The sequence below is a fragment of the Buteo buteo genome, chromosome 21 (assembly GCF_964188355.1).
Source record: "Buteo buteo chromosome 21, bButBut1.hap1.1, whole genome shotgun sequence".
In the NCBI taxonomy this organism is placed as follows: domain Eukaryota; kingdom Metazoa; phylum Chordata; class Aves; order Accipitriformes; family Accipitridae; genus Buteo; species Buteo buteo.
Genome location: NC_134191.1, coordinates 20483264 through 20727056, shown reverse-complemented (window position 1 = coordinate 20727056; position 243793 = coordinate 20483264). Strand labels below are relative to the sequence as shown.

At 48.3% G+C, this 243793-nt stretch overlaps 6 protein-coding genes across 28 annotated transcripts in view; 3 read left to right on the top strand and 3 right to left on the bottom strand.

Annotated features, from left to right (window-relative positions):
- Positions 1–550: 550 nt before the first annotated feature.
- On the bottom strand, positions 551–9038 carry MST1R (macrophage stimulating 1 receptor). The gene is made up of 21 exons (XM_075052533.1): positions 8907–9038; positions 7058–8365; positions 5651–5839; positions 5443–5568; positions 5195–5365; positions 4808–4977; positions 4531–4708; positions 4302–4447; positions 4033–4194; positions 3726–3819; positions 3392–3619; positions 3158–3304; positions 2921–3080; positions 2745–2837; positions 2444–2665; positions 2283–2363; positions 1995–2176; positions 1807–1916; positions 1538–1703; positions 1320–1456; positions 551–1237 (listed from the first exon to the last, which is right to left on the bottom strand). The coding sequence occupies exons 2-21, from the start codon at positions 8276–8278 to the stop codon at positions 952–954; spliced, it is 4269 nt and encodes a 1422-aa protein (XP_074908634.1). The 5' UTR covers positions 8279–8365; positions 8907–9038; the 3' UTR covers positions 551–951.
- A 1283-nt stretch (positions 9039–10321) lies between these two features.
- On the bottom strand, positions 10322–15512 carry MON1A (MON1 homolog A, secretory trafficking associated). 3 transcript variants are annotated; one of them, XM_075052849.1, is made up of 6 exons: positions 15293–15512; positions 14130–14271; positions 13382–13849; positions 12410–13178; positions 12152–12299; positions 10322–11706 (listed from the first exon to the last, which is right to left on the bottom strand). In XM_075052849.1, exons 2-6 carry the CDS (start codon positions 14254–14256, stop codon positions 11566–11568), a joined length of 1653 nt encoding a protein of 550 aa, XP_074908950.1. In that variant the 5' UTR covers positions 14257–14271; positions 15293–15512; the 3' UTR covers positions 10322–11565. The 3 variants fall into 3 exon arrangements, with proteins under 3 accessions (XP_074908950.1, XP_074908948.1, XP_074908949.1); XM_075052847.1 differs by lacking the exon at positions 15293–15512 and having other exon boundaries at positions 14130–14292; XM_075052848.1 differs by lacking the exon at positions 15293–15512 and having other exon boundaries at positions 12410–13175; positions 14130–14289.
- A 284-nt stretch (positions 15513–15796) lies between these two features.
- RBM6 (RNA binding motif protein 6) lies at positions 15797–75487 on the top strand. 3 transcript variants are annotated; one of them, XM_075053417.1, is made up of 23 exons: positions 15797–15862; positions 20749–20858; positions 22913–24254; positions 25057–25146; positions 26125–26194; positions 38947–39020; positions 58904–58978; positions 60651–60711; positions 61812–61880; positions 62992–63243; positions 63760–63920; positions 64637–64734; positions 65233–65275; positions 65867–65927; positions 66884–66975; positions 67674–67826; positions 68915–69004; positions 69798–69887; positions 70497–70766; positions 71352–71426; positions 71997–72094; positions 73346–73457; positions 75206–75487. In XM_075053417.1, exons 2-23 carry the CDS (start codon positions 20815–20817, stop codon positions 75329–75331), a joined length of 3546 nt encoding a protein of 1181 aa, XP_074909518.1. In that variant the 5' UTR covers positions 15797–15862; positions 20749–20814; the 3' UTR covers positions 75332–75487. The 3 variants fall into 3 exon arrangements, with proteins under 3 accessions (XP_074909518.1, XP_074909517.1, XP_074909519.1); XM_075053416.1 differs by having other exon boundaries at positions 15799–15862; positions 20746–20858; XM_075053418.1 differs by having other exon boundaries at positions 15800–15862; positions 20746–20858; positions 22690–24254.
- Positions 75488–83511: 8024 nt separating this feature from the next.
- Positions 83512–108793, top strand: LOC142042876 (semaphorin-3D-like). Of its 2 annotated transcripts, none has more exons than XM_075053427.1 (18): positions 83512–83624; positions 96241–96442; positions 101477–101637; positions 102390–102452; positions 102709–102828; positions 103182–103284; positions 103749–103877; positions 104215–104360; positions 104603–104717; positions 104883–104952; positions 105333–105477; positions 105561–105783; positions 105903–105991; positions 106464–106505; positions 106785–106942; positions 107167–107231; positions 107485–107615; positions 107703–108793. In XM_075053427.1, exons 2-18 carry the CDS (start codon positions 96316–96318, stop codon positions 108117–108119), a joined length of 2304 nt encoding a protein of 767 aa, XP_074909528.1. In that variant the 5' UTR covers positions 83512–83624; positions 96241–96315; the 3' UTR covers positions 108120–108793. The 2 variants fall into 2 exon arrangements, with proteins under 2 accessions (XP_074909528.1, XP_074909527.1); XM_075053426.1 differs by having other exon boundaries at positions 104600–104717.
- A 924-nt stretch (positions 108794–109717) lies between these two features.
- RAD54L2 (RAD54 like 2) lies at positions 109718–180899 on the bottom strand. 6 transcript variants are annotated; one of them, XM_075053424.1, is made up of 23 exons: positions 180761–180899; positions 157912–158118; positions 132057–132255; positions 130485–130624; positions 128763–128894; positions 127739–127971; positions 127058–127240; positions 126649–126782; positions 125182–125378; positions 124312–124654; positions 122455–122632; positions 121598–121849; positions 120860–120978; positions 120435–120550; positions 119319–119418; positions 118771–118976; positions 117303–117478; positions 116364–116560; positions 116053–116249; positions 115495–115584; positions 114818–114910; positions 114136–114600; positions 109718–111449 (listed from the first exon to the last, which is right to left on the bottom strand). In XM_075053424.1, exons 2-23 carry the CDS (start codon positions 158060–158062, stop codon positions 111382–111384), a joined length of 3969 nt encoding a protein of 1322 aa, XP_074909525.1. In that variant the 5' UTR covers positions 158063–158118; positions 180761–180899; the 3' UTR covers positions 109718–111381. The 6 variants fall into 6 exon arrangements, with proteins under 6 accessions (XP_074909525.1, XP_074909521.1, XP_074909520.1 ...); XM_075053420.1 differs by lacking the exons at positions 109718–111449; positions 180761–180899 and adding exons at positions 166463–166571; positions 169325–169393 and having other exon boundaries at positions 112437–114600; XM_075053419.1 differs by lacking the exon at positions 109718–111449 and having other exon boundaries at positions 112437–114600.
- A 19697-nt stretch (positions 180900–200596) lies between these two features.
- Positions 200597–243793, top strand: part of DCAF1 (DDB1 and CUL4 associated factor 1) — a 54043-nt gene continuing 10846 nt past the window's right edge. For 2 of the 13 annotated variants that reach the window (XM_075053106.1, XM_075053109.1), the window contains exons 1-22: positions 200597–200673; positions 206103–206220; positions 210361–210437; positions 211146–211219; positions 212192–212305; positions 214394–214531; positions 215534–216037; positions 217283–217384; positions 218604–218762; positions 221309–221488; positions 222930–223139; positions 224308–224477; positions 226259–226383; positions 227482–228742; positions 229656–229854; positions 230547–230629; positions 231569–231653; positions 233093–233326; positions 233868–233961; positions 234432–234536; positions 235387–235460; positions 236683–236787. In XM_075053106.1, coding sequence (XP_074909207.1) covers positions 206111–206220; positions 210361–210437; positions 211146–211219; positions 212192–212305; positions 214394–214531; positions 215534–216037; positions 217283–217384; positions 218604–218762; positions 221309–221488; positions 222930–223139; positions 224308–224477; positions 226259–226383; positions 227482–228742; positions 229656–229854; positions 230547–230629; positions 231569–231653; positions 233093–233326; positions 233868–233961; positions 234432–234536; positions 235387–235460; positions 236683–236787 — 4203 coding nt within the window. In that variant the 5' untranslated portion in view covers positions 200597–200673; positions 206103–206110. Of the gene's footprint in view, positions 200674–201089; positions 201491–206102; positions 206221–210360; positions 210438–211145; positions 211224–212191; positions 212306–214393; positions 214532–215533; positions 216038–217282; positions 217385–218603; positions 218763–221308; positions 221489–222929; positions 223140–224307; positions 224478–226258; positions 226384–227481; positions 228743–229655; positions 229855–230546; positions 230630–231568; positions 231654–233092; positions 233327–233867; positions 233962–234431; positions 234537–235386; positions 235461–236682; positions 236788–237312; positions 237464–237493; positions 237634–240355; positions 240499–240802; positions 240830–243793 lie in introns of those variants that run through there. The other 11 variants (XR_012653857.1, XR_012653858.1, XR_012653856.1 and 8 more) reach the window with 11 other exon arrangements.

Here is a 243793-nt window from a genome sequence, read left to right as displayed (position 1 = left end):
CCATCACCCCGCGCCCAAAAGCGTGGCGGTCCCCACATCATCTCGCGCCCCACAGCCACCCTGGCCCCGCAGCCAGGCAGGTGCCTCGAGCCCACCTGGCTGGCAGAGCCCACGCGGCTGGCAGAGCCGTCGGCACAGCCACCAGGGTTATATTTAGCCACAGCTGAAGAGGGTGGAAAGGGTCGTACCCAGCGAGATGCCACCTCCCCACCATCGCCCCAACCGCCCAGGTAAGGGGGCAGAGGCGAGGGCCACGGCTTGGCACCCGCTGCCATTTGGGATTGCCGGCGAGCGGGGCCACGGGGGACGGTGCCCAGGGTGGCCACGCCAGCACCGGTGTGCAGGTGCCCTCCCGTGGCTGGCACGGGAATGGTGGGTGCACCCTCACCCGTGCCCCCAGTGAGGTGGGTGCCCCGAGGGGGTGGGAACCCGGAGCGGGGATCACCCCCCCCCCCCCCGCCCCGCAAGGGTACAGGGGTGCTGCCAACCTGGGGCATGGCCCCCCTCAAAGACACAGCCCCAGCCTGGGAACAAATATAATTAGGTTTTAATGAGTGGTTCGAGCAGTCAAGGGGCTGGAAACCCCATGGGACACCTGGGTGGGCCAAGCCACCCCATGGCACCCGCTGGGGCTGAGCCCGGGGCCCCGTGGCACCCAGCCGCTGTAGGGCTGAGCCCCAGACCCCACGGCACAGCCTGACCGGCGTGGGGCTGAGCGCCCCAGCACCCAGCCAGTGCAGGCAGCCCATGGCGTGGGACCAAGCCCGGGCAGCACCCAGTGGGGTCCGGGTGTGATCCGTGGGAAAGCACCCCACAGGACCCGGCTGCCTCCCAGCACCCATCCCATAGGGAGGGTGTCCCGTAACACCTGGCTGCACACCGCAGCCCTCCTAGGGAGAGCGTGCCCGTGGTGTATGGGGGTCCAGGAGCCCCCCAGTGCAGGGCACCACATCAGCACATGGACGTGTCCTCCTCCTCCTCCTCCTCCTCTTCCTCCTCCTCCTCCTCTTCCTCCTCCTCCTCGTTATCCTCATCGTCATCCTCGCCATCAGGCAGCTGCCCCAGGGGGGCAGGGGGAAAAGGGGGGCCACACTCCAGATTGACGTAGGTGACGGCCAGGTTGACATAGTGCTCGCCCTCCAGCGTGGCCAGGACACGCTCCAGCTCGCCCACCAGCCCCGTGAAGGACGGCCTCTCCTCGGGCGCCGGTGCCCAGCAGCTCAGCAGCACCCTGTACCTGCCCCGACACCCCCGTCAGCACCAGTGGCCCCCCGGGACCACCCCCCCCGCCACCCTGCCCACCCCCCAGCCCCACTCACAGGGTGTCAGGGCAGTGGCAGGGCTGCGGAAGGCGTCTCCCCCGCAGCAGGTAGCTGGCCATGTCGTAGGGGTCCACCCCGGGGTACGGCGATGCCCCCCGTGTCAGCAGCTCCCACATGAGCACCCCGAAGGACCACTGCCGAGCAGAGAGCCACCGTGGGGGGGGCAGGTGGGATGGGGACAGGGGTCAGGGGACAGGGACGGGGGTTGTGCCTACCACGTCCGACTTGGTGGTGAATTTTTGGGTCTGGAGGCTCTCCAGTGCCATCCACTTGACGGGCAGCTTGGCGTGGCGGTGCCGCTGGATGCTGTAGTACTCCTTGCCGAACACATCCCGCGCCAGCCCGAAGTCGGCCACCTTCACCGTCAGTGTTTCATCCAGCCTGCGGGACGCAGTTTTGGGGGGGGGGGCGGCCACCAGGCAGCACCCCCCATGCCCACAGGGTGACCCCATGGCAGGGCTCCGGCGGGTACGGCCGCACTCACATGCAGTTCCTGGCCGCCAGATCCCGATGCACAAACTTCTTCTGGGCCAGGTACTCCATGCCCAGGGCCACCTGCAGCCCGAAGCCGATGAGATCCTTCACCGTGGGGCTCTGCGGGGTGGGAGCGGTGAGCGGGGTGGCCTCGGCCCCCCAACACATTCCCTCCCCCCCCCCAAGGGTACCCCCTACCCGCTCCTGGGCGCGGATGAAGTGGCGCAGGTCCCCATGGCGCATGTAGGGCAGGACGACGAGGGGCAGCCCGTGGCGGGGCAGGCACACCCCCAGCAGCGAGAGCACCTGGGGGTGGTGGAAGCTCTTCATGAGGATGCCCTCGCGTAGGAACTCCTCCACCTCCTCCACGTCCGTGATGCCTGCCGAGAGCCGAGCCGTGGGGCGCCCCGCCGCCGGGCCGTGCCGCGGGACCGCGCCGTAAGACGGTGCCGCGGGACCGCGCCGCGGGGAGCGGGCGCTACTCACGGTGCAGGGACTTGACGGCACAGTGGAGGTCGCCCAGCAGCGGGTCCGTGTAGGTGCCGTGGTAGACGCTGCCGAAGTGCCCTGCGGGGACAGGTGGCACGAAGCTGGCACCGCGCGTGGCGAGCGGGTGACGTCAAAGCCAAATCGGGGGGCGGCGTCACCTTTGCCGATGACCTGGTGGCGGTGGGTGACGAGCCGCTCCTCGGGGATGAGGATGTCCTTCACCTCCTCCAGCAGCTCCGGCCTCAGGTCCTCCAGGCAGCAGGATGCGGCCCTGAGCAGGGGCACGGGGGAGCCACCGCCCACCACGCCGGTGCCGGCGCCGGTGCCGGCGAAGCGTGCCCGGGTCCCCGCTGGGCCGGGACTGCCTGCCACGGGCAGCACTGCTGGGACAGGCGGAGGCAGGGTGAGGGCTGGGCAGGCACCCAGCACCCCACCACCCACCGGCGACCACCCACTTACCCAGCACCTCCCTGTAGTCGACGCCGGGCCGCTGGGTGGTGGCGGGGGGATCGCTGCGGCCGGGCTGCACCAGCAGCTCCAGGTTCTCCGTCCCTGCGGGCAGCGGTGGGGTGGGTGGGGGGCGGCGCGGCGGGGAACTGGGGGGCAACGGGGTGCCCGGCGAGCGTGGCACTCACCCCTTCTCTTCCTCCAGCGCCAGCGGAGCAGCGCGGCGGCCAGGATGCAGCAGACCAGGAAGGTGACGCCGGTGCCCAGGGCCAGGCTGGCGGCCAGGTCCAGCGAGGCCGGGGGGGGCAGCACCCAGCCCAGCGCCTCGCAGGCGCCATTCACGCAGATCTGGGCGAGCGGGGGCTCAGTGGGGACGGGGTGGGGGACACCGAGGCGGGGGGTCGCCCACCCGGGGGGGTGCCTACCTCCACGGGGGCCCCGGCCGGGGGCAGGCGCAGGTCACGGGGCAGGCGGCACGTCACCTCGTTCTTCAACACGTTGGGGTGGCAGTCCCAGCCCCCCACCGTCATGGTGACGTTCATGCAGGTGGCCACGGCATCCAGCCCCAATTGCTGCCCGGACACAGCGCCCTGAGCCCGGGGGTCCCGGCAGCGGGACCCCCGCCCTCCCACCCCGGCTCACCCCGCTGCCCCACGTACGTCCACCTCGATCTCGTCTTCGCCGGGCTTGAGGCGGAGGCGCCCGCCCTCCTGCTCCCAGGGGAAGACCTTGGGCCGGGGGTAGTAGCGGAGGCGGAAGAGCTGGCGGCCGGCGGCACCGTCCAGCAGCACGCTCAGGTTCCCCAGCGCCGTCTCCACCTTGCCCTCGAAGGGGAAGGCTGGGCTTTGGCACAGCAGCCGCTCCGGCGCCCGCGGGCCCTCGCACTCCTGCGGGCAGGGGGAAGCTGGGTGCCGGCGCGGCACCGCGCCCGGCGCCGGGGCGGGCAGGGGAGGGCCGGGGTGGGGGGTGACGGCCTCCTGCTCCGGCGCTTACCACGGCTTCGGTCCTCGCGCCGCCGGCTTCAAAGTGGATCTTGGCGCGATACGCCGAGTCCAGGTGGGTGCCGATGACGGTGAGTATCGAGCCCCTGCGGCGAGCAGGGGTCAGGGCTCCAGGGTCCACGTGGTCCCCGGGGTGCATGCGGACCCCAGGGATTAACATGGTCTCTGGGGTGCGCGTGCTCCTCGAGGTGCAGGCGGTCCCCGGGGTGCAGGCGGACCCCAGCACCTCGTCCAGCCTGGCCGGGGCGGTGGGGAGGCCGGGGCTGTCCCCCCCGTGGGAAGGGAGCCCACGCACTCACTCATAGCTGCAGCTGGGATCGATGGCCGAAACGAAGGGGTCGGGGCGGTACTGGAAGGGCAGAGGGGCCGGGAACTCCTCCCCGTCGATCCACAGGGCCACCCGGGCTGAGCCCAGGCCACCGGTGGCGGGAGTCGTGCACCGAATCGCCTCCTCGCCCTGCCTGGGGACGCGGCAGCCGTGGCTGGAGGGGACTGCGGGGGGGGTCCCTGTGCCCGTCCCCGAGCCAGGGACCCCGCTGGGCCCGGTGGGGGCAAGGCAGGGGCGTACCTGGGCTGCCCGGCCAGGGGGCACTCGGAGCCGTTGACCGTCACCCGCCAGCTGCTCCCCGCTGAGAGGTGGGTGCCACGCAGGGAGAGGTGGGTGCCACCCCCCCGGGGGCCAAACGGGGGGTGCAGGGCGCTGATGTGGGGGTCCTGGGCAGAGATGGGGTCGGCGGCGTGGGTGGGCGAGCCAAACCCCCCCACCCAAACCCCGAAGCGCCAGCGCAGGGCCGTACCACAAAGATGAAGCCGCCGAGGGTGGCGGAGCCGTGGACGCGGAAGCTGGAGGGTCCGGTGGGTTCCTCCACGGTGAGCACCACATCGGCCGGGCCCCCCGCTGCCGTCGGGCCCCCCGGCTCCAGCTCACACACCAGCACGTCCACGAAGTCCTTGCGGCGGGAGGTGGGCAGGGGTCTGTGGGGCGATGATGGGGGGTCAGCCCCGGGCTGGGGGGGGGCAGCCCCAGACCCCTCTCTGCTGCTGTTTCCCCCCGTCCCTGGCACCGCCGCCCACCTGTGGCTCTTGCTCTCCTCCGGCAGCACGGTGCAGCCTCGCCGGCCCACCGCCACCCGGTAAGCACCGGGGGGGCTGCGGCGGGGGTAGAGGTCCGAGTGGGAGCGGAATGTCATGCCGCAGAGCGTCACCCGCGTCCGGCCCCGCAGCGGGGCACTCCGGGGGTGGAACTGCGGGAGAGGCACCTGTGTCACCCTGAGCCCCAAAAGCCCGGTGACAGTTGTGGGTCCGGAAAGCCCCTTCCCCGGGGGGCACGACGCCCATCCCGGGGAGGGGGTTTCTGGACAAAGCAAAGGTCCCACCACGTGCCACCCCATTTGCCACCTCCCTCCCCATCTGAGCGCTTGGGAGACGGGGGGAGCGGGGGAGACGGCGGCGCAGACCTACGTCGGTGAGGACGGGTGGGCAGCTGTCCCGGACCCAGGGGCCGGCGCACTCGTGGCGGCGCGCGCACCCATCCCCACACCAGCCGCAGCCCATGAAGCGCTCAGCTCGCAGGCAGCGCTGGCACGTGGAGAAGTGGCGGCAGCCAGGACCGGTGACGTTCAGGCGCCACACCTGGGGACAGAGAGCGGAGGTGAGCGGGGCACGTGGGGCTCAGCGCCCGCTCCGGACCCCCCAGGACCCCCGCTCACCTTGGTGCCAGCAGCGAAGAACAGCGAGTGGCTCTGCAGCCCCATGGCACCCCGCACCGGCCCCGGCTCCCCCAGGGAGAAGTTGGCCAAGGTGAGGAGGTAGGAGCTGGAGCGCTGGAGCACCATCTGCAGCGGGGCAGAGCAGGGGGCTGAGCACACCGCGTGTGCCACTGGGACCACCCCACACCACCCGGCCCCCCCATCCCACCTGGAAGATGCGTCCCTCCGCTGTGCCCAGGTGGGCGACGGTGACATCCCCCAGGGCGGTGACGAAGATGGAGGTGAGGAGGACGCCGGCCAGGTGCCCGTTGAACAGGTCCACCTTATGGGAGGCAGCGGGGACGAGGGTGGGCTGGTCCCAGCAGCTGGTGTTGGCCACCGGTGCCGAGAGGTTCACCTGCGGCCAAGCGTGGCGTGGGTGCCTTGAAGCCAGCCCCAGCACCCCAATCCCCCCATACCCTCGTGGGTGGCCATCAGCTCCAGCCACAAAATACTCCGGGGAGCACCCGATTGCCTAAGTTCCCTTCCAGGCTGGGAAAATTTTTGGGGAAAGAACACATCCGCAGCCCCTCCCGCAGCCCCCGCACGGCGTCAGATCCTGCCCTCCCCTCCCACCCCATCTGGATGTGGTTACCCGTGCCGGCACCGCTCGGCGAGCACCCCAAAACCAGCCCTCCCCGTCCCCAGGGCTCAGTGGGGGGCTGGAGATGAAGGGGGACCCCAGGCGCCAGGGGGTCCCCACTGGCCCCCCACCAATGCACGGGGCCGGGGATCGCCCCCCGGCTCGCCCTGCCAGCGGCGTGAGTCAGCGGCAGTGAGCCGTCTGCTCCGCGCACAGGAAGAGGAAGGGATTTGGCTGCACCTTGCCCCGCGCCTGGCTGAGAACTCCAAAACTCGTGTCACGGGTGCTTGCTGGGACCCTGCCTGCAGAGGGGGCCCTGCCGGGGTGCCCGCCCATCCCGCCCGTGCTGGAGCTTGTCCCTGGGACATGGCGTTCCTGCCCCACGGCTGCGGCAGGCAAGAAACCCCGGTGACTAATTGCGCTTCCGCCCGCGGTTTATTTGCCCAGAGAAGGCGGTGGCCCCGGGGGGGGGCAAGGCAGGAGTGGCTGGGCACCCAACGCACCCTGGCCCGGGAAGCACCGAGGCCCTGTGGCTTCCCAGTCCCTCCGGAGAGGGTGGCCGTCAACGACCCAGCGCCGGGGACAGTCACCGCGGGGCCGGAGCCGGCGTTCCCCGGGGAAGCCGCGGCGAGGAGAGGGACTTTTGGCCCCGCCGCATGGCAAGCAGCGGTGCGCCCATGTGCTGGGACGTGTGTCTGCGGCACCCGGCGCGGGCGAGCACGGGGTGCGCGGGGTGGGGCGTGCAGCCGGATCCATGCCAGCACCCTGCCTCCTCGGCGCGGCCAGGGTTGGCGAAACGCGGCGGGCCCTGCGATAGGCAGCGGGTGGCTGGCGGGGCTGACTCACACCTGGGCGATGCCGCTCTCCCCCCCCCCCCCCGTCTCGGTCCACCCCGCTTTACCAGTGCTTCCCGGCATCCCGGATCCACTTCCCCGCGTCCCAGTCAACCCCCAGGCCCACCGGGACAGACGCGGCACGGGGTGGAGGACTCACGTTGTGCGGGCAGTACTCCACCGGTTGGAAGAAGCTGAGCCCCCGCAGCAGCGGCTGGTGCCCGGTGCCGCAGCACTTCTCCATGCCCTCCTCTATGGCCTGGTTGAGGAGGCGGAGGGGGAAGGCGCAGACGGCCGAGTCCTCCCGCGGCACCCGGCTCTCCAGCCGGCTCTCGGCAAAGGCGCCGAAGAGCACCGTGTCGGTGTCGTTGATGCCGAGGTCGCGGGCCAGGCGGGCGCCGGGGCGGGCGGCGTGGGCTGCCTGCAGCACGTTGTAGGCGACATCCCGCTCGGCGTCCTCCTCGCCGCCGTGCCGCCGCCGCCGCCGCTTGGACTCGAAGCGGCAGTCGAGGACGAGCTCGCGGTAGCGGCGGAGGTCGCGCTCGTGGGTGCTGAGCCGTGCCAGGCGCGTGTGGTACGCTGCCGAGCCCGGCCGCTCCGGCTGCACCGTCAGGAAGTAGACGTGGTCCCCGTCGGCGAAGGAGTGCACGTAGTGGATGGTGTAGTTGTCCCGGTATTGCGGCAGCACCGTCAGCCACTGGAAGTCGTCCGAAAAGCCGTCCAAGGTGCCCTTCAGCCTGCGGACGGACACCGACTGCGGGCTGTACCGTGCCGCCACGCTGCTGTTGATGGTGGAGCCGAGGTAGAAGAGAGAAGCGTAGGAGGTGGCCACCACGGTGGCACTTGTCCCCAGGGGGCTGGCCACGCAGTCCGGGCAGGACGCCGGGCTGTTGCCCGTGGCCGAGTACAGGCAGCGCGTGGTCGTGATGGCCACCTTGCCGTCCCGCACCTCCAGCTGGTGCTGGTAGCACAGCCCGTGCCGCGCTGTGCCGCAGCTGTACAGCCATGGCTCCAGTGGGTCCAGCATCAGCAGGACGTTGTCCGTGTCCTCGGGGCCGTCCGCGGCAGCCGGGCACAGGCGGCAGATCTCACACTCAGCGCTGCCCACCGGGCCGGTGACGAGGACGGAGAGGAGGCGCAGCTCGGGGCTGGCCAGCAGGATGCGGTTGCGGATGGCCACGAAGACGGCGGCCGGGCCGGCGGAGTCGGCGAAGACGGCGACATTCTGCACGGGGCTGCCGGCGTCGAGGCCAGGCAGCGTGTAGGGGACGGAGAAGTTCCTGGTGGAGCTGTAAGGGATGCGGGGGCACTGCCAGGTGCCGGCACCCAGCGGGGCCAGGGCGAGCGCCAGCAAGAGGCACAGGCGGCATGACAGCCCCATGCTGCACGGTGCCGCCGGTGCGGGGTTATCGATGGTGCTCAGCACCGAGCGGGGTCGGGACGCATGGAGGACGGGTCACCATTGCATCTGCGAAATGAAAGGAGAAAGGGTTTTACCTGCCGTAGTCAGGTGAGGACCTTCGGGCACTGCCGCAGCTGCGCGTGGGGCAGGGGGTGCCGGGGTCCCCCGGGGCCAGCCGATGGCGGGACCTACCGGGGAAGGATCGGCCGCACCAAACCTCTTCCCAAATACCGCAAGCAGGAGATGAAGCCAAACTGCCTGCGGCAGGGGGGGACAAATCCTGCCCGCTGCCACCTCCCAGACCCTTACCTGTCCCCCGGAGGCATCCCTGCCCCGCAAGACCCCCTCCCGGGGACTGGAATGGGGACCCTGCCAGCCCCCCCCCCCGGGAACAAGGACCCCGAGGGCCCCCTGGAGCCGGACCGGGGATGGGGACCCCTGCCAGCCCCGGGGACAGCAACGGGGACCGGGGATCCCCGCGGGACTGGGACAAGTCCCCTGCCAGCCCCCAGGGACAGGGACCCCGACGTAACCCCCGGGGCCGTGTCGTTCGTCCCGTCCCGTGTCCCGGTTCCCCCCCCCCCGCCCCGTCCCCGCTCCAGCTCACCGGGGCCGGGAGCGGTTCCCAGCCGTCCGGCTCCGGCTGTCCGGGACCGCCCCGTCCGGTCCGGTCCGGTGCCGAGCCGTGCCGGGCGGTGGGGCCCTCACCTGGGCGCTGCCGTGCCGTGCCGGGCCGTGCCGTGCCGGGGCGGAACGGAGCGGGGCCGTGCCGGAGGAGGCGAGGCGGGCCGGGGCGGGCCGGGGCGGGCCAGGGCCCTGCCCCCGGGCCCTGCGGGGCTCCCCGAGGGCCGGCACCGGCACACGAAGCCTGGGGGGGAACGGGGATACCCGGGGGAACCGGGAGCCCGGAGGGTTCGCTGGGCACCCCGGGGGGACGAGCTCGGGTGGGCACGGTGCCCAAAAGGGCCACGGGTGAGCGGCGGAGGCCGCCGGTCGGGACACGGCGCCACGCCTTGGCGGGCCAGCGCCAACCGGGTGGCCGGCGGAGGGTCCCCAGGGCTGAGAGACGGCTGCCAGCGTCCCAGGGTGCGTGTGGGGTCCGGGCGCGTCGGCACCCTTTGGCCCCTCTGTCGTAGGCCCCGGCCCCAGGGCCGCCCGTGTCGACACCCCGAAACGTGAAATCGCAGCTTCCCCGAAGCCGCCCGTGCTGGCACCACGCTTGGCACTCGCTTCCAGGCCGGCGAGGCGGCCTTCCTGGGAGCGCGGCAGGCTCAGAACCGGGGATTCCGGCCGGGGGGCAAGAGCAGGGCCAGGGCAGCCACCGCTTTGTGAGGAGAGCTATGGGGGTTATTTCTGTTGTGCCCGTTCTTTGTCTTGTGTCCCTTTTCACCCCCCTCATCAAGGGCTGCCTGAGGTGGCAGGAGCTGCAAGTGCTGCCGGGATTCGCTGCTGTTCCCAGGGATGAAGGAAGGTGCTTTACATCCCGATGCACCGCACGGATTTGTCCTCCCGGTGCCCTGTTGCCCTCGGGCAGTAGGGCTGCGGGGCCCCAGCTGCGCACGCAGACTTTTCCTCCGGCCGAGCAGGGCGCTGCCTCGCGCTGTCGGGGGGACTTTGGTCCCAGGAGGGGCTGAACACGCCGAAAGAAAACGGGTTCCCCTGCCCTTGTCACCTGGCCAGCCTCAGCCCTCCCAGGCTCCCTCCCCACGTTGTGCAAGGCCCGGCAGTTACGCTGGCCCCACGCCTTACCCAACAGCTCCTTCCTCCGTCTCCCGCTCAGTTTCAACATTATCTGGCCCTGGCCAGCTTGTCCCAGGGTTTTCACCACTCCCACCCTCCGGCCGGCTCTGCCTCCTGCCAGCACAGCCCCGGCTGCCTTGCACTGCTCCCCGTCGGCTTTCCCGGCCCCCAGCAGGTCCCCAGGGTTGGACTGCACCATACCAAACTTGGACCAAACTTCCCCCCCAGCTCGGCTCCCCCCAAGTGGACACCCATGAACACGAGACGAGACTTGACTTAGGGTCCGGATAATGTTTATGAGCAAAAGACAAGCGATTACACTCTGGCAGGAGCATAAATACAGGAGCAGAGTCCCTGCGCTAGCCCTGCCAGGTCCTTCCCAGCTCCCTCGGTGTGCGGGTGCCACTCTGGTGGCTCTGCCCCTCCTCAAACACCCATCCCAGTGCTCGGCTGACAGCCCCAAAACGTGGGGTCGGCCTATGCCCGCTGTGCATTCACAGGTGCTCAGCCCCACACCAGTGCCTGGGGACGGACGGGGAGGAGGTAGCCCCCACACAGCAAGCTCAGCATAGCTGGCTCGAGGGGCTGGGTTTGGGGGACAGGTACCCCTGTGCCAAGGGGAAGACCCTCCTTGGGGCTGGAGGGGCACCAGGGCCCCATGCCAGTGGGGTCTCCAGGGAGCTGTGCTTGAGCCTCCCCTTTAGGGTCCGCTGCCCAGAACCAGCACCATGAGCCCACAAGCACCCTGATGGGCACCCTGGTACCCCAAGTCTCTCTGGGGCTGCTCTGTATCCCTGTGGGAAGGTGGGCAGGACCCTGCTGTCCCAGCCGGGGCAGGCTGACCCGCCACCCTGCCTGCCAGGGTCCCCAGGGACAACCTTCTCAAGGCCACGGTGGGAAGGGTCCACACTCACGCAGATACCAAGGGGGCAAACCTGCCAGGGCAGGGCTTCGGGACTGCCAGGGGCTACCTGGCACTTGGGGGGCCTGGCTCCCCCAGGGTAGGGAGAGCAGCCGTGCATGCCCCAGGCCAGCCCTGTCCTCCACCTGGGTTGTGTCACCCACCATCTGTGGGCACAGCAGCACGGGGGTCCTCCAAGTGCTGCCACATTCTCCCCCAGGGACCCCCACCCTTGGCACAGCTGCAGGATGGCAGAGAAAGGAGGGTGCCAGGCATAGGCAGCAGGTCCCAGGGTCTCAGCTCTCCTCCAGCAACCGGGGGTACCAGTAGCCCCACTCCAAGATCCCCACAATGAGGGATGGAGCCGGGGGCTGCAGAGGAAGGGCAGCCCCCCCAGCTGGGGGCATTGCCTGCAAATGAGAGAAAGTCCTGCTCACCCCTTCCCCTGGCAGCTGTGCACCCCATCTCTAACACCCAGGTTGAACAGTCCCATGGGTGGGTTTCCCCACACTCTGGAGTCCCACCATGCTCTCCCCTGGACTCACAGCCCGGGATTCCCCAGGGGACAGGCTCCCTGGCACAGCAGGGGCTCCCCCAGCTGGCACCATGCTCTGGGCAATGCCTATCAGTACGTCTGGGGTGTGAGGATGAAGAGTCGGTCTTCCTCCTTGCGGATCCACTTCATGAGCTTGTTGACAGCACTGATGGCGCCAGCCTTGGTCCCCAGGGGACTGTAGCATATGTAGAGCTCGAAGGCGCTGGTTACCTGGGTGAAGAAGGGTACATGCTGGGAACACGTCTGTGCCCCACTTGGGGCTGGCACCGCATCTTCCCTCCACGGGCTACCGCAAACAGGCGCAGGGGCTCCGGTGCAGGGACATGTGGTGGCAGCGGGGTACCCTAAATGGGGTTTTCTCAGAAGTGGGAGGATCAAACACCAGGGTGGGTTTTCTCAGTGGCACTGGGGACTTTATGGCAGTGCATGGCACAGCCCTTGGTGCTGGAGCTCACCAGCTTCTGCTGCTATCCCTGCCCGTCCCTCCCTGGCACAGGGGTGCATGGGAGCAGGCTCACCCACAAAAGGACCGTGCACGGCCTGGGGGCCACCCTGGGGACCATGGAGCTGGTGCTGCGTTGTGCCACCACCCCCTTACTCCACCATGCAGTACCGGAGAAGACGGGCTCACCCAAATCCTGCAGACAGCCCTTACCCACGCCAGGAGGTTCTCACGGGGGCCTGTGAAGTAGATGTTCTTCAGGGGGCGTGAAGAGTTGTGAGCCCGGCTGTGGAGGTACTGGTAGAGCCCCAAGAGCCTCTCCTTCTCCTCCTCCTGCACGTAGGGTGCCTCAATCTCAGGGCTGCAGGAACACAGCACCCCATTAGCCCCCAGGAGAAGAGGATTCATGGAGAAGGTTTGCCCCACGCCCCACTCCACAGCCTTGGCCCGATGGTTTGCTGGGGGCCTCACCTGGTGAAGAGCCCGGAGCTCTTGGACTTGTAGATGAAGTGTCGGAGGTCAGGGATGCCCACCTGGGCGACGCTGTAAAAGGGGGTGCGCAAGGCCTCCTGCAGAGCGTGGTGCACCCCCCGCCGCCGCAGACGCTCCTGGAAGCGCCGCTTACAGTCAGAGACGGTGAAGAAGTCCTCGCGGTCGGTGGAGACCAGCAGGAGGCACAGGTCCATCTCCTGCTCCAGGTAGGAGATGTGGGCATGGAAGAAGCCGCTGGAGTTGAACTTTGGGAGACAAATAGGAGTCCAGGCTTCGCCCTCCCGAAAGGAGGAAGAAGAGCTGATGAGGTTGAAGAGCAGATGGAGGTCAATGGGGTGGAGGAACTGATCCTTCTTCCTCACGAGAGACACCAGCTGGTTCCCTGACAGAAGAATGGAGAAGACCAGGCTCTTGGCCTTGGCCTGCTGGAGGCTGGTGCTGACAGCGTCCCGGACACTGGCGGCCAGGGGCAGGCAGCGCACGGCGCCCATGAGGAAGCTGGGGTCGTGGGCCATGAGGTCCAGCAGGTTGTCAGTGATGCGCTCGGAGCCGGCCAGGAGCCTGCGCAGGTCGTAGTTCTGCTTCTGCTGGAAGATGTGGTTGAGCTGGGTCCAGGTGAGCAGGCTCAGGATCTGGTAGTAGATGTAGAGCAGCTCGTGGGCGATCTCCTGCTCCGACTGCCGGGTCCGCGCCACTGCCACCAGCACCAGCGGGCTCCTCCGCACAAAGACCACCTTGTAGCCATCTGCTTGGGAGGGAGTTCCCCGGGGGGGGCCGGGGACAGACCTGTAAAAGCCTGGCTCCCTCGGGCTGCAACGGGGAGCCAGGCTGCAGCCTCCCCCCAGCAACCAATCTGCCCCTGGGGACAGCTAACGTGGCCCACGGTGGCAGGGGCACGGCGCCGGGCAGGCCGTGACACCCGCCTTGTCCCACTCCCCCCCAGGGCGGTACCTGCATGGATGGACCGGATGGCGTTTTTCTCAGCCTCCAGGAAGGACACCAGGGCCATCATGACACCCATGGTGCTGGAGAGGGCCTCCTCGGAGCCATAGCGGGAATACACAGGCTTGCCCGCCTCGCTCAGCACAAAGACGTGCTTCCGGTGCATGCGCCAGGCGTCCATGGTCACATCCTCCTCCTCCTTGCCTGACAGCACCGAGTCGCGGCGGGTGGTCTGCGGGGACAGCTCCAGCTTCCCCTCCTTGCTTTGCCTCATCTCCTCCTCCAGGTCGAGGGCCATGCCCGTGAGCTGCGTGCTCAGCTCGCTGAAGTCCTTGCTGATCTGCTCCATGCTGGTTGGCTCGGCCGGCTCCCCCCGCCTCTCCTCCGGGCTCCGTGCCACGGCCGCCCCGTCCTCGGGACTCGTCAGGTCCTCATAGGAGCGGGTGTGCACGAACATGGCTCCCTCCTGGCCCGCCCCTGGGAACAATGGGCCGTGCAGCGTCCGTCCGCCTGTCCCCCATACTGAGGCAGTGGGTGGACGGAGGGTGCAAAAGGGACAGGGCTTTGCAGGGAGGGACCTGCCCTTCTCCCCCCATTCCGTGGCACCCAGGGGTGCAGGTCCTGCTGGTGGGGAGCAGCCAGCGAGCCCGTCTCCCCCTGCCCACGGGGCTGCGAAGGGCCGAGGCTGCATAATGAGGAGCTGCTTTTTTTTTTTTCCCCCCCTCGCTTACCCCTGCGGCGAGCTCTGCCCCCGTACCTGGCTCCGTCCCCTGCGCCAGCCCCGGCGTGGGGCTCTCGGACCGCTCCGCATGCTGCCCATCTCCTGGCGCCAGGGACCCATTGGGCACTTCCCAGCCTTTCTTCTTGTGGACATCTGCAGCCATTCCTCGGGGCAGGACCTGCATGCGACCCGCAATGTCACCCCTCTGTTCCTTCACCTGCAAAATGGGTCCTGAAATGCTCCGCTCTTGAGCGGGGCCGTGCCAGCATCGTTGCCTCGATCCTGCTGGCTCAGCAAGCACCACCGAGCCCTGGTGAGACGTCAGGAAAGCCGCTCTAATCCAGCAGGATTTCCTCCCTCCCGCGGCCCCAGCTCTTTCCAGCCCCCCGGCCCCAGCACCTTTCATCCAGGATTGGCCCTGATTTCCCCCGAGCGCTGGAAAAGCCACTCAGCCTCCCTCCGCCGCGTCCCGGCAGCGAAAGGGAGATGGCCCTGGATGGGGCTGGTCCCGCACACCAACAACCCCAGAGGCCTCATGTTTGCCAAGGGCGGGTTTTATGGCCTTCCTTGGCCTGGATTAGGTGGCTGAGATGAGACCAGGCTGGTGACGCTCCTCCTGAGGCCACGGCTGCTCAGATGGCCCAACCTCCTGCGAGCAGGGTGCCCTCTCAAGCCCCTGCCCGGTGGGTCAGCCCTGCTGGGCACAGCCCGGCCGTGCCCCCAGCCCGCACTTTCTCCCCCACCCGGGAAGGGGAAACCGGCCCAAAAGTGAAGGCAGGCACACAAGCGAAAGCAACAGGAGGAAGGCAGGCTGGCCCAGCACCCTGCGCTTCCGAAACCAGCCCCGGCTTCGCTCCGTGCTTCGTGACACCTCCTGCCCCCCAGACCCAAGCCCGGCAGGTAACGCCGCACCTGGGGGAGCCGGAGCCCGACCCCAAAAGCCTGCGACAACCCAACAGCCCGGGACGGTGCCGGGCTGCGGATTAGGGTCCCGTCCTCGCCTGTCCGGCTGCACCGCTGCCAGCCCGCTGCCCTTCCCCGGAGCTCCCCCCCTCCCACCGCGGGTGAGGGTCTCCCCGTCCCGGTCCCGGTCCCTCCTCCGCCCCGGGGAGGGTCACCGCTCCCCGAGCACCGCCGTGCCCCGGGGAAGCGCCAGCCCCGAGGACCCCAGCCCCGAAGGACAACGCGCAGGGACCGACCTTCGCGGCTCCTCCCGTCAGCGCCGGAGGCCCGGGCGAGCGGCGCGGCGGGGGCAGCCCGGCAGCGCCCCGGCAAAGGCCTAGGCGGGGCGAGGGGGGGGACGACGACGCCGGCGGCGGCGGCGGGCGGCCGCCTCCCGCCCTGCCCCCGGCCCCGGCCCCCGCGGTGCCCCCGGCATCGCGGCACCTCGGCCCGGCGGGAACCGCCCCCCGCGGCCTTGCCCGGGCCCGGGCTCACCGCCCCAAGGTCGGCCGCCGGCCCCGCGGAACCATGGGAGATGTAGGCGACCCCCGCTTCCCCGCTCCCCGCCGCCGGCGCCGGCGCCGCCCCTCCGCGACTACAACTCCCGGCAGGCCGCGCCGGCTGCGCCGCGCGGGGCACGCTGGGAAACGGAGTCCGCCCGTAGCCCTTGCCGGCGCGGGGCATGGCGGGAGCGGTAGTGCGGCGGCCGGCGGGGACCGGACTCCGCTTCCCAGAGTGCCCCGCGCGCGGGGCGTCGGGGAGCGGAAGTTCCGGTTTCTCGCCGTGGTTGCGCTGGGCCTGGCGCGGCGGGAGCGGCGGCGGTGAAGGTGAGGGGCGGCCCCTCGCCCCGGTGGCCCGGCCGGGGCCTCTCGGTGCGGCGGGGGTCGTGGGCTTTTGCTCTGGGGAGGGGAGCGCGGGTGCGGGGTCTGGCGTGGGGCCGCCGGCGTGGGGGAGCGGGGGCGGCGGCGGCTCCCGGGGATCTCCCGGCGTACGGGAGGGGAGCGGGGACGTCTCCCGGCGTACAGGGGCGGGGCAGAGCCTCCCGTACGGCCGCCCGGAACGGGGAGGCGGTGGGTCGGGGGGGGGGTCTGTTTTTGGGGCGTCCCCTGGGATAAAGGGGGGAGGGGTGTCTCAGTGCCGAGAGAGGGCGGCGGGGCGGGGGTCTCCTGAGGGTCTCCCGGGATGGGGAGGTGTCTTCCCCTGGGGCTGTCCGGGGTAGAGGAGTGTGCGTGTGGGGAGGTCCTTCCTAGGGCCCACCTGGGATAGAGGAGCAAGGGGTTCCTCCTGTGGAGTCCATCAGGATAGAGGGGGGGTCTTTGTGTCTCTTCTGGGGTCACCCGAGATGGGGGGATAGCCCGAGGCAGGGGGCTGCCTCGGCTGTGAGCTGTGAGGAAGTGGGTCCTGGCTCCGCGGCCGGCTGTGGGCTCAGTCTCCTCGTTAGAGCCCCATGCCCGAGCTGGGACAGGGGCCGTGGGCTTGGGCAGCTCGGTCCCCGGTACGGGAGTACCGCGGGGTGTCCCGCACGGTTGTGCCGAGCGTTGGGGCCTGCCCTCTGTGTCGTTGTCAGTGGTTGTGGTGTTTCTGGGTATCTTTCTGTTATTGTGAGGCCCTGGTCAAAATTAGGGCTTCTTTCACACCATGTCATATGCCTGTCCGTATAAAGCGTCTCTGAACGCTCGTGTTTTTAAAGGGATGGAGAAAAAGTGGGCTGCATTCATGCTGGGGTGCAGAGAAAGGTGATTGGGGCTGCCGCTGGGAGCATGTTAGCTGATAGTAATCCCCAGTGATGGGCTAAATGGGATTTTGGACTGTAAATAAAGGCTTAGGTGGAGGCAGGATGTGGCCTGGCTCATGCTGGAGGCAGGTAGAGGCCGGGTAATGCAGTGGTTGTGAACTACTGGGAATAATAATGCTGACCTCTCACGTTTTGTTTTTTAAAACAATTGGCACCCCAAGAGTTTGGTGGTGTTGCTGATGTGTGGTATTAATTTTGGAAACACTGCAAAAGGTGGAATATGCTTTCCTATCCCAGCAGGGCGTTGGTGGTGTGAAAGTCTCTCCCAACACTCCCTAGTTGGGAATGTGCTCGTGAAATCCTTTGGGACAGGCAAGATCAGGATAGTAATGGGGGTGGGTGTGTGTGTTTAGAGATTCACCTAATTGTTTCTAATACATGTTTTTAAAAGTATCATACAGCTGAAAAGCACAAACATCCCCTTTTTTAAGTCCAAACCACCAGCCTGACACCTGGAAGAGCTGAAATAGTTCTCTCCCTCCGCTTTCAAACTTCAGTGGCACGGTTTTGATATTTCTTCACTTCTGGATTAGACATCTTCAACTTTAACATTGGAAATAACAGGCTTTCTTGGCTACTTGTAGTTTCTGTAGCTTGGAGAAACGTTTTCTTTTGTACCTCCTGTAGTACTTGAATTTCACAGTGGCTTTTTCCTTTCTTCAGCCTTACAAAAACTTCACTAGGCACAGAAAGTTGTTCCACAGCAAATTACTTCCTCTGTTCTTTAAGCGTAGTCTTGTGTGTAGTTATGTGTTTGATTTTCTCGTGCTCTATAAATACCAAGTCTGGCAGTCTTGGCAAAATCTGTTTGGAGAGAAGTTGTGAGTATCGGAGTATTTTTCTGAAAACAGCATCTCTTTGAAACTTCACCTTGTCTAATCCATCACCAATTTCTCTACTTTTCCCCCCACATTTGGAAAACAAAGTGCAAAGTTGGGTGTAAGTTGGTGAGGAGATGCTCAAGGACTGTGCTGGCATTCCTCACTCTGCCCCTTGCCAGAAATCTTTAATTATTCCTTAAGAAGGCCAGTTTCTTTGTCTGGCTCAGTTGCATGATTCTGATGTATGAGGCCATTATTTTACCATAGTATGATGTAAATTGAAATACGAGATTCAGAAGACTCTGCCATCGGGCTTGACACGTGCAATTTGGAAAGTGGAACTGGGAATGTCCCCTGAGCGGCAGTGCCAGGCGCTGGGCTGTCTGGGGGTGCGCTGAGGAGGGCAGGGGCACGGGCCTGAGGAGGTTCTTTGGTGTAATTGCCAGGGAGCGTCCAGAGCTCCATCAGTCTCTCGTGTCTGCTGAGAGGGCTGCGGGACCACCAGTCGTTGGAGGAACTAAGACCACAAAAGAGCTTCCTCTCCTTTGAGTTGTACCTTCTGTATCTTCACTGGAGCTGAGGCTTTGCCACCAGGAAATAGAGCCAGCTGGGATAGGAGGAGGGAAACGTAACGCGTACTTTCAGGATGCATATATGCCCTCCTGAATATTCAGTATAATTGTAACAGCTAATTATTGTCTTAAAAGAACTCTGAATCTGGGCTCTGTGAGTAACTGGACCACGCTGTGCGTTTTGCGGCTGCGTTATTGTGTCACTCTGAAATGTCCTTTGTTGCCATCTCCTTCAGATGTGTGGTTGTGACTGAACTATGGCAAAACTAATTGATGCACAGTTCCTAGCACTTGAGGGTGGATTTTTGCCATGCTTTGCTGTTGGCCTGGCCCCAGCCCCAGGCTCTGTTGGTGTGTCTTTGGCAAACAGCCTTACTCACACTGACCTGTCTCCCAGCGTCTGCCTGTGAGCAGGGAGATGGGAGCTGAGCTGGCTATTACCTGAAGGGTCAGTCCTGATGGCGTCTTATCACAGCATGCGCCTTTTGGAGCAGTTGTAGCAGGGAGTACCTTCAGGAGATCTTGGCATTGGTGGAAGCCAGTCTAAGAAGTTTCTGTCCCTGTCCTGCAGTTTGCTGTCACCTTGTTTTGTGGCGCTGGGTAGTAAACCGTACTACTGAAATAACCTGGGTTGAATATAACTCTCTTCGGAGGGTCATTTGTGGCGCAGACCCAGAAAAGCACGAGTTGGCACAACTAACACGTTGCGCATTGCCAAAGGCAGAGAGGAGGAAGCAAATCGTATCAGGCTGAACAGGGGACTGTCAGAGCCAGTGTTGCTGCCTGTGTTATTGAACCATGACCTCATACTCATGATGTTGCTGCATGGCTCTGCTGATCTATGCCAGGCCTGATATCAGTCCAATGGTATTTTTTTCCCTGTCTGATAATTTGAACATTATATCCAAACATTTTCTAGCTGGCAAAGGATTTCTTTTTTTTTAAACATCGGTGAGCTTGTTGACTTAATGAGAACTGGAGCGGGGGAGGAAATCCAAAAAGGAAGAACAAGAAACACCATGTCTGCAGGCTGCAAAAGATTGTAGATAAAAGGACTGGCTGATGACAGCCACCTGTAATGATGACTGCCATAACCACCTCTGTTTGCCTGTCCTCTCTCTGGAGGGTACAGTGTCAGTTCTCTTAGATTCACTTCTGAGAAAGAAAAAAATGATAGAGCTTGTGGAGGAAATCTTTGGGACCAGGGAGGTGCTTGTTGCATCAAGAGCCGTGCAAAATGTGAGCAGACCAGTGTTCTCGGGCTTGAGTGGCCAACTGAATGAACCTGTTTCTTTGGAAATGGTGTTACAGTGGATGCATCAGTGGTGGTTGTTACAGGTTGCCTTCATCAGCCATCACACCCTTGCATGCTGAGGCCTGCCAAGCCTTGCTGTCCCCGGCTCCCATGGCTGGTGATGGACCCTGGCAGCAGTGGGTAGTCCCTCTTGGCAGGGCAGCTCCATTTAGCTCCTTGGCACAGGCGGCTGCTGGCAGCAACATCTGGAATCGCTCCCTGGTGTAAGGTCTGTCATAACCTCTGTCAACCTGCCACCCGTATGGCAGCGCTGGCCTTTGGAAATAAGAAGAAACAGGATCTTGTGTGCTTTTCTTCAACATCAGCTGCTCTAGACAGGCCTGGTGCTGACTGTACTGTCTTCTGTTCCACCTAACCACTGCAGTTAGTTTAATCTTGCTTTTGAGCTGCTTTGTAAGAGCATGTGAGTCCCAGGTCTCCTAACCTTGGTCTGGTGGCATGGCAGCCCTCCTGAACCACTGCAGCTGGACTAGCCAGAGTAAGTTTGAGACCATCAGGTTGCTAGCTACCTCATTTTGCTTTATGCTCTACTGCAACCTTTTTTATTTTGGGAAAGATGGAAGTAGTTCCCATTTCAAGTCCTGGCTTTGGCAATCGCCAGGAAATCCTCACCTTCTCCGCTGGTGGAAGCAGATGAAATTTTAGAACTCTCTTGAGGCAAGTGTTGTTTGTGGCACTAGGCTTGATGAGGGCAGCGTTGGAGAACAGTGCCTGTAATGATTTATTGGCAAAGCCTACTCTGTTATCTGTGTACTTTTGAGGGCAGAGTAACCATAGTAGACCAATGGTAGTGATCGTTTCCTCAAACAGCAAAGAGCTTTTGGCAAAAATAGTTTGGATTAAACATTAATTACAAACTGTTGTTCGGCAGTGGTCCTTGTTGTTTATAGATTGTGGCGTTCTCACATTTCTAGCTGCACTCCAAATAGTGTCAGACAGCACAGTATGTTGGAAAGCTTTGTGTTAATCAAAGCAGATATCAAATTGTTTGCCCACCCGTATTGACAGTTTGATTTCAGAAGTCATTTGATGCTTGCAAATTTGAACATGGAGAAATGCAACAATTAAACACATTCATGCCTGAGTGTGGTCTTGTATATTTGTGGATCCTGATCAGATGTTACTCACGTCCCTTCTAACCAGCAGTGTTTTTCTTATGTGATATGTGTTCTTTGCCTTGTGGCTTATTGTCATGTTATTTATTCAGCAGGTTGTGCTGTCTTGGTGTTCTTAGAGTGAATTAACCATTTCTGGAAACGTACCAGACAAGATAAAAATGTGGGGAGACCATCGACAAGGCAACAGAATGGGGTCTTTTCGGTAAGCATTTGAATGTAGAGTTTGTTTCAGCAACATTCTTAAATACCATAAGCCATAGGAACTTTCTGTCTGTCAGTATTTCTGCGCATCGTCCTGTAAGCAGACTATTTTGGTAAAAGTTCTGAGGTCTGTGTGGAGCTAGGTGTGATTGGCAAAGAATAGGCATGTTAAGTGACAGTGTAACTTTATGCATTTCTGTTTTTAATTTCTTTTTTTTTTTTTTAACAACAGCTGCTTTTAGTATTTCTATTCCTTCTCCACATCACCTTTTCTAGTGATGCTTAGTTTAGCTGTTGTAAGCTAAGGTGATGATATGCCATATGGGTTTTGGTGCTATGCACTGTTAAGACCTAGAAGAGAAGTGCCTAATAGTGTGATGTTGATTCTCTTCAACCTTTGTGCTTGCCTTAACTTCAGAAATACTGTCACTTTCATTGCACACAGGATTTTATGAAAACTGTGAGAGTTTAGTTCTCTCCATGAGTTTAAGTAGATCATATATCCCCATGTTCTTGGTGCTACTCCCTCGTAAGACATTTTTGAATGTCACTGGAACTGTTTTAAGGGTTCATATGCAACTGACTTGCACAGCCTGGTGTTTTGCTTAGTTTACATTCTTCTGGTTGTTATTAGGCCCTGTGTTTGCAAGAGGGCTCCGGGTATAAAAAAAAAAAAATAAAAATGGAGGCACCAAAAGCTAGGGTTTTCCTCTGTTGTGCATAAATCTTTCATCCTTTGCTTATGTGTCCACCTCAGTTACTTGAACACCAGCATGATAAAGGTACTTTCTCATGGCATACCTTAGGTTTCTGCAACAAGAATACTTCAAAGAATTGTCTAACTGTAATGTGTTGAGAAAGCTGATGACATTTGAGCTCTGAAAACCAGTATCCTCCAGAACATGTCTTAACGGTATTGATGAGGGGAGTGATTGTGTTTTGTGACAATATCAGTAGTGCTGTCCTGTTGATTTTTAAGGGGATTTTATTGGCATCATTCTTTACTGTGTTGGGTGGGGAATTCTAACCTTGAACCAATTTTAATTACTGTTCTACATGGTGGTGAAAGAGGGGCATGTAGCTTAGGAAGTCTGTATATGGTTTGATTAACTATGCAAATGTCACCTTGCATTCTGTTGGTGAGTGATTCTGGAGTGAAACTTGAAGAACAACACGACTTGCTGTAGTTGCTAAGGAAATGACCACTGATTTGGGTAGCATTTGGTGTTATTTTAAAATGTGTTGATATTTTATTATTCTGGTTTTTTGAAAATGTATTGGAGCCTCGCTTAGATGAAAAATCAGGTAGCTCCATCTCAAAAGAAAAACAAAAGAAACCTCACTGGGTTTTGAAAAACCGTCTTAAGAGGAAACCTCTTCCTGAGTGGTTTTATGCAGGTATCAGGAGAGCTCATAGCTATAGTGTTGTAAACTCGGTGTAAAACAGCCAGTCTGGAGGCACAAGCACAGGATCATCTTGAATGTTGATTGTTGGCATATTCCTGTGAGGCATCCTTGAAGTCTGAACTGATAGCTTTCAGCATTTTGCCAGTTTAGACTCCAGCACAAGGAAGCATAAATGAGTCTCTGTAGTATGTTAATAGAGCATGTTTGGTAACCTCTGCTTTTATGTGCCTCAGGATGACGTGTTAAGTTAGCTGTTTGTAATACTGCCCGGAGAGCTTAAGCTCAAGTGGTTCCTTGCAGGCGTGTGCTGGTGATGCTAACGAACAAACAAACACACCAGCTGGTGGAACCTTGAACAGCTGCAGAGCTGTGTGCAGTGCAGGACTATGTGGATTGCTACCATCATTAACCCATTAATATTGCAGGTATTCCCTGTTGAGTGCTTCTGGAAATTGTGCTGAAATGGGAGCACCCAAGTTTACTTTCTCACATCTGTCGTATGCTGCCTCATCTTAAACTGCCAAACATCAATATCTTCTGCGGATCTTAGACTGTTACACAACTCTATAAAGTTTAGAGAAGAATGTGCTGCTGTGTAGATTTCAGACTCTAAGCACGTTATGAATAATACTGTCTTTATTTCTACAGTGGGAGCCAAGAAGAAAGGTTTGCTCCCGGGTGGAACAGGGAATATCCTCCTTCCCTTGATAGTCTTGCTCAAGAAAGACACTCTGGCAACTTCTCTGGCAGAGAATCACTTCCTTTTGATATCCAGGCACTCACAGGCCTCCTCAATCCTCAGTTTGCCAACAGAGAGGAACCTTCTTTCAGCTTTGGAGCTAGAGATGGACCACGTAGTGACTTCAGAGGCGGGGAGGGGCACCATGATTTCAGGGGCAGAGATTTCCCACCATCTGACTTCCAGGGCAGAGATGAGTCTCAGATGGATTTCAGAGGTAGGGAGCCACCCTCTTCTGAGTATAGGGGCAGGGATATGTATTCTGGAGACTTCCGGGAGAGAGAAGGGCCACCTATGGACTTCAGAGGTGGGGATGTTCCTTCAGTGGACTACAGGAACAGGGAGACATTCCGTATGAACTACAGGGATAGGGAAGCACATAATATGGATTACAGGGGCAGAGATGAACCTCCATCAGACTTCCGGGGAAGGGGGTCTTTTGATCTAGACTTCAGAGGTCGAGATGGATCTCATGCAGACTTTAGGGCAAGAGATGTGCCTGAGTTAGACTACAGGGGCAGAGAGCATTCCTATTCAGACTTCAGAAATAGGGATGTACCTGATTTGGACTTCAGGGGTGTGGGCACCTCTGATTTGGACTTCAGAAACAGAAATGCACCATCGTCAGACTTCAGAAACAGGCACAGGTCCCGATCTGATCAGGATTTTAGGAGCAGAGATGTGGCTCCTCCTATGGACTTTTCAGATAGGGAAATGCCTCCTGTGGATCAAAGCCTTGTAGATTTTAGGCGCAACCAATCTACTGTACCTTTAGCAGAAAGAGAGGGCTCTGGTTTAAGCACCAGCAAGAGAGAGGAGTCTGCACTTGGTCTAGATAGAACTCCCTTTGGTAGCCAAAAAGGAGAATTTCAACATTCAGAAGCACCAGCCAGAGAAGAGGAATCACTTGGACTGGGTCTTGAAGATGACACCTCACACAATTTTCAGAATAGCCGTGGACCTCTTCCTACTCTTCAGGACCAAGAGGAGCAACCTCAGACCTTTGCTAACAAGCAGCAACAGCAGCAGCTTTCTGGGGGGGAGCAGCAGCAAAGATCCGATTCTGATCTTGGGTTAAAGGGTGAAGGTGGCCTGGATTTCCTTGGAAGGCAAGATACTGACTACCGAAACATCGAGTATCGCGATGTGGATCACCGTCTGCCAGGGCATCAGATGTTTGATTATGAACATGGCAAGTCCTTTTCAGAAGGAAAACCCAGCAAAGATTCTAGGCCCTATAAGAGCCTTCAGGTAGGTAGTTTTGTCAATTGATGTTTCTGTTAAGTGCGTGTTGGCCAAAGAATGGAAGGAGCTGGGAAGGAGTCTTCTGTTCATATCCTATCAGTTCTATCCTAATTCACTGTCCTTCTCCGAGATCATCCTCAGGCTCCAGGTTGTTTTAATGGGCACCCTTTCTATCTCAGAAATACTTTCTTCTCAAGAGAAATGTGATTTAGCAATTGAGAATTGCTAAATACGTAGAACCAGATTTGGTACAGGAAGTCCCCAAGTTGAATATGACCAGACAGAGGGAGGGTGTTGGGGGAAATAGTATACAGAATAACTTATTTTGTTATATTAGAATTTACTTTGTTGTAACCATTCTATGTTATTTTCTTCTGAACATTGCTTATGAGCACTACCAGAGAGAAGCTACTGGCTTGGGTGGACCTGTGTAGAACAGTACAGCTGTTCTCATGCATGCTTTGTTATCCTTCAGAGTTAACTTTGAAATCTGAAGGTAACGGTAACTACTGAGTTAATAGCTACTATTGAATTTGAATCTACCACTGCTGGAAAGCAGAGAGAGGTGATTTGCCTGTTTTATTTTCCTGGACCTAGATCTCATGGTACAGCTCAACGAGCATGTAAAAATCTAGCAATACTAGTCCTCCAGAGCTCTGAATCTTAAACAGTGCCTGTGGTTAAAGATTTGAGCTAGTCTGCTTATGGGCCTTTGCCTTTGAATTATACCCTGCTTTATTTTGTTACTGTCTTCTTGTGAGCTAGCGTATCTCATTTGTAAAAAACATCTTGATTGTGTAAACTCAAGGACCAAGATTACCGGACCTGTCCCAAATACGTAAAGCCAAGCAAGCTCATTCGGCTAGGAGGAGTGCCTGAAACTGCCACAAAGGATGATGTAAGTGGAATGTTTTTAACCCAAAAACTTCTATCAAGGGTTTCTAAAAGTAACATTTTTAAGCCTGGTTAATGTAGTTCAGATGGTCTGTCATTTTCCTAGGGGAAAATCCAGATTTAGAAGTCATTGCAATGTTATCTTTTATCTGATTATTCCGGGTTTTGGGGAGTCTGGAGGTGATGAGTTTTTCTGCAGTCACATGTGGGGTGTTGATGGCTAAAAGCCTTGACTCCAGACTCTTTTTAACATGCCTTACTTCCATCATTGCTTTATATATACCAAATATTGTTATTAATTTGTTACTACATTTTGGTAACTGTGTAGTGTCAAAGTGAACTTGTTCATTCTTAGTTACTTGAAATTGCTTAAATAAGATCTTATAAAGATGGAAAAGATGTCTGCTGCTACTGCTGATTTTAGTAAAAAAAAAAGCCCCAAAATAATTTAGGCTACAAGGTGAAAGAAGCTCCCTTTCCAAAACCTTCCACTTTGAATTAGGATTTTTTTTGGTGGCATTTCCAGACATGAGAACTCCTATGTGCAATAGTTTTTGCTGGGGTTAGCTGTTATGATCAGAGCTTCTGAGGCTTGATATTGGAGAACTCATGGCAGAAACTTTGTCCATCAGAGGATGATAAGACTCAGAACAATCACCCCATGTCCCTTGATTTTCTTGAAAGGCACTAAGATATCTCTGACCTTAGATCAGGATCAGAGGTGAACTGTCTGGCTGAGACCAGCATAATAAACCTTTGTACAGTTGAATTGTGATGTAAATGGTGCTTAAACAAACACCAAAAATACTTCCCAAAACTCAATGAACAGTTCTCAGGTACTGCTGTAACTTAATCAGTAAAATGTGTTGGTTTGTAGCTAGAAAGAAAAGAAGTCTTGGGGAGAAAGAAATGTGTGTTAGCAAGTGCTTCACTTTTCGAGGTTTGGTTTTGGAGACTGAAGTGGATCTTGGTTTTCCTGTAGATTCTCAATGCTTTCCGAGGGCCTGATGGGACACCTGTGAAGGACTTGCGACTGAAAGATTACAGTTCAGGTGAGAATGCTTTTCCAGTGCTTCTAGTTTCAAGTTTACAAAAGGGTACTTTTTTACACCGATACTCACTTAGGCAGTTTGGTTAAAATCTTTGGTGACATAATTGCAGGTATTTTTGAATGAAAATGCCCACTGAGTTTTGTAGTTTGTCCTCCTGTCTTCAAAACTGATGGCTGTGCTCACTGCTACTTTGGAGGTAAAGCATGTGTCCTGGTGCCTGTAGAGAGATGTAGGAGCAGCAGGAAAAACAGTAAGGCTGTTCTAATAGCCATCAAGAATAAAGTCAATACTGACATGGGACAGCAGGTTAATACCTCAATAGATTTTTTAAAAATTATTATTAAATCCTTTTGGATTATTCTACATCTTGTTTTTGAGATGGTCTTATTGTGGAATGTGTCCTGCGCAGTGTCCTCAGGAAACCTGATCCATCCTAACATTTCTCCTTCAGTAACATGAAACTGTTACCCTTCTTAGACATGAAGACAGGTTAAAAAAAGAAAAAGTAAGTTTTACAAGCAAATATCCAAATACTGGGTCTGGATGATCTTCCTCATTCAAAGGATAAAGTTTTGCTGTACTTCTGATCAGTATGTATAGGATTCTGAAGAAAGAAATATTTTACAAGGCTGCTTTGTGAGAAAGTTGTACTGGAACAAAGATGTGCGATGGTAGGAAATGCAGGGTGAGTCCTGGGGACTGGTTTGGATAATACTGTAGGAAATACCTGGAAACTGTTGGGGTTTTGGTTTGGGGTGTTTTTTTGTGGTTGGTTTTTTTTTTTTTTTTTTTTAAACATAGGAAAGCAGAGACTTCTACCTTCATCAGTGCTTTTTCCTGTTACCAGTACGGGTTGCATGTGAAGCAGCTGGAATTCTTGATGTCAATATATTCTATAAAGGCTTCCTATGTGTTTAGTAGCTGGGGAGAGAAACTGGGGCAGTTGGGTATTTCTCAAGTATATTTTTGTTTCTGGAAGCTGTCAAAGGAGATTTCACAACCTTCTCGTGAACCTTTGAACTAAAGAACACCCTTGTGTCACATAATCTAGTCTGGCCCAACAAGCAGGGCTTAAGGGACACAGTCAATCTTTCTTGCTTCCTTTCCTCTTTTCTAAGCATAGTACAGCATGGCTGTCATCACCTGCACAACACTGACTGCAACCCAATAATTGCAACATGCTCGTTTTTCACCTGTGCTGATGTGATTTGTCAGGGTGTGTTTTTTTTTTTTCTGAAACACATCACATTTCAGTAATAAATCAATTTGAACTGGGAATCTCTTCATAGGTCTCTTGTGTATGTTATTAGGACTTACTGCCCTCGTTAGAGAACCGTTGTCTCCTCCTTCCTATTCCCCATTTCACAGGCTACTCAGGATGAGAAACAGTGTCTGAACTTACATGCAGAAGCCCTAGTATCTGCTGGTGGTCACATGTAATAAGAGGGTTGCAGTTTTCTGCTCTACCTCTAAAAGCTGCATTTTCTTTCAGTCTGTCTCATCGGCTGCGAAGTTGGGTTTTTTTTAAGTTTTTCTGGCCATTGTGGGAGGGGAAAGAATGAAGTTAAAATTAGCTCATATTTTATGAGCTATTTAAAGCTGTTCTTTAACTCTGTCCAGTCAACATCAGTAATTTAAGCAGTGTAGCACTATTCTAGGTTATGTGGATGCTCCAAAGACTTTGTTTTGCATTATGTCCTGAGGCTGCAAATGCAGCTGCTAATTTAAACAGCTTTCTGATCCTTCTTACGCAAGATGGGTACATCTAGGACAGTAAAAGCTTCCTGAATTGTGAAAACTTCTTCTTCAAATTGAGTAACTAGAAGCTGTAGTAAATTTAATCCAGCTTTTCGCATTAGGTCATCCTATAGAGAAGTGTGTGAAATTGAATTCATATTAACTTCTAAGCCTGTTTGAAACTAGAGGCCAGTCATGGGCTAAACAATGCTTTTATGATGGGGTGTGTATGTAAATATTCATAAGAATTAAAAGCAAACTTGCCGGATTACACCTTGGATACACCTGGGCCCACTGGCTGCATTGCTGTTATCAGCTCAATGGGACGACGGCAGCCTGGCTCAGAAGAGTGCATGCTAAGCCTGTCTGAGTGGGTTGTATATTTTTGAGTGCTGTCCAGAAATGTTAAAAATAACATTAATCATGAGTATGCATGTTGAGTGTGTTTGAGAGAAGAATGCCTGCAGCTGTTGGAGAACAATAACAACCATAACAAATAACATGCAATTAACTCAAAATAAGTGAGGTTCGGATCAGTTTCACAAAAAGATAATGCTTATCATAAAGCTTATCTCAGCAGTTTCAATGTGATGGTTCCACTGTATGAGCTTTGACAAGACTCTTTCTGTTTTGGGGGAAAATATATGGTTGATTTTTCTTGGAAAAAGCAGCTCAACTTCTTTATAAAGCCCTTTCTTTTTACATACTGCGTATGTGCTAAGGGAAGCATATTTTCACTAAAGGTTGTGCTGAGCATGGAACACTGTTCTTAATATACCTGGTGTGATTTTGGTACACATGCAAGCTGTTTATTCTTTAGGTTATTTTGTCTCTGAACCCCACAGACTGGAGTGGTGGCTAGATTTTAAACAAGGTAGTGAAAGGAGAGATGTTAAGAAATGGCATAGTAATTCTGTTTAAATCAAAAAGGCATATATTTACAGCCAGTGATAAAATATTGAAGTCAGGCTTTATAGTATTAGTATACACAAGGTTAACTTGTAATTTCCGTCAGTTAGATTTTTGAATTGATGTGTGTATATTCAGACTGAAAGTATCAGATCCATTTGTGAGGGGAAGAGGACTTCTTCCAATGTAACGTATAAGCCTTGGCAGAAATAACTGTATTAGATTGTTGGCTTATCTTTCAGCTTGCCTTTTGAAGTGTGTTTCGTCATGTCTGTTCAATTAATCATTACAAAGGGTTAACCCTGAGGTGATAGTGGAATCTTCTCAAAGACCATCGACTGCTTTAGTATGCAGTATCTACTGGTGCCTCTTGCTGCCTCATGTGGAGGCAGAGCCGCGGATGTGCTGCTGCTTCGGGAGATACTAGTGGTGATGACTTGTCAGCAGCTCTCTGAGTAGGGGTTGTCAGGAATGGCTTGTGAGCTCCCCAGTCCCATCTGAAGGTACTTATTTCTGCTTGCTGGGGTCAAGGCTTTCATGTGGCTTTACAGTGTGGGCCTCCTTCTGTGGAGCTGTTAGTGCAGCATGTAACAGCACCAGCCTACTCGTGGCACGGTGTCTGTCATTCCCCTATTACTGTGTGTGCGCTTGCGTTGGTGCTGACTGCCAGGAACTCGAAACCAATACCTTTTGGGCTTTGAGGAATCTAACATGAACACACCTTGTCCTGGTTTTGATTTTGATCATATTTTAAACTTACCTCCTGCCTGAATCTCATCAAGCTTTATTTCTACTTTCCTGACTAATGTCAAACATAAGCCAAGTCTGAGATATCATCTTGAGTGTCTGATATGCACAGAACTCTTTGGCTGAACACACACGTATGGCCTGGAGAAGAGAGCACACAGAGCTATCTTTATCTTAAAGGGCTGCTTATGATGAGTCGTTCACCCTTAAAAGATGCTGCAACGATGTCCAAGTAATAGGTGAAAACATGAAGCGTACTCTGAGCATCCTGTTCAAATTATTCTCCTGGACACAGTCTGCAGTGGGACAAGCTTAGAACATGTGTTTTCCAACCAGGATTCATGTTAGGGTTAGTACCACCAGTTGGGAAAAGCTGTTCAGGGAAAGCGAGCCTGAGAAATTGCTGGCAGCCCATGAGGCTTTTCTAGCTTACTCTACAAGCCCATCTGGGGAACCGAGAGGAGTTTTTGCTGAGCTGGGAGAGCCTGCTGTAGAATGGACACACTAACTGAGATGAAGAGCAGCATGTGCAGAGAGGAGCTCTGTGAAGCAGACCTGGAGGGACCAGGTGAGCTGGAGTGCGATCAGAAGGAGTGGTGAGGTCTACCCCAACCCCTTTATGTACCCTCTAAATTAATGCAGCACTTCAGAAATTGGGAATTTGGGTTTGTTAACCCACTTATGACCCTTCTGAATACTCACTTTTGAAGCCAGGGTGGGGATGTGGAGCACGATGCTGCGCTCCTGAGGAGCAAAGCAGCCATGGAAATGGGATGACTGGAGCAGGGAGGAGTTCTCTGAACAGCAGTAGTGCTTGGGGCCAGAGGGATGTCCACATGGATACAGGTGGCTGATGCTAAAGGACAGGCATCCTGTGGTGGAGGTAGATGCAGGAAATGTAGTTAACCTGAAAGTGTGACTAACCTAGAAGCTACTTCATGGCAGCTGCCTGCTCTGTTTTGAAAAGCTTTATTTTTAGCAAGTACTATTGGCACCAAACATACTTTATTGCTTGCTTGGCCACCTTCTTGCACTAGCATTTAATTTTTGTTCCATTTCTCCAGACCCAGCCCTTATGTGGTGCTTGGAACTGCCCCCCTTATCCCTCCCTTTGTTAAACTTAAACTGCCTTGGCCAAGCCCTAGAAGAAACTGGATTACCTTGCTTGTAGTCACAGAGCTCTGCCATATTGCTGCCCTGTTAAATATTAATAAGCTCCTTAGATAAACTTTTAAAAGGTGCTCTTTTTTTTTCCTCTAAGTGCTGTCTTATCTGCTATATCACAACAGTGAATTGTTAGTTTCAGGAATATTTCAGGAAGCCTCTGAAATTTAAAATTGTATTCTTTAGCGTTGCATTTTGCTAAAACTCATAATCTAAGGTCCAAAAGTTTACACTTAATGATGGAAAAATCAGTACAGATTTTTGAGTGGCGCACCCCTCCATATTAGGGATAAGTTCTCCATTCTCCATGGCTGGAGTGCATCCTAGGGCAGTGGGATTTCCTCTTCCTTAAAGCAGAGCTCCTGCTGTGGTAGCAGGCATGGCTACGCATTTGTCTGGCCCACGTATAACTGAGTCTTAGCTCCCTCGCTGTAGCTGTACGTGTGGGTGGGGTTTGGGCTAGCAATGCTCTTGGAGGTCAGAAGCACTGGTGAAATACTGTGCTTATCCCCAGCTCCTGCATGCCATGGGTGCTGTCGTGCTGCAGCTTCCAACCATAGGTAGGGCTGGAGACCTGAGCTGCTGCTCTGCATGGGGAGGGGATGTTTCTGGAAGTGTGCAGCAGAACTGTGCTAAACTGAGACCTTTTGTTTCCTTTCAGGAGTGATGCAGTGCCCTAGGGGAAACCCCTCTGAAGGGTGAATTTCTGGCCAGCTAGTGGCTTCCTCAGAAAGAGGGCTTGGCACCAACCCTCTGGAGTTTGATTAGGAGTAGATCCCACAAGGACTTAAATTCTTTGGTTTGGTACAAAAAACATGGTGTGGGTTGATGTGAGATCTCTAATACACACTGTGGCACAGAGGTGCATCTCACCTGTTGCGCTAATTATACAGAAGACAGCTTGGCTCACCACCAAGGCTGGTGCTGATGCACCACAGGAAGAGTAATCTCCTGTTGCTGTGTTTGATGCTTTGCACAGTGAAGATTGTGCGGCCCACTCTACTGCATCAGCCACAAATAAAGGCATGCAGATCTTGGGCACTTGTTGAGAGCTGAAGTGATCATCCGTGAGCTCACAAGATGCTGTAGCACACGGAGTTTCCTCTTGAGGCATGACCAGATCACCCGCTCATCAGCAGAGTTCTTCAGTCTGCAGGGGCTCACCTTTCAGAAGCTGGGGAAGTATCTTCAGCACTCATGTGCATGAAGCAATTGATTCTTTTTTGTAGCCAGAATAGTCTGGTGAGGACCTAAAAAAGCACTTAGTTGGAATTAGTCCATGGCCATCAATACCAGCCCTTGCCAGTTTTCCCAGCTGTGTGGGCAGTAGGCTTTTGGCTAGTCTTGCTTGATTTCATGGCAGTAGTGCATTGTCTTTTAGAAGTAAAAGGCACTCTTGCCCTTCTTTGCTCATCTGTGATGTGGTAGCTTAGGAAATAGGAAGTACAAATCTGTTTTAAGTCGGTGTTTGTGATAGCGATCAACCTTGGTTCAGGGTTATAGGGCCTGTTCAACAGAAAAGGCAACAAACACATTCATCCATAAAACATGCTCACAGCCTTTTTGACATGCAGAATCCTTCTCCCTGTAACCATTTTTACAAATGTGCTCACCCTTTTTGCATCTCCAGCACAAAACTTCAAGGCTTTTCACAGTGTGCTGACATTATTGCATCGATTGCTTTTCTGAGTCATTTCTGCTAAATGACAGATGATACATCCTGGAGACCAGGTTGATATTAGCAGCACTTTAAAACCAAGTTTCTGTCTGCAACACCTTCCCAGGTATGCAGCTTCCAGTCCTCTCCTGGAGTTTTGCATTGGCTCCAGCCTTCCTTGGATTCCACGTTTCTGTACAAATATAATGTAATACTTTGTCTTTAATAAAGCTACAGTGTGTACGATCTTAGTGTTGTGGGTTTTTCCCTCTGTTCCTCTGCGCTGCTGTACAAACTACCCTCCTTCTGGGCCAGGAAGGGTTGACAGCTATTTGGGGCTCTGCCTGTTGTAGTTCCTGTAGTTTATGGGGCTGCATGTGTCTGCCTTTGAGGGCATCTCAGGCAGGTCCTTTCTGAATGGAGGGGGGAGGATGGACTGTGGTGCTCTAGCTTTCAGAATATAGCTGCATTTCACATCCTGTGGTTTCGGTGCTGTTTTCTTCTGCAGCGCTGTCATGAATGAAACGTAAGAGTGCACTTTTTTTATACAAAGGGACAGTATGAAGTGACAGGCCTCTTTCCAGCAGCCAGGTGTGGCTTGTAAATGCTTGGCTTTTGAAAGGAATTGGGGATATGGCTTGTTGCAGATTGTCCTGTTTAGTATTCAACAGCAAGCTTTTCTGGTACAGCTTTTCAGCTTTAGTAGCTCTGAAGACCAATTTATCTGTGCAGTAAAGAGATCTGACATATTTATGGATGCTCAGAATCCACCAGCTGGTATCGAGAGAGCTCTCGGTTTTGGCTTCTGAGCTTGTGTTAGCATAGATAGATTGCTGCCATTCCCTGCCGTGCTGCGGTGTTGCCCTCCAAGTTTTTAGACTGTGCGGACAGCTTTATTTTCTCTGCTCGCCACGGAAGGCACTACGCTGTTGCCCATCCTCACTGCAGTGGCAGGACTCACTGTGTAAGCACAGATACAGCTGCTACTGTGCATGTTCAGGAGCTCCTGGCTTCTTGGAAGCATCAAGTGCATTATGCCTGCTAATAATAGTACACTGTAATAGTGTAGAGATACAGAGAAGGCCCTGTGTTTTCCAGTATTTTCTTGTGCTGAGGTTTTCACTCTTTAGTATGGATGACCTACACCTGCATCTTTCCTTAGAGGAAACAGAAACACTTGTGCATGGGGTTATGGGCATGTTGCCAAAATGTCCCACAGATGAGGTGGCTCTTACTGTCGACCAAGGAATAACAGATTCTCCAAGAACAGTGTGCAAAATTCTGTCTCCACTGCCTGAGCTGTGCAAAGGTCGGTGTGTGAGATTCCTTCAAGGGACACAGAAGTCTTTCATATTCACTCCATACTTTATGCTGTAGTTGTCTTTGAAGCAATAGAACTTTCTTCTCTCACATGGATGAAACTCTGTAGAGAATTTCCCCACCTGCACTCTGCTCTGCCATGCTGTCTCTGGAGAGAGCATGCAGCAAGAATGTCCTTGCTTCAGCAGGCTGGCCATGGCTCTGCTTTAATGTGCTATCTTGCCGCATCCTAGGAATGCCCAAAACTGCAGATGCTTTTCTTCTGTGGTAGTTCTGTCTCATCCTACAGGAAAAAAACACAAGTGAATTGTTGTTGGGATGGTTGGGAAGCTCTCTGCCTCTGGAGACTCCATCGTTATCATCTTCTGCCCTCAGGCTGCTTGGCCCCATCTGGCAGATGCAGGGACCTCCACCACGGTTGCAGTTGGCCCAGCTGTCCAGTTTAGCATAGTGTCTTTTGGCAACCTGTTATACAGAGTTACTGTAATAGGAGGCCATCTTCTTACTTTACAGGCCAGAGGAGAGAGAACATGTTCACATCGCACCGCAGCAGACAGGGCTTTTGTAGCAGTTGTTTTTGAGAAGGCAGGTGACGGTTCACCATGGAGTTAGGCATGTAGATGTAGCACTTAGGGACATGGTTTAGCGGTGGACTTGGCAGTGTTAGGTTTACGGTTGGACTTGATCTGAAAGGTCTTTTCCAACCTAAATGATTCTATGACAAGGTTACCTAATGCCTTAAGCTTGTAGGGGTGGGCAGTAATGTGACTTACTGCATGCGTGTTCCTAGAATCCAGGAGCTGGATCACCTCTCGAATTGGATGCCGTTGTCATGTTGCCATCATGCCTTCTTTCCGAAAGTATCTTTGGTTTGGCATAGGCAGGGCTGCTGTCGTTACGTGATCTTTTCATTTGGCCTCCTAAAACTCCAGAGATATTTTTTTGATGTCTTCACACTGCTTAGAGCTGCTATCAGAACAACATTATGGTTTTCCTTTATTTAGATCTTTGACATAACAAACTATCATGAAGTAACACATTACTATGTGTCAGTTGTTCAGTAGAAACCATGTGTGTATAGAAACAAGTCTTATTTTAAATCCCAAGTCTTTGATTTTTTTTTTCTGAAGCCAAAACCCAGTAATTTTAAGTCAGGCTTTCAGGATTTTTAGCCAAACCATGGCATGCTAACAGGGACCTGCTACTTGTTGTAAAAATTCACTTCACTAAAACACATCTGTTTCAGAGGCAAGATATTCCTTATTCAAATGTTTGCAGAACAGCTTCCTGGAGCTCTACATGTGTCCTTACTCCTAAGTATTAAGCGATCCTGCCCATTTTCAGTGCAGAAAACAACTGAGCTTGCTTTGGGAACATCCATAAAGAATTGTGTATACATAGAAACACTTAAGGGAAAACAGAAGTTCTCTGGATTTTGTGTGCATGCTCTCCTTCTGTTCTCCTCCTACCCATCGTATACAGCCTGTGGTACTGTAGACTTGCGCAGCTGAGAGGAAGTAGTTAAATAAGGTAGAGAAGTTCTTTTACACAGTTGACCTAAAACACAGGGTGAGATGAGGACATGTGTGTTTTATGGCTATGCCGGGGCCAAAATCCGGATGAGTTCAGGTGTTGGAGGACTGTTCCTCTTGGAGAGTTCATTTGGACAGTGTAACTATGCTGTAACATGTTCAGAGGTTGCGTGGGGGGAAATACTGATTTCTTTCCTTTTTGACAGAGTCTGTGTTGATTACATGTACTTCTGCCAAAACATAAAGCACCTCTTATTCCATTCTACTTTTTTGTGGATCCTGAAACTGTAGTATTGTATTAATCAGTAAGTGAAGGATCGAATTAAGAGGATACCAGGATTTACATCTTCACGTGAAACCTTGCATATGAATTTGGGCCACCTTTTTGGTTGGTGATTTTGCTTTGCTGGTTTGATCACTTTGGTTTTACTATTATGACCTGAAGAATACCAGTGGGTGTCTGAGAGCTCTCATTCACAAGGGGAGGACAGTTTACCTTGGGATGCCTGTTGTGCCAGTTCCTGCCATTAAGTGCCTGGCCCCCTGCCTCTGTCAAAATCCCCTGTCCTACTTCTGCTAACAGCAGCTGAACTGCTACATTCTGACAGGCAAACTGCCCGAAGGCTTCAGAAATAAAAATATGCAAGCTCAGCAGCTGACACAAAGAGCTGAACCAGCCCTACAGAGGAGGCAGGGAAGAGGCACAACAGTTGGTGGCAGGAGCTTCTTTAGCTGCTTCCCCTTTAGAGCTAGCCTGAAGTCACTTAGTTTTTTTTCAAGCATTGTGCTCTGTGTAATGTGATTATTGCAGGTCACGGAAAAAATCAGAAAACAGTGCGTTTTGAAGATGCTCTATAGCAGCACTGTTGTTCTACAGGCCTCCTTGCCATCATGGTCTAAAATGGAAGGAGTCTCTGGTGGAGCTGGGGGAAGGGGGACAGAGCAGGGGTGCCATACCATCCAAGACTGATGTTACTCTGTAGTTCTCACATACTGAGCCTGCTTGTCAGATCTGCGCAAAGGGCTGGATCTGGGGGTGGAGGAAAATGTCAAGCCCCTGCAGATCTTCATCAGCGGTTTGGGGTGGAGCAGGGGCTCCAGGCTGCTCTCTTCTTGCATTACTACTTCAGTGCTGTCTGTGCAAGGACAGCTTGTAGTGAAATGCAGAATGCTGCGTCCCTCTGCAACCTGACCACAAGAGCTGAACATCTGGTCTGAAGCTGCTTTTTGGCAGGATATGGGGCCACAGTTTCTGGTTTTAGTTCTCATTGTACATGTTACTGCAGCTATGCTTATTAGGGCGGGTTGAATTTGGTGGGAGAGGGCAGAGGTAAGAAAGTGCAGAAGGAGAAATGTACTGGTCTTCCCCTTAATTGTCTCCATGTAATGCTTGGAACGATCCTCTAGTGTACATTCCTCCAAGCATCTCAGCTTTTGTATCTACGTATAACATTCAGTGTTGCACTCTCAGTTGTGTCATGCTGGATTAAATCCGTGTCTAAACCACTCATTCACTTCACGAGGACTGGGACGTAAACTGCCTCTCATTGTAGAGCAAATAGAGTGAAAAATTCTCCAATCTTGCTTTCTGTCTGTCAGGAGACCCCCTACTTCATATGCACATGGACATAAGAGAGTGCTCTGATCCTGGCTTGCTGATCCTGGCTTGCTGATTGCAGCAGCTTTCAAAAATCCTCTCCACGAAGGGGAATCGGGAGGCTTACAGGCTGACAAATATCATTCATGCAGCCCTTTTCTAAACAGGAGGGAAAGAAGTGACTAGAGTTCTGGATTTGAATAAGACTTTAAAATGTACCATGTGAGCGTGCACGCTGTGTTGTGAAGTAGCAGAGGTGTCTGCCCAGAATGCAAAACAGTCTCCCAGCAAGGGGCAGCACTGCTCCTGGAGAGCAGCTCTCTTCTGCAGAGAGAACTGCTTCATTTTCAAAATGTGATTTAGTGTGGCTAGAACTGCAGAGCAGAATGGATGCTATGGGAACAGCTGGGTGAATTTGGTTCTGTCTATCCTGCCAGCTGAAACCATACCTCTAGTTCCAGGTGCCCACTTCATGTAAGAAGGCTTTAGCTGCATTCCACCACAGATGGCGTCCTGCTGGCCTGTCTTTCACTGAGCTGAAAAGCACCCAGATTGATAAATTTTCCTCTAGTGTAATTATATTGACTAAAATAATATGGGGAAGGGGAATAAATTCCTATGTGAGGTAGAGGAGGAGCTAGATTCAAATTGGAGTCTCGTTATAAAGGCAAGTGTGCAAAGTCAGGATTGTGTTGTTAGAACAGTGTGCAAAGAGCTCCCAGAATAAAAAAAAAAATTGGTAGGGTTTGATGATGAAACAGTTTTGTATGGCCTTGTCTCTGATGTGGTTCAGTACAAAGATGGTAAAGAAACAGCAAAGGAAAAATTGGAGAGTGCAGCAAACGTTCTTTGGCGTAGACTTGGGGGAGATGGGGGCTGTTTTCCAGCAGACTGGAGTGTCTTGCCTGAAAGAAGTGTGCATGGAGTTACCTTCCCATGGAAGGTGAGGGGCTGAAGCAGTAGGAACCAGATACCTACCTGGTTTGAAGATACTGGTGTTAAGACGTGCATCTTTAGGAGAGGAGACAAGCTCTTCATCAGGACAGCTAGGTGCCTAAAATGGTACAGTCCACATGGAGAGTGGCTTTCCTCTCGCTCCTAACCAGCCAAAAGAGCAGTAGGAGGAGGGAACCAAGCCTTTCCTTTTGCTTTTTGTCCGTGTAGAAGCATGTCAGCCCATGATCATCTGGAAAGCACTGTTTTGGAGTGGGGTGGCCTTGGCCTGTGAAGGGTGAGGTTGTGACTTTAAGTTGTTCCTCAGCGCTTCAGTTCCTGGAGATAGTTTCAACATCAAGGATGGCTCTTAGGATGGTCTTAGCTTCTATAGTGTTCACCCTGCGCTTTACTGTGGGACATAACGTTTCAGCGCAGGTAACCGGAGTACACAGTTGAATCAGTGGGTCCCTTCTGCCACTGACTGAGATGACAGCTTTCCAAGGAGTGAGAAGAGTAAAGGCTCTCTAGTTTCTTGCATCTAAACCTAAGCTCCCACACCATCTTGTTACATGTGCAATAACATCTATACCAAAATGAGAAAGTTGAGTTCTCATTCCAGCTCCACTGCACTTTTTCATAATACAAGGGATTGAACTTTGAAAGTAAGCAGGTGTTGAAGGAAAAATAGCAAAGGCAAAGGAATCATGTTAGCTCTTTCTGAAATACTGCCCAATTAAAATGCTGGCTATTCATGTAAAGTACATTTGGAGCAAGGTACTTCAAAATGAGTTATCAATACTTGCTTTGGAGAGCACTGCCTCCAAGGTAGCACAAAATGTGGAACTAGCAATGGAAAATCACTATGCCTTTAAAAAAAAACCAAAGCAATTATTTCTTGCCCTAAGGAAGGGTGTGCCTGTCACTGGGTTGTGTAAGGGGAAGTGGGAACACTGTACTATTAACATTCATGATAAACTGCACAGTTAATCATCATCCAGCTAGTCCCTGATTTCTCTCCTTTTCATTCTGGAGTAGAGGGGTGGTGGTTAGAGGGTTTGTCATTGGAGGGAAAGGGAAATTGAATATTTAATGTGGCTTTCTTTATGACAAGGCACTAACATGACTCCCGTCTGTATTTAAATGCTGTCCCCAGGTTACGACTATGGCTATGTCTGCGTGGAGTTTTCACTCTTGGAAGAGGCCATCGGATGCATGGAAGCCAACCAGGTTGCTTTACACTTCGGTCAATGCTGCTAGAAGATTTTTAAATATTTTTTTTTGGTGGGGTGGTGGAAAGCCAATGAGTTTTTTTTGAACCATTCAAAGGAAGATCTGTTGTATTATACACAACACTGCGGTTTAAATGTTGTTTCCAGAAACTTGTAAAAGGCTTAGAAATGCTAGTGTGAAAGAGCTGCTGGACACCAAATGGTCTGCCCTCCTCCCTAGTGTATGTCGGCCCACTGGCTAGAGTCAGAGGCTGGTGGCTGACAGACTCCTAATGCAGGTTTTGGCCCTGATGCTTTTGTACTCACACTGAAATCCAGTTGGAAAGAGCTCTGCTAGCATTAAATGCCTCCCCCGGTTGTGCGTGCACACACACATACACATGTGACTGTAGGTGAGGCCCGTGGTATGCAGCTCCGAGTCAACTATGACTGGCATGCTCCACTTTTCCATATGCCTTGTGTGTGGGAGAAATTCTTAATTGTGTGTCTCCCCCATATCTATCCTGTCCTTAGGCAAGCTGGAGCTGCAAACACGAGGACTACCCTATGTGCAGTTGCACCTGGTAAATCTGAACATTTTCAGCCCTTAAAAGTGCAAAATGGCTTAAATCCCCAGTGAATAAGTACCCAAGGGGAGCTTTAACTCTGACCTGCTATTTGAGGCTAGAGCTGTTGTCCACCATACAAGAGCAAGAGGCATAACATTTGTTAGATAAAACATAGATTCCCATCTTGCACCTCCCTCCCTGTGCTTTGGAACTGCAGGTGATGGATCACTCAAGAAAAACCACTGAACAATTGATCCCCCTTCCTTCACTACATTCCTTAAGTCTCCTGCTGCCGCCTTCCTCCTAGTTTGCCTGAGTAAGAATCCGTATCAATTATCTAAAGCCTTTTTACCTGAATCCCAAGTCTCACTGTCATGAGAGGAGAGTCCTGAGTCAGATTCAGAGCTGTGCATCTGCAAAAATGTACTTACAGTTAATGAGTCTTCACAGCTGGGGTTTCAAAGGTCCCACTAAGCGCTCGCATTTGGCTCTATTTTCAGGTACAGAGGTATTGCAACTTACAAAAATGTTTTACAGAAATAATTCTGTTGTTGGGAAAGAGCCTGGCACATTCCCACCAGGGTGTTGGTGGTGAGCACAGAAGAGAGAAGGCTCCAGAATTAATTATTACTTTTGCCATCAGTGACAACTTTTATTTCCCCTTCAGTGTTGCTACAATTCCCAATTTATTTTGTTGTCACTGAAGAATCTGTAATTATGTATGACACTCCTTTTAACCAAATGCCTCTCCATATTCTCTCTGCAATTCTGCTCTCATGAAACAATGTCTCCCTACGTGAGAGCAATTCCAAAATACCTGGGAATTTGGGAATTCCTCTTTTTGCTGTTGTTGATGCCTGCTCTACCCCTTCTCCTGTTCGGAGCATCCCTATGTACTTGGACAGACAGGTGTTTGACTTGATCAGATTTGGTGTGTTGCTACGGCAAAGAGCCTGTAAGCACCAGTCCTTAAACTAAACTGAGTGCTTAGAGGTGCCCAGTAAATTACTGTACGCACATGCACATGAAGAAGTTCTGGCTGAAGTTCAACTGCTGCTTACGTAGACCTTCCCCAGCAACAGTTATAACAGGCCTTCAGGCTGGATAATTTTTTACTGTGTTTCCCTTTCAACATTCAGGCAGGGTGCTGCCAGAACCCTGCTCATGGTGGGGGATAATGGTCCCAGCTGTGCACTCTACCTGGGATGTATTAAAAGCAGATAGGGTATGAAGTCTTCCAGTTTTCCTTCCTCCTGTATGTGGCTGCCTGTGTGCATGTGCAGAAGAAAGCTGGAAGATGGAATGGTTGGAGGGCATCATCTCCAAAGCTTGCATGTGCCAATCTTCACTATGTTTTAATAGAGCTACAGTACTTTGTAATTAGTGAAGCAAGAAATGTGCTTTTTGGGGTGACCCAAGCTATATGAATTTGGTCAGGAGAGTTGTAACCTCTGGATTGCCCCACATAAGTTAACTTCTCTAATTTGCTCTTGACTGAAAATGGAAGAAAAGGCCTTCTAATTATTTAAATAATAATTAAAAAAAAAGTAGTAAGATCTGTATCTGACCTGCTGCAAGGGAGGGAGCTAACTTTTAAGTTCTCAGTAAAAGCCAAATAGAGATACTCAGAAAGGGAGTTATGCAATTTAGTTGTCCTTAGACAATAGATATCCCATTTTAATATCTTCCAGAGTTGTAAGATCATCTCCTGAGATTGAGAACTAATCTGCATTTTTACAGCCTGCAAAAAACAAAACCTGTGTTAGCTAAGACATAGATTCTTTGATAGTTTAGTTATTTTCAGAAGGTTATCAGCCATCCCTGTCAAATGCAGTCGCTTGTGAGAGCATAAATAGCAAAACAGTGTCAGCCCACAGTGACATCCTAGTCCCTCACTAGTCAACCTGCCTCTTTCTCAGTCATCTGTAGGCTGGGAATAAATAGCTTTTGCAGAGACAGCGTTTTTTGATGCTGTTTAATGCCTGCTTAACTGCCCCTGCCTGAAGAACAATTTGCTACATCCCTATGTTGTATAATTCCTATATTGTGAAATCCTTTTCTTTTACTCAGCATACACCTGCACCCACTTAAGATCATTCCCAAATTTGCTAACTACAGATTTACCAGGTCCAACTCCCTCCATTCAGTAAGTCTAGCATGTGTATGTGACCACTGAGATTTGAGGGGCGTTCCTGTTAAGTACAGTGTGATAAGGATACAGCCATCTTCTACATTGCCCTAATTTTGTAGGACAGTTTCATTCCACTTGTATTAATTACTGCAGCTAAAGTAATGAAAATGCCCCCCTTATTAATTGCTTTGCCTTGTTGATTGTTGCGTTGGCAATTTATTACAGCTCAAGGGTCCCATCTAACATATGTGAAACGTGATGGATTGCCTTTATTGCTAGTGCAGAGGTGTTGGGCGGCAGGTTTGGCTGAGCTAGGTGCTGGCTGCCAGCTCTCCTGCTGTCTTTGGGAGGCTCTTTGCCTCGGTAGGGCAGAGGGGCTGTTGAGTTGTTTTGCTGAACCTGGGTGCAGCCCGTGTTGCCGGCTGATGGTTGGTGATGCTCCTGTTGGTCTTTTGTTACAAGTTTGTTGTCATTTGACTTTTATGAGAGGACATCTCTCTGATGAGCTGCTTTTCCGTTGGGGAGAGACAGGTATTTTGAATGGAAAATGGGGTTTCTGTCTGCTATGTCACATGGTTTCTCCTAAATAATCTTTCCCTCCTTTATTCTCATTTTGGAAAGGTTGTAGTGTGGTGTGGCATTTGTCTTACTGCGTTTGCTTTGCATTCAGGCTTTGTGTAAGCCCCTGGTGTAGTAGTGTTCCTGTCTGGGGGCACCAGATTGGCTTCTTGGAGGCAACTTTGGGAATATATCCCGCGGCTCTTGTTTTCCATACGAGTTGCGATCTCTTTGCGCTCCTCCTTCATCTGTAGAAGAAACACGCATAATAGGCTTGTTATTGGGTACGAGAAGATCAGGCAGGAGATGAAGTACCCTTCGTGTACTGTTGCGTATCATAAAGGCAGGTGAAGGAGGAGAAATGGAGAGAGCCTGTCTCCGCTGCCTGGGTATTTTACTGTTTTCACTGAGAGAGAGATAGTTGTTATACATATGGAAGCAGAAGGGGTTTTTTAAGCTTAGGAGCAAATGATCAGTCTTGACTGACTAGGTAGTATTGTCTCCAAATCTTCTCAGGCCTCAAACTTAGCAACACTGGCAGCGTGACTATTTCCTAGCTTTTGTTGCTAGTAACTAACATCTTTGTAATCCTTTCCTCCTGTTTCTTAAGTAAGAGGGCAAAAATGAGAGAGAACTATAGCAAGAAATTTTAAAAATACATACTTCTTAAATTATTGTGGAGGTCTCCAGGCGTGTGCTAGAGTGGTCGTTCCAAGACTTGCTCTTGTGTCTTCCTGCACTGAGGCTGGCACATATCAGAGAGCAGTTTCCTTTGCAGCTGGTTCAGCTCGCTGAGCACAGTGATACCTCCATTCCCTGCTTGTTTCTTACTGGAGAGGGTAAGAGGGATTCTTACTGGATTTTGTGGGTGCTCACTTGATGTGAGCACACCCCACCACTGTGCAACTGGCAGCATCAGCTGTGCATTTCTCCTGCTCTGAGCCCATGCCCTTTTATTCATTCACTGCAGTGCTTTTCTGCATTTAGTGTGAACATAGCTTCTTGTACAGATCAGGCTTCACAGGCTTTTCGCTGTAGCTGTTGGTGTTAAAATCCACAAGATGCTGTGACAAGCAGGCAAAGCCTGGGACTTTCTGTCCTGAAAACATTTGCAGTAACCAGTGTGGCTTCCCAGTTAAATACAGAAGGAGCTTGTGGTTATCGTGAGAATGCATCTGCTTTGGTGACCTGCAGGCTTGGAGTATTTATGGAAGTCTGGGATGCAAGAAGTGTGTTGCAACTTGTAAGAGAAAATGTGTGTCCAAATGTCAAAAATAATTGTTTTCCTTTTGGTAAGATATGCCAAATTGCGGAGTCTGGCATTTTTTTCTAGAATCTGCAAAATGCCCCCTGTAATGGAAGATGACACCCGCCTCAAGTGTATTTTCACGGGCTGTCTGGTATCCATCATTTACTCACTCGACAACATCACTCCATCTCTTTAGCTTTAACCTGCAGTTGAGGGTGGTGGTGACAATTGAGTGTGTCCACAAAGACACTGAAATCTGTTTGCATGTTAGGCTAAGTGCTGGAGATGGCTTTGCTTCTGATATGTCCTCCTTGAATTATCAGCTGACATTATCTTCTGCTTTTCTTGTTGTTTATTAGGTGTGTGGATTTTGCTCAGGTTGTATCATTAGCACACATCTTTTTTTTTCCCTATTAAACCTGTCCTGCTTTTGACTGTGTGGATTTCTAGAATTACCTTTTGGAGCCTTCCACTTTGAATGTGTGTATAGAGAGTGGAAAGGCTTGTACACCTAGGCAGTGTTTCTTCTGTAAACATCCTAATGATTTGGGAAACATGCACATTATGGAGTAATTTTTATGATCCAAGTGACCTATGGAATGTTCTCTCCATAGGGTACCTTGTAATCAGATGAGTGGATTTCCAGGCAGCAGAGCTGACTTTTTTTTTCTTTTTTTTTTTTTTGTGTGTGTCTGATTCAGTGTGTGACCTTGTCATGAGCTCGCCCTGGTCTTACATCACTGAGGCTTGACATGTTGAGTCAATCATTTGTTCATTCCCACTTGTGTCTCACTAATCACTGCATCATACCGTCATTTAATTGGAGTTGTGAGCCTCTGAGATCAGTACGGAAGTCTGCAGTGGGAGGCTCCTAGTGCTGGGCAGACGCTTGCCTGTGAATAAGCAGTTGGATCTGCCTGTGATGACCTGTGACAAGGCTTGGTGTGTGGGTTTACATGTGTATATCCTGCAGTGATGGTGTGAAAAATGCACGGTGTGCTTTTCTGTTCAGAGGACTGACTTAATCTCTGCGTGCTACAGAGACCTTCCTCGAGCAGAGAAGGGTGTCTTGTTGTAAAACGTAACTGCCAAAAAAATCTGGTACTGAAAATACTTCTCTGGACCTTCCTCTCTTCTGTCACCTCAACTGCTCAAGCTGTGTGAATCCTCTTAGTCTCTCTTCCTTTGGCACAGGAAGTCGTAAGAGATCTTCTGTCAAAGACTTCACACACTCTTCCTTCAGCCAGTGGTAGCTGCCCATCAATGTGTTGTTTCTAGCCCTACCCAGATAAAAAAAATAGAACTTTCTTCTTGGCAGCTCTCTCCTGCCTTGCCTCAGGAAGCACACCATTCTAACCAACGTATTTTAAAATAAGTGCACTTTTAACTGGAATAGTTGTGAAGCTGCATCTTCTTGCTCTACTTATGTGATCCCAGCTTGCCATGTCCCTTTACCTCCCTGCTCGTATTCCAAAATCCTGTCCTCCTTTTTTTCTTTCTTCCTTTTTTTTCCTTCAGTCTCACCTTAGCCATGTGATGAGGATTGTATGCTTTTGCTGCTGCTGAACTGCTGCTCTGTAATGGGATTGTCCCATGGGACAGCTTCTGGCTGAGCTGCTTGGAACGTGCAGCAGATGCTTAACCAGGACTTCCTTAGTATCTCTGGTTGCTCCTGGGGATGTGTGGCCCAGCAGGGTTATCTCAGGACTCAAATATTGCTGTATACTGCAGAATCATTTATTCCGTGTGCTGAAGTTGGGCTGCTGTATAAATAGGTTGTTCCATGTAAAGCATCCCTCCCTACCCTTTTCTGAAATGAAACTGCTCTCCCCCAGCCCCTGGGCATTTAAGTTCTGGTTATGGGTTTGCTGGGATTTTTTGCCAGTTGACATTAACAAATCTGTGTGATGATATATCTCTGAAATGTCCATTCTTTCCCCGTAGATTCAAATGCCTTGTTAATCAAGTTTTTCTCTGTTGGGATAGAAGTTCTATTTACAGCGCCAGGAGTTTGAGCTGGCAAACGTTAAGGAATAATTGTGATTTCCTGAAATTTGTTTAAATAACTTAATCCATGAGCGATTGCCTAGATAAGTGTCCAGTCCTCTCTGGCTGACTGATCATATGATGTGATATACCAGTACTTGCAGTGCATCACTCACTCCTGTTGGGTACCGCATGCTGCTGTGCAGCATCTAAAGGTGCATGGGGGTGGATACTCCCCACACTGGTGGCTCAGAGTGAGGAACCACTGTTGGGCAGCTGGACCTCTGGTCATGCCCAGCACGGCTGTTGTAAAAATGGGGGTACTTGAAAACTTTTGCTCATGAGTATGAAATGCAACATGTACCCCAGATAAGTCTGCTCTCTGCCCCTTCCATAGGCCTAAAGTTGTATTGGAGAGCACTCATTGACAGAGCAACACCTAAGAAATAGCTTTGTTTCAGTATTGTCAATGTGCGAAGTATTTTCCGGAGTGACACGGCATCTGGCACACTCAACCTTTGAACTCGTTTGTAGGTGAGATTTTGCCTTGAGCTAGAAAGGATTTGAAGTAGTCCTTGGATACATATGCAGGATACAGGTGTTACCTTGTCTGTGTTGCTATTGGGCCTTCTCCTCCTAACGTGTTAATGGAACAGTTGTGTGATAATGAGGAAATCTTAGTCACAGATGCAATGTATAGGTGCAGTTTCACCTTAAAATGAATAGCAATGTTTTACTGCTGGCTGCTCTTAATCACAGATTGTATGGTTTTTATTGTGTTTACCTTCATGATTGGTTGATTTTCTATGAAGATCTGTAGAAGCTCTAAATATATTCTTGTGTAACCATTTGGAAGGCATGTATCATTGTATCATCAAAGTGCTTCAAAGGAGTATGCTAAATCAGCTATAGGACAGATAGCGTATTGCCAAAATTATCTGATAGATTGTGTACATGGACAGAAGGTGATTTTGGATTAAGATGTAAAATCCCTTGATCAAGCTCCTGTATGAAAGTTAGTAGGACTCATGCCACTAATTTGCTTTGATGCTTTTGAAGTCATCCTTTAAGTAAGCTAGTGACTAACAGAACTGCAGATGCACTATCAGAAATTTTCTCTGTAGTCTTGGAAGTGGATGGCGCTGATGATATGACTGAAGTTACTTAAAGGAGACACAGACGCAGTGAGAGGGGAATGTCTGTATGGGTTCAGTTTACATGAATAAAGGCATCTTGATGAGCACACCATAACTTTCATTTCCAGAGCAAGACCATTTTCTATCACGGTTTTGCCATAATGGTTTGCACAAGACCTGTCATTGTGAAAGAGAAGGCAGTCCTTCTCAGCCCAATCCCAGCAACGTTGAGGGGAACACCAGATATGTTTTACAAGCATATGAGCCAGATTATAGCGCTAAGACTCCATCTGGACTGTTTTGATAAGTGGGAGCACACCAAAGTGTTGTTGCAATTTTCACTTGATGAGTTGCTTTTGTTAGCTTCAGCATCAGAACTGTTCGTTCATGCGTTTATGCTATCTTGGCAATGATTGCTTTTTCCATTCCTTGATGCACTGTTGATATTGGGTTGCTGGAACAGGAAGGTAAAAGGTTGAGTCTAGAAGCTGAAAAAAATGTCAAACTGCAAACTCCCGGTGGTTAAGGAAGGCAGAAGCACTGTTTCCTTCTCTTAGAAGAATGATGGTCAGACTGCTTTTCTGCAGAAACTTTTTTTTTTGCATAACTATGAGTATGATAGATAGTGAGAGAGAGCAGGAATTCCCTTCAGATGTGGATTTTGGTCTGTTTTCTTCCCAGCTGAGTTTGTGTTGGACCTTTTTAATGTAAATTGTGGAAGTTTGAGTAGCTTGAATTGGGGTACATTCAAAAAGAGTGCCCTGAATTTGCCATTTTCTGCTTGGGTTACGAGAATTGCACAAGGAAGAGGTTAAATTCATATGTTTCAAGTTTGAAGGTTCCAGATCAAAGCTATGGCAAACAGCAATTTTATTTGTGAATTTCTGTTTCCATTTGACTGTAACTGGGCTGTTCATGTTGTTGACTAGAAACGAAACATGATTACAGTGGAAAGTGGGGGCTGGCACGCCTGAATGGGCTATTGTGTCATTATCCATCAATCACAGGCAACAGGGAAACAGGTATTTAACACAGAAGGACACACTGTTATTATCCGCCCCATTCCCCTGCAAGCCACAGGGCACCTTTGAGACTCTTATTAAAGCTTTAATACCTACAGAGATCACAAGAAACACTGTATGCTATGGGATCAGAGCTCAGGAGCATTGCTGTCATTCCACATCTGTGCAGGACAAGAAAACACGTTAGGTGCAAGAGCACCGAGGGTGCTGGCAGACAACAGCCCTCTGCACTTCTGAAGAAAGGCACAAACTTCCCCCAATCCTCTCTCATTTGAGAGAGGGAGAATTTCTTCTTGCATCGTATCTGGCGACCTGTTTAACCCAGCATGTGTGAATGGGACAGCAACTGAGAGGTCCTCAGTACCGCTGTGTGACCAGCTTACTAAATCTTTGGCTATGCTTGCTCCCAGAAGAGGGCAATAGGGGGGAAATCCTGAAGCCGTTTTGTACAAGGAGGCACAGGAGGGAGGTACAAAGTTCTTCCTGGCTTCTGCAGCGACAAAAGCTGTACAATGTGCGGTTGACTTGTTGCAATGAAGCGTCTGATGTAAAGTAGCGTTCTGCCTTAAGGTTTGTTTTGCTGTGCTGTTGCACTCTGTGTGTGCATTGACAACTACCAGATGTTGTATCCAAGTGTCTTCCTGCATCTCCATCACTTCAGGCCACCTGTAAGTTCAGTTAGTTATGTCTTCAACAAACAGCTTCCAGAAGTAGATTCCCCAAAGGACGGGGGTCTAAAATCAAGTGCGTCATGTAATAAATTACATTTTTAATGAGGGTCAAAGTTATAAAGCTGTAAACATGAGATACAAGTATTTAATCTCTGAAACTGTCTTCTTTAGAACAAGAGGATGAAAGTAATTCTCTCCTGTTTTCATAGACAGCAGGGGAGATCTTAGGTTTTGTGACGTACAGTCCGTGTCTTAGCAGGAGATTAGCAAATATTCAGATGGGCTCATGTACCAGATTTGAGCCAGGATGGCAGTAAAAGTCCAAGCAAACATTTGATGTACTTTTCCATCAAGTATCTCAGGAGCAGAGTTAACAGAGAAAGTAATTTTAAGTCCTCAGAATCCCAAGATGTGTTTTCATACACATAAAATCAGGTTGAGAAGTCTCACTAAGAAGCTGTCTCATGGTGTGAAGCTGTACATTAATGATATGATGACTAAGGCATTTTACTGTTTATAGTCCTAGGTTTTTGAAAGCCTGATTGATTCTTCCCAACTTGTGATATCACTGGAGAAGAGAGCTGAGGTGGTTTGGTTGTTTTTTTCCCCTGACAAGGTGTTCTTCTGTGCCTGGTCCATGTGGGACTGGTGTTTGTCCTCTACCACTGCCTGCTTCTCTGCCCATGCACTAACTTTGCTTGTCTGTTTCGCTATCTTCTGGGATGTACTGGGGCCATCATTAAATGTAAGAAGTGAATTCCAAAATGTTTAATAGACACCTCTTAGTGACCCGCAAATGATTGATCCATCTGCTTCTAAGAGGAGCAGCTGAAAGCATCACCTCTCTGGTGCTCCAGTGCTTGCTGTTGAGAGGTGAGCAGCCGCACACAAGGAGCTGCAGGCAGTACCTCTGTGTCTGTCTGCCCTTGGTCTGCACCGGCCAGTCTCTTTACTGAGCCGCCTGTCGCTGCCGGGCTTGATACATCCCTGGGTATTAGAGTCCCACAAGAGGTTCAAGTGGCAGTACCTGAGCCACCCACTACCGTGCTGCTTATCTGACAGTTCAAGATGTCTGTGCATGCTGTTTCCCCTTCCTGGTCCCTTAGGAATTCAGCCAAGCAGGGGCAATTGTGACACAACAGGGGATCGTGTTCTTTTGCTTCCTCAGTGTCAGGGCTGTCATAGGAACTGCTCAGCTGCGCACTCCTATGGCTAGACTCCCCTGAAGGGCTGAGGTCAGCTACCGGAGGCTCGGAGCCTGAATATTCGCTTCTTCTGGCAGGAGAGTCGCTTCTTCTGCCTCTTGCACCCTGACAAGGCACTAAGCTACTTTCTTCAGCAATTCTGGGAACTGGCCAGGAAGGAGGCATCTGGACGTACCTCTGGTTGTTGTGCAGTGCAGTTGCCTGGAGGAACCTCTTAGACCTTAGTGCCCCTGTAAAGGAGGAGCTGCTGGGTCCTACGGGGAGCTGTGACACCCACTAGTGTTACATTGCTCCCAAGCTAGGCTGGCAGGAGAAACTCATTTCTTTCCAAAGAGCTCGGATAGCTCTGTTCTCACGCTGTCCCAGGTTTCTTGGGCAAATACTGACCAAAGAGGTTAAAGCAGCTGTTTCCCAAATCAGCTCCTAAGAAGAGCTCTCTTAAGAGGCAGCACCTGCTCAGATGTAGAAATCGGTATGAGTGCCAGCCTGAAGATGTGCCAGCTGCCTTGTGGTTTTATCTAGGTGTTAAGGATCTGGATTTAGCTTTTGGACAGGCCTCCTCAAGATCACAGTGACGTGCTGCGAACTGTCATTGCGATGGCACAGGTGAGTGTTGCACTGCTGGTGCATTTCCCCAGCAACTGGCAGGGTTCTTTCTCTCACCCTTTGGGAGTCAGTATCAGGCACGCACTTTTGCCATTAACTGGGAATTTAGGGATGTTGAGAAAAGTCTCCAAGGACAAAACCCTCTTTTCATCCAGAGCTGCTCCCTCTTCCCAGGGTTTTGGGATCTTTTCCTTTCAGCAGACTGGCTGTCCTGCAGGGAGCTTGCCCAAGCACTACCTGCAGAGAAAGCGTTGCCGGTGAAGGCTCTGAGTGCTTAATTCAGTGGGCGCAGAAGTGAGTTTGGAGAAATATCTGGGGGACGTGCCTCTGGACCGTTCTCTTCCCCATTTACAGTTGGCGTGTTCTTAGCGAATGTTTGCTGCTGCGCAGAACATCCTGCGCTCTGTTCACCACACAGGTCAAGCTGTGTCAGAATTGGTGTGCAATCCCATGGTTATCTGCTCCAGCAAAAGGACACGCTTTTGTTTGGGTGTGGGGACTTTAACTGCTTAATCAAATAGGCTGAATTTTCTCAGAATAAATTTACCCCTTTAAGGCAGAGCTTTCCAACCTGACTTTTTTCCAGCATGATTTTGCATTGGGATTGCTCTTTAGTGTTTTGATATTGTGCTTCAAATCTACGAGTAAGGAACTGGGCCTTTCCTCATTGTTCTTCTGGCTTCCTTATGGCCATTGCTAATTGTAAGGTACCCCTGGGGGAAATGCACAGGAAGGTCCTGGAGTGGATTAGTGCATTGTGCTAACGTGCTTAATCTTTATATTGTTTAACAGCGTTATGAGATGAGATGACCTTTGAGGAAGAAGGTGGCCATACAACAAAGTACTGAGAAATGTGTCCAGGCTCTAGAGCAGCATTTTGGAGGGAGAAGAGAAATCCCTGTGTTGGGAGCAAAGGGAGTCTTTGAAGCAGCTGTTGGTCAAACACAGTGTCCAGGCAGTAGACCATGATGAATCAGAAAAGGAATATAAATGAGGCAGACCCATGTGGATGCTTCCCTAGAGCTATCTATGGATATGCTAAATATTTAAATGCTCTTAAGTTTTGATAGTTTAAGTATACTTTTCAAATAGAGGATTCAACCTGATTCATACTTTTTTAAGCACGGGAACAAGTGTTTGATATGCACGACCTTCTTAGCTTACCCTGTAATAAGTCCTTAACCTTCCATGCTTCTTTTTGGCTGTGGAATGGGAGCGCAGCCAGTAATACCAGAGTGCAAAACTTGTCACCCTTTGAGCTGTTATCTCCTGATGCTCCCAGACCCTCACTGTCTGAACTCTAGAAATCCTCTTCTGACCCGTTCGTACTGTATAGGAAAGGCTTTCATTTTAAAATTTCCGCATTTTTCCAGTGATCCTATAATGCTGATCTGCAAAGGTGCCCTCTTCAGAGGGGTGAGGGAAGCTGGAGGTTAGAATTAGCTGGACAGGGAGATGTTAGGGCTTTCAGTGGCAGCTAAAAGGTCCACTGCGCTTCACTGGATCAAAGAAAACTTTCAGATGTGTTGATATCTCCTTAAAGGGTGAAATGCAGAAGCCATTCGTATCACCTACCACCCAAAGCTGGCCCTAGAGCGTGTGAAGTCCAAGGCACATTTTGTGTTTTCTCAAGCTGCGACACATGGCTGTTATCCTTCCTGGAGCCATAGTTGGGAGCTTGCCTGTACCAACTGTTTTGGTGGTATTCTCAGAGCAGGACTGAGCGTGCTGACAAGTGAAGCAAATGCTGTGTTTAAAAGATAAGCATTTTAAGAGTCCTAACTTGGAAGTGAATTGGAGTTCATAATTCAGGCAGTAAAATGTAGAGAGCTGGCATAGTCTGAAAGGCAATTTCTGTGTATATTTGCGAAAAGGATGTCAGTGGGGGGAGATGAGTTGTAGAAAGATACTGGGACTTGCTTAAAAAGAGTATGGCTGGTATCCAGGGAATTTAGAAATCGTAGGAAGAAAACTGGAGGTGTCTCAGCAGGCTAGATTGGGTGTCTGTGGAAATGAGGTACTTAAAGGATGCAGACTGGTACCTTCTGCTCAAGGACAAATGACCTGGATAACCAGGCAGAAAGGGAGGCCTGAGGAGGCGCATCCGGGAGCAAGTAGAAATGGAAACGTGTGTCACGGTGGATGGTCCCCGTGCAAGTAGGTAATGGGTTTTATATGAAAGGAGTTTGAAAAAGAGGCACTGAGTGCTATCTGGGATAAAATAATCCTTGTGTAGCATCTCAATCTGTTATATTTAGCTACTACATCTTTAGGACTCTCTAAGTTATCGTCCTAGTGCCTCAGTTCTGTTTTAGGGCCAATTTTGTTTAACATGCCCATCAGTGATGTGCCTGAAATTATGTTCTGTTAACTCAGGATTGATGATGACATCTTTCAGCTCTCAGTCTTGGGCCTCCTCTGACCTTGAAGACCATGAGCCCTGAGCATGCTATGCTGGTTGGCATCAGATCACTGTTGAAACGAATGCCTTGCTGCTAAATGGTTCAAAGGGATGCCACATGCTCTTGAGCTCCAAGCATCACTGATGCTCAGGAGCCAAACATCCTCATTTCCAGGTGACCGCTAACACAACTATTGTGCAAGATTCATCTCAGTGTTAGTCTTGATAAAAACCTGTGATAATAATAATACGCAGCAAGGTTGTTTGGGTCCACTTGGTGATGTAACCATTCCCCAGGGATCCACCTGACCATCTTTTTCCCCTGTATATCTTGAACCTTCTGCCTTGACTGTCAGCTACTCAGCAGTAGACCACTGGACACTGATAGATTAGGCCAATAAAAAGAAGTCCCTGAGCCGCAAATGGTTAGGGAGCTGGAGAAGAGGGCTGAGAGCCTTGGGGAGAGTCCCACTACACTAGGAATTTGCTTGTAATTGCTCTTCCTGTAGGAAATGCCAGATTGCTGCAGTGCCTGCAGCAGGCTGGATTGCTCTTGTTTCTTCATCTCTCCATGTCATGCTCTGTTTTCTAAATGTTTAATTACAGATGGATTGTGGTTTGTGAGTTCACAGCTTTTCTCATCTGTTTTTTGTCAAAGGTAAGCAAATGTACTGCCTGTTGCTCTGTAGAGTTGAGTCCCTTGCACAGCAGCTGCCAAGGAGCTTGGAGATAAAAACTTCAGCATATGGAAAAAACGGGATGAGAAGCCAGTTTCTGTGGCTGAAATGATCTTGTTTTGAAATATATCCAGCTGGTCTCTTACCCTCCCAGGCATCTTGGTGTTGGCCCTCTGCTCCATCCCAGGAAGCTGCTGCCTCCTGAATTCCATGAGCAGCTGGGGATGTGTGGCTGAGAGGGACTTTTGGTGTTTGACCCTGTCTGTGTCCTTTATCTGAAGATGAATACCTTAAGGGAGAGAACCTTGTGTTCTCTCTGCCAGCTTCCCTCCAGCCTCTGTATAGAGATGAGAACCATGCCAGTGAAATAGGATGCGATTACGTAATTTACGTTGTGTTGCAGTTGGGGTTGTTAAATTTGCATTTATAATCCATACTCAGATAGGAGAAAAACCTGAAAGCAGTCTGATTTGCGGTTACAATTAGATAACCCGACTTCTGCTGTCAGCCACTTGTCTCCCTGTCCTGTGCCATCCAGTGCATTTGGAGGCCAGGACTGGAAAATACCCTGAGCACTGTGAGTGCTCGCTGTCCTAGGAAGCGCTGCTGGGACCATAGGCTCCCTCTGCATTCCCAGGCTGCCTCCTGGGGTACTATCTGAGGCTCCCCAAGGCAATAAACACTAGTCATTAATCAGTTTAAATAATTTTTAAATGATGGGTGTATAATGATTTTTGAATAACCATCCTAATTATAGTAAATATGCATAAGAGGGCTGAAATAACATCATGTAAACGAGGTTAATTCTGATATTTTAATGTGACTGCTTTGCTGTGCTGCCCGTAAGCATTCTTTTGTCATAATCTTTGTATGCAATTTTATATCTGTTTGCAAATTATATTTTCAGTTCATTTTTAACATGTGGAACCATGTCAGTTTTCGAACTTGGTTATTAGTCGGCAAGAAGGATACCACAACCTTTCAGTTCATGGCACGGATATTTTCCATTTAATCAAACTGTGGACAATATAAGAAATAATTAGCTGAAGTGGTGTTTCGTTTTGTGCATGAGCCAGCCACTGGAGGAGATCTGAGTATGGTTCGCTTGTGGTGCAGGCACCTCCTGCACTCCTGTGGTTGCTGCTCTGTGGTTGTAGCCAAGGAGAAAACTTTGGCTTATTAATCCTTGTGGATTTGGGGGCTCCAGAGCTGATCCTTGGTTCTGTTCCAAAAATGACCTGTGCCGCTCCAGGTGTGTCATCTGTGAAGCTGAGACTGACAATTGGTATTCCACTGAGTCAGGTACCCATGGCCTTTCTTGTGACGAGGGACGGTGGCGTGTGGTTACCATCCCACTGGAAGAGCTGGAGCACACTTCCTCCGCAGCAATCCACAGCAGCGTAGGTTGCTACATCCACGTCTCTGTGCGGTTTGGCAGCCCCTGTGGTAACTGCTGAAGCATGACCCATGGGGTGGAATACTTGGAGAGCTGTCAGCTCATTGTTAAGAGCCTCTGAAGTGAGATTTTACTGAAGGTTTTAATGTTTGACCAAATTCAGTTAAAGCAGAAGCCTGGTTTGATCTGAGGGAGTGTGCTGTGCTCCAAAAGCTCTCCATGTTTCAAATTTTCTAGGTCGCTCTTGGATGCTCTAAATTTTTTTCAGAGAAGCCGTTAGCAAAAACTTTGACATTGATGATTTGTATTCTTCTGTCATCTCGGTCTTGGAGAGCATAAAGATACTTTTTTGGCAAGTTCTCCCCCTCCTCAACCCCCAGTCATCATCATTAGAAGGCTGTCAACAAACATGAAAAATACCAGCATGCCAACTGTAAATGCTAATTGACAGATAAGCAGCTGAAGTGAGTAACTCGTGCTATGTCTGACCTGCAGCAGTCTGTCTCCTGGCCCTGTCAGTAGCTGCCTTGCTTCCCTAGGAAGCGTGATCAAAGCGATCTGTGCTCACATACCTGCACTACTTGGTAGCACGCACAACTTTTCCTGTACCTGTGAGTTAGCTGTGCTCTGTTCAGAGCAGGAGGTGAGTTCTTTCCTTGCTAAAGTAGTCCGATTGCAAAGAGGATAAACTAAAGATGAGTTAAAACCAACCTCATGAGTGGGCATTACGTGTGCTAGGAATGTGGTCTGTTTTTTTTCTTACAGTTGGCTTACCTTTACCTTTTAGATCTTACTGATATTCTTTTAATGCTTCTGGTTTAACTGCCTTTGGGGACAAAGAGCTTGGAAGCTGCTCTAGTAAAACTGGAGTTTTGTTGCTGAAACCTTGTGCCCAGCTGACACAAAATCTCCAAAGTGCTTTTGGAAGGATTTAATCACCTGTGGATATCATGGCTAAGGGAGCTTCCCTTTTTCTTTCCTCCTCTTAAAGTAACCTGTTCTTGTGGGGTTTGTCCCTGCTCAGTGAAGGGCTTTGAGACATTGATACTTGCTGTGTGCACCTTCTGCAAACAGGCTTTACAGTTTCATGACATCGCTCTCTAGGACTACCTCATGATGGGATTGCTTAGTTGATCAGAGTCTCCTGACAGTAACATTTACATACTAAGCCATCAGCTGTTATTCCAGATGATGCAGGTTTTTTAGTAGCTTTAGCTGAAATGGCTTGTACTGAATTGTATCACTTAGACTAGAATCCAGTATTGCATTTCCAACAAACCTCTAAGTGAAAAAGCATGTATAACTGCGTTTGAAAGATATCGAACAGTAGCACAAATCACTGCTCCCAGCAGTAAAGTCCTGATGCTCTGTTTTGATGAATTTGGCAATTCAGAAAAAAACAGTAGAATCTGCTTGTGCCCTTGGAAATCTAGGCATTTCCGTGGCTGAGAGCTCGGTGTTCTAGTACTGCAGAGCTGTGCTGCCTTTTAAACCCTTCACTGGTGAGTCAACTGTGTGTTTACTGCTAGTTTTGAGGGGGAGGTTCCTGACTGGGAGGACCAGAGAGACATTTCTGTAGCATACTGATTTAGAAAGAAAAGGCCAAGCTGCTCAGAAGTGGAGGATGTTGAAAATCCACAAGGAGAATTAATGGGATAGTGCAATTGAGTCGGTGAGAGAGGTCCAGGATAAAATGCGTGAATATGGAAGAGATTGTTACAGTCTGGTTACCAGACAGTACATGTGGCATACCTTGGGCTTACCTTTTTTTTTCCCTCTAGCACTGTTCCCTGAATTCTCAGAAGATCTTTGTGATTTCACAAAGGTCTGCTCAATTGAAAGTGGTAAACTGAAAATCAGAGTATTATCCAAAACATTTTGCAGAGAAAAGGAAGAAGATATAGATGAAAAAGAATAAGGAGTGATGGGGACTAGAGGAAATAAAGGTTCTGAAAATATTTGGGATGTAATCTAGTAACGAAATGGGGGAATGAGGAATTTAAAGTCACTGAATCCTGACAATGTGTGTCCTAAATGAAGGACTCATTTTGGAGTGTTAAATGATGATTGCAACCTTGAAAATAACTTTATCAAGAAGAAATCAGTAAGAGAGAGCTTGCTGGAAAAATGAGCAGGCAATCAGCGGGGTGTTAAGGAAATTAAGGAGTAATTATGCAAGTGACACTTTCTGCAGTCTCCAAGAACTGAATTTGCAGTAGAGACCAGCACCACATGCACTTAAAAACCATTTTCCGTAAAAACAAAAATACTCCTAAGGCTTCTGGCAAGTTTTATCCTCAGTGGCTGGTAGAAGGATGAAGCTGTATGATGGATTGCCCTACCAGAGGAAGCGTCCTCAAATCTAGTTGTCCTTGTCTCCTGAGCTCCTAGGCAGGGCTGCAACTGCCTGCAGAGGAGCTGCTGTTTCTGAGGACTTCCCTGGGCTCACGGAGTGGCCACAGCTCTGCTCATGAGGATGTGCACCCTGCCTTCTCTCCCTGCCTGTGCTCGGTGGGTCCTGAGGCAGACGTGGGCATTTCTAGCCTGCTCTCCTGGCACTGCCTGTCTCTTGAGTGTGTGGTGTGATGTGATGGGTGCCCTGCCTGGGAGAGGAAGGATGTCCATCTCGGAGGGACCAACAGTCCCAGTGGGACAGCCTTGATTTCCACTTCCCTGTCTTTCTCAATTGTGTTTCCTCATGTGCCTTAAAGAAGGTGCAAACCTTCTAGACATGTAAGGTAGGCAATACTGCATGCTGTGAATAGACCCCGAGGGGATTCCTTGCGTCTGAGGTTGCAGCACTGTGCTCTGGGTGCACGTACCAGCCCTCCGCAAGGTCTAGGAATGGCTCAGCTTTCTGTGAGGCAAAGGGAAATCCATGTTGGAAAGCAGTGCTGGAACAGCTGGGCAGCGGAAAGGAAACCCCTTAGGCCTGGTAGGAAAGGACGGCCTTGGTCTGTAAAAGGCAGGCTGTGGAGAGGGGAGGTGGTGGAACCTGACCTTACAGGGCAGTGTCTTTGGTCTCCAACTTTCTCTGCTGCATTTTTTTGTAGGGATTAAAGGATTGTTGTACTGCTGTTGAGTGATTCCCTCCCATGAACTCTTCCCTCCTACTTACATATTCCTAGCATCTCCCTCACGTTCTGCACAGCAATTCATGCATGGGTGTATCGTGACTTCTGAATAATAACTCTGGGAACTTGTTTTCTCATGTTTGTGGTTTGCTCTGGGGGCTCTTGCATGACTAGGCTACAGGGTCAGAGTACCTAGGAAACTTCGGGCTCACCAGAGGTCTCCAAAATAGCTTGGGGCCATTTCCAGTTCCCTGACATCTGTCTGTACCATCCAGCCATGGGCCAGAGGAGCAGCTGCTCTCCTGGGGCTTGGGAGACCTGGGTCTGTGTCTCGTTATTGGCACCGAGTCTCATATTGTGGTATTGGGAAGTACAGACTGCATGGTCTGGCAGCGCCTCCAGTGACATGAGGTATCTCATGGCTCCACGCATTTGTGGCTCGGCCTGCATCCTGCATGCCCAGGCATGGTCTGTTGTCCACGGCAGATGAGAGCCACCAGGAGTCCTTGCTGCTCACTGCTTTTATGGGCTGCTCCGGGCAGGAGCTGGCAGACTTGCACCTACAACTTCATTTCACCTGTAAATCATCTGCATTTCAGCAAAGCTTGTGGATTTGTTGGGCTTCTGACATCTCTCCAAAGCGTCATGCACGGAGCTGAGAGCAGTGTGTCTTTGTAGGCAGTGGAGTGGCTCTGCTGGTTGCGGAGCCAGGGGCCTTGCCACATGCTGGCATACTTCTCTGAAGGAAAGCCAGGGTTTCATGAGTGACACGAAGACTAACCCAAGTATGAAAATTCTCTCACCTCAGTGGCATTTTTCCTTGTATTCCTCCTCAAGTAGCTGCCTTGAGGCCAGCCTGGTGTGAAGGAGGCTGTCCAGCTGCCCCTTTCCAGCATGTGGACAAAAGCAGGTTAAAGCAGTTTCCCTCTCGTGCTCTGGTTACTCTACCTCTGCTCTTCCTGGGAGGTGGCGAAGCCTCTTCTGCCTAGTTCCTCCGAGGCTAACACGCAGCTTTGTAGCCCCGTGCTAGAGCAGGGCACAGGCAGTTTCCCTTCCACTTCCATGGCAAAGCTCCAGCTAACTGAACCGGGAGACTTTCTCCCCCTTTCACCCTGTTTCACTTGCGAAACCTTTAGGAACCAGAGCTTTAACCCCTTTCTTTGCCTCTGAGTAATCTGTGTGTGCTGGGCACATTCGTCATTTACCCCCTTGTCTCAACAGGGAACTCTTTCGATCGGTGGCAAAGAAGTGACCCTTGAGTACACTCCGTGCCCAGAGTTTTGGCGTTGCAAACGTGTAAGTATACAATCAGAGAGCTGTGTTGTGCTTCCCCTGCTGGCTCTCACGGCAGTCGCAGCACAGAGGAGTGTTAAATATTTGTTCAGTGGCTGAATATCCTTAAGAGTAATACCTGCCCTGAAGCTCTTGTCTCTTCTAAACTTCTGGGGTTTTGCCTACCTTGTTTTTAATACCACTTATGAACACATGTTGCGCTGGCACAGGTAGCCAGTATTTTATGCACAGAGCAGTTTCATCCCTATGCAGTGATTCCCTTTTAACAAGTGGGGAAAATAGTGTGTGCATCCTTTCTCCTTGAAGACTAACATGAGACAGTGATTCTGCCAACCGGAATGGAACAGGCTTTCACTCTGGTTCATGTGTGTAACTGCAAGTGTCTTCACTGCCCAGGTAACCAGAACTTTCACCAATGTAAAAGTGCAAACCACCCCTCTAGCTCATGCAGGAACCTGTGATCTAGATTTGAGTGTAGTAAGTGCAGCAGGGAAGGAAGCATGGAAATGAGTCCAAGCCTGGGCAGCAGTTAGTACAGACTGGAACTGGCCTATTTCTGGGGAGGCACAGTTGCCCAAGGGTCAGCTTTGTTCCCATGCTGTTCCAGCTGTTCTCCCAGAATGGGCGCTTTTGGCTGCAGGAGGCAGGGAGGAGTGCTGGAGCAAAGGGCAGGGTTGTTGCCTGCATTCCCACTGACTGCAGACCAAGACGTTGCAGCAGGGCAGGAAGGGATCAGTTCTAGTTAAGACTCCCACCTTGACCGTTGGATCACACTGGGCTACAAAGACCTTCATCCAGGCTAATTGGATGCACTCCAGCTGCCAGCAGAGCTGTTGCTCAGCGCCTCGTCTGTGCTTACAATGCTCCAGAGATCAAGTAGAGACAGAAGTTTCAAGCAGTGGTTTCACAACAGCTCAGTGCAATGAGAAGTAGCTGGAAGTGTATGTCCCTACCGTTGCTGTGCACAAGCATGGCCTGAAAGAGCTTTCTTGTGCCCCAGGGCATTTGCAGGCCTTTAGTGAGAGAAAAGAAAATTGCATGAAAGAGAAGCAATGCATTTACAAAGAGTTTGAAGAGGAAGTTAGGAATGCTGTGTTCGGAGAGAGCTGTGAAAATGGGGCACTTGGCTCTTTCCACGGTGGTTCTGGGTGGGATAACCATCCGAGCCTGTACAGCTCTACCTCTTGGTTTGCAGACGCCTCTTCACTGATTCTCCCTGTGCAGCAAATTACATCAGTATCTACAGTTTAGCTCAGATAAGGACTTTGTCACTGCTTTAGGAGTGAGTTGAAATTAGAGAATACAAAGGTAACTTTGGATCCTTTGAAACAACATTGTGGCTAGCAGTATGGTCCCTAGCATGGAGCTTTTTGGTCCAGCATCACTTGAGAGGACTAGTGAAGTACCTCCATGGTGTGAACAAATCTGTGCTCAGAAACTGTGTGAAAGTCCTATTCCCAAGGCAATCCCAGTTGTGAGCCACATGAACTTTTCCCTTCCATTCCAGCCAAGGCTCCTGTGGCCATTACACATCCTGTGTCTTAAGCTCTCACTGTAACTTTTCCATGGCTGTTACTTACTTTCTGAAAGCACTGCAGAGTCTGGCCTTCTGGAGTAGGTTGTACCCACTGCCTTCAAAACATGACTTCCTCATGCTGTCCATCTTCCGTTGCAGTGTAAGGTGTGTACTGTGGGCTACAGATCTTCCTGCTCCTATTGCAAGCTCCCAAGAGATGGTGAGTATATCTGGTCCCCTGTGCTTGGTCGGTTAAGTTTCATCTGCCCTGACAAGTAAGTTTGCCTTCTGGCTTCCCTGTGGCATCCCTTTTAGTGGGCTAGCTGAGCACTGTGTTAGGAGGATTACTATTTTTGCTTCATTTAGACCCTTTTTCCTGTCCACACTAAAGATGTTACATGCAGATGTGTTGCTACCAGGTTCTCTGTTCTTGTGAGGCTTGGTGGAGAGGTGTCTTACTGCACAAAGCCTTTCCTTCGTATTGCTCTGGTACTGTCCTTCGTCCACAGAGTTATGGGTTGTGTGTCCTGTAGGACTGTGAGCTAGCTCTGCTGGCCATAGGTGAGATGGCTTCCCCTCAACCCACCTTCCTTAGGAGATGCAGCTGCATGTTTTTAGTGTTATTCTTTTGAGGCTCTTAGATTAGAGGTGAATCCAGGATTTGAATTGCTGAACTCACCTTGCTGACTGTAAGAAGTGCATCGAAGGGATTTCTGCTCCTCCAGGAGCTTCTTCTCACCCCACCAGCACCTCTGCTTTTTGGGGTGGGAGGGCACGAGAGCCAAAACACACTCCCTTGAGGAACTGATTTCTTTGGGATGAGCAGGTATTCCAGGCACTTTATAAGCTTTGACTCTGTATCTTTGAGCAGGCTTCTGATGTTTTGCATTTCTTACCTGCATACCCCAGGCAGAAGGACATTAAAATAGCTACTGATGCAGAACTTTTTATTTACTGAAGCACTGTCCCTGTGGTTGTGTTTTCGTTGCACTGTGGCTCCTCCATCAGCATTATGAAGGCAAAATTCTCATAGCTGGCCTAACACAACTGTGGGTTGTAATGAAAATGCCGAGGAGCAAATTAAACAGAGCCTTTAAGATGCTTTGAAGACAGATTGTGGTGCATGCTTCTTACTGACCTGCTTTTGTTGATTTTGAAAATGTGTAATAAGGTAACCTCTGTATGACTGTCCTTTAATTGCTGAGTGAAACAAAACAACTCTAGGCGTACATATACAGTCGTTACTGCAGCTTTGCGTGAGTTCTTGCATGCTTTGTGACTCATGGTCTTGAAATGGACTTTAATATGCCTCTCTTACAGGAAGCAGAGCAGGCCCAGATTCCAGAGGTGGTTCTGAGGGAGAGGATGCATCAGCTGAGCAAGAATTCAGTAAGAGAATTGCTTTCCCCACCTCTGGGGTTGTGCTTATGTCTGTATGATTTGCATGGGCAGTTTTCACAGCTGCACATGCAGATTGGTTTCCTATGCAAATTTTACACGAGGTTCTGCTCATGAAGTGTAGCCAAAACTCTGCACGCTGCAAACTGCAGACAGATTAGTATGGGCCTGTCCAATATGAGCTGTGCTGACAGCCAAGCAAGTCAGTGTGCAACTTTCCCAATGTTTACACGTAGAATCGTTATGTGTTCTGCCATGCTGCCCGCTGCCCAAACAGAACGAGAGTGGGGAGGTGCTCTGGTGGGCATTAAAGAGTGAAGCTTCACTGTGCCAAGTCTTGCACTCTCTTTCTCTTTGTGGGAAGAGGCTTCAGCAGCAGGTGCAGGGCTGGTGATGTCTGACTTTGCAGTCCCACAGCTTTGGCTTCCCTTTCCAACAGCTTTAGCAGCTCAGGTAGGGATCTCTTTTGAAGTGAAGCCAGATGCTTCAGAGGCCTTCAGGCACAGAAACTTCATGGGATTTATATTCTCTGCATTGCATAACTAGGCTGGGGGGCAGGGTGTTTCCATAAATATCTGCCTCATCTGTGGTAAGTAGGCACCTGATCAAAATCAGTGTTATGATTCATTTCACTTAGTGATCATAGGGGTCTGCACCCAGTTTTCCTCTAGCATAGAGGTAGGGTGACAGTTACTAGTTGATACTGCTCAGCTATGGGTGTTCAAGAATACATCAGGCATAGTAGGGATATCACTGCCATGTAGGCTGTCCTGGACATGAGAGGAACATATCCAAACCCATCCCTGATTCACGTTTGCCCAGGCAAGAGCCAATCATAAAAGGAGGCCAAAAAGCCTCGTCTCTGACAGGAGAGGTCAGGTGTCCTCCAGGACAGGCAAGCCCAACATGAAACAAGGCAATGGAAGGATGAGCAGTATCTAGCTTGTCCTTACACACCTTGTGTCTGCAGAGTGTTAAGACATGGGTTAAGAACAGGTTAGCCTTCTATAAGGGGTGCTACTGCGGTGGCCAGAAAACAGGAGGAGAAAAATACATGCTGAAACACTGTATGGGAAACTATTCCATTTCTCCTCTCTAACAGCCGAGACCAAGCTTGAAAAACCTGAGCAAGAGTTATCAGGACAACCAGGATCTCCAAAGCAGCCTCTCCAGCCCTCAGTTCCTGCTCCACAGCAGGAGTGTCAGCCTCAGGAGCAGGAGCCAAGGAAGAGAGACGAAGGGAGAGAGCGGCGGCCCTCACAGGAGAAGAGAAGGGACATGGACCGGCACCAGGAGCTGCCTTCTCAGAGAGAAGCAGAGGAAGCCACACCACAGGATGGTGGAGGAAGCAGAAGTGAGTGGCACAGGGCCCAATTTTGGATTCGTCTTGCTTGCACTCCATGAGGCCATCTGCAGAAAGGGCAGCTTTCACTAAAACCTCTAGGGGCTGTTTCTATGTTGTGCAAATCCATGTATCAAGTGGTGGTGGGCTGTCCAGCTCCAAAGGTGCTGGCAAATTGCCTTTAGCAAAATTAATTCAGGGCAAGCTGGCTTCAGGATGGTGCAGTTAACTTAGTAGAGCAGCAGAAGTCTCTTTTGCCAGAAGTTATCCTGGGCTGAGCTCCTCTGAGGAGGGGCCTACTTTCTGATCTGTTTTCTGGGAACGAAAAGTTAACAATTGGAGGCAGTACTCTGAGCATCTTGCAAAGTGGAGAGGAAAAAAAGCGATGGCTTCCAGTCTCGACTGCAAGAAGCCACGCTGTTGCTTTGAGTGGGTTTAGTTTTACCTGTGCTGTCACAATAAACTTAGATCTGAATTACCTTTTTTTACTATTTCTTTCCTGGCCACCTCCCTCATTGTGCTCCACAGCAATCATGCTGAAGCGTATTACTCGATTCACCCCACCAGAAGTGATTGTGGGGCTCCTGGCCCCATATGTGCGTCTCTCCACATCCAGCGTGCGCATCATGAAGAACAAGGCTGGAAGGATGGGGCAGACCTATGGCTTCATTGAACTGGATTCACATGCTGTAAGTAGTTTCCTGCTTTCACGTGCTCCCCCTGTCGGCATCTATAGTCTGTAGAAGTAGAGAAATCGCAGAAATACAAGAAATAGCTGTACTTGTGGTGCAGCTGTCCTGGACTGAGTCCTCTCTTCTGCTTGTCTGGCTAGGTACAGGGAATATCTGATACAGCTGTTGCTCTCTGGCTTTAGGTGCCAAGATAGTCTGTTGTCGCGAGCTGTGATGCTGAGTTTCTTGCCCAACACATTTCTTTGTAGACCCTCCTAAACTTGAACACCTCTTGCACAGATATTTTGTTTGCAGGGAACTTGAATTCAGTGGTTTCTGTCTGCAGAAGGCAAAAATCTTAATTAAGAGACAGTCCCATGTTGGAGGGTTCACATTTTCTGGTTCTGGGTGACTCCCAGACTCCCTAGCTGTGCTTTGGCATTGGTCCAGAGGATGTTCATCAAAACTCTTTGGGGAAACAGTAGCCCTATGAGAATATAGTCCCTATCTGGCTGCTGAAAAGAGTCCTAGGACAAGCAGAGAATCTAACAATGCATTTATCCTTTTTGTCACATTCTAAGTATCTTTCACTAATATTTAGACAAAAGTGTTGTGTTTCCTGTCCTACTGTGGTCATCATATAAGCATAAACCCTGTCTTTCAGGTGGACTGGATTTGGGAAACGGGCTTATGTTGCCTTCTCATGGATGTGAAATTGTCCTTTCCTTTTACAGGAGGCGCTGAGGTTGCTAAAGATACTGCAGAACCTGGATCCCCCTATCTGCATTGATGGACGTACAGTGGAAGTGAATCTTGCTACAGGGAGGAGAAGGTATAGACAGATGAGGCAGTAGGCTCGTCCTTTGTGTGATGTGCTGCAAGGCTAGAGCTGTGTTGCGAAACCAGGTGCTTAAAGTAAAGGTTGGCATGTGAATTAGCACAGATGTTCCTGCAACTTAAAAATGTGTTGGAGAGCTGAAGGCATCAGAGCTAGAAGAAGCTTCAGTGATTGAGCAGTATGGGATTAATCATCATATTGCATGGCCTCTTGTTGTTATCCAGCCATCAAATCCCATAGTGAGGGAATTGATGGGTTCAGCTTTTTAAAAAGCAGTTGGAGATATGCATCTTTACGGATACAGCAGAGAGTGTGGTCATAACTTGTGGAGATAGTGATCTGCAGAGTCTCTGTCTCCTGGGATGGACGCAATCCAACATGTGGCCAGTGAAGATGGTTTTTCTGCCTTTATTGGTCCTGCTGATCATTTTGAGTATGCTGAGATTAATGTGAAGCCAGACTGACATTAACCTGCAACCTTTATTTCAACAGGAATGACTATGGGGAGCACAGTGACAATTCCTACTATGGCCCGGTAGGTCTGCACAGCTTCTCTGCAGGTCACTGGAAAGGGAGGGAGCACTGGGGGTTATAGGCCTGACTTTGTTAGGCTTTTTCCCTTTGGGCTGCAGAAAGTTCAACACGTTTGAAGATGGGATGATTATGCTCAAGTGTGCTCTTCACTGCTACTCTGCCCCTAACACTGTGTTTATAATGTGCGTGGAAGTGCAAGTCAGGGTGCAGATGCTGCTTGAGGGAGTTCTAGGCTGGATTACTCTATACCACGCTTTTACAGAGTAAATGTCTCCGCGAATTTTCCCGGAATGAATGTCTCTCCTCTAGTGCTTGTTACTAGACTACAGGGCTCTTCCCATACTGAATGAGCTGGAGGTTTCGATATGGATTGCTGTGAGCATCTCATTTAAAGATTCATGGAAGCTACAGAGGTCTTGTGCTTTGTGACACTGTCCATTGCTCTGTAGATGAAAAGCTATGTCTGCTTGTGCTCTATTCAGGGTAGCTAAGTGAGCTGTTTTCCTGAACTTTGGGCCTGTGAGGGGGAGGATAAGCAATATGATGTTTGTCAAAGAGTCTCTGATGTGTTTGTGTTGTTCACTTACTCCAGGGCAGAAGGGGCATGAGAGACAGGAGGGGCGGCGAATCACAGAGACGCACCAGAGCACAGTGTAAGTTAAGCTCTGCCTCACTCCTACTGTGGAGACTTTTCTTCCTTAAAAGGGCACTGACATGTAGAAATCAGCCCAAAAATATTTTTAAAGGCTAAGAGTAGGTTTGTTTGCTACACCCACTTCTGAGTTCCTTTGCCAACTTTGTTTAGTCACATTTTCCTATCTGATGATGTGTTTCTCTCTACTCTTACCATGCAAAACTACATGCAGATAAAGGAAACCTGCTGCGTGCTTTTCATTGTTGTGGTAAACTGATGGATGAAATCAGCCTGGCAATTACTAGATGAGACGGAAGAAAATACACTTTATGTAGCAGTGCCAGTAGCTGGAAGAACACTCCTGATTGTTTTACTAACTTGTATGTAGTATTGCTGAGCTCTGTCCAATAACACTTTGGAGATGAGAAGTATTCCTCACATTATGGGCCTACCCTTAAGGCCTTTGGCTTTTACTGTAGAAACAGTTTGCTTCCCTTCCTTGTTGGGATCTTTCATGCACCCATGGGGCGGAAAGGATGTAGGGAGTGTCATCACTTTAAACAGCAGACTGTTTGAAAGAGCACAGATCTGCCTTGTTCACAGGGGTGGGTGGACGCAGAGCCTAGTACTCATTCTTAGGGAAATTACTGAATTACGTATCTTTGTCCAGTCAAGTGTTGTGGTCTGGTGATCTCAGCGCAGCCCCTGTAAGTGTGTGTTTTGATGTGGAAGTTTTGCCAGAGTCCTAAACCAGAAGAATTGTGAAAACCTATCTCACTTCTTACTCCTTAAAGAAAAGAAGATACAGGTCGAGTGACGTGAGGATGCTCATACCTCTCTTGCCAGGAGAGAAGAATTCTTCTTTCCCACTCTTGATCCTTTCAGCAGTGTAATATTTGCCTATGCTTTTGTCTTTGTAAAAGGCAAGTTCTGCCTTTGGAATATTGTGGTGTTAACTCTTGTCTCTCTGTTCAGCTCCATCAGATGTGTCCACATACATTTATGATCCTGAAACTGGGAATTACTATGATCCCATAGCTGGGACTTACTATGACCCCAGGACTCAGGTGAGTGCATGGGAACATACACACAGTATATTCTTACAAACTGCCCTTCTCTGGAAAGATTTTGCAGCTGGATCCTGAAGACAGGCAAGCATAGGACAGTAGAGAGGCTGAGAGTATTTCTTTCACTCAGTCCTCTGACCTGTATAAAAGGGATACACGTTCCAAAGTATCAACTTAATGAGAGCCTAGGAATCCATTAGTTGAACCAGTTACTGTAGCTGCCTCTTTGGCCTCTGAAGCCCTGCCTTTGGAGGGGTTTTGGTCTCTTTGTTGAGTAGACTTATGGGCAGAGCATCCATGCTAGATTTTACTGAAGACTTGTGATATGTGACTCTCTGTATTAAAAGGTGAACAGGAGAGCTCTGTTTTCATCTGTGGTCTCTTTGCTCCCTGACCCCAGCCAGCAGTAGTTACAATGATGCTGAAAAAGAGCCATCTGCAGAGGTTCTCTGGGACTATCATCTTGTTTTCATGATACTGGAGATGTCCGTGTTTGGGATGAGCAGGGTAGTGTTCTGATGACCTGACTGTGGTAGACTGTCTTTTGCCCCAGCAAAGTTCTGATGCCTTTGCCCTCAGCTGACTGAGGCTCTGCAGTCCCTTCTTAGTGTGCTGGTCTCCTCAGCCCAATAAGTACAAAAAGCCCAATAAGAAGTTTGCAGGGGTTTGGCTAAGTCTGTTCCAAATGCCTCTTTCAGAGAGAAGTCATAATAGACCGAGAAGCCGGCTCATCACCTACAGAGAGCAAAAGGCGGCGGCATGGAAGCCAAGAACGGACAAATGAAAGGAAGGAGCCACACAGCAGGGACAATAGGGACAAAAAGGACAAAGGGAAAAATACTTCTGCTAAGGTAAATCCCTCTAGGCACCAGGATGATCGGAGGTCTGAGGCTAGGAGGTTGAGGTAAGAGAGGTTAGAAAATAGAGAGTAATTCATAGAGGATTCCAAAAGGGAGGTATAGTGAGGGAAAACAATGAAATACATGGGGTCACCAGCAGACCAGGAACATGTTTTTTGTCTGGCCAGGTGTGAGTAAGTTCCTGAAATTTTTCTCTTGTGACATTAAGTCAGGGCTTCTCATCCCTTCCTTATGGTAAAGGATTCAGAAACATCCAGGTAACTGAGACACACATTTCACTCATACTGCTGAAAGCACCCAGTATTGTGACAGAGCCAATAGAAAAATAGCAGAGATGTTTAAACATACCAACTCGGATAATGACGGAGCCTCAGCTCTTCCCTAACCACGGTTCCTGCCCCCTCCAAACATCACAGACAGGCAGGAAGATGAGGCAGGCAGTGCAGATGGGCTGCAAAGGTGAACTGAGATAGAATGCAGATAGGAGTCTGTGATGGCTGTCCTGTACAATCCGTCTCTGAGTCCAGTCCCAGTCCTCGGCAGTGCCTTTCAGTGCTGCTCCCAGTGAGCGAGCGCTGTCTCCCCAGCTCAGGGAGCTGCTGGTTGGGAGTAAGTGCCCAAAGTGATGTTTGAGCGTGGGTGCTTGGAGCAGGATCTCCCGCAACAGTGTTGTGATACTGACTGGGCCTGAGGAATGCCAGGAGAGTTGATAGAAGTAATTTAGCCACAAATGCAGAAACTTTGTTTTCCTCCTTGCCTGTTGGTCCGGATACACTCTGTGGCATGACCAGCCCCTGGCGGTTGGGACCCAAGGGGTGTAATTGTCCCTGAGGTTGGAACCAAGCCAGCCAAGGAGTCTCCTCTGGTATGGAGGATGCCTGCTTTCAAGGGCACTGACTTAGGAGAAACACAGTGTTGTCTGAATGGAGGGTGAAAGCATCTCCAGTAGAAATCCTTCTGTCATTTTTACCAGCTGCCTGGTTTCTCTGGATGCTCAGAAGTGGCTTCCTGGCTGCTGTGTGCACTTTTGGACCCCTGTGCTGCTGATGGCCTAATGCCCAATCTTGTTTTTTTTTCAGAACGAGCCTGGAGAGGAGAGGTTCTTTGCAGAAGACGTCTTCAAAAAGCCATTGCCTCCCTCTCTGAAAAAGGATGAGAGTGCAGGCCTGGTAAGATGTTGTATAGCACTTGTCTTCCCCAGTCAGGTATGAGTAGCTAATGAACTGCTAAACTAGAGCAAGTCCAGGGCTTCAGACCCATTTACTGTAAAGCATGTAGACGTGAAGCTTCACCCCAGCACACTCTTTGTGCTGCCAAGTGTACAAACGAGCATCACAGGCTCATCCTGCTGCAATGCTGGGTGGCTGCAGTCTCTGGTGTTCTCTGTCCAGTATAAGGAAGATCCTGAAAACACCACCATGCTGGTTAAGCCTGGCCATATGTTGTGCAGCAGACACAGCAGAAAAAACTGGTGGTGTCCTTTCCTCTCCTCACCTATAGTACTTGTGCTTTGTCTCATCTCTCATGGCCAAGCAGGACTGTAACTCTTCCTGGAGTGATGGGTTTCTCTGCTCCAATACTGGCTGGCTGTGGGGGTGGCTTCGCACCTGATCTCTGTGTCCTCTGTGCACAGAGGTGTCCAAATGTGACCTGGCCCTGCCCCAGCTCCCTCACTGGTCTGAGGCACGGCTGGAGCTGCTGTCAGCATGACAGTCTAGCAGAGAGTGAGAGTGGGACAGGCTGGGACAGCATGGTGAGCTGCTGCAGCTTTCCCTGAAACCAAGGGCATAGCTGCAGGAGAGCTATGGATTCCCCAGAATGGGAATGTCTGCCGCCAAAACCACCACCTCATTTCTGCCAACTGCCTGGTTTCCTTGGAGGCCTGTTTAAATGGGTGCTTAGCTATTGCGTCCAGTGAGTCCATGCTATGGTGGTCTTAACACCTGATCTTGACTGTTTCAGAATGAGACTGGAGAGGAGAAGTTTTCTGCAGAAGACGTCTTTAAAAAACCATTACCTCCCTCTGTGAAAAAGGATGAGAGTGCAGCTCCGGTAAGCGGCTCCATAGGATTGGGTTTTGCCTTGTTTGAGCCTGGGTACAGGACTAGAGAGGCTCACCAAAGCCTGGCCGTGATCTTGAGTGACAGAGGTGCCAGCTTCTCATGCCAGAGGAGGGAGCATTAGAGATGGAATGGTGAAGGCAGTCTGTTTTATAATGCTGAGATTGTTTGTGGGCTTCTAGCAGGGGGAGATTTAATACCTGCATTTAAGCAGGGTCTCCTCAGGCAGAAAACTCTTCCAGCTGCCTCCAGACTAAGGAAGGCCAAACTTCACTGATCTCCATTGCTAGAGAAAGTGGCTGACAGCAGCTCCCTGCCAAATAGCCACTGCTTCAGTCAGCTGCTTGTGCTTAGGTGTGTGGCAGATTGGGAAAGCCTGGCACGAAAGCACAGCCTGTCTAGAGAACAGAAGGGTGTCTACCCTCTGGTGTCCAGCCAGCTTCTTTCCATTCCCTGCCCATGCTGGTGGTATGCTGCTCTCTGGCTCTTGGGCTGGAATGGAGACAGAAGTCATGGGGAATTTGGTTGGGGAAGCAGAGCCCCGCATGGCAGGGCAGGCTTGATGCTACAAATTGTCACACTTTTCTGCCTCTTCCCTCAGCCCAAGGTGGTGAACCCTCTGATAGGACTTCTGGGAGAGTACGGAGGAGACAGTGACAATGAAGAGGAGGAGGAAGAGGAGGAGCAGTCACAGGTGCAGTGGCTGCCACCTCCCCACCCACCAGCACAACGCGAGGAGCAGCCGAGGAAGGCCAAGGTCAGCGACGACAAGCTGACTGACTGGAACAAGCTGGCCTGCTTACTGTGCAGGAGGCAGTTTCCCAACAAGGAAGTGCTCATCAAGCATCAGCAGCTTTCCAACCTGCACAAGGTATGGGGGAGCTGCTGGCTGAGGGGTTGTGCGTGAGCTGCAAGCTGCCTTTGGCTCAACAGCTTTGTGATCTGCAGAGAAAAATGCGACGGTTGGGTGGGAAGAGCTGTGCTGAATTTGACACAGTAACAGGCAAAGTTCCCATCAAAGCTCTCTTCAAAGCATTGTGTGAGCTGCTTGTTTCTGCCACGGGAGTGCTGTAACATCAAGGTGTGACTTTTTAAGCTGTAGCAAGATAGCTAAGGTTTGAGGAGAGTGGGGTGCTGGCACACATGAGTGTGATAGCAGTGAGAACTTAGCACATGTCTCCCCATGTTCTGCATTGCCTTTGAGCTCTTGCTTCTAGGAGGGCCAAACTGCACGCAGGTTAAAATAGGACTGGTTGCCTTCCTTACTGTGGAGAAGAAGGCGTCCTGGCCTCTGTGGGGGAGCAGGTAGTCTGGGCTGCAAAAGAAGCTGTTCCATCTGGTATAGTCCAGGTGCAAGAGCATGCCACTTTATTACCTGTACTCCTTACGGGTGGAGCAAATGACCCTGACAGCTTGTATCCTCTGCTGACACTGGCTTTTGCTTTCCTCCTTCCAGCAAAACCTGGAGATACATATGAAGATCAAACGATCTGAGCAGGAACTGGCATATTTGGAGAAGAGAGAGCGTGAGGTGGGTCTGCAGTGGTGGGCAGACTTCTGTTAGTGGTCCTGCGTTAGAGGGATGTCGGTCCCAGGCAGACCCTCCACTTATGCACCTGTATCTGCAGCCTGGACATTAAATGCCTCCCAGAAAGTCTTAGACTGAACTGTAGGCACACTCTGCATTTGGACCTGTAGATAGTGCTGTGGCTTCTAAGAGCAGGTCTCTCTCCTCCCAGAAGAAGGTTCTGTTGCCCTGCAAGCCATTGGCCTTTGGGCTAAGTAGGACCCAGATTTCCATCTAAAATTGATGCCTGGCCAGGAATGGGAGAGTTATAACTGTCTGTTGTTCGGAAGGTAGCAAAGCTGCTCCCAGTGCCATAGCTTGACGGCTGCCATCACAATTCTGGGTCAGCCCAACAGATGCCATCAGGACAGAATAAGTAGATTGTAGGTCCTAGAAACATCCAGGGTTTGTGGGTCCCCAGGACAGATTTGCAGCCAGCTGAGGATGAGATGAGACCTGGCTGCAGAGCAGTCTCCTGTGGGGTGTTGAATACTTCGTAGCTCCTGTATTTACTTTGTTCTTTCTGTTGTGAAGGGGAGATATAAAGACAAAGGAAACGACCGGAGAGAGAAATTCCAGCAGATGGATTCACCAGAGAGGAAACGACTCAGATATGACCGGGACTCAGAGGGGTAATGGCTGCTCTTGGTTAGATCTCTTTGGGGCTGCTGATGCAGGGATGGCATGTGTGCTGCTGGCACGCCAAGGCCAGTGGGGTGGATCTGCAAGAGTAACAGCCAGAAGGGCTGTGATTCTTGTGGGTAGAGTTCCTGAAAGTGTGAGCCTGTTGTGCTGTAGGACTTCTCAGAGAGGGCAGAAGAGGGCCAGGGGTGCGTAGTGCAGGGGTGGAAACGAGGATTTAGGGGAAAGCAGAGACAAGCTGCCTGGGTGAGATGGGGGGTTTGAGTGTGCCTAGCCAGGCGCAGGGAGCAGAATGCAGCCTGTTCCCATGCACCTCATCCTTAAGGCACTTGCTGTCCTCCTGTCCTGGCATCTAGCCATTGAAAGAAAGAGCAAAGCTGTGTTTCATCTGTTCCACTGACTCAGAGGAACACTAGAAGCTGTTTCCATCTCATTCAGAGTAGGTGGAGGAAGAAAGTGCGTGCTATGTGGAGCTCTCGAAAGGCCTGCCTGCTGCAAGCTCGCGTGTTCCAGTGGGCAGAGGAACTGCTAGGCATGCGTTGAAGACAAAACTGGTTATGTGCCTGTTCCCTTCTGGTACAGCACCTCAGAAAGACACCTTTCCTCCATGTCTTGCAGTTTAAAAATCCACGTCTTCTCTTTCCTGTTTTCCTGGAATAGCTGTGGATAAACTAAAGCAGTTTGTGTGCAGCGTCATCAGCAGCCAGAAAGTAGAACTTGCCTGAAGGAAGCTATTTTTGTGCTGAGTGGTTTGCAAAACTATGGGGTTTGGTTAATGGTCTTGGATGAGTAATGACCAGGTGGGAGAAAGGGTGTCCAAATCAACACTGCACCTATTGAGCTCAATGACCACAGCACTCGGAGAAAAGAAAGATCTAACAGAGCAGCAGGGATTAGACTTCACTTTCTAGCTATTGCTAAAATTCGGATTAAGAAGTGCAAGCACAGAATGCTCCTGGCTTGCTCGTACCATAAATATTTTGGAGTCTGAGCTCATTTCCTGTGCCCTGGTGTATTTTCCCCTGAGGTGAGATGAGGAGTTAGGCGGTCAAAGGTGTCTGAGCCCTGCACGCAGAATCCACTGTGTTGGTTTCCTTGGGTGGTGTGCTTCTTGCAAGCAACTTGGGTATCCCTCAGGAGAGGTTGGAATGTCAATGAAGGTGCAATTAGCAGAGCTAAAAATCCCTGGCATGTGTTCAAAGCATTGCAAAACTGGACAATTGATTCTGCATCTTTTGCAGTGATTATGACCCAAGGATTGATAGTAACAACAAAGGGAACCGAATGTTGCAGTCCACGGGGTGGAAGAAAGGCTTTGGCCACAACCAGCAGGGCACAACATCACCAATGGAGGTGAGTCTTCCCTTCCTTTCAAAACACATCACTGTTCTCCAGCTGGTAATGTCTCCCAAGATAGCTGGAGGGATTTCCCAGCCAGAACAAGAGTCAGGCTGCAAGTCTCAGCACCCACTTGATGGAATAATATGTGTGCACTAATTAACTTTGCAGGCTGGGAGGGGCTGCAAGTATGTTGGCAGTGGAAAAAGGTTAGAATTTATATGGATCTGGAGTGGTTGAGAATAGAGTAACAGTGAGCAGGCAGGGTATGAGCATCTGATTAATACCTGCCCAAAGCCAGGCTGGGGTTTGAGCAGGTCACCAGCCCAGGGCTCTGCAGCCACGTGAGCTGGGGAAAAAGGTGAACCTCCTCTGGGGAGGTGTGAGTGTAGCCAAAGCCACAGGGCACATGGTACTATTTGTCTACTCTGCTTAGTGCTTGTGAGGCTCTTGCTGCCATTCTGGACTCGGAGGGGAATACCAGGGTATGTCATCTGATGAGGAGGACAGTCCCCATCAGCAAAGGGCTTCAGGGATAGGCAGGGTTGGGGGAGATCCTGCCTTCTGGGACAGGCTCCTCTCTCAGTGGACCTTAATTTGCTGCAGAGGGTTTATCTGACAAGTGGCCTGGGGTAGGGACTGCTCTCCCGTGCCCAGGGGCACGTGAGCAGTGGTGGCAGGTTTGTTGCCTGGCTGCCTCGCTGCTGCGATGTCAGTGCTTCACCAAGGGGCAGGCAACTTGCAGTGCAGCTCACGTTGCGACATTCAGCTTGCAGTCGAGTATATCATTAAAGGCAAATATTTGAGGTTTTGTGACGTGTGTTTGCTTGAGCCCACACACACAAGGCAAGATTCCCTCTTCAGTGCAGACAGCAGGAACCGGGCCCAGCTGTTGCTCCATCCTTACGGAGAGTTTCCTGTGACCATAAAACTGGCTTTGTCGAAGAGCCAGCTCCAGCAATGCGCTCTGGGAGGTCTGACCTCCGATCAGGGCTCTGTGGACTGAATGGGGAGAGCTGATTGCAAAGCATAGCCCTCGTACAATTCCCATAAAGGCCTCCCAAAAGAGCCTTAGAGATGTTCTTTCTTTGCACTTCCAAGTCATGCTGGGCAAAGCCGTATGCCCACTTCAGCCCCACAGGACTTTGATCTCTCAGCCTAATTGATGACATCTCTGGGATTCAGATAAGTCGGACTTAAAAGCAAGAGAAACTTCCAGCCTTGGGCCTGCTCTCTTGGGCTAACTCTAGGCAGGTATTACTGAATAATTCAGAGTGTTAAAAACTGGTTGAAATTCAAAGTGAGCTACCAGAGCCCATGGGAACTCTATGAGAGGAGAAAACAGCTGAGCTTGTGCAAATGCAGGCTAACTGCAAACAGCTCCCCGGGAGCTCAGCTCTCTTGCTGGCGCTTTCCTTTGCTGGGTTTGGATCCTCGCTCACACACGGCTGCCTCTCGTCTGCTGGCGCTGCCTGTTTTGGCTGCCCACTCCCACCTCGCCGTATGCTCGTGTTGGTCTCCGCAGCCGATCCCTGTGGTTTGATCCTCGCCGGGCATTTGCTGGCGGTGTTTTTGTTGCCCGCAAAGGGCCAATAGTTTCTCCCGAACAGCTTTTGGAGGAACACAGTGCACTTGCTGTTCCTCCTCTCCTAGATCCACACGGGAGCAGTCAGCTGTCCTGAAGCAGCCTGGGGGAACCTTTTTTCTTTACAGGCAGCTGGCGAAGAGGAGAAATCACTAACACAAGCTGTGTCTGTTTTCAGGCAGAAAATCGGAAGAAGGGCCCTGGCCTGGGGGCCCAAGGGAAGCCCAGCAAGAGGCAGTCCAATGAGACCTACCGTGACGCCGTCAGGAGAGTCATGTTTGCCCGCTATAAGGAACTTGAGTGAATGGTGGAGAAAACTCCAAGCCTGTCTCTCTCCATCTCCATCTCTTTCTCTCTGTGTCATGTTCTTTTGGGGGTTTGGTCTTTTTTTTTTTTTTTTGAATTGTTACAGGTTTTGCTGCTAGAATTTTTTTAATAAAACTGAAAATTTGTCAGTGCTTGTCTCTTGCCTAAAATGGTATGTTTTAAAAGCATGTGATGCTTTGGAAGATTCCCATCATGTTTTGCTCTCTGCTGATGAGGTTCCTGGGAGTTGCAGCCATGTCAGTAGGGCTGGGACAGGTTTGGTCACTTGGTGGCCCTGCCAGCAGTGCCACTGTCCTGCAGTGCGTTCCTTGCCAGCTCATGGACAGATGTTCCCGATGCCGTCTACTCATGGGTCAGGGTGTGGGCTGGGAGCAGGGACAGCCTGAAGGCCTGGGAGGAATTCAGGAGCAGGAGCAACCTGTGTGGGATTCATCCTGACTGTTAGCAAGGACAACTGGGTTCAACTAATAGCAAGAGCTTAATGGCTAAAGGTGATCTAATTAACACTGGGTGTCACCTGGGCTTCCCAGCCAGGGCAGAGCCCTCCCCTTCTTCCCCACAGAGCACGGGGAGGGCTGGATCTGGTGGCAGTGGTGTTGGGGACCCTTGTGGGGACGTAGCCATGCTGGTCTGGGGTGACTGGTGCTGTCTAGTGGCCTGCAAGGGACTTTGTTTGTCAGAAGAAAAGCCATTTGGAGCAGGTGCTGCTTGCGCAGCCCAGGGAGGCGCAGAGGCAGCTCCTGGGCAGGGACGTGTAACGGGGGTGGTTTGGCCGAGTGTGGCCTGTACAGATAAGGACGATGCTGATGGCGGTGGCTGGCGGGAGCAGATCCCGTGCCCGATGGGCAGGAGGGTGGTGCCGGAGCTGCCCTGCCTGGCATCCACCGCTGCCGTCCCGCTCGCCCGGCAGAGAGCGGGCCCTGACATCACTTTCAGGTATCCCAAAGGAGGGAAAACAGGAGACGTGGAAGCTGAAGACAGCAGGATTTGGAGGTGAAGGGCCACCTGCAACAGCTGACAACTTCTAAAGGCAGCAGCAGACCTGTCCAAGCTGCATTTTTGTCTGTGACACAGGCAGCCCCAGAGAAGTGTGGAGGACTTGCTCGCTGGCACCCCGGTCCTTGGCGCTGCACCCAGCGATGGTGGAGGTGGGGACGACCACTGCGATGCTGGCGAGTACGTGGGTGTGAGGGGAGGGAACGTGTGTGCCCAGGGCAAGTCGTGTTGTTTAGAAAGGGTCTGTAACAGCCCCCTCCTGCCAGAGAGCCCCTCCGTGCTAGGTCTAGGGGCTCTGTGCAAACTGGGGGAGAGGAGCTGCTCAAGAAACTGGCTTTAGAGAACCATGTGGAAGTTTAGATGGAGAAAAGGTCACTCTAATGCTTGTGCATTAAAACTAAGACACGCGGGAACCACAAGGCACAACCAGCAGCCAGGAGCAGCTTGTCTGGGTCTATAGATTGGGAGGGTCTGGGTAATGACGATAATGGTGGTTTTAATGGGCGTATGGGTGATGACGCTGAACCACAGGACCCCGATAGTTCAGTTAGAGTGGAAATACTGAGGAATTATTGTAAACCGGAGCCTGAGCGAGTAATGCAAAATCTCAAAGCACAGCAACCCTTCACGCTCCTCCTAGTGATCTCCAAATGAGGGCGAAGAATTTGGAAAAAAGTGCAGAAGGAGCCCGACTGTTACTGAGGTCTGCAGCCTGGGCAGCAAGCTGGGGCTTCGGTCCCTGAGGGAGTCCCGGGCTCACAGGGGAAAGACGGGGAAGATGATGGGCTCCTGGGGATCAGCCCCCTAAAAGGGAACAGTCGTGGTGGCGTGAGGTCTGGAGGAGCAAACTGGTGCTCTCAAGTCTGGAAATTATTCACGCACAAAGAGGAAAGAAGTGTGACTATGATGGGACATAATTTTCAGCAGCACTGGAGAGAAGTGGGGAATTTAGGAGCGGATCAGTAGCTGCTGCACAGGCTTTCCTGCACCTGGGGGTACCAGGCATCTGCGTGTGCCAAAAACGAACACCCACAGAGCACCATTCCCAATCGAAATAGGAGGAAACCTTCACAACCACCAACTGCAGGAACCTCTATCTGATTTTATTAATTTGCTAAGTGGGTACATCCATCTTAGTGAAAACCTGTTAACGACTGATGATACGTAATTAATTAGAAGATAATAAAACAGATAAATGTAAGAGCAGTTTCCTTTGGACAGATGGACCTCACTAAATAATGTATGTTCCTTGGCTTAGCTTTGCGCTCGCTTGCTTGCTCGCTTGTAGTCAGCGTGATGTGCATATGGGAAAGGAGAGGCAACACAGCACTTTCCTTGTAGGCCAATTGCCAGGGCTTGAGTCAGGAGCAAGAGAGGAGCAGGAACAGACTGCAGTGAAAAGAGGGGGGAAAAGTTAATAAAAAAAACCCCTAATTGCAAAGTGCATCTGTCTCCAATCAAGAGAAAACCTTTTTCTCTCACTGGAGATAGAGCTACCTCCCATTAGTTATATTAATCATAGAAATACTTGATTTGTTGGCTTCCATTATTTTAGGGATCATAGTAAATGGTTATGGGAAATCACAAATATTGCTGTGGCTTAAGTTGTTGGAACAAAGCCATGTTACTGACTAACAGGAGTGTGGGATTTCAAGAGGTTGTGCTGCATGTGGCATGAAAAACGCCACTCGCCCGGACTGAAGAGAGTATCCCAGTACCAGCTGATGGGAAATCAAGGCAATCCCTGCATTTGATATTGGCTTAATTCCTCTGAATTCCTGTTCCCCAAGGTAACCCAGCAGGTACCTCTGTGTATTCCCTTGAAGATGTGCGTGTGTATGTAAGGTGTGTACATATACACATAGGCGTGATGTCCGCCCATGCTGTGCATCAGCTGGGGGATATCCAGAATTAGGGAACGTGGAGGAGCCTTCCACTGGGGTTGGGGTGAGGTGACTGGAACAAGGTTGTTAATGAACTGGAACAGATAAATAGAGTGCGAACCTAAAAGCATTAAAAAGAAGCACCAAGCCAGAAAACATCATATTCTCTTAGGAAAACAGCAGCATAGGTGGTGATGTAAAAACCCTGCCTATTTGTCACTGGTAGAGTGGCTTTGATGTCTTTAATATTTTTTTGAAGGATGGTCACCTAAAGCCACAGCTGTATTGTAACTACCTTTATATCTTATAATTATTTTGTTTGTATTTCAGAGATTATTCACAACTGTGCTAGTGCTGTTGCCATGTTCAGCATGGTGCCTTGCGTGCCATCCTGTGACGACGAGTACGACCGAAGATTACAATTTATTTTTTGGAAGAGTATTGGAAAAGATCACAAGGTAAATCCTGTGTTGGAGCAGTTGATTGGCACGGAGATGTTATTCACAGGAGGAGGGCTGGGCGATCTGTAACCAGTACTAAGGTGGGTATGAATGGAAGTGTGCATGCAAGGAAGCCCACGAAGAAAAGGCAGGACAAGGCTTTAAAAAGATGGCCCGTACGGGTAAGGGAGGACGGTGCTCCTGGGACGTGGCTGCTGGCAGCACTGGTGCCAGGCTGTGCTCGGCCCAGGGCTGTTCTTAGGAACAGGCAACAGGAGCCATGGACTTCATGTTGGCCGGTTTTGGGGGGAACCAAAGGGGAGGTTAAGTAAGTCCACCGTTTAGAGGGTGGGAGGCATAGGCAGGGCACTTCTACTTGGACCCCTGCCCAAGGGAAGGTCCATCTCGGAGCTCCATCAGCCACAAAGGTTGGTATGTGGGAGGCTCCTTCGGACATCTGAGAGTCTCTGGAGCAAGAGCCGCTTTTCCCCACCGTTCCCAATGTAAAGCAAGTAGGCAGTCTTTGATTTCCAGTATTTATTCCTGTTAATATTGATACAGCTGTGATTCAGGACCTCGCAAGTGGAACATATTGATGTAAAGAGCTGGAGCTGTGCTTTCTAAAAAGAAGAAAAGAGCAAGGTGGGATGAGGCAAGTAACTGTAAAGGGGAAGGAGAGAGAGAAACCAGTGAACGTGCTTCCCTCCCCAGTAGTAACCTGCTTCAAGGAGAGGAGAGGTGCAGCTGGAAGGAAGATGGGGCTGGGGTTGCCCCTCTCAGCTCCAGCACAGCCAGGAAAAGTCAGAGGCAAGTTGTCCTTCTGCAAGGTGGGAGCAGGACTTTTCTGCTGTGGGTTGACTAAAACAAATGCTGCTTTATCTCAGCTGCGGCTCTCTCCAGGTTTCATTCCCGAGAGCAGAAGTGACACAGCCTTTTGCTAATGTGAGGTTCCTGCTCAGCTTCCCCCAGGACCTCCACGGCAAGGGGGGCATGGGCTGCAGGGAGCGGAGCGAGTCGGCAGCAGCAAACGCCCTGCAGCGAATATACACCGTGGGGCTGCTTCCCTCTGCAGCGGGACACCGAGGCGGGGGTCCACAAAAGCTCATGACTGCTCCTTCTGCAGAGCAGGCACGCTTACTCTTTGCAGCTCTGGCTGGAGTGTGCAAAGATGGCCCAAAAAGCCAGCCAAGGGATGGGCACAGGACGAGGTCCCTGTCCTCCTGCAGCATGGACCTGAGAGAGCAAAATGTGTCTTACTGGGGTAGTGCAAAGACTGAGACCAGAGCGGGCCACGTCTCCTTGACCTGGCAGGTCCATTTGGGGACCCTCTCTGAAATGCTTTACACGGTTTGGTGTAGAAAAATATCACATCTCTACAGCCCAGGCACACCCACTCCATCAATGGTGGCATTAAACCCCCTGTTTTTCTCAAGCAGAGGCAAAACCTGATGCTCCACAAATTGGGTTTCTACCACTCAGCTGCAAGTGAACTAAAAAAACCCCAGCCCCCAGGGATTTCTGGCCTAATATCACAAGTGCAGCTACTGCTGGACATCAGGGGCATTGCAGACTTGTGAAGGTACGGCTGGACTTCACACTCAGGCAAGTCATCAGCAGGCAAAGTTCTGCCAGGACACCCCCAAAAGCAGAGGACACCAACAGCAAGCAGAACATGAGTGGGCTACAGTTCTTCTACTGGTAAAATCTTTAGGAGTGAATACATTGCAATTAGCCACTTTTTTACCTGTCTTTCAAACAAATCCATAGGCCTTCTCTTTGAAATGAAAGAGAAGAGCAATAAAAATTTGTATGTGCCTCTAGTTAAATATGGGAAGATACCAGAGGAGTATCATGAACAATTTTACTCATTTAATGTTTTAAGATAAGAGGAACAGGAGTTCAATGTCCAGAGGATGTTGTTGCTCAAATCATGCCCCCATTTTAACTTAGGTTATATATTTCTGTATTTATCCATATACAAACAAGAAAGACCATCCTCTTCTTGGTTCCTTGCACTGGGGACATTATGCTTTCAAATGTCAACAAGTATAATCTTTGTGAAACTGCACTTTCATGGACTTCCATCCAGGAGCACAAAGATTCAAAGGAAGGTGAGTGATACTGTAAGAAGTCACATAATGACCGGAATAGCCGAGATAAGCACAGACACAAGCCATTGTCCAAATTCTAAGTGGATCTTCTTTGCCAGCACATTTTGAAGGGGATACGGTTTGGCCAAGCTGCTTCTGGGGTGTGTGTGGGGAAGGGGTTGAATGGGACCAGATGGCACCCGGCTGACCTGCAGCAGCACCCCTCACCACGGGTAAAACAGCGCTGGCCCAGAGAGCTAACACCACAAAAAAACCTTCCCTACAGCAACGGGCAGCCGAGAGGACACGCACCTTCCACACTAACCTCCCAGTGCTCAAACTCTGTCAGGGTCCTGCTGCTGCAGCGCATCCCTCGACACATGTTCCCCACCACCCTGGGCATGACGTTGCCCACCAATTTGTGCAGGTTCCTTCCCTGGCCCCCGCTGCCCTCCTCCCTTGGGGAGGTGCACGTGCTGCTGGGAGGAGAATAAGTTGTGGTGGTTCCTCCCAGCAGAGGAAAAAGGCAGAAGCAGTTGATAGGACAAGGGGCAATAGTTTTAAACTAAAAGAGGGTAGATTTAGACTGGATATAAGGGAGAAATTTTTTATGATGAGGGTGGTGAAACACTGGCACAGGTTGCCCAGAGTGGTGGTAGATGCCCCATCCCTGGAAACTTTCAAGGTCAGGTTGGACGGGGCTCTGAGCAACCTGATCTAGTTGAAGACGTCCCTGCTCACAGCAGGGGAGTTGGACTCGACGACCTTTAAAGGTCACTTCCAACCCAAACCATTCTGTGATTCTACAGCATTTCCAGTCGTGGAGGGGAGATCCGCAGCTTGCCGTGATTGTGCTGGTCGGTAACCAGCATCTGCTTCTTGCACGGGGGCACACAGGGCTGGCCCCATCCCCAGGGAGCTGAAGCGCATCAGGAACACAGAGACCAACCCAGCTGTACACAGCGCTGCCGCAGGCACGTCTCATCGCTTCCAGGAGCACGATTCTGCTCCATGCACATGTTCCTCAGCCCTTTCGCAGCCTGGAGGAGACCAGTCCCATCCAGCTGATAAAGCGCACCTCGCTTCCCTGCAGAGCGCTTGGGCGTGCCGCAAGGAAGCTGGGGAATGAAAGCATCACACCCCCGGGGGACAGAGTCCCCATCCCACGCACACTGGAAGGATGGGCTGGTCCAGAAACGGCAGGGAGCTGGATAACAGCTTGAAGCTCACCCCCTGGAGCCACCTCCAGTCATCACCTTACAAACAGCGCTGTGGCAGGCAGCCCCGGTGAGCGGCTCCCGTGCCGCAGGACGCCTCTCTGCCTACGTACTGTGTGACCTCACATTGCATCATGCTGGGCTTGATCTGGAGGCAAGGAGAGGCTCAGTCGGCGGAGCTGGAGTGCCTGTGTTGGGGTGGTTTGGATTCCCATCAAGGAAGGAGCGGCAAGAGCAGGGTCCCCCCAGCGCAGGCGGTGTCCCCTCACCCACCGAGCGGGACCAGCGCGCTGGTAGTGACAGGTCCCACCAACAAGCTGGTGACAAAGCTGCCTCTACCATTGGTCCAGGGTCCATCTAGGAGATGGGGCTGCCTACCTCAGCCCAAAATCCATCCAGGAGAGCAGTCTGGATGCAGCACAGACCTACCTGCAGTACAACTCGGGAGGGGGCTCATGGCCCAGGCCTGGGCTGAAATGGAGACCCCAGCCTAGCAGGCAGCAAGTGGGTGGGTGGGTGGGTGTCCAGATGAGGCCAGTTAGTGCCCCCAGGGCCCCAACACCCTCCCTGGCCCCATTGGGATCTTGGGCAGTTCTCTTGGGTCCTTCCTATTGCTGGGGCTTAGGAGAGGGGCCACGCAGCTCTGCGGGTGTAGGGGGGTTAGGCAGCAAAGTCCCTTTTCTCCAAAGCCCCGTTGGGGTGTGCCTGCTTCAGCGCATTAATTTGGCTCAGGGGTGCACTTCTGAAACCGATCTCCCGACTTTCCCCACTTTACTGCACTTTGGATTGTGTCCTGGAGCAGTTCTGGAGAGCTCAGGCTTGGGAGCGCGTCAGCTGGATTCCGTTCAGATGAAACCAAATCAAATGCGCTCCAGGAATGCACCTCATGCTCCCCAGCCACTGATGGGCGTTCAGGCTACAGCATCAGCCCAGAGTTTGTCTGGAGTAAAAAAACCCAAACCCTTGTAAATGTGTAGTACATACATTGGGTCCTTGGAGGCACGGGTCCGCTCCCACTGCGCCGTGCTGGTGCGCAGCCATCGGAGCCCAAATCCTCCCAGATTTCCCTTTCCGAAACATTCCACTCTTGAGTCATTTGTGAACCAGAGCTTTCCTTTCAAAATCCCCCCTGCCAGACAGTAGTGGGCCGGCGCCTGCGTGCCTCCGGTCCCCATCCACCCCGCTGCATTTCAGGTTCCCAATTTACAAGGGGAAAAAAACCCAAACCAAACCAAACCAAAAAAAGAGCGATGCGCCCGATGGGCTGCATTACTATCCCACCCCCATTAGGTGTGCCTTGAGTCGCAGGAATGAAATATTCCGGGGAAAAAGCCGAATACTTTCCTATGACTTCATGCAAGGCTCGCAACCCCCGGCCAAATAAACGCGTTTACCGCTAGATGGCAATTGCTGCTCGCGGATCCCGGGCCGAGCACACCGGCAGCGACGGGACGGAGGGTTTTCCAGCAGCCTGGGCTGGTTTTATGAATGAAGGGGCTGCCCCCGGCTGCCATTCCACCCCCCCCGGCTCCTCCCTGCAGCTTCCAGGTGCTTTGGGTTCGCTGGGGGCAAACGAACTGGAGGTTCCCGGGCCGGCAGCAGGGTGGGCTCATCGGCGCTGAGATCCCGCGGGCTCCTTGGCCGGTGAGTAGCGGAGAGATGGTTTTAATCGTTCGTAAGCTTGGCAGCCCAGCTTGGACTGGGCCGCCTTGTTTCTCTCCCCGGGAGAGCTGACGGGGTGAGGGTTCCCAGGGGGAGCAGCTCAGCCCGGGCGGCCGAACCAGGTCTGACCCGCCGTAAACTTGTCTGGGTTTATGGTCCGCTTCGTTGCGTTTTATAGCTGGGTGCGGAGCAGCTCACGAGCGACTCGTCTTTTCCCGGCTCCTACGGAGAGAGCAGAGCTTATTCTGCCGCTCAGTTTGCCATAGCATGCAGTGAAAAGTTTGTGGTAATAATCTTTTATGGTTGTATCTATTAATACCTTAACTTGGATTCCAGGAGGTTTTATTGCTACGGTAAAGCTCTCTGTCTCCAGAGCTGCTTTTCTGGGGCTCCTTGACTTCGATGCTCTGCTTTGCTGCTAAGGTTTAACAGCCCTAAATCCCATATTGGACAGATTGTCACTAAATGCCTAGCCCATGCTGGGGACTTTTCCACTGCTCAAAGACAGCTTTGTTGAATTTCCCCCACCCCCCAAATAAAAATCAATCATTTGCCTCCAAGCGGTTGTGACAGCCTTGGTCCGAGGAGAAAAAAGAGCCTCCGTGGGGGGAATTGTCCCCTGCTCGCGCTGCGTGAAATCTGTCGGGACAGGGAAATCGTACTTCTTCAACTCCCTCTCTGCAATGCCTCCGCTCTCAGAAACCTCGGGACATACAATATAGCAGGCAGAAAAGAAACAGAGCCTGAGAAATGCCGGGTGCTCTCCAAAGGAGTTGTTTAACTAATGATCCTTCTGCCTGGAAGCATTGCAGAGCCCGGGGACGGGTGGCTGGGAGTCAGGAGCCTCACACGCCTCGAGCGTCTTGAAAGCGATGGGTGGATGTTTCAGTGCGATGGAGTTGTGATACTCAGGGTGAGGGCGGGAGGGAGAAGACTCCATGTTTATTTATGTCTGGAAACAAATAACAAAGCACTTGACAAAATGAAATTAAGACAAAGAGGGTTATTTCTTCCTATCCTCAATATAAGACCATCTCTGGCATGAATTACGGCTCCTGGAAGTACGCGGCAGCCCTGTCCAGGGATGCACTGTCCACTGGAAATCATCAGGAGGCACCTCACGGGCAGGGGGTAGCTGGGCTTCGGTAAGCCTCAGGTTGCTGCCACGGCTATGTTTAGTTAGGCAATTTATTGCTCATAAGGAATCACTGCGTAAATCTGGCCGCTGAGCGCTGGCATGAAATTTCTGCTAAGCTGGAAACCAGCGGTTTTTGATGCAGCCTCGTGCCCAAGGGAAGAGGGGAAAGCGCTGCTCTAGGAGATTTGGTCGCAGAATTGCAGCTATCCTGCACACATGCCGGCCACGCGACCCGCGCGCAAGCCGCGGGGAGCTTTCTCTTTGCCAAGTGGAGCGTGTCCCAGCTTTCCTCCGGCTGGGCCTCGCACAGCCTTCAAATGGAGGGGGGGTCTGGCAGCCCCGACGGGTCACTGACTTGACATGATGGGTTGCTGTAACGTATAGATTTCTCCTGCAGAGTTAACGGTATTGGAAACGACAGAGACACAGACACCCTTGCGATTTATGAGCCGGGGATGGGGAAGTCAATCTGAAAGCCAGGGTAGAGATATCAGCTCTATAAGAAATATGGGAAGAATTCATCCCTAATCTAATCTCACCAAATTCCACAAGGATGCAAGACAGGGATCGTTTGCTCTGGTTCCTTAGGTTGAGATTTAAACAGGAAACCCCCAAGGATACAAGTTGTTCTCCCAAATACCAATGTGCTTGTGCATGGAGGCCACGGAGGGGGTGCCACGCTCTGAGCCGTCTCGGCTGGCTAGGTAAGAGGCGATGCCAGGCCATGGGGCTGCCAAGCAGCGCTGAGCTCAAGCAGAGGGAGCGGGAGCCAAGCCCGGGGTCCTCAGCAGGACTCGCTGCTAACGATGCTCTTTGGCAAACCAAGCCCTTGAGCCAGCAGGACTGGCAGATGTTCTCGCCGGTGAGGGTTTCTGGCTGCCTCGCTCTCTGCTGTGCTCCTGTGACACCCTCTCGGGGGCTGTTTACAGCAAGGATGAAGATTTATTGTAAGCCTTGGCTCCTGGACTCTCGGAGCTGCCTCTTCCTCCAAGTTTGGTCTATCCCCACTCCAGCTGGGATTACAGCAAGAGGCGGCTTCGAGAGCATGGGGTAATCGGGTCTTTACAGGCACTCGCTCACGCAGTTACGAACCTGGTGTTGAAAGCAAAGACCTAGACATCAGTCAGCTGAGTAACCCCCTGGCCCTGGGGGCAGCTGGCGATGGCTTTTGGATGGGGAATGGGGGCCACCCCCAGCCTCACCTGCCCTCTCTGAGGAGCTCTCCTCTGGGAGGAGGTCTGCTCCAGAGATCCCGCTCCACCCTGCTCGGGGTGGCCGGGAGCTGCTGCAAAGGACAGGCTGCAGTGGGAAAGAGGGCAAAACCAGCGTTACCTGTTCTGCACCGGGGCTCCAGCTTTGGTCCTCCCTGGCCCCTGCGAGCCACCCATCGCCTCCTCACCTACTTCTCGCTTCTGCCCTGCTCACAGGAGCCGGCTGTACCTTCTCTGACTCTTTTTGCCTGGGGAAACTGAAGCATAGAGTGGCAAAATGACCAGCGTAAGGTTGCAGAGCTGGGCTCACAGCGCAGGGGACCGAGTCATTCTGCCTGCCTGAAGACTAGATTATCCCAAATCACAGCCATAATAATCCAGCATCTACTTGTGGCTAGATGCCAAGGAATGACAGTGATTTTGTGGTACCTGGGAGAGAGCACTCCATATTCCCGGCAGACATAAGCCTTTATTATTCCCCGATGTGAGCACTGTAGGGTATTTGGGCTCTGCCATCTCCACGCTCGGCGACCCCACATACCCCCCAATCCACCCCCGGCTCCGCTGTGCCTGCAGGCACGCCACGCACGCGCTCCGGGCCGGCACAACCCGGCTCCGCCAGCGGGATGGCATGGCACGGAGCACAATTGTCACCAACGTCAGCCCCAGTTGACTTGGGAGCCTGCCCAGGATATGGTTTCCCTAAAACAATGCCGTTCACAAGCACACGACCGTGTGGGGTTATTGTTCTTGTCTCGCGCGCTGGCGAGCTGCCATTTATTGTGCGCAGGAACCACTCTGCTTCTCCCACTGTCGAGTTCAGGTTTATTTCCCCGTTTTCCAGGAGGAAAACTGATGTCAGCTAATTTGGCCTGAGCACTTTGTAGTGTGGAGGAAAAAAAAAAAAAGGCAAAAAAAAAAGCTTTCAGTTTCAATCTGTCCATTGTCCACTGAGAGAAGAGCTGGTCTTCCCACGGTGTGTGTTCCCACCAGGCAGGTGGTGACAGCTCTGCCACCATGTGTTGGAGGTTGACGCTATCTTGTGCACGGGCGGTGGTAGAGTCAGGCTTAGCGTTGAGCCGGTTTGTGCTGCAGGAGGATGAACTGCTGTTTGGAGGAAGATGGGACACGCGGGGTCAATCCCTGCCCTGCCACGGTTCCCGTTTGGCCGTGGGCAGGACACTTAGTCCATCTGTGCCTCAGCTCCACACTGGAATAACGACAGCCACGGTGGCCTTCCATGGCTGGACGCTGTGCGGATGAGTACACGGAGGACTGAGAGGCCTTCGCGTGAAATTGGGGTTGGACAGGAGGGCTGTGCCCTGGGGATGGTGCGCGGTGGTGGTTGCTTCTGGGCTGCGCTGGCCAGCTGGGGATGCTGGCCCAGGGAGCCGTGCCGCGAGGAGGTGCCTCCACTTGTGACCGTGCGCTGGGCTGGGTTATCTCTGTTTCGGCTTGCCGGTTAAACGCTTGCAAGGAGCAGAGCTGTCTGCCTCAGAGCGTGCCGCTGCCAGCGGTCGCCCTGGTTCCCCTCGCACAAAAGCTCCGGCAGCCGCCCAGCGACTGACCTGCCCCAACCCCTGACAGATGTGCCTTCATCTTCAGCTCAGCCTGGAGCTGACCTGGCGTCTCCTGGGGAAGAACGAACGAGCAGCCAGCTGGGGCGAACGGCCCCGCGTCCATCTGCGGCCTCTCTGCCGGCCGCTGATCCTAAGAAATACCCTGCGCAGAAGTCGCAGCCTTGCTCCGGGCAGCTCCCTTTTTTTTTGCCGCAACAGAGCTGCTGGGCTGGGGACGGCGAGGTCGCTCAGCCCCTCGGGAGCTCGCGGCCGGGCGAAGCTGCGTCCCCTTTCCTCCCGAGCAGCGTGCCGGAGCAAAGGGCGGCCGGCTGAGGAGGCTGCGGGAGCGTGGTGCTCTGCAGGGGTCCGAGCCTCGCGAGCCGGAGAGCTTCCCCGGCGATCCAGGCTGTAATTACCGAGGAGCCCAGCCAAGAGACTCTGAGAAGAAGCAGATAACAGTACAGGCACCCTCCATCCTCATTAAAATACTTTCTCCGGCAAAGCCCCCCACGCCTGTCCAGCCTGTTCCAATTAGCGCAGCGGGCCGGGGAGAGCAGAGAGCAGGGCTCCTGTTGATGAAAAGAAAACACTCCAGAGCTTTCAAGGGTCGGGGGAGGCGGGCGGCCCCGGCTGGCACAGCGAGAGGCCCCGGGAGCGTGACCGCGAGCCGTGTCGCTGGCTGGCAATGGCAAAGCGGCCGGGCCGGGTCGCTGAGCAGCGGAGCAGGTGCTTCACAGCCAGCTCCCACCTGGAATGGCCCTGGGATCAGAGCTGGGGAAACGCAGCAAAGCCAACAGCTCTCCCAGAGGTGCTGAGCATCCCCGCCCAATAGTCCTGGAGGTGGGAAGCAACAATCCCGCTGTGAATGAAGTAAAACGCGTGTTACAAATTGTGCAGGTTTGCTGAAGAATGCCTTGGCAGCTTAAAGTAGCGAGATGGTCTGGCTTGGGGGTGCTGGAAAAGACTGCAGCCTGCCTGCCCAGGCAGCAGGGATGCTGCTGCGCTCCCCAGGGCTGGTTCTCTCGTGAGATCTGCCTGGGGACGGAGCTGTCTCCAGCCCTTGGCTCTTCGCTGGGATACTTCGGAGAGGCTCCCTAGGATGTCGGTACGTGCCCGCCAGGACCCTGACCAAGCCCACCACTTCTTTTCCAGCAGCCCATGACACTAGGTGATGGCTGAGCCTGCCCAGGTTTGAGCTGGTGACCCAGAGCTGGCAAGTTCTGTATGAAAACCCTGGGTGTCACCCAGCCCCTCTCCCCAGCAGAGGCTTTTCAGCCAGCCTGGGGCGAGAAGCATTAGCAAACCCGTCCCTGGCTAGAGTCCACGCTGACTCCTGGCCTTGGAGCCCCTGCCAGGTTTTAGCACGTGCGTGATTCACGCAGACCCAGCCTGGAAAGTCTGAAGCCCAGAAAACAGGTCCTGAGCGAGGCAGAGCTCCCCGAGCCTGCCGAGGGCTGGTTTGAATGTCAGGCCATGTGGCGGACAGGTGACAAGGGTGGGTTTCAGCCGGCGGGCGGCATCGTGGTATAAATGGCTCTGAGGAATGCGGCGCTGCCTCTGGGGACCCCTGAGGCTTTGGGGAGCTGGCCTGGCAGCAGAGCGGGCAGCACAGAGCCTCTTCGCTACCTTATTTGGGTACTTTTTCTCTAACACAACATCAGAGAGTGGCAAGCCCCTTCCCAAACGTGAAAGAATTTTAAGCTTCTCAATTGCATTAGGAGGCAGGTTGGGAGTTTAATATGCCAAGTCAATCCAGGGTTTAATACACCAAGTTAATCTGGAGTTTAATACGCGAAGTCAACCCTGACTGGGCTGAGATGAGCTGTACGGCTGCTGCCCAGCTTGAGACGGGATTGCTCCGTGCATGACCCACCTCCCTGACCCTCTGCTTTGTCTGGGGAGGACCCCAGCCTTTTTCCTCCGAATTTGGCTCTGCACTGCTGCCAGCTACCCTGCTCTGGGAGCCCTGGCCTGGGCAGCATCCCGCGGGCGCTTGCCTGAGCTGGGGCTTGGCAGCAGGACCTTAGCGCTGCTCTGTGCTGGGGACGCAGACACGAAAGCCGTGAACGGAGGTGGGGAAATGCGGCACTGGTATGGCAAGGAGAGCGCCAGAGGGTGTGCAGAGTCCCAAGAAGTCCCTGCCTGCCCAGGTTTTCCCCAAGGTGTATATGCCCAGACACAACCGTTCGGTGGCACTGGAAGCTGCCTGTATTCTGGCAGCATTTTAGGTGGGAAGAGACTTGCAAGGTGCAAGTGCGCTGCGTCTCCATCCGGCTTTCTCTGCACATTGGACTCGCTACCTCCCTGGTGCTGGATGCCCTTGGGGTGAATTAAAGGCAGGAATGGTGGAGGTTACTCAACTGGCACTACTTGGCTCAAGCAGCAGGTTCAGGAACACCAAAAAGCCCCGCGGGACCTGCTGCCTCAGAACACGGGCCAATCCAGCCCATCACCATGCCTGTGACGGTGCAGTGAGACAAGCCCGGCTGCTGGGCCACCTTCCCAGCCCAACACCTGAGATCCAAGCCAGAGCAGGCTTCACCTCTCTCCCTTGGTAGGAAGGGAAAGGTAGGGGCTGAGGCAGCGGCCCCCCGAGAAAGGGTTTAGCAGGAGGATAAGTGAAGCCAGCTCCTTATCCTTTCATAAACAGTTATTAATAACCTGGCCAGCCTTGGGCTTGGTAATTCCCCATTTGCTTTTAGAGGATGTGGTCCCAACTGGAGCGTGCCTTAAGCTACTGAAACTTCAGGGAGGAGAACACTGTTAGAGAAGGTGCCCTATTTGCCTTTCCAAACCTAAAGGTTTACCCCCCCCCCGCCAAAGATAAGGAGCTGAGCTTGGCTCCCACCTACCACGGCCCCAAGCAGAGAGAAAACTCCTGTCTGCACAGAAAGGCAGAGACAGGGGGACTCTGCCGGGGTCCGGGGCAGCAGTGACGGGTGGGTTCACAGCCCGGGATGGACACTGCTTTGTCCGTGTGACAGGAGAGGAGAAAAACCAGCTGCAGAGGCTACGTAATGTCCGTGCTTGTGCAGCGGCACAGCTGGCATGTGCTTAATGTGACATGCCAGGTCTCGGGGACCAGGAATGTTTGCACATCAGCACACGTAAGAAGTAAAAAAGGGGGAAAAGCGCTCATGCTCTGAAGTGTCACCACAGGCAGTGAAGTCCCCCTGATACCACCCAGACCACAGAGCTGTCCCTGCTCCATCGACCTTATCGCCTGGTACCCGTTAGCGAGGACCCCCCCTGCCTGGCAGGGGTGACGTGCCGATGGCACGGAGCGAGCGCAGCCCGGCCGAAGGGCCACGGTGTGCCAGCAGCAGCTGGGACTCATTCTTCCATGCTCGCGGTGCTCGGCACCCTTCGGCAGTGGTGGTTGGCAAGGAAGGGTGATCTGGGGCTACTTGTGATTGTGGGCTTTAATCTCAGGAGGCGGGAGCGTAGGAGATGTCCCAGCTGGAAGGGAGCCCGCTGGCCAGCCTGGAAGAGAAATGCGGGCGAAGCCTGAGCAACCTCAGCCTTGCTCTGCTATTGACCAATTCCTCCTTTCAAACCCTCAGAAATCTGCTCCTCCTTGATCTTTGCAGCTCTGCACGGACATGTGTGACCTGCGTTACCGAGGGGTTCATTGAAACCCTGCCATTGCACGGGGCACACCGGGACACCCCGGTGCCGCTTGAGCTCTGGCGCTGGCTTTCGTGGTCCCAACGCGTGTCGTGCCGCAGGAGCATCCCGTGCCGCCGTCCCCGTCCCACGAGCAGCTCACCGCTGCAGGCATTCCCGGCGCTGGTCCTGCCCTGGCCAGGCAGCTCTGGAGGAAGGCAGGGAGGGAGCTGAGGGCCCACCCCAGCGGCTTTGTCCTCCCGGCTGGAGAAGGACGACAGCTGTCTCTCCCTGCAGCTGCCGGGGCATCCATCATCCTGCGGGATGCAGAGGAGCAACCAAAGCCCTGGGGCGAGCAGGGAGGGTTTCTGTGCCTGCGTGGGCAGGAAGGGGGACAGGCAGCGCTTTAGGAAGAGGGACAGCCACAGGCAGGGGTGCACACCCAGGCACGCGCCCAACACCTCCAGCCGTGCACGCTCCTTGCACGGGTGGCCCCGCGTTTGCACGGCGCAGACCGCGCGGCGTGCACCCGGCTAAGCTGCAGATGCCCGTGCGGGGACGGGCACCCGGGTTGAGCCGTGGGAGAGGAGGAGACTCCCTGACGGCAGGGCACGGCAGTCCTGCCTGCTGGACCTCCTTGCCTGGCTTCGCCCCCCCGGTTTCTTTGCCGGGGTGAGACTCCTTTCTCCCAGTCTCCCAGACTGGCAGAGGGGTACCTGCCGCCCCAGGCAGAGAGGGGACCACCGGCACCCAGGGCTTCTGCGGGGCAGGGGGGGAGGCAGGACAGTCTCAAGAGCGTGGGGCTGGGGTCTGGGAGCCAGGGCTTGGGACCCTTGGGCAGCGCCAGCCCCATGGAGAGGGGTCTCAGCTCCCGGAGGCTATTCCCTCTCACGGTGAGGTCTAGCCCAGCGTGTCTGTCCCCCGGTGGGGAGGGTCACTGCGGCTGAGTGCCGACACCGGAGCGCAGCCCCTCTCCTCCCCCCCTTGCTCCTTTCCCTTGAGGTCCCCCAGCTGCTGGGGGCCACCATTTCACCTCCTGCCCACGGCCCCGCCGGCCCCGCGGTGTAACCGAAGAAGGCACTAGGCTGCAAATGGTGTGTGGGGATTAGCCGGGACACAATCGGGGCCTGTGGAAGCGGCGGAGCACATGGCGGGCTGCGCCGGGCAGGGAGGCAGCACGCGGGGCTGCTGTTAGTGCCGCGGGATCACCGGGGAGCTCGAGTCCCGCGTGCTCTTCCCTCTCGGGAGACAATCTGTGGCCTGGTAAATCCACTGCCGGGGCCCTTCCCCCCTCTGAAATTTGGGCTGGTTTACACTATTTGCGGCATCGCAGCAAATAGGCATTGTCGGGAGGAAATTGGTGCTTTCACGGATAAACAGCTCCCTCCCATACCCGCATGTCTCAAACAGGAGGGATTTGTCTTTTCCCTGTGCTGCTCAGTCTCTGGCAAGACCTTTCAGGGGACTTTTTGTCTCCAAAGGAAAAATTCAGCGCCATGCCGTGAAACGGTGACTCTAGATGACAGCCCAGAGCCTTAATCCTGCAGGTCACCCGTGGAAGGGGAGGAGAGGAGGGCATAGGGTGACTGCTGGGACCAGGGCAACTGGTGGACTGCTGGGCACAAAGTCAGCCCGGCATCACGCTGTAACCACCAGTGCCGCCTACGCCAAGGCACTCCTGGTGACTGCCAGCTCCCCCGAAACAGGGCTGCAAGCACCCCCGTCCTCCCGCTCTGGCCCCATGGTGCCCAGAGTATGAAATCTTAACCCCCCCCAGACATCCCCTCGCCCAGCAGCCTGCCCTCATCAGCACTTCCCTCTCCAAACTGAGATAGAAATAGTTGCAGCTCCGGACAGTTGATTATTTAAAGCTGTCGGGCGTGTTTAATTTAACCCTGGATTCATCATCCGCAGCTTGTTTCCATCCTCTAGACACCCTCTCAGTGTAAACTCTGCCTCTGCCGAGCTCTTCACCTCCAGGCAGATTTGGGAAGAGGTTTACAGGCAGGGGACGTGACCCTGCCGCGTGTTTCCCCCGGTGTCCCCGCTCCGACTGGCACAGAGAGGGATGCCCCTGCACCAGGGGCTGCGGGCACAGCCGGGTCGGGAGCTGCCACTGGGATTTTAGCTGTGCGTCAGGAGACGGACGTGCCGAGTCCCTCACTGCTGCCTGGGCATGATGAGGGGGAGCCCCAAAGTCTTGTTGAAGGCATGATATATAGGGGAACCTTTCTTACTGGAGGTTATCCTCCAAAAGTTTTTTCTTTCCTTGTCCACTGCAAGCCCCTCCAGCAAGACCCTCGCCTTTTCTGACCCTGCATTCAGCTCTGCCAGGGCTCTGCATGCCTCCTGCGTGTGGCTGCGGCTCCTGCCACCATCAAACTTGCCTTCGGCATCCCCAGGCCGAGGCGGCGAAGTCCTGGTATAACCAAGCCGTACATGGGAGCGTGCACGCCTGCCCCACCGCCCCTGCTGCAGGCATGCAAAGCATCCCTAAAGCTCACCCTGCAGCCATGCATGAGCGTGTCCTGGAGGCAGGAGCGGTGCCCTGGCTGCCATCCGCAGAATCCCAACCCACCCTGGCATCCCCTGGAGCTCCGGGTCGTGAAATGTTCCTCCCAGGGCTGGCTTAGCCCAAACCTAAGCCTAGCACAGACCCTGCTCCATTTATGGAAAGCTGCAATTAGAAGCCAGTGTTTTCCCGAGTCCTCCAGCAACCGAATGCATATTGGCAAAGAAAAAAAAATAAAATATCCCTGTCAAATCCCAGGCACGTCCTTGCGATGACCCCCAGGATAGCAGGGCTCGCTCAGGGCATGGCCACGAGTCAGCAGGACAGGTCTGTGAGACTCCGCTGCAGATGGCTGAGTGCGGGGAAGAGCTGAAATTGCTGGAGTATCCGCAGGAAAGCTGTTCCTCGTCTCTGCCTGCTGGGAAGGTGTTTGTGGGGGAAGCGAGGGCAGGACTGCCTGTTAGCGGGTCCCCAGTGTGGCTGATGGGGTTCCTACCTCTCCACAATCAATGTGACAAGCAATGAGCCATTTAAACCAAGGTAAACCCATCACGTTTGCTGGTTTTTTTCCCCTAGGCAGTGGTTGGCCTGTCAAAAAGTCTGCCCAGGGAAGGAGTAGATGGGTTGAGAAAGCAGCCCCAAACCAAAGAGAGACAGAAAATGGCACAGCCGCCACCTCAGGGTCACATCCAGGTCCCGGGGTGGTGCCAAGTCTCCTGAGACTGGGAAAGGCTCCGGAGCAGGAGCAAGTCATGCTGGCCAGAGCGAGAGCAAGGCAGGAGCGAGGGCAGGGAAGGGGCAGGAGAGAAGCTGTGCCGAGGGGCTGCACCCCAGCCCGGCCGCGGGCTCCTGCCTGCTCTCCGTCTGCCAGGAGGAGAGAAACCCCAACTCCGCAAGCCCGAAACCTCCTCCCTAAGCAGAGCCGAGTGCTCCTTCTTGTGGAAGGCAGAGACCAAGGCAGTTGGAAAGGCTTGGCTGCACCATCCTTCCTACAGCCCTTCGCCGGGATGGCAGAAATCCCCTGCTCCTTCCGCCAAGAGCTTCTGGCCAGGAATGAGCCAGAAAGCTCATTTTAAATCTTTCAGCCGTGGGACTGGAAGAACTTAATATGCAGCAAGAGGGGGAGTTAGTCAGAGCTGCCATTTAGGGACCGGGACATTTATAAGCAGGGAAAAAGCATCTAAATTGCCTGAATTAATTGCTGAGAGCTGGCAGGCCAGCCCCGCTCCCCGCGGGAGGTGTGGGAGCTGGCGGACGAGGCTGTGAAACCCTGTACGCCTCTGAGGGGGTGCAAATGTAAGAGAGTCCTTCCAGCCTGCAGCGTCCCGGAGGCAAGGGATGCTGGTGGCCTTGGAGAGGTCTGCGATGACCAGGCAATTTGCAGAGCTGCCGGCCAGAGTGATGTATCACGTACACACACAGCCGCAGCTGATGCTGAAGGGATCACAAGAGTGGCATTTATGGACAGTGCTCCAAAGCATGAATTCCCCCTTGAGTAAAAGGGACAAGACTTAACCCCAGGCTGAGGTACGATGAACATTAGGGATCCCTCACCAGGCTCTGGCCAAGCACTGGGGTCTGAGCAGATATTTAGCAGAGGATGCCCAAGCTCTGAGGGCCTGTTGGAGGGTGTACTACTCCCCAAGCACTCCTCGCCTCTTTCCTCCCATCGGTCACCTCCAGGATGCTCAAATCCAAGCGCTCCTGAGTACCACACGCCATGGGCATGCTGGCATCACCCCGCACACCTCCCCTAGCAGGCTGTAATAGCTGGTCTTTGGAAGTCCCTGGGCATGAAACGCACTGGAGCTCCCGGGTGCGCAGGTCTCCCAGCCGCAGCTCCCTTTCCCAGTACCCAAACTGGCCCTGGGAGCACCCGCTGCTCCGCCAGCTCCCAGAGGCGAAGGGCGCAGAGTGTCCCAGCGGGGACCAGGGCGGCTCACAGCAATGGAGATAGATATTCAGAAATCCTCCTCACCCCCTCCCAGGACCGTCGATGACTGCTGAGGCTGCGAGGACAGCCCAGCCAGCGAGACGCCCACCTCCTTGGGCCCCCCGCTTTCCCTCCCAGCCCGGCCGGTTCGGGCTGCGTGAGCTCCTCAAGACAAGCCTTGTCTCCCTGCGAGCCCGTGCTCCCCGGGGAGGCGCGAGCCCCAGCCCCCTGCCAGCCCCCAGGTGCTCCGCTCAGATAAACGCTGACGAGGCTCTCGCGGCGGGTGCTGCGGGGTCCCCAGCGTGCGCCTGGGGTCCCCCCCCAGCCTGTGCCCTTGGCCCAGCACACGGAGCTCGCCGCGGCCGTGTCGTCCCCCCCCCGCAGCAGGCTGCACAGCAGCCCCAGCTCGTTTTGCAGCAGTAGCGTGGGTGCGCGGGGGGCTGGCCACTTGCTCTTGGTGGCTCCTCTCTTGTCAGGCAGCTGGCCTGACGTCTTCTGGGGGACGAGCTGCCTGCAGACCTACCGAGCTGTCACTCGCCCTCCCTCAAGCACCCTCCCCAGCCAGGGGCCGGCGGGACGGGGGTCCCGACCCGCACGCAGCCCCGCTGCGGTACAGCCTTCCCCCTTTTCTGCTTGCAGCTGGCGGCGGAGGTGGCATCGCGGCGCCGGACCATGGTGCTGTGAGGGTGAGCTGCCCCCCTCTCCGCTGCCAGAATGCAGGCTGCCCCCGGCCGCGGGCTGCCCCTCGCCGCGCTTCTCCTCCTCTTCCTCCTCCTGCAGCAGCCGGGCAGCAGCCAGGCATGGAAGCAGCACGCCCCGCGCCTTCGCCTCGCCTACAAAGGTAAGGGTGGATTTTCTTGGGATCTGCACCTTGCTCGGGTGGGCTGGGACAGCGTGGGCAGGCAGGGAGCGAAGGGGGTGGCCAGGGCTCGGGGGAGGCAGGCGGTGGCCCCGCGGTTGTGGCCGCGACGTCTCCACACGTTGGGCCCTCGGGATGTTTCAGGGATGCAGCTTCAAACACAGCCCCTGAGGATGCTGGCGTCGGAGAAGGGGGCTGAGCAGGGAACGCCCTGCCCCGGTCCAGCACAACACTGGGACCAGAAGGGACATCTCCTCCTGCTCAGACTCGCTCTGGGCATCTTACGGTGTGTCCTGGGCTGGAGCTGACCTGGGCAGCCGCAGGGGAATGTCCCCTGTCTTCACGCTCTCAGTGCGATGGGGACACTGGGCCCCAGGCAGTGCTGCTGGCCCCTTCCCCTGCCTCCCACCATCACGGTCGTGTCCCAGCTCAGCCCTTCTGCCTTTACCCCTCCTTTCCTGCCGAGGAGAGACTGATCCACCGCGCAGATCATTTCCCTGCTGTGCTTCAGCCTTCCCCCCCCCCCCCCATCTGTCTTGTCTGTTTAGATTATGAGCTCTTCAGGGGAGGCACAGTTTGCTCTTCTTGTGCCTGACGCAAAGTGGGGCCTGCTTTCGGTGACCTGAAGATGCAATAAGAGCAGACTGACAGGTAGCCGGTACGCAGTCCAGCAGAGAAGTGCAGAAAGGGAATCTCCAGGGAAAGGGTCTCTGCAGGGGAATGACCGGAGCAGTTTGAGCAGAGCCCTGCTAGCCTGGCAGCTGGTCACCCTGCCACGGACCTGCAGCACAGACTTGGCCAATTCACCTGATTTCAGCTTCTCCTATATGAAAAAGAGCAAGTTGCTTTGAAGGACAGGCAGCTCGGCACGTCCCCGGTGCTGGCCTGGCCGTGGCAGTCGGCAGGGCTCAGCCAGCCGCTCTGCACACCTGTGAGGTGGCAGTGCAGCTTTTCCGTGGGCATTCCACTCAAAGCTCTGGGGCCAGCCCCTTGGCCTGCTCCATCACCCCGAGAAGCTGCTCTCTGGGCAGGGACAGCCAGCAAGGTGGAAGATGCCCCCGGCTTGTGCCTGGAGAGGGCTGGACCTCTCAGGGACGCGGGATATCCCTGCGGGGAGATGGCCCCGCTGACAGCCCAGCTCGGAAACACGGTGCAGGGTCTGCCTTTCCTTGGAGCCGGCGGAGGCAGAGCAGGGCTGCTGGGGCAGCAGGAGCTCGGAGGGACTGCTGACTTCAAAGACCCACCATGTGCTGGGGCCAGACATGCCAAAAGCCCTCAAGTCTTGGGCAGAGGCAGAAGAGGAAGCTCCCAGCATCAGGAGGGCTCAAGGACAATGCAAACAATGGCAGGGGATGTGACTCACGGACAGCGCAAGGCAGGTTCAAGGACACAATGCCTTGAGAAGTTGAGGTTTAAAAACCCCTAGGAAAAAAAAAAAAAAAAAGAAAAAAGAAAAGGAGCCTTTGAGAGTCCGTCTATGAGATCAGCCTTGCCCTCAGATCCCAGCACGGGGGAGGCAGGCAGAGCCCTTGGCGGGGTGTGGGGGGGAGAAGATGCAAGCAGGCTCGCCAGAAGGAAATGACAGCACCGAAGGCTGGGAGAGCGAAGGAAGGATGGGGCATGGGGCACGGGGCCAGGAACAACAGCAGCGGCTCCCACCCTGCCCAGGAGGCGAGGAGGAGATTTATAATAGCACGCTGGCAATCACGGCCACGCAAGAGGCAGCCTCCGGGTAAGCTGGGTCAGGCTGGGTCAGCCCTGACGCTGCCCGGAGCTGAACCTCTCTGTTTTCTGAGGCCGTACAGCAGTGCAGCTACGGAGCGAAACCGCAGCACGCCTCCCAGCTCCTCTTACTGTAATAATCCAGGGCAGGCACAGCTAGAAGTTGGCAAATGGGTCTTCTGCCAGCCTTTGATCCGCAGCCAGCCCAGCCGGGCAGGACCCAGAAGCCACCACCGTGCAGCAAGTGCTCGGGAGCGCGGCAGGCTGGTGGGTCTCTGGTTATCGGCACCAAAAGCCGCGCTGGCACCTCTCTCATCAGCCAGCGGCAGTGAGGGGCTGAAGCCTGATTTAGCGCCGAGCTTCCCTTGGGCTTCAGGGATCTCCTCCATCGTCTGCTCCGACTGATGGCTGGGGGAAGGGGAGAGGAGAGCCCTCCGGCACAGCCGGGCTCTGACCCCAGGAAGCCCAGGGTCGCCCTGCACTGAGGATGCTGCAGCTAAGCGGCAGGCGGAGATGATGGATGGGACAAGGCGGTTACGGTGGTCCTGACAATAAAGAAAAACACCGTGGCCTTGGGAGATAATGAACACAAAGGAGAGGATGTTTCTCTGGGCTCACCCATCGGTTTAGCCACCGCGCAGCTGCTGCGGAGACCGCCTGGTTCCCTGCCTCGAGGGCCGGGGTTTGGATGGAATGCCTTGTGGGTATAGCTGGACTTGAGGGCAAGAAGAGGCTGATGTGTGCGCGGCAGCTTCCTGCGTGGAGGGTCTGGGTCCACAGCGCTCCGTGTTCCCTTGGTGAGGGAGCAGAACCGCACCACAGAGTCAGGCTGGGACCCTCGCAGTCATTAACCCTTCCAGGGGTCTCATGGGGCAAGCGCAGGGCAGCGAGTCCTTCCTGGGTCCTCCCACGTACTATCGCAGCAGCAGAGAGGGCTCCTCCATCGTCCCGCCCAACCTTGTCCTCGGACGGGGCTGGGGCAGTTCACAGGGTGACCAGCAGCTGACGTTCCCTGGGACCAACCTTGTCCCCGCTCCGCTTAATTACACCAGATGAACACTGACCTTCCCTCCCACCCCAACCAGCGCCCTGCCTGACATTTCCCCCCGGGTCAGGCAGGTCCCAGGTTAGCGCTGGCAGACACAGGAGGGTGGGCGATGCGCAGCGCCCTGCTGGGGACCCAGCGGTGACAGTGGCCCGCGGGCAGGGACAGGAATTCAGCTGTTAATCCCATTCAGCTGGTGGGAAATGGCTTGGAAATCTGCTCCCCCATACCCACAGCACCCAGAGGAGAGCCCTTGGGCACCCGAGGGTACGGGGGAGTGAAGTGGGGCCGCGCACAATTCTTGTGGGAGCGAGAGGAAGGCCAGGAGCTCCCTGACACGGCGGGGAGAGGCTCCTGGCAGAGGAGGATTTGTGTCCCGCAGTAACTGGAGCTCTGACCCCAGAGGAAGGGGAGAAGGAAACGCTAGCTGGGAGCCAGCCTGGCTGCGGTGGCGTGGATCCGGGCAGGGACCCCTGCCTGTTGCCTGTGGCCCGGCAGGTCCTTCCCCCACAGGGATGAGCGACGTCAGTGGCATTTCCAGCTCGCAGGCACTGGCCCCGCTTCCCCTCTGCCCTGGAAATAGGGTGGAAGGAAGAGAGACGCAACCTCCTGGGTCAGCCGGTCCCCTTTGAACGGAGCCGTGCCCATGCCCACGTACACCCCACCTGCGCCCGGGGCCGCACGTCCGCCCGTGCTCCCGTCCACCCGGCCAGCACCGGCTCCCCCTGACAGCTTCCCTCCCTCAGTTCCTGACACGCTGCTTCAATCCACGTGATTTTGGGTAATTTCTCAGCCTGGGTCTTACAGATCGCCCTGCATTTCCAGCCGCACTCCACCTCCCTCCAGTACCCATCCAGCAGCAGCCCATCTCCATCTCCCCTTCCCATGGCCCTGGTTTTGCACCTTTCCCTGCGCAGCACCAAAGCCAAGAGCAGCATAGCCAGCCTTCAGCCTATCCCTAGCCGGATCCCGCCACTTCTGAAGAGGAAAGCAATGTGTTATGATCTCTGGCAGCTCTAAGGCCCGCCTCGGTGCCGGTCTCCCCTGCCTTGATCCCTGGAGCAGGCGCTCGCTGGGGTGGCAGCTGCTGTGATCCTGCGTCTGGTGCAGCAGCCGCTCCTGCCATGCTGGGGGATGCTCGCCCCGCCAGCCAGCCCCGAAACCTGGCGCTGCACGTCACGGACCGATGCGGGCCCCGGAGATGTTGTTTCAGGAGTGGTTAGCCAAGAGACAAGAGCTTATTGTCCCTCTCGCACACCCACGTGTCTGCAACCGTGCCAGAGGGGCCACGCTAGCCGCCCCCGGGCTTCTGCACAGGAGCTACAGCCTGAACAGCAAAGCCTTTCCCGCTGCCCTGTCTCCAGTCCCCACGGAGCACACCAGGTCCATGGCAAACCTTCCCCCTCGGCAAGGTGGCTCTTCCCTCCAGCAGTGCTGAAGGGGTGCTCTTAAAAACCCTGAGCCGGTCTAATGCTGGGTTTAGGCTGTCTCAGGACATAGTGGGGGAAATGTGGGGTGGTGGATGCAGGGTCAGAGTGGTACCCGGGGCACAGCTCGGGACTTCCCGTACAAGGTCCTTAGGCCAGGGACGGGCCATCCATCTCTCTGTCCCGCTGCACCCATCCGCCTCTCTGAGGGCATGGGGCAAAGCCCAGCACCCAACAGACACTTCACAGAGTAAGTGGCTTGGGGGTGGGCAGAGGAGAGGTGTCCAGACCCGGCTGTCTTACCATACAACCTTCCCTTGGAGGGATGCTTTGCCTCACCAAATAGCCAAAATATTTTTATATAAACTCTCTTGATCTGAAGCCTGGGGAAAACATGCAGGAGTTACAGCAAGCAAGTAAGTCTCCCCTGTTCTCAGCCCTCTCCCCACGGTTTCGGGGTGCAGAGGCTTTGGAGCTCCAAGGGCTCCTCTGAAAGGCAGGCTGGGCTCCTCAGGCTGGACCGCTGTCCTGCTCCGTGCCCTGCAAACCGGCCCAGCCCAGGGCAAGGTCAGGGTAGTTTTCCTCTCTGTAGAAGTCACTCACTGTTTACTCCAGGTAGGCTCATGGGAGGAGGCTTCGTGATGAGCTTTGGGGCACGGAGGGTGGTGTTTTTTCTGCTAAGGCAGTGGCGGGGAAGTTGCGTTCCCTTGGGGCAGGGGTGGGCAGGCAGAGCTGTCCCAGAGAGGGGGAGCGTGGGGCCTCTGGCTGCTTGTTATGTCCCTCACGGATGGCTTTCCCTTTCTCCCACCTTGTGCTCCTCAGATCTGCTGAAATCTAACAGCTCTCGCCTGTTGCTGGCCTCTGGGGACGGGCTGGATTTCCAAGCCCTCTTGGTGGATGAAGACAGGGCCTGGCTGATGGTGGGAGCAAAAAACCACATCTTCCTGCTCCACCTGGACCATCCCAGCAGAGAGCCCGAGAAGGTCAGTGCTGGGAGGAGGCTGTGAGCGTGACCCTGGCCAGGCTGGGCTCTTCCTCCCTGGGAGCCGCTCCTCGTTCCAGTGCTGGGGCGTGGAGGTGGATGTGCTCCGGGATGGACTGCTCTAACGTCACCGGGAACACGTTTGCACCAGGATGTCTCAATCAGTGGGGTCAACCCGTCCCTGGCGGTGTTGAGCCCCACTGGGACAGGCCAATGCTGGGGAGGGACAGGGCAGCTTGGCCAGGAGAGGAGACCTGGGTGGACCCCGGGCATGGGTGGAAGGGCAGTGCCCGGAGCCCTGCTATCACACCTAGTCCTTGCTGCTGCTGCAAGAGCTAAAACAACTCCAGCAGCGAGTCCGCTAATGTCATCCCAAGACATCCTGCTGGCGGGGTGCGCAGTTCAAGCCCAACAAAAGGAAAGCCCATTAAAGTGCCGCAGCCTGGCGTTCCCACGGGCTGGGATCCAGGAGAGCCTGCCCACCGACTGGGTGTGCCGTGGCCCACCCAGGCTATGTCCCCACGCCAGATTCGCTCCGAGCCTACTTGGCAGGCTGCCTGCCAAGCTTGGCCGGGCCCTGGGGACCAAAGGGGGTGTCAGACCCATCGCAGAGCAGCCCCGTGTCCTTACCATGCGCCTGTGCCTGGCGGCACCTTTTGACTGAGCCCGTTCCCACCGGTGCCCGTGGGAGCCAGCTTACCCAGGCAGGTGAAGGAAAGCAGGGGTTGCATTGGCAGGGTCTCTGTGTTGCAGATTTTCTGGCCAGCCTCCAGGGAGCAGGTTGAACACTGCCAGCTGGCGGGGAAGAACGTGGAGGTAAGCGGGGCTGGCAGCCCCCGGCTCACGGCCTTTTGTGGTTTGCCATGGATGTTAAACACCCACATCACCCCGAAAGGGAGCGTGGGGTCTGCCTGAGACAAGGGTGTTGAGCCAGCCAGAGTTAAGCTCAGCTTACTAGCTGCCAGGGGAGGATCTGGCCCGGCTCCTGCATCTCAAGCAGACACACCATGGGGCTGGGCACAAGTGCCCAGGCCTGGGCTCAGACCACTAACAAACATCTTCCCTTGAGCAGACCGAGTGTGCCAACTTCGTCCGCCTCCTCCAGCCCTTCAACAGGAGCCACGTGTTCGCCTGCGGGACCGGCTCCTACCAACCCGTCTGTGCCTTCATCCAGCTGGGAGCCAGGGGGAAGGTGAGGGACACCCTAGCCGGCCACATCCCCATTGCAGAAGGTCCAAGACACCCCCAGCATGTCCCCGTCCTCCTCCTCAGTGACTGGGGGTGGGAGAGGGAGCCCGCGGAGGGTGGCCGGCCAGCCTGGTGCAGTCCCTGATACTTGCGTGGCTTTGCTGTACGTGGCGAGAAGCAGCCCTGGCTTGGCAGTGCCAGGGTGCCCCATGGGGACAGGACCCGGTGCTGGCAGCCCCCTCGAGGGACCCACTCGTTGCAGAGCTGAGCGCACCAGCTTCCTTCCCACTCTTCTCCACATGCCCAGCTTGTTTCGAGCCTCCCCCAGGGCTGACATCTCCCCTTTGGCTCTGGCAGGGTCCCGGGGCTCCCCCCATGCGGTTGGTGACCCACTCCTTGGAATCGGGACGAGGACGGTGCCCCTACAGCCCCCATGAACCCTTCACGGGACTCCTCGTTGGTAAGAGGGAGCGGGGAGCAGAGGTGATGCTGGAAGGTGGGAGCGCTGGGAATGGTCTGCGCTGGGAGGCAATGGCAGCGGCGCCTGCGCCACAGCTCCGCTGCGGTCCTGCGCTGGTGCCCGAGCTGGTGCGAGTGAGAGGAGCCATCCCGCAGAGCCTGGTCCTGCCCCGGCTCACCCCGACCTCGCGGTTCCTGCACAGAATCGCGACTGTAGGGTGTAGATGGAGCGGCACACACAGGGGGGTGTGCGGTGTCACCTGCCTGCCTGCCTCGTACCGGCGCTGTGGAAGGGCTGGGCAGGTTGGGGGCTAGAAGCCCTGCTGGGTCACGGGTCTGGAGGAGGCTGCCAGCCAGGCTGTGCCCCTTCCACCCTCCCTGACCCGCCGAGGATGCAGGGGAGTCCTGCCAGGGTACCTCCAGCGGTGGGACCCCAACCCAGCGATGCCCCCTCTGACCCAGCAGACGGGGAGCTCTATTCGGGCACCTCCAGTGACTTCATGGGCAGCAGCGCTGCCTTTTTCCGGACCTGGGTCCATGGGGCCGAGCAGAGCTACATCCGGACGGAGCAGAACCAGGACCACTGGCTACACGGTAGGAGCGGGGGGATCTGTGGGGCACGAGGCGGGGGGGGGTCTCCTGCCTGCTGGGGAGAGGCTGGGGCCGGCGCTGGGTCCGGAGCTCAGTGGTCTGGCCCCCTTCTCCTCTCTGGGGGGAAGCACTGATGAAGCCTCTGGTGGGACCCGCGCTCCAGCACGCACTCTGCAGCCTGAGCGCCAGGAATGCGGCTCTGCCTTCCGGGTAGCAGGGTCTCCATGGGGCACCCCGCGTACCCTCAGCCTCTCACGCTGCTCCCAAGGGCTGTCCAGGGCAGTACAACAGGGTCGGATCAGGGCACGGCACCACGTCCTGCCGCTCCTTTCCCCTGCAGAGCCTGCGTTTGTCGGCGCCTACGCCATCCCTGATACCTACAACCCGCACGACGACAAGGTCTACATCTTCTTCCGTGAGACGGCCATGGAAGCCGGGCAGTGGGAGAGGCGGCACATCCACGCCAGGGTGGCCCGGGTCTGCAAGGTCGGTCACCAAAGGCCAGCACGCCATGGCCGGGTGTCCCACCACGTGGGTTTTTACCTCCCCTGGGCCAAGGGGCATCCCGAGCAGGTGCCAACAGCAGGACGTGAGGGTGTCACCGCACACCTACCACAGAGCAGAGGGCTCAGGGCTGGGGGGACGTCCTGCTGTGGGGACGGAGGGCCACGCGGCGGTGGGGGAGGCTCGGAGAGGCTGGACTGAGCCCGGCTGTTGGTGCCCAGCAGAATGACGTCGGAGGGAAGCGCAGCCTCATCAACCGCTGGAGCACGTTCCTCAAGGCCCGCCTGGTGTGCTCCATCCCTGGGCCCCAGGGCACCGAGACCCACTTCGACCAGCTCGGTGAGTGCACAGCCCGGTCTGCAGCTGGGAGCAACGCTGTTCCGCCACAGCTGCCCCTTCCAGTATGGCCCAGGGAGCGGGGCATGGCATGGAGGATGCCCGCCTGCATCCCCCGGACTGGCACTCCAGCTCCTGGGTGCCTCACCTCCACCCCTCTCTTTGTAGAGGATGTTTTCCTCCTGCGCACCCGGGACCCCCAGAACCCCCTCATCTTCGGCCTCTTCACAGTCTCCAGGTGAGCAGGGCTCTGGCTCGCCTTTGCATAAGGCAGTCCAGCCCCCCCAGCCCCTCACCAGTGCTGCCCCACGGGGAGCCCTGGGAGGGAGAAGGACGGGACCAGCACCCAGCTGGCGGAGGAACGGCCACCAGCCGTTTCACTGCTTTCCCTGCTGCCGGTTCACCAGCCCGTCTGCCAACCCACCGGATTTGGCGTCGGCACAGCCAGTGGTCCCCCAGGCTGGACTGGCTGTGCCAAAGGGATTCTTGTCGCCTCCCGGGTGCCGTGCCCAACTCTGGGGCTGACGGGGGACAGCGTGGGCTCAGGGGCGAGGGCACGCATACGCCTGGTCCCCGCGGAGCAGCAGGGACGCTGACAGTCCCGCGCTCCCCCCGCAGTGGCGTCTTCAGCGGCTCCGCTGTCTGCGTCTACTCCATGGCTGCCGTGAGAGCTGCCTTCAGCGGGCCCTTTGCGCACAAGGAGGGATTCGACTACCGCTGGGTAGAATACAAGGGCCGCGTCCCCTATCCCCGTCCCGGCACGGTAAGGGGCTGGGGAGCAGGGTGGGGGGGAGGCGCGACAGGCTGTCCCGACCCTAATGCAGCCCCCGCCGTGTTGCCACGCAGTGCCCCAGCGAGACGTACGACCCCCTCCTGCAGTCCACCAAGGACTTCCCCGACGAGGTGATCAGCTTCATGCGCGCCCACCAGCTGATGTGGGAGCCTGTATACCCGCAGGGCCGCCAGCCCGTCCTGGCGAGGGTCAACGTACCTTACCGGCTGCGGCGGCTGCTGGTGCACAGGCTGGAGACGGAGAGCCGGCACTACGACGTGCTCTTCCTAGGCACAGGTGGGAGCTCACCCCGGCTCTGGGGCCGCTGTCACCGCAGGGCAGCCTGTATGGCACGCTGGTCCTGCTGGTCGGGTGGCTCCTAGCCCTGACAGCTCCTTCTCCTGCTGCCCTCACAGATGAAGGTAAAATCCTGAAGGTGGGGCTGGCCGGTGGGGCGAGCCGTGGCACCGAGGTGATCAGCCTGGAGGAGATCAGCGTCACGAAGGTACGGGAAGCCGGGGCTGGACCGCGGCGGCTGGACCACGCAGCCTCCCCTCGCCCCGTGGCATCCTCCCTGCAAGATCCTGCCTCAAGTGGCTGTCCTCTATCGAGGAGGTCCCTCGCCCCACTGCTGGGGGCTCCCACCCGCCCTGACCGGCAGGCGATGCTGGTAGCACGGAGGGGAGCCAGCCGGACCCCAGCCAAGTCATCTCCCAGCTCCCCATCCAGTCCCTAGGAGGGATGGGGGTGACACACCAGAGCCCAAACTAAAATGGGAGGGCTGAGCCCGGGTTTGAAAGCACGGCTGCCAGGCAGGGCTGCCCACACCGAGCAGGGCCAGCCCAGGCAGCTTGCGTGGAGCTGGGACCAGGGACATGGGACCAGCGCCCTGCCACCCCGGGGTCCCAGCCCCACTGGCAGGCTGGGGCACCCCGGAGGGTCTGACAAATCTGCAGCACCATCTCCTTCCCCGCCAGGTGCCTTCTCCCATCCTGGACATGAAGTTATCACCGAAGAGGGTGAGTCCTCCCTCCTGCTTCTTCCTAAAGCAGCCAAGGGACAGGGAACAGAGGGCAGCTGGCCCCGGCCCCTCTGCCTGGGTCCCTTGGCGCCAGGGCTTGCACATTTAGGGAATGGGCTCCTGCTAGGGCAGCCTGCGGGGTGGCGGTCTCTGCCCTGCACTCCCCCTGTCACCCAGCGTCCCCATCCCAGCAGGGCGCAGGGAGCTCTGTTCCCCCGCTAGCCCCCGTCTCCAGCCGTGGCTATACTGACCGCCGCTGTTCTGCTTGCCCGAGCAGCAGGAGCTGTTTGTGAGCAGCACCCACGGGCTGCTCCAGCTCTCCCTGTACCGCTGCGAACTCTACGGCAAAACCTGCACCGACTGCTGCCTGGCCAGGGACCCTTACTGCACCTGGGACAGCAAGACCTGTGCTCCTCACCTGCTCACCGAAAAGAGGTTAGCGTCCGCCCAGGCCAGCCCTGCTGTCCCTCTGCAAAGGGACGGTGCTCGGAGCAGGGAAGGGCACGCTGCCGGCCCTGGAGCCTTTACCTGTCAGCCCAGATCCCTACTGCCACTCTGCCGGCCAGTGCCCCGGCCCTCCCCGGTGCCCCCCACCCTCCCTTTCTCCCCGGCTGCTCTGCCGCTGAGGGGTCCCACAGCCCCCGTCCGCTCTCCCACAGGCGTGCCCGCTGCCAGGACGTGCTGAAGTCTGACCCGCTCAGCCAGTGCCAGGACACCGCAGAAGGTGAGCGCCAGCCCCAGCCCCTCCGAGGAGCCCCAGTGCGGGCAACCGGCTCTGCCCAGGGGCCAGGGATGCCCGGGAGGGTGGGTGGCACGGTGCTGGGAAACCAGTGCCCACCGGCTACACCAGCATCATCCGCCGCGGACCCTGTGCCACCCACCGCGTGCTGGATGCCCCATGCCGCCCTCCCTCCCTGCCCTTCACGCAGCTCCCACGCAGGGTACTCACCCCTTCCCCTGTCCCGTCCCCCACGCAGGGACCGCTGCCACGGAGAAGCTAGTTTTTGGGGTGGAGAAGAACTCAACCTTCCTCGAGTGCCTGGCCCGCTCCCCGCAGACAACTGTCCGGTGGCTGGTGCGGCACGGCGAGGAAACGGGCCTGAGCGAGGTACGGGGACGGGGTGGTGGGGACGAGGCGCAAGGGTGGCTCGGGTCCCCGGTGGCTCGGACCCACTGTGCTCTGCTTTTGCCCCAGGTCAGGAACAACGGCCACTTCTCGGTGCTGGAGCAAGGGCTGCTGATCCGCCAGCTGGCGAGGGAGGACGCGGGCACCTACGAGTGCCAGGCGGTGGAGCGCTCCTTCTCCCGGCCCCTCACCCGATACAGCCTCCGCGTCATCAGGCACGAAGCCATGGAGGTGCCACCTTACAAACGGAGCAAGGGGGCTGAGCTAGGGGGGACCCACCAGAGCCCCCGGCCCCGGATTGACCTGCACCCAGGCTACAAGGGCTTCCCGCGGGCCCTGGGGGCACCGGGCACCAGCCTGGATGTCTACTGCAACGCCCTGCGGCACCAGGAAAGGCAGCGGCAGAAATCCTGGCACCAGAAGTGGCAGCACCCATCCCCGGACAGCAAGAACGGCCGGGTGCGGAGGCACCCCCAGCCCCTCTGAAGGGGCAGAGGGAGCCGGGGCCGCCCGCGACTCCCTTCCCGGTCTCTCCGGGGCCCTTCTCGCACGCGGGCATCAGCTCTGAGACACCTCAGCTTCCCGCGCAGAAACGCCTCGCTGTTACTACCTCAAACCCTGCCAGTCCCCGCCGCCTCTTCGTGTGCCCCACGGGCCACGCCGGGGCGAGGGCATGCAGCCCGCACCGGCTCTCTGAGACTCAAAGCTATTTACGCCCTGCAGAATATTTATTCTCCTTGTTTTCCCCCGGCCTTTAATGACGATCCTTATCAGCAGCAATAATAAGCACAGAGGATAGAGAAGGGAAACAGCCAGCTCTCACAAATGGTTCGCTGACACCCAGCAGCATCCAGCCCCGCCATGGACATCCACGCGCCCAGGCTCTCTCCCTTGTGGAAGCGGCAGGCTCCCCGCTGCTGCCCGGGCAGCACGGTGCTCACCTGGGTGGCTGCGGAGGTGCCAGCAGAGCCCAAATGCCGCTGGAGGCAGCGGGACACGGCCGCTTGCTGAGCCTGGGCTCCGGCAGCGAGGCACCTGGGGTTTGAGGAGATGCCCATGCCCAGCCCAGCTCCGATCCACTTCAAACCACACCGCTTTTTAAAATTCTGACATTTATTTTACCAAAAAAAAGAGAGAGAAACAACAGGCAGTTATACCAACTTACAATTTATTATTTTTTTAAAAAATGACATGAAACACAAGTAAAAATAAATACATCATATAAACAACAAATTGTTCAAAGTCTCTGTTCTGGGAGATCAGGCGAGCACATCCCGTTTGACAGAGAGAAGAGGGAAGCACATGATCATGCGTGGGGCCAACCGACCAACCCGCCCTGCTAGCGATACTCCTCTTTCCAACCACAAAAAGACAGGCCACAAACTAAGGCGGTAGTAAAAAAGAAAAGAAAAAAAAACAAAGAACCCCAAACCAACAGAAAACCCAAAATGAGACTCAGTGATGGATTCCTTCAGGCTCCTGTGGATCTGCCAGAGACTCCAGCTCCGAGCTGGGTGCCACCAAGGTGGGAGCCACAAAGCAGCAGCGGGCGGTGGTGGTGGTCCGGGAGGTGGCAGAGGTTGCTCTCCCTTACTCGCACCGTTGTCCCTTCGAAGGGAGCGCTTGCTCTGAGTTGCAAGGAGCCATCATCTCACTGTACTCTAGCTGGACTACGTTCCCCTTTTAACCTCTGCCCCCCGCCCCAGCCCTCCCCCCGGTCATTCCAAGACTGGATTAACAAAATCCATCCCAGAGTGGCGAGAAACACCAGTTGTGAAGGTATTTGCTGTACTTGTCCCTGTTGGCCTGGAAGCCACCCACAAACCAACAGCAATTCTCTTGCATTCAGCCATTTGCTGACATCATTAAGCCAAAATATACATTATTTTTAGCAAAACCCCCATGGAAATCCCATCCTTTGCTTGCCGGAATATTTGCTTTCTGTGAGTACCTGCATCCACCCCACCAACCTCCCAGGCACTCCGGGAGGCCAACGTGCACCAGAACCTGCCCAACGTGGGGCCAGGCTGGACAATGTTTCCCCCACCCCGCAGCCCCCCTTGAGCCGCACCAGCAGAGGGGCAACAAGACCACCAAGACCAGGGCACACAGCAGCCACAGCGCTCCCCACGCCTGTGGCATCATCTCCCACGGCGGTACCCAGCCTTCGCTCGACTGTCCCCAGGAGTGGAAACCTCCCACCTAAGGGAAGGGCTGAGGGCTGGGTGCCGACACGGAGGGCAGCTGGCCGTCCCCGGGGCCCCTGCAGCTCTGCCCCAGCCTCGGGGCTGTGCTCAGAAATCTTCCTTAGCATCCAAAAACCTCAGTGGAGAGTCCTGCACTGCTGTCCTCAGTGTCACCCACAGCCCCACCGCGAGCTGGAACTGGCAGCTGCTTCCATCCGGTCATTTGGAGACAGAAATTCAGCAGCAAAAGAAAAATTTAACCCGTGCAGGGAAAAGCCCCTGTTCCAGGCTCAGGAAAACGGAGACGGGACCCTCTGCAGCAGAACCATGTGCTGAAGAGGAGCAAAGTCTGGGGAGGCCAGATGAGAGGGAGAGGGAGTCCCATGGGAGAGGAGTTTTGGGGCTCAGAGGGGTCTCCCCACTTGGAAAGCTCTTGGATAACCCACACACCCTCGCAGCTTCTTTGCCCCAGTGCCGTGGGAGAGCAGGTGCCGCCAGTCACCTTGGAGCAGCCCCAGTCACTGCCAGCCCCCGCGGGAGCCCCGTGGTCGGGGCGTCACGGCTCTCTCTGCGACCACCTCTCAGCCAAGGCTCCGAAGAGGCCCAGGGGACCCGGCCTCTCGTTAATGGGGTGCTCAGGGCTGGTACGTGGGGCAGAGAGGTGCCGCAGCACCCTGCTCTGCTCAGGGAGGGCTCCGCGCGGGTGTTTGCCGTACAGCGGCACTGTGCTGCAGCTGCCTGGAGCTGCAGATGTTTGCTAGCGAGATGAAGCCCCTTGCAGCAGGTAGTATCCAGGGGCAGCCGCACCACGGGAGGGTGGTGAAGGGTCTCCAAGCTGCCATGGCCATGCAGGAGCCAGGAGAGCCCTCACAACTCGCCCTGGTGCCAGGAGGTTAACAGTCAGCCCGCGGCACAAAGCGTGCGCCCTGCAGCAGCTGAGCACCGGCTGCCTCCAGCTCCTACGGCCACAGGGCTTGGGCTATGCCAGGGAGCCCCGGGAGGACATCAGACGGCAGCACGGAGATGTGCCCCAGGTGCTCTCCTGGAGAAGCAGGAAGCAGAGAAAATGGCATGCAGTCACAGGTACCGACCGCTTCCAGAGCCGTGGTGCCAACTGCCCCCAGCCGAATCTTCACGCCTCGTCCCAGCACAGAGCCACAGAAAAGCCCCATTCAGAGAGGACTTGGGAGGGTCCCTCAGATGAACCCCGCTACCCTGACCACCACCAACGAGGAAGGGGGCTGTGGCAGGGCTCTGGTGAGGGTCTGCTCACGCTCCGGCCTCCCACATGTGCCCGCAGGTCTCAACACTTGCTACTCTCGACAAGGAAAGCCCTTGCCTAGGTCCATTCCCCAAATCCACCGGAAAACTGACAGCCTCACAGGGATGCAACGGACATCTGGGCAAGCTCGTCATACAATGTCACAGGGTTGTGCATGAGGTGGACACACAGAGCACAGGAGGGCATGACTCACAGATGCAGCACTGTCAAGTCTTTGGAGAAACTTGCATGAACACCATCAGTTAATTTGCTTTGTTACTTTTGTGGGGGGGTTTGATTTTTATTTCCATGGTGCATCCAAAGACAAGTTGTCCAGCAGTTTGCTCAGAACCCCTCGGTTTTCAACTCCTAGGATATGTTAAAGAAGAAAGCACTATTTTAATGTTTGGTTTTTTAAAAAAATAATTAAAATAATTTGCATAGCTAAACTGTTGATCTAAGGCTTCTATGAATGGTGTGGTTATGTTTGACAGACAATGTCCATTAAACAGAGAAAGACACTAGGAAAGCCCCATAACATTTTTTTATTATGTTTTTGTAACACACACGTGCACACACATCCCTCTCTCTCTCTCAGGAAGGGAGGTCCCCATCTTCCAGCGCCCCTTTGATAGAGGATGTCAAGACATCCTGCCCTTTCCTACACCTAGCTGGTCCCAGCAAACACCAGCGACTGCAGCTTCCACGGCCCGAGAGGTCCCCTACAAGCTACCACTGCTCCAAGGTCCCAGCCACGCCGCAGGGACATCCCACACAGGTGTGCACATCTGCCTGGTGACACCCAGACGTGACACAGAGGTTCCCTGGATTTCAAGTCTCCAACCTAGCGTGTTCACGCACACAGTCACGCACACCAAGTCCAACTGCGCTTGGGTACCCCCACCTCTCCCTAGGAGCCCTGGCACCGAGGCGAGCAGCCAGGGCGTTCGCTGTCGGGGCTAGGGCCAGCCTCTGCAAGCACGTGGCAGAGCAGGGCTGGGCCGAGTGCCGCTCCCCGCGTGGGGAAAGGCGCTTCGCCGGCAGGAGCTCTGCCTTCCCGACTCCACACGCCTCGCAGCCCTCCTCCTCACTGGGAATGAGCACAGGAGGCTTCCACCAGCGCTCCTCCACCTGCCCCAACATGACAAGAGGACTCCATCCTCCCTCTGGCTGCTGCAGAACACCCAGAGCAGCTCCTCCCTGCTCTGGCACGATCCCCCGATGGGGCACATCCAGCCAACGCGACACAGGTCAGCTACAGGCAACCTCCACAGCTGGCCCTGCTTCTAAGACTATGCTTTGGTCAACCGGCTGCTTCTCCCCACACAGACAACCCAACAAGCAACCACTGCATGATGGAGGCCAGAATTTTATTTTTTTTAATATGGAAATTAAAAGTAGAAAGAGTCCCCCAAACAATAAATATTACGCCTTCATGAAATAAATTAACGTAGAGGTTCTGTGCAGGGGGAAGTCGCTCCAATCACAGATTCAACAGCAACCGGCACTGGCTCCAGTGTCCCCTCCCAAACTTCTCCACCGCCTGGCACAGTGGAGAAGCAGCAGCGAGCCCAACTACCCCTGGATCTGGTGGGCCACAGTGGGGCGAGACGTGGCCTTCACACAGCCTGGCAGTGCCATGGAGCCAGGGAATTCACCAGGATTCCCCTCCAACAGCCACCGAGACGTCTGGGATCGCTCCACTCATCTGGCACACAGAACCATAGGGCCAACCTACCTTGGATAGGACCCTCCAGAAGGGTCTGGGGGAGGACAGGACCTTCCAGAAGGGCCTGAGGGAGCCCCCCACCAGAGCCCTGCCCTCTTTGCTGCAGCAGGAGCCTGCCTGGAGCCCTCACACTAGTTTCATGTGAATTTGAAGAGGATGACAAATTGTTTGTGGGGTGTTTTGTTTTTTTTTTTTTCTTTTTTTTTTTCTTTTTTTCTTTTTTTTTTTACATCAATCCCTCCTCCCCCCCAACATACGTGATGTAGAAGCCCCCCCAATTCCTCCCCAGTAAAAATGCTTTGTCCCCAACTTCTGCTGGAGTCGCCCCCCCGGCCCACACCTCCCGGAGTGAGAGAAGTTCACAGATAAGGCAGTTCATGTGAGAGGGAGCTCGGCCCTGCCAGCGGTCAAGCCCATGCCTCCAGGCCTGAGAAGGGCAGGAACTCGCAACACCAAGCCTCCCCCTTCCAGACAAGACAGAGAACAGAGACAGACAGACAGCGTGGGAGGGAGGCACTCCTATGGTTTGCATTGCTGCTTCCCTCCTCCCCTGGCTCTTGCACCCCAGGCCCTTGCAGGTCCACTCTATCCCCCTCCCATCTCCCAGCCCCTAATACAATTAAGATCCTTGACAGCTAAAAAACAACAAAACAAAATGAAAAGAACAAAACAACCCCCACGCCACCCCCTTTGCATCCTTCTCCACCCGCTGCTGTGGCCCAGAGGGGAAATCCTGACTCCCAAAAAGGTCCTGCAACTTTTGCCTCCTGGCGGAGCTGAGACCGAGCAGGAGCTGGGCCCATTATTTCCCTGTGATCTCTATAACATCGTCGTCTTTGTCCTCGTCATTAGAGCTGCATCCCACCTCTGGGACCTCCTGGGGTTCAAACTGAGGCACCTGGGACCGAAGGAGGCCCCCGGCCGGGTAGCCCGAGTGAGGGGACATGTAGCCAGGGTAGGCAGATGCCATGCTCCTGGAAAGGCTGCTAGGCAAGACGGGGGCTGGGAAAGGAGCAAACATCCTGGGCTCAGGCAGGAGTGACTGCGTGAAGGGAAGAGAGTAATTGGGCAGCACCCCGGTCAGAGAAGGGTTTAGCATGAATGAGGGGACGCTGGCGGTGGCTGAGGTAGCAGCAGAAGAGCTGGCGGTGCCGGCTGTCAGCAGAGGGTCAGTAGTCACAGGGAACACCAGATGAGGGTCTGGGAGTAAATTGGGCAGCTGGTAATAAGAGGAGCCAGTGCCCATGTACAAGGAGTTTCCTGGTTGGGAGGCAAATGGATGGGTTAGGTTGTGGTTTAAAGAGACAGGAGGCATGGTGAACCCACCAGAGACGGGGTACCCGTGTTCGTACGGCTGCATGGACGATGGCAACTGGCGCTTCTTCTGCTGCCTGCGGGCTTGCTCCTCCGGAGCCGACGGCGAGGTCGACTTGCGCTTGTTGCCCCGTAAGTCCAACACCGAGTGGGCATCGACGTGCTGGCTGGTGGCCGGTAGGGCTGAAGACACAGAGGGAGCCATGCAGTGAATCCCCACATGCTGCTCCGCTCCTCGGGCTGCTAAGCCAGGTGCGTTGTCTGTGCGGGCAGGGTGGCCTTGCACTGCGTTGGTGCTGGGAGAGCTGTGCCGGGACTCCCGGGCAGCCGCTGCCTCCGCATACTGCTGCAGCTCGCTGATGATCTCGGGGCTGTCAGGGGATATGGGCCGAGTGAGCTCCTCCGTGCTGGGGAGCTGCGGTGATGAGGCACTGTGTCTGCCATTGCTTGTGGACTCCAGTGAAGAGCTCTGGGAGCCTGGAAACAAGGAGATGGAGCAGGTGAGAAAGATAACCTTGGAGAAAAACCTGGGGACCAAGAGGCAACAGTGGAAAGGAAGGTGGGAATATCGTGGGGAGATTGTGGGGTCAGCTCTGAACGCAGGCGTGATGCAATGCAGACAGGGAACACCGCCCCAGACAGTCGGGTAGGAAAGCACGTGAGCAAGCCCCACACAGTGCTCACAAGTCCCTACCTGAGGCAGCTGTCCGACGGTCATCATTGCCCTTTGGCTTCCCAGTGGTCCGGATAGCAAAAATCCGCCCATCGCTGGTCCGGATATACGTCCCTGGAACAGAGGCAGAATGACTTCATTCATGGTTTCCAGTCTCAGCTTAGGACCTTGGATCCATGAGCCCACGAGGCTGCCCAGGCAGGAATAGGACAGCAGTGCTGCATAAGGCCAGCCCACAGATCATGCAGAGAGATCAGTGGGGGGCTTCTGCCCCCTTCCTCACTCCTCACTTCCACCCTTTCAGCTTTCCTGGGTTGGAACTCACCCCCTCCCAATGTGCTGCCAGTGGGAAATGTGGAACTTCATGCTTGGGACTAAGTTTGCTCTGGGAGCACCAGGAAGCGTTTGGCTGCCCCAGTACATGCAGTGGGCGTTGTGAGAATGAGACACCCAGCCACAAAGTTCAACAGTTCCTCTCGGAGGCAGGAGCAGCCACAGCTGCAATAGCCCCGAAGCATCAGCTACAACAGCACACCCAAAGCATGGGCTGCAACAGAGCCACTGCAAAGTCCAGATCTCCTCCCCTTCTTGTTTCTTCTCCTCTCAAGGAACTGATTCATGCTTTTACATCCTTTTCTTTGCTAATTAGCATTGGCTAGGACCCTATCCACAAATCTTACCAAGACAGAAAGACTTACCTTTTGTCCCACGGATGATGTGGATGCTCTCGCCAGCACTGATTCTTGCCTGTACATCAGTGGATGTGTTTGTACCCGGAATCACAATATCTGGCAGTGGGGGAAGAAATAGAACAGTGTCTGTGAAATTGCACACCAGCCACAGTCAGGAGCAGGGCATGCACCACCGAACCCCTTTGCTTGCAGTGCAGTTGTCTCTCCTGTGTGCTGTACTAAAAGCAAGCCCTGGGTTTATTTCTGAGCAGCATAGACTCCAATGAAGCAAAAGCCACCCTGTTCTGGCACAGCATCTCCCCCATCCCAGCAAGGACAACTGGCGACAGTATGGCAGGCCCTCTCACAGGGAGTTCACTCCCAACAGCCCACCAAGCCCTTGCCCCTTGCACACCTGCAGGGAAGGTCCTCCAGGTACAGGGGAACCACTCAAATGCAGACAGGCAGTATCAGCGGCTCTGATGCCCGTCTGCCCACAGCCCATGTGGGCATCAACAATTCACCCTGCTCCTCAATTCACCATGGGCATCACAACTCAACTCACTGTGAGCATCAGCAGCTCACCTGTGGTGGTGACAATCTTCTGCACAAAGACACCGGCTCGCTGTAGATAGTTGATAGGGAAGTTGACAGCGGGGTTGGAACTTGAGGTTGATCCTGCACTGCCCATGGGGACATGCCGGGGCATCATAGGAATGGGGGTGGATTGAACTGGGCGGACGCTTGCTACCGGCTTGTCCTCACCCTTGAGGGCTGGTCGCCTAGTGACAGAAGAGGGAGAAAAGTGCAGTGCCCACACTGACAGGGCTAACTGACCTCTGCCCCTTCATTTCACGTCTACAGCACGGGAATAAGGGGAAGAGGCAGGTACTCACCAGTTCCTCTGGCTAAAGGCAGGGATGCTCGTCAGACTCTGGTCACTGGCTGGGTAATACTGTGCGTAGGACGGCCGGGTGTAGGGGACGGATGCTCGCTTTTCCTCCTCATAGCTCTTCTTGGCTGCTTTCTTCTCTGCCTTGGTCAGCTTGTGCTCCTTCCGGTCGATCAGCAGTGACTCATGCTGAAAAGGCTCCTGCAACCCCACAGCACTGAGGTTTTGACACCAACACACCACAAGAGGGAACCAACATACCCCAAATGGCAGCCACCTGGTCCCTGCATCAGCAATGTCTCCATCCCAGGCTGGAGCAGGGAAGAGGGGAGTTGGGAGGCAGAGCTGGTATTGGAGAAGCACATGTGGGGCAACGCTGTGGATGTGACCAAGGCTCAGCTTGAAGAGTCACGGAGTCAGCTAAGCCATCACTCACTGTTTCTAAGAGCACACAGCAAAACCCACGAGCCAAAGGCCAGCTAAGAGCACAAGCACAGACCCTGCCAAGATGTCACAGAGTCACCAGAGCCCCATGGCACCCAGCCACAGGCCCGCTCTGCAGCACCACCCTACCAGTGAAACTCTTCATAACACAGGCAAGTGCTGGCTGTCTCAGCTTTGTTTTAAAGCCACCCCAGGAAGAAAGCTGGCAGCAAGCTGGGATACGCCACAGCCGCCTTCCTGCCCAGCACGAAGTTGAAAAAAGGGGTGCCCTACAACCTGCCCCCAAATCTGTCCAGGACAGACGTGGCTCTAAATATGTAGAAGATATTGCAGGGAAGGGCAGGACTCTTCAGGCCCTCGCTAGAGGATTTTTTACCTATTCCCACCAGCACACAGATGTGACCTTCTTGCCACCATGTCCCCATCACACAGCCAGACTCCTCCAGACCTCCTCCTGCCTGTGCAGTGCTGTGCCAGCAAGGAAGCAGGTTGGTCTTACCTTGGTGATGAGGTGAGGATACTTGAGACAGGCTAATTGTAGAACAGACTCCTTCATCTTGCTTGGATTGAGGGAGAGCTGAGCAGGATCAGATTCTTCTTCCACAAAATGCAGCAGGTTCTCCACCTCCCGCCGGGTGAAGTTCAGCACTGGGTTGAGATCATCTACCACCCGATCTGGAAAAGAGAGAAAACAGAGTGAGTGGAGAAGGGAAGAGATGGGTACTGCTGCCTGCTGTCCTTCCTACACTCCTGTCCTAACAGAGCTCCTTCCTTGCAATCTGCATGGTCCTCAGAAGCCTTCTGTAAATGTCAGGGCAGGGAGAAAAATCATCAGCCATGTTCAGAGATGAGCCTGTTTGACCAAGTCAGGCTAACCAATTCCTTGTGCTCCAGACTGCACAGCAATGCAGTGCAAGTCACTGAGCTCCTGGCACGCAGTAACATGAAGCTAGTTATGGATGGTGTCCCATCTCACATCACAAGACTGAAAACATACAAGCCCTGGGACAGAACTGCAGCCACATCAGCACATGCTCTCCCACAAATCCCACCAAAAAGACTCAAGTTAATAACCAGGTACTAAAATTTACAGAACTCTGTTGAGTCAAAAGCTCAGAAAAGCAGTCACAGTCCCTCCCTCACAAAAGCCTGGAAGTTTTCCTTGGACATTCCTTCCTGCACACAGGGCAAATGGGATCACATGGAGAAAACATTTATATCCAGGACTCTCCTGGGAGCCAAGCCAGCTGCCAGGGGATTCCACCTCGAGTGCAAGACAGCATACTGAGCTGATCACACAGGGCTGTTGCCTCTGGAGTTGTGTTTCAAGACAAAGAAGGACACAGGCAGCAGAACTCTTTTTGGGTCACCACAACCCTCAGCTGCATGCTGTATGAGAGCAGCTTGACAGCTGGCACAAGCCAACACAAAAGATACTTTTGGTACAAGGGCAGGTCAGAACTGGAATGAATTAATTATTCTTGGCTCCTAAGTAAGCACTATAACCCAAAGGTATCAATATATATTTTAGTGTCATTATTTTCTCTCTCTTGCTGCTGGAGAAATGGAGGTACAGAGCTATTTAACAAGTAATGCCCAGTTTAAGACAAGTAATGCCCAGGCACGGGGGAAAACCAGATGTCCATCCCCTTAGTCTCCAGTCTCTTGTAGCAGCCAGGACAGTAGCAGGGAAGGTAAATGGCACTGCACTGGACTGGTAGTGCAACCCTGCTGCAGGGTGCTGTCTCTACAATCCCTACTGCTCTACCATGAATTTCTTATAGGATCTCATGTCACTGTCAGCTCATAAACATCAAACATAGCCCTAGGACAGTGTCTCTGTCACTTCTTTGGCTATCTGATTTTCAACGTTAAAAAAAGAAGTTACAAAAAACACAGAAAGAGGATTTAAATGAACTAAAAGGAGCGAAAGCCAAGAGTGGAGTGCCATGTCCATCCACACTTACCCGACATGCCCTGCTTGGAGATCTGACGGTCATAGATCTTCTTCTCAAGGGTGTAATCAGAAACCAGTCTGTAAATGTGGCACGGCTTCTTCTGCCCATAGCGGTACACTCGGCAAACAGCCTGGGCGTCATGGCACGGGTTCCAAGAAGCGTCAAACACCACCACTCTGTTTGCTCCAATGAGGTTGACGCCCAAACACCCAGCACTGGAAATTAAAGGCAAATTTCAAATTGCTGCCTTGGCCAATTTTCAAAGCTTCTAGAAAGGGACAGTCATCATAGCCAAGAATCTGTGAGGTGTCTATGGGAAGTCCCTCCAGTCATACAGGCAACTTCAAACCCATGTTTGGTTTCCAAGACTGTTGTAAGTTGTTGCAGAGGACTAAAGCTAAAATCCTACACCCCTAGGGAATTCAGAAACAGATGACACTATCATCCCATAAAGTCTTGAGAGCATGTTACAAAGGAAGTTAAGAACTGAAAACCCATATGCATACAGAGCATCAGTGCGAGTCCTCCACTGTGCCTTTCTGCTCCAGCCAACTTACCGTGTGGACAAAAGGAAGAGCCAAACAGAGGTGTTGCTGGGGTCATTGAACTGGTTAATCAGTCGCTCCCTTTCCGAGGCAGAGGTGCTGCCATCCAGTCCTGAGAAGGAAATTAAGGACATATTTAAAAGCTCAGTATGTTTGGGGGAATCCCATCAAAACAAAACCACTGCCCAAACACTGAGCTTTGGCACTGGATCCCAACCAATTCTAGCTCTTCCTCAAGTCATGCACTCCAGGACCTCAACGGGACCACTCTGTACCTCTAATTTGCCCAGCCAGGCAGGTGCAATGCAGCCAGCCAGGTTGGGATTTGTTCAACTGAAAGATACACAAAATATTACTCAAGCTTGGCAAGGCCAAGACTGGGAATGCTACAACACACCTAGCCCATTAAGGCTCCATATTAGGCAAGACAGACAGCAAGCAAGAGCAGCAGGCACAAAGGCCTCACATGCTGGAAGCTTGAGGAACCATGAGAAAGCAAAATTGTGAAAGCCTTTGCCAAAACCCCATAGGCTGGATCTGATCATAGAGGGTACTGGTCTAAAGGAGTGCAGGGGGGTGCCATGTCTCTGTTCCTGAGCAGCAGCTTGCTTTTGGCAGCTCTCAAAATCTGGAACACCATATCCACCACTCCTCTCAGTCCTGGCCTGTAAAGTAGCCACACAAAGCAACAACCCATGCCAGAACAAGATTTAAAGCTGGGGAAGAGGGGAGGAGGAATTCACAGCCCAGAGCTAGTGAAAGCATTCCACAGTGATTCTGGTTTGGGAAGCAAGATCTAGAAAATAGCCAAACAGGAAGCAAAAAGTATCTTTTACAACTCAAAAAAGCACTAGTGTGTAAGTGAGATGTCAAAGATATCTAACATCTTCTGAGTAAGATGTCAAAAAGAAGATTTAGAAATCATCAGTTAGTTGCTATCAAACTGACACTGTCTTCCCAAGCAACTAAAGTAAGAACAATCTGAAGGAGACTACATCAGAAGAATGCTTCAGAACAGCATTTTCACACCCAGGGACAACTACAAGAAGATGGTGGGCAACTTTCAGGAATTAGTCCGTCACAGCGGATCAGTGTCACACCAAATTGAGGAGGATTGGCTGCACTCACTGTAATAGTTGATGTTTCGGACCCAGTTGTGAACTCCTCCATCTGAGCCTGGAGGACTCGGCATTGGTCTCTTTGCCAAAAACTCTTCAATGACGGATAACGTGGACAAGCTCTGGCTGCAAAACCAAGATCTCTGTTCAGGAGAAAGCCCCCACAGCTGCAAAAGTGGAGTATCAGAACTCTTCCCAAACCATAACAGCACTGACGGTTGTCAAACCCTGTTTGTGGCAGCACACCTCTCACTAGTAAACTTGATGGTGGCAGAAGTATAAAATCCATGGAGGAAAACCAGGATCTAATACAACAAAGGAGAAAAGGGGAACTGCCACACCACTGACCCTGTGTAACAACCTCCTAATACCAGGAGGGGTTCAGCTACTCCAGCATTTAGTGACTGTAGGATCAGCTGTTGATACTTTGCTTACCTGAAGACCAAGATCTTGTCTCCAAGCTTCACACTTTCCTCAATTAGGTGGAACAGTAACACCATCTTGGGTGAGTTCTCCAAGACTCCCGTCTGGTAATTACACAAGATGTCTTTGGCCTACCGAGAAACGGGAGACTATTACAGGTGCAGTTGTTCATTCCCTGTTTAGTTCAACAATCCTCTCTCAAGGTGAGAGAAATAAGTCATTGCAGAGAGGTTATATACATCCAGCCAGGTCGAGGTGACAATGTTAGTCCCAACTACTGCTGCTGCTACCTCCCATTCCAGAAGCTCCAAATGACAAACTTCTTGGAGTATGGATGAATGAGCATCTTCTTAACCTCTCATGACTCTCTATCTCAAGACCTCACCTTCAGCCCACTAGATGTATCACCATCTTATCTGGATTAAGCTTCACCGTAACACCTTTTTTAGAATAACAAAGTCCACAGTCTTTTTGGTCAGATGAAAACAACGGTATAAGAGCGCTGCCTGCACCCCTGACTCACAAGAGTCCCAAAACCCCTACCCAGCACCATGCAGACGTGCTTATCAAGATGCTCTGTGGTAGGCAAAGTGTAAGATAAATCCCCAACTCTTAAAACAGAAGAGGCTTTTCTTTGCTCTGATTCAGAAAACTGCCCTAACAAAAAGAGGTACAGTCTTTCAGAGTAAGTATCTAGCCTATGTTTATCATAACTCACCAAATGAAGAGTTTTCCAGCAGTGGTACTCACCCACTCATAAGTAACGACCTGATTTGCTCTCTCCTGAAAAGGGTTGAAGCCAACGCTCTGGAGGAACTTGCTATTGGTAGCTTCTCCAACTGGTGATGCCAATGCATTACTCTCTGTTTTGACTTTAATTCCCTGAGGCTGGCAGCGGGAATTAGTACTTGCTGTGCCAAGGTCATCCACATCCAAATCCTGCTCATTTGCCAGATTCTCCTTTTGCAGAGCTTCATACAACACATCTGGATGATTCCAGATCTGAAGGGGTAAGACAAGAAAGCAGTTAGGCCTGTGCTGGCCTGCTGCTTGCCAATGATTGTGGACTGAAAGCCCCCACAGCTACTCAAAGGGAAGAACTAGTATTTTGATCACCTCTTCACCATTCCCACATGGAACTGTAAGGCACTGCAGAGAAAACCAGTCTGACTGCACTAAGGTAGTGAAAACAGAAGACGTAACTGCCATCACACAAAGTATAAACCATCTTAACCAAGGCTATCCTGACTTTAAAACTGCCCAATTCTTTCCTTGAGAACAAAACAGAAGGCCGCTGAGCACCCTACACAGCACAAACACAAAGGAAGTTGCTTGTTTGCATAGCAGCAGGTAAGTGGTTAAGGTGTCAGCCCAGTACTGCTTTAGCTGATGGCTGCAGGTTTCTTGCACAAATCTGAAAAAGAAATTTAACATCCCTGCACCCCAGTTCTGGAAGTGGGGATAACAATTCTGCTGGGCCATTGCAGAGCACTCTGGGGAGAGAAGATGTGCCTGGCCAACCACACTTTTACCTTCTGTTTCGACTCATATTCCCACCTTTCCCTTACATACTAGAATATGTCTTTCCATCTCCTGCCAAAACCTACCTTACAACAGACACAGAAAGCTTTGAGTGGGTTCAGTCCCAGCCAGCCACTGTTGCCTGCATCTCGGAACCGGTTCATGAACTCCGTATAAAGGGCCCGCTGTATCTTTGATAGACGTACCAAAATGACATGTTCTTCCTTAGATGGGAGCTGAACCTTCAGCACATTGTGGCCTCGCCTGTGGAGGAAATAGAGAGAGATAAATAGAGAGAAGGGAATTTCCAAATCTGATCTCTCTGTGGCTGCCTGTAGGGTAAGATTTTGACTTCTTGCCCGCCTGGCTGCAGGGAGAAAGACCTCTAGTTGCATGCTTCTCTAATGCACGACACTTCCGAGATAGTCTCCCTGCAGCCAAATACCAACTGTAAGCACAGTTACAGAGATCTCAAATGTTACAATCTTCTAGCACAGGTCACAGGGTTAAGAGGGTGATGAAAGTCCTGTTTTCCACGGCAGTTGAAAAATAGAAGACAGACCTAAGGTCTCTTTTTAGCTCTGCAATGACTAATACACTCCATCCTAAACACTGGTCCAGCATCTTAGAACCCTCATCTGAGAAACAAAGCTGATTTGTTTCCAGAGTGGTGGAGACACTGTCACTTTCCATAACTGAGGGTTCATGAAACACTTTCAGATCCTTGGGTAGAGGATGTCAAAAAGTGCACATCCAAATTAATTATTAAGACATCAAGATAAACCTGAGGTCACTCTGGTGAAGTTAGAGGTTTTCTCCATTATCAGTCTGTGGTACCAAAGCAAACCAACTATACTTCTACCCCCAAGGCAAAACAGAGCCATAAGGACCATTTTGCAGTTGACAGATTGAGCAAGACAGAGATTCTGAGAGAAACATGGAGCTGCTAACCTAAGAATCTCCTTGGTGGTCTTCTATGTAAGCCTAAAATCCTCCCACAAAGACAGATAAGGTACCTGTTTAAAACTCAAGCCTAAGAAGCTGGATCAATGGGCCAAGGCCAACTCTATGAGATTCAACAAGGCTCAGTGCTGGGTCCTGCACTTGGGTCATAACAACCCCATGCAGTGCTACAGGCTTGGGGGAGAGTGGCTGGAAAGCTGCCTGGTGGAAAAGGACCTGGGGGTGTTGGTTGACAGATGGCTGAATATGAGCCAGCAGTGTGCCCAGGTGGCCAAGAAAGCCAATAGCATCCTGGCTTGTATCAGAAAGCATGGCCAGCAGGACTAGGGAAGCGATTGTCCCCCTGTACTTGGCACTGCTGAGGCTGTACCTCAAATACTGTGTTTGGTTTTGGGCCCCTCACTACAAGACAGACATTGAGGTACTGGAGCACATCCAAAGAAGAGCAATGAAGCTGGTGAAAGTTCTAGAGCACAGGTCCTATGAGGAGTGGCTGAAGGAACTGAGGCTGTTCAGTCTGGAGAAAACGGCTGAGGGGAGACCTTATTGCTCTTCACAACTACCTGAAAGGAGATTCTAGTGAGGTAGGTGGTGTTCTCCTTTCCCAGAACAAGAGGAAACAGCCTCTAGTTGCGCCAGGGGAGGTTTAGATTGGATATTAGGAAAAATTTCTTCACCAAAAAGGTTGTCAAACATTGGAACAGACTATCCAGGGAAGCGGTTGAGTCACCATCCCTGGAGGTATTTAAAAGATGTGTAGATGTGGCACTTAGGGACATGGTTTAGCAGTGGACTTGATAGTGTTAGGTTAACGGTTGGACTCGATGATCTTAAGGGTCTTTTCCATCGTAAATGATTCTATGATTCTGTAAGGCAGCAAGATTAGTTCTACTGCATAAACTCAGCAAACAAGCAGGTTAATTTGCGATGAAGGAGCTGTTTGCATAGACTACACCGTTAAGAACTCCTTGTGGACTCACCGCTGCACAAAGCCTTCCAACAGGCTATGCAGGACATGACTGCGATACCTCATGAGACGGACATCTTGAGGGGTGCTGTCAATACACTGCCCATTCAGGATAGGGCGCTCAAACATGTTGCTGAATTCCTGCCGTGAGCCTAGAAAGTCAGGTCGGACAAAGTCTACCATGCACCAATACTCAATGAGGTTGTTCTGGAGGGGGTAGCCAGTCAGCACCACCCGCCGGCGGGAACGGATGTTCTTCAGGGCCTGCGAAGTGCTGGCATGGCAGTTCTTTATCCGGTGTCCCTCATCACAAATAACCACATCTGGGCCAGGGCGAGACAAAGCTTTCTCAATCCCTGAGGACAAGGAACATTAAGTGTTAGTTAGAGATGAATAAGACAAAGTTCTGGTTTTATATGGTCACCAACTTCACAAAAAGAGGGGTAGTTCTGAAAGACAAAAAGCAGTATTCATGGGTGGCAGAGAGCAAGGCTGATTCAGGAAATAAAAGGTGACTAGACACTAGCTCCGATTTAGCATAATGTGGTAATGACCAGACATGACTGTCCCTTGATTTCTGCTCAATGACCTGCATTGCATCAAGTTGGGTGTCTTGCATCAGATCAGACTGGCAAATCTCACACAGACAAATCCCCAAGTTCAGTGTACTGACTTCTATGCTTACTTGCAGCTATTGCAAGAAATGAAAGACTCAACCAAAGCTCAACAACCTTCTGTCTCCAAAGACACAATCCTGCCCAGCAAAGTTTGATCATGTCAGGGATGCTAAAAGCAAGTTATAGGTTGTTTCCCTGTGCTGCCAGAGTTGATAGCCAGCTAGACAACAGGATCACGCTCTCTCTCTCTAGGACTGGCCTCCCACCTTTCAGAAGCTCTTGCTGCCGGTCTTCCTCATCCAAGTCAATAATGACAGGACCAGTTTGTTTCTTTGTTTTCTTCTTCCTGCCAGTGGCAAAGGACTTCTTCAGTGAGAGGAGACGGTACATTTCATATCCCATAAGCAGCACACCACCTTCTATGACCCAGTCATTCACCACCTTTGCACGCGCAGCTGTTGTCCTGCAAAACAAACAGACAAACAAACAAACAAACCAACCAACCAATCAAATAAACTGTAAGCTTTCTCTCGAGTTTCTGTTTGAACCACTGGATTGGAGTCTGCTGAGAAAAAAGACCCATTCAATTAATTAAAGCACTTTCTCACATCAAACCAGAGAGAGGAATATAATGAAATTGCTTTAGGAGACAATCTGGTACAGAGGAAAAGAAAAAAGCCTTTTAGGTGTCATGGGTAGCAGGCTTGAGAATGACAAATCCTTACAGGAACTGAGCTGTAGAAGTTTGTAATGTACAAAAGCATATCAAACTTGAGAGCATCCTTTTTAAAGAGTTGTTGAGGATACTGCCTCTGCAAAAACCATTTTCAGAATGAGCTGCTAACATACGTGGTTGTAATCATCTAGTCATTTATCCCTTATTGTTGTCTCTTCCAATGCTAATGTCCCTCAATTATTCCTTCCCTGCTAGCCTGCTCAGTATTGGTTCAGATCAAGACGTTGTCCTCACTCAATCCTCCCAGAGCACACTAGATCCCATCCAATAGCAAACACATGGCTGGAGCAGATTCAAAGTATGTTCCACCCAGAAGGTGAAGATCTCCACAGATAAGTGTATGAACACAGGTGGTGAACTGAGAGTTCCCTACGATCACTACGCTGTCCTGATCCATGCAAGAAAAATGACCCAGAAAGAAGCAGAGATCCATGAGCCAAGAATACACTCCACGCCACGCTGTAACTGCAATCACTGATCTCTCCTTTCTGGAGAAGGAGGTTTTGTATAACTTGCCAGAATCCCTCAAGGACAACACAATTCACAAAAAGTCACAGTGTCAGGTAGAGGAATCCCTAAGTGTGTGAAAAATCTCAGGAAAAAAACCAAGCCACATTTAAAATATGAGACACACGTGGTATAGGGGGCGTATGCCTCAGGAATCCCAGGACTCTGACAGGACTAGCAGTGTACCACCAGAAACAAGCCATAGCACTTCTGCTCCTCTCTGCAGAAGCAGCTATGGAAGAACAGAAAGGCCTGTTAGCAGTGTAAGAAAGAAGTACAAGATATAAATATTTAATGAAAGAGACAGTAAATCTCTCACAGGTACCCAAATCCTCCCCTTAAGACAGCATCTGCAACAAATGCAGAGTGGGAAAGATCTGGGAGTCAAGGGCACAGAATTAGCCCATACTAAACAGTCTGCAACAGCAGTTCTGAAAACAGTTCCATAAGATGCAGTCCAAGAGCTCAAAAGGCTTTTACTGACACCTACTTGTGTTCATCATTCAGGATGTGGACTTTGAAGGTGCGGGGCTGGACCTCTTTGGAGTTATAATCAGCAGGAAGGTTTTCAGGTGCTGGGAGCCACATGTTGAATTCTGCTAGCCAGTTTTGGAGCGTATTCACCTGAAAAAGTTAGCCATGGAAGGATTAAGAACCTAGTTGAGTCACTCAGGATTTTAAGAGCAAAAATGAGAATAGGAAATGACACCCAGCTGTGCCCAGACAGAAGGAGCAGACCACAGCAGGCAAACTCAGGGACACAGGGAACGAAAGAGGGAGAAGAGCAGCAAGGGTATGACAGAGCTTGATGTGAGACAGGACACTAATCAATATTCTCTACACAAAGAAAGAAGCAGTGTAAGGAAGCCCCTCAGCCAGCCCTTCATGTGGCTACTTACAGGTACAATGGCAAGAACAGTCTTTGCTTCCGTGTGCCGAAAAAGTACATCCAAGAAAGAGATGACCTGTATGGTCTTGCCCAGGCCCATGCTATGTGCTAAAATACACCCAAACCCACTGCTGGTTTTAAATCTTTCCAAGGACTCGACCAAGTTGTCATACAGGAATCGGATCCCACCAATCTAGACAGAAAAGTAGATAAAGTATTAGAATGGTGGAGAAAAACCAAGATCAGTATATATTTACAGAGTGGCAAGCACAGTAAGATTGCATAAAACATGAAAATATAAAGGGGATGTTTCAAGTTCACTACAGTACTCTAATCTAGGGAAGGCTCAGAAAGTCAGTGTTTTTAGATACTCATGAAACTTCCCGAGAATGTAACAATAAATCAAAATTCATTTGTAGCCAGAGAATTTGAATTGGGGTCAATTAGTTGTTTATAAATATAATCTTATTTTTTAAAATGTTCATTTAAATATACAAAGGTCTGATGATAACAATAGCTGAAGTAATAGATAGCCCTGGCCTTCTTTTAATTTGTCCTTACCATTTGACTGTCCACGACAGCCGCCACCACCACAACCAGGCTGGTCACAGAGCTCACCAAAGAAGTTCTGCTGAGAATACAAGGCAGGCTTGCCTGAATTCATTGCATTTTCAAGAATAACAAAGCCTACCTGATGAGGTTTTACTGCATGTGCAAGCTGGGGAGCCAGGAAAATGTCCTCCTCATTTGGTGGATGATTGATGTTGACAATGACTTGCCCCAGAGCATCTGACTTATTTAAGGCATCATTCACATGAGAGCCACTGCTCTCTTCACTGCCATCCTCCTCCCCTTCATTGCCAGAGTCACTGCTGTCCACAATTTGGAGGGCATCATCCTCTCCTGAACTCAGCTCAATCACTTCTGTAAAGTAATCAAAACAGGAGAGAATAAGGGCAAAAGTTAACTTGACATCAAGGTTTATTATGCATTTTAAAAAAAAAAAAAAAAAAAAATCAGGAAAACAAGTCTACCACCTTTTGCAATTCCACACTGGCCTAACGACCTATTCTGAACAAGCAAGCACAATCCAGGCACACATCAGGCCCCTCAGAGCAGCTTATAAAAGCATGAGTTTCCCTGAGTTTCCCCATGTTTCAGAGAACACTGATTTGGGCTTCCAAACAGAACATGAGACAGTTTCTGCAAGTGTTTTATGTTCTCCTCCCTATGTCCTCTTAATTCCCAAACCCAGATACGTATTTTAACTGTTGATACAATGTCGAAGGACCACCAAGGAAATCAGGCTGAAGTACTCTACTGGAGTGGTATAAAGAAGTCAGGTTAGATCCATTTGGGACAAGGGACACAAAACCCACTTTCAATTGCAGGTCAGAATACTTAGATGCTCATTTTATACACAGCAGATGACACCACATCTCATGTAAGCATTCTTCAGCAGAGCACCAAGCAGAATTAAGTGCAGTTATAAACCAGAAATAAATACAAGTTCTCAAGAGTGCCTGATAGGCCCTTTTTTAAATGTCAGTTTAGGAGTCAAAGGCCAGAAGTGGCCATATATTTGGAAACCAATAGGCTTACAAAAATCTGAAGTGATTCACTACTGTAGCATCTGACTAGTTGAAAACAGGAGACTTGTGGCTAAATAAACAGCATATTGTGAGAAGACCAGGCTGAAGCAACTGGTCACTTACCATCTTTAATGCTATTTTTTCCTTTAGCATCATCTTCACTGCCACTGCTGGTACTATCTAGGCAAATCACTTCCTCAGCCAGGACCTGAGGGGGGAGCTGAGTAGCCTCTGCTGTTCTGAAAACGATGTCCTCTACAAACATAAATTACAAACAATAAGTAATTCATAATAATGGGGAAGGAGACAAAACTGTTCGGAAACCAGACAGTACTTCCTTCCACTTTTGCTCCAGTAACTTAGCTCTGGAATTTTCCATAACAGACTCTCACTGTCTACAATACTACTATGACTCAGCTTCCTGGGTCACAATCTCCTCCTTTCTCAATATGCCGAAACAATAGCCCATTGCACCCTCTCTATTGCATGCCCTGGCTGGGGCACACTGACCATGCAACATGCTGAAGTCCCTTTTTTAATTTATTCTTTTTTTTTTTTGGAGGGGGGTCTCGGAAGTAAAAGCTGGTTTTCAACCAGCAGAGAAAGTACCAACTGCTGAAGGGATGATAACTGCCCTTTGTTAGTAGGGACACTGTAATAATTACATCCCACATACCATAAACAACTTTTGCTGATCAAGACCATTTGTTTTTATGTTTAAGTACTGCCATGGGGGGGAGAGAGGATAGCTAACAGGGCCAAATAAGCACCACTGCAATGACTCAGCAAGCAATGATGTTCTTCTGGGGCTGCAACCTACTCTGCAACAAGTGTTTTAAATAGCTCTTATTCCTTTCCCTCTATGCAAAAATGTTTTGAACACTTGCACTTAAGGGAGAATATATATTTTCTCAAGAGGCAAAGTCAACTCAAGAACTCCTTGCCCCAACACAACTTCCAACTGCACTTCTTTGCCCTTTACACCAGCCTGAGAGGCTGTGCCATAAACTAGATCACTGAAATGATCCAGGTTAGAATGCAAGATGGCATATTCACTGGAAGACAAGGGTGATGCTTAACCATTTATACTGCCTGCTATTTCACTGCTTACTGAAACATGCAAGACAGGACAAGGTTACATCACGACCATATGTGCACCCAGTCTGTTGTTCCACTATCCTTCTTACCAGACCCATGCATTAACAGATCATTCACAGTACATATATGATCTGGACAAAGGACATGGTATTTCTGTCAAGTCTGTTGGTTTAAGCTTCCATACCAGTTGGAAAGACAAGACAGACCTGTTCCAGCATCCTGCTTACACACAATTGACTTGTCAAAATATCTTCCACAAAAGTTACTTGCCACCTTTCACCATGCAGCCACAGCATCATGATTCAGAACTAGCTCAGAAGTGGAACTGACTACACTGAACTGACAAGTGGTTTGGAACACCTGTTTCAAGAGTTTACACTTGAAAGTCCAAGTGCAGCATAGAATCATAGAATAGTTTGGGTTGCAAGGGACCTTTAAAGGTTATCCAGTCCAACCCCCCTGCCATGAGCAGTGACATCTTCAACTACATCAGGTTGCTGAAAGCCCCATCCAACCTGACCTTGAATGTTTTCAGGGATGGGGCATCTACAACCTCTCCAGGCAACCTGTTTCATTGTTTCACCACCCTCATCGTAAAAAATTTCTTCCTTATGTCCAGTCTGAATCTACCCTCTTTTAGTTTAAAACCATTACCCCTTGTCGTATCACGGACAAGCATAGCACCACTTCTTTATTCAGCTTCTATCCTTAAAAATCTTGCTTCAGGTGGCATCTCCTGCTGCTTACCAGGAAGAAACTCTAGGGGTACAGTTGGTATAGTGGCTGGATAATCCTTCCGCTGCTGCTCTAGCCGTTTCCTTCTCTCCAACTCTTCCTGCTGGGCTGCTTTTGTCACGGCTTCCAGTTGGTCCTCACGCAACAGCTTTCTGAACGCAGGAGCAGAGAAACATGATTTGGTTACACTCAAACAATTTCTTCCAAAAACGTGAATGGCTGTACACCTGGCTCAAAAGATGACTGACAAGCTCCAGGTAGTCTGTCAGCTACACTGACTAGGAACATCATCGCCAAAAGCTATAGACAAATTCTACAGCTGTTTCAAGACTGTGTTTCCCAACTACAAGTAACACTACTACTAGTAAGGAAAAGACAAAGTTTTGACAGAAGCTAAATAATGAAAGGAGGAAAAATGTGAGCAGGTAAGTATATACTTAAACTAGGTTATCATAGACTAGTTCTTCTATCTGAAAGGATGTTATTTATTACTATGCAGTTTATAAACAGAAATGCACAAAGTCATGCAAAGATGATGTATGGGAAGAAAAGGCATCAATTCGCCCACAGAAAGTCATCACCCTGATTCTCCTGTGACATAGCATTTTCAGGAACTAGAACCTCTAATGGCTTTAGCAATTGTTTCAAAGGATGCTCTCAAAGCACCTTACCTGTATGGGTAATTTTCATTACTTCCAAAAGTTGCTTTCCCCCCCTCTTCAGTTTCACATGTGTAGCCCTGGAAATGAATGCTCTTTTGCCAGAGGAGAGGTGCAGTACAAGCAGTGGTAAAATCCAGCTCCCTCAAACTAGTCTTTAAATCCACCCAGCTCCACACTGCAGGGACATCTCCTCCATCCTAATAAGGTCTCAGTTTCCAAGGCCTACTCAACGCTCATTCCTTCAGCTTTAAGTAAATCAATCTGCACAAGCTTAAATAGGAACCAAGGACCATCAGCATGCTACACACAGGGCAAAAGAGCCACTTGCTGCCACAAGAGTTCCTGCTCCATTATGACTCCTCTGAGTATTTTAGATGCCCTTGAACAAAATTTCACAGTGAATTACCACCTCATAACTTGCCCCAGAATATGTGTGCTTACACAATCAAGTAATACTGCTTTATAAAATTCAGGTGAAATTGATTTCCAACATTTCAGTCACCAGTCACAGCATCAGCATTCCTGCCAACAAGTACCCAGGATAGCAGAGGAAAGGACTATATTTTAGGCTGTTTGCAATAGGATTCTCATCAGCAGATATCTGAAACCGGATGTTTACTTAATGGTGGCACTGTTTTTCAACTACATTTCTTAAAAGCCAGCAGCAAATACATAATTTTTTCAAGATATTCCATAACCAGATATTCACTCTTCTGAAATACCAAACAAGTCTGCACCCACATGCAGCACTCCAGTCTGAGATCATACTACTCCCACTGGTGAAATCCTAGGGTTTTGGAAAAGAAAAGCCATCTGGTTTGCCAGCAGTGGCAAAATGTAGCTCAAAAGCAAAGTCCAGAGATTCCATTTTTACCCAAAGGCTATACAGGACCCTAGCTTCTTCTGTCCTGCTGCTGCTTACCTTATGTTCCTCCGCATGTGAGACGGTTTCTGAGCCCTCTTCTTTTTGGTGTCCTCAGAGGCCAGGCTCTTGTGCTGGTTCTGCAAAAGTCGCTCTGCCCGCTCACTCTGAGATGAGGTAGTTGAAGTAGAGCGCTGCCATTCTCCATCCTCTGCATGTTCAACATGGTCACCGCTGAACACAGCTTCCTGGGGTTGGTCTGAAAAGACAAGGAGGTAATGACATGAGAACAATTCTGCCAAGCTGGCAGCTGGCTTTTACATGAGCATTCATCAGGATTTGAGCTGAATGGGAACCAACAATCCCTGTTCTCACGCGTTTGCAAGCACGTTTCTCTGAGGGTCAAAACTGGGGTCCTTTCTGACAGCCACTCAAAGAGTATTAAAAAGTTTTACAGTGAAGGTTCTGTTCCCAGTGAAAGCCAGGACTAACACCACTCAACACAGCCCAAAAGTATCCTGACAAGAAAACAAGGCAAAATTATTTCAGTCCATGTAGAGCACTTGCTGCCCCTAAGGACCTGTTTCCTACAGGGGCTCGATAAGCTCTGATTAAAACAAGGAACTCAAATCTCTTTTTCTTTGTTTCACATCATTCAATTGGGGCAGAAATTTCCATTTATACGACACCTCTGTAACCACCTTCCAAGTTAACAGAACATACCATGCGAGAGGTTATCTGGTTCAAGCACTGGGCCATGGCTTAGCAGGCAGCTCAGTGGTTTTATCACCAGGCTCCACTCTCACAATTTAAATGGTACATGGCAATATTCTTTCTATATTATAAAACACGCATTCCTTTTTCTCTTCATTCTCCTATTTTCAGACTTCCATTAGTGGCTGATTTCAGTCTTAAAACACTATGTGAAATGACACCTTGTTCTATGTGATATTTTGCTCTTCAGCAGGCTGCCAGTGACCAAGCTAATGGTTGCAGAGCACAGAAAGGAAATGTTTCTGTTCAAAAGCTTCCCTAGAAGTAAACTGTTTCTGACAAGCCTTGTAATAGCTTCTTTGAAGCATCTTGTTCCCTTGTGTCAGTCAAAGAGATACCCTGAACCTCATCTCATAATCAGCTTTCTTGCTTATACTGTGTATCTGAGCTAATGACTGAAGTGACACTTGGACAGAACTTTGAAGAAAAGAAGGAAAGAAGACATCAGTGCAGAAGAATGTGGCAGATGAAGTAATGCAGAACCAACCAGCATCACATTGTGACTCCATGGGACCTGAAGACAAAGAGCACCCCTTCTCAAAAAGCTGGGAGCTTAAATGAAGGATGCTTCAGTACAGCATGTTGCATGTACAGGCACCTCTACAGCTGCCACGTTAATACGCCTATTAAATTAACCTTACCACCAGCATCACCTCTTAAAATCAAGATGACAAGAACTAGATTCACACTGTGGTCAAAAGCACCAAGTTTGCAAGCTTCCTCTCCAGACATCCCATCAGACCTGTCCCAGCATTTGCTCAAAGGCTATGTCAGAATCCATTTAGGACTTCAGGGCTCACCCCACCATGGACCAACACCAGCAGCAGCCCAAACATTTCAGTGAACATCAGTGCCAGCCAGTCCTACACATACTGGAAAAACAGGTATCCACAACTTATGGGATGAAATGGATCTCATGATGAATGCAAGAAAGAGTTATGTTGCATGTGAAGATAAAAGCAAAGGGTTTCGCTGCTACAATCATGGTAGTTATCCTACCACAGCCAAGGTCCTGGTGCCCCGTCCTCCCACCATGCCTCCTTAAACTTACAAGCACAGATATCATGCATCACATTCACTTGCAGACAGAGAACTGTGCTGGGAATAAACCCAGTTTCCCAGGCTTCCCAGACAACAGCCCTGCTATTTGAGCTACAGACACATTTTAGTCACATCACCTGCAGTTCTTCAGCACTGTTTCCTTCCCCCCACCCCTCTCGCCTCCTGGTTATATAACTAGATCAAAAGATTGGATGAAATAGGGCAAAGGGAAGCGGGGAGGCTGCACACGTGACCACATGCTCCGGGATGAGTCATCAAAGCAGTGACTGACTATCCGGGAGACCAAACACTGCCATGGTTACACTGCTGCCATCTCACCCTGGGCCCAGGGGACCTTGACAAGGCACCAGAGAGCACAAAGTCAGGCTTGTTTGGAAGAGGAAGCACTTCTCTCCCCGCACCCCAGCAATTACCCGCGTCACCTCCTTTGGCAGCGACTCTGCCACCCGCACTGTGCTGGGAAAGGGTGCCTTCAGGACGAGGGTGACGCTAACAAAATCCAAAGGCTCAGCAGTCCGAAGTCGAGGCCGTTAAGTGTCTCCTCTATATGGTTTTGTATTTGTTGTGCTATCCCTACGTAGACTCATTCCACCTCTGCATTTTACCTTTTCTTTCTTAATCATACGTAATACAAGCCCTAGTGAAACCTACACACAGCTGGATCAGACAGGCTTTTTTTTACAATATAATTCTCATCTGACCAGGAACCTAAAGCCCAAAATCTGGTGATAAATTTGGTCCTGCACTGAGTACAGGCCCTTCTCTGTGACAGCCATGTCTGCTCAGGCTGGTGTTTGTCCTGCCAATACAAGTTCTGAGGTGAGGAACACAATCTGTGCCTCAGCCCACATTCCTGACGCATACGCATCTAGACATTGAGATCTCTTCCACACTAGCGACAGTACCAAACATCACACTGATTCAGCTGCAGTGGGATTCAGAGGACAGCCGGCTTCCCGAGGCTGGTCCTGCCCTTGCCACTACAATGAATAAAGCTGCTTTTCACAAAGCTTAACTAACACAATGATAAAATCACAAGTCTAACCATGCAACAGCTCCCACCACACCTGCGACATGAGCTGGCAGTTACTAGCAGGAATTGTCTTGTTGCTGTTTTGTATTAAACTCCTGATTGGGGAGACAGCCTAAATCTTACCGCATATGAAAAGCGAGGATCCCCACTGCAGCCATGTGGCTGTGCTCCAGCATGGTGAGCTCCAAGCTGTGTAACTGGGACAGAAATACATTGAGAAACAATAACTACACACACAAAAACCCATTTTGTATAAGAACAGGCTTAGTCTTTGAGTTGGAGGGAGTGTGGGAACGGTCGCGTTGAACAGGTCCCATCAGGTGATCAATGGAATAATTCCTGCCCCAATTTTGCCAAGCCTACATCTACAACAGAAATGCAATTATGGTTTTGTAACAGGAGCTCAACATGCCACTCTGACATGGCTATACAAGTAGCTTTTTACACAACACAAAAATTCATCAGCCATATTTGCATGTTGATAACTGCCTGATCATGCTTAAGCTGTTAGCGCACTCTAGGAAGACCTGGGCGGTTAATCCACATTGCTTCAATGAGAAAAGCATTGCCACCAGCCCATGGGTAACAACCCAGCACAGCCCTGCACAGCGCCATCAGCCACATATGCCCAAGCGCAGCTGGGCGAAAGAGCAGGCCCAAGTCTGCTCAGCAAAAGAAAACCATGGGTCAGTTGTGGTCACCGACAAAGATGTAAACCCATCCCATGCTTATACACTGTGGCCATTGAGAATCAGCTGGAACACCAACTGCTGGATTCACACCAGCTCTGCTGCATGTTTTGCACTGTGCCCACCAGAAGAGGCACCAGCTCTACAGAGAGGGTTTCCTGAGGGTAGTGGTGATAGCATCAATGCAGCCAGTGAGCCTGTCAAGAAGCTGCTCCTTCAGGTGGGTTACAGCTCTCTGAGACGTTCCCACTGGTGCTTGGTTACAGACACCTGCACACACCCAGGCACTCCATCCTGCAAGGTACCCGGAATGCCAAGAGGGGCACGACTATCCTTTCTCATGCACTTTAGAGGTTTAAATGTGCCCGCACCGTCAAGACCCAATAGACCTGACTACAACACGGCTCTGGTTTGTGCTGCAGACCAGGGGTTGCCAGTTTTCTTTGCTCAGTAAGCAGCAGCAATCACCACCCCCAGCTGTACATACAAGCAGGGGGAAGTGTTTGGCTTCTTGCCCAACACTTGCGTATTACAGTTTAGAAGTCTCCGGAAGGAAAAGAGTTGTGACTGCTCTGTATAACTCTGCTTCAGATGGTCCCTGTGTGGTGTGACTGTCAGAGCCGCCCCTAAACACTGCACACAGGTATGACTCATGATGCATAACACAGCAAAAGTTTTGTCCCGCAGTTGGGCACTTCCTATTGCACCCAAGCTTACTAAACTGACCTCATCACTTCCTTCTTGCAGAATACTCTCCAACTTTCCTTAAAACAGCATGGGATACAGCCTGGAGAATATTCTCTAGCATCTTTGATTCAGCAGTGACTTGCTCTCAACACATACAGCCTGCTCTACAAAGAGGCTCAGGTTGCTGTGAAATGTCATGAAGCAGCAGGTACATTTTTTTGAGGCGTGAGATTTCTGTAACTAAGGCACTCTTCTCCTGACATCAAGGTGTGTGAGAAACTCTTATAGCTGCATCCAATCTCCACACTCCAAGGCAAACCTCAGTAAGTCCAAGTGTCTGTGCACACACAAGTAAACACTCACAGCTCTGCTCTAGCAACAGTCCAACACTCCTAGGAGTACAGAAATTGGCACTCAGGATAAGACCTGAAGGTCCCCTACCTGAGGCTGCTGCACAAGAAGGTCCAAGAGACCCCTCAGTAGACAAAACACTGTGCAAGGTGGTTACTTCCTTGCCTCCTCAGTTACTAGCTAGCTAACGCGGCTAACTAGGTGTACAGCCTCTGCCTGGGAGGCCAACTTCTCTGCCAGGGTTAATGCCAATGATTCCTGGGAAGGCATACCACTAAAAAACAGACACTTGTTTATTTCTAAAATCATTTCACTACAGAAACTCAGGATAAAAATCAGCACTATTTTGCTTAGTCTTTCCGCATTATTTCCTACCCTAAGGACAGGGATGTGCATGCATGGTGAGGAAGGTAGCTGCATGCAGAGCAGCGGGGAGTTAATTCTTGCTTTGGGAGCTGTCCTGGTTTCAGCTGGGATAGAGTTAATTTTCTTTCTAGTAGCTGGTATAGTGTTGTGTTTTGGATTTAGCATGAGAAGAATGTTGATAACACACTGATGTTTTCAGTTGTTGCTAAGCAGTGTTTATACTAAATCAAGGATTTTTCAGCTTCTCGTGCCCAGCCAGCAAGAAGGCTGGAGGGGCACAAGAAGATGGGAGGGGACACAGCCAGGACAGCTGACCCAAACTGGCCAAAGGGGTATTCCATACTATGTGACGACATGCCCAGTATATAAACTGGGGGGAGTTGGCCTGGGGGGGATTGCTGCTCGGGAACTAACTGGGCATTGGTCAGCGAGTGGTGAGCAATTGCATTGTGCATCACTTGTTTTGTATATTCAAATTCTTTTATTGTTATTATTGTCATTATTATTTTCTTCCTTTCTGTCCTATTAAACTGTTCTTATCTCAACCCATGAGGGTTTTTTTTCCCCGATTCTCTCCCCCATCCCACTGGGTTGGGGGAAGTGAGTGAGCAGCTGCATGGTGCTTGGTTGTTGGTTGGGGTTAAACCACGACAGGAGCTCTCTTTTGTCCTGAACAAAGAACAAGGAGCAGTTAAATATTATTGCAGGCATTCTGGGAACTTCCATGCAGTTTGCGGGCAATAGCTTGTCAGAGACTAGCTAGTACTAGCTAGTACTACTACAGCCAGTACTGAGCTGTCAAAGCAAGAATGGGAGGAGCACTGAGGGATAGCACAAGAAAGACTAATTGCACAGCTCCAGCTGCAACACTCGTAGTCACTGACACACTGAACTACAACTGTGCCAAAGGCTAGAGAAGCGACTCTGCAGTCAAGCCTGACTGCAAAGGCACTGTCAGGCTCAAAGATATTCTCTGGGGTTATGTGATGTTTTCCCAGTGCACTGGGCACTGGAGAGGTGTGCAGGTGATGCCAGAGTTCAACTGTACTCAGCACCTGAAGAACTGCAGTTCTGTAAGTGCAGCACAGCAATCACCTCAGAGGCTGGCAACAGCCAGAGTGCTCTAGCTCATCCTGTATTCAGCTGCGGAATATAAATTAAATATTTTCAGAATATTCTTTCTTTGTATGCAACTGGTGCAGCTGTTGCGTGAATGCGATTCAAGAAGGGAGGAGAGGTGTCTGCACAGAGCACCCTTTCATAGAGGCGGCATTACAAAGATCCTTGAGCACCCCAAGGCTGGAGGCAGGAAATTCCTTGTGAAACCCCGCAAGGATGGTGTAGGCGAAAGGGGGAAGCTCAGACTCCCTTCCTCCAGGCCCTACCTGTTGCAACATCCAGGAGAGCCACAAAGCCCCCCTCCCAGGGCTTGACACACATCAACGCCTGGTTCCTTCCTCCCCAAGCACCAGCAAAGCCACCCCACAGGGTGGACAGAGGGGGACGCAGCCCCTCCAGGGACTCAGGGCCATGGCTACCCCCTGCAGCCGCTACCAGGGCAGCTAATTAGCAACAAGACTTTGTCCTCCTCGGAAAATAATCGGGCTCAGTCTTCGATGGCAGGACGCCCCTCCCAGCCACAACTGCTTAACAAAGCCCTAATTATGTAAGCATTATATAAGCCGGCACACCTACCCCCCCGCGCCGGCCGCGCCGCAGCACCCGCTTGGCCGAGCTCCCCGCCAGCACGCCGGGACCCAGCGTGCCAGGCGCCTCTCGGGCCTCTCCAGCCGCGAGCAGCCGCCCACTCGCTGACAACACGAGAGCCAGCGCCGAGCCGGGATCGGCCTTTTGTCTACGCCGGGGGTTTCTCGCACGCGTGGGGTACTCCTGCGCTTGTCTGGGTGGCCCTCGTGGATGTCCTCTCCTCACTAGGGCCACGGCCGCGAGGAGCTCCCAGGCCAGGCGTGCGGCACCCCGGCCACGAGGGCAGCCACGCTGTGTGCCTCAGGCAGCGGGACCTGCAGCCCCCAGCCCCTCGCTGCATGCTGTCCCCGCTCGACTCCGGCTGAACGCAGCCTACTGATCAGAAGAATGACCGATTTCCACCATTGCTTTCACCCCAGCTCTGCTGCTGGCTGCAATGGTTGGTGTCCTGCTGAGTCACAGCCACGCTGCTGCGAGACACAAAGGCATCTTTCGGGCTGAGCCTGCCCAGCCCCAGAGCTTGCCTGCTCTCAAGGGAAGCTCCCCTCGCCTGTCAAACGGCACGTACATCAGCTCTAACATCTTCATTCCCATTGCTGATTTATCTAGGAGTTAACCACCTCAGGTCTGTCGTTCATACTTGTCACCGCAACCAGACACAGAGACTGTCATATTGGTATAACAAATAGCTCTGCTTGAAGTCTGAGTAACACATTTTTCATTTCTCTAGGTATCTGTAAAGCAATCAGTCACTGTGAGTTCAAGACACCTACGTGAAATCTGCAAATTGCTGGTGAGAAATGGCAGGCTGCCTCCATCCCCAGCCCAGGACCTGAGGACAGACGGGAGAAACATGAAATGAGCTCTGAAGAAAACACCACCAGCACAGGCTCTACGGGCCAGGGCACGGGGAGGGAGTCAGACCGGGAACACACAAAAGCCAAACTCATCTCCAGCCTCCTTCTTGGGCAGGAAGTAAGTCCCAATCGATGGAAAACTTTAAAAGATAAATTATAAGGCAGCACTGCCTTTCTTTTTTTTGCTTCAGAGATCTTTCAGCATATCAGTTACTGATGAGGTTATGCTGCAGAATAAAGCTCCTCTCCTGGCCTGAAGGAACCCTTCAGGAACAAAAGGCAGCAGAATTGAAGGGCAGAAGCAAGGAAGATACCACCCAAAAACCAAAGAGAAAGGAAGCAGCCAAGAAGTGCCGAGAGGCAAACTGGAACATCAAACAGCCAACTTCGGTGACAGGCAATATATCTTCTAACCCTGGGATTATGCAAGCAGAACCAGGCCCCAAATACCCAAGAGCTCTTGTTCTGGCCGGGCCTCAACACTGCGGACGCCGAGACCTGGGTTACATAAACACCAAAGAGCACTTATATAACCGTTGTATGGCACCGGCCTGCAGCCACCGGCACCTCGCGCCACCGGAGCACGGCAGGTAGCCACTGCGGCCAGCCCTGCGCCGGGGCAGCGGTGCCCAGCCCCGCCAGGACCTCGCTCCCGTCCCTGCACAAGCCCCCCGAACGCAGCCCAGGAGGGGTGCGCGTCAGGTCGTCCTCCCTCTCGCGGGCACCGCGGAGGAAAGGTTGATGGTTACTCCGGAGCACTGGGCAATCTCGTGCCCCTTTCCAGCTCTGATACGCTCAAAGGAGGGTTCTGAAATTTCAAATTAAACATTTTCATAGTGCTTTGAGACGGCAAGAACTGGAAAAAGGCAGAATGCTGCTACCTGGCATCCCTCTTCTAGATATACAATCAAAATTACTTTTCCCAATAAAAGTCCTCAAACCTAACCACCCCCCGCACACACTGACACTGTGGGCATTAGTCAAGACCAGGAAACAAAGCCAGGAAACGCACCCGCGACGGTAGCGAGTGAAGCAGGGATGGGTTACATTTGTCCTTTAGCTGGGGGTGTGCGAGAGCAACCGAGTTACATAAAACTGCTGCACTGGAGTCAGGAAGTGTTTCAGCCTCAAGTGCTGGGAAGTTTTCAACGAGCAGCGCGCAGGAGGGAACTGAAACCTCCCCTTTCTGGTTATCCCAGTTAACTAGTAACCCAGAACATAGTTTTCCAGCCAGATTACAAAAATTACCATAGGGATCTAAACCACAAGTAACCAGACCTAACAATCAGACCTTATTTATTTTCACAATAGTTCAAAACTTTAAAAAAAAAAACCAAAAAACCAAACTACTCTGTTCCATTAAGGTGGATAAATATTGATTTAGGTTAACGAAGATAAATTTTGCCTCCCAACTTCAGAAAATAGATGCCTATGGGGGCTTGACATGTTCCCAGCACAGCGAATCCAGCTGGCTGCTACCATGACTCTTCTAGGGATAAATTTCAGGGACTAAGAAAAGAGGACGAGTAGGGGAGCAAGCATTCTGCATTATGCAATGATTACATAAGCATTAGTTTACACTAGGTAGCTGAGAGTTGTGGTATTAGCTTTATACCAGGATACCCTCACAGCAGCAAGAAATAATAAAGAAGGGATTACTGCTGCCACACACTTCCAAGGCCACCAAAATGGCAAACAAACAACAAGCACAAGCTGAACTTTGATCTCCGCCTCAAGCCCTCACCATAGCTTTGTTCAGGACCTGATAACAGGGAGGGGGGAGAAGACAGCTGATACTCAACTCCTAATTTAAAAGAGCAGCATGGGAAATAATCCCAGTGTAAAGCATCCTTCAGCATCTGAGTGCTCCTTTGTTGTTGCTCATGACAGCAACAGTATAAGAGAGGAGAGATTTCAAAATTGTAATACCTGGCATTTGCACTCTAGTTCAGTGTCAAAGGAGTTCACAAGCACAACATGGTTCTCACAATAACCTGTGAAACACCCTCCTGTTCATCACGCAGAGGAGGAAACTAAGGCAAAGAAATCAGGTAGGCATCAGTGCTAAGTAACTCCCAAGTTGCTGGCTCGCTGTCCTATGCTCCAACCAACAGGCTCTCTTTCCTTTCCTTAAATACAATTTCCTACTTGGAAAACCAAAACATAGTTGTGGATTTTTTTTAGAACTGTAACAAAGCACAGAACTTCAGCTGCATTCCCTTTTTCTGCTTCAGTCTCTTAAGTAATTTCAGAAGAATTTTTAAGGACTCTGTTTAATGAGGGAGGCATCATTTGGGAGAAAAATGCAAATTGTTGAGTTTGAGCCTGTGTGCCACCGCATTCCACTGGCACTTCTGCGATCAAGTGCAGCCAGAAAAGTGACCGAGAGCACTGGAGAAAGCTAATAGGACCAGGATGAAACACCATCACTCAAAGAACAATGTTTCTAGTTTTCCTTTTCAAAATATTGGTGCTGCTTTGTGTGCTGCTAAAGGAGCTTGACAAAGGGCAGCAAAGTTGTTCATGGTAATTAGACTCACACAAATTGAAGCCACAATGTCACAAGGACACGCCCATCAAAAAAATCTAACACCCCAAAAGCTCAGCCCATTACAGCCTGGAAAAAAGACAAGCACTGGCTCCTTCAGAAGGTTGCTAAAATTACAGCTACCTCTATGGTAAAAAAAGAAGCATGTGTGTATATGGGGAAGAGACAGGGCTCTTCAAATAAGAGACATTTTTCTTGAAGGACAGCTGCCTCTTTTCAAACAGGGGATAGGTAGTGTACTGCAACAAACATTGATTTACTAGCTGGTGGGTGCTACCATAAAAATAACTAAAATCCTCTCTAACTTTCCAGAAACATTTTAAAATAATATACAGATAGCACAGCACTGCATATACAAGCACTTGCTACTTTGAACACACCAAACAAGTGTTCAGGCACCTAGACTGAGAAAAAGCCATGTAAACCAGAGGGAAAAAGAAATACTGATCAGTGGTTGAAACACAAAGGCAGGGAAGAACATGATGCCTCAGTTCTGCCCCAGACTCACTCTGTGACCTTGTGCAGTTTTATCATCTTCTCTGGGGACAAGGCAGTTATGGAAAAGTGGGACAGAGATCCTCCTGGATCCACCAGCCAGAGCACAACCACGTTAGACCAGTTACAAATGCTTCCTCAAACAGAGATTATTTCCCCACTGGTAGAGCAGACTGTGATAAACCTTGCCCCAGACTTTATAACTTGATGAGCAATGCTGTACAAGGAAGGGCTCATTTGCACTCTCTCTCTCTTACATTTGTACAAGTGACCCCAAAATATCTTTCCACCCAAAATTTTTGGAGGGCCTCTAACCTTGCATTCTCCCTCCATCTATGACCTACAGTCTCATTTCCAAAAGCATCTTCCCCTCCCCTGTCTTCTCTTTTTATACCTATTATCTAGACTGAGTTACATAAGCCACTTGTATCACCCAGATTCCTCATTTATCCAAACTCATTTTGTGTCGCAATTCCTTTCTCTTCTCAGTTCACACTCTCCCAGAATTAGCTTCTTTGTCCTGCCACCACAACCAGAGAAATAAGAAAGCAGGAAAAGGGTTTTTTTTCTAGAATCCACCCCTCCCACTAATGGACAACAAATACTGCATGGCTTATTTCTATTAAAACTCCTCATGAAGACCACACTGCACTGGACTCCTATAATAAACCAGGAACCCAGAGCTGGAACTTCTCGGGACCATTTTTGACCAGCCTATTAAGTTCATAGCATGAACTTTGGAGGTATTTGCCATGTGAATAAGGTGGAAGAAGCTTGGTGTCCCCGAGTACCTGACCTCAAAGTAACAAGTTAAACTACATATTTAGAAAGTTCTTCAAATCTGAACAAAGTTTTTTCTCCAGACAACATCCTCCCACTAGCAAACAAACTAAGCAGCAGCCCCATCTTCCACTGGGGCGGGGGGGGGGGGGGGGGGGCGGGGGGGGCGGAAATAGCCAAGTAGCTCTTAGTCTATTAGGCACTAATTAGAGGATCTGCAGCAAGCATCAACAGCTCTGCCTTGTGCCCACACTGCTGCCCGGTCAGCAAGTAACCAAATATTTCACTGACAAAAGAAGCTCTCAAAACTCTTATCAAGTAGGATGTTGGGGGAAAGTATACACAAAAAGTTGAAGAGTGTGGGGAAGAAGACACTGGATATAAAATCATACTGATGTTAACAGCTGCCTCCTCTCTTGCTAAAAATTACTTTTGCAGCATTACAATATAACAGCAGCAGAAATAATAACAGCCAGACCCAGAATGTCCTATCACCAAAGTCTTCAGAATTAAAAGCACAAAGAAAGAAAGAGCTTCCTCCTCACATCCACTCCATCAAACCAACAAGCACTGCAAGACTGACAATTCAACCATTTCCATCCCTGCCAGGTAGGTAGCAAATTAAACTCCATTCCTGATGCACTTTGCTAGCCACTGAGTAGGGTGCTCCTGCACAGGGGAGGGAGAATGAATGGTCTGTAACAGGAAAGCAAGAGGGAATAGAAAACAAAAGGGGGGGACAAAGGAAAAAAAAAAAAAACCACAAAAAAACGACCTGTGTCCTACCTGGAAACTGCTGAGACTCATCCAAGAGTAACATGCTGCTCAGTGCACTGAGGCAAGACCTCTGCCTGTGACTGCCCCAACACTTGTTCAATGTGGCCGCACGCTTTCAGCCCCTTCTGCTATTCTTGTCTCAGGGTCTTCAGGACAAAAGTTTCCAGTCACTCCCGACAACTCTTTATCTCTGCCTGCAGCCCAGCAAGCACTAAATCCACTCTCACTGGCTGTTCAGTTCACAAGCGGGAAATGCTTCCTGATAAAACAGTCCAGGGTACAGGCAGGGAAACCTGCACTTAAGGTTTCTGAAAATAACTTTGGTAAATAGCTCCTAGTGCTTGAATCCACCCAGCCGGTGTGACGGGAATCAGTACGCATATATCCTCCCTGCACCCAGCTGAGACGGACCAGGGTCACTGTTATATAACTAGTTAAATATGCCTCGTGTTCAGCCTAAAAATTGTCATTATCTTCTCCCCTGCTTGGAGAGTCAAACAACACAGCCCTGCCCGAGGTAGCTGCTGCTCCACCAAGGACCGATGCCTGGAGCTGCGCTGCCCGGTCGGTTTGGCTTCGGTACGTGTTCCTGATCAGCGGGAGCAACCTCAGTTAAGCCTGGGAAAAGAGTTTTAAAAGAGAGAAGAGGAGCAGGGAGGCTGAGTGGGTGTGTACGGGGGAGGTCCTTCTCTCCTCTCGAGCAGCAGAGCTGCACGCCGTTTAGATCGGGTCGGATCCCATTCACTCAGCCCGTGATCCAGTTCAACTAGTGGCAGAGACCAAGACTGAGAATAAAATAAAAATCCTTACATAACCATTCGGGCTCCAGCGGGGCCCCGCACAAGGGGAATCCCAACAGACAACAGGACATTCAGAGCAGGGGACATGTGGGACCGTAACCCCACTTCCAAGCTTCACAGCACAGAGGGGAGATGAGTTGCAAAAAGAAGTACTGCCTTTTTGGCTTTGAAAACAATCTTGGTATCTGTGATTTTATGAACTATTTGCATAATGCCTGCTAACTTCCAGGAAACCTCGACTGAAACCTGAGCAATTCGATGTGAGCTAGTAACCTGTTTGCACAGTAACAGGCGAAAAAGCATCCTGTTCGCTTCGTTAAATCAGCAGCTCGTACAGCACTGCTAGTCTGCAGAAGGCTCTCAGCGCAGCAAATGGACTATGAATAAGATTTCCCACTATTTAGGAAACAACCTGTCAGAATTTGTACAGTGCAAGCTTATTCTGAGCGAGCCTTTCTCCCCATCATCCCTCTGCACCAGAACGACAGGTACAGGAGAGAGTAAGTACATGACAGAGTAAGTACTTTAAAGCTGTGGTTGAACCCCTAAAGGCTAACCATCATGCCTAACCTTCTTCAGTGCTACAGAGACTTTTTCCATACCTGATTCTCTTCACAGGCATACCCACTGCCAATAACAAACAGCAAACCTGGGCTGATAGACACATAATGAAATCAGCTCGCTCCTAGGGAGCATTTGTCCACATAATGAAGTCAGCTCTTTGCTTGAAACAACTGGCAAGTGAGAGTCAGGAAAACCAGGATGGGCACAAGAAGCCTGAAGCAGGCTGTTTCTGAACAGCTCTGGCACAGATCTGCAGGACTCCAGGACAATGAGCTGCACTCATAACGGTAAAGATTGATCTAAAGATCTCCAAACACAGCCAGGGCAGAGCCCGGTTACCTTTTGTGTGACTCCAGCCATTTTAATTAGACTTTTCATTTGAGAGGGTGGTAGGGCACAGTGAATGCTTGCTACCATCAAAATATCCTTGTTGCTTCAGGGTATATCACAACTTTGAAACAACCCAGAGGTGCTATTTTCATAATTACAGCCATATAAACTTTACCAAAGAAAAGATGAACTATATTAAAATTAAGAGGCTCAGTAACAAGACAGCCTCTCACTTATGTCACAGATTCGAATAGCCTGGCTGGTATACAAGAACATGCAGTGTTTATCAAGGGGGAAAAGAGGGACAAATATATTAAGAAAAGTACGTAGCTGAGAATCTTGCAGCAGGCCTTATAAGGACTTTGTAGGGTTGGAATAAATAACCAAACATGACCTCAGCATCTGACCTAACAGTTTTATGAAACTGGGAAACAAGATTTAAAGAGAAGTATTTGTATAAACACAACTGGGTACTTCCCAAGGCATGCTTATTACAGCAACCAAACACAAGGAAAATGAAAGCTCAATACATTGGGGGAAACAGGTGACCTATACCTGTCCTTCTGCATGCAGCAATAAAAAGGGAATGTCCTTCTTCATCCCAGTATGCAAAATGGAAAGGAATTTTTCTAGCTTTTCTACTCACAACAGCCTACTGGTGAGACCAGCACTGTTAGCCACAATAAATACATATTTACACAGCCAAGAATTAGATCTGCCAGAAACAGCCAGTTTATAAAATGATCTCCTCATGGAAGGTAATCTCGTTACAGATAAGCCCATTTACTGAATAGCTTTTCTGTGAGGCCAGCCTTGCTAGTAAGGAAGAATGTTCTCCCTCCTCTAGAGGGTCTGAAATCTTACCTACCTATCATACCTCACCTACCTCATGCTCAAACCACAAGCTCTTTGCAATTGTATGACTGTGCTATACATCAGAAGAGGCTTCTCAAGAAACTGCTGTCACTTGAGAGGTTTCCCTGCAAACAACATAGGAGATTCCCCTGTTAAGAAAAAAAAAAAATCACTATAAAGTTTGTATTTTCAAAGAATATCAAGATAAAGGCTCTTCAGAACATGTTTTTTATTCAACTGACAAGTCTATTCAGCAGCAATGTCAGCATCCCTGAGCACTGCAAATTCTTAAGGGTTAAAATTCACACCTAAGTCTCCCTACACACATAAGAAGCTCGATCGTAAAGTTTTTCAGGACACTAGCTCCTCTGTATAGCAGAGAACATTGGAGATGGGGGGGAGGAGGGAATCAAACTAAACTGAGTTCAACTAAAAAGCTTCAACAAAATATCCCAAAACATATCACAAGTGACTTTCCTTCCCTAGCCCTTCTCAAGCTGCAGTAGCTCCTTCCCCATCCCCATGCCCATTCTCCACCTTGAACCTGGTTCTCTCAACCCACTGCTCTCCTTGCTGAGCCCTGCAGGCTGAGCAGCTCCAGGTCTGCTCAACATTGACCTGATCCAAGCCCACCAAGTGCAGCACAGGTGAGAAGCCCTGGATCCATAATGTCCCACCATGCTCTTGGTCCCTGCAAGCTAGGGTGGTTCCCTTCTCTCCAATGACTGCCCTGTATGCTGTTCACCCTCATCGCCACCCTGCAGAACAGAAGAGACCTTTCTTCCCCACCCATGACTGCTCCATGCTGGCTGTGCAGTCCCTTCCCCATCCCACAGCTTTCTCACAGGCATGCTCCACATCCACCAGCTGCTTCTGCACACCCCACTGATCTCCAACAAGTAGAGAAGCTGCCTACAAATCTGAATTGTTCGTAAGTTATTAAACACAAACTAGGCTTTGACAGCCAAATTTCACTCTTAATTATCAACTGCTAGTAGCACATACAAATATCATTAAGGCCACTTTCCCTGTCCTGTTTTCCATGTTGTTTTAGCAACATGGAAAACACACAAGAATATCAAGTTTGAGTTTGTTGTGGTATAAGGTGGTGTTTATCAACCTAAAACAGTTCAGACAGAATCAAACTCGAACTCCATTACACTATTTGTTGGCAACTGAGTATTGCCAGGCTTTGAGAATCATTTGCTTTTTAAACAAACACTGCACTGTAAATAAAAACTCTTTCTGAGTAAGATCTAAGCCAACTATGGAAAACCAGAGAAGTCTTTCCATTGACTTTAGTGAGTTTTGGACTGAACCAAAAAGCATAAAATTTGATCAATCATTTTATTTGTATTCATATAAATCTTGGTTTATTTTCTTTCCCACACTCATCTATATCATAACGGGGGGGGGGGGGGGAAGTTGTACATAGCGTAACAAAAATCTAATCACACAAAATACAGGTAGTGGTGAAATGCAGTACCTTCTGCAAATGCTTTTTAGACTGTCACTGTGGCAAAACATACAATGCTTCAGACTGCAGTCCCAGGCTTTCAAAGATTGTTTAAATGTATTGAAGGAAACAAGCTGTTATTAGACAAGATTTTAAGTCAAAGGATTTATATCATAGATACTTATCATCATCTTAAAGCTAAATCCATTGAGTTACAATCCGAGTTATATTCAAGAAACTGTTTCTCATCTCTTCCTATAACTTGCTACATTTCTGCCGCTTAAGATGACACAATGTATTTGTGCACCATAGAAGAGTGACCTTGTACAACTTTAATTTCATTCCAGTTTTCATCTAAGTGAAAATTTGACATAAATCACAAGCTGAGTACACAAAAGTACCATTTTAAAACTGCTTCTAACAGTTCAAGTATTTAAATATTTTACATAGATGATTACCTACAGAAGTTTTAATTGCAAAATTTGTTTTGACAGAGATTTAAACTAGAAGTTTCTGTTCACCTAGCCCAAAAAGATTTTATCTTGTAGTTTTCCCCTGTCTCATTCCTATTTGCATATTTGCAAGTGAAAATAATGTCTTCTGACTCCTACTTAGAATTTTTTGAGACTGAGTCAGTGAACTGCATGTTGAAGAAAACGTGAACAAGACATTTTCAACATCTGTAGTACAAACTACCGTTATTAAAATAAAAAATGGGTATTGCATCAAAAAACTTTGATCCAAATGATGAGCCAGACACTTCTGAAAGTTCAGTGTTGCAGTTTTCTATAAAGCCTAAGCAGGAAATTAAAACGACAAATAAAGCAAATAACTGTGATGCAATATTGTGTTTTAAAATCTGAAGAATACTTCTACTTTAATTAAAACAGTTCCCCCTCCTTCCAAACTTGCTGCTGCTTCTTAGCTAAAAGTATTACCCTTGTACAACATACAGGTACATGCACATTTTATTTAACCAGTCATTAAAAACAGCACAATACTAGACAAATTAAGAAAAAATGAAAATAAGGACCCCTTGCATAGTTTAAACTCAAATGCAAAACAGAGAAGTGTTTCACTTAGTACATTTGAAAATAAAAGGGGTGCTGCCTAAAATGTAAAGCAGAGGATTTTCACTTTGGCTTCATCGCACTCATCAGGCGACCTTGGCAGTCACTTTGCCACTCCTTACCTGTTCAAGAGGGAAAACACCACATTACAAATTTGCTAATTAGTTTCCTTGTGATTTCGTCATTGTTTCAGAAGTTGCAGATGACGGAGTAGGGTAGGGTATCTACTAGCAATCACTAGGCGCAGTACAAAGCTGACTATTAAAAATGTACATGAGGAAAAAGGTACCTAACGTGATAGAGAAGTACGACTGTCCTTCGTTAGATTCTCTGGCTGCTTTGTGAAAAGAGAAAAGCAAGGTTTTGGCCAATAAAGCACAACCCCCATATCCTGCAAAGCCTATCAGAAAAGCAGGAAGAAACAAGATACTTCTCTCCCTGAAGACTTGGAGCAATTCTTTGGTTCAGCTAATGACTGCTTGCTCATTGACCCTGCTCCCTGTGCATTCATGCTACTCTCACATTTGTGGCAGCTTTAAGAAAAGAGCATGTAGCTACAGGTAAAAAAAATTTGAAAAAAACCATATACATATATATATAGAAAATGTAGAGCCATGGATAGGGGCTGTTCTTGAACCACATAGAAGGATTTCTATTTCGTATTCCATCATATGCAGTAGATCAAAGGGAAGGAAGAAAAGAGGGAAAAAAAAAAAGCATAGCTAGTTATAGTACCACATCATTTCACGAGATCAGCCAGTCCTTGCGCACAATCGGCGCGTCTGAAGGAAGCAGATCTCTGGCGTCATCACCTCCTTTTAAAGAAGTAAAGCAAGTCATTACTCCAGGTTATATAACACTTAGATTATGCCAGACTTTGTGCCACCCTCTCAAAAAGGAAGCTGCTGTCAGAGAGCCTGGAAGGGAGGCAGAGGAGTCACAAATGTTTTCATTCCGTGCTTCCCCCTGCTTAGGATAAGCAGAGGAGACCAGGAAAGAGTTCGCACTTTCGGACAGAGCAGGCAAACGACAAAAGGCTCAGCGACTGACCTGCAACATCGTCAGTCTGTAATTCCCTGTGAAGGGGGCTTTGGGGACAGCACTCGTCAGGATCTCATCCTTCCTTCCCACAGCAGCCGTCAAGCCACACCTCACCCCGCTGAGAATAACCTAGTTCACAGGGTTAGTTAAAATGCTGGAATCAGTCAATAAAACCCCCACAAACCCCAGGCACCACTCCTCCCACACTCCTCTCCATTCCTGTTACCTTCCCCTATTCCTCCCAGATTTATGGGCAAACAGCCTGTAGACAAGGGACTTCCACCTGCCTCTATCGCCCTCCGACAACCGAAACTGCCTGACACAAACAAAATGCCCAGCAAGGCAATCTGCAGCTTCAGGTTTGGCAGAAAGGGCACCTAACAAAGCATATAGTACTGGCTGTTCCCAGCAAAGCACCCAACAGACCCAAGAGGATTTTTTTTTTTAATGTCACCATTTAGTGAGTCCAGTAAAGCCCCTTCAAGGGAGCTGGTCTGCACAGGCATTAGCAGCTCCTGTACAACATGCTGGGTATGCAGACACTTGCTAGCTGGGCAGGTCCAAACCCCTCAGACTGCACACAGAAACACCATTTGTTCTGAAAGACAGACTATACTACAGAGAAACTGCCAGAATAAAAATAATGGGTAAAATATGCAGCCTTCTGTAACGAAGCAAAGCTCCCAGAGAAATCGGTGGGGCTTTTGCCTAAATGAGAGGCAAACCTTCTTCCCTGCAAGTTCAACGTAACCATTCTGCATTACTCGGTGACCAGGCTTGCTAAAACTGCAAATGCTAGTATCCAGTCTCTATTCACCTTTGATGCTAACTATATATTTTATTCAGTGGACTGTGGAAACATAGAAGACAGCCAAGTCCTAACTTTCTGGATCTTAGGAAACCAACACAAGTCTCGAATGTAAGATTTGTGGAGACAGGGAGTAAGTATATGCTTAACAGACAAAAAGCAACTTCAGAGATGCTCTTATCCCTTTCAGGAACTGAAAAAATAATAAACCCAGCTCAACTTCTTAGTTATAGCAAGTCACCTGAGAAATGCATCCAATATCTGCAGTTAGACACACGTTTGCCGAGTTATCCACAACAAGCTGACTTGAGGTTGAGCCCCACAGTCTGCACCTGTATGATAAAGCATATTTAAACACTCTGATCCATAAGGATCATTTTCTAAGGTAATGCAGTTTCCCATAACAATTAGAGAAAGTTTAAACAAATGCCAATATGCAGGATATTAATTTACAAGTAAATTCTTTCACATGTAGCGAGTACTTTTGTACCTCTATGATACCACATATGCCATCCTCTGTATGCAATTATTGGTTTGGAAGACAGTCTACAAAAGTCACTACAAGCATTAAAATCTACCTGGTTGTTTAAGAACAGCAAAGTGCACAATGGTACATGGAAGTTCATGTTTGGCTTCCCAAGCTTACAAAAATCAGGGCCATTACAGAGGCAACAAACTTACTCTTGAGAGGAAGTTTACTTCCCCCTGGTTATGCCCTTCTAGCTTCCTTAGAAATAGTACTGGTGGACTCTGGAGGGAGCTGCACCCAGCCACAAGTAACCAAAATAAAAGAATCAAGATAGGAAAATCCATCAAGAAGGAAAAAATTGAAAGATGTCAATCACCACTCTTCCCTTCCTCTCAAGAAATTCACCTTGCACTCTGCAAACAGTAAACTGCAAATTAAATTGTAGGATTATTACTTACTGGCACCCACCACTTTGGCATACATACACAAAGAATACAGCAGAGCTTAAAATTAAAGGAAACCTCATGATTGCCTTCAGTGCTTTTCTAGATTTATAGAAGTCCTGACTTTTGTTTCTTTCCACACTTTCTCTGACTCATCCACTTTCAATAAACAAAAAGAGCCTCCCCTCCACCCCAAGCTTACTCCAACAGGCCTGCACCTTTCCTTAGCCCCTGCCACCAGCCTCCAGCTAAACAACAAGGACAAGAGATCAAAGCACATGTATCACCAGTCTGAGGCAGAAAGCAAGAAGCAATCACATTCACTGTGCCCATGTACTGCAACAGATGGAAGCATCTCATTAAAGGCTTCCTGAAAGAGCAACTATAGTCTCTGAGGCTGCCTCGACCTTGGGATGCCCATCTACCTTGATACCAACCGAAGACACAGCTGTGAAAAGCTGCTTTCTAAAAGGAGTTGAGAGATTAAAGAAATAAATATGCATTTGCTCCTCCTCTTCTTAAGGAGTGCATTTCATTTTTTAGTAGATAGGGAGGACAACTTAAAACCAATGTTTCCTAAGAGAAATGGTGTGCAGTCTGGTCAGACGTAGAAGGCAAAAAGAGTTCAGATTGCTGGAACTGATCTCCATTTTCCAATACAAGCAGGACCATCCAATTCAAGTAAGAAGTGCAGGTAAATTACTTTCTAACAGCAGCTCCCCCCCTTTTTTTTTTCTTCTTTTTTTCCTCCAGCAGTATGGGCCTTTCTAAATCTGGATATAAAATAACATAGAATAGGATATCATTTAGCAGAGTATTATTCAGGAGACTGTCTCCACACTCTTCATCTGCTTCTCAGTTTCATACAGGTGAGTATAACATGACCTAATTTATAAGAATAACTTCAGATGAAAAGCAAAAACCAAAGACTATCCTCTCTTCCCCTGTAAGGACAGAAATTTGCTCTGCTCCCAACCCCACACATCCAGCTGGGGACTCCCATGCACACCACAGTTTTGTTTTGTTCCAGCACTTTGTTGGAGAGAAGAAAAGATGGAACAACTTTAGGGTGGAAAGTACATGAATAACACAATCTCCCGAAATGAGCAACAGCTCCCTGCACCTCTAGGATGCATTCATGTATAATTCAAAAAAATATTAACCCACACTTCCACATGACTTTAAAAACGGATTTCCAAAATAATTTCAGCTTTAATAACTCCAGGTGCTAATGAACTTTCTAGTAAGTATGGCATTAACTACTGATTTTTTCCCATCAGGTTAGACAAGGAAATTATCCAGGCAGCTACAAATTGATTTCACTTTCAATGTAACTGCACCCCTTGCTGCATGCACCATGATGATGAGCCACAAAGAGCCATAAATGAATATCACATTAAACAAAATCCATTCTTGCTATAATTTCATGCCAACATTTTTTTTCTCCAGCCACCAACTGAAAATTGTATGCAAAGCTGATCATACCCCTTTAAATAAACAGCCTTTGTTCTAGCAAGAGTTCACGGAAAGCAAAGATCTCTTCAAACCTGAATTGACAGTAGCTGTCATCTGAAATCAAGTACTCCTGCCTTGGTATCTTGGGAAATTCAAAACTGTGAGTACCAAGTGGCACACTCAAGTTCAAACAAAAAGCAGCCATTGAAATACATTCTGGATCATGTTCCAGAAACGAGGTAACTGTTTGAATCTGTCATGATACTACCAAATGTCATAGACAGGGATGAGCACAGTTTTAAGAGGCTAGGGTGAGGAAAAGGGTCTCTCTTTCCTCCCCACTAACCTCCTGTACCAATCTTTCAGAGGTTCTGAGACTTGTCCCTGGTGCCTTCACCCTACTAAGAAGCTGCAGTGCAAAACAGCACAGGCACCTGTGTGTCCTCCACTCTCCTGGGACTTGTGATTCTGTACCACCAACACAACTGTGCTCCTCATTTATTCCTCTTTAAGGGTCCTTATGTCCATAGAAACCCCACACAAAGCAGTTTTGTTTTCCTCCAGCACTTTGTCAGGGAGGAGGAGGAACAGCATGAGTCTGAGGTGGGAAGAGAAAGCGCAGACTAGCTCTATCTTCTCCTATTCTCCACTAGTCAAACAGAGATGCCATGGAGCTAGCACGCCCCCAGCCCTGTGGAAAGAAAGAGGGGATGTGAAAGGAGAAAACAGGCTAAGTGGACAACACAGGATAGAAGATAAGGCCAATTGCATGGAGATTGTCATATCACAACCAGCTCTTTGAACTTTTACCCCTGAACTACACTTAAAAAAAAAAAATGTTTAACCTATATACTCAGAGGTAAGAAAACAAGCAACTTGCCATCACTATTAATAGCAGAATTACAGCAATATGTATGAGTAAGAGATAATGAATTCCAGAGACTTCAATCGGAATAATCCAAAGACATTCAGAACGTGGAAAAAAAGAGCACTACAGTGGGATTCATTCACTCAACAGCTTTCCTCGGGAAAGCTCTGAGGTATGAACAGTCCCTGCATTTGAAATGATCTGTAAAATCCATATTGGAGGTTTGTTTCCTCTTTGCTCGAATTAGCTTTTATTCCTATGGAGTTCTATGCAGCCTTGAGCAACTACCAGGATCAGAGAAAAAGTGCAGGACTTGAAACAGCCCTTTATCTCTACAGTCATCAGTACATGACATTTCTAGTGAAAAGGATTTAGGGAGTTAACTAAAAAAGTTCTTAGCAGTCACGCACTGATATCACAAAATCGAACATGATAAAACAAGTGCTGCTACCCACAAGTGATGAGAAAACAGATGCAGTGGGCAGGGATGACAAGGCTGGAAAAGCAGTGGAAGCCTCCAGCTGAGATTGAAGCCTGCTGCTAGGTTGGGTGTGCAATCTGGCAGCCACTGGGAAGAGGTTATAAGTGTCAGTGTAGATATGTCCTGGAAGAAGTGCTCTAGAAAAAAAGACTAAAGCCATAAAAGCTCCTACACATGATGCTAAGGTTCATTAACTGACCACCACTGAAGGAATGTACAAAGGATGTAAGCTATGTGGTTATTAACTCCCACTTATTCAGGAATATTCAGAGAACTAGCCTTCTGTGCTCCTTTCTTCCTTGAGGGCAGGGGGAGAAGGTTTAAGAACTGCTTTCATCAAGACTGAAAGTTTGTACCATGGAAGTCCAAACTAAAATAAACTCTAGACCATCTATGGGACAGCCTATACTAAACACAAACAAAACTTTGAGCAGAAATGGAAAAACTGCACCAAACCTGAAGATAGCACTCTTAATTACCAGAATGTAAAAAGAACTCCAAGAAAATTCTGAAACTGAAACCACCACAAGTATTAATTCCACACACAACATATATCAAAAAGACAAAAACAGGTTAAATGTGCAAAACACAAGTCACTGCTAAGTCTGAGACTATACTGTCCACCATCAACAGATGTGGATAACATTACATTAACCCTGGAAGGTTCTTAAGTAATCTGAGTCACCATCAAAACATGGAAGACCTATGTTCCTAAAACAAAGCCACTATTTTGCAAGCAAGCAGTAAAAATGTTAGGTCTGTAACTGTTATCACTATTACTTAAAACAAGTAATCAGTTTCAGTTTGGAGAAAACATATATGCAGCCTGTTGCCCTTCCAAGGAAATAACTTTTAAAGATTAATAATCTTCTAAATCTTGTAGTGCTAGAAATATGCAAGAGCCTATCCATGAGGGCAGATCCCCCCAGGATCCCCAATGGAACATATACAGAACAGCCACAGTACCAGGAGAGGAGGAGAACAGCACAGCTGGGAACAGGGAGAACAAAGTTTTAACAGAAATTATTAAAACTAAGCTTTTAAAAAGCTTCATAGTACAAACATTAGAGTACTTCCTTCTTTCTTGTGAATAAAAGTAACTGTTCCTAAGACGATTTTTATGAACAAGGGTCATCTACAAAGAGACAGGACTACAAACATCAGACGGGCAAAATAAAATGATCCTCTTAATTCTGAAGTTAGCTATATTTCATAGGCCAAATAGCAGAAGACTGGCTTTATATTAGATCTAAGGTAATATAGATGTCAAATGACATTTCTGAGGCAGTATGTAGCTGTGAAAAGATACCAGGAAAAGCAGAGTGGACACCTCCACAGAAAACATAATTATACAGCTAGGCACACAGAAAGTATCCTCTGGCAGACAGAATTAAAGCTGAAACAATCTGAAACCTCAGAGGCAATCTAGCTTTGCTCAGATTGTGTAAGAGAGCTTTTCCTGTACCTGATGAACAACTATAAAAACATTTTACGTTAGTTATATGTAAATTGCCTTTTTACTCTTCCTCATTATTTCCTACATTTGTTAAAATTTATTTTTAATTAGTCACTAAAGAAATATAAAGTATAAATATGTTTCTAGTGCTTTAAGATTAAAATAAACAGCTGTCATTAACGGCTAGCAATGTTCTAATATACCTACATTAATTTTGTTTGCTTTGGAAAGAATAATCCTGACAAACAACTATGAGTATTCAGCCACAATAATATAGATGTAAATGATTAAATACATAGGTCTATGATAAAATAACCAGGGAGAATGACCCACTTGGACATGACATACAGCCACTCTTCTCCGTTAATAAAAGTTTGTCTACAACATCATGCTGCCTATTGCTCCACTGGGTGCAGGTTCCCATGAACAAAGCGACAAGGTCACCGCCAGCCTTTTTGAGACAAAGTAATCTGTGGCCCTATAACTCTATCTCCTGGGAATTCCCTTGTTTCTTACCTGAACTAAGACTTCCATTTCTGCTACTTTCTCATTAGAAAAAGCCATCACATGAATAAAACCAGAGAAGTATTGTGTAAACATTTTATAATTTGTGTAAACATTCTATAAGCATTTTAAATCAAAACAGCATCTCCAAGTAGCACATAGTTGAAAGAGTATTAAAAAAACCCAACCAAACAACACTTGACGACAACAATGTACTTTGAAACCAAAACTACTTTAGTAACTAGAAGAGAGAAGTATCCATCTTTAACATATTCTACACTAAGAAAAGGAAGGCTATTCTCAGCAGGTTTAAGTAGGTGCATTCAAAAATCTGCACACCCTTTGAAATTATTAAAAATCCTAATTTTAAAGGAAGCAAATACAGCATCCCCTTAGGCTTGGGCTGTAATTTTATGATACAAGGAGTTTGGTGGAAAATACAGTACAGAGAATTCCTGCCTGAGCCACGCACTCCTGTCTACATGCCCTAGAAGATCAGCCCTTCTACTGGGCCAAAAAACTTATTTCTAGGATCATGCCATGAACCAGAACAGCTACCTAATCTTGCTTAAATGTAACCTGCCCAGCACAGGTCCACTGACAGCTATATTGGTCCTAACTGAAGATGAGAATGGGGCAATTATAACTAGGTGAGGATAGAAGGTGACAACTTAGCACTGCCACCTTTCATGTTGTAAAATAAAAAAAATAAACCCAACCTGTATGCTGTCAGAAAAGAACATTTTTTCAGTTGTTAAAGATGATTTTTGTAAGTGAGCAATAATTACCCATAGCAACCATTAAATTGTTTACCTATGGGCAAGCCAGTGATGTAAATGTATTTAATTTCACTGGGTCCTTTTAATAATACAAGTAATTGTAAATTGATTTATTTACTTCTTTATATAATTGTTTCCCCAGAATCTGTAGCTATTTTAAAAATTCTACCCTCCTTACAATTTATGCTTGTGGCCTGTTTTCATGATGGAAATTTTATTTGGCCAGGAGTCCAAATTTAACCTACATTAAATTCCTATTTAAATTAAACACCTACATAAGCACTTCTCCCTACCAAGCACTGGACAAATCCTAACCCTTGTGCTATCTATCAAGATGTCACTCACCAAAATTAGTAACGCCAGTTTTGTATAACAAGTGTATGCAGAGATTCACAACCCCATTCACTTACCACTCTCATCAAGTAAGTCCTCCTCGTCATCCCCATCATTATCCTCCTCCATCGCCTCCTCCTCATCTTCCTCCTCCTCCTCTTCCATATCCTCCTGCTCCAAGTCCGGGTCCAGGTCCGGATCACTCCCTGAGATTGACTCGTCTGACATGATTCCCAGTGGTGCTCCTTGTGCATTACCTGCTCATGTTCTACCGTGAGGCAGCCCTGCAAGAAAAGAAAAGAGGTACATAATGAGCCCATTAAATCCCAACTTTTGAGCCTAAAGGCTCAAAGTCATAGCAGGATTACTGCATATAAAAACACAAATCTGTCATCAGTCTTTTAAGTAACAGTTATATCAGACCGTGCACAAAATCCTGAAATGGAGAAAATGGATGCCATAAGCAACGTATCACAATGATACAGACCCAGCACTGTAGAATCAATATCAGAACCAATATATTAACTAATCACTGAAAACCACCTCTTTCTTGGTATGTTTGACATGTACACAGCAGAAAGATTCCTAGTATCAAAGTTTGATTATACAAAGATGCAAAAATAAATAAATTATGTGAACAATTTCAGAACACTACTGTCCAAAGATGAAGCACAGAAAAAAGGATCAGTCTCAGAATCCTATATGGATACCTGTTACCCTGATCCCTGACCACTGCAAACATCATCGCAGTATGCAGACCGTGGGTCGCAGACAGAAGCCACCCTCCTGACTTAGCTGTACCTGCTGCGAAGGTCACCCAGCTACTCATCACAGCCTGTCTGAAGTCTCCGTTCCAACCAACAGAACAGAGACAGCATTACCTTATAACAGTACGGACAGAAGGCAACAACGATCCAATTTTTAAAGGTTATACGTCCCTTTGTAAAGCAGGGTGAGAAGAAAAGTAAACACAAAGGAAGGATGGATCAGAGAGAATTTGCATTTCCTTTCTCTAAAATACAAGAATTGAAGCTGGCTGTGCATAACTTCTGTGTTACACTACTCCAGGTCATCACAGCAGAAATCATGGTACAAAACAACAATAAAGCTTAAAGGGAGGGCCAGGGCAATCATGAAGTCACAAGTTTATCTGTTCAGATCATGCACTGTCACTTCTGGACAGTGATGGGTACTCCTCTTCCATACACAAAGAATTATCATAAAGGAGCTGTGTCAGATGGATGAAAAGAAAGAAACACAACCAAGAACGGAGAATAAAGAAGGCATCTTGATCTCAAGGAACATGAAGCAAAGGATGTGTTCAAAAATCAAGCCTCAGAAGAATTACTACCTACACATTCCCCAGAAAGCTTTAAAGAAAGATGAGGGAAATATTTCCTTGTCACTCGTTTTCCACTGCTCCCTACTTACACCACATTTCCACTGTAAACTATAAAATGTTTGAGAACTAATCAAGCACTTAAAAAAAAAAAGAAAAAACTTCTAAGCAGATAAGGCAGCATACATATCTACAAATACTTCAAGAAACAGAAAAATGTCATTTTCAGCTGTGTTTCAGCAGTAACTAGATGAGCTCAGAAACTTGAAGGTTAAAGACACAACTCAACACCCCTGTAGCAGGGCTGAAAATCTAACTGTCAAGTATGCTGAATTATTCTAGCTGAAGTCATCAGTTCCTGCTTTGCCTCTCTTAGCTCCTCAATAACATTCAAGAGTGTCTCAAAGAAAATAAACACAAGGGAAGAACAGGCTTTGCGGAGATTGGTATTGGAATAGGAAGCCTTTCACCATTAGGTCCCAGGAACACTTTACCACCAGGCAGAGACAACTGAAGTCCCTACACTATTACACATGTCACACAAAATAAGTTGGCTTAGTCAAGCAGATGGTAGAAAAGGCCAAAATCTAAATTAGCTCAAGTGGAACTGTGCCAGTTTACACAAGCCAAAGAGATTCACTCAGCTTCTCTGGTCTGCTGGTAGGCAGGTACTGAGCCCTGTTGCTGTCAGCTTGCTGCAATACGGTGACCCCTGGGCACTGCAAGGTCCGGCACCTGCTTACTTTCTGATGTCTGGTGACTTCAGTCAAGAACTGCAGACACAAAGCAATCTCTTATCAGAAGTTTTTCCGGACAAATGCTGTGCTAAAGTCTATGTGTATTTCCAAACAGTGGCTTATTTTTACTTTTAAACAGCAACAATGTTCCCTTCCAGCTGATATTCAGCCCTAAGGAAAACAAACAGTGTTTTAGTCTTTACAGGTTGTATTCAAACCTGTAACTGTAAAGCTCCATGTGTTTCCTTACATTTCAGGAGGAGATGGCCAGTAGCGTTACCTTTGTGGGTCTCTGCTGGTCACCTGGGATTTCAAGGAGATTTATTTATTCCCATGTTGCCCATACTGTGCTCTAAAGCATCTCGCATGCTCTCTGTCGGAAATCATATCAACAGAAGCATATTAAAAATTTTCCCTGTTTTACTATCCCAGCAAACTAAGCACCAACTAAAAAACCAAACTAAACCAAACCAACCAAACAAACAAAAAAAAAACAAAAAGAAGAAACACAAACACTACTTAAACGGCAGGAATGAATTCTCATCTACAAATGGGAAAAGCAGAAGGGCTGTAATGGCACTAAACGCTCCAGGTCAAAGGACACATGACACAGTTTCTCCCATCAGTATTCTCCTGTGTGTCATCTCTCATGTTTCATCATTTGTCCCAGAACCTTAAAAAAAAACAACAAAAAACAAAAACAGACCACAAAACACTTTCTGAAAACTGTTTGAAGGAAAGGATATGGGTCCCTGTATTTCTATAAATAAAATCAAACCCAGTGGAGAGCAGCAGAGCAGCTATCTCTCAAACGGGAGTACAAAAGGGCTCTAATCTAAGCTTTATTTTTGTTTAGCAGTAAGTATATGTTCTCTATAAGCTAACTCTTGACACCCATTCAGCAGCCCCAGCCATATGCAGGAGAGTTAAACAGAAGCCTTCAAAAAGACTTAATTAAATCTTGCAGAAGCTGGGTGAAACAAAGATGGTTAACTCCTCTGTGCCTATTGTCAGGCTGCTGTCTGTCTTCCTCCCTCCCATCCTCCTCCTCCGCTCTGGCAGCTCCGCAGCCGCTCTCCATTGTGTAAGCCCTGGGTCTCGGGAGGGCTCCCACCCTGCCTGGTGGCATTGGGAGCACGCAGCAGGGACACGGCATGACAGGCAGGTAGGCATTACACAGCTGTGAGACTGCCCTCGTTTCTCACACCAATCTGACCCAGTTCAGAGCCTTCCACCAAGGGGAATTACACAACAGGGCCAGATTGTAGCTGTCGCTACTGTTTTATGGCTGAGTTATTCCATCCTGCCCCATCTCTTGCCTTTGCACACACAGGCACACCGTGCTCAACGTTTAATCGCTGTAGGAAGGGCACTTCGCAAGAGATAAACAGATTACCTTCAACTGATCAAAGTTACCATTTGTCTGGACTTTCCAGCTGTCCCACATTAGATCAACCCACAAGCCTCCTGCCCTGCTGCAAAAAGGGAAGCTGCACCCCGAGTGGTATGCTGTAAAGAGGGTTACCAGTACCAAGAAATACAAACCAAACCTGCTGCACCACGCTTTACAACAGAAAGCCAGAAGTCCATACAGTATTGTGCCCAGTTCAATACACAGTGAGGCCACTGAGAAAACAGGGTGGGCTATTAAAGTGAAAACACTTGGAAAAATTCCTCTTGCTTACTCAGAGTGGAGAAAAGAGCTGTCATGTTTATCCTACCCAGGAAGCTAAACCCTACAATCAACTGCACATCAAATTAACATCCAAGACAGCCTCTCTCATGTATTATGTCCTGTCTTTCAAAGATAAAAATAGTTCTGAAGTTTTGGGGGCTTTGCTTTTTTAAGGTAGAACATTTCAGATAGTAAGTAAATGCCATGTGGTGATGAGGCTGCCTCCTCCTCGGCCCGCACAGAAAGGAGGCCCAGTTCTGGATGAGGAACTTCGAGGGCTTGCAAATTCGGACACATTTCCATTGTCCTCATGTTTTTCTTTTGCTCTACAAAGGTTTAAAATCACCATTTCTTCTCATGTATGAAGATGAGAGAAATGTGAACTTCCCGTCTGAGCAAGTTTTTTCACCACAAGGTCACGCACACCATGAGCCAAACTATTAAGGGAAACAGCAAACATCATGGGATCTGGTGACTTTGCCCATTTGTGTACAACACCATCACTTTCATCAGAGGACTCATCAGCACTATAAAAACTAAACTATTACAAATGTAAACAAGTAAAAAGGAAGGATGCAGGACAGGGCAGACGGGAGTCCTTCCCCACCTGAGTAAGGAGGAGCAGGATTCCACTGTACCTCCAGGAAGCCACAAAAGCCAAAGTGGCTTTACAGAAGCTCTTTGCCTGCTACGACACAGGTGATTTAGGCACAGGACATGCTTGTTCCTGAGTACATGTGCATCCCATACAAATCCCTTCAGAAAGGGCAGGTTTAACACTAATGCTACTATGGTGCTGAATAGTAAAGAGGATTCAATCACCTCCCCAACCTCCAGCCAAGCCCAATATCTGGGACTCATCAAGATTTGTCCCTTAAAGCCTGTTTTGTAACCAAGACTTCACATTGGTCATTGTGGTGCCTGGCCATAGAAACAGGATAAAGCATGCTGGCAAATCACAAGAGGATTTGCACAGACAGCGAAATACCTGGTTTTATTAAAAAGTCAGTTCTGCATAATGCTCTTCAGTTTCTGCTATACAGTAATGTTTTATGGTAATAATAATTTCCATTATCTTTTTTCTTTTTTGTTTGGCAGCAAAACAGCTGGTTGGTAGGGGCCATAAGATTCCTCTTACGCACTCAGCTCACACACAAATACTTCAAACTGGATGTGTATGAAGGTAACTGCTGGCTCCTCTGGAGAAATCTCATCTTTTTGCTAGATCGCTGCTAGCACAGTTTTGGTACCTTATAGGTAACCTTCAGTAACTAATGGAAAATTATTATAAAGCATACAGATGGATCACTAAAGAAGTCATGAGCTTAAGCTTCTCTGTACAATAGAAAAAAAAAATCTTGTAACAGTTTGCAAGTAATAACTTGCAATGTTATTGCAAAATAGCAATGAATACTTTCCTGTTCAATTTAAAAATCTAATAAGAAATAAACCTGAGATCAGTGGGTTTGGACAGTTTGATTCTAACAAATAATAGAACTTCTCTAATTTATGTTATGTAACATATTAACATTTGTATTCTAAAATTATCATGTAAAAAAACAGCAAGGGAGGGGGGGGAATCACTTAAAAGAATAAATGCTTTCTCAAAAAAGAGCCAACAGTGTTACTGACCAACACTAGTCTAGCAGATCCCCTATATGCTTTTAACAAAGCAGGAATTTCTTTCCCCCAGCAATAACGCCCAGAAGTTGCATTTAAAGCCATCCTTAATTGATTACTTCATGATTTAAATCCCTTCTTCCTTGGCAGTCTGAGACTGTTAAGACTCAAGCAATAGAGTTTTTCAGCTGTGACTCACAGGTAACTGGTGGCCACACACTGCTAGCTGGGAAGGAAGAAAACAATTCTCCTCCTTCATTTCCTCTTGTTCAAATCACAATGAACCTAAGTGGCATTGGTCCCCTCTCTAAATGATGTGTTTACTACAGGAATATTAACTCAACAAAGAGAAAAGAAGCATCCTGTAAAATCATAAATTGCAAGGCATCCGCTTGCCCTGGACCACCTTTCTGAGGAAGGCAAGTGTGCTTCTCCCCACCCCATGTAAACATAGGCACAACGCATCTAGTCTTCGCCCACATTTGATGCAAGTTATTAAGGACCCCACTGTGATTTGTGGGAAGCAGGAATTGAGAGAAAAAATAACAGAGTGCTCTAAAAAACACTTCCATATATCAGTTTTGGGAGAGTTGCAGGACCTGCTCTTTTATTCTAAGTTAACAATCTCCTTCCTAAAAGGCACCACAACACTAAAAACGGCCTGAAACTGGTTGTTCCCTGACAACAAAAACAACAAAAGCTGCTGCAAGAAGGGGTGGGAGAAAGCAAAAAAAACCCTAAAACCAACCCACAAAGAAAGAAAAGGGAGAGCTAATCCTTCCCCTCTGCTGACATGACAGTGCTGGAACGGAGAATGTGACAATGAACATTACATAAGGCCTGGCTCCCACTGCGATCCCAAACAAAAAGAGCTAGCGCGAGTCAATGGCAGCATCTGCAGATCATTACACAACCTGGACTGGTGGCAGCGGCACACACCGGCATCATCCATCAACCGCTGCGGGAACCTCCTGCCACAAGGTCCTTTCACTCCTGTGTTTCAGAAGGGATGCGGGTACACCCTACTGCTGATAGTGTCAACATTTTGTAACCTTTAAAGAAAAAAACTGAATATCCTTCATAAGATGTCAGCACTCACTTCCACACAGACTTTGTAAGGCACTGACAAGCTCTTTATCTCTGGACAGAGCCAGCAGAAATGGGCAAACTATTTTTGTGTTTGTATATAAGTATGTACATAATTATGTGCCTAAACAATGTTGCATTTCTTTTAAAAGCAATTTTATTTAATCATCTTAAAGTAGAAATTGTCTTCCTATAAATCAACTCTTTCCTTTGAAATACCTGAAATTCCCTCACCAGTGAACCACGCTATCTAGAAAAGTGGTTTGTTTTGTACTGCATAGAAGTTCAGACTATTTGAGGTAAGAAGCATGAGATTGGTTTTGCTTCCAGTAATTACCGATATTCATTTGGATTAACACCATCACAAATGAACAAAAATTTTGTCTCTTACTTCACAGAATCTCCATTTATGTTTTTAGCTCTGGCAGCTTCTGTAAAAATGGCATTTGCATTCCCTGCTAAAGAAAACGTTGAGAAAAGGAAATTTTCCTTCCCTGATCACTGTTTCTGCTTTCAAAGCGAACAGCATTTCAACATAAAAGCCACTTTCAAGCGTGCTTTTGCAGGTTTTGCCCATGGTGCTACAGCTATAGAAAAACAACCACTACCTGTGAGTGGAGTAAAATCCCGAGAAGTTATTTTGAATGATGGGGAAGACTCAATAATAGAGCATAGCACGTCAGGATTCCAAATTATATTCAATACATTTTATATAGCAGATTAATTCGGGGTAAATTTGCCTACCCTGCATTAACGATAACCATTCTCGAATTCCAAAAGAGAGATTTTAAAAGTCAGGTCATGGGAGACATATGCCAAGCCTTCTCTTTGTGAGTACCAAAACTATGTCAAGATGTGAGCCAATTCCCACAAGCAGGGAAGATCCAGATAACTGAAAGATCCCTCTAGGAGTTTAAGCTCTTGTTATACATAGGTGCCAGAGAAGAAGTTATGTAATAAATCAAGAATAAATTACATAAACAGAAGCAGTGGAACAGAGAGGAGTGAAAACACAAAGAGCTAATCCCCTCTCAAGTAAAGATCAGTCACTGTCACCCTATGAAGACAAGCTATGGCTTTGGTCATTGAGATATGCTAACATTATGGCTTACTTCCTTGACGAGTATCCCACAGAAACAGACTTACATAGCTCATAAACAATGTTTTCATCTTTCAGAATGAGGAAAATTGCATGTTTTCCCAATGCTGAAAGGCCTATTTGATCTATCCTGTTTTCTCAGTATCGCCGCATCGACACACTCTTCTTTCTTTGCCTCCCAGAGAAGCACAGTTCATTGTAGGGGAATGATTCACTGTTTTTGACTGCATCTCTGCTCAGGAAACAAGCTTTCCCATCAGCAGCAGTCCAGGGCAACCCACCATCCCCTATGAGACAGACGCCAGTCACATTGCACACTGTCATCAACGGATCACAAAGTAAACACAACTTAACTCTTTCTTTGGTCATATGTCTGCATTTCACTACAAAGTGTTGCAGAGGTCTGGGAGTTTGTTTTTGATGCCTCATCTCTCTTCCTCTTCAGAACCGGACTTAAAACCTGAGGTTTTGATTTATAGAGTTTTTAGGAAAAGGAAGAATTCAACATGGTTTTCTTCCTCTTTATTCCCTACTCCATCTCCAGCAATGATAATTACACTAGCAACGTGAGAGCATTACTTATGCCACCTACAGTTTACCAAAGAAACTAGAACACAAACGAAAAAAGAAAGAAAACCAAAAAATCCTGAAGTAGGAGGAAATGGAAATAAACAGTTTTGAACTCGCATGATGTGAAGATGACAATTAGCATATGTTAGACCCAAGTTGCTCCAGTCTGTCAAGCAATCGGACATTAAACTAATTTTTATTGGATTCCACTGTAGATTAAAAATCCATTAAAGGATTAAAAACTGTCAGAAACATGGTTTCTTTCAGAGTCATTCCCTCCAACAGAACATTCTACTTGCACAGTGCTGGGAAAAGCTTGCATTAAGTGCCACTTATTAAGGTCACTTTTCTGCTGGTTTTGAGAACAAGTCACCAAAATCTGTTGATCTTTGCCTTTTCAACTAAACAGGTCAAAATAAAACACTCACACCAATCCTTATCTATCCTGCACAAATACATTTGTTTTGGTAACACCTTAAGATTGACACTATAGGCAGCTCACATGGAAAGTAACTGGATGAAATAGCCTTCTGTGGTTTTGTCCTTAGTAATGGAAGCGCCACTTTGGTTGCGTTTTGCTGGCTCAAAACCTCCCAATGGTTTGGACAGGCCTGCAAGGGAAAAGAATGCAGCTTACTGCCTCTCACCATACAGTACAAACAGTCCAACACACTGTTCAGGGGATCATTTGCATACACACACAAAGAGCACCCCAATTAGAGCTAGTATTACTTCACAAAAGAAACTGAGCTATGTCTCATTATATACATATTACATTTTTAGCTTATAAAATTGTGCATATATGACTCTACATACTTGAGCTTACTTTCAAAAGAGCTTTAAAAGCAGCACAATGCAAGTTTGGCTAAGGAGATACATAAATATTAACAGAAAGACAATATATCTTGCAGGTCACCATACCCTTCTGGTAAACATACCAAACTGTCCAGTCCCAGCATATGTTAAACAGGATGCTAACTACCATTACGAACGGGCACAAGCATATCCAATGCTAAAATAGGAAGGTGCAATTGAAAAGTGACATATTAGCAAATTATTAAAAAACACTGTATGGTAAATAAGGACCACGACAGTCATCTACAGAAGTAGCTGCTGGCTACTAGACACAACTCTTTTAGAGAAAAAATGTCACTATCTCTCAAATGCATAAATTCATTTAACTTTCATAAAAGCTAGGAGTGTCTTTTGTAGTACTTGCTCTTACTGAACAGACAATACTGTATAGATATTCATACCCATGCAGAATCCAAATGTTATGTTTCCAAGATTCAGAATCAAAATGATAAAGAGCATTCAGCTGTGATCTTCAAAAAACCATAACCTTTTGGGTATTCTTTCTCTCAAAGTTAAGTGCAAGTTTCAGGCAACTGCTTTCCCCAAGTGACCACTTTTTCTATCAAAGCTCGTTTAGTGTTTGCAAATGCTGCTTGACTGGCAGCCGTACTCAGCGAGCCAGTACAGAAGGAACTGCAGGCAAGCCAGTTCTTCTAGCGTCCTGTTGACATGTTACCATCCCAAGCGAAGGGGACCATATGTTGTAAGAAGTCAGCATCCCTACACTCAGCTGCCGGTATTTCCCAAAATATAACAGGAACGGAATTTCTTGTCCCATCTCTATTTTCCCCCCCCTCTTCTTTATTAGTTGGATTATTGAATTATTAGTCTTGAATCAAGGTTGCCAAGTCATTTTACTGAAAATACCCATTTGTCCAATTGTAGGAATTCTTGATCATTATTGATTTGGGCTGAACTCAGAAAACTGAATAGTAACTATAACTCTTCTTTTGATGTGAGCTCTTGGGTACAATTAATAGCATTGTTTAACAGAGAAAACTAGTTACATGGCACTTTCAGAGCAGATTTACTGGCGCTGCTGTAAAATCTCACTCAATTTCATTCATAGTTCTCTCTCTGTTAGGAATGAAGGAGGCAAATTATAAAAGTTAGACTTTCTAGAGGATGCACCTCCTCATCACAATGAAAGTGTATATATATATATATTCACAAAAATGTTCCACACTATCAGCGGCAGAGGCTAGCAACTCTGTATCTCATTCTGTTAAAATAAGCATTTCACTGACCAGAAGTATTGATTTAGTTGAAATACAAGATCTCCTCTCTCATTTTTCACGAGTGCTATGGTACATACAGGAGGAAGAAAAAGGCACCTCTAAACTTTTTTTTTTTTTTAAAGGAAGAGTAAGAAAAAAACCACATTTTCTTACAGAGTCTGCATGACTAAGCAGATCACCCATTTCCTCAGTGTTCTCCACACATTATCTGGGTCTTATTTCTCTCAAGTAGTTAACTATTGTCATTACAGAATAAACAAATTCAGATCACATAATAAAGACCCTAGCTACTCACTTTCCTTGGAGAACAGGATGTGAAGTTACAGTGGACAGAAACTTAAAAATGCTGGCTAGGGTAAATCTTACTATGCATGGTCCAGAGTTAAAAGCTCCCCCACGCCCCCAAAAAAACAGCTTCCCCAGGAAATTCACCTCCAGAGATAACAGGACCACATTGCAGGATTGAGGGAAAATTGGGGGGAAAAAAAACAAACAAAACAAAACCACGCTCTTTTGGGATAACAGCTTTTCCCCAAATGTCTCATCTCAAAAGCAGCTAACTTCTTCAACCCCAAATCTTCTCTGTTCTATGCAATAGTCATCTTGCCATCCAGTTTTCAAAGCAATTGCTCCACCCTGTTTAGAGCGTGTGGTATACTTCATACACTAAGTGTTGAAAGGCACTGATTTTGTAAGGTTTATTTTTTGGTCCAGTTCCCTCAATTTGTTGACACCTACAGACAAGAAACTTAAAACCCAACTGATGACACCACTCCTACAACAACTTCTTGAATTAAGAAAATATTCTTTGTTCCTGCTATCTCCCACACCCCAACATCCCCTGCAAAAACAATCTGAGTGTTCTTATTTCCTGTGCCCAGAAGCTTCTTTGGTTGCTGAGGTGCACTCCATAACGCTGGCATTTTTTTAAAGGAAGGAATATACAACTCTTGAACTACTTCAGGAAAGGAGAAGTCACAGCCAGCCATCTTTTCACACAAGTGTTAAGTAGCCATGATGCAAAAGTAATCTAAACCTCTGGACAGTTACATTACACTATGAATGCTGTTTCTTTCGCCTTCATCAGTGAGTGATACAAATAATAAATGCAAAGACTAAATAAAAGACAATGATAAACAGAAGATGGCAACCAAAACCTGATGCAAATCCCACCAATTAGAGAGACAGTGACATGCCCTGACACTGACAGACAATTTTCGGATTTCACAGGCACCACAAGGGTAATAAACCTTTGGCCTTGATTAAATTACCTATTTTCCCTCTTGCTGATTGCAGCTTCTCAGGCCTCGGACACACTCTCTGCAGCAGCTGCTCTTTCCCACTAGCACACCACTCCCATATTTGCCAGCACAACTATCTGTGTGGCTGTACAGCAAACTGATTCAGCTGAAAAACAACCCGGAAGCAAAATTCAGTTCCCAAATGTAGTTTACTACAAAGTTGCACGAACAGCTATGCAGGCACAAAGCAAAAAAAGTCAGAGGGTGGGAACAAGCAGCCCTGGGTATGGCCTGACTGAGCTGGCATCACTGTCCACAGGGCCATGGTCTTAGCAGCCAGAATGCTGCTCCAGCACAGCGGACGGACAGTGTTTTGACTTGAGAAAGCGAGATGGTCCTTGTGACAAAGCTTACCTTGCCAATCAAAAGGACAGTGCATGTATCTGAGGTGAGACATGAACATTCTCATACTTAATCCTCTCAATTGTCTCTTTCTTTAAATAGTCATGGCATCACGATGAGGTTTGTGTGGAGAGGTATCTATTTCTGAAGTTTATTTTGTTGCTTGGTTTTTTTTTTAATTGAAAAAAATCAATGTAATTGATTACATACATTACACTACACTCAAAGGGCAAAAGTAACATAAATTATATCATGCAGTTAGACACCCTTGATATGCACATCTCTCTCCCCATACCAAATACTTTTAAACTGCCCAGAGCTCAAAGCAAAATACCAATAGACCTCGTCATGCAAGTCCTTAACATTTAACATATTTAATGATAACCTCTACGAACAGGTTCTTGCAATTACATGTGGGTACTAGCATTAAAGGGGCAAAGAAAGGACAAGGCTCTGTTCTAGGCAGCAGGAAGGTAAGTTCCCCTGACCTAGAGAAACTGGTAACTAGCACTAACGGAAATTTCTCTAGATCAGGGCAGGTCCCCTCCTAAATGCACTCAAGTAGGACTCGTGAAAGGAACACCTCTATGTGGCGACAAAGGGAAACGATGCAACCTGCACCATAAGAACAAATGGGTAATTTCTTTAACCTCATGAAGAGGAATTTGCTTTGGCCATGATGCCCTTGCCTGAGATAAAGGGCTAATTTTTAGCACCTGAATAAAAGAAAATCACTTCCTTCAGCCCTCTACCTTTCTTTATTTTCATGTTGTGTCTTCTTATGTCTGGGATAAGTAGATATCCCCAGGCTGCCCTAGAACACAGACCTTTCCCCAAGATCTTCAGGGAATCAATATTTTATTTTATTCTTGATCTCAGAAACCTTTGCTTTGCTCCCAATCCACACTATACTTTGCTGCCTGCTTAAAAAGCATGGCTCCTGGCACGCGCTGCTTTCTTCGCGTGAGGACCAACCTTCCCACAAGAGCAGCGTCTCCCAACCCATCCTATGCAACAAAGGACCACTGTGGAGTTCTGGCCATAAATACATACTGGTATCCATAGCCTCTCATGCATGTTGCCTGCTTGCTTTGTGCTCGTTTCACTCAACACTTGAACTTCACCCAAACTGCTCAAGGAGGCATAACCATCTTTGTCATGAAGTCCTAAAAGCCTTCTCTCATTCCTTCTCCTGCTAGGAATGAAGTTGCCACTCCAGAAACTGCTACTCTTGGTCTCCGTTTTCTGACCAAGGCCACAGGTAACCCCTTCCACATTTTACAACCTCATACTAAATAATGTCACAGATAAGTGAAGATATGGGTGAGGAGAGAAGAGACAGGTCCCCTCAGCAGCCCTGAGAAAGACATGTGTCTGGCATAGGATGTAGGAGGAGTTCCAGCACAGTAGGACAAAACAAAGTAGAAAAAACTGAAATCCTTATCTCCTGAGTTCTACAATCCTTCCCCCATCCCAGATTCATTATTTCTGGAAATCTAGAAAGAGTGTTTTTATTCAAAGCTGGGGGTTTTTGTACCAGTTTGGAGTTTCCTTAACGAAATTAGGAAAAAATGTTAGCTAAATTGCAGCTTCTTCATTTTCATCTCTCACTCTACTCCACTTCTTGTGGTGCAATTTTTCCACAATAACAACAACAGTTGTAGTTAAAACGGCAAGGCTTGAAAAACTAGAGAATTCCATTAAAAGGACATGACAGTGTATTTTAAGGAAAACTGTATTCCAAAACATTTAAAAACTGAAAGAGACCAGCAACAGATTTAGAAATAGGAGGAACATTACTTTCAGAACCATTCTAGTTCACAATAATTACCTTTAAGAGAAAAAAAGAGAAAGAAGCCTCGAATTTAAGCTTTGTGTCCTCCCAAATCTTGTCTGTTGTGGAGGCTGACAGCCCTCCAGAATGACATACAGAGCTCAAAAATGTTGTCTAGACTATGATTATAACTCATGATTGCTGCCTTGCTCTTGCCAATCACCAAAATCTCAGGGCTCCACAACGAGTTGTATTAACTCTCCAAAGCTTGCACTGAGGCATGAGACCCCAGGCCAGATGCAAGACTCCACCAGCCCTTCAGTGATGCAACTGACTACAACAGCCACAGGCAAGGAGAAAAACACACATGTGGGGAAGGACTTTCAAACTTAAAACACTCCTAGAGTAGAAGCAACCATAAAGAGAAGCCAGAATATCATAAAAAAAAAAAAAAAAAAAAAAAAAGGGAGTCACTGCAAGTAAAGACACTATTCACTTACAACCACTTCTGTCTCTCTTCATTGCCTTCTCTTTGTCAGCAAAATGGGTCAGACAAGATAACACAGTAAAGAGAACAAGAGATACAGAAGGAGGAAGGGGACAGACACCCCCTCCAAGAGGCAAGGAAATTATTCAAAGATTAAAATATAAACAGCTTCCCTCAGCAAAAGGATTTTATCTCTAAGTCCTCCTGCACAGGGCAGCCCGAGAGTGCAAAGAAAAGAATACAAGACTTTGCTTGTCTTGATGAAATAATAATATAAGCAATAAAGGGGAAAGGTAGCACTTGGCTGGAAAATGCTCTGAGGAGGTAACTTCTTCCAGGACAGTCTCTTTCAGAGATAAGAAAGCCATTTGCTATAGTACCTGCCTTTCCCCAAAACCAGAGCTACTGAACATACATATTACGTCTGATGCTTGCTGCAAACATCTTTTCTGCACAAGAGCTGTTCGGTGTCCGCACCCATTTCCTACCGAAGTCAAGGGAGCACCTGGGGAAAAGGCCATCTAGCAGCAATCTGCCACAAGCAAAGCATCCATCTCCTGCAGGCTCTATTTCCCACGGCCCTTCCTCCATCACATGACTGGCACGCACTCGTCCTGTGATGGGGAAAAGATCAAGATGTCTGGAAAGGTGCCTACCAGGACTAAGCTGCTGTCACGACCGGACATGTTCCCATCACAATCCCAGAAGGATTTAGGAAAACATCCCAAACCAACTGTCCTGATGAGCAACTGAGAATCCACAGGCAAATCAATCACCTCCATAATGGCCATGGCAGGAGAGGACTCACAGCTTTTTTTTTTTTTTTCCTCTCTACGTCCTTCACCACTTTGGCAGATAGGACACAACAGATACCATTCCTTTTGGTGGACAAGAAATACACTGATTTCATACTGGCAGAGAAACACAGGACACTGCATCCTTATGCAGTCACGCTCAAAACTACCTCTGCCACCATGAGCACATGCAATTTCTTCCCCCAATGACAAATTTTTACAGAATGTAATGACTTAGCCCCCAACACTGACAATATAAAGTTTACCTCTCACTACTAGTGAGTAGACTTCTTAAGAACATGTTATCAAATTTTTGAAGAAAAAGACTGGGGCAGATATTCCAGTTTGTTCAGGAAATAAAACAGCCATCCCTGTCCTTCCCCATCATCAAAAACAACAGTGCTTCCCAAAAAAAGAGATCACAAACATTTGATTTCATTTAAGTACATGGTTCACACAAGCACATTTATTTCCTTGTCAGAAAATGTATATTTAATAGATTTAAAGGAGTGCTATAAATGAACAACCATCCTAATCAGATCATTTGACTAACTCCAGTTTGGGCGAGAAGAGAGACCTAGTCTGAACACGACTGGGCGAGATCTGTTTGGCATGTGCAAATACTCCTGTACTTGTATGGTGGCATACACACTCATACATTAAAAGTACATGTACAGTGTACGTGTGCAAATACTCCTCATGCATATCTTTCAAATGATACTTCAACCTGACTTGATGACTTCAAGAGATAGAGACATCCTAATTTCCTTTAATAGTTACAAGCATCTTCCTAATGCCTTCAGTGATTAATCACATTCATTGTTAACAATCTGTGCATTTTTCCTAATTTGAAATAATCTTTTTAACTTCCAGGCACTGGCTGCTATCATATCTTTTTCCACTAAATTAAAGAGCCCTTTGGTACACAGCCTATTTTGCTCAAAGAAAACTAAGAAACTTTTAAATACCTCACAATAAGCTAAACCAATGGGGCACTTTGAGAAAAAGTTTTATAATGAGTGACTACACCTTCATTGCTTTTGAACATTTCTTTAAAAACACTATCTTAAAACCTGGTCAAAATATTCCCCAACTGATTTTACCTCTCTATTCTTATTCAGAATTTCCTGTTATTATGGATGTACATTAGTATTTAAAAAGTGATTAGCTTATTTTAGTAGCCCTCATATCTTCAGTATTACTCCAAAGACTCACATATTGCCATACATCTGCTCTGCTCCTGCCATCCTTTCCAAGGTCACTGGTTTCTGGAAGCACAATTCTTCATTCTAGACCTACAGCTTCCAGTCTTTCCTACAATGTGCATAACTGTGCTCCAGGTCTATAAAAACATATTTGGCCATATTAGACTCAGTTACCCAAACAATTCAGAAGACACTGTACAGCTGCCATTCCTTCTTCATGCTTCACCACTCAGGGCAACATTTACATAATCCACAAATTTGATCAGCTCTAATTTCATGTTTTCTTCCGGGCTACTGATAAAAATACTACAAAGCCCTGGACCTACTATAAATCCCTGAAAAATCCTCCATTCATATTCTGTTTCCCACATCTACTATTTTTAATCTAGGTTTTGACTCACTGACCATACATGAAACCATATCTGTTGAAAAAGATTCACTTTTCAACAACACCCTCACTGATTATCATTAGAGGAGGCATGGGAGTATAATTATCACACAAATCCCATATGTAAAAATATGTTTGATACAAGAGCTTTAATTACAATATTTTGATCTTCTAGAGCACTGGCACTCACCAGCCATGTACCAGTTTCCTTTACTTCACTAATTTTGAGTAAATCCTACCACCAGCCCTCCTCAATCAATTCCTTTTTGAGTAACATCCCGTTTTCCAAGTTGACTCAGCAGGCTGTGTGAGCACCTCTACCACACAACTCCTTTCCAGGCTTTGTCAGGTTCATAGATTTTGTTTGGTTTGGGGTTTGGTTGGTTGGTGGTTGTTTTATTAGCCTTTGGGTACAACACACAGCTAGAGCAATTCACATGAAATCAATACACTTTAACAACCTATTTATTCTGAATTCAACAACTCCAAATATAATAACCCACACTTACTTGATGCTGATATCCTGGATAAGACTGAGTTTCTCAGAGACTGGAGAAAATCTTTAATGAATTATCATGTCTCTAAAACATTATTTCCATGGTTCTGAAGGGCTAGAAAAGCTTTCTTTGCAAGCAAAAAAATTTAAGTAAAAAATTTCATGCCAAAGGAAGATGTCAAGATTATTGCTACCTCCACCATGTTTCAATTATTTCCCACATTGTGCTTGCCCTACAAACTCTTTGTACCTGATCAGCCATATTGGCTAAGTAAAAGAAAGGTCCTGTAGTTTCTGTTAACCAATTCTGCCCCTTTATAGCTCCAGTTCTTTGTTAATTAGATCAAGCTAGCTTTCCACAGAAAATGCCACAGTAAAGTTATCTGCCTGTAATCTGCCAAATCACTACAAAACCTCTTTAATTGTTTTTGTAAGTTTAGTGCCTCTCTTAAGGCTCTCGTTATGTAAACTGCATTGTTTTGCATGTTAGGCCTCGATCAAAGTCCTCCTCATGTTCAGTATAAGTTTTGATATATTTGTAACACAAAAAAGCATGTGGGTATGTTGAGCTTTTCCAACTTTGATTTTCTACTTAACTGCCAGCAAAAGTCCACCAGCGTAGAACCAATTACAGTGGCAGAAGAGAGCTTCTGTTAATGTGCTTAATCCTAGAAATTTCAGTTGTAGCAGTAGAAAGTGCTTTGTGCCAGTGTATTGCATCTACTAAGGCTTCTACCAGCATCATTGTGCGTGCACATGTAGAGGAGGAGGAGGACAGAGTCACATCAAGTCATATCAGCAAGAAGCTGGTTCATCTCATCAACTCTCCTCCTTCTCAAATAGGTGTTCAAGAAGCTAATGGTAACTGCACTTTGCAGCTGAAAAACTCTTCCCAGGATTTAGGACAGCTGTAGAAGGCACTGTTTATAAGGTTTGAACACTGTACTCCATGTTTATACTACAAACTACATTGATAGCATCTAACAGATTTCTTCAGCCTCATTTTGAAGCAACTGGCTAAAAGTCTTCCCCTTAAGATTTCTGCATCCTTGAATGATATCTTCAGTCATGAAGTTATTCAGCACTTTTCTCAAGCACAGAATCAATACCTTCTCCGGACAGGTGCACACAAGCCTTTACATCTTTCTGATGTTTGAATAACCAACTCTCACTAATATCTAATTTGGTTCATTCTTCCTTTCTTTGTTTCTGCATTCAAACTTGCAGATACACCTCCAGAATAGCAGCTTTGGGACAAGCTGACAGGTCACCACAGAGTGCTTCAAAACACTGTTCCTACTTGCACATTTTAGAGCACACTGAAAACATGGTTATTAAATTTCAGTGATGTAATACCTCCCCCCCCCCTTCAAGTAAGTTCTAGTTACCTTCAAGATGCCACAAGATTTTTAGACGTATCAGACTGACCCCAACTCCAGCATTACCACTAAGCAAAAACAAGATTTAAATTATCACAGCCGCTCTGAGAGTACAATAGCACCAAATCAGTCTCACTTGCAGGACCAAACTGACATTCTGCTATTTCACTTCAGACATAAAATTGAGCCAATGGTATGTCTGACATTAAAGAATTTCTAAGAGCCTATTTTCTGTACTTTGAGGTATTTTTCAAAGCAACAATTCTTGATAAGCTTTATATCTGTATGGCTGAAAGCAATATATGCTTTTACACACACACACCTTTTTTTTTTTTTTCCCCAAAACTTGTTTCAACTTCGGATATACTAATTTTGTTAGCAAATATGTGCAATTAGCATTTGCTGGTTATCACATACAAAATATTGATCAGTAACTTTCTTAGTATGACTTAGAAGTCACCAACTAGCTAGTTTAAAAGAACTGACTTAAAAAAAATCCCAAAACAACAAAACACCACCACCATATTCTCAGAAGTCCAACCAGCTTCTAAAGGTGCCTCTTCAACAATTTTTTCCCCCCTCATGGCTACCTGTAATTCCACCTTCTTCTTCCTCACAGTATGTAATGACACTTGATTTCATCAACTAATTCTGCCCCCTTCTCAAACGACAAATAGTATTACTTTATCATTCCCCTTCATCTTTAAGATTCTGTTTCTTAATAAGCATAAAACCCTAGAAACTAAACTTAAGGTTTCTAGAAGTTAACAAGAAATGAAGTTTTCATTCATTGTTTCAAATTACCTAAATATCAGATTCGACACATGCTATTCTAAAAGTTGGAACGTAAATATTGATTTCTACTTCTTCTGTGTTGGAGCAAGTACTTAATAAACACCAATTTGGGGGCAGGGGGAAACCACAGCTCTCTATAAATTCTTTTATTTTTATCTAGCTAAAAATATTGCTTAAACACAACAAATTCCTGTCTTGCAATGAGCATTTTCTGAAACAAACCCAGCTGTAATTAACTCAACATACTTGATGATCAGGAAAATGTTATGTAGAAATTAGTTTGTGTAAACAGAAAACACACATCTCAAAATTATATCTGTACCAAGTATCTAGGAATATCAAATGGTACTTAACCTCTGCAGGAACTAAGTTCTCCAGAATTAAGTTTAAAATAAGAAACTTTGTTAGCAGAGAATATTTATCCTACAGGGTTTTATCTCCCAAAAACTTCTAAGCACCTGAAGGAAAAAAGTTCAAAAAGATGACATGAACATCTGCACTGCAACTAACCGCATTCTTAAAAATATTGCTTCTAAATGTAACCGATACCAATCAACAACACTATTTGAACACACTTCCTACGTTACTACATTCTGGATTTGCATTTGATCAAATGGGATTCAACTCAATCCTCATGGGAAAAGCCTCACTCCACTGCCTCTCCCTTCCTAGCCTAGTAACTGGATACATCTCAGAGAGGTATTTGAAACGATGAAATTCTGAAGAACAAAGTCAAGGCAACACAACAGGCAGACCTGCTGGCTGGGAGGCACAACCAGTCAGGGTATGTGCAACAGCAAAAGAGTTTGGAAGGGCCAGGTAGTCAACAGTCACCACTAGCAGCAACTGGCATGTGTGGGAAAGGATGGAAAAACTACTGTTCAATACTGCACAAGGTATAATTTGACGCATGTGTGTATGTATACACACATATATGTATACACACATACACATTAACGAAGCTCTTTTCAGACATGCACAGCAGGAGGATGAGACAACGGTAGTGTGCGTGAGTATACAAATACATACATGCACATACATGTATATGTACACACAAACACAAAATGTAACACATGGTGAACAGCAGGCTAAACATGAGTCAGCAGTGCGCCCTGGCAGTGATGCAAGCTAACAGCACGCTGGGCTGTATCAGCAGGGGCATAGCCTGCCTGATCGAGGGAAGCGATCGCTCCCTTTCACCTGGCACTTTTCACACCCATCTGAAACATCATGTGCAGTTTTGGACACCCCCAGTCCAAGAAAGACACAGATAAACCAGAATTAGTTCGGTGGAGAGCCACCAAGAAGCTCAGGGGGATAGAGCACTTGCTGTGCGAAGAGAGGCTGTGAGAGATGGGGTTGTCCAGACTGGAGAAGAAAAGGCTTTGGGAGTTGACAGCAGATCTCCCATACCTATGCAGAGGCTATCAAGAAGATGGAATGCTGTGCACAGGCTTTGCACAGAGGCATGCAGCAGGAGGACATGAGACAAAGTGCAACAATGGAGGTTATGACCTGACATAAAGAAAAGGTTTTTCCCTGTGAGGACAGTCAAGCACTGGAACAGGGACACAGAGAGGGATGAATCTTTGCCTTTGGAGGGTTTAAGACCTGAATGAACAAAGCCCTGATCTGAACTTGGTGTTGATCCCACTTTGAGCAGCAGGTTGGACTAGATGCCTCCTGAGGTTCTTTCCAACCTGAACTATTCCATGACATCAACTTGGATTCCAGAGAACACTATAATGGGTTGTTAAAATTTTCTATGCCAGATCATACCTTTCAAATCTTCATTAAAATGCAACTACTATTGAGATGAGACAGAAAACACATTGTTTGGTTCTTCTTCTCAAAAGAGCACAAGACATTCCCATCCAGGATCTGCAATACTCTCAAATATCAAAACTGGAATTTCAAGAGATTTTAGGGATGCAGAAGTTACCAGTTACCCGGGTGTAGTACGAGTGGAACACAGTGGCTAAACATTCAGCTTTTTTTGCGGCGTGGGGGAGAAGGTGGTATTCAGTCCGAGGCAGCATTAATCCAGAAAACATCACACATCCACAACAGCTCTTCCCTAAAGCAGCAACAGCATTTTTCTTGGAAATTTCACATTCAGCACCTACTGTTAATGAACAACCCCTGTATTCTGATGCTGATACAGTCCCAGGATAAGAAGCTACATTGTTCACTCTGTATATTCAGGATGTATAGCTTCACACCTGGAAAGAAGCCTCACTTAGCAAACCAAGGCCAGGCCAGAACTCCCATCAGAAGCACCTGCAGTGGTCTAAGCAGGCTGTTTTGTTTTCATCCCTCTGCTGGGTGCTAGTGCCCCTAGAGCAGAACTACCAAAACAAAGGCTGTTTATTCTAAACTAATTGATTTTGCATTGAAGCAGACAGAGAGTGCTTACAAGGTCCATTACTCTAAGTCAGGGAGGGGAGGGGAGTTACCACCTTCGACCAGGCAGCAGGAAGATCCTAAACCAATACAGAAGTTTCTGCAGCAATTTCCTATGGGCTAAGTGATTATTCACTAGGCACGATGTTTGGATAACCATACAAAGAATATCGAACATTAAGAAAGTTAAAAAGACAAGCAGATGTAATCATTAGCATCTTATTAGCATAAAAAACAGGAAGAAAGAGCTCTATTATTTCCTTCTAAAGATATTTTTTTTCCAATAAAGATTCCTCACTTGCATATAGACTAAAGTGATGTACTAAGAACTTTTTAAAGCACCAGTTTTGTACAAATCAGTGAAGGGGCAGGAGGGGAAATCAACGGAGTTTATGAGTGTCTCTCAAATGTGAGCACCGAAAAGTCCAGCCACCGACGTAACCACCAACAAAAGTAGCCCATAAACTATCCCATGGAGGGAGCAAGCTAAAAAGCAGAGACAGGATCAAGCGAGAAGAGGTAACAGCTCAACACACCGAGCCTTCTTCCTCCAGAGCTCACCAACAAGTCTCGCAGACGCTAAATTATTACTTTGCGCGTCTGTTTACCAGTCCTACAGATCAGCGCTGTTCAGTCACGGCAGGAGCATGACAACGACTGTTCGTTCCCAGGCACAGCCAGACTCTGTCAGGCCCCTCTGGCTCAGCACCCCCCCTTCCAGCACGGGCCGACCCCCGAGGAGCCACGACACCCCACGGGAGGCAGGTGCGGCCCCCCCCCCGGCTGCCCGCCCACGCCCCCCAAAACCAGAAACTCGCTTAGGCCCCGAAACGCGGCGGGATGCTGAGGGAGGCGACCCGCGCTGCCCTACCGGCCCCGAAGCCCGGCCCCGGCGGTCCCCGGGTCTCAGCCCGACCCGAGCCCCCAGGCTCAGACCTGGGCCCAGCCCGGCAGCCGCGCAGCCCCCGGCTCCCTCACACCGCCGCCCCCCCCGGGCCCGGCGGCGCTCCCCCGCCGCTTGCCCAAGGGGCCGAGCCTTTGCCCCGCCGCCCTCCCGCCCCCTCAGACCCGGTGGCCGTTGCCCCTCCGCCCCCACCCCCCTCCACCCCCCGGCCCGGCAGCCGTTTCCCCGCCACCCGCCCTCCACCCCAGCCCGGGTGTCCGCTCGCCGACCGCCATAGCCCCCCCACCCCACCCCGGGCGGCCGTCGCCCCACGCCGCTCCCCACACACCCCCGGCGGGGCGGGGCGGGCGGCCGCGGGCCTCCGCCGGCGCGCCCCTTCCCGGCCCGCTCCCATTGTGGAGGCGGCTCCCCCACCGCGCCTTCACCGCTGAGCTCTCACCTCGGCGGGGGGCGGGGGGGCTGCGGGTCGCGGCGGGCCCCGGGAGCTGGCGGCCGCCCGCCCGCCTCCGTCCCGGCCTCGGCGCTCAGCCGCCGCTCGGGGGCCGCATCACCCAGCGTCCGGCTCTTCCCCCCCCCCCCCACCCCAACCCCCCGCTGGATCCCCCGGGCAGCAACAAGCGCCTCCGCCGCAAAGGTTCCGCAGGGCGGAGAAAGGTTCCCCCCCGGCCCCAGAGGGCGGGAAGGCGGCGGGAGCCGCGCGGCGGCGCGGCGGGGAACGGGGCGCCCCGGCCCTGAGGGGGAGGGGGGGGGGGGGGGGCGCTCCCCTCGGCGGCCGTCAGGGGCCCGCTGGCCGCGGGACGGGGCTGCTCCGCGCCGCCAGAGCCCGCCCGCCCGCCGGAGTCCCGCGGGCCCCATCCGCCGCCCGGGCAGGCCCGGGAGCGGGGCCGATGGTGCCGGCGTACGGGGCGGGGAGCCCACCTAGGGGCTGGAGCGGGTAACGGCGGGAGCCTCCCCGGCCGCCTGGCTCACCGGCGGGAGCCTGGGCTGCTTCTGCCGGTGCCGCCGGCTGTGAGGAGAGATGCTGCGTGGAGCGTGGGGGTATCCCACCCCGCGCCGCGACATGCTGTTAATTAGCCACAGGGTACCATGGTAATTAAGGTTGAGGGGCCTCGGGGGGGGTCTCTCCTCCAGCCTTTCCACCTCAAGGCAAGGACAATAGAGAGCTGCGTTCCGGGCCTTGTCCTGTCAGGTCTTAAAACCCTCCACGTATGAAATTCGACAGGTCTTAAAACCCTCCACGTATGAAATTCGACAGGTCTTAAAACCCTCCATGTATGAAATTCCATCCACCTCTGAGCCCCCTCTCTGGCACTGGACTTCTTCACAGGAGAGAACTTTCCTCTCGTATCAGACTGGCTGCAAGATGACACATTTTCATTTCCAACCACTGTTTCTCATTCTCCTGCCACGAACCTGGCTCTGCCACCTCCACAGGTACTGGGCAACCACCACGGAACCCACCCAAACCCTTCTCCAGCTCAGCCCACCCGCCTCCCCTCAGCCTGTCATGCCCTAACCTCTTCACAGCCTCCACGGGACTAGCTCAAATTCACCTCTTTCACATATTGGGGGGGGATCCAAAACCATACACTGCATTTCAGATGTGATCTGCTGAGTAAAAGGGAAGCTCATCACTCACCTCCGCCAGCCGGCCGTGGTCCCACAGGCAGACAGAGCCCAGCATGCCGATAGCCTTCATCGCTGCCAGGACACACTGCTGACATCGCACCGAGAGCATGCTGCTCATCCTGTACAACAGCAGGAGCCTGGTGTTTCCTTTTGTTAAAGGGAAGAAAAAGAACAAGACCAGCAGAGAAAGTGCCTGTCTCGTTCCCCAGGCCAGTACTCAAATATCCAGAGCATGAAAAATAAAAGTGCGAGTCTGGTATCCGACTCCGGATATGTAGTGGCAGCCTGGGCACGATCACTGTAACTCAACCCTTAGTCCTTCAGGGATCTCCTGGATTTCAGGGAAGTCAGAGCTGACCCAGAATAAAAGGACCATAACACCACAGAGCCATCTCACACATGGTGTGACCCTAGGAACTTTGCAAGGGCATGAGGTATCACAGAAAGCCTTCACCCTCCTCCCCACCTAGACATGTTCAAATCCTCCATGGCACCTTCTTCTGTTAAACCTGACAGGAAATTCCAGGTTTTCCTTCCCCACCCCAGCCTGTCACACAGAGGAGACATTCAAAGAGAGGGATGACAGCAAAGGCCTCAGACCAAGTGGAACCCCCAGCAGAGCAGTGAGGAGTTCTTATTGGTTTTTATTCCACATTACAACATTAAAAAACCGTCATTCTTCAGGCATTTGCTCCACAGTAGCATTGACAAGCACGGTACCAGCCAAGCATAGTTGCTTCAAGGGCCACTCCTGTAAGCACTCCGGCAGCTAGCACCTTCTCCTTATTTCTATGAAGTTAACTAAGGCAGCTAAAACAGACCTAGAAAATTATTCTTGGCTTCTATAGGTGTATGACCACTATCTTTTAAAGTCAATGAATCTTTGCAATCAGACATCCACGTTGTCCAGTGGACGTGTTGGGCTGGGTTTGACACAGGGGAGCTGCCCATGCAGTCCCGCTGCAGCGTTTGCCCCCATCACACTGTTCCACATCATTCATGCTTTCTTAGCAGGTAGCTCACAGGGCAGCCTCAGGACACCCACATTCACCACCCTGGAAGCAGATGCCACCAGGAACTCTCACCACCAACAACATTCAGTCCAAGCATCAAGTGCAAGTTATTACTGCTGGTTTGCAACACTAAGGCTGGAGTTACACCATCCAGATAGAACTGGGATGGAAACTCAGGTGTTATTCCTCAAGGAAACATAAGTACCCTCAAGTCCCACCACACGTGGCAGCTCTGGCTCCTAAAACAGTTACCAGCTGTCCTTTATCACTATTGTGGAAGATTAGGTTGAAAGAGTGACCCCTCCCAGAGCAAGCAAATTCAGAAGTGGTCTGAAATATTCCAGGTGGGATCAGTGGTTCCCACCCAACTTTAGTGAAACAGCCACCTGCATAACCCTCCGAATCCCATCACAGCCTTTCACACATACATCAACCATCACCAGAAGTGCTATACAGACAAAAAATTGACATGGTTCCTCAGACCAGCGGCTGATTGCTCACCACAGCAGTGAGCCCTCTGCCCTTCCCTCATATCCTTTGCCTTGAGTGAATACTACTGGGCACCTGCAGCAGGCTTAGCTCTGAGCTGGGCAAGCACCCAAGCATGGGGAAATTCCCTTAGCTGGGTGTTAGGAAACACCAAAGCAAAGGAATGCAGAGCACCCCTCCTCCTTTGCCAGGCTCCTGCTCTAGCCTGCAGCAGTATGCCAGTCTGAGTTGACACAGAATCCCTGGCTTTTGCCAACCCAGCCAGTGTACAGGCCCATAAGAGCAGTTAATTTTGAGCTGGTCTTCTCATGACACAGCTGCACGCCAGTATGCGGGGAACTTTGGAACATGTGAGCAGCAACAAATTATTTCCTGCCAGGGTCCCAGGCTTCCTCCAGCAGCCCTGCACCAGCTCTCCTTTAGAGATCCCTGCACATCCAAGGAACAGCAGACCCTCACCTCTAGGGAAAAACAGAGCAGACTGATAGCCTACTATTGGGGCCCAAAAGACCAAGGCAGTTATCTTAGCACAGGAAACGCCATCAGATTTCAAAGCAACAGCTTCAGCTTCTCTCTCTTTAAATGCTCATATTATTTACAGTCTGAATTGGGTTCTTGGGTAGTATCAGTTACATGGATTAGGAGCTGTAGAGGACATTAATACAATTCCCCTTCCTGAGGTTTTTACAGCTTAATGGACAGGAAGTGTTGCTGGTTAGCCTCCAGCTTCTGACGCTCCAACCAGAATCTCCCCCAAAGTTTCCCATCTTCTCTTTGTGCTTTTTTCTATCCTAGAATCACTCTCAATTACCAGTACAAAAATAGAACCGATGTCATCCATCCCTCCCAAGCTGCACATGCATTATTCATCAACATGCCCTAATTGATTCTCTCATAACCATGAGCACTTCTGCACTTGGCTATGTCATTCTTGTCCAGCAGAGCACAATTTACAAAGTTTTATGCCACTTGGAAAAGGCACTTTCAAAGTGTTACCTTTCACAGCTTTTCTGATCAGAGCTTCAAGTTAGGTCTCGATACATAGAGCCATCAGTCCTCGGTTTTGTGTCCGGCCAAAAGCGTCCATCAACTGCTGCACTGATGCTTAGTGTCCTGACTGGGAAGTGAGCACTGCTCTAGATACTCTGGGCCCTCTTCCCACAACATAGTCTTTAAAAAAAGAGGTGGAAGGCAGGGTTTGGGAAGGTCTCCACACATCTGAATAAATGCTCCGAAATGTGTAATCCACAAAACATGTAGGGACTTGAAATGCCCTTGCAAAAACTTTGTGAAAGTTACAGAAGCATCTCCTGAACCTACTCACCCTGCCACAGGGGACAAGGCTCTGTAAAGGCTGTCTCTAGTGCAGGAGAAAAATACATATCACAGCAGGAGGATAACTTGGCTTTGCCTTCAGTGCCCTGACACTAGAATACCTCTGGATTCTTCCATCCTAAGATCTGTCCAAGAGTTCTGGAAATAGAAAGCCTGTGATGTGCTTGGAAACAGAGCGGATACTATCAAGGTGCAGTCCACAGACACAGTCAAAGGAGCAGGTCTGAATTTCTACAACCCAAGCAGCTGGGAGTCACCATCTGACACCCCATTCAAAGCAATTAATAAATCACAAACCTCACAGGGACAAGTGTGTTGGTTTGATGGGACTATAAATCACAACAATTGTTTCTCAAGTACTCTAGTGACAGCATTACAATTGCTACAGCACAATCCCTACTGCTGGTGGACATGCCCTTTCTTAGATCCTTCTCTTTCAAGTTTTGGGTCTAATCTGTGTTACTTTACCTGACATGGAGGAGGCATAGTCATCAGTGTGCCATGGTGACACTACTCATGTTTCCTGGAGACCTTCCCTGGCCAGCAGTGCTACACGGCGCTCTGCATCACACCACCATTCACCTGCTTAACCAGATCTGTGTTGCCTCCTTTTCCACATGCCTTTACTTGTCTCTGTTTTTCCCCATTTCTTCATTTGGTGCTTGCTCTGGATGCTGTTCACTGTTCCCTTTGCTTGCTGCTGCACTGTCCCACTGTGGAAGAAAGGAACACACTTCAGCCTCACTCACAGCAGGCACATCCAAACTACAGGATGGGAAACCTGCAGGCACTGCCAAGCTGTTTCCATCCTCAGAGAAGGACTCAAGCAGCGAGAAGGAAATTAAAAAAAAATCGGAAACAGAAGTTCACTCTATTTCTAACATCACACTTAATGTAACATTAAGCTATGTGCTGAAGGACTTGGTCATGGAGTTACCAGGGAGCCTGTTAAGTTTATGGTGGTTCAGCTTCATGGACGTTTAACCAGCATCATGATATTCAGCTTGGATTTCACTTGCAACTCAACACTCAGTCTGCAGCCTTCTCCTTTCCCCACTAGAAGGGGCTGACAACCAGACACTGGAGAACAGAAACAAGCAAGTTTCGCTGTGGACAAGTTAAAGGCGATCCTCATTACATGAAACAACTCGAACACTTCCTCTGCGTGTTGGGCTCTGCACTAGCCCAATCCAGAAGAGATTCAGTGTCATTACAGAGCAAGATCTCTCTGCTGGGAGAGCAGGTATTTATTTTGTTTTCTTAACTCTACGTTGAGCTGCTTTGGGAGGGATTACAGTATTGAAATGCTGTAATGCCATTGCATAACTCAGCACAGCACTGCTCACTTGAAACACTCTTCAGCCTTCAACAACTTGTTCTCAAACACTATGTGATAGAACTGGGTACAGCCACCCAGAACAGGCAGCAGGATGGTAAAACAAGGCACCACCTCTTCTAGAGAAAGGTGGAAGAGTTTACAACTTCAGGTCAGGAAAGGGAATAACAAAGATGTGACCGTATACAGAGTAACAGGAGGCAGTGAGAGCAAGACAGCATACATCGCTCATAGGAGCGGCAGCGGTATATTTAAAGAAAAGTTACACGTTTAAGAACTAAAACAAGGCAACACCTTATTAGAAAAGGTCACACAGCTGCTCCTGGCAATCCCCCCAGCAGGATACCTGGCTAAAGCAAGGCTCACCCTGCTTAGCCACCTACTACAAGGACTGAGGCAGCAGTGAAGCCCACAGAGACCTGCAGTGCTCAGACCTCCCACGAAGGGGGACAAAGCTAAACCCATAGCTCCAGCACACGCAAGCGCATCATTGAATTACCTGTAAATGCACAGCAAAGTCAAAAACATTTTGAAGTTCTGTAGCTTCCTTCTTGCTTTGCTTAGCCAGGACTACATACTGTGGTACAACTGAGAAGTAAGGAAGCAAAATACAGTCTTACAATAAGGCATTACCAGGTTCTTGTTTGCTTCTAAGCCCAGCTTGAGAAACCAGATACCTTCGTGCTCCCACCTAGGTTCAGCTCACTCTTTTTAAGCCCTCCTTCCAAGCCACTTGGTTACAGCAGGTGCAGCAAGGTGAGCACAACAACATTCACCCCCACTCCACCCCCAAAATGCACTGGCCCTTTCCTGGCCAGCATGAGCTTTCTGTATCCCAGGACGTTTCATTCACCTAGGACAAGAGGAGAGCACAGGGTAAAAAATCACTTCCTCACCTTCCTTAGTGGAAAATAAAACCAGTGGTGGGTCAGGACTACCCTGCTCCCAGCTGTGCTTTGGAAGCTACAAGGAGAAGACACCAAGGGGTTACATCTTTCCAGCAGACAGCTCTTGGCTTGACCTTATTGGAGGCACAACCAACTTGTATGCCACTCCAAAGAGACAAGGCAACCTCCTTCTGCCAAGAGAGAAGCTGGGTCATAGAGCTGGGGGAGGCTGGCATTTGCTTTGCTTTTGCCTATAGCCAGCTCTGCTTTTCCGTCATTAACTGTGGGGCAGAGAAGATGACATGATCCATGATCCACATGAATAGGTTTTCATCACTACTCCTCTGCCAAAACCTCCTTTCCAATGCTACAGTAAGCTTTCTCCTGGGGAATTAACTTTGATAACACTCCATACAAGGGGGGTTTCCTCTGTGAGATAACATTCCCCCTGTGTTGGGCTGCAGATGTCAGGGCCCTAGTGGGCCTTAATGGCCCTGACCAGCCTCACCTGGGGCTTCCACTCACACCCCGTTGCCCATTGGCACAGGACCTCTATTTAAACTCCACCCTGGACACTTAGTCTTGGGCTACATCAAATTCTGGTTGGTGCTAGTGAATGGGGTCTGTAGGTATGTTTCCTAGCTGAACTTTGGCTCTGCCTTGCCACTGTGAGCTTGCCTGATGATCTGGGTTCTTGGTTGATGCTGACTGCTGTTCTTCAGCCTGCCTGGCTCCTGTGACTCGGGTGTTGTGGTATGAGCACTGACTGGTGAGACCCCTGCCCTGCTGGTCCTGGGCTCCTCTTGGCTCCTAGTTCCTTGCCCCTTTAAGAGCAGCAGGCATTTGCTATTGATGGAGAAGTGAGGGACTACTTCAGTCCCTGCTCTTCTCCCTGTGGTTGAAGCTGTTGGCTTCTACTTTGACCGTTTGATGAAGATCCTGGGGCTTTACTGTGACTGTGTGGGCTGTGTATGAATGATGCTGATAGGTAGGATGGCTATAGACCAGCTAGAGATGGCAAGGTTTTTCTCTTTTGCTGATTTCACAACTGCACTTTAATTGTTTATCCTGAAATTTATCCTTACAGATGAGGATGGCAAAGGAAGGAGTTTGTTTTAGGAAGGGAGAAGGATATGTGCAATTAAATTACTACTAATAAAAGACTTTTTAGTTTTGAGCAGAGATATAACTGGCAGAAGGACTATGGGTGGATTATCAAGGTTTGGGAAGAGAATTTAGTGTGCTTTTTATATTAATGCTGGTAAGACCTACGTTTGCTTCTTAATTCTGTAAACTCAGCCAGGGTTTACTATTAATCTACAACCATAAAACAAGATAGCTAGCTTTTCTCTTTGCTTTTCCCTATGCTTTCCATTCGCTTCTTTGTTCTTCATGTGGGAGCTAATCCTTTGTTCGTTAGAACACCTGTAACCACTGCAAATTCTTTGATTTAAGCAGCCCATATGTAGGGATTAATGGTGATTTCACTTTTTATTTATTGGCAGTAATGCTTCCTTTTTAGTAGCATAATCCTGAGGGAATGCACCATGTGAAACTCCCTGGTCATACACATGACTGCTTGTTCAGGCAATGAAGTGTTAGTGTCACCAGGAGCTGCTTCTTTCCTGACACTCCACTGGTATCCATGGTTGCATCCCACCTGGAGCCCTGCAGCCATTGCCCACCATCCAGAGCCTGTTGTACTAGAGGGGTTTCCTCAGCACCCTGTGTGCTGCAATTAACATGTTAATGTTTTAAACTCCATACAACTAAATGCAAGCCATAGCATCTACTGATTTGTACCTATGTTTTCTTTGTTGCTACTCTGATGTCCTCCCCTGTTTTATTACCAGTAGATATTAGTCACACTTCTTGTGATGCCAAAACATTGTTCTAAAACATTGGTGGAGTTGAAGATGAAAATAATCATACTCATGGCAGAAACTGATGTGCTTAAAATCCACAATTCATTATGTTCTACCATCCCAGCATCTCCTGCCTTCAGGAAGGGATCTTCACAGCAGTTATTCTTGCTTGCTCATTCAGTGGGAATATACCGGTGTAATTCAGTGCTCTCTGCAGTCTCTGTCCTTCTGCAGTGGGTGGTATCTGAATTTTGGAATAATCTAACATCTTTGTAGTCTGCTTTTCCTCTACAATAGGTGATTTCACTCATTTGAAAAACAACAACCATTTAAACTACATTAAACAGCATTTCTCCCTTTCATTGGCTCTGGCTTTACAATTGCTTCTGAGGTTCAGGAGCTTAAGGAAGTATCTCTGTTTTAAAAGCACATTTTCATTCCTGCAAGGCTCTCATTCTCTGTGGCATGATTTAACAAAATAGTTTTGATGGCGGATGCATTTAAGTACGGAAATTATGGAACTGTATGTATGAAGGAGGTAACCTTGGGCCTGCCTGTTTGCATAAAATGGGAAGCAACATTAACATATTATTTCTTCATCTGCGTGGCTGGAGCCTGGGCAGGTGAATGACCTTCCTCGCTCAAATGCAACATGACCTGCCCAGCCAGGCCATTGGCAGGAAGGAGGGGAGGACAATGAAATCAAGAGGCTGGGCAATTATTTTTGGAAACTTACTGTTTACAGATCAGAATAGCAGTTAAGGTGACAACATACCTGTGGGAAGGGCTTTGAGAACTGCACAGCTCTCCCTTTCAGGCACTACCAAAGGGTTATGAAACGGCAAACGGTTGCCTTTTAACAGTTCAGGGACTGGAATGTGTGTTCAGCATGTGAGGGAACAGTACTCGGGTTCTTCCCTTTCTCCAGCCTCTGGCAGAGGAAGCAGCCTCTGGGATTCCCCTCATCGCCCTGTGAGGACCCAGCACAGGACCCATGTAGATGTCCAAATGTACCCTTTCTGACCTGCAGTTGTACTGTGCTACTTCCTTGCTCCCCTCTACCCGCCTTCCTCATCTGCATGGCACTGGTGAGAACAAAAGTGGAGAGTAAATTAAGCCATATGGTTTATATTACTGTCTGCACCCTGGTCTAGACCACACAAAGGATGATTTTGAAAAAGATTAATTTGCTGAAGTTAATTACTAGGAGGGGAAAGGTATTAGTAATGGGCTTCTTTTCAGTTTATTTCCAAGCATCCAAAATAACTATACAAAAAAAGGCAAATTAATCAGCAAAGCATCCACCCTGCAGCCAAGCTGCACACACCCATGGTGGGGGATTGTTACAGATGGCTGAGCATGGAAACACTGCATAGCAACCAGAATTATGTGAAGTATTAGGGGAAAATTAAAGAAAAACCACAAAAGAAGAGACAGAAGAAGGCAGAGAATGACTGGAACTGTAGCTGCAGAGGGTTAGAAATCGGCCAAGTAATAGGAGTGAAGTTTACCCAGACAAGTTTCCATATACCTGTAACAGCTTCCATGCACGCAGCAGCCCTGGTGTGCTTTGACATGGAGTCACAAATGCACAGGATGTGGGGCAGTGGTGACAGACCTGGTCACTTCTTTGCACAGCCACTTGCTCCACAGGAGTGAAAAGCAGTGGGCAGAGGTTTTTGCACTGATACAGACTCTTGGAAGAGCAGCAGGCAGAGGAGGTGTTTCTGAACATGAGTGCCATGCTCTCAGCTCTGCTGGGAGATGAGGTGGAGGCAGGGACTGTGGCTCTCAGGGTGCTTTGACGTTGTCAGGAGATCTGTGCACCTCTCAGGGCTTTGTGGGAGAATTGCAGAGCTCTTCAGCTGTTTCAGGCTGGAGATGTATTCCACAGCACACAAACTTGTTTTTCTTAGTTATCTTTCATTTTCTTAGGCATATTCAATTAGTCCACACCCTGGGTTTAAAATTGCTTGCATACAGTCTAGGTGCGGAGCTGAGCAGCAATGGATTGCTCCCAGCTGGTGCCTGCATGGCAAGGAGACTGCTGAATTCCCAAGAGAGGTTTGGGACACAAGTGCTCCCAGCAGTTCCCCACCATCAAGTGATTGGAGATGTGATGAGAGGCCCTGAGCAGAACTTACAATCTAGATGCTGTGACTGGGGCAGAAGCACAGGGTGAAGTCAGAGTCCTTCCAGAAAACACAGCTCAAGTATAAGGATGCTGCATCTGACACTTATATGGGGAAGAGAGGAGCCACAGCCCTCCCTCTAGCAAACGCCTCTCAACCAGCTGCAAACCCCTCCTGGGGATTATTTCTAACTGAGCAAATTCCCACCATTGGGTACTGTTTCCTGAGGAAGGGAGATATAAGCTGTGGAGTATGATAGTGTCTGCAGGGTGACAAATTCTCCTACATGCACAGGGTAAGGGGTGTAACTCCACTGACTACAAAATCCATGTGTTACCTAAGTCTTGGAAAAGGTTCAGCCAGGGAGGACCAAGAGAGAAAAGCAGCATTGGGAAAAGGAGCAAAACCTTTTCTCTAAAAGTGTGGGGAGTCTCTACAGCCAGTCCAGCAGACTGGGTTTTGTGAACTTTTCTGGCTGCAAGAAAGCTAGTTTCTTCCTCCTCCTCCTCTCCCATTTTGCAAGGCTCTTGGGAGAGTGATACTGATCAACTCCAGGCAAGAAGGGAACTAGTTCAGAAGAGCTGGAGCTGTGAGACCTCAGCACTCCCTTTTTAGCTGCTTGCCTTTTGTGAAAGGGAAATAGAGGGAGTTGTATGGTTGGATCTGGAGGTGCTGCTCCGAAGCAAACACTAAATATTCATCTCCTGGATGGTGGGTAACAACAACTGGTTTGTAAAACCTTCCACAGCAGGCAATGTTGTTCCCTGCAATTTTCCCTTGGGGATTCATCTTCCAGGAGATTCTCCCATTGCTCATGGGCAGTATTCTGTAGCCCAGAACATAATGTTAGTTAACAGTAACTAGCGCGAGAAGGTTGTGTATCACAAGGAGCTCATCAGGCAGGTACCATGGCCTGATGCACCTGTCTGCTACGAAACTGGCTGGGAACCATCCCAGCCAGTATGCTGGGAGAGGCTGGGGTGGAGATAATTCAAAATGTCTATGATGAAATCTTGCCTTTATTATCTTAGTCACTAACATCCCACGTATTTCAAAGAGACCAGCATTTAACTCCCACCATCCAAAGACAAAACAAAATAAACCTTGGTACTCACAGCCACAATGCAAAGCTCTGCTTTATGGAAAATAGCATCCTCGCCTCAAAAAGTGGCTAAACACGCCTCCCTCTTCCTTCCTGGCTCAAAGCTTTGTATCTGTATTTCTAAAATCTCCTGTGAGTTCTGCTATCCAAACAGCCTGTAGATGCCATAAACATCTCTCATCACTTCTTCCCATCTTTTTAACTCCTCTTTGGGCTAAAGCATTGTTTTCCTCCCAGACTACACTGAAGATTACTACAGACACTACATTAAATATAATGTTGTATTATGATAAGCATACAAACATTACATTAAACATAAAACATAGATTATCAAATAAGGTAATACAGGGAAAATTCTTGTCAGTCCTATCCAGTCGTACTGGTGATTTGGTATGTCTAACAGCTCAGAAGGATCCTTTTCTCTGAAGAAGACTTGAAGCAGAAAGAGTCAAGAGAAAAAATCTCCAAAAAAACCCCACAATAATTCTTCTCAGCAGGGAATGCCAAAATCATCCCTCCAGAATGCCCCTATTTCACATGTAGTTGCATTTTATCACAATTTGACAATCATATTGCAGCAGGTAGATACACACACCCAGGAGATGGCAATTAGGCCTAGAGTAATGCACTGATGTTTAGATGATATTGTTTGCCAGGTTTGAGGTTTGCCATGCAAATGCAACTTGCAATATTGTGGCAAGTCAAGTGTACTCACAGGCTCTGAACGATATACACTTACATGTAAACGCTCAGTACTAAAATTGGTATTTTTATAGTTTGTTGTTCCTTTGTGTCCAGAAGTGGTAAAAATGTGTCTTTCTCAGAAACCTCTTCCATTATAGAGCAATGCGTGTGTTACAGAAAATATGCTGGGCATTCAGCTTGAATGATAATGCAGAGCTTCACATCACCCATTTATCATCATTTGCAGTTGTTACTGGACATCTGAACTGCTCCTAACTGCAGCTCCAGAAGCAGAGAGGACATTCAGATATTTTTCCGGTTATCATTTACCAATGCTGGTTTTAGAATAAGGATAAGGATCTGCATCCCAACAGTCACCTGCATCCCCAAAAGAATAGCCCGCTATATAAAATACTCTGCACTCCTACAAATGCAACTAAATGTTCACAAAACTCCCTGGAGAGCAAAGCCCATAAGTATGTCTCTGCAGTTGCTAACACAGTGCACTGTGCCCTGGGAGGCAGTGGGATTTTTCTCCTTTGTGGGTTGGCACCAGATTTAATTCCTAAAAATTCAGTGCTTTTCCCTTCCCCTTCTGCCCTATCATCAGCTCCTTCTGTTTTATTTGTGCAAAGGAATTTATGAAACTTTATTCTTGCTATATTTCCCCCCTCCCGCTGCTGACTAGGGTTATGAAGTACCTGGAAGAAAGAAGAGACAGCGTTGTCTGTCTACATGAGGGGGCGAGGGGAAGAGGGAGAAGAAGAGTTCTCGAGCCAGCACCGCTGTCTTGACCTGACATTTTGAGTTCAGCAGAAGAACCGGCACTTTATGATGTCAACGACGGTGGGGATCTGGGCCTGCGCCATTAACACCAATGCGCCGAGGCCTGCCCGCATTTCCAAGGTATGTGGGCTTGGTGGTGCTCCGTGTTTCAGTAAGCGGCCCTGAAACGTCCCTCCCTCTCCCGGAGTGTTTCTGGGGCCACAGAGGCCATTTGGGGTCAGGACAGCACAAAGAGAGGTGTTGCCAGAGGAAGTCATTCCTTTCAGATGAAAAAACATGAACTGTTTCATGGGAGACAGAAACTTAGGGCAAGCGTCCTGGGTAAATCCGAGTGCAAGCTCCTGCGGCCTGTCCCTCTTTGCAGCTTTACGTTACCTCACTTCAGCTGATGATTTTTCGTGTGTCAAAAGCTGTTGAATGCTTTATGCTGCTAGGGCAGCTTCAGAGCTTCTTCCTAGGCGTGGCTGAGTGTAAATGAAAGTAAAGGGACCTGTGTTCAGACTTTACAGTGGTCCAGGTCCAAACGTCTTGGTAGCAATTGCAGTGGTACCATGCACACATGGCTGCTGATATCTGTGAAGCTTTGAGAGCTGTAACCACCACCACTATCCAGTTAAAGACTAGGATTACCAAATAGTGGAGAAGCTACAAACGCCTCGTAGTTGTTACTAAGACCCTTGATGGAATCCCTCAGCAACAAAACAACTCATGAATCCAAAATTAACATGTTTGCACATCTACAGTGCCTGTGATCATTATAGCCCAACATCATAAATTTGCTTATTGTTTCCCCATGCATCAAAACTGTCACATACAGACACTTGACCCAGTTAACTCCTGTAGGGAGAAATCATGAAGAGAACAGATATATAACCTGCACTTAAGGCCTGATAATCTCTCTTAAAAAAAGAGAAAAAAACCCAAAACAAACCCCTCCTCCTCTTAAAAAGGATAGTTGTCTTAAAACCATACTTTTTCCTGGTTTTATTTAGTCTTTGTTTTGTAAAGCTGCTGTTCTTACAAGTAATCCCTAAGATCCTTGTTGCTGGAAAACATTAGGAGGAAATTGTTTATATTCCCTGTGTGTGTCTTGCAGGCATTTCACAGCATGCTGTGCATAATCTTTTCTTGCTTCCTCCTGTATGAACAGTTTTCTTTGCTAGTTGAGTGGCTGTTTCCTATAGTAACATAACAGATAAAAAAGGAAACCCCTTGTTAAACCATAAAAACTAGCAAAGGATTTTGTGTAGTGCCTGAAATGAACTTTTAACTCATTCCCAGTTAGAGAAATCAATTAGTCAGAAAACCATGTCTCACTGCCATAATGCCACTTTCTGCTTACTTACTATCCCCTACTTTTTTCCTGTTCTCTCTTGTCTATTCTGTGTACATGGTTTATCTGTGCACTTCCACTCTCCCAAAGGCTCTTTCCCAATTGCTGGGTCATAGCTGCATCCCCCTGGGTAATACACAGCCCATATATCACAGGATGTATCAATTACCCCACTTTACAGTGATTTGGGAGAGAGATGTATGAATACCTGCTTGAAGCTGCTAGATGCCTGTGAGAAGCTGAGCATAAAGCTCTGAGCAAGACTCTGCCCAGTACTAGCTACTGTGCAGCATTACTGCAGTGTGGTCAGGATTCAGGTGCCACGCTACTGGAAAGCAAGAGGTTTATGCCAGTGCATGAACCTCTACTTCACACAACAGTGATCACTTTGAATTATTTAACTGTCCTGCTGACTTTTAGCTTGTGAACGCAGATGTGCTGTCATTCAGATGCTCAGCTAGGCAGAGTTACGTGCTCTTGGCGTTGGACTCAGTGTCTGAATGGGGAGTTTTGGCACTAGCCTGTTTGGAAGAAAGCTGTTTGCCTGCTCGAGTTCTCATTAGTATCTGAGCTGATGAACTACATTCTTCTGCATTTCTATGTTCCTAGATATAGATCTGGCTTCTTTCTTCAGTCTGGGCTAAATTCTCAGCCAAACCATTGCTCAGGGAGAGCTGGCTGGTGAGCCTGTGTCTGCACTGCTGAATTCATGCAAACACTTGGAGAGCCTGAGGTGCACTGTCTGGCTGACCCTGTGAGTGTCCAGAAGAGTTAGCGTAGTTGGCCATGATACAGTCCTTGATGCTTTCAAGAGCGAAACTGCTTCTACTGATCTACAGTAGCAGAACAATGCACAATGGTAGCTGGGCCTCTGCCAAAATGTAGGTCTCTCCCTAGCCCCTCCTCATAAATACCTCGGCTGGTTTTAGCTTGTGTTGCTGTGTTAGCTCCAGCCCAGAGAAAAACCTGCCCCAGAAGCCATGCTATCACTCTTCTTCTATCACTCTTTTCTCTCCCCACAAATAACAACCTTGAACTCCTTTTGCAGTAGATAATGTCAGCCTGCTGTCACTGTCCCTCACTTCATCTCCATCTGGGAAGCAGAGAAGTTTTATCTGCTGCAAGAAACTTCTCTTTGCACTTTGCTTCGCCTTTCCTGCTGGAAGGAAAGCCCAAATGCTCTCTCCACACACAGGAGCAGGTTTAGCTCTCAGAAGAGGCGGTAACTGCATTCCCTGGGGCAACATCCACCTCTGCTGCACTCTGTGCATTGCCTTTTCACACTCCATTCATAAGTGGGTCTCCCCTGCCTTACCCACTCAGAAATAGCAAAGGAGAACAGGCAGAATTTGACTGAATGAACAAATTTTGTCTGCACTTGTACATTTTATTTCTCCACCCAGTTGTTGGATGTTTTTGCTCTATGCGTGTGCACACAAATGGCTCTTTCTAAGCACATCAGCCCCCGATGATTGCTTGTTAATTTGTGCTTTGGGCTATTTTGCTTGCTCTCCTCTCCTTCGACGAGGATGCTGGTCTGGTGTGATGATCATGGTGTGCCACCTAGTGATGGGACTATTACCTTGTCGCCCATCATTTATCATGGGCACTGAGTTCACACCGTTTGCCCCGGGTCACCTGGATTGCAGGTAACCTGTGGCAATGCCTGCAGCCCCTCGGCTCTACTCAGTCTGTCCAGGCAAGGACGATCCCACTGCACTGCCTCCTCCTGCTTACTCCCACTATCTTTCTCCCATCTTTCTACAGTAGTATTTGCCTTCTCTCAGATGTAGGCAAGAAGCAGGAGCAGACCATTTGCTGATGTGCTGGCTGCCAAGCTTGCAGGCATAAACTAATCCATCAAGCAATATTTTTGCACAGCATGTGAAAATTTAGCTTTATATACATGGTACACAAGTGCTGTTGGGGAGTCTAGAAAGTGTTTAAAGCCCCTGTGGCATGAAGGATATCATTGCAAGTATTAGCCGCCATGGTACTGCATCACGCCTCATAAAACAACTTCTGAGCTATCCGGGCAGATCAAGGCTGGAAGAATGATATATGGCACTAAGGCTGGAGCTGAGGCCTTCCTGGGAGAGCTTTGTGTCTGCTGCTCACTCCCCAGATACCCACAGGCACTGCAGCAGACTGGCAGGAGGAAAGCACTCCCCAGAGAAGTGCATGGCAGCCGAACTGGTGCGCAGGCAGACTGACCTCCACTGCACTCCTGGAAGATGTCCTCCATTCCCAGGTGCAGCTCCACAGACGTCTGACCTCCCGCCTGGTTTCCGCAGTCCCCTGGGGCATGGGAGTTGTAAAGAAACACCCTTCAGTTTACAAGCATCTTAGCAGGGCAGGTTTAGACCCTCCCAAAGGTTCAGTACCTGGCATTGTACCCTTCCCTAGATGCTGCCAGGGAACCCAACTGGGTGCTGTGTGTAGTTACAGCAGCAGTGTGATACACACAAGTGCTGAGAAGGGACTGAACTCTGTTACTGGACTTACTACTCACCTGCTCTGAGTCATGCAGTGACATTATGCTGCAGAGGTTGGTAACTGCTAAGTCAGTAACTACTGTCTCAGCTATCCTGCAACAGAAACTCAACTGCAAGTAGAAACATGGTGATGAGCAAACTGACTCCTGCAAGCAGATGGGGCAATTAATAAAAGGTGAAGTGTAGGAAGTCAATAAACTTTATCAGTGTAGATCTGCGTTGGAGGTCAAGGTAAGCAGTTAACTCTCCTGAAAGCCTAAAGGGTCCTTCCTCTCTTTGTAGGGTAGCTGCGGTGAGGAGTCTCTGAATGTTGCGAGCTTCCTGATCACGAACTTTTTTCTCATCCTCAGAGCAAAGGACTGTTCAGGCAGGAAGGTGAAGCTGCTGCCTGGAGGCTGGGTCTGGGACTCTCTGCCTTTGTCAGCAGCTGTGAGTGGATGAGGCATCCCAGTCACATACTTCCACTCTTAGCTGTACTTGATGCATCCTCTGGAAACAGAGCTTGTGTCTTCCTGGCTTGTCTTACCAGTGCTGTTCCTCCTCTGATTCCACAATTAATTGTCCTTAAGTCTAGAAGCTTATTAGAGCCTGGTGAAGTGGGTTTATCCTGTCTTTACAAACTGCTGATCTTACCATTGTATTGCAAGGTGATCTGGGATATGCCAGCAATGGGGAGAAGTGGTTATTTTGTTCAAGGGAGCTTGAGCTTTGATTCAGCCTTAAGTCATCATTACTCCACTTGACCATCCTATGTGAGTGTGTTGTCTTTCTGGCTGGGGAGCCCGTGGAGGTGAACATGCAGAGATAACCTGCCCCTCCTTGCACACCACAGGCCTCTCTGCCACCTCTCAGCCACAAGATCCCACAGGGCAAGAGGTGCAAGCTTACTGCTGGCCTCTTGTTTTTATTGCTCTGCAATCCACAGCGATGTTTTGTTTGTTATTTTTTTCTTCAATTGCACTATTAAAGCAAAGTGTTGGTGTGAGGGTGGGAGCTCACTCGCTACATCCAGTGCTCGGGGGGATTTCTGCTGCAGGATTCTCACTGCTGCAGTTGTTATCCTGTAGTTAATCAAGACTTCACAGTCAAATATTGTAAGCGTGGTAGCAGAATCTGTACCTATCCAAACACTGCCTGAGGCAGGGGTTTATACAGTTGCAGTGTAAGAAAGGGGGTTAATGTGGGCACAGGGGGCAGGAAGCATCTCATCTGGGAATGATGCCAGTGCTTATGAAGCCTTTCCCTGAGAGGGAGGACCCAGTTTCCTCTTATTTACTCATTTTTTCTCTTCTTTATTCTTTTAAGAGAAGAGCTCCTGCCAGTACCTGGGCAATTACTAGAGGACTGTAGTGCCAGCTGAGGTTTCATTGCTTTTAAAGAGAAACCAAATTAAAGGAGAGCTTATACCGTCTTGGCCCTGCAAAGTGAGCCAGTAGGGCTCTGACCTGCCCTGTGGGGAACAAGGGTGTTAGACTGAGTCCTTCCCAAATATCTCCTGAGGCCTGGAAATGCAGGAGCTGGAGGCCTGAGCACTTCAGGAGGCTGTGGCAGAGATGCCAAGGGGTAGCTACAAGCTGTCCTATTCCAACAACGTACCAGGCTCTTGCAATGAAGCAGCAGGCTCCAAGCCTCCTTACCTGCTCAGGTGAGCCTGGGGACTGAACCCCACTTTCTCTGAGAAGTGACCCTATTTACAGTGCACCATAGATGTGACAGGAACCGGAAACCTTAATTTTGCTCTTAGCCCTTTGAACTTCGGTGATGAGGAGATGGGAGTGATAACCTCTGCAGCTTCCCTCCTGAACAGCAATGTGGCTGGCCTGGAGGCTGCCAGGTGCCTTTCAGGGGGAGAAGAAGGTGCAGATGTGGATGTGCTGCTCTTCCCTGGATAATAATGCTGCAGGCAGGTTTGATACCTTTGATCCTCCAACCAGCCATGGGGGCATGAGTGAGAAGCGTACCCTTCGAGGTCTTCCTCCCCCTCAGAAACAGTAACCTCGCTGAGAGCGCATAGATCTTCTCCATGGGTAACTTAATATGCCAGGGGCAAGGGACAGTGCAGAATAAGAACTTATTACCACTGTAAAAGCACACAGTGCCCCCCAAAGAGCTGGGCTACTTCCACTGCAGAGCCAACAGACAAGGAAAAAAATCCCAGAGGAATGGAAGAGCTTGCACGCGGAAAGCAAACAGGGATGGGGCTACGCAATGCCGTAGGGTTTCTCTGCACACAGACCCTCTCTCATTGCATGCACGTGCTTAGCTTCTCCTGGGGGGTGTTAGAGGAAAGGACTGGGGAGAGGATGAACTCTCGCAGCCGGGAGGAAGGGTGGGGATGTGAGAAGAGGATCTTGCCCCAGAGGCCCAGGAGAGCCTGAGAAATGCTTCGGTCCAGTCTCCGCTTCCTGCTGTTGGGCATGGCCCAGAGCAGAGGTGGGTGTTCGGCACCGCTGTGGGGTTCGGTTTCCACTGCCAAAACCGGTCCCCATTTAACTGGGAAGAAATTAGGATGGTGTTCCTGTCTTACAGAAGAGAAGAGGAGGAACCGCTCCGGAGAGGGAGGGAAGGCAGGCATGCTCGTCGTCTGAGCTCGCCTTCTCGCTAGAACACCCTGCCGTCCACCTGGAAGTAGCGGTAAGCGGGTGAGCAACACACAAGTGAACGCTCAGCCTTGACGTGAGAAAGGAAGAGACAGACACGGCCGGTGACAGCCGCTGCCGTGCCCCTTGGGGCTGGAGGACGGGATGGCGGCGTGCCCGTTGCTATGCCGCTATCGGGGCAAGACACCCGGGTATCGGGGCCGGCAGCAGCTGCTCGGTGCCATCTCGGTGCCAGCCTGGCAAAAGCAGAATAAACAGCCTCGCCTCTCTCCCAGGAAAACGCCCCTTCGCCTACGAGCCGCCGCAGCCGCGGTGCTTTGGGCTGGGCTGGCGGGGGCGCAATGGCGGCCCCCGCCGGGAACTACAACTCCCAGACTCCTCCGCGGCGCGGCTCCCCCCCGGGGGGAGGGGGAGGCAGGCGCTTGCGCACGCGCAGCGGGCTCACCCCGAGCGAACTCCGTTTCCCGGGAGGCCGAGCGCGAGGCCCCTCGCCGCCTCCCTCCCCGCGGCTCGCAACGCCGCCTCGCGCTCCGTGACGCGACCCCTAAGCGTGGTGACGCGCAAAGTGTGTGCCCGCCATAGCAATCGCGGCCGCCGCGGGGTGTGCGGGGCCGAGCGCAGGGGCCGGGGGGGGCAGCGGCGGCGACTCAGCGGGGCATCGGGCAGGTACGGGCCGCCGGGCGGGGAGGGGGGAGTGAGGGGGGCCGGGCCGCGCCGCCGCCGCGCTTCCGCCGGGTCGGGCCGGGCCGGGCCGGTTGGCGGCCGCGGCCTCCGCGCCGGGCAGGGGGGAGGGGGTCGCCTCAGGCCGTGAAGGAGCCGCCGGTTGGGGGGGAGGAGGAGGGAGGGGGGTGGGTTGGCCTGCGCGCCCCGCCCCCGCGCCAGGGGGCGCCCTCCGAAGCGGCAGCGGGGCGGGGGCCCGGCGGGGCGCTGCGCCTCGTCCCGTGTCCCCGTCCCCCCCCCCCCCCACCGCGGCCTGTCAGCCTCCCGGCGGGGGGGGCGGGCCTGCGCCGCGCCGCGCCGGCCCCGCCCGCCCCGGTCCTCCGCCGGCCGGCCCGCCCCCCTCCCTCCCGCGCCGCGGCCTGGCGGAGGCGCCGCTCTGCGCGGGCTTCCGCCGGGCCTGCTGGGGAAGAGAGGCTCTCCGGCTTGGGGGTGTCCGCCCCCCCTTCGCTAACCTTTAAACCTTCGGTTCGAACGGCCGTTCCTCCCGTTGCGTCCCGGCGAACGGTCTGGAGGCGCGCGGCGGCGGGCGGCTGCAGGCTGGGGGCGTGCTGCCCGCCGTGTTGGAGCCGGTAAGAGCTGTCATGAGCGGCACGCTTCCCTCGGCGCTCCGCCGGGGAGGTAGCGTCCTCGTGGTGTTCGTCCCAGCCGCGTAAAGAGGAATTGATGTTGAAACGGAGCCTTGTTTTCTTGCCTGCCTTTGTCGGCAGCAGAAGCTTGTTCCTGTTTTTTGTGCTTGACCTGGCAGATCGGCACGTACTTACAGGTTTGTTTTGCAAAAGCAGAAATTCCAGGAAACTAAATAACTTTGTGGGTTTCCCTGGCCTTAAAAGTGTTCTGACCGTAAAAAACGATGAATTTTCAAACAGAGATTTAAAGCAACGTTAGGAACGTGTTCTGTATGTAGTAACAGCCAAATTGGAATCCTGTTAGGGGTTGAAATGGGAAGTTGAACAAACGAGGACTTCCCTCGGAGCTTCACACGTGTATGATACCAAACCATGGTTTTATTCTCTGTAGATTGTGAAGATTTTGTTAGTTTGTGGCATACTTTGTTCCGCAAGTGAACTTCAGTGTTGACAGTTCATTATGCTTCAGCATTAACTCTGGCATGGTTATTTCAGACTCAACAGGTTTAGGCAAATAGCTGTCTGGTATCTCATCCATTGAAAGAATAATTGTGATGAGAGGGAGGTTTGGTTTTTGGTTTTTTTTTTAAAGAAGTAAGGACTTCTTCATGTTAAACATAAACATGGAAGAACATAGAGATATACTGCTCAGCTTGCTACATAGTTAACTAGATTCCAACTCACGAGTTCTTAATTTTCCGTTACGGTGTTATATTATTACATTAGACTTTTCATCTACATTGTGTCCTCAGCCATGCTTAGAACCATATTTAGGAGCAATATGAAACTTGGTTATTTAAGCTAGGTCAAAGTGTAGTTATTAGAATTTCAGTTAGTTCTACATATGTGAATGTACAAATCCTCTTGTAATTTTTGTACACATATGAATTTAAATGTGTAATCTTTCTATATAGTTGATTAAAATTGATTATTCCCCCCCAAGGTATGATTTCTGCTTTTGTTATGTGGCTCTTTCATTTTCCATTTAAATTGCTACGGTATGGATTTTGCGCTTGTTTCCCAAGTAACCAAATTGTTGTTTTTCAGATTTTATGAATAGATTTGTTTTCATCTAAGAGGTTTCATACTTTAAAATGCATATCTGTATTGAAGTCAGTGTGTTTGGAACCTCATAATCCTTTTCATGAACACAACACAAAATCAATAAGTGAATGACCTGTAGTAGTGTTGCAGTCGGCATGACGCTCAAATATGTTGAGGAACAAAAGGGTGAAGCTGAACTGCTTGAACTGTACCATGTGCTTGTCAAGGTTTGCAGTTAGAGGTCAGCGGGAGTTGTATTTCTTTGTTGTTCAGAGGTGTCTGGCTAAGGTGACTCAAGCACTAAGGTGTCTGAGATTTCAAAAACATGTGAGTACTTTTAGGTATCTGTGTCTGAATACTTCTCTGGGTTTCCCTTTTCTGTCAGATTTTTACATCTCAGTTCAGAAGAGTAAAATGCTTACAAAACCTTTGCTATGATATTGGAATACTTAGCATTTAATATTAAAGCAATACTGTGTGTACCACTGTGTGCTGAAACATCCATACGTGGATTTTCAGTGGGAGTCTTCAGAGTGAGTGATAGTTAAGGTTGTAAGTACTTGTCTTTCAAAGTCAAAGCACTTAATCAAAGGATTTATGTTATGTTAATATCAGTCCTATTGATTCTAAATATGATATTTTGACAATAGTAGTGTTTGGAAAAAAAAATCCATTCCCTAGCTTATTAGATGTTCTCATTCAAATCTGTAGTAGGCCATGATTTTCAAAACTTATCAAAAAAAAAAATTACCACCACCCCCCCCCCCCCCCGATTTAAATCTATAATGAGTTAGCTGCTCCCTGTTCTTCTATTTCCTGGAGAGCAATTTAGGATTCGATTTGTTCACCAGCTTGTCCAAGGGGAAGTAGTGAAGGTCAGAGTTGCTCTCACAGGCCACCTTCTCCAACAGCCTGGGTATAGTCCTGACAGTCAGTTTAGTTCATACCGCTTATGGTCGTGTCCTTTCTGCAGAGTTCTTCACTTTGATTTAAGATGGAATTCTTGAAAAAACTGAGCACAGTAGGAATTGCTTTGGTGCTTGTATTTAAAAAGTCATTCACCTGCCATAGTGTTCGGTCCATATATATATTTTAATGCTAACACGCATTAATATGAGAACTGTGGCAGTAGATGCTTCTGAGGTAATTTTTGTTGTTGCTGCTGCTCTTTGCAGTGCCATCTAGAATAGTCAAATTTATTTGAATAGGTTGGGAGGGATAATAAGCCTTTGGAATAGATGAGATGCCTTGGCGAGACATTTACTTTCATTGCTGTGTACCTATAGAAAGGGTGGCATTTCTATGTTTTAACTTTATTTCAGGAAAACAGTTGCGTCAGCACCAGTTATTTAGACCCATAACATACTTTAAGTGAGGTAATACTCCAGGTTTTAGGGGCAGCTGGGATTTTTCTTTTGTCACTTGGTTATGGTATAGCACTGGGTGTCCCAGAGGGCAATGTGAGCAGTTCCTGTCATCTTCCTGACTTGAACTTTGTTGACCTGTTGCAGGTATTGCTGGACTTCTCTTATTTTCTAGCTGGAATAATTCAGGGTTGTTGGGGGAAGTAAACTATTCTTCGGATTGCAGGAGAGCCTGTACAGGCCTTATAGAAGCTCTGTGGTCACAATGAACTTTTTTCTGTATCCCTTGGGTATAAAATGAAGGTGGAGATGTCTGAAATGGTTGAATGCAGATACCGTTACAGCACTTGCATTCTGAGGCTCAGAGTAGTTTTGCCTGAATGTTTATCTGTGATATTTAAAAGCTCAGAAGTGCTGCTGGCAAGTGTTGTTCAGTTAATGAAAAAGAGAATGGAGCTTTATGAGCTTGGAACAGTTTTCCTTTTCAGAGGTGTTTCGGGTGGTGTATGTGTACAATCTCATTATGTTTTTGTTGCCTGTTTTTTCCAAAGCGATTTACGCATTTGCATCAAATTGCCCAGTCTAGTTCTGTGATGAATGAATAGTGAATCCTCTAGATAAAATCATAATTACTTGTCATTTAGAAAACATCATCTATCTTTATGCTTAGGTAGGTTTTTTGTTAGCATATGCTCACTTCATACAGTACTTATCAAAATGGTGTTCTTCGGACTGGGTATCTTGTTTATTGTCTTGTGTCTTAGGTTTATTTTTCTGTGGTCTTTGGGTGATGATTTTTGTGCAGTTTCTGCCAGTTTCATCTTCAGCCAGGTGATCTTCATTTCTTGTCTCCCCTTTAACTAACCAGTCATAATACATTAAATTCAGAAGCACCTATGGGACAGGAGGTAGATCTGTAGGGTTGTTCACCCATTCCGAGTGAGAAGAAGTTTTAAACCAGTTAGAGGTATCCAACACTTAGTTAAACATGGTTATGTTTTTCAGAATGAACTTGTGCTATAAATGCTTATGTAATCCATGTTGACCTATGGCTCCCTTTATAGTCTGTCATTTGACTGATTCCTGAGCATGTATTTCAGGAGTTGATGTGTATGTCACCATCTTAAACATATCTGTATGTAACATTGCTTTGGAAAGTTCTTTCTCTGGGTCAGTTAGTACAAATGGCTATTTAATCTCATGGCAGATGAATATTGGCCATGTTATGGCTAATGAAATGCTGGAAATTTTTGTGTGGTTTTGGATGGGAAGGAATTTCTTTTGCTTTGATTTCTGCCCTCCCCCCATCTCCAATACAAGGTCAATTTATACATTAGGATTGGGTGTTCGTTCCTCCAGCAGTTACAACTCTTCACAGCAATCACAGTCTGGAACCTAAGGGCATGGCAGTGTTTTGAGACAGATTTTGCTCTAGTTTTGTCTATTAATATTTCTAGTAGATTTTTATCAGGCTGACAAAAATTGGCACCTGGAAATTTAGAGGCTTAGACAGAATCTAGAGTGATAGTTCCCTTCATTAAATGGTACATTAACAAGTCACTCAGTACTGTAGGGGGATCTCACTTTTGAGGATGGGAAGTTAAATGTTCTGTCAGCTGCTTGCAAGTAGAGGCTGATAAACCTGAGGTAATTGCTCCAGTGTCCCCTCCTGTGATCATTCTTCCCTCTTACTAGAGCCACTGGCTGTTCTTGGAAACCTTGAACAAGTAGTGATGCGATGAGCTGCTCTGTTTCCCAACTACCACCCTTCTGGTGCTCCTTCCACTGCCCACAGCTGCTCAGTGCAGCTGCCTTCTACCTCCTTGGCAGTGTGAAGCTAATATGATTCTTGGCACTTTCACTGCTGTCTGGAGGGTGTTAAACTGGAATAATGACACTGATCATAATCTTGCTGCCCTAGCTTTGTTGTTTCTTGAGTAAATCCCTGAGCAACAGCAAAGGACTAACTCAAGTCTGCTCATGGAATTGAGGTAGAGTTTTAAAAAGCTTCAGTGCTGAACACACTTGTGGTTAGGTGTACATACTTACCGACACGGTCAGGGTTGTCATACACCAGTTAAGACTTGTGTTCAAAGCGTATGCATGTTCTTTATTCTTCAGGCAAAGGACCAGAAAGAGACTTCCAACGTTGAAAGTCAAGTTCAGCAGTATTCTGTCACTTAATCTTCTCTTTCTCACTTCTTGTCGCTGAGTATTTACTTGCCCCTTTCAAATGACTTGTAACCTTTGATTTAGATTATTTCAATGAATATAGCAAAACTGTGTGGGATTTCCTGCTCATTTTGTGCTTCCCCCCCCCGGCTTGTTACCTCTCCTCTAGGCTAAGCCATGACTTCAGGATCTGGGCATGTGGACTCCAAGGCTGAGCTCACTGCTTTGCTTGAGCAATGGGAGAAAGAACATGGCAGCGGGCAAGACATGGTCCCTATTCTCACCAGGTAAGATCTATTAAATAAATTCCTAAATCCGAATATCTGAGATTACTTGACAGCAGTTTTTACCATGGTTTTTTTGACGTTTTTTACATACCTGATTACCTGTTGGTAATTAATTTTCTTGGTCTGGAAGTTGAACTATAAGTGTGGTATTTAAATACACACAATTTTTGGTAAGAAATTTATATTGCAAAGATTTTACACAGACTGTCTCTAAAACATGAATTTAATTCTCTGAAATAATAGAAGTCAGGGGAATCATTAAATAGTTGAAGTAACTTTAGTATTTTCACCTGAAGCTTGTAAAATATTGATCAAGGTTGAAAGCTAAGAGAATGTTGTTCCATGAGAGTGGCAGTGTGGGGTTTGTGATTGTAGTAACATTGGTCAGATTAAATGAAAGGGTGAGAGTGACTCTTTGGATGAATCAAGTGGATTGTATTGAGAAGATTTTATTGAAGCTCATAGGGCATGTTTAAAGTGACATTTTAAAACTTGATTAATTTTTTTTTAATCTGGATGTTGATTGACTGGCATTGTATTGTATGGGTGAGAAAGATATTCCCTGGACAAACAAATTATTTTTAGATGTGTAGGTACTAGTAACACCATTAATTATAAGACATCCTCTGTTACAAGAGAAACATTTGAATTATCAATTGCATTTGTGGTTTCCCAAGCCAGGCCTCTCTTGGGTAAACTGGTATTACTCTTGCTTTAACAGGAGATTCACAGAAATTCCACCCAATTCCTCCTTGTGCCTCTGCTGGCAGACCTGTGGCCTGCCTAGTGTATGCAGAAGGACTTACTGCACTTGTACATTAAGAGCAATCCAGGTTTCTGTCCAGGTTTCTGTTCTGCGTTGTTGGGTCAGACAAGTCAGTGCACAGATTCTGAGCTGGCACTGCGTGGAAGTAACAGGAATTTGGTGGAGCTTCTTTGCACAGATCTGTGCCATGCCTCGCCTAGTGGGCACAACTTTTTTGCTGTTCTTACTACGTTTTAAAAATAGCAGCACAGAAGAGGGAGGTGAGCAGCAGAAAGCCAATCTTAAACACTTGAAAATGAGTAGGTCTCTTGAAAATCATGAGACATGTTTTGTTGTATCTTTGTGTATTGTCTGATTTGTGTCTTGAAGGAAACATATGTGCAATTTCAAGGCTTTTTCTTACAGGCTTAAACAGCAGAAATTTACTATATTCTAAGAAATTTAAAGACACTTGAATTAAACATGTCTTTTCTTGTGTTTCTAGCAGTCTGGCACTTCTTGCTCCCCCTCAGCTCCTTGAATTCCCTACGTTGTTTATGCCCAGACAAGTCTGATAACTCTCTTTTCATTCTCCAAGGTTTCTGTGCAGCAGGCAGAGTGGTTATGGATGGTGAAAGCTTGGGTATTTTGGCTTTAGTGGAGATAATACAGATTTATTTAAGGCAGATAGCAAGGTGATCTACTGGCTCTGGCAGAAGTTGGATTTGTAGTGCTTCAGGTATCAATGAAAGCCATATGTCTGTTTGGAGTAGAGAGTTTAGATACAGCATAGGTTTAAAAGAATTTGCTGGAAGAGATGCCTAGGAATCCTCACCAACTGGTGCTTGTGTTAGCTGATGTCCTGACGCAGAGTAATGCCATTGCATACTGTTTTAGACTTAAGGCTGTGGTCACGCTTTTTGGTGAGTGATGTTTTTTTCTACTTCCTTCTGCCTTCTGAGCTAAACGGAAGAAAACTTCCCTGTGTGGATGGGAAACCGTTTAATGTGATGCTGAGGCAGCCCATGCGCAAGTGCAGTAGTGAGTGTTTCAAAAGTAATAGGACAAGAACAGCAGCAGTGTGGCTTATAGGCCATGGCTGAATTGTCACTTCCAAATAAGCTAGTTTTCTGGATTTACAAACTCTGGAGTGTCAGAAGGTATGAATTGAAGAAATTGTTTGGAAAGTGTGTCAGCAAACAACAGATGTTAAATATATACAGTTTTCAAAAATATTGTAAGTTGAAATGATCCTGCAAGAGCATTAGCTCATAGTCTGGATGCAAGTCATGTTCAACCATTCTGGCAAATCCTGGGAGTCAGATCCTTCACTGCATCCCAAGAGCCCCTTTCATAAAGGGAATAAATCAGCAGCATAACATCACACTTCATCTCCACAAACCAAGTGTAAGCATCTTACGCTGTTGCAATCTGTTGTAAAGGCTCAGGCTGGTCATTAATGCCAAATGATGTCACGGAGCAATATTAGGATGGCTTTATATTATGCCATCTAGATCACTGAGAATCTTGCAAAGTTGACATACTTTTATGTTTACCACTGCCCCTTCCTTCCCCACCCCCAAGTTGAGCTCAGTTTGTGGCAAGTGAAAATGAGGATCTGACTAACTTTCCAAAGATGATTGCAAAGACAGTTGTAAAGAGAAAAAAATTAGTCAGAGGTGAGGGGAAAGAACCCCTACCCAATCTAAAACCTAGATCTTGTCTGCAAACTCTGAAGTGGCTAAAGAACCAATATAATGCCAAGTGAATGAAGGAAATCTCAAAACCTGAATAGAAGTTCAGTGTTTCTGTGGATTGGTTTTTGTTAAAGCCCTGTGTACCACATGCCTATGTTACGAGGCAGGAATGAGCTTTGTTAGTTACTTGACTCTCCTGTTGCTTCAACTGAGAATTGACAAAGCTGTTAATCTAGATACATTCATCCAAGTCACTTCACAAGCCACCTTTGTATGCCTTAGTTAAAAGAAGGGTATTGTAAGCAAGCTTGCTTTTTGTTTTTTGTTTTTTCTTTTTGAAAGTAAATTTTAAAGAGGCAGTGCTTTTTTATTTTGGTCAAACAATTGTGATTAATTGTCTCAAAAAAACCCATAATTGGTGATTCACGTGCCTGTTTAATCTAAGCTGTGATAATGTTGTTGTCCCTGAAACCACTTGGCAGCTTCAGCTGGCATGCTGTTTGGCTGCCTACCTAAACAGGATGGACCGATGAGAATGTTATGCTCACTTTCCATGCTGCTTGGCTGTCCTTTTTGGCACATAATCAAAATGCTGATTATCACCTAAAAAGACCTGACAAGTCTAGGGTGCAGCTTCTCAACTCCCCATTTGTCCCAGTTGTCTGTCAGCAGGCACCCCTCAAGCTATTAGTTCTCATGGAAAAAAATGAGGAGCTGGCAGTGGAGTATTTAAGTAACTTGCTTTTGCCAGAAATTCATGAGAGCTCAAGCTGTGCCACCTGTTAGCAAGGGACATAATTTGCATCTCTTCACATTCAGGCTTACTAAAAGTAAATATTAGAACCCCACAGGATAAACAGTTTGCTGAAAGGTAATTGTCAGATCAGAGACAAGCAGGAAAGTTCTCTGCTCATTCCTGATGAGCTAATTTTCTGTACCTACAATCTGGGCAGGCTTCATAACATTATTCTCTGTCATACTGGCAAGTCAGCATAGTTCAGAGGCAGGACTAAGTATGTTTTTGCCTCTAATTGTCCCTGGGAACACAGGATATTTTCTGGAAAGTAACAGGAATGGAGTAGAAGTCAGTGGCATTCTGTAAGGGAAATCCCCTGCAAAAGACAAATATTTTTCCAGGGATTACTGCAGCCTTCCAGCAATTTTCCCTCCCCTATAATAAACTCTGCCTAGATGGCTACCCTGAGGTATTATGACCTTGTTTTAAAATGCTGTGCTGCCCATAGATTCTGCACCCTACTCTAGACCTCAGTGAAGGGAGGGAATGAGGTTTTATACCAAGGAAATAAGATTTAATTTGCTGATATTTTTTGAATACCGCTCTTTATTTCACCTCAAACTCCATATATTTCTGTGGTACCACTTCATGGAGAAAGACAGTGGGTAGCTACGGAATTATTTATTGCCTGACCATGAGATAATCTCTTTCTTCTTCATTTTGTTTCAATAAAAATAATAATTAATTCCCTTACTGCTCATTCTAAATGAGTTAGAGCATAGGATTTCTTGTGTCTGCTGAGGCTGCTTTTCAGCTTAGGGGAAGGCATAGCTTCAAAACAACCTTCAGTTGAGTTGATGAGCTGTTTTATAGTACTTTCACAGATAGGCTGTTGTGAGGAGCTGTGCACTAGGAGAAGACCGAGTGTGAATTCTGCTCATTTGATGTCATTCCTTCTGCAGAATGTCCGAGCTGATTGAGAAAGAGACTGAAGAGTACCGCAAAGGGGATCCAGACCCATTTGATGACCGACACCCAGGTAAGATGTCCCGAATGGTTTTGGCAGCACCAACTCTGTCACAATAGATACCTCGTAATTCATATTTAAGACTAAGCATTTTTTAGCCTGAATGTGCCTACTGCTGATCAAGGTCTGATCTCTTGCACTGGGTAATTGTCCTCTGTAGTGCTGATATCTGGCAGTTTTGATGTTTGCTGCAAGATTTTGAGGCCCTGGGTAGACTTCAGAGGCTGATTTATGACATAAGGATATGATCATGTTAACAAGTTGTAGTTAATGTGAAATAGTAGGTGTTAGATGGGCAGAGAAGACAGACTCAGATTATCTTGAATTTGCTGTTAGTAAGTGCAGTGCTTTAGAATAGTTATATACAGCCACTGATGCTTTTTATCTTGTTATCCTTAGATTTTTTTTCTTTTCTTTTGGAGATGACTTATTTCCAAGTTACTGGAACACTTGCCTGACATCTGCATCTTCACTGTCTACGGTTCAATACTTTTGGACCACTAAAATACGTTGTGCTTTGACTAGTAGGCATTCTAGGGAAGTAATGCCTACTAGAAAAAATGTTAAGTCAGTGAATAAGTCATATGATTTCTTCTGTAATTTTCCTTCTGAGAAAGGTCCTGCTAACTAAAGTATTCCACAGTCAATTTGAAGATAGCAGTTCAGTATTAATCTTGACATCTTGAGGTAGGTAGATAAGTCTTCCTGTTTCTCCCACAGGTCGAGCGGACCCAGAGTGCATGCTTGGTCACTTACTGAGGATACTTTTCAAGAATGATGATTTCATGAATGCGGTAGGTTTGCTCTGAGAATTGTATCTGTCATTTCCTGACACCTTCTTATGGTTTTTGTTTACTCTGTGCTGGTTGACCTCAGTACTTGTTTAGTATTTATTTTACTGGTGTTGGGACTATCTCTTCCATAGCAGTGGTTTTTAAAACAGGTTTAAGCGCAACTCATTTGCCACTGTTAAAGTGACTCAAGGAAAGGGGAGTTCATGAGCTGTTCAGGAGTGCTGGAGTATGTGTAGTAACAATTGAATTAGTTCTTCTCAAGGTTTATCAGTCTTTTCAAAGAAAATGTAGCTCCTCTAATACATGTTTAAAAGCATCATTAATTCCTGTAATGGAAATACCACTAATTCCAATGCCTTGTCTCTGAATACTTGGAAATACTGGACTGCTTGTAGGAGCAGAGGATTGTGTCAGCTCTGGAAGCCTCAGGCAGAGAATTAGGAGGCAAGAGTCTGGCTTTCCTCTTGCATTGCTATACTCTAACATGAGTTAATAGCTAGAATTTTTGTTACCCTCATGTCCTTGAAAGCACCTGTATCAGTACACATCGCTGTAAGGATTCTGACATTGCTTGCATGTAGCTTTCTGTCTTAAACGGCAAGCGATAACCAAACATAAATTGCACGTTTTTAATGGCATCTTTTATGTTAATTTTTTTAGTTATTGCCTTTCATATTTACACTGTTACTGAACTGCAATTTTTTTTAGGCATTTGTCTTTACATATCAGTTCAAGATAGATATTTAGTCAGTGACAGCAGATCAGAGGGGAATTCTGTTTCTATGAGAAGTAATTTCAATTTCTGAGGCACTGGAGGGAGTGGGTTAAAGGCTAGTCATCTTGAGATCCAGGGCTTACGTACTGACGTTTCTTACTTTATCGTTTTGCTGCTGTGGCACTTGTAAGGCTTTTGCTGCACTGGTTTTGGTCAGAGTTGAATTTCAAACCAATACTGTTCCTGATCTTCTCTAGCTAGTGAATGCTTATGTGATGACAAGCAGAGAACCTCCATTAAACACTGCTGCCTGCCGACTTCTTCTGGATATCATGCCGGGACTGGAAACAGCTGTTGTCTTTCAGGAAAAGGTATCATCTGTGTTAAGGCTTGGTTTTTAAGTTTGGTGTACTACGTACTCCAACAGTTCTTGCCATAGAAGAAACCATTAAAAAGCCATATTGAAATCCTGTCCGTGGGAGACAATCTATTCAATCTTACTAATGGTTTGGGGCTTTTTGATCTTGGCTTGTTCAGCTGATAAAATCTTGGGTATTTTGCAGCTTTCAAGGTATAATGGGACTGATTCAGAGGAGCTGGAACTTAATGTAATGTTTTGGGAAATGTCATAATTTGAATTGTTATTTTATAGGCCTGTGAATGAAGCAGGCCTTATAGAACATGAAGACTTGCTGTAGGAGTCTTGCCTAGTAATCCCCACCAAGAGCAGAGTGATAGCATTATTAGAGCTGAGTGATAAGCAAGTCGTACTTTAACTAAGCAGTCGAAAATCCACATGCTTTGTGGGGATTATCTGGAACTGTGATGGACAGCTGAATCAGACTTCTGTATGTTGACAAGTGTGGTTTTCTGAAGGAATGCACAGAGAGCTGAAAGTGAGGAGAAAGTTGATTTCACTCCTGAGCCACAGTTTCTTCATCTGTAAAAGTTCATGTAATGTTTTTTTGAAGTTTGGAGATCAGGTAGTGCTTTATATAAAGTTCTAAATAAATTTCTTTACTATTGGAAATATGGATGTGAACTCTAAAGCATGATAAAAGGAAAGAATAATGTGCTTCCTTTGTGAAGGACTGAATTTGAGATCTTTGTGATCTGTCCACAGGCTATGGCTGTGACACTTTGATTCCCAAAAATTAAAAGCATAAGAATAGTTCCCTATTTGTGGAGGATATAGCTTTTCTCAGAGACTAAATCTCTCTGTAAATTGAAATTAAATTTTTAAGTTAAGTTTTGCACTTAAGGACTTATTTACTTTTTGACTTGTGAATATCTAGAGTTCTGTTAGGGTGCGTTGGGTTCCTGTAGTGAGGAGGCTTTCCTCCCAGCACAAATCCGTTGGGAGAGGGTACTGTTGTTGCCAGAAAGACTCCCTCTAGCGGCCAAGGTATTTCACATCTCATCGATTTTTTTATATTTTAATGACAGAAGAGCATTTAAATAATAATGCAATTTTCTTTAAATATATAACAGGCAACTCTTTAAAAATCTGTAAGCTGCGAGTTCTCATTGAAATATATGTCTGTTCATTATTACTTTTAACTGATCTTTTATTGTGTTGTACCTATGATTCAAATTATGTGCAAGATTCCTGTCATGAAAATGATGTGTTGTTATATGATGTTTCAAAATCCAGTAGTGATTTAGAGGAAAAAGTTGAGGATTTCTTTCTAGACCATTGTCCTTTTAATTGACTTTTAATTTTTAGTTAACTCTTATCCAGCCTTTTTAAGAAAAGTTGCCTGGCAGGCTGTGTTCAAGCACTGCTGATTTTGTTACTATTAAAAATGTTAAACATATTTAGCATTAAGATTTTCACATGTACAGATTGGTATACTTGCATGCATTTCTCTTCTCCAAACATTATGGATTTCTGACTATGTTGAGAATTGTTCTTTTGGTTGGTGAGCAATCATTAATGTAAAGAGTTCCTCTGGTACCAGGTAGCTTGCTTATTTAAGTGACTTTTCAATTTAGCCTTAGTAAGCTTTTCGTGAAATACAGGAAATTTAGCCAAATTCCATTCTACTTGGTGTAAGTTCAACACAGCTTACTTGAAATCTGCTAAATTGCTGGAGATTTATATTAGTGAAACTGACAGGAGCTTTGGTCTTGTTTGTTTCAAATAATCAATTTATATCTATAGTGTTTTGCTACTTCCTAGGCAGTAGGTTGACTGGCCACTTCAGAAGATTTTTGCAGGTGTGCAAATCCTGATTCCAAATATCTGATGCCTGGGAATAGTTTTCTGTAGCTTAAAATGTTAGATTTATTTCTTTTTTTGGTTCCAGATATTTTTGATTCATCACACAATTGGTAGGAAATGCCTCATCATTAACAGAGATAGGGAGAATTGTTACCAACAGATGCTTTCACTGTGACTGAGAAGTTAAAAATGAAATATAACTGTTGGAATTGCTTTCTTATTTTCTTCATTCTAGGAAGGCATAGTTGAAAATCTCTTTAAGTGGGCACGAGAGGCTGATCAGCCGCTAAGGACATATGCAACGGGGCTGTTAGGAGGAGCTATGGAAAACCAAGATATTGCTGCAAATTACAGGGATGAGAACTCACAATTGGTAATGATCTCTTGATCACTTTCCTTTTTTAGAGGGCAGATACCTTTTACTTTTTTTTTTTTTCTTTTGTGGGGAGCTCACATTTGTGAATTTATATGGGTCTTACAGTGGTTGCAATAATATCTGTAAGAGTCAGTAGCTTGCTTTCCATCCTTTCCTGACCATGCATTTGCTGAGGCTGGGGCATGTGGCCTGATTGTTCTGTTACACCAGTTATGTTAAAAAATGCCAGTGGAAACTTAAGAAGGCAAATATTGTACTTTTAAATGGGACTCATATTCATAGCTTCCTTAAAGAAAAACTTTCAGCAGCTTTACATCTGTAACTGTCGCATATCATGATTTATGTACCAGACAGGGATTTTAAAATAAAAGGTAAATCAACATGGGGACAACTTAATGGGAAATTGCATTCACTTCTGTTCTAAAACTTTAACCAGTTTAGTGTTGATTCTGTATGATGTTTATCAGCAATGGAGATGACTTTCAGAAGAAGGTACAATAGGGAAATTTGTCTCCCAGGACAGTGTACAGTGTGTCGAAGCATAGGTGAATTCTAGTTCTTGCACAGATAAGGCCCTTAAAAGTAAAAGCGTGACCTTAGGTTTTGTGGAACTGCAATTTATCAAAGCTGCTGCTTGGGAAGGGAATGTTGCCTTTATTCTAGGCTAGGCAGAGATGATGGAAGGATGGTGCAAGCTATTATGTGGTTCTGTTAGCACCAATATAGCTCATCTGCTCTTAATGGCTTTCAAGCCACTTCTTTCTTGTTCAGGAGACTGGGTGCTGATATTTTTAGAATGAAAGTAGCTGTAGCAAAAAGTATTGGAGTTTTCTTATTCACTTTGAAATCATTATTTCTCTGGGCAAATGTACACCACAGCAAATTTGACACTTTGTGCTGTGGAGTTTACTGTATGGTAAGAACAAAAAGTACGGCCGATGTGAGTTGCATGATCAAAGCAAGAAGTGTGTTCTCATGCATGCTTCTTTTCTGAAACAGGTGGCTTTGGTGCTTCGACGGCTACGAGAGTTACAGGTTACTGAAATGACTACAAAACAAGAAAACAAGCGTCCCAGTCCTCGGAAAGTGCCATCAGATCCTCTGCTGCCTCTAGATGAAGAGGCTGTGGATATGGATTATGGGGAGATGGCAGTAGATGGAGAGCAAGAGGAAGTTTCTGGTGATATGGAGATCTCCTTTCATCTTGATTCAAGTCACAAGACCAGTAGCAGAGTAAACTCTGCTACAAAGCTAGATGATGGGGGACTGAGAAAAAGCAAATCAGGGAAACAGCATGAAAGAGATGGCTTCCGGAAGGCCAAGCAAAAGCTGGGCTTCTCTGCTTCAGAGCCAGAGCGGATGTTTGTTGAACTGTCCAACAGCAGCTGGTCTGAAATGTCCCCGTGGGTGATTGGCACTAATTATACACTTTACCCTTTGACTCCCGCCATAGAGCAGAGGCTAATTCTTCAGTACCTGACTCCCTTAGGGGAGTACCAAGAGGTGAGCATATAAAGGTGGGAGGAAGCACTTTGTGCTTGAATTCTCCTGACAAAACTATGAGTGGTATTGTGGGAAAACATTTGCAGAACTGTTACATCGCTCTCTGATGTTTCCTGATATGATGAAGACCAGTAACCTTTCCTGAGTTGTTAATGACTTTCAAATTGATGAAGTCATTAGTTTGAGTATTACTTGGTAGTTAATACTCAAACCTGAACCTAGCAGGTGTGTGGTCTAGTAGTTGGAGCATGGCACTAGGAATTTTATTCCTGGTTTCTGTTAAATTTGGTGATTGTTTATGTGACACAGGGCAAGTCACTTTGTTTGAAATACAGACATTTTTCCTGTTTCCTCTGCGGGATGTGGTAGACTCCTGCAATTAAAAGTCTGAGGAAATAACCTGCAATTCTAAATGAAGTGGTTTGTGTAACCTCTGCAGTAGTTCGGATGAGAAATGGCAGTGCCCATGTTATGCAGATGCTGTTGAGAGCTGTTTTGACTTACATGGACAAAGTAGTTGGCCGGGGTCAGATTTACCAAAGTGTGTTTCCTTTTTCCTTCCCCTCCCCCCCCCTCACTTTTTTCCCCTCCCTTTCACCATAAAACTCAAGTTAGCATAGGTCTGCAGGCCACCTTTATCTCTGCCTAATCTTTTTTTAGGTGGTTTAACTTAATTTGAAATAGAGCAAAGCATCACAGTATGCTTTGTAATAGACATTATGTGTGTGCACATGTGTGCCTTGCTTCTGTGAGAGCCAAAGAAACCATTATCCCCCTAATACCCTGCATGCTGACTGGATCACTTCATATGCCAGCAATAATAGGATATAAAAATAGGAATTAATACTATAAAGGTGTTACACAAAGAATTATGCAAAGGGTTTTGGTTTGTTGCCCTGCTCTCCTGTTTTTTCTGTTCAGTTGTTGGGTAGTTGTCTTTGCACAGATGGAAAGTGGAACCTATCGCCAGGGTGGTATCTGTGTGGACTTGCCATAGCCGCACTTGAAGGAGAGTCTTAAGATTTCCGTGTGGCAGCTGTCATGCACCTTGCTGCAGTCAGCAGATCTATTACAAGAGGTCTGTTAACCTTTATTGCTTCCTATGGATGGAGCTGGTTACCACTGACCTCTCATAACAGGTATCTGCTAATAGGGGAAGATTGGGGGTTTGAGAGAGTAAAACCAAAACAGACCTTGTATTTCCCATGAAACATTCAGTTAGTCTCTCATTTCTATTTTTCTCAGCTACTACCCATCTTTATGCAACTGGGATCAAGGGAGCTGATGATGTACTACATTGATTTGAAGCGAACCAACGATGTGCTGCTCACTTTTGAGGCCCTTAAGGTAAATTACTTTCATAATTTATAAAACATACCATAAACATTGTAAAAGCATTGAATATATGTCTGCTGCATGTGTGAAAGGCAAATGCTCGCCTTCTTTAGGCCTGTGTATCTTGCAGTATTCCCTGAGATTGGAATTGGCTTTCACTCAAGTTGAATGCATTGCAGTTTTGTTTTTATAACTGTCAAGTATTTAAAGTAAAAAAAAAAGGGAGGAGGGGATAAAAAGATCTTAATTGTGCAGGAAGTGCCATTAATTTCACCTGCCATCTGCCTATCTGAAGATGATAAAAATTCCTTTTTCTGTCAAATGCTTGTGTTCCTGCTGCCCTTAGATGGCATTCCTGAGTTGTTCCGCTGCCTCTCATCACAAGAGACACTTGTGAGGGGTAAGAAGCATAAGCATCTTACTCCCAGAATCCCCAGTATGACATCTCTGAGCTTAATGTTTGTTGAAATACAATAGTTTTGCGTGAGTAGTCTTTAAGGTTACCTCCCCAAGGTACAAAACCACATAAAATAACCTTGTTCAAGCCAAACCTGCAGTGCAGCAGCAGAAGTTATATTTTTCTGTGCATTCTTTCCCTCTTTCACAGTAACTTCTTTGCCTCTGATCCTCCAGTGTCATCTTTCTCTCTGTTTCATTGTCATTTGTCTGAGAATTTGTTTCCGATGAGTAGTGTTCCTACAAAAGGTGTAGGTTACCTCAGTTGGGAGTGGGATGGGGTTCACAGTGGTTCTTACTGTTTCGTCTTAAGGTGTGATAATACAGAAAAGTAGTGTGTAGTAAACCTCAGTGCAGCTGCAGACTTCCATTTTAACAATGGCCTTTAAACTTAATTTCTTAAAATTCTTCTTGCCAGCAATATGGCATATACAAAGTGGGAATGCAAATTTAAATATTTCTTTGTGATAATAGAAAGTGAGTTAATATGAAAAGAATAGGAATACTTAAGGTGGCCTCTTGGATAATTTCTGAGTTGCTCTGCTTTTCTTGTATTTCTTTTGCAAGATGTGTAAAGCAAAGTGGTAGTGCCTTTTTTGCTTTTGTCATTCAGATAAATACTACATTCTGAAGTTAAATATAATGGGAGGAGGAAATAAGGTGGACAAAGCATGGAGCGCTTGTTTTTTCTGCCATCTGTTTTTCTATGGGATGTGGGATGGAATCGATGACGGTTTGAAGAATTCCAGTCTAATCCACTTTTATCCTTCCTTAGCATTTGGCATCATTGCTGCTGCACAACAAGTTTGCAACGGAGTTTGTTGCTCATGGAGGAGTGCAAAAGTTGCTGGAGATTCCTCGTCCTTCCATGGCAGCAACAGGGGTCTCCATGTGCTTATATTATTTGTCTTACAATCAAGATGCCATGGAGAGGGTAAGAGGCATTCTTTTACTGTAACTGCAGTGATTCCCATAATTTTTTAGTGTTTCTACCTGTGTTCAAACAGTGAATAAACATCTCCTAAGGTAAAAAGCAAATTTATATAGAAGACTTCGGTATGTGCAGAGGCAATAGGAGGTATATAAATAATGGTATATTTGAGTGTTTTGTTTCAATGGTGTGGATTTCAGTTCCTAGGGAATTAACCGAAGACCTCTGTCTTGTCGGCATTGTCTCAATACTTTCATCACCCTTTTCATCCCAGTATTCCCTCTTTCCCCTCAAAAAAAAAAAAAAAAAAAAAAAGGAAAACCTCCTCCATTCTTAATTTTCTTGCCTTTCCTGTCTGTTCCAATGGACTCCTATACCTGAGACTGTTTTTATCCATGCATACTCCCAGTGTGGATAGCTTCAGTGTTACACAGTACCTCAGTCAGATTCCAGACAGCAGCGCAACTTCTGTGGTGGTGTTAGTGTGCAGCAGAAGACCAATGCAGGTCTGGTCTGCATTGTTCAGAAAATCAAATTAAACGACGCTAAGGGTTCTCAGTGGCCTGAGCTTATGAATGTTAAAACAGCTGATAATGAAGGTAAAGTTCCTCACCTCATATTTTAGCATAGAAAAAGAATTCTTAAAATAAATCCTCCTCTTGGTTCAGTGGTGTTCCTCCAGCAAGCATCCCTGCAGACAGGTTGATGTGGCAGTCCACCCTTAAGCTTCAGTTTCCCAGGTACTTTAAACAGTGATTCTATTTCCTTTTTTGTTTTTTGTACTGGCAGCAGCATGTGTGTGCTGAGCCAGATCTATGAACTGATCCAGTTTATTCTAAAGTTGCTACCATGCCAAAAAAAAAAAACAAAAACGAACTTTCAGCTTATGAGCATTAGTACTGATGTATGGGAGCATACTGCTCTAAGATTCATTTAAAGCAACTGCAAAATTGTAGCCTTAAGCCTTCCAACTCTGCTCTGGTTTGAGTGATGGCTTTTGTTTTCTGGCCTGTCCTTGGCATTGTCTATTTTTTTTTTTTTTTTTTTCCCCAGCTGCAAGTGGAAGCAGTTAAACTAGTAACTGTACATTTCTGCTTATTCTTTCCTAGTTTTTGATGCTGTCTGAATGTGTGTTGTGATTTAACATGCTTAACACTCCTGAGCACATAGAGGCTGGACTGGTAGTGGTTGTTTAAGGCCATATCTGTATGGATTCTGCTGGCATTTGTGTTCTGCAGGCATTTGTATGAGCAAGTTCAAAAACCTTTTGGTAATCATGGTTGATCAGGGCTGCCTGTACCCTGTATTACGTCTCCCTTACGAGGGCAAGAAAGGTGAAATGGGAGTAATGCTCCCTCCACTTTCTTTTTACCCATTACGTCAGAAGGATGGACCCTGGCTGCATATGACCTGCTTTCTTTGGTGTTTCTCTGAACTTTGTTATGAGAAAATTCTGTACACTCCCTTTTTTCCTTCTTTCCGCCCCCCCCCCCCCCCCCCCCCCCCCCCCCCCGATTCCACTTGCTGCTTGCATGGTTGTTCAACAGGAAAAACCAGAAGCCATGGCAGGGTGCTGCATGAGGATTCCTTCAGCTTGACATCCTCAGGCCATGTTATAAAACCATGCAGCTGTTTTGTAGTATCTCATGTGCCAGATGTTATCCCCAATATCTACAGATACCAGGTAGAGCAGGTCTGTGGTACATTCCTCTCTTGTGTTTGGATTTCAGAGGAAGCCAGTTTCAAGGGGCAGTCCTTTGTCACTTAGTCCATGCCAAGCCTCACGTCTTGGGGTGGAAGCAAGGCTGGAGCTGGTAGCCATGTATTCTCTGAGTATGTCTAACATTAGCAGAGAAGAGACAAATCTGCTAACTTGGCACATAGCAGCTGGCGCCAGTGCTTCAGCTTTCTGTGCTATTCCTTTTGGTGCTGACCCTGGTACAGGGTTCTGAGTTCCTCATCGTCAGAAGCTAACAAATGCATGCAAAAGTGCAGTTCTGAGAACATTGTCTGCATGTCTCAGAGGCAGGGTCTGAGAAAAGAAAAAGACCAGCTCCGTTGACTATTTCCAGAGAAAGTCAAGCTTTAGATTTGCATTTGATGATCCTTGCAATTCCCCTAGACTTAGTGCTACCAGAGTTTGCTAGAACTTCAACATAGCATATGATACTGTTACACTGAGAAGAATTTTTGTTTCTTCAGTGGAAACTTCTCCTCCTTCTCTGCCTCTAGCGAGGCATTCTTCGGATAGCTTGAAGTGGTATGGAGAAGGACTCTCTGGAATTATAGTACACTAAGGCTGCTGTATTGTGTTTAAGTCTGGGAATGGACCAATTGCTAGTCCTACATTCCCACATCATAGCCTTTATTAGTCTCACAGGTCTGGAAATGGGACTTTTTATGTCATGTCTCAGATGTCCCAAGTCAAGCTGGGAGTAACTGGTATTTGTCCTCTGTCTGTTTGCCCCTCAAAGAACCCTCATTCTCCTTGGACAAATTCTCTTCAGCAATCTGGTTGAAGTCCTCAGGAATGTTCTTTTGCTTTCTAGGTGTGCATGCACCCCCATAATGTTCTTTCAGATGTAGTAAACTATACCTTATGGCTAATGGAGTGCTCCCATGCCTCGGGCTGCTGCCATGCTACCATGTTCTTCTCCATTTGCTTCTCCTTCCGTGCTGTCCTGGAGCTCTTTGACAGGCATGATGGCCTTCGACGTCTGGTTAACCTGGTAAGACTTGTAGTTTTATGTGATGAACAGGGTTTTAGTGTCAGGTTTTGCACCCTTTACAGTGCAAATGTGGGGAGTTCTGTTCTTTTGTTTGGTTTTGCTTAGTTTTTTTTTTTCCTCCTCGGTTTCCAAGAGATGGAAAGGTGGGGTGAATTTTGTAAGCAACATACATGCGGATCCCTTTAACTTTATTATTTTTCTTCTAATTATTATTATGATTATTGTCCAGAGACTTGCTACCCTCTGAGAGCTTTTTGATGCAACTCCTGGGTTAAGCAGTACTTACTCAAACAGCGGTGGCTTAGTGGTAGTTCAAATGTTTCTCACCATTCCGCATACATGTGTGGTATTGTCATGCACCCTTTTGGATGCAGATAAATCCAGCCTTGTTCTAGGAGAGGTACAACTGTGTGTGCACTGTGGTATCCACACTACCTTATGAGCACAAATTATACTGTTTATGTACAAAAGCTGGTACATCTGCATGGTATTGCTGTGCAGTCCTAATAGCTTGGGTTGTATCTAACTCGGGGACATCAGCACTGCGGGGTGTAAGCACACTTTGTGTTGTGTAATGTAATGCCTAACAGTATTAGGCACAACACTGCCTCCAGATCTACATTGATGTAACTTCTGGATTTCTTTCTTCATAGATAGTGAAGGAGGGGCAATGGTTCTTTTTAGACTTATTTATCCATGCAGATAGCCTTTTCTGTTCAGACAGCTTTTGTCAGCTCTCAGAGTGTGCTTTTATGTCTTGTATAGCAAAGTAAGTTTGTCTGGGTTTAGTACAAGTGCAGCTGAGAATTTGTTGTGATTTAACCCCAGCCAGCAATGAAGCACTGTGCAGCTGCTTGCTAACTCCACCCCCCATCCCACAGTGGGATGGGAGAGAGAATCAGGGTAAAAAAAAAAAGTCATGGGTTGAGATAAAGGCAGTTTAATAAGACAGAAAAGGAAGGGAAAATAATAATAATGATAATAGAATATACAAAACAAGTGAAGCACAATACAGTTGCTCACCACCTGCTGACTGATGCCCAGCCAATCCCTGAGCCGTGGTGCCCCCCAGCCAACTCCCCCCAGTTTATATACTGGGCATGACATAATATGGTATGGAATAACCCTTTGGCTCGTTTGGGTCAGCTGTCCTGGCTATGCTCCCTCCCAGCTTCTTGTGCACTCCCAGGCTCCACTGACAGGGCAGTATGAAAAGCTGAAAAGTCCTTGACTTAGTATAAACACTGCTTAGCAACAACTAAAATGTCAGTGTGTTATCAACATTATTCTCACCCTAAATCCAAAACACTGTACCAGCTACTAAGAAGAAAATTAACTTTATTCCAGCTGAAACCACGACAGAATTGTAGGTGATTTTTTTTTCCTGAAGAATGAGCTGATGAAACTTTTTTTTTTCCCCCCACCCAACCTCTTTCTGAAGATAAGCACTCTTGAGATCTTAAACCTGGAAGACCAAGGAGCCCTCCTGAGTGATGATGAGATCTTTGCCAGTCGCCAGACTGGGAAACACACCTGCATGGCCTTGCGTAGATACTTTGAGGCTCACCTTGCTATCAAACTTGAACAGGTGAAGCAGTCACTCCAGCGTACTGAAGGAGGCATTCTGGTACATCCACAGCCCCCCTACAAGGTGAGTAGCATGTTGTAAGCTTTTAACATGGTTGTTGCATTTTTCAAGTGAATCCAAGCTGCAGGAATGTGTGGATGTCCTTTAAAGCCGTTGGAATAACTAGGCAGTATGCGGTTTATAGGGATAGGCATTTTTTAATTTGTACTTTTTTCCTACCTTGTGGAATGACACTGCAATAGAAAAATACAGAAGAGCCTTTGAGGTTCATCTGAATTACATTTGCTTAAGGTTCCTGCTCATCTGCTGTGGTTCCCTTTCCATCTCTCAAAAACTTAAGTTAAAGGCAGGTTATTTTTGATACTCATGGGTTTTTCTATGCTTTTTATCTCTGAAAGGACAAAATCTGTAAAAAGTGCATAATGTTGAAAAACTTGGAAATGAGTTTGATTTAATAATGACAACTGAAATGTGTCTTTTGGACACCATAGTTTTTAGGAATGACCTGGGAGATTCTTGTGTTGGCCAGGATTTCCCCCCCCTCCCATTTCTCCCTGCAAAGTGATATTTTATTTTTTTTTTTAAATGAATTTTATGGCTGCTTGTTTTGAGGGAGTACATTCACCTGTGGCTTCTGGTTTAATTTGTGATTGTTTTCTAGAAGAGCTGAAATAAGAAAACATAAGGGGTTTTTTTGCTTCTGCAAAACCCATTTATTTTCAATAACTAAAGAAATGTGTATAAGCTGTTGCCTTCTTGTGTAAATTTTAAAAAAAGATTATTGAAAGGCAAGCTTGTTAGGAATTTCCTTTTTTTCTTTAGTAGGTTTTGTAGTCAGAACTTAGAAACTGTAAGCCTTTTTTAATATTTTAGCAGAAATTTATTTTGAATGATGGTCTAGTAACTACTGAATTAGTAGCTTAAAAGCAGAGTAGAATTTTAATTTAATGTAACTTTTCTTCCTCTTAAATTGGCCTAAGCCTTGTAGGACTGCAAAGAAACTTAAAGGATATTATTCTTAAGCTTGTTATTGTATATTATAGTGACAATTGCTGTGTTATTTTATAATTGGGGAATACAACAGAGAGTAAATACTTAATCTGCAAGAGACAGTGGTAGTCTACTCTTTGTAGATGCAGTTTTCAGTTAAATCCCAGCAGTGGGGGAGTGGATGTGCAAGTTTGTAACCCTTGTGATCTCTTTCTAATGCTTCCAACTCAATTCCCTGCAGGCCTGTTCATATACACATGAGCAGATTGTAGAGATGATGGAGTTCCTGATAGAGTATGGTCCAGCACAGCTCTACTGGGAGCCAGCAGAGGTTTTTCTTAAATTGTCTTGTGTCCAACTCATGCTTCAGCTCATTTCCATAGCATGCAACTGGAAGACTTACTATGCAAGGTGGGCTGTTTGCTGTAGTACTGTATTTTATTGCAGTAAGTTGTGACTCTTGGGCAGGACCTTATATTTCTATATTTTCCACCTCTCTGATAGCATTTAAAACAGGCGCATACTGGTTAGTGCTGTTATGGCCTGTGCTGTGGCTATGCAGTACTTATGAAAGTTAACACCTTGGAAAGTAGGACTAAAGTTTTGAGGTAGAGAGAGGGATGTAATGAGATTTCTGAAGAGCCTAAATGCCTCAGGACTTTGAATTCTGACAAATCAGCATCATAGGAGAGCTTAATCACAATTCTGTGCCACTTCCTATCTGTCTCAAAATTTGTTTACCTTTTTGTTAGAGAAAGGCTAGAAAACCTTCAAAGTAGAGGGTGAAATTGAGACATACCTTAACCCTGGAAAGAGGTGGAATGTCTGAATGAAGAGAGGACGCTGTCTGTCACTTTGATTTGTTGGTATTTGAAGTTTACTGAGCAGATATAGCTGTGCAAAGGAGTTGTGTGAATATGCAACAAGCCAGCCTGTGAGAGAGGAAAAAGACTGAAGATTGTTACTGTGCATTGTTCAGGTCCATGTTCCTAGATGATACAGCACTAGCTGTTAAACTCAATGTGTTGGTAGAGGGACTCGCCTTATGATGCCACTTTTAAGTTTCTCCTTTGTCTTGGCTGCAGACAAGCTGTGGGGGCATCATGATATTCTGTTATCTTTCTGTGGCACCTCTTCCCCCCACCTCCCTACCCCCAAAAAATGTGCAGCATCATTACTGTTACAAAAGAAAGGGAACTGCCACCAGGCTCTGATAGAGTACCATTAGGATCTTGTCCCCAGTCCAAAAGGAGGATGGGTGCAAAGTTCCAGCCTCTGTTTTTCCTAGCGACCATCTGCTCCCCAGAGTGAAGCTGTAGTCCTCTCTAGAGATATGTTCACTGTGGAGTCACTGTCTGCTATAACTAGCTGTCATCAGCAGTATTCTTGTCACCAGGACTCCCTCCTCCTTATTTCTGCTGCCTGTAGGAGCTCCTTGCCTAACTTAACTTGAAAGCCTTTGAAATCTGTTTTGCTTCTGCAATTCCCTGCCTCCCTCTCTCTCAGGTTGCAGTCTCCTGGGTAGTTTCTGTTCCCCTGTTTCTTACGCTCTGCAGCTGTTTCCTAATTGCTACCTGGGTTAACTCCTACCTTTCCGTACTGGGTTACAAACCTTCCCCTCTTTTTTTTTTTTCTTTTTCCTTTTTTTTTTTAACTGTTCTGCTCTCCCACCTCTTGTTTAATGGCCCTTTTCATCTTCCACACACCTGTGTCTCTCTTCAACTGGTGCCTAAGTTGATGCCTTTTTCCCTATCATGGTTGTCTGTTTTACTGCTAAACAGTTTCCCTTCACTTCAGAAAAACTTCCTAGTTGACTGATGACAGAGTATTTTAGGCAGCAGTGTTTCCCAACTAAGATGTAGAGTTAGATTAGATTTAGAAACTTAATTTAGAATCTTTTATGGATAAGTCTTAACATTCTTATTTTTATAAATACAAAACTACAGTGCTTTTAGGAGCCTGTGGGCAGTGTGGGATAAATGTTGACAGACTGCAGGCAATGGTGTGCATGTGAGCGCTGCCTTCTGTGGAGAGCAGCCCTTGAAGAGCAGAACATTCTAAGATCAAAAGGCACCATCAAATACATCAGATGTGACTGATATACTCCTATTTGTTGGAGCAGAGTAGATTGAATACTATTTTATGTTATTGAAACAACTCTGTACATGAGTTCTTCTATTGTTGTCTTCCAGGAATGACACAGTACGGTATGCTTTGGATGTACTAGCTATCCTGACTGTGGTTCCTAAGATCCAGTTGCAGCTGGCAGAACCTGTGGATGTGTTAGATGAAGCTGGATCTACTGTTTCCACTGTGGGTAAGCTGAATGTGGTCCTGATGACTTACACAGTTATCAATTGTCTTCTATTACATGGTTTTTAACTGGCTGTTTCTCACCTGCAGTAAGACAAGGCTTAAAATAACTCATGTATTTAGAGTTACTGTAAAGGATGCAAATAAATGGGAGAGTAGACTGTGGTTAAAACTGTGTCATGATTAGCACTGTGGTTGGATTACAAATTTGAAGGCATGGTCTTTGACTTCCACTTGTTTTCAAGAGCTCATTAAATACAGATGGAGGCAAATCTGCTTTTGTAACGGGACTATTAGGTTCCCTCACTTTACCAGACATTTAGGTCTCCTGGGGATATGGCATTTGAGAATAGGGGAGAGGAACAATTATTGGTGTTTGAGTTATGCTTTAACTGGCTACCTGCAGATTTAGTATGCAAATGAGCGAGATGTGCCTGGATCAGATCTAAGGCTTATGCATTAACTGGGACCTGACTTTTTTTAAGAAAAGAAAAATAAAAGGTGGGCAGAGTACTAGATATAGACAAAAGACAATTTATTTTGCACAAAACCTTTCTCTAGACAAAACACCAATTCTTTCTTGAATGTGGGTTTTGATCTTCTGAAGTAGACATGAAACAGGTCCTCTGTCTAGGGTAGGGGGGGAACCAAACCCAAAGTTTCATTTTTGCCTAACTCCTTCTGGAAGCTGTGATATGATTTTGCTTTTTCCCCTTCATAACATGGTCCCCTTACTTCCTCTGCATTTTCACTTTGTTAGTATTTATACAGGAGAGTTGCTTTCTGTAGTAAGAATCAGAGGCATGCCTGTGCATCTTTCTCTGTGCCAGATATCTCAGATTTTGCATTCCTGGGCCATGCCTGATTACCTTCTCAGAAAGATAGTTTGACTCCCTACTTACTGATGATGAAGTGGAGGAGCATCATTTTGCCAGGGAGGTAGAAGAATACGTCTTACACTAGTTAGCAGAACTTCAGAAGTTCCCAGAATGAGGAGAATTACCTATTTCCCTCTCATTTGTTGAAGACTCCCTTACTTGTCTGACGAACTGTGCAAGATACATTTTAGAGTACTGAAGAAACTATTTCTTTCCCTCACTAGGTATTAGTATCATCCTTGGAGTTGCTGAGGGTGAATTTTTCATCCATGATGCTGAGATTCAGAAATCAGCCCTTCAGATCATCATCAATTGTGTATGTGGCCCAGATAATCGGATCTCCAGTATTGGCAAATTCATCTCTGGAACTCCTCGGCGAAAGCTTCCTCAGGCCCCCAAGAGCAGTGAGCACACGTTAGCTAAGATGTGGAATGTGGTACAGTCCAACAATGGCATCAAAGTGCTGCTGTCATTGCTCTCTATAAAGATGCCAATCACAGACGCAGATCAGATCCGAGCATTAGCCTGCAAAGCCTTGGTGGGGCTCTCACGGAGCAGTACTGTCCGGCAGATTATCAGCAAGCTTCCCCTCTTCAGCAGCTGTCAAATTCAGCAGCTGATGAAAGAACCAGTGCTTCAGGACAAGCGCAGCGAGCATGTGAAGTTCTGCAAATATGCTGCTGAGCTGATAGAGCGTGTCTCGGGGAAGCCATTGCTGATTGGCACAGACGTCTCTCTGGCTCGGTTGCAAAAAGCTGATGTGGTGGCCCAATCAAGGATCACGTTTCCTGAGAAGGAGCTGCTGCTCCTGATTCGGAACCATCTCATCTCTAAGGGCCTAGGAGAAACTGCATCTGTCCTCACTAAAGAGGCTGACCTACCCATGACTGCAGCATCTCATTCATCTGCCTTCACCCCTGTTGCGGCTGCTGCCTCTCCTGTGACCCTGCCTCGCACTCCTCGCATAGCTAACGGCATCTCAGCCCGTTTGAGTAGCCACGCTTCTGTAGGTTCCACTGCCGCCTCTGTCCATGCTCAGGCAAGGCCATCTGCATCCCAAGGTCCACTTGCCCTTCCAGGCCCTTCTTATGCCAGCAACTCTCCTCTGATTGGCAGGATTAGCTTTGTCAGGGAGAGGCCATCTCCCTGCAATGGCAGAAAAATCAGAGTGTTGCGACAAAAATCGGACCATGGCGCCTACAGCCAGAGCCCAGCTATCAAAAAGCAGCTGGACAGACACCTTCCTTCCCCACCCACGCTGGACAGTATAATCACAGAGTACCTTAGGGAGCAGCATGCCCGCTGCAAGAACCCTGTTGCCACCTGTCCCCCTTTCTCTCTCTTTACTCCCCACCAGTGTCCTGAGCCAAAACAGAGGCGCCAAGCGCCAACTAACTTTACCTCACGGCTGACCCGCAGGGCAGCCTTTCCGAAGTACGGAGGGGTGGATGGTGGCTGCTTTGATAGACACCTTATATTTAGCAGGTAAGGAAGAAAAATGTTTCTTGATCCCTCTCAGGATGTACTGTGCCAAAAAGCCTTACCTGGATTCAGGCTGTGCAGTCCCGCAGTGGAGTATCCCTGGAGAGAAAAGTGTTTTAATTCAACAATAACAAGTGGGAGAACCTTGAAAAGCGTTTTTAGAAGTTGTTCTGTTTCTCTTGTCCTTAGTACCGACCCTTTGTACATAAAGCACACTTTATTTTCAGTATCGTGTTAATTCATTAGCAGCATTGACTAATGAAGCTCATAGCACTTTGTTCTCCTTTGGAAGGTAAGTATGTAACACTAGTTTTACATGAGAGTGTAGCATAGCCTCGAGGATGGTTGGCTGACAAACGCAGGACAGCAGAATCCATATTCTGCTCTTGCAGCTGAATCCGCAGCACCGCAAGTTGCTAGCCTTTTTATGTGGCCATTCTTTGCTGAGGTTAAATTGGAAGGTGATGTAAGGTTATAAAAATAAAGATGACACATAGATGAAAGCATCTTCACAGTGAAACCAGTATCACCTTGGGAAATTATGATGACAGGAGGTTATTTGGCTGATGTGCCATGCCTTCTTGTGTTGAGTGTTTCAGAACTGTTAGAAAATTTTTTGCTAGCTGTCTGTACTTATCCAGGTGATGGCATTACAGGTTTTCCATCAATCCAACTTAGAAGACAGACTCCAAGTACTTCTACTTAATGATGTGCTTTAACAGAAGAACTTAATAGTGCAAAACAAACCCCCAAACATTGCAAATATTGTTGTAACATACTCACTTGAGCACTAGTCTTAAATTGACATTTAGTACCTACATGATTTTTAAGGGCTGGATTTAGTATCATCACACAGCATTTCAGTTTTGCTTTTCTTTTCTCTTTCGGGTGACGCTTGTATTTCTACCTTCTGTAGGTTCCGTCCAATTTCTGTGTTCAGGGAAGCAAATGAGGATGAGAGTGGCTTTACCTGTTGTGCGTTTTCTGCAAGAGAACGATTCTTAATGCTGGGTACTTGCACGGGGCAGTTGAAACTCTATAACGTATTCAGTGGACAGGAGGAGGCCAGTTACAACTGCCATAACTCTGCCATCACGCACCTTGAGCCATCTAGGGTAAGTAATCAAAGACCTGTTCCGAGTTTTAGAAGTTCTCACAGCCTAAGCCCTGGTATGTTCTGGGCCAGCCTAGATATGTAGATCTAAAATGACCTACTGGCTGGGCTGGAAATTAAAGTACTTGTAATAGTTACATACTCCCTCTCTGTGAGGTCTACAATTACTTTTTTCTTCCCAAGATAATAGAGAAGATGCACAGTGGCTGTGCGCCTTCATAAGTAATGAATATATATGTCTGGAAGTGGAAAAATGCTTAAACTGAGTATGTATTTAAGATAAATGTGAGATAAGTTATCAGAGTTTATATAACCTCCCTTTGTTGGAGAAAAATCTTTTGGGGGATGATTCTAGGAAAAAATAAAAGGTAGCTGATTTATAAGTAGAATGAACTTCACTCACAGGGCATCAAAATTCAGGCATGGATTATCCTGATTTTATCTGCTGGTAACATCATAGATCGTTCCCATTGTTATCTGTAACGTTTTTCTTTGTCTGCCAAGGGCTCTTTATATTATGCATAGTATTACATACCTAGACTTTATCCCCACAGTTTAGTAAGCACAAAATCTGCTATAGTTCCTAAATTCATCTTGTAAGTGTAACTTAAAGTGTACAGGTAAAATGATAACCTCTGTTTTCCCTGGTATTCTTTTCACTTTGTCCCCCTCCACTCCCATCTGGAAATACAGGATGGATCTTTATTGCTGACATCTGCTACGTGGAGCCAACCTCTGTCTGCATTGTGGGGAATGAAGTCTGTCTTTGATATGAAGTAGGTATACTCTGATCCAGCTGTGGGGTATGTTCCAGTTAGAAGAACCATTCAATATAGGCAGAAACCCTAAGAACAGACTCTATGAAAGAACAGTATATCACAGCTCTCACAATGTCTCTTGTGAGAAAATAAAATGTGCTGCCTTTTCTTATGTTTATTATCTTCCCTATTTTATTGGGTACAGACAGCTTTGCCAAATTCTAACTACCTAAAGTCCTATTTAATGCAAGACAGATCAGTAAAATCACTGTTGTCCCTGAAGGCAAAGAAATATGTTTGGTTTTGTATTCTCATGTTTGTAAATTATCTTGACAATCTTTCTGTAGCCAGTTGTGGAATTTTACTAGCACAGTGATTTGCATGGTGAAATTTTTAGACTTTGATACAAGCTATTTCAGACCTGGATAAAGCTATTTAAAATTGATTTCAGTATTTACGATTGTTCCTTCCCATAAAAAAATGGGTGGAAGGCTCTTCATTTTTAAAAGGTTCGACTGTTGTCTGCCTTACTTGTAAGCAACAGTTTTGGTGTGACCTGTTTTAGGTCAGCTAGAGGGCATTCTTCAGATAAAAAGTTCAACATACCTCAGGCCTGCATGTGTATTTGAATGTTCATGATGCCATTCATTGCTCACTCCTCTAAATAGTGTTATCTTTATGGCAGACCCTGTTTATGACAAGTCTGTGAATTTGCTGCTTGTGGTTTTCCTCACTGGTCTGCTGTAAAGGCTGTGTCTGTAATAGATATTTTTCTGCAAATGTCAGTGGAGCATTTTAGCATTGTAGTGCCATGGTCAGTGGTGAAGGAAAGTCTTTTCTACATTTTTAGTTTTCTGTGTTGTTCAAACCTCTGCTGGAGGTGTTGGGATAGTCTTTGATTCACACAGGCAGTTTGAATCTGCAGTTCCGTGACTTCTTTACTGACTCTATCTACAGGCATTCCTTCCCTGATGACCACTATGTGGAGTTCAGCAAGCACTCTCAGGATAGGGTCATTGGCACAAAAGGAGACATTGCCCATGTAAGTACTAGTAAAGGTCATGGTTGTGAAGCTGTGACAAGAATACAGTTCTTCACAGGACATCTATTAACAGATCTGGGTGCTACGATGCTCTGTGTAACTGATGAGCTAAGAGGCTTTAGAGAACTTTGAAAGTGTCAGATAAATTCTCCCAGTGTCTAAGGATATAAACTTGACCATTCCAAACCAACTGTAGCACAAGCAGTGTGCAATGTGTGTTGCCTCTGTGGTTAGTATTCTGGGAGATTGTAGAATCTGCTTTGTTTTGCTCATTTGAGAAAGATTGTGCGGGCCTTCCCCCCCCCCCCCCCCCCCCCAGTTGCCTCCTTTGCCTTATTTTTCAGTAGTAGTAGTAATAATAATAATAATAAAAGTTCTACTGTAAACAGTAGCTCTGTCAACAGCTGTGGGAAATGGCCTATGAAAAGTGTCCTCCTTTTGCTCCCCCAGATTTGCAGCTTGCTTTTGGGTAATTTAATTTCACCAATATATTTTCAGAGAACGCTGTTGTAGTGTTTTGTATGAATACCTGCAAATTTGACAGATGCAGGCTTCAGACTGCTTCTGCTTCTTCTCAGTGCTAATTTGCATTCATTAGAGGCACTGTCTCTTTTGAAAGAGTATTTGCATAAAAAAATGAAACACAAGTTATTCAAATTATTTATGTTTTTACTTATTGCTCTGATTTGTTTAAGGAAACTATCCATTCCTGCCCAGTTTTTAACTTGGATTTATCTGGAAGCCAGATCAATTTGTGTATTGTGTTTATCTGGTAAACAGATTTGTTTTCGCATTCTAGAGAATTTTTTCTTCTCTGTAAGTTTGAATAAGAGCTAGGCTCTGAGGGATGTTACAGGTCAAATTTATCTGAGAAGACAGTCATAAACCCTTCATACTAGTTAAAGCCTTTTTATCTTTTTATCTTCCAACAGTTTGTTGGGGCAAAGCTCAGAAAGTTGCCTTTCTGTTTTAAATGTCAAGAGTTTTAACTCGTTTTTCTATAGTTTCTGGCTTTTTTTCCCCTCACTGTGTGCTTTGGAGTTTTTATGTTTGTAAATACCATCTGCTCTGAAAGCAGTTCCATTTCTGAAACAGTGTCTGGCTAAGTGGTACCTTGTGACTGCAGCTTCACAGCCCACTTTTCATAATGGGGTTAGTTTCTTTGGAACTAATCCCGATTGTATTGAAATATATCGGTGAACCTGCAGTAAGCTTAAGTACTGGCCAAAACGTGTTGTGAGACTTGGTTCCAGCTGTGAAAAACTATTGAAGGACTGGTAGGAAGGGTTATTTTTGGAGTGCTCTCACTTGAAATGGAAAAGCAAAATGGGAAATGGGGTGATTCTGGAAACAATCTAGAAGGGGGAACATGGGGTGATCTTAGGCACAGGTATATTACAAATTGTGACTAATCTTTCTTTTTCTTTTTAATCTAAAAGATCTATGATATTCAGACTGGCAACAAGCTATTGACTCTGTTTAACCCAGATCTTGCCAACAACTACAAGAAGAACTGTGCCACCTTTAACCCCACTGATGACCTTGTCCTAAATGATGGTGTCCTCTGGGATGTCAGATCGGCACAAGCCATCCACAAGTTTGACAAATTCAACATGACCATCAGTGGTGTTTTCCATCCCAATGGGCTAGAGGTCATAGTCAACACAGAAATTGTATCCTTTGGCCACTGTGGTGACTGATGTGCTGGGACCTAAAGAATTTGTATTGATAAACATGTAGCTGTTTGCAGAAGTTGTATTAATGGTCTGCTGTGTTACAGGTTATGTATGGTAAAAACAGTTTTCATCTGTGAAGCAAGTAAGTAGGGACCATCAGACAGCTAGCTAATTTAAATCTAGATTCTGCCTCTGATATGGCCTAGAGGAAATACTTAACACAGAGAGAGAGCAAGAGAGATTTTCTTTTCTAACATACTCTGTGGTACATCTGCTCTCTTCCCATCCCTTACCAAGATCAACTTTGAAGCCACTGCAGTAACCTCTCATGACTGGGAATGACAGTTTGAGTAAGTGCTTTTTCATTTTGAACACGTGGAAGGGATTGTGGTGCTAGAATCTGACTCTAGTTCTGTCATATTTACAAGAGGGTGGCAATTAAGTTTCTTGAGTGCAATTAATCAGTTGTGTGCCACTGTGTTGAAGAGGAAATAGAAACTTTCAATTGTTTGTTGCTCCTTAGCCCGTATTTTTTCAGTGGGACCTCCGAACTTTCCATTTATTACACACAGTACCTGCACTGGATCAGTGTCGTGTGGTCTTCAACTATACTGGCACAGTTATGTATGGAGGTAGGACTTCTCAGTCTTGTATTACTCCCCTTGGTCACCTCTGGTTTGAGATAAGTAGATGCTTGTTCAGTGAAATTGGAAGCTTCAGACAGCCTGTCTTAACTCCAGGCCTTACTGGCATGTGTGAACTGGAATTTTTTCAGGATGTTTATGCTACGTGTATTGCTGACAAAGATGGTTATCAGCAATATCCCAACTCATCTGTGAGATTAAAAATCAACCTATTGAAAAAGAAAATGTATATAATGGCAGATCTGACGATGCTGGAGAAAATAATTTTGTCCTCTGTATTAAGTTTCAATGATCTGCAGTATTAATAAAGGCAGCTCTGGAAGAGTAGATATTAAATGGGTCTTGCCAAGCTATTAAATAAAAAGAAAATTCACATCAGAGTCTGATTTGATCTTGAGTTGATCAATGATAGTGCCGAATGGAAGGTGGATTTGTGGAATAATCTTTCCTTGTATCAGCTATGTTGCAGGCAGATGATGAAGATGACCTTCTGGAGGAGAGAATGAGAAGTCCTTTTGGCTCTTCTTTCAGGACATTTAATGCAACTGATTATAAACCTATAGGTAAGAGTAGAAAAGGAGCAAATAGCTTGGTGTGGAGGTTTGAAGGTTTATTGAAAGTTATGCTTAGTAACATTCACTCCCTCCTCTCCTTTGCATGTGTGACAAAACAAATTCTGCTACAACCTGTTCTGATTGAAGCACGAGAGTTGGGTTTAACACTGAAATAGGTTCAAGTATCATATCCTGTTCAGTGTGTGATTGCCTTACCTGCTACTGTTCAGCAGTTCTGGCTTTATTTTCCTTTCCTCTTTCCAAGTAGGGCATAATCTGAGATAGTAGGTCATTTGGCCAAGATGTCATTGGTCTCATTTCGGGAAGGCCTTTTTCTTTTTTTTTTTTTTTTTTTCTTTTCCATTTTAATTTTGTTTTCCTTCTCCCAACAGCATTTCCCCTTGCTGGTAGTTCAAAATGCTGTCAGTTTGGCCTCCAGCTTGCAAAGCTTCTGGAGCTGAGCTGATTGCCGCTATGCACATAAACAAATGTGGCTTTTGCTGTTGAAAGGAGACATGGCTCACAACTCAATCCCTTGGTTGCCACCTGTCCTGAAAGATTATCTGTTGTTTACTGTGCTTAGAGAAGCTGATTGATAAATGTATTCTCAAGGGAGGAGGCACTGTGCAGAGCAGGTTAAGAACTTACCTGGCTTTTTTTTATGATAGTCACCAACATTTCTAGTCTTTATTACGGGTTGAATTAGTTACAAATGTTCATTTCACTTTTGTTTCAGATGTTGTTTCTTGTCCCAACATTTTCTTATCTGCTTTTAGACATATATTGTTAGATCTTTTCTTTCAGCGAGCATTAAGTAACATGCAGTTAACCACTGTGTTTGTTTTGTGATGTTTTCCAGCTACCATAGATGTAAAGCGGAATATCTTTGACTTGTGCACAGACAGCAAGGACTGCTATCTGGCTGTCATTGAGGTAACGGAGCTAAGAATAAACTCTGGTCTCTGTAGCTGTGGTTTGAGTGCAATGCTTTTTGTTTCTTTTTGAAACCTTCAGAGGTGATGATTCTGGAGTTCCTACTGTTAAATTCATGTCCTAAGCAGCAGTGGTGTTTTGATAATGGGAAAGATGCTGTTAGTTTTTTGTTGTCCACCCACAGCAGTCTTGTTTTTCTGTCTCTGATTCCTTAAACTTCCAAACACATTTGCCTCTCTCCTTCAAACACTTCCCACTTTAAAACGTGCAGAGGTTTTCCTTCTCATAAGCATAGAGAGAAACACGGGTTTTTCCAATTTATAGCAATAATTTCCTATTAAAATTTGCACTGTATTGAATAACTGGGAAATGCAATCTTCCCTGGGCTTCCCATGGAGCTTTTCTGTGAATCACTCTTAATTGTTCGTTTTTCGCTTGTCTTCCTAGCAAAATCCCAGAAGCTAAGGATTTGAAGCAAAAATTACTGAGCGAAACTTCTGGTTTGTTAGGGGGGAAGTAAAATTAAACTAATGGGTCCAGTTCTTTGCCCAATAATATGTTGTCAGTACCCAGTTTCTTGAACCTGACTATGTAAGTGTATTGATTAATACAAAATCCTGTCGACTTAATACTCTGTGAACCACTGATCCTTACAGACCAAACAAAGAGAGTCAAGAATTTGTAGTAGGGCAAGCTTCATGTTTAACTACTGAAGTTGGAGTTGTTAAGGTTGTGAGGCCAAGATAAGAAAATTTTCTTTTATAGGAGTCATTGGAAATGTTACTTCAGGGCATGTGGCAGCAGTGGTTGCTGGGGTGTCAGATTGCTGTCTTCTGGAACTCTTGCTATATGACAGCTTTTAGCATTCTCTCAAGGCATATGGTTCAACGATGTGATAGGGAGGCAAATTTAAAAAGAAGTGGTGTGCAGTTAGGTGAGAACTAACCCAAAACATGTTAAGGATATTCAGTAAAGGTTTTGTTAAGTCTACTAGTAAGAGTGAGCTTGTGGATGACAGAAGTAGTAAGTAGATGTCAGCGTCACTCCTGGGCTGGTCTTTGAAACCAAAAAGACTTGGTTTTAGTGCTAATTGTATTGCTGCTAGTAAATGGGAGGGAAGGATTTTGGTAATGTTTCTGTGGTTGAGATCAGATATAACACTGAATGTGAATGCTGAGCTGAATTCCTGAGGCTAACTGCTGTGTGGGCATCTCCTCTTCAGAATCAAGGGAGCATGGATGCCATGAACATGGATACAGTTTGCAGACTGTATGAAGTGGGCAGGCAGCGTTTAGCAGAAGATGAAGAGGATGAAGAAGAAGATCAGGTGAGAAGTATAGCATTAACCTGGTTGTTCAAGACTAGCTGTTAGCCATCTACATGTGAGAGACCACAGGTGTTCATTTATTACCCATAAAGTACAGATGCCTCATTTGGGGTCACCTAATGTGAAGTAGATCACTGTCACTGTAAACTAAGACTATCTATGCACAACCTGTGTGAACATTAACTTTGTGCACTGTAAACCAACATGACAATTTACAGTTTTATAGTTTATTAATTTCCTTAAGTGTTTCAATCTTGATCAGAAACTTTGCTGTTTGTTCTGTCTCTTTTTTGTTGTTGTTTTTTGTTAATATTTTGACACCCAGTAGAGACAGTAGTGTTGGAGGCTTTCCTTTTTTCAATTCCAAGTCTCATATTTGGGCATAACTTGTCACCAGTTTCTGAATGAGACACAACTTGTGACTAATGCAGTGAAACTGCACAGAATTTCTACACAGCAAAATGTTTTAAGAATTTTAAAGAAAGCTGCAGGTTTGCATTGAGATGTGTTGGTTTTCCTTCTCAGATCAGCCATTTGATCTCTGGCAACGTGACAAAAGAGCTAAGAACTGCAGTAAGTGCTCTTCAGGGTGCAGTTGGTAGAATACACAGTAGCACAGAATACTTACTACAGCACAATGAGAATTAAAGACAAATTTGTAGCTTTTTGGGTGTCGGGGTTTTTTTTGTTTTTTTTTTTTTAACAGGCAAAGACCTTATGCTTCAATTCCCTAAAGATTTTAAATGCATTATTCTCTGCTCTTTGGTGTCTGCATTCTAGTAAATCATATATTTGTATCTCCTGTGAGAAAAGCTGACTTCACCTTTTTCCAAAGAATGCCAGAAGGTAATATTTTGGTGGGATTTTTCCAGACTGTGTGGAAAGCTGGGTTTCTCATACCCTTTCTGTCTCTGAATATTCCTGTTGCTAGGTTAAAACTTTTACTTTCTAGTTCAGAAGACTGGATAGCAGATCCCAGGAAAGTGTAATTTTCTTTTCAGTTAGTTGTTATTACAATTTCATTGTAATTCTGAAGATAAAGCAGTAGTTCTGTTTTGTGCGCATAGTTTGCTGCCCTGTCCTTTAAATGTGCTACAAGGCTGCAGTTGAAGTCTTGGCATTCTTATGAAATCATTGGTCACTGTTTCTATCCCTAGATTGGATGGATTTGGTTTAGGAACTTTTAGGATGGGTGAAGAGTAGAATTCCTTGGGAAGCAGTAAAGCAGGGGGAAATTAGTGTTCCTTCCAAAGTGTTTCTACTTTCTAGCCATCCAGTGCTTGCCTCGGGGGCAATAGTTTCTATTTTTGTTTCTGCTCCACTGTTTTTGTTCACATTCAGTAAGCTTATTCACATTTTCTTTATAAAATCTCAAAAAATAGCTTGTAGCAGAAACTGATTTTTGCATTGTACAATGATTAACTAGCAGCTATCAAGACACTGTTTTGCGATATCGCTGGTAAGTGTTGACTTAAGTGGAGATGTGTATTTGTATAAGGGGACGCAGTCTGAATGCTGTTGATTCCAGACTGTAACACTAGGTACCAAGCAGAGATAAGGTATCTCTCATCCATCAAATGTGACTGGGGATGCTTCCTGTCTTACAAATGGAGGTGGCCCCAGGCAGAATTTAAGTATGCTAAAAGCTTTTCTGTAAAGTTTATGGAGTATTCAAACAAAGCTGCTCTGGAATCGATTTGCAAGCTAAGAGTGACTAGTTGATATTGCATAATTGCTGCTTTTTATCGTCTTCATTTCTGGGGTGTATAGATGTTTCCTAGACAGTGATTTCTAGGGATGGTTACAGTCAAGTTTCTTTAGTAAGAGAGATTCGATTTTAATATAAACAGCACTTATGAACCCAAATTCAATTAAATCTGTATATATTTAGCAAAACATAAACTAAACCCCTTGTTCTCTGTCCTGTAGCTGTTCATTGCTGGTCCTCCAGGTTTGTTCTAGTCTTAGGCTTACAAAATACAGCTTTTCTCTCCATAGAGACATCCAGCTAGGACTGAGCTAGAATGAGTAGCAGTTTTCCAGAATAAAGGCAGAATCCCTCTATCACACTTGTACGTTAAAGCCAATAAGAGTAATTTGTTTCCTGATGAACAGGAGTTTTCTGTGTATACATATGTTCACACATATCTAGGTGTTTACTACTTGCCTAGTTAGCTTCTGTGATTTAGGCTTTGAAAAATTGGAAATAAACTTTCAAACTTGTTGGGATTTCTCACAGGTATTCTAAACCACCTTCTGGCTAAAAGAAGATGCTTTCTGATCTTTTTTATGAAAGTGGTTTGGGGGGAAATCCATGTGAATCAATATTAATCTGATATCTCTTTGGTCAAGATTTTTATAATCTGGTCCCTGTATCTTCACACCTTGACTTTATACATACACATATTTTTGTATATGATCTATGTGGGTCCACAAGTACAGGTTTTTTTGCCTGTACAGGAACTAATGAGTACTCAAATACAAGCACGTTTGATGGGCAAGCCTTGCTTTGAAGTCATGTGATGCAGAATAAAATTGCTTTAAAAATTGTGCTTGAGACAAGTTAAGAACTGTGGAGAAAAACATCTGCCTGACATTTTTTACTTTAAATTTTGATGCCTCATGATGTCAGTTTTGACAAGTGTCAACTGATAGCTCTGTGACAGATTTTTGAAAAGCAAAAGACTGAGAGTCTGTAAAATGAACCTAGCAGGGGTATTTGGCCTATAGATATCTTTCAATTCCTTCTCTCATTTAAGCGATGAAACAAAACAACAACAAAACAATATATTGCTCCCCCTTTCTCAAACCAAATCTTGTAAAATCAACTGATCTGTTAGATAAATTACCCTCAAATTAAATGATCAGCTGACTTAGCTGGCTTGTGCATGGTACTGCTGCAGTAAATATTTATGGTTCTGTTTGTAATACTTCAGAATAGCACCACTGTAGCTGGGTTCTTCCTTGGCTGTTATACTAGCCTTTCATATGGGATCTCTGGAAAGCTGCCTTTTCCTAGTTACGGCTAGTAATCCGGAGTTGTCAAGCCTTGCTAAACAGAACAAATGCTAAATGGATATTGATACTCTGTGGTCTGTACTTACTATGATAAATGAGGGGAAAGTGAAAATGTAACACATTTAGCAAGAGCCCATTTGTGAGCTTTTTTGTTGGATGTTTTACTCCAAAAATACTAGTCTTTCTGCCTTGAACTTTCATGAGGGTTTTGTGTATTATTTCACTGTTGGGTGAGTATCTAAATGGGTCCATCAGTGACTGACAGCCTCACTCACAAATGTTTGCAAAACTATGTTCAGTCTGTGGGGAAATAGGCAGTTTCCTATTATTCAGTCCTGCAGCAAGATCTTCCTCCTCTTCCTCCTTCATTTGCCACTGTTTTGATACACTCCTTCAGAGTTAGGCTTAGCTAAAATAAGATGGGTATCTGAGCTACTGGTACAGATGCTGGACCATATTTTGGTTGTTAGCTTGCTTAGTTCTTATTTATTTCCCTTTCTTGGCTGATTAGTATCCCCTGTTTCACTCAGTAATCTACTGTCTTCTCTAGTGAGGCAGACCGGGAATTTCAGAGGAAATGATGCAAAGGAAAGTGAACGTACTGATCTGACCTAGAAATGACATATAGCAGTTGCTACGGACTAGAAAAGGAGACTTCAGAAATACTAAGTGATCAGAAAAGCTAAAACTAAGGTAACTGCCTGACCACGGAGTAGACTCAAAACTGTGAAACTTAAGTCTGGACAATGTGATCTTCTGCGTGGGTTACAGGATTTTCAGTCTGTGCATTTTTACCTCTATATTTTAGTTTTTCTTTCCATATTAGTTCTTTAAGGCCTATTTTTCTCTCTGTGGTACATGTGAATGATGTTGCATCCATGAGGCTCAAGTAGTATTCTTAGTTATTGTCATGTTCAGAGAGATTTATAGCTTCAGGAGCAGATTACTTCACCTAGCTGTCCCTGTCCTATAAAGTGTGTTCTACTTCTTTTGCCAGAACTGAAGAACTGTTAATTATCCCGCAGTGCTTCTGGGCTATCGAAATGGTGATGGTAGGTGTGTAATTTGTCTTCTTGCATTGGTTTAGAAAATTCTAGGTGATGTGAAATGAAAGCTTTGGAGATAAGGCAATAAAGACTCAAAAGACAATCACCATTCTAACATGTGGTTTAACCAAGATGGAGAATGTTTTTCCACAGCTTTCTATGTGATCTTTGTGATCCCAATGTCTACTTCTATTTTAGGACTCTCCCCCTATCTGCCTGCAACAGCAATTCCACTGTACTTTTATTGCTGTTGGTTTGGTAGAGGTTTGTTTTCATGTGGCTACTTATTTGCTGGGGAAAAACCCCACAAACCTTAATCCGTACTGGCACACGTATTTGAGAACCACCAGACCATAGTGGTGCTTTGTCACTACAAGCTGCCTAGAATGATTTATGCCATCAGACACCCTTAATTTTTCAGGAGCTGTTCCTGTAACATTTGAAGATAAGGTTTGTTTTGAAATCTTGCTGGAGATGAAATGTTTACAGGATAATAGCTGGGAACAATTATTTTCAGACAAAAGTGTCCACTGATAATATGTGTTTATTGCACACCTTAATAGGAATCTTTGAACTTAGTTGCAGCCGGGGAGGCTAAGTAAAGAGTGATTTCCATCAAAGACCTGTTTACATAACAGGCACATCTTTTGAACAGGCATCCTCCAAAACAGATATTTCAAAAAATAATAAAGAAAGTTTTCCCAGTACCTGTACTTCTTACCACATTTTTAGATAGTAACAAATAACTGTGACTGTTTCAGCCTATTTTGCTGTTTCAGAATCTAGTTTCACTAGCTGTCAGTGCAAACAGAGGAAATTCTTGCAAAGGCAAAAGTAATTGGAGTTTTCAGAAGGCTAGACTTAGTATTATGGATTAAAACATCTTCAGCAGACATAAAAGCATATTCTGCCTGTTCAGTGACACAAATCAAAGGTTGACTTCCTCTCACCTAACCCATCTTTCTAGAATTCCCAGAGTAGTTGGGATCCAAGAAAATAAAAGCTGCCTCAGCTGTGATGAGAAATGTCAGTCAGAAGCTTGAGAAAATAAAGGAACAAATTCTTGTCCATAGAGGGAGAGTTCATTTACCTGCCAAATTTTGAAATTCCTTTACACACTGTTGGTTTTGTCATGCAATTAAAGGAATGGGCTTATTTTTGTGAGTGAGAGTGTGAGATCAATCAGAGGAAGGAAGAGAAGCAGATTCAGAAACTGCACCTGGTTCTGGGTTCCTTATATTATTTCTGAGCCCTACAGCACGGGGAATATAATAGTCAAATTAGAACACATTTATCCCTAGCATTAAGGAATATATCAACTGTGAAATGGTGACTTGCACATCCCTCAAAGACGATAGTGACTGTGAAGTTAGATTGTGTATCATCAGGTACATGCAGTCATGTTAAAATGAAAACATTTCATAGGCAAAACCAGACTGTTGGTCAAAAGAGTCCCAACTGAACATGCCAGTCCAACAGAGGCCCTGTTACTTTAAAGTTTTTTGTTTATCTGTGTCATGGATGCTTTTTCATTCATCACAGGTAAGTAGTCATTGTTAGACAAGCTAAACCTACTGACATAGACTAAGAGAATAACTGCTTTTTTATTTCTTCACTCCATGTTTTGCCTCTGTGACATACTGTATGCTGTGTGCTGTTTCCTGTATTAAATCTGCACATACCTACATCTGCATAGAAGCCTATGGTAAGATTCCTTGCTTGTTACATATAGTAACTTCTGCACATTCCCAGGCTTCTACATTTTTAGCTCTGTGACCTCATTAATGGCTATAAAGAAGTAGAAATTCTAACACCGAAGTAGCCAAGAAGGTAAAAGTAGGTGCAGCCCTGTAATGGGAAGCAGATGAATACTTAGAATTAATTTAATGGTATGATAATAGGAAGTGAGTTTGGGCTTGCTAGCTGAGGGGAAGGATGGAGACTAGGTAATCTAGGATGTAAAATTCCTTGACCCCCTAGAAGGACTGTTGACTATATTTAAGCTTTTTCCACTGCCCGTTGTTCAGGGAGTGTTATGAAGTGGGTGGGGGAGGATTTGGATGGAAACTCTTTAAGTGACTGAAAACGAGACATTGTCACTTTGTCACTCCTGAGAATTGCATAGCAAAGGATCAGAAGTACCAATACGCTACACAGATGCTTTGGAAGGGAAGAGAACAATTGTCAGAAGATAGGACAAGGGGATTGTCTGTGGAGAAAGATAAATTACTGAAACAAGGAGAGACTTACTCCTGGAGTGAAACATTATTCAGTGAACTTGTATTTGAACAACGATCATATGTTGGTTTTTTATGAAAGCAAAGCCCATTCCCATGCTGCAAATAGGTCATAATTAAGATAATACTGATAATTTGGAAGAGACCAGATTACTAAAAATGAGTTTGCTTCTCTCTAGGAGAAAGTTGGGGGAAGAGGGTGAAAGAGAGGGAGAAGTAAACTAGTAGGTGGTTTCTTGCTAAAGCAAATAAATTGACCAAAATAATGAGACTCTGGGAACTGTGAATTTCTTTACCAAACACCCTCCCCCCAAAACTAGAGAAAATAAACAGTTTATAGAAGCAGATGCTTACCAGCAGATGATTAGACTTGGCTACCAATAGCCAGAAGTAATTAAATATGAGCTGAAAAATTTGAAAAAGTGGGAAAAGTTTCACTGGTGATTGATAACTGTTTTGCAGGTAGAGAAAAGGCAGCCTCATAGATGAAAATAAGAATAGTTAAAGTAGTACCATATAGCATGATTCAAACTGAGAGGTGCAATAGAGACTGTGTTTTCAGAGGAAGGGACTGTTGCTGGAAAGCATCTGCAGGTGGGAGGTATTGACTTGGAAGTGATGATAAGAGGTGAGCATGGGGCTGGGGAAGGAGCAGCTGTGAGATGATGACAGCTGAACAGTTCTTAGAGCAGTAACGGAGGAAGT

Excerpts from the sequence above, each read along its gene's own strand:
- MST1R (XM_075052533.1), bottom strand. The coding sequence starts at position 8,278 with ATGGGGCTGTCATGCCGCCTGTGCCTCTTGCTGGCGCTCGCCCTGGCC. Across the intron at positions 2,666-2,744 it reads CGACTACAGGGAGGTGCTGG|TGCTGCCCGTGGCAGGCAGT; the intron begins GTAAGTGGGTGG and ends CTGTCCCAGCAG. Across the intron at positions 2,364-2,443 it reads CCACCAGGTCATCGGCAAAG|GGCACTTCGGCAGCGTCTAC; the intron begins GTGACGCCGCCC and ends CTGTCCCCGCAG.
- MON1A (XM_075052847.1), bottom strand. The coding sequence starts at position 14,277 with ATGCAGGTCCTGCCCCGAGGAATGGCTGCAGATGTCCACAAGAAGAAA. Across the intron at positions 13,179-13,381 it reads CATCCGGTCCATCCATGCAG|CAGATGGCTACAAGGTGGTC; the intron begins GTACCGCCCTGG and ends CTCCCTCCCAAG. Across the intron at positions 12,300-12,409 it reads AGCTCCGGGCTCTTCACCAG|CCCTGAGATTGAGGCACCCT; the intron begins GTGAGGCCCCCA and ends GTGTTCCTGCAG.
- RBM6 (XM_075053417.1), top strand. The coding sequence starts at position 20,815 with ATGTGGGGAGACCATCGACAAGGCAACAGAATGGGGTCTTTTCG. Across the intron at positions 39,021-58,903 it reads GATGCATGGAAGCCAACCAG|GGAACTCTTTCGATCGGTGG; the intron begins GTTGCTTTACAC and ends TTGTCTCAACAG. Across the intron at positions 58,979-60,650 it reads AGTTTTGGCGTTGCAAACGT|TGTAAGGTGTGTACTGTGGG; the intron begins GTAAGTATACAA and ends CTTCCGTTGCAG.
- LOC142042876 (XM_075053426.1), top strand. The coding sequence starts at position 96,316 with ATGCAGGCTGCCCCCGGCCGCGGGCTGCCCCTCGCCGCGCTTCTCCTC. Across the intron at positions 103,285-103,748 it reads CTTCACGGGACTCCTCGTTG|ACGGGGAGCTCTATTCGGGC; the intron begins GTAAGAGGGAGC and ends CTGACCCAGCAG. Across the intron at positions 104,361-104,599 it reads GGGTGGCCCGGGTCTGCAAG|CAGAATGACGTCGGAGGGAA; the intron begins GTCGGTCACCAA and ends GTTGGTGCCCAG.
- RAD54L2 (XM_075053419.1), bottom strand. The coding sequence starts at position 158,062 with ATGTCAGACGAGTCAATCTCAGGGAGTGATCCGGACCTGGACCCGGAC. Across the intron at positions 126,783-127,057 it reads CTGTTCTTGCCATTGTACCT|GTGAATACGCTCCAAAACTG; the intron begins GTAAGTAGCCAC and ends TAACTTTTTCAG. Across the intron at positions 120,979-121,597 it reads AGGTCGTTACTTATGAGTGG|GCCAAAGACATCTTGTGTAA; the intron begins GTGAGTACCACT and ends GTTTCTCGGTAG.